The 244,933-nt window shown below is 44.0% G+C and overlaps 9 protein-coding genes across 59 annotated transcripts; 6 read left to right on the top strand and 3 right to left on the bottom strand.

Moving 5' to 3' along the window:
* Nucleotides 1-2,143: 2,143 nt before the first annotated feature.
* Nucleotides 2,144-85,186, top strand: LOC110497456 (sorbin and SH3 domain-containing protein 2). Of its 50 annotated transcripts, XM_090210619.1 has the most exons (26): nt 2,192-2,815; nt 18,646-18,753; nt 39,927-39,982; nt 41,614-41,703; nt 47,350-47,376; nt 47,558-47,679; nt 48,349-48,954; nt 49,334-49,540; nt 50,589-50,718; nt 52,100-52,260; nt 53,404-53,470; nt 55,404-55,457; nt 55,585-55,795; nt 56,072-56,189; nt 63,062-63,145; nt 64,860-64,916; nt 66,805-66,857; nt 67,855-68,012; nt 73,497-73,579; nt 74,036-74,133; nt 75,041-75,155; nt 75,594-75,722; nt 75,901-76,101; nt 80,355-80,392; nt 81,182-81,288; nt 82,858-85,186. In XM_090210619.1, the coding sequence occupies exons 3-26, from the start codon at nt 39,973-39,975 to the stop codon at nt 82,917-82,919; spliced, it is 2,988 nt and encodes a 995-aa protein (XP_090066745.1). In that variant the 5' UTR covers nt 2,192-2,815; nt 18,646-18,753; nt 39,927-39,972; the 3' UTR covers nt 82,920-85,186. The 50 variants fall into 50 exon arrangements, with proteins under 50 accessions (XP_090066759.1, XP_090066756.1, XP_090066745.1 ...); XM_090210621.1 differs by lacking the exon at nt 41,614-41,703 and having other exon boundaries at nt 74,087-74,133; XM_090210620.1 differs by lacking the exon at nt 41,614-41,703.
* A 690-nt stretch (nt 85,187-85,876) lies between these two features.
* On the top strand, nt 85,877-112,565 carry LOC110497455 (PDZ and LIM domain protein 3). Its single transcript, XM_021573562.3, has 7 exons — nt 85,877-87,823; nt 94,306-94,457; nt 95,303-95,387; nt 95,543-95,730; nt 104,317-104,444; nt 109,729-109,840; nt 110,570-112,565. Exons 1-7 carry the CDS (start codon nt 87,731-87,733, stop codon nt 110,757-110,759), a joined length of 948 nt encoding a protein of 315 aa, XP_021429237.3. The 5' UTR covers nt 85,877-87,730; the 3' UTR covers nt 110,760-112,565.
* A 1,358-nt stretch (nt 112,566-113,923) lies between these two features.
* Nucleotides 113,924-119,229, top strand: LOC110498559 (uncharacterized). Its single transcript, XM_021575222.3, has 4 exons — nt 113,924-114,057; nt 114,317-114,451; nt 117,171-118,689; nt 118,942-119,229. The coding sequence occupies exons 2-4, from the start codon at nt 114,392-114,394 to the stop codon at nt 119,031-119,033; spliced, it is 1,671 nt and encodes a 556-aa protein (XP_021430897.3). The 5' UTR covers nt 113,924-114,057; nt 114,317-114,391; the 3' UTR covers nt 119,034-119,229.
* A 6,899-nt stretch (nt 119,230-126,128) lies between these two features.
* On the bottom strand, nt 126,129-127,545 carry LOC110498558 (neuropeptide Y receptor type 2). Its single transcript, XM_021575221.3, has one exon. It carries the CDS (start codon nt 127,525-127,527, stop codon nt 126,427-126,429), a length of 1,101 nt encoding a protein of 366 aa, XP_021430896.1. The 5' UTR covers nt 127,528-127,545; the 3' UTR covers nt 126,129-126,426.
* A 19,291-nt stretch (nt 127,546-146,836) lies between these two features.
* Nucleotides 146,837-151,284, bottom strand: LOC110497454 (lecithin retinol acyltransferase-like). Its single transcript, XM_021573561.3, has 2 exons — nt 150,660-151,284; nt 146,837-148,027 (listed from the first exon to the last, which is right to left on the bottom strand). The coding sequence occupies exons 1-2, from the start codon at nt 151,161-151,163 to the stop codon at nt 147,872-147,874; spliced, it is 660 nt and encodes a 219-aa protein (XP_021429236.2). The 5' UTR covers nt 151,164-151,284; the 3' UTR covers nt 146,837-147,871.
* A 546-nt stretch (nt 151,285-151,830) lies between these two features.
* Nucleotides 151,831-153,836, bottom strand: LOC110497453 (lecithin retinol acyltransferase). Its single transcript, XM_036954375.2, has 2 exons — nt 153,243-153,836; nt 151,831-152,626 (listed from the first exon to the last, which is right to left on the bottom strand). The coding sequence occupies exons 1-2, from the start codon at nt 153,792-153,794 to the stop codon at nt 152,474-152,476; spliced, it is 705 nt and encodes a 234-aa protein (XP_036810270.2). The 5' UTR covers nt 153,795-153,836; the 3' UTR covers nt 151,831-152,473.
* An 18,356-nt stretch (nt 153,837-172,192) lies between these two features.
* On the top strand, nt 172,193-180,130 carry LOC110497452 (fibrinogen gamma chain). Of its 2 annotated transcripts, none has more exons than XM_021573559.3 (9): nt 172,193-172,528; nt 172,664-172,708; nt 173,186-173,369; nt 173,813-173,897; nt 174,283-174,413; nt 175,043-175,176; nt 175,419-175,603; nt 178,315-178,592; nt 178,893-180,130. In XM_021573559.3, the coding sequence occupies exons 1-9, from the start codon at nt 172,466-172,468 to the stop codon at nt 179,072-179,074; spliced, it is 1,287 nt and encodes a 428-aa protein (XP_021429234.3). In that variant the 5' UTR covers nt 172,193-172,465; the 3' UTR covers nt 179,075-180,130. The 2 variants fall into 2 exon arrangements, with proteins under 2 accessions (XP_021429234.3, XP_021429233.3); XM_021573558.3 differs by having other exon boundaries at nt 172,200-172,528; nt 172,661-172,708.
* Nucleotides 180,131-189,756: 9,626 nt separating this feature from the next.
* Nucleotides 189,757-201,652, top strand: LOC110497451 (pleiotropic regulator 1). Its single transcript, XM_021573557.3, has 15 exons — nt 189,757-189,954; nt 190,309-190,415; nt 194,455-194,585; nt 194,707-194,760; nt 195,091-195,184; nt 195,458-195,551; nt 195,712-195,813; nt 196,072-196,164; nt 196,632-196,781; nt 196,953-197,054; nt 197,160-197,262; nt 197,544-197,652; nt 197,830-197,969; nt 199,598-199,791; nt 200,027-201,652. Exons 1-15 carry the CDS (start codon nt 189,946-189,948, stop codon nt 200,084-200,086), a joined length of 1,542 nt encoding a protein of 513 aa, XP_021429232.1. The 5' UTR covers nt 189,757-189,945; the 3' UTR covers nt 200,087-201,652.
* Nucleotides 201,653-221,460: 19,808 nt separating this feature from the next.
* Nucleotides 221,461-227,064, top strand: LOC110498557 (E3 ubiquitin-protein ligase TRIM21-like). Its single transcript, XM_021575219.3, has 2 exons — nt 221,461-221,631; nt 223,810-227,064. Exon 2 carries the CDS (start codon nt 223,812-223,814, stop codon nt 225,441-225,443), a length of 1,632 nt encoding a protein of 543 aa, XP_021430894.3. The 5' UTR covers nt 221,461-221,631; nt 223,810-223,811; the 3' UTR covers nt 225,444-227,064.
* The last annotated feature ends 17,869 nt before the right edge of the window (nt 227,065-244,933 follow it).

The following is a 244,933-nucleotide window of genomic DNA, read 5'->3' as shown; positions in this document are numbered from 1 at the left end:
TATGCCCAGCGGATAACACCCTCCTAAAATAAGGGCTCCACTTGACAACAGTAGGATGCTTTTGGATTTTGCAGTACAAGTATATTTTTTCAAGATGGTAGCAGAAACTAAACAGACCACACACACACATATTTGGACACACACGTGTGTGCACGTACACACACACTCTTTGATGTTATTGCCACCCCTCAAAGGTCATATCAACGAATGGTTATATTTGGCCATCTTTGATCTTGTGTAGAGGGAGAGGCTGGGGACACCAAACTGGATGGACGCTTCATATACAACGTGCCATTAACCACAGATCTAGGATCAGTTACCCTGAACCCCAATCCTTAACCATATCAGGGGGATGATAACATCTGACCCTAGATCAGTGGTATGGCCAACTTCTACCAAATCCATTCGGAGGACCACAATGCAAATAAGCCTTCAAGCTTTGTTGTGGTTTTATCCTAGATAATGTTTAATGTGGTCTCCGGCTGGAGCAGCCTGCTACTTCTCATTATCAAATAAATTCAGTCAACCAATCAACATGACTACAGCTGAGAGAGATGTAGAGTAGGACAAGTGCCTCGGCTGGAAACACAAGGCAGCTCTCCTCTCTTTCAACAATCGTTTTTCTTTCAGGGGCATTTCTTATGTCTTCACTTCCTTATGAGGTCGTCCCCCACTGATATGCCCACTAGACTGTTCATAACGACCTACGCTGGAAAAACATTTGAAGAATTCATAAGCGATATGGTCGTGTGTGCGTGCGTGTGTGCAAATGTGTGTGTGTGTGTGTGTGTGTGTGCCCCCTTTCCGCTAGTCTCATTAACTTCTGTCCCAGTGCTGTTACGATGCATTAGTACTCCAGGTAAAATCTATTTGTTCTTAATCATGTTATTCCACTTCGACACCTGTTAAGGGTTGACAACTGTCTGGGCAAGTGTAGCAAAACACTAGCGGTCTAGCATCTGCTATAAGGACTGGCAATGTAGCAGATAATGTAAAGAATAGCCCTGGACACTCAGACTAAATGATTCCTTATCTGTTGAATCAATCAATCAAATGTATTTATAAAGTCCTTTTTACATCAGCAGTTGTCACAAAGTGCTTGTACAGAAACCCAGCCTAAAACCCCAAAGATCAAGCAATGCAGATGTAGAAGCACGGTGGCTCTGAAAAACTTCCCAGAAAGGCAGAAACCTACAGAGGAACCAGGCTCTGAGGGGTGGCCAGTCCTTTTCTGGCACTGCCGGGTGGAGATTATAAGAGTACATGGCCATTACGGCCAGATCGTCCTTCAAGATGTTCCAATGTCCATAGATGACCAGCAGGGTCAAATAATAACCACTGTGGAGTTGAGGTCATCTCTATCACTTGAATGGCCCAGAGTGATGTATCAAAGGCTGGCAGAGCTGGTTGGAAAGCCTGGGTTTCGATAGCTGGTTGGACACAGACACTCGTCTCAAAAAATTCTCAAATGTACAATGCACAAGGAGGCATTTTGTGAAACGCTCCACACAAATGATGCCCTATGTTTCACAGAGAGTATCATATCTCATTTCATTCAGAGCATATAGCTTTCAAAGCCATTTGGACCGTGACCAAGGTTATGGTAGTGAGTATGAGGCGTCCACTGTGTGTAATGCAGCATGTGTCAAACCTGCTCTCAAAGCAATGTGCTTTCCCCTGCCATGACCAGAAACCTCATAGGACATCCACTATATGGGTCATGGGCAACCCCTTTACACTTCATCTGAATAATTCAGTGGTGTGTGTGTGTGTGTTTGGCTACATCGTGTTTCAATAATCACTGTGTGTACATGTACTGTAATATTGTTGGTATACTTTCATAGCCATGGTAATACAATGTGTGTGTGTGTGTGCGCACGCATTTGCAATATCAAGATATGCATTTTATCATCAGGTATTATATTAGTCTAGCTATGGATCACACACTGCAGACTCAGTTTGTGCATCCTAACCAGTAGTGCAGAGAATCCGGCTGTATAGGCCAAAGGCTTCAATGTAGGCCACTGCGATGAAAGCACATGAAGGTATTTTGCAAACTACACTCAGAGGTAGGGGAATGCATTTTGCCCTATTACAGGTGACCTGCACATCTCTCATCTCCATCCCATCTTCCCAGAAGAGCACATAATTGAGCCACGGTCGTTGCCATGACTACGGGAGGGACCAATGAGCTGCTCGCGGCTGCCCGGTAACCTACTGCACGAGGCCATTTTTGCACATGGAGGGGCTCACAACATATAACATCATCATCCTCGCATACAACCGCCCTTTCCCTGGGAAACAATGAGGCAGGCTTGAGCGATTGGATATCTGATAAACGCGAGCTGTTCCTGGGCTGTCAGATCCGGGGCACCCAGCAACGACGCACAGAGCATGCGGAAAAAATGTGAGCGCTCGTCTCCTCCTCTTCAGCCAGCCCCTATTCAGTCAAGAGGTGTTGTCGTGGTGGGACGGCGTTTTGCCAGGAGTAAAGGGACAGTTTTACTGCAATGCTTTCTCCATAGCTCCGAGTGAGAGCAAGTTACCCGGGAGAAAGGGTGTTGCCTCGCCGCACCGTGCACTAGCAACGTCCATGCGCGTTTGCTTATTTGAAATTGGACCGAGCCAATTGAGGACGTCGAGGCAGGTGTGCGGTGTCATTCGGAATTGTTCTTGGTAGACGCTGTCCATTTTCCCGTCTCATATCAGATTTGTATGGACTTTAATTCCGGTCAAGCAGGCCCCTGTCGACTAGGTTGATACAGTATTTTGTTGCAGAGCGAATTTCTTCAGATGTCTCCGCGTTCGCTTTGAGGTAAGCAATGTAACAGCCACTGCAAGCTACGGCAATTTGCGCACATCTGATAATATTGTCGCTAGTATATCTACAGAGTTTCATGTCAAAGATGATAAAGCGTTATTATCCAATATCTTGAGCAGAGTCTACAATGTTGCCAATGTTGAAAGGAATGGAACATCGTGGTTTGCTTCTTTGGGAATGCATTCACGAAAAGAACAGTGCTGATGCCGAGCCTAAATGTCCTCTGCCATAGCGGAATGGTTGTTGTTACTTTGCAAAATTAATTTGCTCTACTGTAGCCTATAAAATACTCACCATAATTTGAACAACAAATTTGAGCTTTTATTATGGAGAGTTTCTCCTTGTCAACTTCTAGATAACTCGACTTCAATTCGATTGGATCACATTCCAGTGGACCGGTGTTGCCAGTTCTTGGCAATGAATAAGAAGGATTACGGTAACCCAATCTAGCGTGACCTTCTTGAACAAGAAAGGATGCACTCGAGTTGATGCGCCAATATTTGGCCACCTTAATTAACATAACAATTAGGCAAGGACCATCATTAAACTGTCATTAGTGGAGACCGGCCCGGGGGTTGTGAGGAGAAAAGTGGATGTCTTGTTGAATACAATAATGACATTGTTGCACTGTTCTTGCTTGTGTGTTTCCCAAACTCGGTCCTGGGGCCCCCGCTGGCAGCCTGGTCTCATAGACTAGATGTAACAGAGTAAATGTAAATCCGGCACACTCAAATTAGTATAATATGTTACTTTTGTTATGGTTACATAAAACAGATGGTTACTTAAGGCAAAAACGAAAGTATGATGGGTGGGCATATATCTTAAGCCAAACCCTAGCCTAGCTAATGTTAGCCACCTAGCTAGAATTTGTAAAATAAAATACATTTTTCAAATTCGTAACATATCATGCAAAATTGGGGATGAACATCCACAAAGTAATAGATACTATACGAAACGTAACATCATACGGTTGATGAAAGACCTGGAATACTGATTTAAGGCAGACCACTGCACTTCTCTGATTCAGAGACGTTGGGTTAAATGTGGAACACACATTTCAGTTGTAGGCATTCAGTTGTACATCTGACTAGGTATCCCCCTTTCCCTTTAATTAAATGAAGTGTCACGGGTTTACATACAGAATAATACGAAATGTTTTGAGACCAGGTTGCCTCTAGGTGTACATTTTAGTTTTTGCACAAGCACTACACAGCTGATTCAAGTCATCAAAGCTTGATGATGTTGGTTATTTGAATCGGCTGTGTTAGTGCTACGGAAAAACCAACCCATGCTCCCAGGGGGCTGGAGGGCCCAGGCCTGAGTTAGGAAACCCTGGACTGGGTGACCATTATCCAAGCCAGCAATCAACCCCATCCATGTTTACTTTGTAATTTGTATAAGAGATATTGAATGAAACGACTATAGCCTACTTGGAAAACCAGACATTGAGCGAATTTAAGTTACATTTTCTCTCGTTTTTCATACCTCCAAATAATGCCCCCTTCTTCCCTCTTGCCTTGAACATTTTAAAACCACAGTGATAAAATTGATTTTACATTGTTGTCACCCACTCTCTTTCACTGATGAACAAAATCACTTTATTTTAGATTCAAACGCTCATTAACCACCCTTCACTCACTGGGCTCTAGCAGAATGGTCTCGTGTCATTACACCATCCCCAGTTCATGGGCATCAAAGGCTTAGTGCACATTAAGAAGATTACCCTGGCCAATTGTTGCGGCATTACTGAGTTTTCACTTCCTTCACTCAATAATATGCCCTTCAACAATGGCAGTCAGTCTTAACATATGCCAGAGTAGGCAATTATTGATGAGTCATAAAATTTGAATAATTATTTGCCTAAAGGTGATCATAGGATGTTGGTTTATGTGTTGTATCAAATGAGTTAATAAGTTGAATTTATATGCGGTAGCACAAAATAAATGACTTGTTTGACGTTGATGGCCTATTCAGTTGGTGAAATGAATGCTGTCACATAGAACAGCTGGACTGTCATGTAGGCTATTTACGTCCGCCGTAATACTGTAGTCTCTTTTCACAGCCGCTGTGTCTCAGACGTACGGTAGCTCAGTGAGCTCACTCATGCCCAGAGTTGACATCCCAGATCTGACAGGAAATGTTCGAGGCTTGAATCCCCTTTTTTTTTTACTGTAACTCGGTCCCACCCACAAATAAAGGGATGATGTAATGAGGAAAAGTGAAAGGCCGGTAGTAACTTCCTGCTGTCGGCCTAGTCAATTAGTTAGACACGCACGTACAAGCACACACTCATTTCAATGCCTCTCTTCCGGCTCAATTTAAAATAATAATAATATTGTGTAATGTTTGGCAGCAGGTTAGAGCGTTGGGCCAGTAACCGAAAGGTTGCTGGATCGAATCCCCGAGCTGACAAGGTAAAAATATGACGTTCTGCACTTGATCAAGGCTGTTCCCCGAGCGCCGACGATGTGCATGTTGATTTAAGGCAGGCCCCCGCACCTCTCTGATTCAGAGGGGTTGGTTTAAATGCGGAAGACACATTTCAATTTAGGGCATTCAGTTGTACAACTGACTAGGTATCCCTCCTTTCCTTTCCTAATGCTATCACTACGGGGAACCGCATACCGTGTCTGAGTGTACCTGAGAGCAAGTCTAGGGTGTGTGTGTGTGTGTGTGTGTTTGCAGAAGTGTTAGTGTGTGGGTTTGTGTGTAATTCTGGAAGTAGTTGTGTGTAATTTGGAAACTACTTTGTAACATGTGTGAACAAGAGAGAAATCCAACCTTGTCCAATGAAACTCATAATGGGAATCAACAGTTGGCAACTTGGCGTTTGAATGGATGTCACTAAGACGAGCTAGCCAATACACATTCCGGAGGGACGGCTTAAATATAACCATACGTTAATGGGACAGTCATCGCATTTTCACTTGATTGATGGCCCAGGGAGGGATGGTGTTACGGTGTCCTGCCACTACAGCTATGTGGCTGCACCTGCTTACCTGCTAGTTCGAGTTACTGAGTGAGAGCAGAGGGGAGTGGTGCAGGATCTTGGCCGGCCATCTGGGATTTGGAGAATGCCATACGGTTCCTGTCGACAGTACAGAACGGGCCGGGCCGCACAGTCCCCTCTCGCTCTTGTTTTCACTCGCTCTGTTTTGTTCCCCCTTCTCTCCAGCTCTCTTCCTTTTCTATTTCCCTTGCTTGCCCATTCACTCTTCCTTTGTCTCTGTCTCTCTCTCTCTCTCTTTCCCGCTTTAGAAGAAGAGCTGATGGCGTGGCTCAAGTGGTCTGTCTTTGAAATGCTTGCCTGGACTGTTTCTCAAGAACACTGTTTGATAAAAGGGCTGTGGAGCATATTTGCTGATCTCCAATACAGCAACTCGATGACCTTTTATTCAGGTGCACTGTAGTTTTCCCATGCCAGTTTTCCACAGAGACGTTCATCTTAGTAGCCCTTCCAACTATCTACCGTGTTTGCCATCAGTCTACATTTTAATTTGAGTCATTTGGCGGACGCTCCTACTTACTATGATTTAGTCAGTGAATTTAACTAAAGTAAGTAAAACGACTACATGACACGGTAATTGCGAATTCTTCAAAATGATGGAGAAGTGAAGTTGGAAGGTTGCATGCCATGGACTCTATGGCTTCCCTCAGAGTAAGCAGCTCAGAGTTGCCCTTTTGCCCTGAGCCTGATTAGCTATAGTGGGATTACATAGTCACACAAGGCTAGATCAGTGGAGAATGGCCTCTCGTCTGGTTTTTTAAATATTCATAGTGTTCTTAGTTTGAATTTGTGTCGCTGTTGTCCATTTTTTTTTAATGTTCTGTGTTTTTGATGTGGACCCCAGGAAGAATGGCTGCTGCTTCCTCAACAGCTAATGGGGATCCAAATAAGAATCCTAACGGGCTGCATTCTGTTCCAAAAGGAGATGGGATGCAAGGATTTGAGAGTCTATAGTGTGACAGAGGAAGCAGGAAGAAGGGATCCGTCCAATCAGCTGTAGACATCTGCAGTGTGTATCCAATGGAGGGCAATTCCATGGAAATAGAATTGCGCTGAAACTCAGATTGTTTACTTAAAATCTATGCAAAACCATTAATGTCAAAGTTTAACAAACCATACAACTCAATGCACTTTTAACAATTTTCCATTTTATAAAAACACATTTACTTGAAGGACTGTGCAGATGCAAATAATTTCATTAAATCTGTTTTATTTGTACGTGTTTTCCAAAAACGTTACGAAATATCTTCTCCGATTTAAAGATTCAAAGATGTCTGCAGAAAGAATGGGGTGTCAGTTATGACTTTGAAAAAAAATCTCTTTTGATTATTGAACTACAGTAAGTGAAGTGGATTTACACCCGGTAACAGAATTATGGTAACGGAATTTCATCATGGGTCCCTGATCTGTGCTACACAGAAATGCATCATTATGAATGTCTTTCTCTTCATGGTGATGTATCCTAAATAGACGCACAAATGTGTAAATGTGCAATATCTTCCTTTTCATATCTGGGTATTATTCAACACAATCGCTATTATTTTAATGAGCCCTGCCCCTAAACGAGACCAACTTTGATTGGTCCGGGTCGGACCAAATCTGAAACTAACATCGACGTCTATGTTTGGACATCAAAGTACATCACAGTAGAGTACAGTACATTAGTGTACTCAACTCTAGTGTGGTCTACTGTGTACTTAACTGTACTGAACTATACTCTACTTTTTTGTACTTTAACGAGCTGAAAGAGGATGGACAGAGTTTACCCATGATGTTGCGCAACGATATGTCAAGTGGGGAGGGGGTGTTCTACTAAGCTATATGGCCTTACTGCTAATAGCCCATAGAAACGCTTTGAATTCACTACATGGAACAACAGATGGTCCCCCTCCCCAAAAGATATTTGAAAGGAAGTTTGTTCAGAAAACATATTTTTTGGCATGTATTTAACCCCCTGTTTTTGGCACTAAATAGTCTCCATATATTCTTCCATTCACTTTTTTCAGCTGGTACCGAGGGAGGGGCCTTCTACGACGGCCTGTGCGTGTCCTAGAGCAAAACAACAGTATGTACAGTACCAGTCAAATGTTGACACACCTACTCAGTCCAAGGTTTTTCTTTATTTTAACTATTTTCTGCATTGTAGAATAAACCCCATGGGACCACGCAGCCGTCATACCGCTCAGAAAGGAGACTCGTTCGGTCTCCTCGATTTGTTCTGTCTCCTTGATATTACGTACTTTGGTGTGAAAAGTGCAAATCAATCCCAGAACGACAGCAAAGGACCTTTTTGGAGAAATGGTCTGGTGAAACAAAAATAGAACTGTTTGGCCATAATGACCATTGTTATGTTTGGAGGAAAAAGGGGGAGGCTTGCAAGCTAAAGAACACCTTCCTAACCGTGAAGCACGGGGGTGGCAGCATCATGTTGTGGGGGTGCTTTGCTGTAGGAGGGACTGGTGCACTTCACAAAATAGATGGCATCATGAGGCTGGAAAATTATGTGGATATATTGAAGCAACATCTCAAGACCTTAGTCAGGAAGTTAAAGCTTGGTCACAAATGGGTCTTTCAAATGGACCATGACCCCAAGCATACTTCCAAAGTTATGGTTTAAAGACAACAAAGTCAAGGTATTGGAGTGGCCATCACAAAGCCCTGACCTCTGTCCTGTAGAAGTTTTGTGGGCAGAACTGAAAAAGCGTGTGCGAGCAAGGAGGCCTACAAACCAGACTGTTACATCAGCTCTGTCTGGAGGAATGGGCCAAGATTCACCTAACATATTGTGGGAAGCTTGTGGAAGGCTACCTGAAAAGTTTGACCCAAGTTAATGCTAATTGAGTGTATGTAAACTTCTGACCCACTGGAAATGTGATGAAAGACATTTAAAGCTGAAATAAATAATTATCTCTTATTCTGACATTTCACATTCTTAAAATAAAGTGGTGATCCTAACTGACCTAAGACACAGAATTTTTACGAGGATTAAATGTCAGGAATTGTGAAAAACTGAGTTTAAATGCATTTGGCTAAGGTTTATGTAAACTTCCGACTTCAACTGTTCAATCAATCAGATGTATTTATAAAGCCCTTTTTACATCAGCAGATGTCACAAAGTGCTACACAGAAACCCAGCCTAAAACCCCAAACAGCAAGCAAATCAGATGTACAATAGAAGCACGGAGACTAGGAAAAATCCCCTAGAAAGGCAGGAACCTATGAAGAAACCTAGTGGAACCAGGCTCTGACGGGTAGAGATTATAAATATACATGGCTATTAAGGCCAGATTGTTCATAGATGACCAGCAGGGTCAAATAATAGTCACAGTGGTTGTAGAGGGTGAAACGGATAAGAACCTAAGGAGTAAATGTCAGGTGGCTTTTTTTCATAGCCAAGCATTCAGAGGTCGAGATGGTAGAGAGGGAGTCGCAACACAACCAGGTGGGCTGGGGACAACCAGGGGTCATCAGGCCAGGTAGTCCTGAGGCATTCTTGGGCTCAGATTCTCCCGGAGAAGAGGGGGAGAGAATTGGAGCGAGCGTACTTAAATTCACACAGGACACCAGATAAGACATGATAGTTCACCAGATATAACAGACTGACCTAGCCCCCTGACACAGACTATTGCAACATAGGTACTGGAGTCTGAGACGGGTGGGTCGGGGGACACGGGGGACACGGTGGCCCCGTCCGAAGATACCCCCGGACAGGGCGAACCCTACCCACTTTGCCAGGGCACAGCCCCCACACCACTAGAAGGATATCAACAGACCACTGACTTATTACACGGAGACAAGGCTGAGTATAGCCCACAAAGATCTCCTCCACCGTTCAAGCCTGATAGGGGCGCAAACCTGGACCGGAAGATCACGTCTGACTCAACCCACTCAAGTGACGTACCCCTCCTAGGGACGACAAAGAAGAGCACTAGAAAGCCAGTGGCTCAGTCCCTGTAATGGGGTCAGAGGCAGAGAATCCCAGTCGGGAGAGGGGAGCCGGCCAGACAGAGACCGCAAGGGCAGTTCGTCGCCGTTCACCTTCTCACCCCTGGGACAGATTACACTTACTCATCTGACCTACTGAAGAGATGAGTTTTCAGTAAAGATTTAAAGGTCGAGACAGAGTCTGCGTGTCTCACATGGATAGGCTGATCATTCCGTAAAAATGTAGTTCTATCGGAGAAAGCCTGCCCTGCCTCCAGCTGTTTGCTTAGAAATTCTAGGGACCATAAGGAGGCCTGTCTTTTGACCATGGCATACGTGTAGGTATGTACGGCAGGACCAAATCTGAGAGATGGGTAGGAGCAAGCCCATGTAATGCTTTGTAGGTTAGCAATAAAACCTTGAAATCAGCCCTAGTCTTAATTAATTAACAGGAAGCCAATGTAGAGAGGCTAGCACTCAAATATTTGGTTCTAGTCAGGATTCTAGCAGCCGTGTTTAGTTTTTTTGTGCTTTATCCGGGTAGCCAGAGATTAGAGCATTGCGGTAACCTAATCCATGCTTTTGTCACTTCTAGATTAGACTTTCTGCATCATTTTTAGGCAAAAAGTTTTGGATTATTGCAATGTGACGAAGATGGAAAAAAGCTGACCTTAGAACAGTTTTGATATGTTTGTCAAAAGAGGGTCCAGAGTAGTTTTATTTGAGACGACTGTACAACCATTAATTGTCAGATCCAACAGCAGATCTCTTTGTTTCTTGGGACCTAGAACTAGCATCTCTGTTTTGTCTTTAAAAGTAAAACATTTGCTGCCATCCACTTACTTATGTCTGAAACACAGGCGTCCAGGGTAGACCTAAGCTGTGTTGGCATAGCAATGAAAGATGACATTGTGTTTCCGAATGACATCCCCAAGAAGTAGAATATATATATATATATATATATATATGTGAAAACGGTTGTCCTAAAACGGAGCCTTGAGGAACACAAACTTACAATTGATTTGTCAGTGGACAAACAATCCACAGAGAGAAACCGATATCTTTCTGACAGGTAAGATCTAAACCAGGCAAGAACTTGTCTGTGTAAACCAATTAGGGCTTCTAATCTCTCCCCAAAAAATTGGTGATCAATGCTAACCTACAAAGCATTACATGGGCTTGCTCCTACCCATCTCTCAGAGCAGCACAAAGGTCTAGGAGCCAGAGAACAGATGCAGAGCCATTAAAATATAATTTACCACCACCACAAGTGCAGTCTCAGTGCTATGATGGGGTCTAAAACCAGACTGACTTTTTTTGTATACATTATTTGCCTTCAGGAAGGCAGTGAGTTTCTGCTTTTAAAACATTTTTGAGAGGAATGGTAGATTCAATATAGGCCTATTTAAAAAAAGATATATATAAAAAATGTTTAAAAAAAAAAGTTCATATTAAAAATTCAAAAAACAGTTTTATTATATGTTTTCTGGGCTTTTTCAAGAGAGGCTTTATTACTGCCACTTTTCGTGAGTTTGGTACACATCCGGTGGATAAGGAGCCATTTATGTTCAACATAGGAGGGCCAAGCACAGGGCCAAGCACAGGAAGTAGCTTTTTCAGTAGTTTAGTTGGATTAGGGTCCAGTATGCAGCTTGATGGTTTAGAGGCCATGACTTTTTTTTTATGAATGTGTCAAGCAATACAGGATTTAAAAAAACTTGATTGTCTCAATTGATTCTAGATCCTAGCAGTTCTGTGCAGACTCAGGACAACTGAACTTTGGAGAAATACGCAGATTCAAAGTGGAGTCCGTAATCTGCTTTCTAATGATCATGATGATTTCCGTTGAAGAAGTTCATGAATTTATCACTGCTGAAGTGAAAGCAATCCTCTCTTGTTGAATTCTGCTTTTTAGTTAGCTTTGCAACAGTATTCTCATTCTCCTCAATTAGTTTGGAAAAATAGGATGATGGAGCAGCACTGAGGGCTCTTCGATACTGCACGGTACTGTCTTTCCAAGCTAGTAAGAAGACTTCCAGTTTGGTGTGACGCCATTTCCCTTCCAATTTCCTGGACGTTTGCTTCAGGGCTCGGGTATTTTCTGTATACCAGGGACCAAATGTCTTTGTTTTTAAGGGTGCAACTGCATCTAGGGTATTACACAAGGTTACATTAAGATCCTCAATTAGTTTGTTAAATGAGTTTTGTACTCTGACGTCCTTGGGTAGGTGGAGGGAGTCTGGAAGGGCATCTTGGAATCTTTGGGTTGTCCGAGAATTGATGATCCTTGATTGGGGTCTGAGCAGATTATTTGTTTACGATTGCAAACGTAATAGAATGGTGGTCTGATAGGCCAGGATTATGAGGATAAACATTTACATCCAGAATATTTTTTCCACGGGACAAAACTAGATCCAGGGTATGTCTGGAAATGATTTGATCCAGAGACATGTTGGACAAAGCCCACTGAGTTGATGATAGCTCCGAAATCCTTTTGGAGTGGGTCTGTGGACTTTTCCATGTGAATAATAGTCACCAAAAATTACAATATCTGCCAAGGCTACAAGGTCCGATTTGAAAATTCTGTGAACTCCGTGAGGAATGCTGTACACGGCCCAGGAGGCCTATAAACAGTAGCTATAAAAAGTATACACACACAGAGTGTACAAAACATTGCACCGCTTTTTGACCTCAATTTGAACAGCCTCAATTAGTTGGGGCGTGGACTCTACACGGTGTTGAAAGCATTCCACAAGGATGCTGGCCGATGTTGACTCCAATGCTTCCCACAGTTCTGTCAAGTTGGCTGGATGTCCTTTGGGTGGTGGACCATTCTTGATACAAACAGGAAACTGTTGTGAGTGTGAAACCCAGCAGCGTTGCAGTTCTTGACACTCAAACCGGTGTGCCTGGCACCTACTACCATACCCTGTTTAAAGACACTTAAATATTTTGTTTTTCCCATTCACCCTCTGAATGGCACACACACAATCCATGGCTCAATTGTCTCTAGGCTTAAAAATCCTTTAACTCGTCTCCTCCACTTCATCTACATTGATTTGAAGTGAATTTAACAGGTGACACCAATAATGGGTTACAGCTTTCAGCTGGATTCACCTAGTCAGTCAATGTGCCTCAGTGTATATGCCTTCATTTAAAAAAAAAAAATATATATATATATATATATATATATATATATATATATACATACATACATACATACATACATACATACATACATACATACATACATACATACATACATACATACATACATACATACATACATACATACATACATACATACATACATACATATATATACTCTTAACTTTCATTCGGGCCCAATTTCATATGCTCCTATGAATTTGCTCCTATGTTCTTCAAGTTGGTGCTCATGGGTCCTTTTACATGGACATGACCTGTATAAGGAAGTCCCACCGCTGAGTTTCTTGTGACAAAGGACCCAATTGACCGTTACCCTCAGGCAGTGGGATATGACACGTGTGTGTGTGTGTGTGTGTGTCCCAAATGGCACCCTATTCATCGGGCTATGGTCGAAAGTAGTACACTATATAGGGGTTATGGTGTCATTTGGGAGCCGGGCGCTATTTTCACAGCTTCAAGAGGGGTCGATGTCACCGGAAGACCAACCATATTTTCTCTGTGTGAAAGAGGGCACACAATAGCTTTTTCTCTCTACATGTAGCAGGACTATTGTACTTTTCTGAAGTGCTACAGTGGGATTACAGTTGGTTTCATTTGACCCCCCCCCCCCCCCTCTCTAGAAACAGCTATTGCTGAGTCAAGAAAATCCTCTAACGCTTTAGGCCGCTGTAGAATATTCTAGATATCAACACAAAGTACTGAAAGCTTAAGCCTGCAGTGTTTCAATTGTCAGAGTTCTTTCTGAGGTTAATGAATGTATGAAGCCTAAGTTTCTTTATAAGACCGTTTTCAAAGTGTCAAACCAGCTGCTCCCTTTCCGGGTCTCGTTTGTTTATGTCCCGTTTGTTGCATGCAGATGAAAAGTGCAGTGATTCGCGGGGGTCAAAGGTCAAGCTCTCTCTGAAAAGGCACAGTGGTGGTGCCCCTCTGGCCCCGGCCCAAGGCTTGTTCCTCTGTGACCTTTCTGTGGGCACGGGGTAGGCGGTGAAAGTGAGCCATAAAGATTACAGAGGAAAGTATTAATGATAATCCGACATCCGTTTCGCTCTTTTTCTCTTCCTCTCTCTCTCCCTTTCTCTCCTTCTCTCTGTGTATTCTATTTCTGCGATGACACACGCTACTGGACGGTGTACCAGCTGCGAGAGTAGTTTGCGCCAACGTCTCTGCAATAGGTGCCGGTATGGAGGAACTGGCATTTGGGTATGTAGAGGAAGTAAGTGCTACACACCACCCGTGGCACACCCATCCTAAATGTTATGCCACCCTCCCTCTCTCTGGCTTTCTCTCTTTCCCTTCCTTGCTTCTGTCTCTCCTGGGTTTGATGAAAGAGATGTAGCGCTAAAGAAAGCCTCCCGTCTCTAAACCCTGCACCAGTCAAGTATGTGTAAATCCCGGGGTTGACACGTCCTAAGCCAAAATGCCAGAGTGCCCCCGCCAACAGTTTGGATCCTGTTACCGGGCAGAATGCGAGGGAAGTAGTGAGCGTGGGTGCCCGATTGGCTGCCGGGCGAGGCGGCAGGAAATGGGCCCGTCGGTGGGTCCCAGGGCAGAGGTGTGAGGGAGTCTGGGAGAGGTTGAACAGGCTTGATGGATGACTCGTGTCATAATGTTCATAACGTTCTTACAGCACTCCTCTAGCATAGGAGAATAATGTTCCCACTTATGACATCCATCTCCCAACACTTCAAGTCCCAAAACTTTTAAGGTTCAGGCTCAACAGTGAGCTGCAGTTTATTTTATATGTGAAGGGTATGTCAACTTTAGCCATAGCCTATGTTGAATTCTATTTGGGGCCATTTTGCCATTAATCTTATAGTGCTGTATCTAACCTTTGCCATGTGAAGGTCACAGCCTACTACTGTATACTGTAGCTCTATATATGATTTAACTTAGTTTAGGCCTAGTTTATGTTCTGTTAACCACGGCAACTCATTAACAGGCTATTATAACAGGTTTTATATAAGCAGCCTACCAGGACAGTGTTCCTCGTTATCCATAGATGACATATATTAAGCCAACCATAGAGTAATTATATTTGTATGAAGCAAACCACCCAAAAATAAACATGTCACTGGCTTAAGGTTATTTTCTGGGATGTTTGCTAGTGGGGTGAAATATAGGCCTAGGGCCCCGTTTTTAAAAAAATATATTTTTGGTCCATCCCTAAACCGAGGTTGGATGTGCCCCAAATGGCACTCTATTCCAGGGAGAATGCATTACTTTGACCAGAGCCCTATAGGAAGTACACTCTCTATAGGGAATAGTGTCATTTGGTCCACAGACATCGCGTCACTGTAATTTGTGTTTACCCTGCTCCTCTGCTTTTTATAACTTGTCACTTACTTAGCTCGGAATGGCTGGACCCATATTGGTGCTGATAATGGATTGAGTGTTGAAATCAGGCCAGGGAGACGATGTTGACGTGCCCAGTCTAGTCCTGATTGGCTCGTGTGTGTGCGCGTTTGTGACAGCTTTTTGTCTCTGGTACTTTAATGAGATAATTCCAGAGCTGTTTGTGCACCATATTTGGTTAATACTTTATTAATTTATCAATATGTGTATTATTGAAGTCTCTACCTGAACAGCAATCAGCGAAAAGGCCCAATTTGTGTTTAAATGCTGTAAGACTAGTCAGTACCAGGGTGGATGAAAGTCTCTTCGTGACTAGATCGGAAATGGAACAGACTGGAAATTGCTCTCCTTCTGGCCCTCAGAATAACAGACAGAATGACAGACCGCACTTTTTTTAGGTCCATGATCGGTCTGAATATCACCCCCTCCCCCTCCCCAAGGTTACATCATTAGCACATGTCAATTCTCAGCTCGTGAGATACCGCAGCTATCCCCGGCACGTGTTCGATCGGCGGTTTTTAGCGCTACCAGTTGCCGCTTAATCATGACAGCTGACGCCCCAATCGCTGTGGTCCTCAAGGTCTCCGGCTTAGAAGGGGACTACCTCAGTGGCAGGAGACATGTTATCATGTCGGCAGCGCTGCTTGTTTCCATGGTGGCCGTCGGTACCTTTTTAGAGGGGATTTGAGCATTACCACTTCATCATTGGCAGGGTGACAGAGGGACTCAGACTGTGCTGATCCGGGACGGGAAGCTGGCTGAATCGATGCTCCATTTACCATTTCGTCACACTGCATAGTTGCTGGACATGCAGTTGGATGAGAGTTTCTCTGGGCCTTCTTGTTAGCACTGCGCTAGCGGTTCAACTGTTGCTAGCTCTATTGCTAGGACTTAGTTTGTTGTTAGCACCAGGTTGTTGTTGTTGTTAGCACAGTTTGCGGTTGACTTGTTGCTAGCTCTATTGCAAGGAGTTAGCTTGTTGTTAGTATCCATTAGCATGAAGCTAACTAGTTGAAAGTAGGCAGAAACTGCTTCTCGTGACATTGGCTAGCTAAGCTCATGTACAGAAACACGTCATCAGGTCTAACGGTCGTCTTGCGCGCCGAACCGCGCTTGTTCATGCCATCAAATCAAATGCACTCCTTTTGATATAAAGTTGTTTTGGACTAAAATAAAAGTGTCAGTTTGTCACTTTCACAAAGTTGGAGTAATAACACGTTCAACTACTTGAAGACGTTGGCTCCAATCTAGGTTGTTCCTTTTTTAAGATTTTGAGAAAATGAACAACTTAAGTATTTTCAAACCACAAACCTCGTCTGCTTGGTTTGCTTGACAAATGTTCCCGGAAGTCTTGCGTTGTTGCGCAACTGGTATTAGTTAGCATCACGTTATTTAGTTTGCATCAGAATCATTTAAACACCTATTCGATTAACAGTGAGTTCTGTGTCTCAAAGCATGTGGATGACCTAAATACTTCAGGTTGCATGACTTAACTTTATAATTATGCAAATATACTTTTTGTGAAATGAAGTTAGTCCATGTTTTGTATGGTACCTTGACATGTATGTATGGTACCATGCGACATGCGTCATATTTATAGCTCAATAATACATGATGTTAAGTAATGTTCGGAAGTTATCTATGCAGACCGTTGGCAATATTTTTAATGCAAGAGAAACTTATAGCAGTGGATGGCGCACAACATGTTTTTTCTCTCACATCACAGATAGGGAAAGCATTGTCCTCATCTCTCTAACAACATGAAACTCTCCCATTTATCTTAGCAACGTTCACAGTGGGAACCACGGAATAGGCACTGTGCTGTACGTCAATGTGCCTTTCTGTAAACCGCAGACCTCACAACCAAAAAAGCTGCACCCCAAATGGCCAAAGTAGCTCTTGTGGTTGGCAATTATAGGAGTCACCCAAGATCCACAAGAAAAGGGAGTGGTTGTCCACAGCAGTTTCTGTAGGCATGTATGCTATGGAAGCCTCTGCCTCAAAATGGCAACAAGTGAAACATCTCTCTCCTCTCTCTATTCGGCTATTTCCTTGAAAGCTTCCTCATTTCCTTCATGGCCACCGATTTTGAAATTACTTATCTTGATGAAAGCAATTAATTGAAAAACCTATCCAGTCTTGTCATCCATCTGTTTTGATTGGAAAGTAGAAAATGAAGCCATGTGTTATATTGGCACGAAGCCCATGAGAGAGCACTTGAGTGTGAGCCGGTGAAGCTCACCGAAGTTGCGGTAATGAATTGAGGCTCGTCCACGATGGCAAACTCTCTTTTTTTCTTAAATAGGTTGAATAATTTATCAGTATTAGTTACCGCATCAGTGACCACCAGTGAGTTTTTAATTTGACTCATCCAAAGGGGTTCATTAAAGGAACTTAATAAACATCTCGGGGACCAGGCGGATGAAGCTTATGTTATGTTGTGTATGTCCCTTGCTGCATCTATTTGTGTCTGTCTGGTTTACCGCTGCATTTAGAGAGGTGGAAGTTGTCCAGTAGCTGTGTTACGTTATGGGATGACCAGCCTCTAAATGCAAGGTGAATATAGCTCTGGTTGCATCACTTGCCTGCGACTAGCTGGTCGGGATAGGGTGGAAGGGAGGGTGTGTCTGTGTGTGAGCTTAATGTTTATGCCCGCGCGGATCATCACACTGAGCCTGGCCAACTTTTCTGACAGATGATCAAACTGTCAACAGCAGAGAGCGAAAGCTTGTGTACGGCATGTTCCATCAACCATTCAGAGACTGCACGGGCTGTATCAAATGTGGCTTGTTGCTCAACTTTGTTTCTGTACAGAAACTCCACTTTTACATGGCCCTCAACAAGTGAATGGCACGGACGTAGCCGTTCAAATGGCGACGCCAGGGAGAGATGGTTGTGCGTTACCGCTGACGCCTCGTTCCACGCAGTCTACCCATTCTGTCCCCCTTCTCCTCCTATCCATTTTTCTTTTTTTACTGTGCTGCTGATCTGGCCAGAGGAATGCCTGTCTGATACTGCACTGCTGGTGTAGCTCATGCCTGGGATGGGGAGGTGTGTGTGTGTGTGTGTGTGGTGGCTGTACGTGTGTGGTATGTATGTATGTATGTATGTATCTATGTATATATATGTATGTATATTCAGAATCAGGTCCTGTCACTTTATCCACCCCCCCATACACATTCCCACACACTCTGACCCCCCCCCCCCCCCCCTACTCTAGGGGTAACTTTCCAGTCCTGTAGTTGCAGCATGTCTGTGTCTCAAAATAGGGCTATCTCATCACTGCTTCACCTAAACAGGGAGCTCTCTCTCTCTCTTTAACTCTCTTTAACTCTGTTTTCTCTTCTCTCTGTTGCATCTGTGTGCTTCCCAGGAACGGACAGACTACTCTGGATTTAAAGCCTGAGGTGGAGTGTGGAATTGTGATCGCCGATGTCCGTCTAACCCAAATAAGTCTCCCTGCTTTTTGATTTTTATGACGGTAAGATTTGTTTTTGGGGCACTCTTGCACTTGCTGCCTGTAAATGAAAGGTCATGGGTTTTGCTGTGTTTGCAGGTGTAATGTCAGTCAGAGTAGGCTTTGTTTGAATGGACCATAGGCAGTCAACCACTTGCGTATTAGTGGACTGGATGTATGATATTGATAACAATTCATAAGTTGTCATCAAATCAATAATGAGGGGCAAATGTGAATGGAATAGTCCAGCCGTAATTATTTGCACTCAAAGTATGAATAATTAATTAAGGAGTGATAAACAAGTATTTATTTTACTTTTTTAAAACGTTTTTTTGCTTTGTTTAGTTTTGCGTTATAGTATTTGATTTGGGTGATTTATTGTTTTTGATTAAAACAATTTTTATTTTTTTGAAATTTTTTTTGTGATATGATTAGATTACTAATGATTAGGCTACTATTTGTCTGTTGGAACAGAACAGTACCACTACACCATAGCCAAACCCAACAGTGGACAGGACAAAAATGGTTTCAATGAAAACTGAGGTTTTTCTTCCCTAACCTAAAAAAAACAGTATTCAGCTTTCATTTGGAACACGGAAACGTCAAACCCAAACCAGGCTCTTCAAATAACCTAGAATACAGGCACAAAGACAATACGTTGCTTGCATTTTCACTTCTAACATCTTGGCTGCCTGTCAAAATGATGTATGGCCTTTAGTGCTTTTGCCTCTGCAATCTTGTCAATGCTCATCATGTTTACACAGCCTCACTGGTCCTGTGCCACTTGGCTGTCTTGAACCCTGATGTGTCATCATATTGCAAATGCAACATGGCTAAAATAATGAAAGAGAGGGACAATGGGGGGGGGGGGGGGTGGAGGTTGTGGGATGGATTTAATTTTGTGTCGTACCAGGAAGACTTCCATAACTCTCCAATTTGAACCCATATTGAAAGCGAACCGAAACCAACCAATTCCCCAAACCCTCCCCTGCTTTTCTCTCCCTCTCCTACTTCATTCTACCCTTTTAACGTCCACAGAGTGCATCGACACCAGATCCTTTTTATTTTCCCCCCTCTACAATGATCTGTCCATTAGGCTAGTCTCTGAGGTGTTGTGGAATGCCACCTTCATCTCCCCCACCACCACCACTTGAGTCCACACACACATGCAAAGAGAGAGCATGCAGCTCGCTTGGCCCTTGTTCCCCCTGACCTCACACACACACACACACACACAGGGACACTTTGTTGCATGCCCAATGGCAAATGGGACAGAGACATTTTTACCCCTGCAGGGTTGTGTACGCACAGTGATCAATCGATAGGGCGTTAATGGATGGAATGTGGTTCAGTTTTATTTAGAGGCAAAGGATGTCAGTTTAGTTCAGGAAGAAGAGGGCTTGACTGACAAATAGCCAAGAGGGCTCAGTTGAAGTATTTGCAGATGTATCATTAGTTAGGTTGAAAAATGTTGAAGATAAATGTGTCTGGTTTGGCAACTCGTGTTTCTTTTTTTCATCTTCCTCATACCATCCAGTTTAGGGTCATTTGTTAAAAGGCCCTGTTGTACGCAAGGACAAACTATCTTCCAAAGATTGCTTTGCAGCGAGCAGTGAAAAACAAGCCTCTTGAGTTACAATGCCGTGTAAGAATGTGAAACTCGGCAAACACGAATGCACAGATACACTTATGCGTGCATACCGAACCACACGCGTACAAACACATGCATGCTCACACACACGGAGGTTAGCAAAAACACCCACAAGTGCAACAGCACTCACAGACATACACACACAATAACACACACATTTTCAGGACTATGTAACGTCTGCCATTGCTTACCCGTTAGCTGGGAGAGTAGTGTGTCAGGGTTGTGTCACAGCTAAACTCTTTAGGCCTGTTGCTATTTGATGACGGCGATTAAAATAGACGTACATTTGTCTGTAACAAGAGCCCAAATCACCAGGAGGGTACTTAAAAGTATTATTCTGGTACACGGAATAAAAAGATTGAGACTGCTACCAAAACAAGGGCTCTCCAATCCAACTCCACACACCAAGAGTTTGTCTTTGACATTCTTTACATTTCAAACCTTTTGACTTTGTCACCTTTCCAAGATACTTTGACCTCTGAGTCTATAAACTTTGTTTGCACCGGTGACCTTTTTTTGATCCATGTGCCCTACGACCTCACTGTGAAATGTTGAAGTGGGAGGAAGTTGCCTAATTGCTCCTGGATAAGACCATTTACTAACGGACTAGAATGTAAACTCAAATAGAGTTCTCTCCCTGTTCCAGACCCCCTCCGGAGCCCCCTGGAGGGCAAAAGACCCTGTCTAAGGGGCATAAGTATAACCCACTCACCCTTGAATAAATACCCCCTTATCATCCTACTAGCCGTAGTTCACCCTGCTCCTGTGTAATTCAGTAGATCTATGGGGAGTTAATACCATTGTTAGCTACAGCTAATCGAATAATTAAATAATGGTCTGTTGTCATCTACTTTTTTTAATCGTGCCTGTCTAGTAGCCTGATGGTAGGCTAGGTCAATATCAATGTTATATCCAACATGTATTCATTGAGTGGGGTAATTCCTTAGACACTCCGCAAAATTTTTCCTTTGCAAGGATGCAGGGGAACTGTCCCCCTTTTGCAGTTGAAGGACAATTGTCTTAGCATGACATCACCCCTCCTGGTTCGTTCCTGCAGATAGCCGCATTCACCTTCAAAAACCTTTAGCATTAGGGATGTACCATTAGCATTCTCTGCACTGGAATGGCAATTCTCTTTGCGCTAGCTGCTTCACCCCTCATTCCACTTTCTTGCAAATGGCCACCTTCACCTTCAAAACAATTAGCAGTTAGCTATTATCATTAGCGATGTAGCATTAGCATTGAGCCTGCCTGAATAATGATACTCTACACCGAAAGGGCATTTCCTTCAGCACGAGGCTAGCTGCTTCACTCTTACTACCACATTCCCTCTGCCTTCAAACTCATTAGCAGTTAGTGTTAGCATTAGCATAGGAGTGTTTTTTTTAGAACAATGAGGCTCTCTCGCCTGCTGTCCAAAGACTCTGCAAGTCCCCTGTGGGGCTTTTCAGCTCTTCGCACGTCACGAAAGGTCTTCTTTCCAAGGCTAAACACCCAATTAACAGACGGTGCTCTCGCTCCCAACTCCCCCGCAACGTCTGTCTCCTCCGCCCCGCCTAGCCGTGAATAGGAAAGGTCAAGCCTATTAAATGGATGTCAGGTCGGATTCACAGAGATTGAAAGACAGTATAGAGGCCCTCGCCAAGGCTTTTTAGTTGCAGAGCTGAAGTACTGCTGTTTTCTTTTCTATCTAGTTGCTCACCACAATGGATTGATTCATGTCACAATTAGAAGCGTGGAGAAGGAACACCGGCAGTGTCTGGGGAACACCGGCAGTGTCTGGGGAACACCGGCAGTGTCTGGGGAACACCGGCAGTGTCTGGGGAACACCGGCAGTGTCTGGGGAACACCGGCAGTGTCTGGGGAACACCGGCAGTGTCTGGGGAACACCGGCAGTGTCTGGGGCTCGGCCCTCCAAGCATGGAGTCAAAAAGCTCTGCGCCCTATGCCCTCCTAGGACTTTAGAACCTAGTACCCTTCTTAGCAGTGGCCCGTTTTAGGACCCTTCTCAGATGCTTAGCAGTGACTTTTCACTGATTTGACTTACCAACCGTGGCCTGTCAGTAATGCCTGCTGTTTTACAGCAAAGGGACTGTCTGGCAGGGCAGATAACGAAACTGCTTTAACAGTTAGTCAGCCCATGCACTGTGTCCCACAGCGGGATCGAAGGCCCTGTCGCATTACAAGATGGCTTGAAAATGAAAAGTGTGGCTTTGACTATTGTTGACTATTGTATCTGAAATCAACTGTTTTGCCATGTCTACAGCATTCCAGTAGATGATTCCACGAGACTCCATAGTGATGTCACATGGTGCCAGGTCTATTCATCAGGGTATGCAATATGGACGTGATGGCCTGTGGACAGACAGTCCTTCAGGAGAATAAAGATGTGTGCTGAAATACCGCCGCTGACGAGGCCACACAGACATGCACACCCACACACACACCCACACACACACACACACACACACACACACACACACACAGAGTCCTGCCAGACTGCAGACTTTGTAGATCTATAGAGAGACTGACTGAGAAACTGACAGGACCACAGCCGGGTAAACAGAATGACAGAGATGGGCAGACAGAACAACAGAAAGAGTGCCAAATTGAGCCAGACCTATAGGTAGTCCTTTCACTCCAGGCTACCTTGACTTGTTTATCACCATCCACATCTCCACACAATGGTAGAGAACCGCATTTTGAATTCAGACAAATTACTCATGTGATAAATACCTACTTTTCTGATGAACCGGTTCTATCTTGTTTTGGATAGCGGTCCATCTCTACACTGCAATTGCTTCCCATTAGCGCTGACAGTTAATCGCTATGGCCGTGTCCCAGTGGTGTAGAGGAGACAGCTGCAGCAACTCTTGAGGTATTGTTCACTGCTAGAGGACCTTCCTGCCGTACAGCTTACATAACGCTACCATGCTAATCGTAGCTGGCGCTAATACCGTCGCTAACGCTAATTCCCTTTCTCTGTTTCTCCCTCCTTCTGTCTCTATTTCCGTCTCTCGTTCTGTCTTTTTTACTCTGTCGCTTTTCCCCCTCTCCCCCTTTCCTGCCTCACTCTGTCTCCCTCTTCACTCTTCTAATCCTCATCCTGCTCCTCCACAGGTTTCTACAGCTGCCCTATAACAATAACAGTAGCACAGTGACCCACACTGGACAGAAGCAACATCGCAGGTTGTCACATCCTATTGCTCCCCCCCCCCCCCCCCCCCCCCCCCCCCAGCCACAACGCACAGAGCAGGGCCTTGTGTTGCATAAGCTTACATTAGTGCTCTCAGGGCAGTGGCTACTGCTCGATGATCTGATGCAACCCTGCTGGACAACACAGGGCTCTGTTGTTGCCTCGGACCCAGTATGGGTAGTGGGCACGACGAGGTCAGCGTATTGTGTCGTCGTCCCCCCCCCCCCATCCTGGGATCATTTGTTCACACAGAGGGGGGTTCGCTAATGGGTGGAGAGGTTGAAGAAACAGATGCCAGGTAACAGGGAGATATTATTTTGATTTAAAACTGTGTGATATACTGTGTGTCAAATGTGATATGGGGTCTAAGCAGTTCGATATTTTCATTTTAGTCATTTAGCAGGCGCTCTTATCCAGAGTGACTTACAGGAGCAATTAGGGTGAAGTGTCTTGCTCAAGGGCACATTGACAGATTTACTATACCATAGCAGCCTTTAGCCCATGCCGCTTTACTATAATGAGATGGTGTTCTCAAGTGTCCTACACTAGCTGCCTATTTGGCCGGGTCTGTGACTGGATTGTCATACTACATACTGTTTACTGAATACTACTTTAGTACTGTACCTCAGTACTAAAAGCCTTCTAAATAGTATGAGAATTCTGGGAAAAGGTATTCTGGAGTTGCCTATCTGGCCAGGACCGAATTATCATCAATGTACTATGCAGTAAAAATACTGGGGTATCTGTACTTTACTATTTATATTTTTGACAACTTTTACTTAACTACATTCCTAAAGAAAAATGATGTACTTTTTACTCCATACATTTTCCCTGACACCCAAAAGTACTCTTAAATTCAATCAATTGGACATGATTTGGAAAGGCGCACACCTGTCTATATAAGGTCCCACATTGCATGTCAAAGCAAAAACCAAGCCATGAGGACGAAGGAATTGTCAGTAGAGCTCTGGGACAGGATTGTGTCGAGGCACAGATGGGGAAGGGTAGCAAAAAATGTCTGCAGCATTGAAGGTCCCCATCATTCTTAAATGGAAAAAGTTTGGAACCACCAAGACTCTTCTTAGAGCTGGCTGCCCGGGCAAACTGAGCAATTGGGGAAGAGTGGCCTTGGTCAGGGAGGTGACCAAGAACCCAATGGTCACTGACAGAGATGCAGAGTTCCTCTGTGGAAATGGGAGAACCTTCCAGAAGGACAACCATCTCTGCAGCACTCCACCAATCAGGTCTTCATGGTAGACCGGCCAGACGGAAGCCACTCCTCAGTAAAAGGCACATGAGAGCCCTCTTGGAGTTTGCCAAAAGGCACATAAAGATCTATCAGACCATGAGAAACAAGATTCTCTGGTCTGATGAAACCAAGATTGAACTCTTTTTAGCCAGAATTCCAAACGTCATGTCTGGAGAAAACCTGGCACCGTCCCTATGGTGAATCATGGTGGTGGCAGCATCATATTGTGGGGATGTTTTTCAGGGGCTGGGAGACTAGTCAGGATCGAGGGAAAGATAAACCTGCTCTAGATCGCTCAGGACCTCGGACTGGGGCGAAGGTTTACCTTCCAACAGGACAACGACCCTAAGCACACAGCCAAGACAACGCAGGAATGGCTTCGGGACAAGTCTCTGAATGTCCTTGAGTGGCTCAGCCAAAGCCCGGACTTGAACCTGATCGAACATCTCTGGAGAGACCAGAAATAGCTGTGCAGCGATGCTCCCATCCAACCTGACAGACCTAGAGAGGATCTACAGAGAACAATGGGATAAACTCCCCAAATACAGGGGTGCGAAGCGTGTAGTGTCATACCCAAGAAGACTCTTGGCCATAATCACTGCCAAAGGTGCTTCAACAAAGTACTGATTTAAAGGCTCTGAATACCTATGTAAATGTGATATTTCTGTAAAAAAAAAAAAAATTGGCTTGTTTTTGCTTTATTAAAAAAAAAACAATATAATCCATTTTTAAAACAAGGCTGTAATGTAACAAAATATGGAAAAAGTCAAGAGGTCTGAATACTTTCCGAATGCACTGTATCTGATATATCTTTATGTTTGAAGCCTGAAATGTGGCAAAAAGTCGCAAAGTTCAAGGGGGCCGAATACTTTCGCAAGGCACTGAATATGAAGGACATCCACTGGCAGCCATTTGAATGACAGGCTTTAGTTGATGGGCACATTTTAATTTACAAATTGCGCGACTGCTTTGTCCTGTTACGGTCACTGGTCCTAGATAAGATGTTACTCTTAGAGAATGTGTTCAATGTGTGGACAACAGTGGGTTTTACTGACCTTGGATCAGTTAATAAGAAACTGTTATAATCCCAGATTACAACCCACATTTTCATCCATTTCCTTCTCAGCAGTTGTTCTGTACAGCAGTGGAGCTTTTGTGTTTTGCTTTGTTTATTGTTTTGGGTTGATCTGATTTCATTTCAAAGCTTAATGGGAATCATGCTTTTGCTCGGACAATACCACTTAGAAGTGCCGGACCAAAATACCCACATCTAAAACCACAATTAGAGCTTTTAAAATGATTGTGTTTTGTTCATTGTTTTGGGTTTATTGGATTTCATTTCAAAGTTAAATGCAAATCATGCTTTTGCTCCAGACAACACTGCTTTGAAGTAACGCACCTAAATACCCGCAGCTAAAACCCCAAGCAACCCATAAAATGGACCGTATCCACCAATGGCATACCAGCCTTCTCAAGCTCTTATTTTGTTTCCCAGGCGTCTCTTTTCCTGCGCCACCGGCCGTAGCTCCCCACATATTTCCCACAAAAATACACCGTAAAAATAACTTGGCCCCAATTCCGTTAATTGTGGGAGAGTGTAATTGTGGATTGTGTCCTTTTTTTTTTTTCCTGTGGTGTTTCCCAAGTGTCCCGTCGGCATTCGGTCAATTTTAAGGGGAGTCTCAGACTCCAGACTCCATCTTGACTGAGATTAACTCTGGACTTGACAGACATTCCTTTGCTTTTACATTTCTGGTCTCCGTCTCTCATTCTCTGTCGTAGAGATCCTCACCAAATTGCCAGGCTATGGTTTATTCTCAACCCCAAAGAAAATTTAACTGGGACTTTGAAACGTTGACGTTACCTCAGGATATTGCACTTAGTCAAACTCCATTATTTTATTTATTATTATTTTTCACAGACAGTTTAAGTAATTCTTTATGCGTGCTTAAAAATAGCCTTTTGTTTTGGTTTGGTCTATCGGCTGCATTTTTGCCGTGCGTCTTTAAATAGCCCTTCCCCCCGCCTCCTTATGACTTGCTTACATCTTGCTAGCGCGTGTGTCTGAGTGGGCACTGTGGGGTCATGACCCCTTGTAGATGAGAACATAGTCAGCTTATCTAACACCGGCTGTCCGAGTCGCTCATGTGTCTGCGTACACACACACTCATGCATGCTGTACGAATTCAGTCTGGCCATGGTCACCAACTAACCTGAACTGACACACACACACACACACACACACACACACACACACACACAAACAGGAACCTTCCATGTACACTAACCAACCTGAAAACACACACACTTCTCTTTTGAAACGCTGTATGTTTGAATGTGTGTGTATGTGCATGTGACCGCGTGTGTATCAAGGAACACAGAGATCGAAACCACTATTTGCGCCTGGTATTTTTCAATGGCAAACATTCTGCCTCCCTGTTTTATATGAACATTTCACTGAGCGTAACTGCAATGTTATTACCTCGGTCACGGACAGTGAGGAACGTCAAACAGCATATAGCATGTCTCTTTTGCATCCACTATTTAATCAGGCCTTTCCACTAAAATACACCAACCAGCTCATTTGAGATATAACCATAGCTTCTAATATGATTAGAGCTTCAATTTGAAAAATCTGTATTTGGAGAGGGAGAAGTTGGAGACTTTTCCCCCCCGAGATCTTCCTTGACGTATAAGGGTGCGTCCCAAATGGCGCCCTAGTTGCTGTTAGTGCAGTACTTTTGACCAGGGCCAATAGGTGGTATTTGGGACATACCCTCAGTCTGTTTCCAATGTACTTCCCTTATATTTACTGTCACTGAGTGATGCTCGCGGATGGCGCTTACTGTCATTTTCTGCTCTGATTTAAAAATTAAAAATAAATGTTTTATTTACCTCTGGGCTTCAGCCAAGTCCATTATATCCCACTGTCATATTAGCTGTGACAAGAGGGCCTGTCTTGATTTCCATTAAAGTCAGCTATTTTAAAAACTGCATTCCACTCGCTTAAATGCATTTCAGAGGGGCCGTCTAAAGCATCTGCGATCGCTCTCTCTTACTCAAATAAATTGTGTGGCCACAAGGTTTGTTGAGGTCATCATTATTATAGCACTAGCTCTGACGGTTTGGGAAAGTGCCAAGTCATCGGGGGGGGGGGGGGGGGGGAGAGGGAGAACCACAAATGGCCACAGAGAACACTTTAATAGTCACCTCTCTCTCCCAGGTTATCAGCATACGCCGACGAGGACTCTCTAAAGTGGAGAATGGTGAGAGGACGCTCTTTGTTTACATCCCTGTAAGGGAGCATTTCTCCTTCGCCAAGATAATCCAGCCACCTGACAGGTGTGGCATATCAAGACGCTGATTTAAACAGCATGGTCATTACACAGGTATACCGTGTGCTGGGGACAATAAATTGGCACTCTGAAATTTACAATTTTGTCACACAATGCCACAGATGTCTCAAGTTTTGAGGGAGCGTGCAATTGGTATGTTGACTGCAGGAATGTCCACCAAGATGTTGCCAGATAATTTAATGTTAATTTCTCTACCATAAGCCACATCCAACAACGTTTTAGAGAATTCGGTAGTACGTCAAACCGGCCTCACAAGCACAGTGTAACCACGCCAGCCCAGGAACTCCACATTTGGCTTCTTTACCTGTAGGATTGTCTGAGACCAGCCATCCGGACAGCTGAAGAAACAACTGAGGAGCTGGGCTGGGCCTTGCTCATCAGTGGGTGGGCCTTGCACCCAAGTGGGTTGGGCCTATGCCCTCACAGGCCCACCCATTGCTGTGCCCCTGCCCAGTCATGTGAAATCCATAGATTATGCCTAATGAGTTTTTCAGTTGACTGATTTCCTTACATGAGCTGTAACTCAGTAAAATCGTTGGAATTGTTAAAAAATAAAATTTGTTCCGTATTTTTGATTTATATACACAACTTTCCAGAGGTCTCCACCAACACCTAAATACAATCTACGGATAAACCACTGTGACCCAATAAAATATAACAGCTCTAGGCAATCTCAACATATGTTTTTAGGGCTTGAAAATGGAGAGGAAGAAGGGAATACTACTTCTTTTTGAGATTTGGAGTTCCTCCTCTCCAGGCTTTCTGTTCGGTATTACCCACAGATTCTGCCATTAGCTCAGTTTATTTTGACTCTTGGGGGAGGATTCAATAAATTGCAAAGCCGAGAACTGAATAAATTCAAGTATGGAAAAAGTATTTTCCCACATGGAGTTTAAGGAAATGCATAATTTATCTGTACTGAGCTTCTACATCAGGCTCAGATAGAATTGCCTTTTATATCATTCTAAACATCTGTGGTATAAAAAGAGTGATGTTACGCTCATAACATACTCGGTGGTACCAGAAGTGTCAGCTGGATATGATTCGTAGGCCTACCCCAGACGTTTTAGTCTAAATGAGATTTTACTCTGTCCTCTAAGGGCACGGGGGAATGGGAGTTGCGCATAGTGCTGCTATATCAATAGACTTCTGAATGTTATGAGTTTTCCCTGAAGAACAAGCCAACAAAATAACCAGAGAAAAAAATACATTCTACTAATATTTATGCGAGCTGGAGTCTGGCATTTTATGTCTGAACTTTGGGAAGGAACTACAGTCCCATTGCTTGCCCCGATGCACAATTGGAAGTTATTATGGACATTAATTTTTGTTGTCAACATTTTGATAGTGGCTCGTTGTGCACAGCAGGTCCCTTGATAGGAGGTTTACTGATTTTATTAGTGTCCCTAGGACTGGTGCTGTGAATCTTTATAGAAATATAACATTGTGCCATAAACTTCAGTAAATTATAAACCAAAACTTAATCCCCCATCTTGATTCAGAGCATCTATTTTCTTAAGGCTACAAAAGGTCACTCAAATTTTAAAACTGAAGTAAGTCCCACTTTAACTGAAAACAGTGCAGTGTCAATCAGCTGATAATGTGCCATCCTAGACTCATGACTAATCCACTGTTTTAATACCATTTATCATATTACATCATGGAACAGGCATAATTTCTTATCAGATCATAATTTTGTGTATTACTCCCCCCCCTCAGATTCCTTATGGACTTTATCTAGATCTGTAAGAGTCTGATGGTTATCCGACTGAAATGAACCACCTGCACGGAGGGTCTTCTTAATCCAGGATGATTCACAATGGTTTCATGCTCACAATGCCTAATTACCATCTCTAATGGATCGTTTCACATCCACTTTTGTAAGTGTGAAACGCCTTCTAAGCAATGTTCCCTCTAAGCTGCGCAGCTCCCCCGGGACTGACGAAGCAGAAGAAATATCATCCCGCACAGAGAATCACGAGATTCAACTTTCTAGAGTTTTCCCCATTTTTAGTTAACACTATCAACGTTTCCCTTGACTGTGGGAATTGTGATAGAATCAACGCAATATTAGCCACTTTCAATGCAACATACAGAAACAAAACAAACTAGGCAAGACAATTTCTTCCCAATTTTGTGATATCCAATTGTCCCATCGCTGCAACTCTCGTAGGACTCGGGAGAGGCCAAGGTAGAGAGCTGTACGTCCTCTGAAACACAACCCTGCCAAGCCGCACTGCTTTTTGACACACTGCTCGCTTAACCCGGAAGCCAGCCACACCAATGTGTCAAAGGAAACACTGAACAACTGGCGACCATGTCAGCGTGCATGTGCCCGGCCCGCCACAGAAGTCGCTAGAACACGATGGGGTAAGGACGTCCAGACCGGCCAAACCCTCCTTTAACCCAAATGACGCTGGGCCAATTGTGCACCGCTTCATGGATCTCCTGGTCGCGGCCCGGCCGCAACGCAGCCCAGGATCCAACCTGGGTCTGCAGTGACGCAGACCACTGCGCCACTCGGGAGGCATGCAATACTTATTAGTATGCAAAACTAACTATGCAAGAGATTTTGTTGTAGGCAGACTGCATCGGAGTAGGATTGTATTGCATTGACAGGCACCACTCAGGCCCGTACTCTACACAGACCAGTGCGCCATAACCAATCAGAGCTGTAGTAGGCCTATATGCAAAGTTAAGTGGCCATTGCAGTGGCATAGAATGGCACAATTCAACCATGGTAGTCTCATGATATGAATGTAATAGTTCAGACATTGTATGTATTCATACATGCAATAAGGAGCTCTGGTGAGAGCATCAAGCAGTGACCGGCCATTCACTCTCCAATTGTATTCTCTCTTATCCGACCTCCCTTTTCCCGACCTCTTTTAATCCTCCCATCCGCCTTCCTCGTTTCCTGTTCTATAAACGATTATTCCGTTGATATGCGGCAACTGGCTTGTCTGGAGATTCATCAGGTGCTGGCATCTAATGCCTCGAAAACATAGCGCCGCTGCACTTGCCGATTTTTAATCACAGCGGGACGTGCCAGGCTTCAATATTTACAGCCGCTGTCACAACCGTCCCCATGACCGTCTGATACGAGGACTGTGACTTGTTTTATAGGCATTAGAGCTTCAGACATTCGAATGGCTCCATGCTGATTCTCTGGTCAGGGGGACTCGGTGGAATTGCAGTTGGAGATGGGGCCCGGTGTGGAAAGAAATTTTAGGTGTACCTGCGTATTCCCAGATTCCAATTGGACACAAGTTGTGAATTGTAATTGTTCTCTCAGTCAACTTGCTTTGTGAAATAATATAGGACCCAAGTTTCTAAAGTTTCTAGTTTTTGCTGAACAAGTTTGAATAGCACTCATTTGAAAGAGAGGATCCAGTGTCCCACCATAACACTTCCCCCGTGGGCCGTGGTGGCCACAGCTGCTGTGTCGTCGCTGGTCTGTCCCCCGGAAACATGATCCTTTCTGCCCCTGGCCCTGGTTTGGATGGCGACAAGCCATGACGCCAGCCCCGGGATTTACCCCAATGTGTGTAGATGTGTGAGATTTGTAAATGGACAGACAACTAGCCATTGTATAGCAGAATTTAGCATCTATCGTTGGCGCTCTATAGAAACCCATCAGTGTTGGCCCCTTGACTAGCACCCTTGACTGGCTGTGTTGGCAAGACGTATGGCTTGTTTTTAAAAGTCAATAGAGTCCTAAGTGCTTCTCTTGCACATTCTTTAAAACGGAGAGATGAATATTCCAGTTTGCCGTCCAATTAGAGGTGGCCCCGGTTGTTCGATGGGCTTTATCGGCTGTCTGTCAGCTTGGTTATTTGTTAGCCTTCTAAAAGGACCCACAATCGGTAGGTTCTGTTTTTTTTAGCCATTAAATGATTGAGTCTACCCTTTTTTGTTTGAATCCATCCATGATGGTGCATTTGGGGATGAATGCTTAAGATCGTTCTGTTTCCAGTCCCGTCCATGTGAGAAACGTGTCTCGATGGCAGACCTGGCGTGGCGTGTCCACTAAGCTGTAGACATGTCTACACATGGCTTCATCCCGTGTGTCATGTGGGTTTGGTTACCTGACGACAACCATGTCAGAGGAGACGCTGTTTCGGTAGCTTTTAGTTAAACGTCACTTGTGGGAGCAGCAAACAAGCGGTGTGTGTGTGTGGACATAACCTTTTTCTAAAGTGACTTCTCCTCACCCTCTGCGACTTTCTGAAAACACAGGAAAGTGAAGGCAATGTGGAGGATGCCTGCTATAGTAAGCTGCTTTCACCTGTCCAGTTCTTTAATGCCAGTGCAGATATGAATGTATTTGGTGTATTGAGATGCAACCCATGTCCTCCTGGCTCCTGCCTCCTGCAGTAACCAGAATGCAACATAGTCCTCAGCTTCCTGCTGTTCTCAACCTCCCAGTTCCATTTTCACCTGCTGTATATTTATCCACCTTTGACTATTTTCAATGCTGCATAGGAGACTAAGTGGTTTTCCATGTACTGGCTGCCAGGAAAGGATTGTGGGTAATGGGTAGTGGTGTAACGGACCGTAGTTGATCCGTGCGGATCACCCCGACACGGTTCGGCACGCATGTGAACCGCAGATCAATTGCATAGTTTAACCATCATAGTGTGAAATAGTTTTACTGCCGCTGATACTTTTTAAAGGGATTAATTCCCTAAATCTCGACTCAGAGTTGCAGTGAAAAGGTAAAGACAAGACCGATGCTGTGTTTTACTCTGAAGGTTGATTTTATTATTAGTAGTATTTTTAAAGCCGTTGAATCCCAAAGAATCAATCCTGGATGCTCGCGTTGAAAAAAGCTTAAGAAGAAAAAAGCAGTGACTGCCATGGCCGGCAGAGGAGCTGAAGAACTGGAAAAAGCCTCCCGCTTCATTTAAGTCTCATGCATGGGAGCATTTTGGCTTCCCTGTCAAATATGATGATGGAGGAAGGGTGGTGGACAACACCATTACGGTGTGTAGTCATTGTGCCACAAGAAAGCCGTGTGATCACGGATATACATTGAGCGTGGCCACACATTTTTTTTTAAAGCATCATCACCCTGATGTGTCAGTGACGGGAGCCAACTCAGCCAAGAGACAACTTCTCACCGCGGCATTTAAGCAGCCCTTTGCTGCCGAATCAGACCGGACTAAAGCCATCACCAAATCTATTGGGATGTTTATCGCTGCAGACGTGAGGCCATACTCGGTTGTGGAAAACTAAAGGGTTTCAAAATATGGTTGAAAGTGCTTGAGCCACGCTACGAAATCCCCTCGCGGACCCACTTCAGTATGGAGATCGTGCCAGAACTTTATGAACAGGAAAAGATCATAAATTGTCGCCGAACTATCCCAGGCATCCTCTACATGACTGTGACTACTCACTACACCACAGAGGAGTGGGAGATGCGAAGTCCGGGTGCTACAGACACTCCCCCCTCGGAGTCACACAGAAACAAATCTGGTGCAGGTACTGCTAGGAGCAGTAGCAGAGTGGAAGCTAGAGGCCCAATATCACAATCACCACAGATAATGCCAAGAACCAAGTAAATGCAGTGATAGAAGCTAGACTGGGGCCACAGATAGCTTGCTTTGCACATGTGATCAATTTAGCATCCCAAAGGGGAATCTCAGTGAACCAGATGGACAGCCTCCTTGGGAGGATCAAGAAGGTGGTTTCCTTTTCCACCAAAGCACAACAGCCGCTCATGTGCTTATGACCAAGCAAGAAATGTTACAGCTACCAACCCACAAGCTCATACACGATGTCACAACAACATGGAACTTCACTTATGACATGTTGGAGCGCCATCTTGAGCAGCAGGCAGCTGTATACTCTGCACTGATAGACAAGACCCTGACAAAATATAAAGACATTGTCACCTTGTCTGATGATGACATGAAGTGGCAGAGGAGGTCCTCCATGTGGTCAAACCCCTCAAAACGGTTACAAGCCTGTTGAGCACTGAAACTGCACCGTCTGTGTCCATGATCCTACCTCTGAAAACCAGGATTCTACAATCCATGGCCCCAAGTGATGTCAAGGCTGCCATTTCGAGAGGACCTGAACCCCAGATAACCCCCTAATGTACAGGACTACCTTCGTAGATCTACTGCACTGGATCCAAGGTTCAAGTCCCTGTCTCACCTAGACCCTGCCCTATACCGGAGGACATAGTGATCTCACCGCTGATTGTGGCCACTGAAGAGGTAAAAAAAAAGTGAGTGAATTACTTAAATAATATACTGCAGTCTAATCTTAGTCTGTGCTATTGCTATTAGAATCATCCATTTTTTAAATTTGTAATAATAATTGATAATTTTTATTAAATGTTATTGCCACAATTATAGTTCTATGAACATAAATAGTTAGTTAGATCAAGTCATTTTTTTCTGCAGGGTCAAGCCACAGTGCAGACTCAGAGGCATGTCCTCCACAAAATAATTTGGCCATGAAGGAGCTTTGCCGGAAGACCTTTTGTGAGCAAGGACACGGGCAAGACGTTTGCCAACAGCTTCAAAGAGGAGGTGGCATCCTACAAGGCAGCAAGCGGCATTCCAGTGGATGGTGATCCACTGGCATGGTGGAAAAACAATGAGTGTAAATACCCTCACATTGCCATGATGGCTAGATGCTACCTGGCTGTGCCTGGCACTTCAGTTCCCAGCGAGAGGGTGTTCTCCACGGCAGGGGACATAGTGACTGCAAAGAGGGCGACCCTCTCCCCAGAGAATGTAGACATCCTCATTAAAAAATATATATATAATTTGAAGTTATAAGCTCAGGTCTGCTTTGCTTGGCCTTTTTTAAAACTTTTTTTTAATGATGTGGACACAGGCAATTTTTGCATTCACAATTGTTCAAAGGAAGGTTACATGCCTCATATTGCACTGTAATTTAACAATTGAGTATTGAACTTTTTATTTTAAGATTTGATTTAAACATTAAAGTTCCTTGCTTTGTTTTCTTTAAGTAATAAAAGGAAAGCAAAGTTATTTGTCTCCCTTTTTTTTGTTTTTATGCTGATCCGAAAAATGATCCGATCTGTGACTCAAAACCGTGATCCAAACCGTGAGTTTTGTGATCCGTTGCACCACTAGTAATGGGCATTTCCATCTAAAAGGACCCATGAGCACCAATATATCAAATGAAAGCTAAGAGTCAATATATTTTAGAAATTAAGGCATATACTGTGTACGTACGTACGTACGTACGTACGTACGTACGTACGTACGTACATACATACATACATACAGTTGAAGTCGGAAGTTTACATACACTTAGGTTGGAGTCATTAAAACGTATGTAAACTTCTGAGTTTACAACAAACAAACTACAAACAAACTATAGTTTTGGCAAGTCGGTTAGGACATCTACTTTGTGAGTGACACAAGTCATTTTTCCAACAATTGTTTACAGACAGACTATTTCACTTATAATTCACTGTATCACAATTCCAGTGGGTCAGAAGTTTACATACACTAAGTTGACTGCCTTTAAACAGCTTGGAAAATTCCAGAAAATGATGTCATGGCTTTAGAAGCTTCTGATAGGCTAATTGACGTAATCTGAGTCAATTGGAGGTGTACCTGTGGATGTATTTCAAGGCCTACCTTCAAACTCACTTTGCTTGACATCAATCATATAGAAAATGTGTGGGCAGAACTGAAAAAGTGTGTGCGAGCTAGGAGGCCTACAAACCAGACTCAGCTACACCAGCTTTGTCAGGAGGAATGGGCCAACATTCACCCAACCAAAATGTTTTGCTGCCTTGCTGTAGGTTGTAGAGGGAGGAATCCACTGTTGAGGTATCCCCCTGAACATAAGGCTCTGTGTGTGTGTCTGTTGAGGGAAGCTTGTGGAAGGCTACCCGTAACGTTTGACCCAAGTTAAACAATATAAAGGCAATGCTACCAAATGCTAATTGAGTGTATGTAAACTTCTGACCCACTAGGAATGTGATGAAAGAAATTAAAGCTGGAATAAATCATTCTCTACTATTATTCTGACATTTTCACATTCTTAAAATAAAGCGGTGATCCTAACTGACCTAAGACAGGGAATTTTTACTATGATTAAATGTAAGGAATTGTGAAAAACTGAGTTTAAATGTATTTGGCAAAGGTGAATGTAATCTTCCGACTTCAACTGTACTTGTCAAAAGTTTGGACACCTACTCATTCCAGGGTTTTTCTTTATTTGTACTGTTTTCTACATTGTAGAATAATAGTGAAGACATCAACTATGAAATAACACATATGGAATCGTGTAGTAACCAAAAAAGTGTTAAACAAATGAAAATATATTCATTCAAATAGCCACCCTTTGCCTTGATGACAGCTTTGCACACTTGGTATTCTCTCAACCAGCTTCATGTGGTCGTCACCTGGAATGCATGTTAAGTTAATTTGTGGAATTTCTTTCCTTATTGCGTTTAAGCTAATCTGTTGTGTTGTGACAAGGTAGAATATAGCCCTATTTGGTAAAAGACCAAGTCCAAATTATGTCAAGAACAACTCAAATAAGCAAAGAGAAACGACAGACCATTACTTTAAGACATGATGGTCAGTCAATCCGGAAAATTTCAAGAACTTTGAAAGTTTCTTCAAATGCAGTCGCAAAAACCATCAAGCGCTATGATGAAATTGGCTCTCATGAGGACCACCACAGGAAAGGAATACCCAGAGTTACCTCTGCTTCAGAGGATATGTTCATTACAGTTACCAACCAGAAATAGCAGCCCAAATAATATCTTCCCAGAGTTCAAGTAACAGACATCTCAACATCAACTGTTCACAGGAGACTGCGTGTATCAGACCTTCATGGTCGAATTGCTGCAAAGAAACTACTATAGAAGGACACTTAATAAGAAGAGATTTGCTTGGGCCAAGAAACATGAGCAATGGTGTCCTTTAGAGTGTGCAAAGCTGTCTAGGAAAAGGGTAGCTATTTGAAGAATCTCAAATATAAAATATATTATGATTTGTTTAACACAATTCTGTGCCCTCAGCCTAGTAACATCTCTCTGTGGCTAACCTAATCATCTGTGTCACAACTGCTAACTTGTGCATTTGTAAACAAAACGTTTACAAGGCTTGTGATTTAATGTATTACTGTGCGTTGCCTTTTTGATTAGCTTCTGTGTGACCATGTTTTATTGTAAATGGTTGGCTAGAAATAATGGTGTGATGGTGTTTTCTAGTAGTACTTTTCAACTTTTCAGTTTAGGGGTACCCTCGACGTCGCAAATTTTTGTTCTAACCCAGCACTAACACGTTCTCATTTAAACTAATAGAGGGTCTGGGTGAATAGTTAAGTAGCTTGAATTATGCGTTTGTCATAAAGCATTTACAAATTATATTCTTCCAGAATCAATTGGTAAACAGGCCTATCATTATAGGCCCATATATATATTTAAAAAAAATGTATTACAGAAATCTAATTTGCATAAGTATTCACACCCCTGAGTCAATACTTTGTAGAAGAACCTTTGGCAGCGATTGCAGCTGTGAGTCTTTCTGGGAAAGAGCTTTGCATGACTGGATTGTACAATATTAGCCCATTTTTTTTGTCATTTTTGAAAATTCTTCAAGCTCTGTCAAGTTCATTTGTTGATCATTGCTAGACAACCATTTACAAGTCTTTAACTTTAGACTTTCAAGCAGATTTTCAATAAAAATTTTAACTAGTGAATTTCAAGCACCGGAGCATTCAATGTCATTTCCTCTCCAGCAACTCAGTTAGGAAGAATGTCTGCATATTTGTAGTGACTGGGTGCATTGATACACCATCCAAAGCCTACAGTAATGAATAACTTCACCATGCTCAAAGGGATATTCAGCGTCTTATTAAAAAAATATAGAATATTCACATCTACCAATCGGTGCCCTTCAAGGCAGATTCTTTGGATGAATCTGTGTTTTGAAATTCACTACTCGATTTGAGGCACCTTTTTTATAGATCATTTTATGTGGGTTACAGAGATCTGTACCACTACATGTTGACCACTATTATTTAACACTGAATGAGTCCATGCAACTTCTTATGCAATTTAAGCACATTTTTACTCCTGAGCTTATTTAGGCTTGCAAAGGGGTTGAATAGGGGTTGAATACTTATTCCCTGAAGACATTTCAGCTTTTCAATTTTTTTTTAATACATTTCTAAAATGTTCGACAAACAGGTTTCCACTTTGACATTATGGATTAGTGTAAAGGTGTGTGAATACTTTCTGAAGGCACCATATATGCATTAAACATGTACACACGTACACAAATATACCAAGGCCTGGACTTTCCAACAGGGCCTTTTTCTATATCAATCATGGACAAGAGTATTTTCAGAGCTGATTCATCACCCAGCATTAAGGAATTACATTTGGTGTATGTTTGGTACGGGTACATACGGTACAGTTAAGTAGCTGTATTGTTGGCCTGTAGCATTTATCAGTCCCTTATCATGACGTTATGCTAGTGTGACAGCGCGGACATTGAGTGACATAAAAAACAAAAAAACATAGCAGACACTCGAAGGGAATATCTCATAACAAAGGTGATATTTTGCTCCATATCTTACTAAACTAAGGCTAAGTTCTGCCAGGGATTTTCGGAGGAAGATACCTACCCTATTGTTGTAAGTTGGAAAATGGCCTCATTTTAAAAGTAAGGTTAGCTTTGTTTCCGGTCGACAGCGAGGCAGGGGAGATGCATTAAGACGTGCCAGATCTGAGGTACACTAATTGATTTTGATTCGCCCGTCAGCCGCGAGCTCATCGCTCCACAAGTGAACCCGTTTGTTTCTGCCCGTCCCTCTGTTTGGCGCTCTGTCCTAACGAGTTATGTATCTGTAGATCTAACTTGTGCTCAGTGAAGCAGGAAGTCGGTTTTCTTAGGCCATCACACAAAAGACCATACTATGTGTAGCCTATAATATTATGCAATATTTATAGATTTGTTGATTTATAAATTCAGTTATCCATGTATAATATATTTTCAGTGCTTCAAGTTGAATTTATATTATCATCCACATAGTTGCACAAATGATTGGATATTTATTTTATTACCTCCAATAAATTCATGTAAAAATGTTTTTTTAAGTTTGCGTGTTATGTCCCCTGGGAAATAGCTGCACAACTCAAGGGGGTTTCCTCATACAATATAGATTAAAGGAAGGAAAAATTGTAAAATGTTTCACATTCCACGACTACATGCTTGTGATACTCAATTCCAGGAGCTACTCTGCAGAGATGCAGCTACCCTAGCTACTGTATGACTGCTAGGACTGGTGTCCAACCGAGCAGTAATCCACCTGATTTCAGACGTCAAGAAAACGACAAACAAACAGGAATGAATGTTCATTTTAGGCTACGAGTCGTGTTGAGCCTGGCACAAAACTGGGGCAATGTTAATTCTGCTGCCCTTAACACCAATGGGAGGAATGCATGTTGAAACTATTTGAGGAAATGAGGTCTGTTTTTACAACCGCACTACTTTTTGTAGTCAAAATGTCCCCCTTTTAAGAGACTTTTAGTTTTCGAGTCAGACGCTCAAGTTATTTCTGATGGAGAACTTTTTGAGGTACAGTACATGTATTGTCCACAATGTCCATTTCACATGGCGTGACGAGCCGAATTGCACCAGGTAATGTGAACGAGAAGTAGGATTTCTGTTTCATCTGAGGGCTGTACACTGGGCAATAATCGAACCGCCGTCTCTGATTCCTTTATTCCAGGAAAGTGTACCCAGCGACGGTAGAACTGTTAGGAGAACTCTTCAACATGAATACAGGTATGTGATGGGCCTGTTTTTTAACCCCACGCAACACAAGCGCACACACACACATTAGGATGTTGACCTCAAGGCGTTGCGCATATCCGTTGACATTTGCCAGCTGTTGAGTACTGCTTGCTGCCGGAGTTGCTTAGCTATGTCATCGGTTTCTTTTCTTTTTTTTCCAAACATCTCTCATTTCATTTCAAGATTCAGATTGAGGCAAGTTCGCAACAGATCTCTTATTTTTATATTTGTTTTTATAACAAATGATCTGTTTGAAGACCTTTAGAGCTGTTAGAGTATCGGCATCTTGTTAGCATTAGCCTAGCATTCAGAAAAGCTTTGAATGAAGGACGGCCGATTCCAGCCTTGATCAATGAAACGTATAGAGCAAGGGTAGCCAGCCTTCCTCCTGGAGAGCTACTCTCCTGCAGGGTTTCACTCCGACCCTGCTCTAACAAACCCAACCCTCCCAATCAGCTGCTCATAGGACCTTGTGTTACAACAGGGTTGAAGCAACATGCCCCCCCCCCATCCAACAGCTCTCCAGGAGGAGTGACGGCCACCCCTGCTCTATAATGTAGATTCATAGAGGCATTACACATATTCCATTGCTTTATGATCTACTTATACACCCACGTAATTCCTCTCATTCATAAATCGGCCTTTAATTCATAAATCGGCCTCTAAAGCTCCATCTTAAACTTGGCCCGCATCCCAAAATGTATGGAGTGTTTCATTACAGTAGCTATGATGACAAATCCTTAACTTAGTGTTATTACACTCCTACGCCGTCTGTTACTCTGCCAAGGAAAGTCTGGATTTGTTCCTGCTATGGCAATTGTTCACAGCACAAGACCTATCGAGGTGCCAATAGCCTCCGCACAATCTAGAATGCTCTTATCAAGTCCGCCAGGCATATGCCCTCGTTTAGTTTCCATGACATTGCAATCAGAGCTTTGCTCCAGCTTTGGTTAATGTTTACATCACAAGTTATTGAGTCACTGAACATCCCACAGTGTTTGCCAACAGAACGTTGCCTTCGAAATGGCAGGGTGCGCTGAAACGTTTTGCATGCAGAGTGTTTCTGTGCCCTCTTGGAGAAGTAACCAGCGTTTCATTACTCCCACGTCGATGACCAAGCAAGCATGAACGTTAATCTGCGCTGAGGTCATAGTTCATATGAAGTAGGAAGGGGGACTTTTAATTACTGTGTGTTTTACTGCATGCCTGAATCGGCCAGAATGTAAACAAACACACAATCGGTTAAGAGAGGTTTTTGGTGATGATTGTTATAGAATCTCTCCTTTTATAGTTTTAGGTCTATTCAGTATTGACAACCTAAGAGAGTAGACACATAGACAATCAGTCAGCGATATGACATCACAGTGGGCAACTTCCTGCTGACAAGCCAAACAACAACACTGTGTATAATGGCATAGGATACTATGATGTATGTAAGTACAGACTATTCCCTCCATCCATCTCGACATGAGCCGTCATCCTCCTCCCGTCCCCCATTGTTTATGAGAATGGAGCCGTTGTAATGCATGTGCTTTGCCTTCTCTTTCCTGGGGGGCCTTTGGCTTGTGCGTGTGTGTGTGCGCTGCTTTCTGCTGCTGTGGCTGCTGGCTGTGCTTTCTCAGATAGCGGAGGACACACTCGCAAAAGCACCGCCTTGCTAGTCACCCGCTCCCACATGAAGCGGGTCCAGAGTGTCCCGAATCTGGCTACAGGTACTAACACACACACCTAATACACACCACTGTCACACACACACACACACACACACACACACCAACAAAACACAACCCGTATGCCTAACACACATACGCAGGCCTGTACAGACGATCATTGAGTCACACGGATGTTGAAGGGGGTAAGTGAAGGCCGTGCTAACACAGTCAATCAGTGCAACTTTTGACGATGCGCAAATAAGACATGCAGTGCATTCGGGAAGGATTCATACCACTTGACGCTTTCCACATTTTTGTTACGTTACAGCCTTATTCTAAAATTGATTAAATATATATTTTTTTCTCATCAATCCACACACAATACCCCCTAATGACGAAGCCAATACAGGTTTTTAGAAAGTTTTTTTTTTTTTTTTGCAAATGTATAAAAAATATGAAACTCGAAATTGAGCTCAGGTGCATCCTGTTTCCATTGATTTGTCCTTGATGTTTCTACAACTTGGTTGGAGTCCAAATAAATTCAATTGATTGGATATGATTTGGAAAGGCAAACACCTGTTCGTAGAGCTCCGAGACAGGATTGTGTCGAGACACAGAACTGGGGAAGGGTACAAAAACATTTCTGCACAACAACAGTGGCCTCCATCATTCTTAAATGAAAAAAGTTAGGAACCACCTAGAGCTGGCCACCCGACCAAACTGAGTAATTGGGGGAGAATGGCCTTGGTCAGGGATTTAACCAAGAACCCAATGGTCATTCTTGACAGAGCTCCAGAGTTCCTCAGTGCTAATGGGAGAACCAATCAGGCCTTTATGGTAAAGTAGCCAGACGGAAGCTGGAGTTTGCCAACAGGCACCTAAAGGACTATCAGACCATGGGAAATCAGATTATCTGGTCTGATGAAACCAAGATTGAACTCTTTGGCCTTGATGCCAAATGTCACGTCTGAAGGAAATCTGGCACCATCCCTACGGTGAAGCATGGTGGTGGCAGCATCATCCTTTTGGGGATTTCCTTGAGTGGCCCATCCGGAATTAGCGACACTCCCCATCCAACCTGACAGAGCTTGAGAGGATCTGCACAGAAGAATAGGATAAACTCCCCAAATACAGATGTGACAGGCTTGTAGCGTCATACCCAAGAAGACTCAAGGCTGTATTCGCTGCCAAAGTGAAATAGACAAAAATTATAATTGAATAGGAGCGTAATCAGATCGAAACCATTGTTAGTCACTGAATGTATTATATACTATGAATTTATTATGTACTATCAGATGTTAAAAATGTTGTTCAATTTGTAATGTAGGCCAATTAATTGTGCTAATATTATAGGCTAATTATGTTCTGTCCCACCAACTATTAGCTCAGAAAATAATTGTCCCGAGGCCAAACCTATTTGACAATCCCTGGTCTAAAGGGTGTAGTAAAGGCTCTGAATACCTATGTAAATGTGATATTTCCATTATTTATTTTTTACATTTGGAAAAACCTGTTTTTGCTTTGTCATTATGGGGTATTGTGTGTAGATTGAAGGGGGAATCGATCCATTTTAGAATAAGGCTCTAACGTAACAATGTGGAAAAAGTTGGAGTCCGAATACTTTCCGAATGCACTGTAATTGAGTAAATTACTGTAACAGTTGTTAATTTTGTTAATACCCCATACCATTCTATTTAATAGTGTCCTTCGTGGGGTTTCATAAAGACATAAAATGGCCACTTTGTTTAAATGTTGTCTTTTTTCTTCCACCTCTTCCCTTCCACCGCCCTGACATCATTCACTTCCTGTTGCTTTCATTTTGTCTTACTCCCTGTGACAACCGTCGTTTGTCATCCTCTGGCACCAGCGTCCTTCTCACGATCTGTCACTCCGTTTCCTCTCCTTTATCCTCTGCTATCACTCAATATCACTCTCTTTTCTTCCACCTTTGTTCTTTTTTCATTCCTCTGAGAAACTAGATGGTTTGTGTCAGTTTCTCAGAGCTTTGCTGTGATTGGGTAAGACTGGGCTCTGTTCGAGTCGAGGGGATTCCCAACGTGCTTTGCAGCGGATGTGTGCACTGTACACGGTTGGGCGTGACCAATTTAGAAATGGTGCTGTGGTGGCTCGAAACCATGGCAACCCCGACTCACTCTTACCCTACATTTTGGCTCTGAGCTTGGATCTAGTGGGAAACAGACAGGGATGTTGTGTGTTTGTCTTTTACTTTTATCTTCATGGACTGACATCAAACACAAATATTGCTTGTGAGGGTATTGCATAGTCTAAAGCAGGGTTCCCCAACTGGCGGTCTGCGGGCCAAATCTTGCCTGCCAGCAATATTATTAGGACCCCCCCAAATTAATTATGATTTTTTTTTTACATTAAAGAAGGAAGTTACGCTACCTAAATAATGCTATAGTTACATTTTAACTTCATTCACGAGGTGAGAGAATGCAGAAGACAGTCAGCTAATAAAGCAGGTAGCGGACCGTTTTGAGGTGCTGAAACGTAAAGCTGCAATCAATAGGTGAACAGCGCCAGGTGCTGAAAATATAGCGAACTTGTTATGCAAGTGTTGCACAGCACCAGATGGAGAAAAACTACACCCGTCAAGTAATTCAACAATAATTTTAATTTTACAAACGACGAGGGCATAATTGGAGTCTATTTCTTCCGAACCTAGGCCCATATAAAATAACTTAAGTGGCTGAGGTAGGCGATGAGGCTCAACAGCGTCTTTCACAAGAACCAAATATTATGGCCTAATAGAAGTTTTTTACATTTTTTAAATTAGGTCTATTTACAATTTCAACTGACCAAAAATGTAGCATCCTACATAAAACAATCATTTAAAGATAAAAAAAGTTGATGTCTGTATCGGGATAGCCTGCTCCTTTAAGGACAGATCAAACGTAAAATACTGTCAGCTTGTGATCTAAATATCTCCAGATAAGCACTCACAATAATGTTACTATTTACAGTCATATAGGCCTCTTAAGTTACTTAATGGGAAAAGTTGCATCTCCCCTCGGACACGATCTAGTGGATGTCTATATTGCGTTCATGGAAGAAAATGAGGGCTCGCAGGTGTAAGGCGACCCAAGCATTGTTGGCGCATAAAATGCACGTTTCTTTGTTGTGCTGTATTTCTCTGCGCATGCCACTCAAAACTCGGCACTCCTGAGCGCATCCTTGATTTGGCTCGATTCAATTGTGTCCTCATCCAGCGAGGGTATCGTTTTCTTAGCAAGAGTATAATTCTCCACCTGGGCTTCCTAGGCCATACGTTTCCTAGGCCACACGTTTCCTAGGCCACATGTTTTTCCACCATGTCCATGACTGTTTTTCCTCTTCCTTGTAACTGTAGATTTAACCCGTTTTAAGTGACAGAATATGTCAGCCCCCCCAAAAAAGCTGTGTTGTGTAGCTTGCAGTTAACGCTTCGATGTTTCTGCGTCGGGCCTCTTGTCTGGGGCGGGAAGGCCACTTTGAAGTTCCCATGCTTAGATTCATAATGACGTCTGAGATTTTGAATTCTTTGCAAACAGCAACATTTTCATTGCAAATAAGACACAGCCGGCTCGGCATTGGGGGGAAAAAAATATGGTAAGATGAAGTGCACGTTCTTCCCCGAACCTTCAATTTTCATTACCAACTTTCTATTGATACTTTTTGAGAGTGACATTTTCTGTTGCTATGGAGCGAAGTGTTTCTGAACGAATGTTGACGTCTCAAAAAGTAGTGGGCCCTACAGTAGGCTATGTAGACCTATTTTTCCCAACCAATCAACACACAGTGAAATAGACAAAAATTATAATTGAATAGGAGCGTAATCAGATCGAAACCATTGTTAGTCACTGAATGTATTATATACTATGAATTTATTATGTACTATCAGATGTTAAAAATGTTGTTCAATTTGTAATGTAGGCCAATTAATTGTGCTAATATTATAGGCTAATTATGTTCTATCCCACCAACTAAAAAAAAATAATTGTCCTGAGGCCAAACCTATTTGACAATCCCTGGTCTAAAGGGTGTGGTGACCTAGCATCAAAGTTGGCCTTAATCACTGATACAGGGTCAGATATTATGCCATCCCCAATGACTAAAGCCAGGGTTGAAAGGTACGATAATCTGATTTTAGATCTGTGGTTAAGCTCAACTTGTACCTCAAATCTGCTGTATAGAACAAGTTGACAGATTCAAGTGCGGTCTGCCTCAGGCTGTTCATTTTAGGGACCCAACTAGCGCTCAATGGGGGTTGGAAACCACATTTTAATTTCCCTGCCGTGAAAAGTAATAGACCACTCCCCCCCGTTGCTCATGGGTAACGTAGTGAAAGACATCTCCCCCGAAAATGCAAGGCAGCGATGGCTTCGCACACGACGGCATCAGCTATTAACAACACATCCTGTCGACGCGGAATATCTCCAGATACCCAGAATTCCCTGTCATCTCCCTGACCCCGACTGTCTCATCCCTCTTTCCATTTATTTCTGATAGCTGTCTCCTACCTATTAAACTGCTAACTTAGCCAAGCCTCTTTAGAGTTTTTATTCTGACTGGTCGGGAGATTCCTTTCTTTTCTGGCTTTGTGTTGTCTTCTCTGTCATCATTTTCCCACTCTGCTGCTCTCTCCGAAGCCAACCATAGTCAAACCTATGGGGTTTGAAATAGATTCATTAGTTAGGCTGATGGTACTGTATGTCTGTGTTCAGTAGGCTCTCCCCAACAACCGCAACCTCTCCCATCTTCTACAGTAGGTTTTCCTAAACCTTTCATTGAGTACCCCCCAGTTCCACTTATTTGATCTATTCCAGTACCACAACTGATTCAGCTGGTGTGGTAATTAGTTTAGTCCACTGTGCTAGAAGATAAAAATACATCATACACCATCATATGTCCGTATGCAGCTTGGCCATAATCTATATAGTCAATGTGGTGTTCTCTGATAAAATACATTTAGCGATTGCAATGATTTATTTGGTAGCTATAAATATTTGTTAGTTAGTTAGCCGTGTTACTTAGTTTTGGGGCCCGTTGAGTGTATCTAGCTGGTTAGCTGCTGTATGTCCTCTCACCTCTAATAGGTTTATAAATCTATATTCTATTTGACACTCGCGTTAATAGCAGTTGGGATATGCGGACGGTAACATGTTCAATAGGGCACAGCGTGGCAAAATGTTTTGCAATGGAAAACAAGCATTTTTTTAATTCGGAAAAGTTCAGATTGTACCTCCCCGTTTCCCTCTTATTTGTTTCCGTTTGGTGCTGAAAGAACATGACCCTGGTTTCTATCTCTCTTGTGTGCACTGGGTCATAATGTCCTGGCTTTGTCTCGGCTCTATTGGCTTTTGTCAGGGCTGCGTTCAGAAGGGCACGACGTTGCGGAACGTTCAGATGAGGATAGATTGTGTCGAACACAACATTAGGGAACACTCTGCTAGAAATCGACGGTGTAGAAAAGACGTGCCTCTAACAGCACTCCATATTAGCCGGTTCCCTTCTACGTGTCATTGCATTGTCCCTTTTTCCTTCCCTAAATGTTCTTCTCCCCCTCTTTCAGAAGTCTGTCTCGTTCGTTTGCATATGTATTCAAACTACTGAACCCACCATTCCAATGTCTCTTTGGCTGCATATTGACGAGGACCCTGCACTCCAAAAGTCACGTTAATGCATGCGTTTCTTTTCTCCTCGCAGGGAGCGAGTCTCACTCGTCAGATTCAGGTAACTGCAGTTCAACGTGGTCCGTCTTATCTTGACCCGACGCTCACATCCAATTTATCTTGCACTATAAGCAGTGAAAAGGGATACATCATGGGTTGGCATCAAGGGGTCTAGTTGTCACGTAGAATTGTATTATGAGATGTGTGACTGTGACCTGTAATTGTGTGTGTATGTGTTCCAGATGCTTGGAGGTCACGCAGCACCGATGGCCTAAGGAACGGCGACGACATCACTTCCTCCTTGGCCGCCAAGGGCTTCCGCAGTGTCAGGCCCAACCTGCAAGACAAGAGGTCCCCCACACAGGTGAATACACACGTGAATACACCACACACACTGTGCATTGTTGAATTCCTATACAGCATTTTAAGATGTTTAACCAGAGTTTTCACACCACACTGATTGAGTTGAGTGGCAAAGCTATCAGTGTTGAATCCGTAGTATTAAAGCATTCTTTATCGGGAAGTTTATAATGTGAATAAATCCGACAGTGTTATTCCTTCACCACCAGTGCCTCCAGAGAATTTCCCCTGTCAAGTTGTTCTGTTGATTCAAGTTGATAAGTTTATGTTGTTTTCCAGCGGCGATGAAGAGACTAATCAAAGATTCCTTTCTTCCCCCCAGAGGAGTGTGAGTCTGTGTCATTTGGGGATAATAAACGCAGCCAGGAAGCAGTCTGCTCCACACATCTCTTCAATCTTCTAAAATGATCTCTGTTTGATTTCAGGCCACATTTTTATGATGTTGGCTTTAACGTGGGAAATAAATCGCACCACAACCTCATAAAATGTTTACAACGTAGAGAGAAAAAAAAACTGAATATATTCCGGTCAAGGGTGTATTGGGCTTGTATTTTACTTTGGACTGGATTTTGTCCGTCTCATATCTTTATTTTAATCGTTCCATTGATAAACAATGTTGTTTGTTGCTGTTTTCCTTCTCTGATTCTAATTGGCTGCACAGGCTGTCAATCAGTTCCCCCTCCCGCCACCTAGGAGAGAGAGCTACCCCTCCCCCGCCACAGGCGCTATCCCCCCCTCCTACAGCTCCCTCCTAGCCAAGACCCTCGGACACGGGATGCTGGCCCTCTCCAACGAGAAGGCCGTCCTCAAAGAGTCTTACACAGTCAAGAGCACGTCTTCTTACTCCCACCACCAGAGCACAACCACCACTTCTGTACCCCAATCTGAACCAGAACCCAACCCCATCCCCAGTGGCACCAGCAAGGTCAAAGCCTCCACTGCTACTTCCTCCACCACCACCCAGCTTCAGGCTGCAGAGCGCAAGGTGTCCTCCCTCAGACTCACCCCCGTCACCATCCCTGATCCCCCCTCCCACCAGCCCATCCCCCAGCCCGAGGCTCTCACCACCTCCCCTCCTCCCTCTAACCTTCCCCCCCATAGAGACTCCTCCATCGGCTCCCAAAGCCATCACACAGCCTCTCTCTCCATCCAGATGGCCCCGCGGAGCCCCAAACCACCGGGCTCCAAGGCCCCCACCCTAGCTTCTGACCCTGGGGAGGCCAGGAAGGTGAAAGGCCCCCCTCCAGTTCCACCTCGACCGGCCGAAGCGAATGTGCTGGTACTATAACTGAGTTTCAGTTTCCTAATCAACCTCTGTCAGTTCTTCTTCAACAGCACCACAGTGGTTTGTCAGGCACAATCAACCAACCAGACTAACTGTGATTGTGCGTTTGTCAGGGGGTTGGCCAGATTTAGAGCACAGTGTGTTTTCTTCAGAGTCCAATATCTTCAAACACCGTGATTGCACTAATCCTCATACCCCACAATGAAGGTAACAACAGTCTGCACACTATAATGCAGTGCGACAAAACAGCACATCATTTTATGTCACACACAGTGTCACTTCCTGCCCTGTTTGGACCATCCAACCATGCACAGCCGCATCATTAAACTCTCTCCCTTTCTTCCTCCTACATAACCCCCTTCCATCCTACCAGGGCTCGCCTCCTCACCCCTGCTCCCCCGACCACAGCGCCCGGCGCTCCCCTTACAACCGCCACAGCGCCGACTCACTGGACTACCTGGCGGGCCTCAAAGCCCTGTTGCCCACTCCGTACGTCCCGTCCCCATATGCCACCTTGGAGCGCGGCGGGGGGGACCGAATGGACAAAATTGGCGTAGTCGGCGGTGTTAGCATTAGCATGGTTAGTGCTGGTGGAGGTATGGGGGGCAGGTCACCCTCGCTCTCCCCCGTGACAGTGTCAGCGCTCAGCCAGTATTCGTCCTCCACGGCAGGCCTCCTGGAGGAGCTCCAGATCTGCAGCCTGGACTCCCCCGGCGTGTCTCCCTCACCCTCGCCCACCCTCAGCCACATGTCGTCCACCACGGGCCCCGACGAGGCGCCGCCGCTAACCTCCGCTGCTGCTGCCACTAACGTAACTATCCCCCCCCCCCCCACCCACCCACAACGTCGCTAACTACTGGCTACACCAAGGAAGCTTGAGTCCCCCTCCCCCCCAACCTCAAACTGTTCCACCCCTAAACAATATCGTGTTTACAAGCTCCTCCAACTAATCCACTCACCCGTCTTGAGTGAGGCGCTCTTGTATGCCCTACCCCCCCTGTCCCACTGTCATAACATCACCCTTTGCACTCTTCTGATGGTTTAGTCTAACAACATCTTGATGCATCGTTATCCCACCTTAGCGTGTCTTTTTTGTGTGTTTCTCACATACCACAAATGTGAGGATTTGTCCAACTGTCATTAACTTTTTGGTACAACAACTTCTTTCCTATGCCTGTTAAGTCTTTTTTGTATTTCATTGTGGGAGTTTTTGATTGTGGGTCTTTCAATGTGACAAGGATTTGACACCGGCTTTTACGTGTCGTTTCTAACCAATAATGAAACACCTGATTTTTGAAGTAAGCCCATGTTGTTTGTTGACGTCCGACTACTCCACTACTTATTTTTTAACTAACCTGTTGTGTTTTCTCTGATGCAGCACGCTTTTCCAATACTGTCTGTTGCACTCCTCTCATAACAATCACAGTCTACTCGTATAACCATTTTAGTCTTACCGGTAAAACCTATTGTTATTACAGACTAAGAGACTAAGAGTCTTCGAGTCTTAACCAGCTGATAACATTATGTGGGTGTCTGTCCCATCACGTTTTGACCACTATAAACGTTGTTTCTTGCAAATGGGAGTGCACTGTTTTTACCCTACTGGTTCTGATGTCCCCCCCCTCCAGGGCCAAGCTATTCAAGTGGCAATGAATGGAGGTGCGCCCCACCCCCAGAGACCGTCCTCACCCCCGGCCTACCCCCCTCTCCCCGCCTCGTTCAGCCCAGGAGGAGTTCACGTGCAGAGTCGGAACGCAGGTGAGAGTGGGGATCCCGACCGTGTCAGCCTGGGCTGATTTTTTTTGATTGTTTTTGTAAGCAGGCAGCTGCCCTGCAGTTAACCACAATGCCATATTACTGAGTCTACCTTTAACAAAATAATGAGCACAGAATATGGCTTGACAACCACGACATAACCAAGCACTCTTACGCTAAGAACGATCCTGAACCACAATGTACGCCTCCACACAGAGTATGCCAATTGATAGCCGGTATTCAGATTTCTATGAATTTACACGTCATCAGGCTACTGTGGTGTTTTGTTTCAACTCATACTTTCACTTTGTTCTGATATTGATCCCCTCACTCTTAATACCGCCCAGAAATAATGGCCCTTTTTATTGCACTTGTCTAGTTAGTTGATCTAATGGGGACTATTGTTGTTTGCAGGATATGATGTATTTACACCTATTAGAGGCAGAAGGGAAGTACTCGATAGGGGAACACAATGGGAAATGAATGGCTGACAAAGTGGACCTGGCAGTGGGAATATGCTTATCGGGGCATAACTCACATCGGCGTTGCACATCCCTACATGTACTATGATGTACCGTATACACACTGAGTGTACGAAATGTTAGGAACCGCTTTCTCTTTCCATGACACAGACTGGCCAGGTGACAGCTATGGTCCCTTATTGATGTCACTTGTTAAATTCACTTCAGTCAGTATAGATGAAGGGGGAGGAGACAGGTTAAAGAAGGATTTGTAAGCCTTGAGGCAATCGAGACGTGGATTGTGTATGTGTCATTCAGGGGTTGAATGGGCAAGACAAAAGATGTATGTGCCTTTGAACGGGGTGTGGTAGTAGGTGCCATGCGCATCGGTTTGAGTGTGTCAAGAACTGCAATGCTGCTGGGTTTTTCCACCCTAAACAGTTTCCAGTGTGTATCAAGAATGGTCCCACCACCCAAAGGACATCAAGCCAACTTGACACAACTGTGGGAAGCATTGGAGTCAACATGGGCCAGCATCCCTGTGGAACGCTTTCGACACCTTGTAGATTCCCTTCCACCCGACGAATTGAGGCGCGTAACTCAATATTAGGAAGGTGTTCCTAATGTTTGGTATACTCAGTGGATATCTCTAATAAACTGTTTCACCACTACTGTGATTATCCAACATTGTAGATGAGAGGGTGTGTGTGTGTGTGTGTGTGTGTGTGTGTGTGTTTGTGTTTTCTGGGCCAGCCCATCCAAATCACTCACATCAGTTCACTGTCCTCTCTTCCATCTTCCATCCCTCTATTCATCCCTTTTTTCCCTCCTCTTCTCTCCCCCTGCACACACTGCACTACACACTGCTCTACACACTGCACTACACACTGCTCTACACACTGCACTACACACACACCATACAGAAGGTTCAGAGTCGGTGATGTCGGGCCACACCAGCATGAGCAGCACGGTGCCCATCGCCCGCTTTTCAGAGGAGGAGAAGAGGGTGTCGGTCATCAAGGCGCCCCACTACGAGGGCATCGGCCCCGTGGATGACACGGGCATCCCCATCGCCATTCGCACGGTGAGGCGTGGACACACAGGCAGTCATACACACGACAAGACAAGTGGGGAAAAAAACTCTGGACGCCTACTTTAAGAACACATTTTAAGAAGGCGTAGAAAGTTATTTTTAATTTTAGTTGGGATGGTTTTCGCTTCAGAGCAGTAAGCCTATATTTCATATCTTGTGGTTGTTGACGGTGGCTCTGTCCCACACGGCACCCTATGCCCTTTATAGTGCACCACTTTTGACCAGAATCCTATGTGGCCTGGCCAAAAGTAGTGCACTGTATGGGGAATAGGGTGCCATTTGGGATGCATGACTCACCATTGTGTGGAGCACCTCTGGCCCTGACTAGCCTTGTCTCCTGTCTGATATGTGAGCAGGACCAAGTGGGAGGAATGCTTTTGAGATGTCAGCAGCTTTAGACCTCTTCTTCAGAGCCCTTTCTCTCTCTCGCTCTCTATGTACGCTAGCTGTAATTAGGGACTTTGTCAAAGTCCTCGCTATTGTACTACAGGGCAATGAGCAGCCTTTCTCTCTCTCTCTCTCTCTCTCTCTCTCTCTCTCTCGCTCTCTCTCTCTATGTACGCTAGCTGTAATTAGGGACTTAGTCAAAGTCCTCACTATTGTACTACAGGGCAATGAGCAGTGTGTGTGTGTGTGTGTGTGTATCTCAGCCGTGTATAAAAGTACTTCAGACACTAGTCAACACTCTATTGAGAGGCTGTGGATACTAGGAGAGGAGAGGGAGAGAGACCAAAACAGATAGTCAGAGATAGAGAGAGACAGATGCTGTGTGGAAAATATTTCTGGCCCCTCGCTGGTAACCATGGTATTAGTGGAGGTGTGACCAAGCTTGGGCCATCCGGGTACGTCTGGTCAAACACACACACACACTCTGGACTAGAAATATACACTTTTCTGCCTAGTCACGTTCGCGGTGGTGGTCAATGTTATGGACTTGCCATGAGATGAACTTCCCCCGTCACCCGATGACACATGACCGAGTGTGGGACAAGCAAAAGACACATGGCTATGGACACAGACTTCTCCTTGTCCTGTCCGTCTATCGAGCCGTCTGTCCACCCCATATGCCTGCCGACGTGTCCGTCTGTCCGTAGCCTCCATTTGATTTGTGATTTGTTTTCCCTCTCCCCACAGACGGTGGATAGGCCGAAGGACTGGTACAAGACCATGTTCAAGCAGATCCACATGGTTCACAAAGCAGGTGGGGAGAAGTGCACTAGACTGGAGGAGACAGTACAGTGTGTCCATTGCAGTATGTACGGTCAATTCCCACTTCATTTGTCCCATGCGCCTAATACAATACCGTGAAATGCTTACTTTATGGTCTGTCTTTCTTTGCTGTTCACCAAGATTGGTCAAACACCTGGGCTGTGTGTGTGTGTATGCATGCATCATGTGTGTACACTATGTATACAAAAGTATGTGGGACACCCCTTCAAATGAGTGGATTCGGCTATTGCAGCCGCACCCGTTGCTGACAGGTGTATAGAATTGAGCACATAGTCATGCAATCTCCATAGACAAACATTGGCAGTAGAATGGCCCCATACTGAAGAGCTCGGCGACTTTCAACATGGCACCGTCATAGGATGCCACCTTTCCAACAAGTCAGTTTGTCAAATTTATGCCCTGCTAGAGCTGCCCCGGTCAACTGTAAGTGCTGTTGTTGTAAAGTGGAATCGTCTAGGAGCAACAATGTCTCAGCCGCGAAGTGGTAGGCCACACAGGCTCACAGAACGGGACCGCCGAGTGCTGAAGCGCGTTTAAACAGTCTGTCCTCGGTTGCAACACTCATTAACGAGTTCCAAACTGCCCTTGGAAGCAACGTCAGCACAAGAACTGTTCGTCGGGAGCTTGATGAAATGGGTTTCCATGGCCGAGCAGCCTCACACAAGCCTAAGATCACCATGCGCAATACCAAGCATCGACCGGATTGGTGTAAAGTTCTGTGGAGTGATGAATCACATTCCACCATCTGGCAGTCCGACGGCCGAATCTTGGTTTGGGAGATGCCAGGAGAACGCTACCTGCCCCAATGCATAGTGCCAACTGTAAAGTTTGGTGGAGGAGGAATAACGGTCTGGGGCTGTTTCTTCATAGTTCGGGCTAGGCCCCTTAGTTCCAGTGAAGGGAAATCTTAACGCTACAGCATATAATGACATTCTAGACAGTTCTCTACTTCCAACTTTGTGGCAAGGCCCTTTCCTGTTTCAGCATGACAATGCCCTCCTGCACAAATCGAGGTCCATACAGAAATGGTTTGTTGAGATCGGTGTGGAAGAAGTTGACTGGCCTTGAGCTCTACTCCATCGAACATTGTTGGGATTAATTGGAACGCAGACTAGACTGCGAGCCAGGCCTAGTCGCCCAACATCGGTGCCCGACTTTGCTAATGCTCTTGCAGCAGTGTTCCAACATCTAGTGGAAAGCCTTCCCAGAAGAGTGGATGCAGTTATAGCAGCTGCATATTAATGCCCATAATTTTTGAATGAGATGTTCGACGAGCAGGTGCCCACATACTTTTGGTCATGTAGTGTGTGTGTGGATGGACATGCATGTATTGTGTTTGTTTGTGTGTGTGGGTTTCTCTCTGTGTGCCCTTGTTGAGCCAGAACACTACAGCTCCACAGAGCCAGAGCTAATTAGAGCGAGAGTGTGGAAGGGGAGAGACCGAGACGAATACAACAAGAGCAATAGAAAGAGGAAGGAGAGAGAGCGAGGGGGATTGAGTGGGAGAAGCGGTGTCTCGTCGAACCTACAGATGCACTGCCGCGATCTCTGATCCGCTGTGTGGGCGTCACCAAATCAAATAGTCAATACAAGGCATATTTGTTCTTAACAATGCACACACACACACACAGCTCATTGTAGTTCTCAAAGGATAACTTCAATAGTCAGCCCTTTGTTCTCCTCGGTCCTTATACGTTGATCTTCAGTATTCACCTTGCTGATAAGCTACCCAGGCTTTAGTTTGCCCACTGAGGTTTTCCCTGAGGCGGGCAGAATATTTCTGCAGTGACGAAAGTAGAGAATCTGTATGTGCGCACAAATGGATGCAGGGGAAAGGGTACTCTCGGCAGGGTGTGTGTGCGTGTGAGTAAGTGTTGTTCTGCTCACCTTCCGTGTTTCTACAGATGACGACTATGCCGACGCGCACAACGCCACATACACTGTCATCGGTGACAGCGGTAAGATTCTCGATCTCTTTTTGACGATTCAAATGTATGCCACTGGTTTGTCACGTTGTCCTGTGTTCAAACACCCGACTTGCAAGAATACTTAGTTTACGACCCCCTTCTCTCTCTCTCTCCCCAGACACACATGGTCAGTCCTCCAACCCCACCATGGCATACCCTCCCCCCAGGACACAAACGTACCGGCCCCTGGCCAAGAGTCCGTCGGGCAGCGGAAGCCCCGGGACCTTTAGGGAGCCCTCCCCCGTGCCTCCGCCACCCCCGCCCATGCCCTCCCTCCTCCAGCTGAGGTCCAGAGACAGCGACCGGGAGCGAGACTCGCCCGACACCATGTAAGACACACCGCGGGTCTGGTTTCTCTTTCGCTTGGTCCGAGACCAATGGCTAGCTAGTCTCCATGTTAGGCTTAGACTTAGGCCTAGTCTGCAATGTAGGCCTAGACATGGGCCTTGGACCCAGGCTTAGTCCTTACCTAGGTCTAGTCCCTTGACACCCCTCACCTTAGGGGTTACCTTAGCCCTAGAGCCTATACCTAGGCTAGTGGTGCGCCTTTGGCATCATCTTAAACTAGGTCCAAGATCACACTGATGTCTTTATTTATTTATTAGCAGGAATCAGTGGGGCCCTCCCGATAGGAAAGTGGACACTAGAAAGTACCGCGCTGAACCCCGGAGTATCTTTGAGTACGAGCCCGGGAAATCATCCGCTCTGGAGCAGGAGAGGCCGGTGAGTGCCCAAAAGCACGTCTGTCACTTTTTAACATTTTTTAATTAGCTTACATCAGGTTGGTTGGGGAGGTGTGTCAAACTCCATTCCTGGAGGGCCGTGTGTTTTGCTGTTTTTTTTTTTGTCATTCCCATTTAGTTGGTGTCCAATTAGACTGCCGGACATAAATTAATTCATCTGACAACCAGGTGAGGGGAGTTCCTAACTAATCAACGGTCTTAACTGATCAATCAACTACAAGGGAGGAGCGAAAATCCGCTGACGCTCAGCCCTCCAGGAATTCAGTTTGACACCCCTGGCCTACATTGTCATTATCCAAGCCATTTAAAACTCCATTACCCATAATCACCCTCTACACCATCCTTGGTTCCTAGTAAGTGAGTGATCTCCAACTCTCGGTCTTGGAGAACTCAATGGATGTGTAGGATTTTGTTCCTGCCCAGCATGAATACACCCGATTCCAGATAGTAAGAACCAGAATGTATCAGCGATGTGTTTTAGAGCTGGGTTGGAACAAAACCCTCTACACACAAAGGCTCTGTCTACTGGAACAGAGTCGGAGACCCCTGACCTCCGCTCTAGGAAGAAGCCTTTAGAGGTACTGTACCTGAACCATTAGAGGGATCAACACATTTCTATGACGCGTTCTGAAGTGGTCCAACTTACTGCTTGTTAATGCTTGTTAATTTTTAAGCTCGAGGGGGGATTTATCCTCGAAAGGGGTATTTTTAGAAAGGTAGTGGCCTTTGAACATGAATGATATAGATGCTCTCTTAGGGAACCTTTTCACATTTTGTTACAGCCTTATTTTTAAATGGTTTAAATCATTTTTTCCCTTCATCAATCTACACGAAATAACCCATAATGACAAAGCGAAAACAAGTTTGAAACTCGAAATTGAGCTCGGGTGCATCCTGTTTCGATTGATCATCCTTGAGATGTTTCTACAACTTGATTGGAGTCCACCTGGGGGTAAATTCAAATGATTGGACATGATTTGTCTGCAGTTGACAGTGCATGTCAGAGCAAAAACCAAGCCATGAGGTTGAAGGAATTGTCCGTAGAGCTCTGAGACAGGATTGCGTCACAGATCTGGGAAAGTGTACCAAAACATTTCTGCAGCATTGAATGTCCCCAAGAACACAGTGGCCTCCATAATTCTTAAATAGAAGAAGTTTGAAACCGCCAAGACTATTCCTAGAGCTGGCCACCCGGCCAAACTGAGCAATCGGGGGAGAAGGGCCTTGGTCAGGCAGGTGACCAAGAACCCGATGGTAACTCTGACAGAGTTCCTCTGTGGAGATGAGAGAACCTTCCAGAAGAACAACCATCTCTGGGCACTCCACCAATCAGGCTTTTATGGTAAAAGGCACATGACAGACGGCTTGGAGTTTGCCAAAAAGCTCCTAAAGGAATCTCAGACCATGAGAAACAACATTCTCTGGTCTGATGAAACCAAGATTGAACACTTTGAATGCCACGTGTCACGTCTGGAGAAAACCTGGCACTATCCCTACGGTGAAGCATGGTGGTGGCAGCATCATACTGTGGGGATGTTTTTCACTGGCAGGGACTGGGAGACTAGTCAGGGTCAAGGGAAGGATGAACTGAGCAAAGTACAGAGATCCTTGATGAAAACCTGCTCCAGAGCGCTCAGGACCTCAGATAAGGGCGAAGGTTCATCTTCCAACAGGACAGCGACCCTAAGCACACAGCCAAGACAATGCAGGAGTGACTTCGGGACAAGTCTCTGAATGTCCTTAAGTGGTCCAGCCAGAGGCCGGACTTGAACCCGATCGAACATTTCTGGAGAGACCTGAAAATAGCTGTGCAGTAACACTCCCCAACCAACCTGACAGAGCTTGAGAGGATTTGCAGAGAAGAATGGGAGAAACTCCCCAAATACAGGTGTGCCAATCTTGTTTTTAAATTTTTAATTTCACCTTTATTTAACCAGGTAGGCTAGTTGAAAACAAGTTCTCATTTAGAACTGCGACCTGGCCAAGATAAAGCAAAGCAGTGAGACACAAACAACAACAGAGTTACACATGAAATAAACAAACATAACACAGTCAATAACACAATAAAAGAAAGTATATGTATAGTATGTGCAGTTTTAGTGTCATACCCAAGAAGACTCAAGGCTGTAATTGCAGCCAAAGGTGCTTCAACAAAGTTCTGAGTAAAGAGTCTGAATAGTTATGTAAATGTCATAGTTCCATTTTTATTTTTTATTTTAAATTTGCCCAAAAAATGTATTGCTTTGTCATTACGGGGTATTGTGTGTAGATTGATTAGTAAAAAACGAACCATTTTAATTTCTTTTTACAATAAGGCTGTAACGTAACAAAATGTGGGAAAAGTGAAGGGGTCTGAATGCTTTCCGAAGGCACTGTAGGCCTAGAAGCAAGCTTATATTTAGATTTTCATAAATTGTACCCATTTTAATTTATTCAACAGACAGTGTTCTATATCACTCAATCACCTTCCTGATGCTGTCAAACTAAAGTGGAGGTGTTGTGCCCAAATAAAGCAATTGTGTAGGCTCGAAGCAAGGGGAGATGATGTCTAGATGCGTTTTACAGTAGAGATCAAGTGAATTGATTGGCTGGCTGGGCTTGATGGTACAGTGGATGCACAGGGATTTCTCAGATGGAACAGAAAGCAAGATGCCCTTTTTTGGCGTCAAAGGTTTACCCGTGCCGAACTGTTTGTTTAGTATGCCTTAGAATGCGTCTCAGCCAATCACAATGCTTGTTTTGACCAACCCGTTGTTGAATATCGTTTTTGTATAATTTCTCTAGGGTTTCCTCATAAAGTATTTCAGTGACCTTTAACAAAAATGAAAGGGACCGCAAAGGGTTGGAATCTTCTTCACACTCCGTCTGTCTGTCACCCATTGGTAAAGCTCCGCCTTATCTCAGTTCACTGGTCACGATGGCAACACCCACCCGTAGCACGCGCTCCAGTAGGTGTATCTCACTGATCATCCCTAAAGCCAACACCTCATTTGGCCGCCTTTCGTTCCAGTTCTCTGCTGCCTGTGACTGGAACGAATTGCAAAAATCGCTGAAGTTGGAGACTTTTATCTCCCTCACCAACTTCAAACATCTGCTATCTGAGCAGCTAACCGATCGCTGCAGCTGTACATAGTCTATCGGTAAATAGCCCACCCAATTTTACCTACCTCATCCCCGTACTGTTTATATTTATTTACTTTTCTGCTCTTTTGCACACCAGTATCTCTACCTGTACATGACCATCTGATCATTTTTCACTCCAGTGTTAATCTGCAAAATTGTAATTATTCGCCTACCTCCTCATGCCTTTTGCACACAATGTATATAGACTATTTTTTTTCTACTGTGTTAATTGTTTACTCCATGTGTAACTGTATTGTTGTCTGTTCACACTGCTGTGCTTTATCTTGGCCAGGTCGCAGTTGTAAATGAGAACTTGTTCTCAACTAGCCTACCTGGTTAAATAAAGGTGAAATAAAAAAAATTGTATTGTCCAGGCTGGGGCTAATTGCTACATGGAATTGAGGGCAAGAGGTGAAGTTGTGATAGTTGTGTATTGTATGAGCTTTATTGGACTGGCCAACCCTCCTGGAGAAGCTGGTTGACCTCTGTAGACGTCTGGTGCTCTACTTTCTTCTGGGTCAGATTTACTCCAATTAGACAGAGGTGTCCGTGAGACTACAGTCCCCTCCACAGTGCAGTTCACCTCTTCCTGAGCTAAAGTAGCTGATTTGCAAGTCCAATACACAATGCACTTCCAAGATGGCCAATAAAAGTGGGCAGCCTTTCTCCCAGCAGCTCATAAACTACATTTCCCAGGAGACACTGGGGGTGGTAAATGTCACAGCCAAGCCTGCAGTGTGCTGGGCACTGCAGTGAATCACTCCTCTGCTCCAAGGTAAACCTCATTGAGAGTGACTGAGGAATAAGGCCCAGGACTGGCGTGTAGGAGACGTTCTAGCTGTAAGTCCTTCAGGAGAGGAGGTGGGAGAGCGAGAGTTTCTGTATGTTCAGTTAAGGTGAGTTTTTGCTCCAGGTATAAAAGTGAACTTTTAATATTAAGCTCAGAGTACAGAGTATTGGGCAGAGTACACGGTGAAGTTTTAAATTAGACTTTGAGAAAGAATCCAGCCAAGTAATTTATTAACAGTTAAACCAACGTTACTTTTATTTTTACCTCATTTACCCGGGGCCATGCTCAGCAGGATGAAGTGGTGTGCAACGTTTAATTCAATGGATGTTCAGAAACAGCACCATAATCAGTCGAATGTTGTGATTGTCATTTCCCAGAGGGCGATTTTGTATGATGTGCTGCACAAGTTTGGATTTCAGAATGGTCATAACCATATTGATCAGGTCACACGCCGCCACACCGACCAAACGAGAGCAAACGAACCTCGGAAAATGGTTGAAGAACGGCGCGCTCAGCGTTTTTGCGCTCAACCGGGGCGCGTTCAGCAGGACCTAACGTTTTGGAATGTTCTAATAGGAATATGCTTTGTAGCGTAAACATGACTCTCTGACATGTAGAATAAGGAATCACGTTGGCTCTGTATCTGAAACGTTTGATCACGTTCGGCCACTGAACGTGGCCCCGGTGTGCCGAAATGAACCAGAGTTGTCGGGCTTTATGACAGGAAGATATTGCCCTCTGCTGTAGTAGTTTAAACATTACAACACTTTTTTTCTGCTCTGGTTTGGTGCTTTATAGTGAGCGACTGGTGAGGAGAGCGTGTGTGTTGTCACACACTAAATCAAATCAAATGTATTTATATAGCCCTTCGTACATCAGCAAATATATATCAAAGTGTTGTACAGAAACCCAGCCTAAAACCCCAAACAGCAAGCAATGCAGGTGGAGAAGCACAGTGGCTAGGAAAAACTCCCTAGAAAGGCCAGAACCTAGGAAGAAACCTAGAGAGGAACCAGGCTATGAGGGGTGGCCAGTCCTCTTCTGCCTGGGCTTGGTGGAGATTATAACAGAACATGGCCAAGATGTTCAAATGTTCATAAATGACCAGCATGGTCAAATAATAATAATCACAGTGGTTGTCGAGGGTGCAACATGTCAGCACCTCAGGAGTAAATGTTAGTTGGCTTTTCATAGCCGATCATTAAGAGTATCTCTACTACTCCTGCTGTCTCTAGAGAGTTGAAAACAGCAGGTCTGGGACAGGTAGCACGTCCGGTGAACAGGTCAGGATTCCATAGCGCAGGCAGAACAGTTGAAACTGGAGCAGCAGCACGGCCAGGTGGACTGGGGACAGCAAGGAGTCATCATGCCAGGTAGTCCTGAGGCATGGTCCTAGGGCTCAGGTCCTCCGAGAGAAAGAGAGAATTAGAGAGAGCATACTTAAATTCACACAGGACAAGACAGGAGAAGTACTCCAGATATAACAAACTGACCCTAGCCCCCCGACACAAACTACTGCAGCATAAATACTGGAGGCTGAGACAGAAGGGGTCAGGAGACACTGTGGCCCCATCCGATGATCCCCCCCGGACAGGGCCAAACAGGAAGGATATAACCCCACCCACTTTGCCAAAGCACAGCCCCCATACCACTAGAGGGATATCTTCAACCACCAACTTACCATCCTGAGACAAGGCCGAGTATAGCCCACAAAGATCTCCGCCACGGCACAACCCAAGGGGGGGCGCCAACCCAGACAGGAAGATCACATCAGTGACTCAACCCACTCAAGTGACGCACCCCTCCTAGGGACGGCATGGAAGAGAACCAGTAAAACAGTGACTCAGCCCCTGTAATAGGGTTAGAGGCAGAGAATCCCAGTGGAAAGAGGGGAACCGGCCAGGCAGAGACAGCAAGGGCGGTTCGTTGCTCCAGAGCCTTTCCATTCACCTTCACACTCCTGGGCCAGACTACACTCAATCATATGACCCACTGAAGAGATGAGACTTCAGTAAAGACATAAAGGTTGAGAGCGAGTCTGCGTCTCTCACATGGGTAGGCAGACCATTCCATAACAATGGAGCTCTATAGGAGAAAGCCCTGCCTCCAGCTGTTTGCTTAGAAATTCTAGGGACAATTAGGAGGCCTGCGTTCTGTGACCGTAGAGTACATGTAGGTATGTACGGCAGCACCAAATCAGAGAGATAGGTAGGAGCAAGCCCATGTAATGCTTTGTTGGTTAGCAGTAAAACCTTGAAATCAGCCCTTGCCTTAACAGGAAGCCAGTGTCGAGAGGCTAGCACTGGAGTAATATGATCACATTTTTTGGTTCTAGTCAGGATTCTAGCAGCCGTATTTAGCACTAACTGAAGTTTATTTAGTGCTTTATCCGGGTAGCCGGAAAGTAGAGCATTGCAGTAGTCTAACCTAGAAGTAACAAAAGGCACTAAAGGTAGCAAAGAGACTTTTCATACAGGGCAGTACAGCGGATGGTTGACGCAATTTAGCTTCTTAGCCTCAGGACACTTTATGAGCCGATGTTATGTCTTTAGCTCTCAATTGAATTGACCATTCTCCTTCAACCCATTCAACGTTTTATCCCCTTTTCCATTATTTGAATGAGAAATGTGAAAAGTAACCGAGTAAACTGAAGTGCACATCAGTACTTTCTATTTGACACGCGTCATAGTTAGCCACAATTTTATTTTTAATTTTTTGGGGGGTGTAATGGTGTGTGCCCTGGTTAGCAACACGGTTTTTGTCTCTTTACCCTGGTGTTAAACTCTCCATCTGGACCCACCCTTCTTTACCCATCAGCCCCTGCAGCTTGGTGCTGCACACCCTATCCTAACCACGAGATCCATATTTCTCTCTGTGCTTTCTGTTCCTCCTCTCTCTCCCTCCTTCCCTCTTTCTCTGTCACCCTCCACTCTCTCCAGACCTATAAGCTAAACCCAGATGACATAGATTTAGAGAACGAGCCTTGGTATAAGTTCTTCTCCGAGCTGGAGTTCGGCCGTCCGGTAAGTGAGGGTCCGTAACTCCCACCTCGGCACCCCCCCGCCTTAGGTATACCCCCCCCCCCACACCACTCCCCTCTACCCGTTCAGTCTTCACCCCACTGTAGCTAGGTGGGAACAATGTAGTCCAGGAGTCGTCCAACTCTCGGACTGGAGAGCTAGTGGATATGCAGGCTTTTGTTCCAGCCCAGCAGTAACACACCTGATTCACACGAAAGGCTGTTTGTTTTATTTCGCAACACATAATCGGTCTTCAGTCTGGACAGAGACTGGGCCTGAATCAGGTGTGTTAGTGCTGAGTTGGAACAAAGGCCTGTGTGCCAGTAGCTCTCCAGGAGCTTGAGTCTGGGGGTCCTTCCTGTTGTAGTTGCTTCGGCATGCTGTTGGGTGCTGGGTGCTCTGGCAAGTCGCCTGTTGTGTGCAGCTCCTTGTGACTGGTCTGCTTGTGTCTCTGAGTCTTGGTGAATTGGTTTTGCGTAGTGTGGCTGTCTCGTTATCAGCTGGCCCTGCGACACTTTGAAAGCTCATACACTGCAAAACAAAACGGAAGTCCCAAATTAATATGGATTGGTCCTTTTTTTTAATCACAAAAATTGTATTTTTCGCTAACAAAATGCAGGTTATTTTGCAGTGTGTGCTTACCGTTGTTGATAAACTCGTGGAGCAGCCGGTAGAACTGAGCAGAACCGAGATCAATCGAAACGACATGCTAAAATCCACAAATGAGTCCCCAGCATCTGGTCAGAGCGTCGTTCTGCACCGTTCTTCATGCTCCTCTTGTATGTTGCAGCTTTGTGTGGTTTCTTTCTGTTTGCTCGTTTAGACATTTTGGTTCCTACCTCTTCTCCTGAAGTGTCAACTCGTTCACTCCTCCTAAACGTTAGGCGACCTAAGGGATTAATGGTATTGGATTGGTTTAAATTTGGGCTGGATTGAGTTCCTGTGTTCCACCATATTCCTTGCCCCGTCCCATTCCTTTGGAAATCCACGAGAGGAAGTGTACAAGTGCACACTTTTTGGGGGAGAAGGGCGAGAAACACTGTTCTAAGTCGGTCTGTTGTTAGGTCGAGGAAGTTGACTTGATTCGGAATGTTCAGCTAGAAATATGCAGCCTAGAAAAGACACGACTCTGATGTCATGCAGAATAAGGAACGCCCAGGTTTCTGTACCACATTTCCATCTGTAATATTATTTATGTTGCACTCTGACCCCACCACTGAGTAAACCCTACACAACATAGAAAAGGTTCCTTAATGCGCATGGCTGGAGGTTAGTTTTGAGAGGGATGGTTCCACCAGCGTCATGTTTTAGCTCGTCTGTCTTCACAACTGAATCACTGCGCTGTAGTGCATATATGCCCTTTCACTCTGCTTTCTGCCTCTTTGCTCTCACAATCTGCATGTCTGTGTGTGCTCACGCGTGTGTGTTGCTTCGTGGTTATGGGTTTGTAGTTGTGCCTAGCAGTAGTGAGTGTGTGTTGGAGCTCACATAATGTACTAGGTGTGTTCAAATTGGCTTAATCATAACTGCAGTGTGTGTGTGTGTGCAGCGTGTCTGAAACTCGTCAGTCTTCAGTTCCTCTGTGCTCTAACGGATGTCACTTTCCTCTCTCCACCTCGTCTTCTCTCCCCCATGACGCCACTGCCTCTCCTCCACCACTCCATCTTCACCTCCTCCTCCTCCTCCTCTTCCTCCTCACCGCTGCTTGGGGCTCAAGCCTCCTAAAAAACGGCTGGATTATAATCCAGACATCTGCTCTGGCCGACTCACCGAGGTAAACATTGGCATTCATCAGCATTGTGGGATTGGGAGGATTGGGTGGGAGTTGAATAGCCTGGTTCCAGAAAATTCTGTGCTGTTTTGCCAACTCCTTGTCACGCCAAACTCGTTAGGCATGACTAAGGCTGCAAAATCCTACTGACTTACCCAAAATTCCAGTTTTCCAGAAATCCTGGATGGGAGACTCCTGGAGTATCGAGGGAAGAAGCAGGAAATCCGGGAATCCTCTAACCAGGATTTCTGGAAAACTAGGGAATTTGGGGAAAGAGACTGGAATTTTGCAACCCTAGGCACGGCAATTCCATAAGGAGTTTAACGCAAACCTGCAGTGGCTTTGTTACTGATCACCTACATGTTGCGTGATTTGGATGAAAACCACCATTCCTACTGTGACTATACATTTTATTAGGCCACCTTACGTCGACACAGGCACAATATGTACCTACATTGTAATTACACTGTACCTATGTCACTAGAGGACTGATGGGGACAGTTGTCACCATGTATAGTACACCATAGCAGGACATTTTCATATTTCAGCATCCATATCAGTCATTAGTCATCTCTTTATTGCATCTTCAACTGCCTGTATTTACTGCTAGTGACTCAATTCAGTGTGTTTATTACTAGGTATAAACCGGCTGGTTCGTGCCCTGAATGGTGATTGTCAGTTCTAATTACATTTGTAACCGGTTTATAATGGCAATAAAGCACCTCAGGGGTTTGTGGTATATGGCCAATATACCACGGCTAAGGGCTGTGTCCAGACACTCTGCGTTGTGTCGTGCATAAGAACAGCCCCAAGCCGTGGTATAATGGCCATATAGCATACCTCCTCGGGCCTTATGTCTTCATTATAAACTGGGTGGTTTGAGCCCTGAATGCTGATTGGCTGACAGCCGTGGTATATCAGACTCTATACCACGGGTCTGACAAAACATGTATTTTTTACTGCTTTAATTACATTGGTAACCAGTTAATAATAGCAATAAGGCACCTTGGGAGTTTGTGGTATATGGCCAGTATACCACGGCTAAGGGCCGTGTCCAGGCACTCCGCAATGTGTTGTGCCCAAGAACAGCACTTAGCCGCGGTCTATTGGCCATATACAACACCACCTTGTGCCTTATTGCTTAAATATAACAGCATAAACAGTACTGCACTTATGTATTTCCAATATACTCGTGAAAAACTTACTCTAATCATGATGTCTAGCAATTTATCTTTCTCTCTCTCGCTATATCGCAATCTAATTGATCTGTTGACAGCTTATTATTGATGTGACTCAAGACTGTATGAATTATAAAGGTTGCTGTCAACCCATGTATATCATGTCAGATGTAAAGCTCATATTTGAATAGGTCCTCTTTGGGATTCAATATGTATCTGCTGATCTGGGGTCGGTTTTCCTGTTGGATTCAAAACGAATAAGATGATATGGACAGAGAGGACCTGATCCTAGATCAGCACAGGGCTCAGGTCTGTCGTTTTATGCTTTGTTACCACATGGAGCCAATCCAATGATCCAAAGAGTGCATTTCGGGTCTTCCGGGGGCGCGTCTTCGTCTCCTCTCTCGCTCTCCCCTTTAGTGCTTCACTTCACTCGTGGCCTTTCTCCCTCCTGAAAGAACCCCTCAAACAGGCCACGGTCAGAGTTCAACAGAATCAGCGGTCACTGCTCTCAGCGCCACCGGCAGGCCCATCCGAGCTTCCATACACACGCCATGTGGAACCTACCTCCGTCATGCCGTCAGCCGGGGGAGCGTTTTGAGCGTGGCGGGCTGAGCATTGTGTGTACCACTGCCGCCTCCTCCTCCACCAGTCTTTGTCCGTGCGGCGCTCACTCTTCCTCTCCCTCCCTTTTGTTGTCTGCCCTCTTTCAGACGTCGCTGTACTTCACTCCCACTGCTGACCGGGTTCCAGAGAGGCCGGCGAGGTGAGTCTTCAATCTCTCTCTCTCTCATATTATCTCCTTCACAAGGACACTCAGTGTTTTTGTAGCTCTGTTGATTGAACATACGTCGTTGTGGGTTTGTGTCAATGTGTGTGTGACGGGTGACTCTCCCCACACACACCCTGCATACATTATCCACTCTGCCTATTGATTCTGTCCTTCAACCCTGTCCCTCTTCTCCTCCCCTCCTCCTCCCATTCCCTTTCACCGATGCTAGGCTTAATCTGTTCGATTGGCTCCGAGTGAATGGGATGGTTGAAAAGAGGATGTTATTCGTGGAAGGTTGACTGGGATTCTATTCTGTGTAGTTGAATGGCTAGTAGCCTGTTTAACCCACACTAGAAGTCTTGATCTGAAGGCTTTTGTTGAGAGTTAGATTGGGAGAGGTTTACATATAGGAAAGGCACAGCCGAGCCCCGGGTTCGGCCGACTGACTCTCTCGTCGCCAGGGGTCATGTGTAGTCCGGAGTCGGCGCAGGTTCTAGGGCAAATTTTAAGGAGCAATAGCAGTCGTTCTCCGTCATCCTATTGTGAATTGAATTGACGGGGATGACGTTTTCATGAAATAGTCAAGTTCAACAACTTCTTTTAAAGGTCTATTTTTCCCGCTTTCTTTTGTTCCTTGTTAAGGGTCTATTTGTTGATCCACAAAAGGGCGACGAACGCTATTATACCAGAGGGAATTGTAACCCAGGATATTATATGAACTGGGTCAAAGGAACCATCTGTCATTTTTCCTTGAATTGAAATAGTAATTGAGGTGTGAGAGTAGTTGGCGTTACATTTCCCAACGTATCTTGTTTTGTTCCAAACAAAGTGGTGGGGCTTTCGCTGGGCTGAAACTCAGGCCCCGTTCGAATTATTGGAGAACTTACTTCCTCCCTTGAAGTAGTAACTGATTTAGAAATAATGACTGAACAGGTGACAGACTGTGGGATTGTGGCTTTAAAACCGCGTGTTCTATCACTTTGTGTTCCAGTGCTGCCAGTGACTACAGGAAGAGGAGGAAGTCGGAGCCTTCGGGTGACCAGGGCAAGAACCAGGTCTCCCCAAAACAACTGGACCCTTACAGAGGCAGCAGCACACTGAGGAAACCAGCCATACGCTCCTCCCCCTCCTCCCCCTCCAGAGCCAAAGGTACACAACACACACACACACAGGCAAACAGAGAGACGTATGTGCACGCACACACACACACACACACACACTCACGCATAAATAGGCTACACTGGATCCCTATAGAGCCTGCACCCTGAGGAAACCGGCCATGAACGAGAAACCCATAAAGGACACGCACACACTCAATACAAACAACCTTCCTCTCTTCCCGATGTGTAAGCACTCTCAAACACACACACACTCAGTACAATCAACCTTCCTCTCTTCCGATGTATAAGCATTCTCAAACGCGCACACACTCAAAAACACACACACTCAATATTAACAACCTCTCCCTTGCAGATGTACAAGCATTCATAAACACACGCTCGCGCACATATATACACACACACACACACACACACACACATTCTCTGTGCTCACTCGCTCTATGCCCGACAGCAATCAGACCGTACACAAGCCCACTGAGAGACAAATCTCCTCTTCTCACGCTATGCTGAGGGCCTCTTCCAGGTCAAGGAGCATCCAGCCCAGTCTAAATAGCCTTGTGTTGACACCGTAAACAAACAACCATGTTCCACGAGCTAATGGGAACGTTCTAACTCAGTGTTTCTCAGTCCAATTCAGGGGGTGCACATTTTTGTCCTAGCCCAGCGCTAACATTCCAGTGTTTTAATTGCTATATTGTAATTACTTAGCCACCATGGCCTATTTATTGCCTTACCTCTCTTATCCTACCCCATTTCCACATGCTGTTTATAGATTTTTCTACTGTATTATTGACTACGTTTTGTTTATCCCATGTGTAACTCTGTGTTGTATGTGTCGACCTGCTTTGCTTTATCTTGGCCAGGTCGCAGTTGCAAATGAGCACTTGTTCTCAACTAGCCTACCTGGTTAAATAAAGGTGAAATACAAAAATAAATCAATAAAAAATGAACATAGCCAATGGAAGAAATCTGCTAGGATTACAGGCTAACGCTAACACATGCCCCAAACAAATCGACATGTCAAGTCAACATATAACCACGCCGTTGATTAGTCGAGTCTGGTGTGTGATTACGGGGCTGGAGCAAAAATGTGAACCCACCCCTGTCGGGACCCCCCCCCCCCCCCCTCCCCCAGGAATGGATTGTGAAATAAAGTCTGTTGTGTGGTGTCTAATTCCGTTCATTATGTTCACAGGTTTTGTCTCTCATAGTGTGGTGACAACAGAAAAGATTAGTGTTTTGTCATCTGCCTTTGTCGGTCGTGCATCTGTTTCTGTTGCGTATACACTGTTCAAAACATTAAGAACACCTTCCTAATGTTGAGATGCAGACCCCTTTTGTCCTCAGAAAAGCCTCAATTCGTCGGGGGAATGGACTCTACGAGATGACGAAAAGCGTTCCACAGGGATGCTGGCCCATGTAGACTCCAATGCTTCCCACAGTTGTGTCAAGTTGTCTGGATGTCTTCTAGGAGGTGGGACCATTCTTGATACGCACGGGAAACTGTTGAGTGTGAAAACCCCAGCAGCGTTGCAGTGTCTTGCCCCTCTGAATGGCACACGTACACAATCCATGTCTCAAGGCTTAAAAATCCTTCTTGAACCTGTCTGCTCCCCTTCATCTACACAGATTTGAAGTGGATTTAACAAGGGACCTCAATAAGGGATCATAGCTTTCACCTGGATCAGTCATAGAAAGAGCAGGTGTTCTTAATGTTTTGTGCACTGTATCGTGAAAAGGATGTGAGATGTGTAATTGTAAATCTCTCCGTCTCTCTCTCCACCATTGCGCTCTGTGATTGGCACAATGGAACTGATGTTCAAGTGCTCCGTTTTAGCTTCTCTCTCGTTCTCGTTCCCCCTCTCCACCATTGCATAATGAAGGCTACAGTATGTTCAAGTGCTCTGTTATGGCATCCATTTCGCCCTCTCTCTATTTCTTTATCTCTGTTCCTCTCACTCTCTTCCTCTCTTTTCCTCTCTACCACGCTGCTCTGGTTTATGGGATCGTCTGAAAGGTGGGGACGCGTGCGACATGACCTGCTCCCCCCGTTTGAGCTCTTCCCCGGGCCCGTACCTCCGCTCCCCTCTCTCCCCCGTGCCCTCCAACCTCGCCCACCGTCGCGACATCGACGGTGCCAACCCGGGGGCTGCCTCCTCGCCCCTCAAGCGCGTCACCTGCTTCAAGAATGGCTGGCAGACGCGGCGGCAGGACGCCGAGACATGGAGCAGCGCCGAAGACGCGCCGCCCGCAAAGCTGAGGTCGCGTAGCTGTGACAACCTGCTCAACGACGGGCACCCGGGCGGCACCGGAGGGCACAAGGCTACCCGTTCGGAGAGCGCCGGGTCACTGGTATTCGACAACCCGTTGCGGCAAACCGCATCGTCCTCTACCCGCTCCTTGCCTCGCCCGCACCGGCGACGTGCCCACGACGCGCCAGGCTTCCTGAAGCTCTACCGCAAGATGCACCACATCGACCGCGCCCAGCTGCTGCCCTCTGACGTCATCCGCTCGGTCCGTGTCCGCATCCTGGAGCTGGAGCGCCAGCCGCACCTCTTCCCCCGAAAACTCTCCCCCTGGGGGCCGTCGTGGGGCCTGGAGGTCCCTCGCGATACGGTGCCAATGCGCATCTCCACATACGAGCAACTCATCCAGAAGTCCAAGTCGATGCCCGATTTGGGAGATAGCGAGGTCCCGTCTGGCGCAACCACGCCCGGCGGGTCATCGTCCCGCGCCAGTAGTAGCGGGGGAGGAGGCGGCGGGGGCAGGGAGACACCCGTGTACCCCAAACGGCGTTTCTCCATTGAGTCTCTGCTAGAGGAGGACATTAACAATGGGAACGGGACGTCCCATCACGCTCACCAGGGGGCGAGGAGCCCGCCCGAGGGTCAACCCCGCCTCGCCCTGGACCCCCACAATTTCCCCGACCCCCTCGTATATCGACGGGCCGCTGTCCCGGGGGCCGAGTACTCTGAGTCGGAGCAGGATGCAGCCGCCTCGGACCTCAGTGACTTTGTCCAAGTCGAAGGATCCTCCTTCTGCAGCGAGAGCGACTTCGACCACTGCTCGCTCACCTCGTCAGTCGAGAGCTTCTACGGCCCCTCCTCCCGCCACAGCCACAGCCACCACAACCCTAGTCATCAATCTCTCGGTCAGGGTCAGGGCTACCAGCACCGTCACCTCATCAGCTCGTGTAAAGGACACTGCCCGGCCTCCAACACCCGCTTCACCACCATGCTGCGCCACGAGCGGGAGAGGGCCCGCCAGGAGCTCCGGCAGAAACCCCCCCAGACACAGCAAACCAGACACGGGGGAAGGGGAGGGAGTGGAGGGGACCACCATGCTCTACCCCCCTCGTCCCAAGCAGCCCAAACCCAGCAGGGGATGTCCAAGCTGGCCTTCCTCGTCAGTCCTGTGCCTTTCCGGAGGAAAAAGGGTGATTCTCCACCCACTTCGAGAAGGAGTAGTGGAGGTCGAAGTACCAGGCCCAAGTCTAAAGAAGCCGTCTATGAAGCTTTGGATGCGGCCTTGAGGGATATCTACGAACACATCCAAGCGGAGCGAGGCCGGAGCGGCGCTAGGCAACCAGACGATAGCATCCTCCGGAGGCTACTGGCTGAGATCCTCCCGGATGTGCCCGAGAGGAGCTCCTCGTTACGGGGGCAGAGGGGGAGCCGCAAGGGGGGTCCCTCCTCGGGCTCCTTGTACCCCGACGGGAGTCCAGCGGTGTACGGCTCGTCGCCGCGGCTACAGTCGCCGCTAAGTGCCTGTTACAGTCGTCATACCGACGCCTCCAATAATGACAACTATGGAGAGGAGCCAGGCAACGGCAATGCAGGTGGAGCATACATACATACATACACACATACATACATACATACATACATACACAGTATACATATACACACACACACAGTACACACATACATACACACAATACACACACACACACACACACACATACAGTACACACATACACACATACATACACACATACATGTACACACACACATACATACATACACACACCAGCCCTTAGTCCCTCTCCCTCCTCAACTCCCCCAGTACTGCCTGCCTGTGACCACCTCCCTCCTACCAGTCACTGTGCTCGCAGCAAGGGGCCAATGAACAGAGCTGAGGTTAAAGAAGCCCTGTTCCTATTGGCTCATCCTCAAGATACCCAGGGACCGCATGCTTCCTCTTCATTCCCTTATATGGTTAAATGATGTTGTTGTTGACTGTATTTGGTCCCCTATCATTTTGAGACGTATCATCCATCCATGACTAGGTTTAGTTGTGTTATTGCTGGCGCAGATCTCTTTTTGCTACTTGATTCTCAGTTGTTTTTGCTGTATCGTTTCCCTCCCCTTTATGTGCCTTGTTATGTTGAACCACTTGTATTTATGATGTTGTTATGGATGGTTTATCAATTGGATTGAAGTATTTTTTAAATGTACCGTGAGCTCAAAGTATTGGGACAGTGACACCATTTCAGCTGTTTGTGACTCTGTGGGCTCCGGCACTTTGGCTTTGAAATGACACAATGACTCGCGGGTTAATCCTTAAGAGTCACCCGTGCGTCAGTCGAAGTAACATAACAAAAGAAATCGTTTCGGTTTCAGCTGGAGATACTGCGCGGACTGCATCTCAATCCGCCGCGTCCTCTGACAGTATGTCGGCCTTCCACGTCTGCCGTGGAAGGTGGCTGAGCTACAGCCGTGTTCGTCAGACTATGAGACATCCCGATATAGCCAATTTTTTTTTTTTTAATTATCAATTGGATAATTATATTTTTGGAATGTCCAGCGATTTTTCCATTTTTTGTTCATTTGTTCCTGTCCCAATACTTTTGGAGCTCACTGTATGTGCTTGCTGGTTGAAATGACTTATCCTTCTGTTCTCTTCTGTTCAAATGTTCTGTTCCGGTTCTGTGACGTGCATGCTTTTCCTTTCAATCCTACTGTCCTACGCTATCCAAACCATGCGTTTTCCCCCGAAATGGAAATAAAATGCATTTTAATTCATTCATTATTTGATTTAGTCATTTTCCTGCCCGACACTCATTCCCTGGATGACGTCACTACCCTGAATGATGTCACTACCCTGAATGATGTCATCGCCCATTACGTATACCAACGTGGTTTGCTCAGGGAGGCCGCAACGCTACAGAACGCTAAGACACAGAATACATTGAGTAGAACAGACGTTCCGCTTTTAATCGTGGAGTATAGACAATCGTGTCAGCTCTGTAATGTTGCATGTCCACCTGCAGCGTTCTGAGTCCTCCCATGGGAGATGTAACGAATAGAGCCAACATGAGGTTCTGCATAAAAGACGATCGTGTCAGTTTCTGCACAATGCATTTCTATCTGAGCATGCTGTAACGGTTTCGCCCTTCTGAACGTGCCTCCCGGCGCCGCTGTGCATGTGTCGTCCCATCGCCATGGTAACACTGTTTTGTTGACCCTGACGATAACCCCTGACCCCTGTGCTGTTCCCCCCCCCCTCACAGAGCAGGATGCCTCCAGGGGGTACAGCACAACCACCAGCGACGGGGGAGGGGGGCAGACCAGACGAGCCACCCCGGACAGAGAGGTAGCCAAACCAGAACTTTGATTTTCCAGACTAACTTTGAGGCCCCAATATAGCCGAGTGGTGAATGAGACTTGGAAGTATAGCATCGCGAGACCTAGCTAAACCAGTACATTCCAGTGTTTCCCATAGATTATTTATTTACCCGTGGTGGGCACATTAAATCTGCAACATTTTCAATTGAATCCACATTCTTTTAGTTGGGGTCCAAAGAGTTAGACACCCCCCCCGTCTATTCAATTCTAGGGGAAACACTGGTACTCCTATTTAGAAGATGTGTTTTATTTTGAACAGTCTTCTGTTTTTCTTCTCTACCTAGTTGTTGATTGATTCAATAAGAATCGTTTCACTGTCCTGATAAGCTTGACATGTCAATAGAATTGTATCATATCTGGTAACACAAGACTGCTCTCTCCCCTTTCTCTATATACCTCCCTCTCTCATCTCTCATCTTCATAGGTCTCCCATAAGCAGATGACCCAACTCATTCTCTTCTCTCTCCTCCATCAGAAACAGCCTGCCAGAGCTATATATGACTTTAAGGCACAGACCGCTAAGTGAGTAGAGTGGCTGAATGCAATTGAAATGCACATGTGTGTGGCGAGGAGATGCAGGGTACCTTGGCGTGTGCTGCACTGGTTTGGAAGCATGTAGGCTGGGCACGCGCGGCGCTTGAAACAAGACGGTCCGCATTTTTCTTTGAGGGGGCCAAAGTGAACCGCAGTTATGGGCAGTGACCTCCATATTTGTTATCTCCAGCCCATTCCAGTGTCTACAAGTGAAAATTGGGATTTGTTATGTTTTTTTGTGTTTTTTTTTTTTTTTTTAATCAAAAAGATAAATTGGTTTTCTAGGACTCTTCCTCGTATTTCAAAAAAAAAAAAGAAGAAGTTTTTACTATGTCAACGTACAAAATTGCTTGGTTCACATACTGTACTATAGACACTGGTATGGTGCAGTGGGTAAATAATTGTAGGTTAAAAAGCAGTGACTTGCTAACCTTCACATCTTTTAATAATTTCCCTACTTTGAAAAGGCGTGCATGGGCGAGTGTTGCTGCCATTGCTCTTCATACTAAAATGGTGCTTGGCTTAGTCTCTTAGACATCCAGCTTGCCTCCCACAATGTTTCCGGCTTAACACGCCTCGAGTTTGGGCTCGAGACTAGTTCCTGGCTGGTTAACAATGTCACATTGACGATTCCGTATGACTCAATGCGTGTTCCCTTTATAACACAGTGCTGCCAACACCCGGGTTTTGGGTTTAATTCCTGCGCGGGCCGCATATATAATCAATACATGTCATTGGTTGCCAGTTTACCAGACACGGACCAAGCCCAGTCCTGGACTGAAAAGCAATTTCAATAGAGATCCTTTTGGTTCAGGACTATGCTTCGACTGGGAAACCGGCCCATGGAGACGGGTGTTTTGGGGGTTTAAGAAGCATCTTGCGACCGTTGTTTCAGAGAGCTGACGTTCAAGAAGGGCGACGCGGTCAACATCATCAGACAGATCGACAGCAACTGGTACGAGGGAGAGCACCGCGGACGACTGGGCATCTTCCCCATCTCCTACATAGAGGTAGAGCACATTGAGTGTGTGTGGGGTAAAAGAGAAGCGGGATACCTAGTCGGTTGCACAACTGAATGCATTCAACTGAAATGTCTTTGGCATTTAACCCCAACCCCTCTGAATCAGTTCCGGAGAGTTGTTGTTGTTGGGGGCTCAAGGCAGATTTTTCCACCTTGCGGTCTCTGGGGATTTGAACCAGTGACCTTTCGGTTACTGGCCCAACGCTCTTAACAGCTAGGCTACCTGCCGCCTACCTGTGTGTGTGTGTTTCGAATGATAATGATTATGTTTGTGTGTGTGTTTCAGATGATAATGATTATGTTTGTGTGTGTGTGTGTGTGTTATCATCCAGTTTGCAGTTTAATTGATTACTTCTCTGACCTTTGCTTTCCCCCATCGCTTTCTCCAAACACACACACACACACACACACACACACACACACACAGAAGATGCTGTTGCCAGAGAAACAGCAGCCGATTAGGCCTCCTCCACCAGCACACGTCAAAAAGATCGGGGAGGGGGTGGCCCGTTACAACTTCAACGCTGACACTAACGTGGAACTGTCGCTCCGCAAGGTAAGGAGTGTGTGTGTGTGTGTGTGCACAAATTTGTGAGTGTTGGTGTGATTTGTGCATGGTTCAATGTGCATATCTGTTCACTGAAGTGTCTTAAATTCCCATGTTTGCCTGCGTTGATATGCACATATATCTGTGCGTCTGTCCATGTGTGTTCACCTGCGTATACAATCTGCAGGGTGAGCGGGTAGTCTTGCTGAGACAGGTGGACCAGAACTGGTACGAGGGGAAGATTCCAGACACCAACAAGCAGGGCATCTTCCCCGTGGCCTACATAGACATCGTCAAACGCTCGCCATCCAAGAGCCCTGCCCCCTCCCACCACCCAGACCCACACGGGTACCCCAGCAACAGGACACCGGGCTCCACGCCCGCAAAGGTAGGGAGAGAAGAAGAATGATTTTATTGGTCCATAAAAGACTGTAAATGTTGTCTTCTGCTCCAGTATACAATACACACACATACACACATTAGGCTGCAGAGGCTGAAGCAGATGGGAGCCACAGTGCAGCGCCCAATGAGCAGGTCACTTGTTACAGTATTTAGTTACCAGTGGAGGCTGGTGAAAGGGAGGATGGCTCATGGTAATGGCTGGAACAGGTGTTTGATAGGGTTCTGTTCTACCTATTATAATGAGCCCATCCTCTGATTTTCAAAGTTACTCCAGCCACATGTTATCTGGTGCAGGGTGAAGTTGCCCTTTAGATGCTGATCTTGGGTCAGTTTGGCATTTCTCCCACTAATGGTTAAGGTTAGGATTGGGGGAGGGGAAGCTGATCCTAGATCTGTAACTAGTGTTAAACACTATTCAGCCACCATTGGGACACGCCTCAGGGGAGGGCCCAAACTGGAGTAAGCCAATTGTGACAGTCTGTCTTGGCAGATTTGAATTCTGTTGTGTTTTTGAGCAACAAGTTGCTGCGCTGTGTACAATGTCATATCGCTGAAGCCACCTTTTTTAAGTCTTAATCAATCGACACCAAAAAGATACATATAGAAAGCTCTTTTTCCATCAGCAGTTGTCAAAAGGGCTTTAAAGATACCCAGCGTAAAAACCCCAAAGAGTAAGCAAGTCTTGTCACTTGCACAGTGTCCTCTTTCTGGACGTTGTGTAAAGCCTCTTTCCTAAGCGCTGTAAATGCGTTAGGGATCCGACTACCTCCCCTTTAAGAAACCTACACATGTACCATGCCGTCTCAAGTAGCTGTCGACATGCTGTGGCTTAAAGAGGAAGTCATGTCCACCCTAAGGGATGGCATTACAATGCTAATTGGGATATTTGAGTGTGGATTTACAGTCCCTCCTTGTCCACAGACTGCTTTCACGGTAAGGAAACGAATACCGAAATATGTCAAAATATCCGACCTATCCCTTTAACGGAGAGGCTTCACACAAGTGGACCCAGACGCGTGTAGAACATTTTGAGCCTGGTGAAATATGTGTATGTGCTAGAGCATGACATGAGATGGAGAGAGGGTACTGTTGGGTTTGGATGGCAGAGGGACGAGCAGTGTGGGCGAGTTTGTGTGCATCTCCTCTTTCCCTCAGTCCCTCACACCTTCTCCACTCCTGGTGTGTAAGTTTCCTCTTTTATACCCCTTCTCTCTCTCTCCCTCCCTCCGGAGCCATTCGACAGCTCTCCCACCCCCCCTTACCTCCATCACCACCATCCTCCTCGCTCCACGCCCCCCTCCCCCCACACCCCTCCTCCTGTGAAGACCCGCCGTCTGCAGGCCGCCCCCGGCGAGTGGCTCGTCCTCGGCTCCCCCTCCTCCGATAGCCCCGTATCACCCACGCCGTACCCCATCCCCACGAGCCTCCTCCCTTTCCTGGAAGCTCAAGAGCGGAGGGCCACCCCTCCCGCACCGCCCAAACGAGGGCTCACCCCTCCGCCCCGAAACGCATCCAGTCGTCTCGCTGCCTCCATCCCGGCTGTCAAGCAGTGGCTGTTTGACTTAGACTCCCCCCCCTCAGTCCCGCCGTTCTCTCCGCCCCCTCCTCCTGACTTCTCCTCTCCCTCCCCCGTGCTCGACTCCTTCCTGGGATACCTCGAAGACAGGGGCCTAAGAGACAGTGAACAGAACGAACCACTGTCCCTAGCAGGCAGAGGGGGATTCTTCTGCGCTGAACCCCAGCCGGCGGACACTCCCGCAGATTTGTTGCCATGGTACAGGCCAAGTGCTCAGCCAGTATCCCTAGAACTAGAAACAGAACCCCTGTCTCTTCAGCAGCAAGTGGAAGATCCCTATGATCAGTTGTTGTCTATGATCCTGGATCAGCCCATGTATGACAAAGACGGGGGGGAGGTTCTCAGGCCGGCCGTGGAACCCCCGCACGTGGCACTGACCAACGAATCACAGAGCAGGGTTAGCCTCGAGACGGAGTTTCATAGGCCCGTGACTGCACAGCCCATGTCCATCACGCAGGACAGCCAATCAAAAAGGGTGAAAAGGAGGACGGCGGGTTCTCAGAGGCCGATGACGTTGTACATTGAGGAAGAGGAGGAAGCTATAGGAGGGGAAGAAGAAGAGGAGGAGGAAGAAGAAAGGAACATTGATGTAGACTGTGGTACTATTACTGTCCACAGAGAGGGACTGAAAACAGAGGTAGCGCATGATGTGTGGACCAGGTTTCAGACTAAGTTGAAACATACACACATGCTTGCTAACACCTAACCCGAGCCAATTCCAAGCAGTTTTACACAGTTTGATAATACATTTAAGATGTACTTATTATAATTCATATATGGATGTATGGAGGCTTTTCAGTCATGAAATGGAATTGACCCTAAACCCCTGTAGTTTCACATCTTGCCTTTTCTGGCTCATTTTACTTGGTTATGCGGAATAATGCTTTGTTAATGAACCTACATTTTGGAATGGTGATTCAGCTCGAGGTTTGACGCTGGGTGTGATTGGTGTCACATTTTCCTTCCCTTCCCAGGCTGATGCCCGCTGTCACAGCACTTTGTGCAACCCGGCACAGTTAGAGCCCATCACCCTCCTCCCTCCCCCCGTCTCTCCTCCCTCCTCACCATCCCCCGCTTTTTACTCTGCCTCACAACCAGCTGAAGCCCTGGCTATCTCTTCTTCCTCTCCTACACTGTCCCGTCTTTCTCCCCCTCCCCGAATCCCCCTCTCCTCCACGCCACAGATTGTGCCACCCTGCTCTCCTCCCCCCACTTCCCTCATCTCTCCCGCTCACCTCTCCTCTCCTTCACCCTCCTCTCCACTTCTCACCTCTCTGCCTCCCACCACCTCACCCCTCCCTACCTCCCGCCCATCCTCTACTCCTCCTCCCCCCACTTCTCACACCCCTCTCGCTTCCTCCCTTTTGGCCTCACATCAACCCATCCCACCCCTGGTCTCCCCTGCTCCCCCCCATCCCTCTCCTCCGACCTCCCCCATCCCTGATACACAACATGCGCTCCCTTCCTCCTCTTCTCCTCCTCCTCCTCCTCCTCTCTCTTCCTCTCCTTCTCCCTCCCCTCCACTCGTCCCCTTTCCAGAGCCCAGGTCCCCTAAGATCAAGGTAAAAAAAGACACTGCAGGTGCTCATATTGTGTTACAACAACTTATAAGAAACGCTAACTCAAATTAACCCTGACGGACTGTGTGTATGTGTGTGTTGTGCCCTAATACATTTGATTTACTCACCTGTTGGACCAGTGAAGTGTGTGTGTGTGTGTGTGTGTGTGTGTGTGCGCGGCTGTGTGATAACAATGCGTAAATTAGCAGCATGTTGGACTGGTGTCCATGTCTGGTTGCATACGCCCATATGCTCAGTGTATGCCAGTGTTAATATGAGAGAGTGCCAGTGTGTGTACCCAGGCTAGCTTTTTTTAGATGTATTGTGTGTAGCCTATAAGAGGTGGTATAAATCACCTATGCTGTATAAACGGTGTATGCCTTTGTATGCATGGGAAGACCGCCCTTGCCTAAAGCATGAGTGGCTCAGGAGTTTGCAACCGAAGTGTCTTTGTGTCAAATGACAACGTATTCCCTATAGAATGCACTAACCTTTACCTTTGTAACAAAAAATGGCGCATTATATAGGGAATAGGGTGTCCTTCGGGACAATACCAGTGATTCTCTGTGGTCAAAATGCCTGCTCTTGTTCTTTCTGAAAATGGAGGCTGACGGCCGTCTGTCTTCTTGTTGTTGTCGCATTTCTGGTTCTTTCAGCCTCCCTTTAAGCACGACCTCCTCGCGGTCGACGGTAAACCCCCCCGTAGCCCTGTCGCGACCCGAAGGTCCTGTCTGTCGCCTGTTAGAGGTCGAAGGGTATGGGCGTGACACTAGCAGCTGTGCATTGTGGGGAATGTAGTCTTTGTTCTCTAATAAATACCCTGTTGGCTACCCCTGGATTTCAGTGCATGATATTGTTGGACCACATTGTAGTGCATTTGTTTCTTCGTGGGGGATTGAGCAATGAGATTGGGTGTGTTTTTGTTAAGGAGTGGATACGGGGGTTTATTTGATTCTGTTCTCATCTGAAAGGGGAATGGAGCCAAATGATAAGTGTGACTCTCCAAAGCAGTGGATTTATATCACCATAATAACTGTTTGTCACAGTGTACTTATTTCTCTCTCTCTCTCTCTCTCTATCTCTGTCTCTCTATCTCTGTCTCAGAGGTTTGTGCAGGATTCGCTCCATGGTGGAGGAGACCTGTAAGTAACAGTAGAATCTCAACTCAAATCTTCTTTGTCACATACACAGATGTTAATGCGAGTGTAGTGAAATGCTCGTGCTTCTAGTTCCGACAATGCAGTAATAACCAACGAGTAATCTAACCTAACAATTCCACAACTACTACCTTATACACACAAGTGTAAAGGGATGAATAATATGTACATAAATATATATGAATGAGTGATGGTACAGAACGGCATAGGCAAGATGCAGTAGATGGTATCGAGTACAGTATATGCATATGAGATGAGTAATGTAGGGTAGGTGAACATTAAAGTGGCATAGTTTAAAGTGGCTAGTGATACATGTATCTCAATCATTGACACAACAATATTCTTATCATAGGACTGTAACTATGTTGGTTTAGTATTTCCATGGTTGTGGCCCCGTCGGTCGTTCTAGTAATCATCTATATCTTCAGCAACATCATCTGAGATGTTCTGCATTACATTTATTTCATTTGGAGTCAGGTATGATCTGTCAGCATAGCCCCCTTATCACTTGTACAATCAGCATTATCATCAACATACATTTGACCTGACACTCTCTTTATTCAGAGCAATTAGGGTTAAGTGCCTTGCTCAAGGGCACATTTTTTCCCACATAGTTGTCTCTGGGATTCGAACCAGCGACCTTTCGGTTACTGGTCCAATTGACCGCTAGGCTAACTGCCTACATCAACATCACCCATCGATAATGATCTTATCACAAAGCTATAGTGGCGTGGGCCACGTTTCTCACACAGCCCTGGTTGTGTCCCCCCCCAGGTTCCAGGCCCTGTACAACTATCTGCCCCGTAACGAGGACGAGCTGGAGCTGAAGGAGGGGGACATCGTGGATGTCATGGAGAAGTGCGACGACGGCTGGTTTGTCGGTAAGAGAGAAGAATAAATACTTCACCTTTTCCTCACAGAATTGCAGTACTTGATTGTTAAAAAGCAAAGCTGTTGTCTATTCAGTCATGACAGAAGATCGGAAATAGTTTCAAGGTTATAAGGAGGATCGAAGGGTGCACGCTCTGGTAGGCTGTAGTAGAGGGTTCTTCAACCCTGTCCCTAGAGAGCTACCCTCCTGTAGGTTTTTGCTCCAACCCCAGTCGTGCCTAACCTGATTCATCTCATCAACCAGCTGATTATTAGAATCAGGTGTGCTAGATTAGGATTGGAGTGAACCTAGAGGACAGTAGCTCTGCAGGAACAGGGTTAGAGAGCCCTGCAAGTTAGGAGATTTGCAGCAGTGGATACTGAATCGCATTTATGTTCAACTCTTACCTCACTCTGACCAGTAGGTGGTGCTCGAGTTCCTTGTGTGATCTACTGCCTGTGGCCTGAGTGCAACACACTTCAGCTCCATCCTGAAACAACCGCTAGCCTATAGGCACTTGGGGCGTACATCTAAAAAACTTTGATAAGGATATGAAATGTGGTAATGGTCCCACCTTGCCCTCTGATAGGCAAGCAGGAATTTCTGCCACATTACTTAGCTCTATGCAGTCCTCTCAGATTTACAAATGCCTAGGAGCTATGGGGAAGTGCCTAGGGAGTAGGGGCTAGGGGAAGGGGCTAGGGGAATTCCCTATGGACTATGGGCTAGGGGAAGTGTCTAGGGATTAAGGGCTAGGGGAAGTGCCTAGGGAGTAGGGGCTATGGGAAGGGGCTAGGGGAATTCCCTAGGGGCTAGGGGAAGTGTCTAGGGATTAAGGGCTAGGGGAAGTGCCTAGGGAGTAGGGGCTAGGGGAATTCCCTAGGGACTAGGGGCTAGGGGAAGTGTCTAGGGATTAAGGGCTAGGGGAAGTGCCTAGGGAGTAGGAGTTGTTTCAGAACAGGGCCTTCCTCTCCCACTCTGAAATGTCCACCTAATCCATTTTGACCACTCAGCCAGATACCAAGCGGTGATATTATCCACTAAAGACTGGTTGCACTGAGAATTAATTTGACCCCTTAATTCTAGGTCCTTGTATTTCCTTCCTTCCTCAAAGTCCAGCCATGTTGCAATGGGATTTTTGGGGGGCCTCTGTGAAATCTTACAATTAGCTCGACGAGATCTTTCATTTCCTGATTTGGATGTTGATTACATTGCAGTCTGGTAGGAATGCTACTAACTACACAGACAGCTTCTGAAAAATAAACTTTAGTTTGAATGTACAGTCTTGGGTTTATTTTAATGGTGCAGGGAGTCATTTGTGTTTTTTGCAATAATTGAATACACAATTTAATACAGCAATTCTTTGGATAGTTCCCTCTGCATAGAAGAACCACTGAAATTCTAGAATCAATCACTTCTAGTGGGCTACAGTATGTAAACGGACACCTTTCATTGTTTATTATTATCCTTTATTAAACACATTCTCGCTTACAATTACGACCTATAATGATGTTTTAATGTCACCGTGGATGTCTACATAGTGGAAAATTGGCATCTCTGTTTTTGTGTTTTTAAAAAGGGACTTCCCGACGGAGCAAGCAGTTTGGAACCTTTCCAGGAAACTACGTCAAGAAACTGTAATGATGAATCCGGTCCACCCCCGCACCCTCCTTACTTGGACCCTTCCATCTCTAGCACAACCCATATTGGACACAACCAACCCGGAGTAAAGTTGCCCCCAGACACTGATTTTGGTCAGTTTTGCACTTTCCCCACCAATGGTTAATTTAAGGTTAAGATTGGGGGAGGTGGAGCTGACCCTAGGATGACCTCACTACGACAGGTCATCCAAGAAGCCTTGCTCAAGCATGTGCGACAACGTCACAAAAAAATATTTTGTTTTAGCTCTAACTAGCCAACTCTAAAGGAGACTATTCCACTAATTAAACAATTATTTTCTAAAGGATCGAGAAGCTGTAGAAGAAGATCCATACTTTTGAATTCCTTTCACCTCAGATACTGAAGGAAGGGTAGCCAAACAAGATGGCCACCTTTAAATGTTGACATCTGCTTTTATTTGATTTATTAGATATATTTTAACCCAGTAATGTAATAACTTGCATTGATAAGTTGATTGTGTAACATTCAGAAAGGTCAAATATGGTAAAGATAGAGTTAGAGATGCCAAGTAAACTGCCACTCAGGATTGCCTTGACTTCAACATGTCAGCCATCTTGGTTTTGGACATGTTTTTTTCCCCTTTTTCCTCAGTGTTAAATCAATAGAGAACCCCCCCCCCCCCCCATAAATGTAATACACCAACACAGGAACACTCACCTATTTCTCTAGTGAAAATGATGATGCATGATACCCGAAAGTGTTGCTGGATACCACGGGATAGGGTAAGATGTGTTTGGAGGCAAATGCATTGATATTGAAAACATATAAATACATTTGCAGAGCCTTCTATTTGCACCGGAAGGCTCTAGATATCTGCCCTCTATGGGCCTACAGTCAATTCCAGTTTCTCATTTTATAGTGTTTGCAAACTCTTATATGGGCGAGTTATTTCAAATGTGGAATCGTCGATATTTTATTTTTTAGCCCTTCTGTTTGAACAATTACAGTACATTTTGTACTTTAGATGGGAAATAATATTTATAGATTTGGGATTTTATTGATCGATGGATTTGGCGATTTATCCTTATTCTCACTTGAAATGAATGAGTAAACTACGGATTTTACACGTGACAGCTAGATTGGATTGTCGATAGGGCTTTAGGAGTTTGATACCGTTGGAAAAACATATGCAAAAGCAACCCGTTTCCCCACTTTTCTTGTATGTGAAGATATTTATAGTGGGAAAAGTATTGAATATTGATAGGACGTCATTTAGATGTCTCCGTCCATAAATATAACTTTGGATAGAGCAACATAAGTTTCTCAGCTTACTTTGTGTACTTTCTTCTAGTTGAAGTGGCCTAAGGTAAAGTGTGCTTTTGGCTCATTTCAACCACAGCAAAATCCCCTTGCCATGTTTAAGATAACGAGACAATAGCCTACATTTGTTCCCAGTCAAGTCTGACATTTACTTTTGTCAATATACAACAAACCTTCAGGTGTCAATAACACAAGCCTCCTTTTTGAAATTGTGTTATTTTATTCTATGACGAGGTTTTCTTTAAGATCGCTGTTGAATACTGTATTAGGAATGACTTAGCTAATGTTGTCGCCACATTCATTGCCTTTGTCCAAATTGTATGTTTTACTTCACTCTAAATGAATATAATCAGATAAGCGGCGTAATTTGAATTATATAGTTATCTTCCTGGCGTTGTTTTTTTTCTCTAGATCATTCTGACGGCGACCTTTTTACTGTCCGGAATGAATGAAACGATTAGTGTCAATGCAATAGCTTGTTACAATGTATTTGAATAACATTTGTTAGGCATACTTTTTGTGTTCAATGAATGTGATTTTAAGAATTTATTTGGCCTTTTTTTCCCGTGTGTAAATGAGTATGTATTCACATAGGAAGGACACTGGCCGCAGAACAATTGTTTAAGCACCTTAATATGTAATTACTTTATTTTTGGTTTCTGTCTTTGGTTGCTTTTGTTCTCGTTTATTTTTCTCACCATCCCCTTTTCATTCACCCTTCCCTGGGTCGTGTTCATTAGGGACCAAACAGAAGAAAGCTGACTACCTGGACATGTCAAATAAGAAATGCAAATGTTCGTGTTCTGTTGCAAACGTTTCCCGTTGCTATCCCTAATGAACACTACCCTGGCATGTGAGAGCACTGCGTGTCTGTTGGTGCTGTTTTTTTTTTTGTACGTCTTTTGTATGCAGCTGTAAATCGATGACATGATCCACTGCTTTATAAACTCTTATTTTCTCACCCACCATCCGTTTGGGTTGCCTTTTCTCTTTTCTCTCACATTTTCACACCACCTTTTCCTACATCCACCTCAATCGCCCCAAACAGCCATACAGTATGCAAAAAAAAAACAAGTGGGTGGGTTATAGTTATAGTGGGTTACACTACTTTAAGGTGCTCTTTATGAAAGGTACCTTAGTGTAAAGTGGTACCTTGTAGTGTTACAAGGGATACCCGCTCTGGAGAGCAAAATGGAGTATAAGGTACGTTACCCGTAATTGAATGAGGATAGAATGTAATGTTTTAAATATTTCTAGTTTGCCTTTGCTACCACTTTCGGGGACTTTAAAGGTTTTGGACTGAAGACGTGGGCTTTTGGAGGATCCCGGCTCACATTGGAGTTGTGTATATTGAATCAGAAAGGGGTGCTACAAGTGCAGATTCTTAGGTTTGTCCGAATGTTAACTCAAGTGGATGCATTGCAATGACATTCTTATTACAAGTCTTTCTACCAGTCTTTCTGCTTTCATTTTACGATTTCTGGGTACTATATTCCTAATAAATTCTGCCTGATAATTTCTGTATTTTTCCCCTCTTTGGAAAGTCTGGTAACAGGCGGACTCCTTTTCTCACTGGTGTGACATGGTTATACAGTAGTTATGTTCTGGTGTGGTCCACGTAGGAATGAATGATGTATGCAATTAAGCTGTATGTATCCACACACAAACAAAAAAAAACATTTGCCCCAGGATACTTCAGCTGGTGACGATCAGGGAGGATAAAGACAAAGGAGCCCTCTGTTGCTGGGTAAATCTGATAGATTTATTGACGGGACAAACAAACAAAAGGCTTATGTTTTCGGCATAAATCGTCTCCCATCGGAGCCTTTTGTTTACAGCTGGGCTGTAGCGCGTTTGGGTATACCTTTGTTCTATTGGTAAACTGTGCGTATGTTCCAGGAAAGGTTCAAGTTCACGCTGCCCCAATATGTTTTGGACTGTATAGTTGGACCAAGACAATTTCAAGTATTCTATGTGAGGTAGGTACGTATTTGGAGACGTGTGTGTACACTCCTTCTACAGACACGCACCATCCCAGACATCCTTTATTTGTGTAGGAGTCAGCTCCTTCCTAAAACCTGTCCCCATGGCAACTGTACAAACAAACCCGGACTGGTACGTCTTGAGGGAGCTATGTTAGTCATTTCAGGAGATCGACGCCGAAGGGAGAATGAACGACTGATATGTCATATTTGGGCTTGTTTTTTTTTGTTTAATGGCCCATCCATTGTTTTGATTGGTTTTCTTCCTCCCCATAGACGTTATGAAAACAGACTTTATGCACACAGGGAGGGCTGACAACTTTATAATAGGTTAGCTTGTCTTGCTTCAATGTTTACTGTGCGCTTATCTAACAGTATAACTTTAGACCGTACCCTCGCCCATACCCGGGCGCGAACCAGGGACCCTCTGCACACATCAACAACAGTCACCCTCGAAGCATCGTTACCCATCGCTCCACAAAAGCCGCGGCCCTCTGCACAGCAAGGGGAACTACTACTTCAAGGTCTCTGAGCAAGTGACGTCACTGATTGAAACGCTATTTAGCGCGCACCGCTAACTAAACTAGCCGTTTCACATCCGTTACACTTACATTGTTGTCATGCACATACACACATAAGAACTGCTTGTGTTTTGACGGATGACTTAATTGCATTATATATTTTTGTAACGGTTTCTGTTAGGAGTGCGAGAGATGAAGAACAATTGCCTCCACTAATGGTTATGCAAACGCCTCCGAACTCGTTTCTGTCAAACACTCACGAGAGAGAGCGTGTGTGAGTGAAACGTTAAGAATGGAGATTGGTTCGTGTCCAGATCACAAACAGAAAAATAACCAGAGATCTCAAATTAAATGAAGAGTGCTCTGGGAGCGCTAAATATCAATAGGCCCTGCGCGAGGAGCTGCGCCTGCAGACCAAATAAGGGCAGGAGCAGCCGGACAAGCGCGTCAGCCAGAGTGCGGAGTGGAGGACCCAGTCAGGCAGGCTCCGAGGCAACCCGGGGACGAGGAGAGACGAGTGGGCCGCACGCTCACAGACACTGGCCTACCTCCACTCTTCCCCTGGATGTTCATAGGCATACAGGTGGAGCAAGAGAGCGAGACGAAGCTGGAGAAGGATGACGCTACATGAGTTGGCTGAGTTCAAGTGTAACAGGTACAGGATCGTGTTCAGAAAGAGGGAAAGAGCTGCTACGTCCGAGAAGGAGGGGGAGAGAGAAAGTGATAGAGAGCGAGACCAAACAGAAGTAAAGGAGCACGGGAGTAAGTGTCGCCAGCCAAAGGAGGAATAAGAGCGAGAGAGGGAGAAATGCCTCTGGTCCTGAGTCGGGGCCAATGACTTCACTCAGGGGGTGGGGTCCCCCCTCCACCACCACCCCTCCGCGAGTTTAAAAGGGTACACGAGTAAGTCGTCCCGCTGCTCTGTTTCTGAGAACCCGGTTGTGTTTGGGACACACACACACACACCAGTGTACTTCCAGCTACAGAGACGAGGGACACAGAGGGGGACATGCCACTGGACGTTGTCCTAAATGGTCCGGCCCCGTGGGGGTTCCGACTGACTGGCGGCAAGGACTTCAACCAGCCCCTCACCATCTCCAGGGTAAGAGAGTGTACCTGATACTTTTAGACTGAGAAGACTGACAATGGGTGGGAGATTGTGTGTTTACAGTATGTTTCGCATGTGTGATGTGTGCTCGAGCATCTTTTGAGTGAGCCTGGTGCCAGGTGTTTGTGTGGGTGAGAAGGAGGCAGTAGTAGGGAGGTGTGTGTGTGTGTGTGTCTTCCTACAGAGAACACAAATGGTCAGATTATACTCAACCGTTCCACCATTGCATTCTGTGTGTAGGGGATTATGTTGATCCGCTCTGTTTTAGCCTATGGTGTGCGTGTGTCTCTCACCCCCCTCATCCCCCCCTTCTCTCTCTTACTGCCGGCGTACTTGGCTCACCTTCCCTTTAACCTCTCGTCTCAGTTAACTAGCTGCGCTAGGATGAGAAACAGCAGGGAGGAGCTCTGTGTATTCAACCAGACTGACCACAGAGTAACGCTGCCAAAAGTCTGCGTCCCAAATGGCAACATGCAGTATGCACTCCTTTTGACCCGGGCCTATAGAAATCTCTTCAAAAGTAGTTCACCAAAAAAGGGAATAGGAGGCCATTTGGACACACACACACAGCCTCAGCCATTCCCTAACAGCCTTAGATATGTACAGTGAAAGACCACTGGATTGTGAATGTGTCTTTTAGGGTTGTGTTAAACCATGATACAGCAGGGGTCTTTCTTATGTGGTGGAAGGCTGGGGGAACACACACATACACACATGTACGTGCGTGCGCACACACACCCGTGTTCCAGTAAATATCTGCAGCTCAGTTGGAAATAGCTGTTTGCATCATCTACTAGGATACACACACACAGCAGCTGAATGAACGCAGGCTGCTGGGAATGGGTTAATAGCTGGCGACCAAAGTGCAGCCTCCTGGGGAGGCATCTAGCTGGAGTTATTCAGAGAATGCCCTTCATTTTGCTCAAGTTAAGACATTCAACTGAAGGTGTGTGAGAGAGATCATCATGTGTTTGTGTTAACATTGTGTGTGTGCTTGTATGTGTGTCTGTCTGTCTCTCTGTGTGTGTATGTGTGTGTGTGTGTGTGTGTATAGTTTTGTATTTTAACTTAGGCGTGTGTGTGTGTGTGTGTGTGTGTGTGTGTGTGTGTGTAACCATAGGAGTATCAGTAATCCCTGTCGTGTGTCTAAGTTTAGGCCTGGCACCAGGGCCGGGAGCTAAAAGAGTTACCGGTGAGATCTGTGAATCATCGGCCCCTGATGGCCACTACACACCTGTTGTGTGAGCAGAGAACCCACAAGCTGATGAAAGGGAGGGAGGCTGGCGAGAGGGAGGGGCCAAAACTGGGGTCTCGGCCATGATGTCAGACAAGGGTTTATTATTTAACACCTTTTCAAAGGCACCGTAGGTAGCTGGTGCCCTCTAACCACAGATCTAGGGTCAGATTACCGTATCTCCAAGCCTAACCTTAACCATCAGGGGGATGAAGTACAATCTGACTCCGTTCGTTGTTTTTCAATCTTTCTCCTCGATTGATTTAAATCCCCTCATGTACCCTTGACCCTGTCCGTGTGTGCCTTTTGTATGGCCACGTATCCCTTCACAATCCACCCACTAGACAAGCTCTCATCTTTACTCCTAACCTCTCACACAGCAGTCGTTGATCGAAAGCTTCTTAAACCCTCTCTACGTGGTCTTTACTAGCTCTCGTTCCAGGGGCTGTTCACTTGCAATGAGATTTAGCCACTGGCACATTCCTCTCGCTCGCAGAGCTTTTAACCTCTATCTTGTCTCGGGGATGTTTTCCCAGGCTGTTTTTTGTTTAAAAAAACATCCCCTTTTTCGGTTGATTTTTGTTTCCAAGTGAAAGCGTAAACGAAACATTATTAATTGACGTCCATTGCCCGGGTTCCAGTAAACGAGGGAATCCAGGACGGATGACGAGTGATGTTTAAATTAGCTGCGGGCCGTGCATGTTTGGCTGGGACTGGAAGCGGAGTAGGGAAGAAACTAGGGGTTGTGTTCAGTGGTGTGTGTGTGTGTGTGTGTGTACCGCATAGCAAAATGAAAATGAGGGCTTCTTATTGGACAAGTTATGGTCGTAGCTCCCCGTTTTCAAACCGTTGCTTTCTCCCTCCCGAACACACCCCAGGGGTCCATCCATGCAGGAAACTTTTGGAGCCGCTCCCAATTCGCCTCCTTGCCCTCCTTTTGGCCCTAACCCTTCAAGGTCTGCAGATCTGAAGAGCCTGGATGGGTTCCAGTGTAATGGAGGACCTTTCCACCGTATTGATTTCACCTTACAGATCTGCAAACGTTTTTTTTTTAAAAAGGCCAAATGACGGGTTTCGGAGCGATGTGGGACTGACTGTCGGAATGGATAGGAGAGTAATAAAAATGATGCACGCCACAGGGAGATGCAGATGGTTGTCAAGGAAAATGGCAAAGTTTGAATCGTGTAAATCACTCACGTTCCCTCCGCATCCCGTGACTCTCTCCTCCTGGGTTATTTATAGGCCCGTGATCCAAGCTTCAATGTAACGTCTCCCCTGTGAGAGCTACAACGTTGCGTCTGTGGCGCCTGAAACGCAATATGGTTCTCTTCCACCAGAGAGGAAAACCCCATCAGAGAGAGAGAGAGAGAGAGAGAGCGAATGAGAGAAAGAAATATTGCAAGCGGTGAGAGACAGAGGGAGATCGAGAGAGAGACACACACACCACACACACACACACACACACACACAGAAAGAGAGCATTTGAAGTAAATGGACGAAAAATAGGGAGCATTTTGAAGTTAAAACCCCGGCTACTTTTGAGGTTTTAACTTCAATTGCTCTCTCTTTCTCTATATTTTTTACTATTCTCTCCCGTATGTTACTCGTTACCACGTATAAAACCCAATCATTTCGACCCGGCTCGTGTCCGTATTCCGTCTGTATTCTGTCAGTTGGCAGGACGAAACACGTGTTTACTTCGTCCACACAGAGAGATGGGGGAAATAAACAGTTTGCACCAGCTCAAATACCAGCGAGGGCAAATGACTTTATACGCAGAGAGAGAGGTTTACCTCCTGACTTCATACACAGAGAGGTTTCAACCATGTACTCTGGAGGCCGGGACACTGTCAAGTAGACGGGCTACTAAAACAAACGGCAAACTCCCAGCAAATGTATATTTCAACTTTTGCAACAAAATCGACGATTGAGTTGGGAGTTTTGGTATTGCTTCTTAATTGGCATGAACATAAATAGCATATAGTTGTGGGTTGTTGTGCACAAAATCCAGCTACCCTATCATCACAATTGGGTCGTCAAAAATGTTGCCATAGGGTAATTTCATGAACAACCTTCTCCCAAATCTATATGCAACGTTGTGGCAACGAGGTGTTAGGAGGAAATAGAATCATGCAAATCTATATGCAACGAGGTGTTAGGAGGAAATAGAATCATGCAAGTCTATGCTTTTATTAGAGGTTCTATGGACCAGAAGTGCTTAAAGGGAGTCACTAGAAGTGGGCCTACAGTTAACCTAACAGATCAATTAGGCCCAAAGAGGTTTGTTCAACTACAATCAGTCAGATAGATGAGGTGGCACTGATATAGAGCGGGCCAACCTAACTACAGGCGGATGATGAGGTGGCACTGATATAGAGCGGGCCAACCTAACTACAGGCGGATGATGAGGTGGCACTGATATAGAGCAGGCTACATTGTGTTCATTCATTATGTATACATAGAACAGTACATGCCATTTTATTATGATGGAGAGAGATGGGGAAGTGATGGAGAGTGGGGACAAGGGAGGAAGGAATTGAGATGGAGATGACATGCTTGTGTGGTGAGGTAAGAAGGATTATTCCCATGTTGTTTGTGTGACTACGGATCCACACAAATATGGCACACATTTCTGCCTGGCTAATAGTAGATTATTAACAGCAGCATACACCCACCCGGTCCTTACTGATCTCTCTCCCTCTCCTCTCTCTGTCTCTGTCTCTCTGCCTCTCCTCTCTCTGTCTCCGTCTCTCTCCCTCTCCACTCTCTGTCTCCGTCTCTCTGCCTCTCCTCTCTCTGTCTCCGTCTCTCTCCCTCTCCTCTCTCTGTCTCCGTCTCTCTCCCTCTCCACTCTCTGTCTCCGTCTCTCTGCCTCTCCTCTCTCTGTCTCCGTCTCTCTGCCTCTCCTCTCTCTGTCTCTGTCTCTCTGCCTCTCCTCTCTCTGTCTCCGTCTCTCTCCCTCTCCACTCTCTGTCTCCGTCTCTCTGCCTCTCCTCTCTCTGTCTCCGTCTCTCTGCCTCTCCTCTCTCTGTCTCCGTCTCTCTGCCACTCCTCTCTCTGTCTCCGTCTCTCTGCCTCTCCTCTCTCTGTCTCCTCTCTCTGTCTCCTTCTCTCTGCCTCGCCTCTCTCTGTCTCCGTCTCTCTGCCTCTCCTCTCTCTGTCTCCGTCTCTCTGCCTCTCCTCTCTCTGTCTCCGTCTCTCTGCCTCTCCTCTCTCTGTCTCCGTCTCTCTGCCTCTCCTCTCTCTGTCTCCGTCTCTCTGCCTCTCCTCTCTCTGTCTCCGTCTCTCTCCCTCTCCTCTCTCTGTCTCCGTCTCTCTCCCTCTCCTCTCTCTGTCTCCGTCTCTCTCCCTCTCCTCTCTCTGTCTCCGTCTCTCTGCCTCTCCTCTCTCTGTCTCCGTCTCTCTCCCTCTCCTCTCTCTGTCTCCGTCTCTCTCCCTCTCCACTCTCTGTCTCCGTCTCTCTCTCCCCTCTCTCTGTCTCCGTCTCTCTCCCTCTCCACTCTCTGTCTCCGTCTCTCTCTCCCCTCTCTCTGTCTCCGTCTCTCTCCCTCTCCTCTCTCTGTCTCTGTCTCTCTCCCTCTCCTCTCTCTGTCTCCGTCTCTCTCCCTCTCCTCTCTCTGTCTCCGTCTCTCTCCCTCTCCTCTCTCTGTCTCCGTCTCTCTCCCTCTCCACTCTCTGCCTCTGTCTCTCTCCCCTCTCTCTGTCTCCGTCTCTCTCCCTCTCCTCTCTCTGTCTCCGTCTCTCTCCCTCTCCTCTCTCTGTCTCCGTCTCTCTCCCTCTCCACTCTCTGTCTCCGTCTCTCTGCCTCTCCTCTCTCTGTCTCCGTCTCTCTGCCTCTCCTCTCTCTGTCTCCGTCTCTCTGCCTCTCCTCTCTCTGTCTCCGTCTCTCTGCCTCTCCTCTCTCTGTCTCCGTCTCTCTCCCTCTCCACTCTCTGTCTCCGTCTCTCTGTCTCTGTCTCTCTGTCTCCTCTCTCTGTCTCCGTCTCTCTCTCTCCGCCTCACTCTGAATAATCGGGTTTTATAAGTCTGAGTTATATATGGGAGAGAATCGTAAAAAATATACCTTGGCAGCAGCCGGGGTTCTCACTTCAAGTTCTCTCTCTCTCTTTCCATCTCCCTCTCTCTGTCTCCGTCTCTCTCTCTCTCTTTCCATCTCCCTCTCTCTGTCTCCGTCTCTCTCTCTCTCTTTCCATCTCCCTCTCTCTGTCTCCGTCTCTCTCTCTCTCTTTCCATCTCCCTCTCTCTGTCTCCGTCTCTCTCTCTCTCTTTCCATCTCCCTCTCTCTGTCTCCGTCTCTCTCTCTCTCTTTCCATCTCCCTCTCTCTGTCTCTGTCTCTCTCTCTCTCTTTCCATCTCCCTCTCTCTGTCTCCGTCTCTCTCTCTCTCTTTCCATCTCCCTCTCTCTGTCTCCGTCTCTCTCTCTCTCTTTCCATCTCTCTCTCTCTGTCTCTCTCTCTCTCTCTTTCCATCTCCCTCTCTCTGTCTCTCTCTCTCTCTTTCCATCTCCCTCTCTCTGTCTCCGTCTCTCTCTCTCTCTTTCCATCTCCCTCTCTCTGTCTCCCTTTCTCTCTCTCTCTTTCCATCTCCCTCTCTCTGTCTCGTCTCTCTCTCTCTTTCCATCTCCCTCTCTCTGTCTCCGTCTCTCTCTCTCTCTTTCCATCTCCCTCTCTCTGTCTCCGTCTCTCTCTCTCTCTTTCCATCTCCCTCTCTCTGTCTCCGTCTCTCTCTCTCTCTTTCCATCTCCCTCTCTCTGTCTCCGTCTCTCTCTCTCTCTTTCCATCTCCCTCTCTCTGTCTCTGTCTCTCTCTCTCTCTTTCCATCTCCCTCTCTCTGTCTCCGTCTCTCTCTCTTTCCATCTCCCTCTCTCTGTCTCCGTCTCTCTCTCTCTCTTTCCATCTCCCTCTCTCTGTCTCCGTCTCTCTCTTTCCATCTCCCTCTCTCTGTCTCCGTCTCTCTCTTTCCATCTCCCTCTCTCTGTCTCCGTCTCTCTCTTTCCATCTCCCTCTCTCTGTCTCCGTCTCTCTCTTTCCATCTCCCTCTCTCTGTCTCCGTCTCTCTCTTTCCATCTCCCTCTCTCTCAGTTCAGTTCACTTTCTAAGTATGAAAAGTGACGACGTTTGCTTACTTCACCAAAGTAAACGAAGACGACACTAACGGCAACCATTATTAGAATAATTTGTGACAATTGAATTAATAATGATCCATCTCTGTCTCCCCTCTCTTTCTCTCTCTCTCTGGGCAGATCACTCCGGGCAGTAAGGCGGCGGTGGCCAACCTGTGTCCTGGTGATGTCATCCTGGCCATCGAGGGCATCCCGGCGGAGGACATGATGCACTGTGAGGCCCAGAACAAGATCAAAGATGCCATCTACCAGCTCATTCTCACCGTCCAGAGGTCAGGGGTCACACTGTGGGACACTCACATACCGATACAGACACGCGTACACACTCACCTGATACGTACACACACACTGGAGACATACATGCACACACACCCGCATGCACATTAACATACACACACACACACACACTGACATGCACACATTGATGCCCACCCCACATACAGTCCTCTCACGTAAACACACACACTGACATGCACACACTTACACGCACAAACTAATACACACACACACATCTCACATAAACGTACACACACACTAATACTCACATGCACACACAGTAATACTCTCACAAACACACATACCCAAATACACACACGCCTCTCACATAAAAGCACACACCATACAATAGAGAAGTGTACAAACATCAGTGACACAAGTGACTACCAATGGGTGTATCCAATGACACACATAGCTAGTCAAACACACATTCATGTTTGACTATCTACAGAACTTACTGTACTTGATGGATCCCAAGATCGCTTTAATACCACATAGAAGGTTCCATCTTATGTAGAATGTTCCAGAGCTGGAAAAAGACAATTTCATACCCAAGAACACCAAGAAATGAGCTACACACACCCACTCTCTAATACAGACACACTTATACATGCCCACGCACATACTCGCACAAATACTCTTTCATACACACACACGCTTTTATACTGTTCACACACCAAAGGAAGTCTATGAAGTTGGGTTTGATTTATGAGTGCTCAGTGTGCTGTGGCCCAGCTGCCATGTAAAACCAATGTTTGGTCTGTGGTCATAATCGTTTCACCTGCGGTCGAGGGAGTTGACAGTAAACTCTGTTTGATCATGACCTGTTTCTTGTTCCCAGACCAGAAACCAGGCTATGGTCGCCTCAAGTCACGGAAGACGGGAAAGCCAACCCGTTCAAAATCAACTTGGAGGCTGAGCAACAGGTGAGCGATACCATGAGGATCTAATTAGGGGGGAGGGGGGGACTGTGTGTGTATTTGTTTTAGTTGTATTTGTGTCTACACCTGTTGGTGTTTGTGTGCGTCTGAGAACATCACATAAGGCCTCCTTGTCTTTTTCTCTCTCGCTCTCCATTCAGGAGTTCAAACCCATTGGTACGGGTCACAACCGCAAGGCCCAGCCCTTTGTAGCTGCAGCTAACATCGACGACCATCGTCAGGTGGTGAGCACAGCCTACAACACCCCCATAGGCCTCTACTCCTCAGGCAACATCCAGGACGCCATGCACGGACAGATGAGGGGCCTGGTCCAGGACAAGCCAGAGGGGTGAGTTGGCTGGCCGGGTTGGTGAGATGGTCTGTGGGTTGATGGGTGGTTGTCTGATTTCTATCTGTCGTCATGGTGACACCAGTATTGCTGTGTTAGCTTCCACTGTCGTCTTCTCTGATAGTTTATGTTCTAGAACACGTTAAATGTTATGTCAAGGTACTTTACATATATACAGTGCATTCGGAGATTATTCAGACCCCTTGACTTTTTCCACATTTTGTTACGTTCCAGACTTATTCTAAAATGGATTACATTATTTTTTTCCCCCTCATCAATCTACATACAATACCCCATAATGACAAAGCAAAAACAGGTTTTTTAGAAATGTTTACAAATAAAAAACGGAAATATCTCATTTATATAAGTATTCAGACCCTTAACTCAGTACTTTGTTGAAGCACCTTTGGCAGCGATTACAGCCTCAAGTCTTTGGGATTGACGCTACAAGCTTGACACACCTGTACTTGGGGAGTTTGTTTATATATATATATATATATATATATATATGTATATGTGTGTGTGTGTGTGTGTGTGTGTGTGTGTAAAAAAATATATATATATTACACTTTATTGAGACAGTATGGAAATCAGAGGAGGATATAGAGAGTCTTGTATCCTCGTTTTTCAGTTCCCAGGAAGTCATGTGGATCTCATTAGCCTAGCTAGCAGATATATGGGGTGTCACCACGGTGCATGTATTACCCAAGCACACAGGAATGACTTTTTCCCTGGCTTGAGCAGGAGCTGTTTCTGATAGACAGACATAAATCATGCTAGCCGAGTTTCACATCAGCCTACAGTGTACAGTTCAGTACAGCGGCTCTTCACTGTTCATATTTTGATCAAGTAGTGTAGTAGAAACTAGAAAGGATACGTTTCAGTAGAAACTTTTGAGTGCTTGTAATAGTGAGGTCCTGTGACCACAAACTGGTTGAATCAACGTTGTTTCTACCCATATGTATCAAGAATGGTCCACACTTGGAGATAAATACATGACAACTACTAAAAATAATAAAACAATAGGAAACATCTAAGAAGCCAGGCCTGGTATTTATAGCGTTTTTTGAAAAGGCTTTTGATAAGGAAAGGCTGTATTTTATTTATAAATGCCTGGATTTTTTCAATGTCAGTGATTCTCTTATGAAATGGGTAAAAGTAATGTATAGCAACCCCAGGTGTAAAATGGTAAATAGCGGCTACTTCTCCGAGTTTTGAATTGTCAAGAGGAGCTAAGCAAGGGTGTCCGCTTTCACTATATCTATTCGTTATGGTCATCGAAATGCTAGCTATTAAAATCAGATCAAATAACATTAGAGGGTTAGAAATCCAAGGCTTAAAAACAAAGGTGTCCATGTATGCCAATGACTCAAGTTTTATATTAAGTCCGCAAGCTGATCCCTGCAATGTTTCATTGAAGATCTAGATAACCTTTCTGGACTAAAACCTAATTACGATAAGTGTACAACGACCCTGCAGTTTACCTATAAAATGGTCTGACAGTCAAGTAGACATACTTGGTATTCATATCACAAAATATATAAATGAGATCTCCACGATGAATTTCAACAGAAAACTGCAACCATGGAGAGGGAAATTCCTGTCTATTTATGGAAAAAATGCACTGATTAACTCCTTAGTCTTATCTCAGTTTACTAGTTTACTTATGGCGCTGCCTACTCCTGATTCGTTTTTCAAAACATATGAGCAAATAATATTTAGCTTTATCTGGGATGCTAAACCAGACAAGATAAGGCGTGCCCATCTTTAAAATGAGTATACACTGGCAGGGTTGAGATGATTAAATATCAAAGCACTAAACCTCTCTCTAAAATCTTTACTTATCCAAAAGTTTAACCCTAAATGGTTCTCAACTAGATTACTAAGAAAAGCTCATCCATTGTTTAAAAATGACCTTTTTACATTTGTGCAGATTTCCGTGTCTCATTTTCAATGAATTGAAAAAGAAAATCCCCCAAACAAGCATTGCAAAGCAGACTACAATTTACATTTCATCCCCCTGAAAAGATAGAACAAATATTACAAAAAATATTATGGCTGAACTCAAATGTTCTGGTTGATAAAATACCTGTATTTATGGAAAATATGTTTGAAAAGGGGATTTTGTTTTTAAATGATATTGTAAATTGGAATGGTAGAGTTATCATAATTATATGGGAAGGTCTGCTCAATACAAGATTACAACAAATGATTACAGCATTACCCCAAAAAGGGAGGAGGCAGGTGGCAGCGGGAGGAGGTAGGGAACTGGTCTGTCTGCCGAATATAAAGGATCAAAACTGGCAGAGGAATAAAAATAGCATAAATAGGAAAGTTTACCAGTTTCATTTGAGGACAAGGATGTTGACAGCTGTGCCATACAGATTGGAAAATAGTTGGGAAGATATTTTTGATGTATGGATTCTATGGTACAGGGTGTATGAGTTGATTATATAAAACGAAGCAAGATTCAAGACTTTGTGCTAACATTGTACAGAATTCTTGCCACCAACAAAATGTTGAATATTTGGGACATACAATCATCGTAGCTCTGCAGATTTTGGTGTGAGGATACAATAGACCATTTGTTTTTGTGTGTTTCTGGTCTCAGGCTCAGGAATGGCTGAAAGTGTGTAACATTGATTTTAAAAAATCCCTAGAAATGGTATTGTTGGGAGACCGGGTCAGTCAATTACTAATATACTAATATCTCAGTAAAAGTATTTATCTTCAACTAGCAATCTGTGGATTATATTCGATTAGATAGATTCAAATTGTATGTTAAATATCACAGCATAGTTGAAAGATATAATGGTGCGTAGAAATCCGAAGAGGGTGGTGAGCAGAGATACGTGGGATGGGCTGAGGGTTGGGATGTGGAATTGGAGACAAGTAGGAGTGGAGTTGCTGGGTGGGGGATAGAATGACGGTCAAATATAAAAGTAAAACAATAAAGTCAAAATAAAACAAAACAAAAAGTCAGTTTGAATGACCCTGAGGGGCAGTGTTCTTACAGCTAATGCATGTTTGCCTGAGGCTGATGCCGCGCAGGTGTTTGTTCACATGCATATACACACACTCTCATTCAAATACACACACGTGCACATACACAGACACAGGTAAATAGTGCCATACATGTACTCAAACATATTCAGTTGGCATATTTTGTTGTCCTTGATGTCTTCTGTTTTTTGTGTTGTTGTTTTCCGTTTGTTCGTGCATTGGCGGGGGGGGGGGGGATGTAATAATACACATTTTCTTGGGCAGGTGTCTCGGATGGTTGAGGGGCAGCTCTTGGGGAACTGTGGGGTGTATCTTGGAGGGCTGGTGGACTGGCGATTGGGAGCTTGGCCGGTGGCTGATAGGTCGCTGGTTCTGGTCCCCGTTTATGACCTTGTGGGAGAACTATCAACGTGCCCTTGAGCAGGGCGTTGGCACTGGTTCCTTCTGTGGGTCGCTCTGGATGGGAGTCTGTTAGATGACTGAATGAGGAGGAGATGTTGAGCTGATTCACTGCAAGTAGAATGAATATAAAACATACAATGTAAAAAATATATTTATATACAGTATTTCAGTGGAGGCTGGTGACTTGGAAAATTGAGGAGGATGGGGGACCTCCAGTATAGGCCCGGAACACACAGAGACCACAGTGTGTTTAAAAAATCATCAGATACTAATTATTTTAACCTAAAGACATTTATAGTACAATATTATGAGGGATGAGAAGGCTACTTACAGTGTTGAAAAGGGGACCACAGCAGTGATTGAATGAGGGTATGAGGCATGAGTTGAGGTGTTCAGAGGCTTGACCAGTGCAGGAGGACACGATATTACTGGGAAGACAAAAAACAACAACACAAAACACTACACAGGTAGACAAAAGAGCTAAGAATGAGTTAGTCCAAGCAAGGAGTAAGATCTTTGATGTGTTAATGGGATCGTGTATGTGATTGACTCTACATACAGTAATGAGAGGAAATTGATAGGGGTACTCACAGTGCTTGGAAGGGAAACATTCAATGTGCCAGTGGATGAGCGGGCACATGAGACATCATGTAACCCAAGAAACGTTCCTGAATAAAGCCCTGATCATCCACATACCTGACGATAACTGACAGCTGCAAGTAAAATGGGGGCACCATAGGGCCCAGAGCAGTGGAGCAACTTTTACCCCCTAGGGCCTGGAGTTTTCCCTTATATGTTAACCTAACTAGGAAAACTCTGAACCTTATAAGGTATGACAATTAATAATCAGTTGTAAAAACGTTTTATATGGGCTATGATGGGAGCAGTTTTTCTTAATCAAGTCACATGGTTTTAAAAAAACCTCTGTATTTAGACTAGATTAGGAGGGGGATTTCCTCTACCCAGACACAGACGGCAACTGATAGACAATATAAATCACGGGGCCGAGCTTTATGCATGTGTGCAACTGTAGGCCTTATAAAAATAAAAAAAAGACTCACATCACTATTATGTTGATTGATTCATTCCAGTGAATAATTTTGGATTCAAAACATATAGGAAACCTAGCCAGCCCAATTTTGAATATAACCAACATGTTATCACCTTCACATTTCTCCTGACACACAAACGGACTATAAATACATAACGCTACCAATAAGTTTACCCTGACCAGATGGACAGGGCTCATAGACTGTATGCAGCTGCTCTAATTAGTAGCCTACAGTTGATCAGACAGAAAAAAGTATTGTTTTCAACCCATACAGCAGATACCATACAGCAGATACCATACAGCATGTCAGATTTCTAATGTTTAGGCGTAGCCTGGGATGCTGAGACATTTATGTCATGAGTTTTTACTTGTCGGTCCGGAGTGATTGTGTGTTATCATCTTTGCTAAATAAATTCCGGAGGAAAGTGCAACGCCTGAGCGCATGAGAAGAAATGTGCTGCGTCAACCTCTCTCTTTTAGTCTAACTTTTAATGGATGATGCAATGGAAGCTATCAAATCATTCGGAGTAGTTTTTGAAATCTCAGAAAAGATGTTCAGCATGTGAAGAACCTTAACGTGCATTTACAGGCGGATTGATAATAGGCTCCCTGTTAACCAGCTTTGCATGTGATGCCAGTTGGTATTGAACGCTCTCACCTTTTCATCCTTCTCCATGAAACTGATCTCAGGCAGAGGTCGACCCTCGCTTTTAATTCGCACCTTTTCCGTGTACCCCAGAGAATGAAAGGGGTTCTTCAACAAAAAGTCCAACATTTTCGGCAGCGTTGGCCATTCTACCATTCTGGCGGAGAAAACTGCACACTCGCGCTGGTAGCTAGCTAGCAAGGCAAATTTAAATACATTGCACTAACTGGACCCAAAAATAAAGTTCTAAACCCAAGAAAACAATGTATAATATACCTCATCCATCTCCTGCATTTTGAAAAAACTAATCTGAATTGAATAATGTCCCAAAAATGCTCAACTATCACTCTTCACTCTTAATCTCTATCCAACAATGTCACCAAGCTTCTCAACACATAGAACCCCCATAATGCTCTGTGGCACAATCCCAATACAACAAACTAAGTTAATTATCTGATCCTACATCTATGATCGGATGGACACGATGTCAGTTCATACTGCAAAAGCTTTGATTGGTTGGAGGACATCCTCTGGAAGTGGTCATAATTACCATGTATGTCTATGGAAGGGAGTGAGGCCTTATGAGCCTCCTATATCTTGTATTGAAGTTAATGTAGCCAGAGGAGGATGGACGCTATCTTTCCTCCAGCTACACCATGGTGCAAGCACAGACAGTGCTGTTGAAGTTACTGTAGACCTTCATTGCAAAACAGTATATTTTAACCAATTATTTGGTGATATATGAATATAATTTTTCGTTTTATCTTTTTTTAATGTTGTACTATTTTTATATTTATGACATTTTACTGAGGAGCCTCCACTTATTTATTTATTTATATATATCTATATATATATATATATATATATATACACACTACCTACTTCTCTTTATTTTCTGGTTAGAGCCAGATTGCGCTGTTCTGTGAAAGGAGAAATACACAGCGTTGTACGAGATCTTCAGTTTCTTGGCAATTTCTCACATGGAATAGCCTTCATTTCTCAGAACAAGAAAAGACTGACGAGTTTCAGAAGAAAGTTCTTAGGTTCTGGCCATTTTGAGCTTGTAATCGAACCCAAAAATGCTGATGCTCCAGATACTCAACTAGTCTAAAGGCCAGTTTTATTGCTTCTTTAATCAGTACAACTGTTTTCAGCGGTGCTAACAAAATTGCAAAAGGGTTTTCTAATGATCAATGGGCCTTTTAAAATGCTAAACTTGGATTGGCTGACACAACGTGCCATTGAAACACAGTAGTGATGGTTGCTGATAATGGGCCTTTGTACACCTACAGTTGAAGTCGTAAGGGTACATACACCTTAGCCAAATACATTTAAACTCAGTTTTTCACAATTCCTGACATTTAATCCTAGTAAAAATTCCCTGTCTTAGGTCAGTTAGGATCACCACTTTATTTTAAGATTGTGAAATGTCAGAATAATAGTTGTGAGAAATGATTTATTTCAGCTTTTATTTCTTTCATCACATTCCCAGTGGGTCAGAAGTTTACATACACTCAATTAGTATTTGGTAGTAGCATTGCCTTTTTAAATTGTTTCACTTGGGTCAAACATTTTGGGTAGCCTTCCAACAATAAGTTGGGTGAATTTTGGCCCATTCCTCCTGACAGCCTCCTTGCTCGCACACGCTTTATCAGTTCTGCCCACAAATGTTCTATAGCATTGAGGTCCGGGCTATGTGATGGCCACTCCAAAACCTTGACTTTCTTGTCCTTGTGCCATTTTCCACAACTTTCTAAGTATGCTTGGGGTCATTGTCCATTTGGAAGACCCATTTGCAACCAAGCCTTAAAGGAACAGTCAACTTAGTGTATGTAAACTTCTGACCCACTGGAATTGTGAAACAGTGAATTATATGTGAAAAAATCTGTCTTGTAAACAATTGTTGGAAAAATTACTTGTCAGGCACAAAGCAGATGTCCTAACCGACTTGCCAAAACTATAGTTTGTTAACAGGAAATCTGTGGAGTGGTTGAAAAACAAGTTTTAATGACTCCAACCTAAGTGTATGTAAACTTCCGACTTCAACTGTATGTAGATGTTCCGTTAAAAATCAGCCGTTTCCAGCTACAATAGTCATTTGCAACATGAACAATGTCTCCACTGTATTCTGATCAATTTGATGTTATTTTAATGGACAAAATATGTGCTTTTCTTTCAAGAACAAGGACATTTCTACATGACCCCAAACTTTTGAATGGTAGTGCATATAGAAAAGAATGGTCCCACCACCCAAAGAACATCCAGCCAACTTGACACAACTGTGGGAAGCATTGGAGTCAACATGGGCCAGCATCCCTGTGGAACGCTTTTGACACCTTGTAGAGTCCACGCCCCGATGAATTGAGGCTGTTCTGGGGGCAAAAAGGGGTGCAACTCAATATTAGGAAGGTGTTCATAATGTCTGGTACACTCAGTGTATGTATACATATATAGCGTATTCAATCCATGTGTCGTATTATTGGCCTGTAGATCTCTTTCAGCAAATTCTGGTTAGATGACTTGGTGTTCTGACAATGGGTGGTGGCTATAAAAAGAGCTGTGTATACGAAAGGCGTCTGCACACTCATGCCTCTTCACCTCATGTCATCTCTGACCTCCTCTCTCCATTCTCTCCGTTCTCCTCCCATCCATTCTTCCTCTCTGTTTTTCCCTCTCTTCACTTCCTTTTATGGACGTCTGCTGATGCCTGTGTTATGTGTGTCTCTGTCAGACCTGAGTTCAAATACTATTTGAAATCTTTCAAGTACGTTGAGCGCAAATACTTCTAGCCTGCCTGGAGTACCACATGGGTGGGGTTTGCCATTGTGGGACTATTTTATTGGTCCATTAAGCCAGGAAAGCTCAATAAAGCACTAAAAACAGTATTTGGAAATTATGTCAAATAGTATTTGACCCCAGGTCTGGTCTCTGTAATGTTTGGCAGGTCTCCTTTTGACCTGATGCAGCCTGTGATAACCAAAAGCCTCAGGGCCCTGGAGTGAGAGTGCCCCAGCTGGCAGGCATCATTTCCCCCTATGACTTACAGCCCGTCCCTAAACCTGGAGCTGGGGAGTTCTGGACCCCCAGGCCTCAATACGACTCCGATGTTAAATCTGATATGGAGGATAGTGTTGTTATGACTACCCTGGTGTCTGCTGGGGCAGATGAACAGTGCTTTCCATGGTAGCCGCAGATCTCGGATGGAACAGGTGCAGCCGATGTCGACTTAAAGCAGCCCCTGGCACATCTCTGATTCAGAGGGGTTGGGTTAAATACGGAAGACACATTTCAGTTGAACGCATCCAGTTGTACAACTAACTAGGCATCCCCCTTTCCCTTTTTTTTCTCCATCTCCACAAAATGTGAGATATTTTTGTGTGTGTTTGTGTGTGCTGCATCTGTTAATGCTCACCTCTTTGTGTGTGTGTATGTGTGTGTGTGTGTATATTTTTGCTCATCTCTGTGTGTGTCTCCCTCTCTGCAGTAGCAAGACGCTGACCTCCATCGAGGAGTCTGATGTGTACCGCATGCTCCTGAAAGACCAGGAGGAGCCCCAGGAGCCCCGGCAATCAGGTTCCTTCAAGGCCCTGCAGGACTTTGTCGACAGCGACGGTCAGTTCTCCACTAAGTAACTTCCCTTTCATTATGATATGGGTGGGAAATGATATCATCATTCAGTGTGGATTCCAGGCTATAATGCTGCAGTCCCGCACTTAAGAAGAGCTTCACGGTTGCATATAATAATGTATTCTTTCTCAATGAGACACATCAAGGACAAACCTGTTGGTGTTCAAGTCGTCGTCAGTGTGGGTGAACTCTCTACCGCTCACTCACTTCAAGACCTATAGTTTAATTAACACCTCTAGCTATCAACATCGCACACATTTTGACCCCAAAAACTATTGGAAAGAGCCACAATCAAAATGAAGATATCACTTGAAATCAGTATTTTGTTGGGCATTCATTTTATAAGACAAAGTACAGGGAGATAATTCAGAATTCACATTGTTCTGATCTTGAAAAGTGCGTACACAAGGAGTGAACTCTATATACCAATGAATTAGTAGTGAACAGATTACATGTCTAGGCTTTGGTTCAGCAGGCTAACACGGTCACTTTGGGTGGTACTGATGTGATAGATAAGGCCTATGAACAAAAATGTGGCATATAAAGAAGCTGATGAAATAGCATGATCATTACACAGATGCACCTTGTGCTGGGGGCAATAAAAGGCCACTCTAAAATGTGCAGTTTTGTCATACAACACAATGCCACAGATGTCTCAAGTTGAGGTAGAGTGCAATTGGCATGCCGACTGTCCACCAGAGCTGTTGCCAGAGAATTGAATGTTCATTTCTCTACCATAAGCCACCTCCAAAGTCGTTTTAGAGAATTTGGCAGTACGTCCAATCGGCCTCACAACCGCAGACCACATGTATGGCGTTGTGTGGGCAAGCGGTTTGCTGATGGTGATGGCGGGGTTATGGAATGGGCAGGCATAAACTACGGACAACAAACACATTTGCATTTTATTGATGGCAATTTGAATGCACAAATACTTGTGACAAGATTCTGAAGCCCATTGTGATGCTCATTTTTTTTAAGGAGTCTGACCAATAGATGCAAATCTGTATTCCCAGTCATGTGAAATCCATAGATTAGGTCCTAATTAATTTATTTAAATTGACTGATTTCCTCATATGAACTGTAACTCAATCAAATCAATGAAATTGTTGTATGTTGCGTTTATATTTTTGTTCAGTATATATTATATACCCAGTCGGATGCTTTGTAAAAAAATAAAAAAAACTTTAGGCAGGAATTCTCAGTCCTCAGATTTGCTTACGCAAAACGTATTTGTCCAGTCAGACCTGTGACAGACTAGTGTTGTCTATTTTTACTTCCTCTTTAGTGTCTGATTTTGTCAACTATGCATGTGGTTTATAGTTGGAAATCCAATCTTCAGTGGTAAGCAACGTTTTATTTTCTCTCTCAAACCTCATTTAACCACACAAACGCATATTGTGATCCGTTTTGAAGTCCACCATTTGCAGAAGACCAATGTAAACATAAACTTGAATGTTGAATTGAGTTGCTTGAGGCAACCTGCTCTGAACAACCTATAGTGTTTAAGATACGATAAGATAATGACTTCCATCAACGATACCGATTTACATGGCATTGACTGACAAGTCGACAGCTTCTTATTAATGACTGTCGTTGTGTGTGCTTGTACTGTAACGACTAAAATAACCTGTATGGACAGCTGCAAGGCTATCCCTGAACTTATCTGTAAATGAAATGCAATATGTTTCTATGGTATGAAATAAAGATTTAACATAATTTAGGTTACTTTAGGTTTAGGTTATAATTTAAAAACAATTCTTCCTTTTTACAGGGCAAAAATGTCATCCAAAAACAAGAACAGCAGCTTCCAACAAAACTTTGATCGCTGCTCTAGGGCTTGTGAGCTCAGTGATATTATGTGTAATTTACTTAGAACCACCATCTATTGTCTGTCCATCCAGATTAGGAGAATCGCCATCCTTGGAACTGAAAATAGTTTCTCTATTTAAAAAAAAAAAAAAAAAAAAACTGAAAAGCCTATCGTCTTGGTGTGGCTCTGGCCAATTGGTGTGGACCCTGTTCAACATCAATAGCTGCGTCCTGACAGACGACAGATCCCTTTACGACGAAGCGGACGCTGTCATTTTCTTTCACAAAAGCATCAGACCGACTTGCCCTGGTCTCCTCGACCAGGTTTTCATAAATGGATCTGGTATCGCATGAAATTACCAACAAATAACAAAAAAAATACCAGGTCTGGAAAACCTCTTCAACCTAACAGGCTGACTGCACCGCTCGCGTGCGCGTTGCGTTGCAAAATAAATGTAGATGTCAATATTATTCAATTATTGCACCCACACTGCTCGTGCGCACCAACGAGCGTCTGCGTTGCCAAGGGCTTGCATAGAAGTCAGTTCTATTTCTGACGCAGATCGCGCTGCAATTCCTGCCTCTCCCATCTCCTCATTGGTTTATAGAAGCAGGTACCCACGTGCCATCTCCTCATTGGTTATACCCTAGTGGGTGACTGAAAGACGAACGAGGTCAGTGGCGGTAATGCACCTAATTTCTGAAAGTTGCCAATCGCAATATAAAGTCAAGAGAAGAAAAAGCCTGAAAGGAGGAGAGATGACTAGAAAGATGACATATTACATCATTTATGCAGCAGCATACAATACATTTTTGGACTCACCTTCTGAAGGTGGCGGTGGTCTTGTAAGGGCAAATTTTGTCATCAGTCTGGCATTCTCTGGATTTATGGTGGGAACTCTGGGGGGGGGTAATATAGCAGGCTAGTGGTTGCTTTGCAATGCTCACAGTTAGCCACTGAATCCTTACAATCCTTGTTGAATTTGCGATTTCCAACTTGTTGTGTAATCTTTATGTCCAATGGCCGATGAGCACCAATAGGTTTAATCTAATTTCTCTTCATTTTTTTCTCTTCATATGACAAGGATTAAAAAGGATTTGTCAGTAGATTGCCGACTTGATTCATGATGGTGACTGCTAGCTAAGACTTTGAAACTAAAATGTTGACATGATCAGTCCAATCAAAGCTACTGTAGATATAATGTGATTTGATGTAATTTATCTGTGGCCAATGACCTTGAGCCTTCTTGGAAGGGTACTTGCAATATAACTCTATGGCAGGACCCAAAGGGTTGACATTTTGGATGTCTATGCTTACTAAGGACTTAAACTTGGTGATGACGTAGTGTCCCCATGAGTGACAGAACACTGAGCCAATCACGGCGCAATGCTCCTATTTTCTGCTGGCTCGCACCACCACCGCAGAAAGCACTGAGCTAGGCTGAAACATCTGCATTTTGGAGCTGCCACACTCAAGAAAACAAAAAAAGAGACCATGTTTGAATGAGGATTTATTTAACTCAATGATATATCTTTTTTTTACTTATTTTTTTACATTGTTTGTAAACTGAAATGTGCTACGTAGTAATGCCAAATTAACATGCAAAACAAGCAAGCCCAAAACATTTTATTTCTTTGTGTATGTGTGTGTATGTATGTATGTATGTATGTATGTATGTATATTTATTTATTTATGTATTTATGTAAAAATATGGGGCTCAAAACAGGTGGTGGTACTCTGCCCCACCTACCCTGAATGACAGATCGCCACTGTGTTGTTTGGGGGGGGGGGGGTTTCAATGCTGGTGAATATACAGGAAGTGTGCAATAGATTGAGATGATGTATCCGTGCATGCAATATACTGTGCTAAGGTGTCATCATCAATATACTCTGCTATGGTGTCATCATCAATATACTCTGCTACGGTGTCATCATCAATATACTCTGCTATGGTGATATCATCAATATACTGTGCTATGGTGTCATCATCAATATACTGTGCTATGGTGTCATCATCAATATACTGTGCTATGGTGTCATCATCAATATACTGTGCTATGGTGTCATCATCAATATACTCTGCTACGGTGTCATCATCAATATACTCTGCTATGGTGTCATCATCAATATACTGTGCTATGGTGTCATCATCAATATACTGTGCTATGGTGTCATCATCAATATACTCTGCTATGGTGTCATCATCAATATACTCTGCTATGGCGTCATCATCAATATACTCTGCTATGGCGTCATCATCAATATACTGTGCTATGGTGTCATCATCAATATACTCTGCTATGGTGTCATCATCAATATACTGTGCTATGGCGTCATCATCAATATACTCTGCTATGGTGTCATCATCAATATACTCTGCTATGGCGTCATCATCAATATACTCTGCTATGGCGTCATCATCAATATACTCTGCTATGGCGTCATCATCAATATACTGTGCTATGGTGTCATCATCAATATACTCTGCTATGGTGTCATCATCAATATACTCTGCTATGGCGTCATCATCAATATACTCTGCTATGGTGTCATCATCAATATACTCTGCTATGGCGTCATCATCAATATACTGTGCTATGGTGTCATCATCAATATACTGTGCTATGGTGTCATCATCAATATACTGTGCTATGGTGTCATCATCAATATACTCTGCTATGGTGTCATCATCAATATACTCTGCTATGGCGTCATCATCAATATACTCTGCTATGGTGTCATCATCAATATACTCTGCTATGGTGTCATCATCACATACTGTGCTATGGTGTCATCATCAATATACTCTGCTATGGCGTCATCATCAATATACTGTGCTATGGTGTCATCATCAAGCTCTAACTCTCTGATTCAGAGGGGTTGGGTTAAATGCAGAAGACACATTTCAGTTGAAGGCATTCAGTTGTACAACTGACTAGGTATCCCTTTTTCCCCCAATATACTGTGCTATGGTGATATCATCAATGTACTGTGCTATGGTGTTATCATCAATATACTGTGCTATGGTGACATCACCAATATACTGTGCTATGGTGATATCATCAATGTACTGTGCTATGGTGACATCATCAATATACTGTGCTATGGTGACATCAATAATATACTGTGCTATGGTGACATCATCAATATACTGTGCTATGGTGACATCATCAATATACTGTGCTATGGTGACATCATCAATATACTGTGCTATGGCGACATATCTGTGACGATATACAGTATATGTCGCTAACGCTCTGCTCCTTTTTTGTATTTCAATATTAAAATTATTTAATATCCTTCAATTACGGTATGCTCCTAATTTTAATAATTTGCTTGTGACTTGTGTTCTGTGTCACAAATGGTAACCTATTCTCTATGTACTGTATTGACCAGCTCGAAGTAGAGCACTATATAGGGATTAGGGTACCAATAGTGTGTGTCCCATGTGTTGTCCAGGCACTCGCCCCATGGTGACGAGGACGGTGAGAGCGCCCATGACTAAGCCACCGCCGCCCACAGGAAACCTGCAGAAGCTGCCCCTGTGTGACAAGTGTGGAAACGGCATTGTGTGAGTACTTCGAAGACGAAGCTGCTCTGAGAATATCATATGAAAAGTTGGTACTGAGTTGCACCCATTTCTTTCAATACTTATTATAATAAGAAGAGTTATAGCCTGAAATCCAGAACCTGTTTTGAGATGACATTCCACTCCTTTTATTCTGTGTCATTCCAAACACAGGAGGCTGCTGAGGGGAGGACGGCTCATAATAATGGTGGGAACGGAGCGAATGGAATAGCATTAAACACGTTTGATGTCTTTGATACCATTCCAGCTGTTACCATGAGCCAGTCCTCCCCAATTAAGGTGCCACCAACCCCCTGTGTTGCCTAACAGTATCTTTCTTCTACAGAGAGTTTACTTAGTTGTGTTGATCAAAAGTGTTTGGTCAGACAAGGAGTGGCAAGGAGTATAATGATAACAGAAACAAACTGGTACCCAAGCCAGAAGAGTTACACCTAAAATGCCGTTTCCAGCTACAATAGTCATTTACAAAATTAACCAACTCAATATTAGGAAGGTGTTCATGTTTGGTATACTCAGTGTACTTTGAGTGGTTAGATGAGGTAGGCAGCACTCTCCCAAATCATTGATGTACTTTTGTAATCTGGCAACCCCGCTCCAGCGCCCCCTCCACCAATCCTAACCATTAGTGGGGGAAATGCTAAACTGACCCAAGATCAGCGTCAGCGGTAACTTCAGCCTACTCCTGTTGTTACCTCTGTTGTTCTTCTATAGGGGCACAGTGGTGAAAGCGAGAGACAAGTTCCGCCACCCTAGCTGCTTCGTGTGCACCGACTGTGACGTCAACCTTAAACAGAAGGGCTACTTCTTCGTGGAGGGCCAACTGTACTGCGAGACCCACGCTCGAGCCCGAACAAGACCCCCGGAGGGCCATGACCTTGTCACTGCTTTCCCCTCGGCATAGGACCCTCACACACACGCACCATCCTAAATTCTGTCTGCCAGTGAGGCACCATTGATTGTAACTGTTTGTATCTGTGTTCTCCTGTGTTCTATTGTCTGTTTGCTTTATTTTGCACAAATCCTGACAGTGCATTTGTTTGTGAATACACTTACATGTACAGTGCCTTGCGAAAGTATTCGGCCCCCTTGAACTTTGCGACCTTTTACCACATTTCAGGCTTCAAACATAAAGATATAAAACTGTATTTTTTTGTGAAGAATCAACAACAAGTGGGACACAATCATGAAGTGGAACAACATTTATTGGATATTTCAAACTTTTTTAACAAATCAAAAACTGAAAAATTGGGCGTGCAAAATGATTCAGCCCCCTTAAGTTAATACTTTGTAGCGCCACCTTTTGCTGCGATTACAGCTGTAAGTCGCTTGAGGTATGTCTCTATCAGTTTTGCACATCGAGAGACTGAATCCTTGCAAAACAGCTCGAGCTCAGTGAGGTTGGATGGAGAGCATTTGTGAACAGCAGTTTTCAGTTCTTTCCACAGATTCTCGATTGGATTCAGGTCTGGACTTTGACTTGGCCATTCTAACACCTGGATATGTTTATTTTTGAACCATTCCATTGTAGATTTTGCTTTATGTTTTGGATCATTGTCTTGTTGGAAGACAAATCTCCGTCCCAGTCTCAGGTCTTTTGCAGACTCCATCAGGTTTTCTTCCAGAATGGTCCTGTATTTGGCTCCATCCATCTTCCCATCAATTTTAACCATCTTCCCTGTCCCTGCTGAAGAAAAGCAGGCCCAAACCATGATGCTGCCACCACCATGTTTGACAGTGTGTTCAGGGTGATGAGCTGTGTTGCTTTTACGCCAAACATAACGTTTTGCATTGTTGCCAAAAAGTTCAATTTTGGTTTCATCTGACCAGAGCACCTTCTTCCACATGTTTGGTGTGTCTCCCAGGTGGCTTGTGGCAAACTTTTAAACGACACTTTTTATGGATATCTTTAAGAAATGGCTTTCTTCTTGCCACTCTTCCATAAAGGCCAGATTTGTGCAATATACGACTGATTGTTGTCCTATGGACAGAGTCTCCCACCTCAGCTGTAGATCTCTGCAGTTCATCCAGAGTGATCATGGGCCTCTTGGCTGCATCTCTGATCAGTCTTCTCCTTGTATGAGCTGAAAGTTTAGAGGGACGGCCAGGTCTTGGTAGATTTGCAGTGGTCTGATACTCCTTCCATTTCAATATTATCGCTTGCACAGTGCTCCTTGGGATGTTTAAAGTTTGTGAAATCTTTTTGTATCCAAATCCGGCTTTAAACTTCTTCACAACAGTATCTCGGACCTGCCTGGTGTGTTCCTTGTTCTTCATGATGCTCTCTGCGCTTTTAACAGACCTCTGAGACTATTACAGTGCAGGTGCATTTATACGGAGACTTGATTACACACAGGTGGATTGTATTTATCATCATTAGTCATTTAGGTCAACATTGGATCATTCAGAGATCCTCACTGATCTTCTGGAGAGAGTTTGCTGCACTGAAAGTAAAGGGGCTGAATAATTTTGCACGCCCAATTTTTCAGTTTTTGATTTGTAAAAAAAGTTTGAAATATCCAATAAATGTCGTTCCACTTCATGATTGTGTCCCACTTGTTGTTGATTCTTCACAAAAAAATACAGTTTTATATATTTATATTTGAAGTCTGAAATGTGGCAAAAGGTCGCAAAGTTCAAGGGGGCCGAATACTTTCGCAAGGCACTGTATACTATTCTCTTACTTCAAATAAAGGGTTTTTTGACTCCATGTTGTGGAAAGGCCTCATTGTCTTTCTCTCCATCCCTTTCCTGAGCTGGCTGGCCGACTGAATAATAGGCAGGCACACTAGATGAAGTGCTGGCACGTCACAGTGTCACAGAGGGCACTGAGAGTCTCTCAAGGGGGATGACGACGAGGAGCTGTGAATGTGTCACCTTCCCCGTGTCAGCTGTTATTCCTCACAGGGTGTCAAGGCATAAAGGGTACCAAGGCATAAAGGGTACTGTCTGTTTACGACCTGGGATTTGGTGTCCAGCCAGACGGCGAGCGTCAGTGAATGAGTTGTAAGGTCAGCAAGTGTTTGGGTGACAACTGAAAGGGATGAACGCGAGGAAGGGCAACTGTGATTAGACAAAAACTAGTGAGATAAATATTTTTTTTTTTTACATGTCTTCTAACAGTTGAGCTTGTCATATAACTACTATGTGCATGAGCGGATCATTATGAGATTGTGAGGAGTCATGTTGCTGAAGTGAAGGGAACCCAATCCATGTCGCTCCCCGACATTATTTGAACCTTTATCCCGAGGAGACTATACTTTCCCTGAGTGTTCAGTGGCCATCCCAACAGCTGTGTGGGTGAAGAAATGAATGGATATGAAGAAGTAGTCTGAAAAGACACGTTGGTCCTGGATGTGTAAATTAAGCCACAATTAACAGTCAATGACATTTTGTTTTGCGTGTTCTTTCAAAAAAAGTTATGTTATGAGGTAAGTTGACAGTGATGTGGCCTATATCCCTCCACCAGTTGTGAGAGGCCTATAAAACAGGGCCTGGTTCCAATTAGCACCCCAAAGACCCCAGCTAAATACCCTCAGCCCTTCGGCCCAGTGAATCAGACATTGATACATTTTCTTTCTCTGAATACTGTATATTGTGTGACTTTTGTAGGTAACTTTTCAGTTTCCACACATGTAGGTGGGCTCAAGTGTCATGTCCCTCTTTTTCTAGATAATGCCAGATGTTTTCTCAGTGGGGCAAAACATCATAGACATTTGACAGGGTGAGATCACAGGTAAGTTGAGCCCGTTGTAATAGGAAAAGGGTACCTTGGCAAGAGTCTGTATTACAACATGGTATAAGGGTGAGTGGTGGTACACGATACAACAGACCAGTTGTCCATGAAACGTTGTAAATAGGCCTATAATAGGCCTACTATAGAACAAGATTTAATATCTTCAGATATTTCCGAAGACGATACTAAGTATATTTATAGATACGACATGACTTGTTAATTAAAGTGGCAAAAGGCTCAGTCTCAAAAGGCTCACAAACCCCCCCAAAATTGAAAGGTGTGTTAAAAAAAAGTGTGAAAGAACTGTTGATGACTACATCCAATCAGAGTTTAGCTCAAATTTGAGGGACATCGGAATTCCGGTTACCATGGTAACCTCACACTGATTGAAACGAATTAGCTACGATTATGAATTCGCATTTTGAACGTGTCATGTAGCTACACGCAAACGGAGTTCCTGCAGAGGGTAAGTTATTCATTATTTACCGTTTGACCATGTTTTACTGTAACGGTAGCTAATTAGCTAGCCAGCAACGCCTGGCTTTGGCTAGCTACAGTAGCTACCGTGTTATTTAGTTAGCTAGCTACAGTCGCCTTGTAGGTAGCTGGCTTTTTAGCCCAAACATTTTGTTAGCCTTGAATTTTGAAATGAGAGGTCTAGCTGGAACAATATCTAAACGATCCTAAATGTAATGGCATTTAAGCCCTGCTCATTAATGTTTTAGGTTCCTGTCATATCAGGGCCATTTCGGTTCAGGGTCCAAACGTGCTGCAAACCGGCTTTCACCCCAGAGATCAGCATGAGAAGACGAAGCTCCTGCACACCTGAGGCCCCTCTGTCTCCAAGAGAAGGCAACGAGGTTGAATGTTAATGACGACATATCATGTTCTGCATTTCATCTATCTGCATTTTTATGTAATGACATTGCTCGATGATTGTTATACAGTATATAGACTAGGCTTTCATGATGAAAGACTTAAGTGTTCCTTATGCGAGGCCTACTTGTTGGAGAGTAGGCTAATAAAGAATGGCTGCTGAATATGTAACGTCAACTAACCCCATTCCGTACAAATGTGCGCACCCGCAACATTCAAACGAGGCTACAAAGAAAACTAATGGGACTGTAGCGACTGTGTTGAAGTCAAAATTGGGGGTGTCTATTCAAGCGTTGATAGACATGGTAATGGCTCTATAGTATTTGAGAAAAGCTGAAAAAACGGACCCTCCGTTACATCTTGACGTGTCATGTCGTAACGTACAGCAAGCATAAAGCAACTATTTCTGTCTTACAATCTCTCTCCACCAGGTGTAGCACTTCTATCATCCTTTAAAAACAAATAATGGACAGTGATGGGGTTAAGGGGGATACCTAGTCATTTTTTTTGTCATCATTGCATGCGATCATCATTCTCAAAGCCGCGGTTTACTTCTAAGATCACTTTAGCACCGCCCTAAAAACCCGATTCAAATTTGACACAAACCTTCAAATAGGTATATAATGAATGACACATTATATAAACTCTTTATAGTGTTTTATTTACATTTTAGAGGCGATAAGGTGATAAGTTAGACAGATCGAGTGAAAGAAAGCAATTTTCCCATACATCTCTCACTATCACGCATTAGTTTCGCTTCCCCACCCGCCATTTAAAAAAATACCCGACGGGGCTCATTGCCTGCTTGAATCATGCAGAAACGGGCAGCATTTAGGTCATGTAATTGATTCTGTTGGAAAGGGGAGAAATTGTGCTTGACAATGGTACTGACATTACAGTTGATCTGGAAGTATTACGTTTTTGGGGCGCTAAAATAAGGGCAATTGTACGGACCAAGGTGATGTACGAGTTTACGTTACAGTTGAAGTCAGAAGTTTACATGCAGTTAGGTTGGAGTCATTAACTTGTTTTTCAACCACTCCACAAATTTCTTGTTAACAAACTATAGTTTTGGCAAGTCGATTAGGACATCTACTTTGTGCATCACACAAATACATTTTCCAACAATTGTTTACAGACAGATTATTTCACTTATAATTCACTCTATCACAATTCCAGGGGGTCAGAAGTTTACATGAACTAAGTTACTATGCCTTCAAACAGCTTGGAAAATTCCAGAAATTGATGTCATGGCTTTAGAAGCTTCAGATAGGCTAATTGACATCATTTGAGTCAATTGAAGGTGTACCTGTGGATGTATTTCAAGGACTACCTTCAAACTCAGTGCCTCTTTGCTTAACATCATGGGAAAATCAAAAGAAATCAGCCAAGACCTCAGAAAAATAAATTGTAGCCCTCCACAAGTCTGGTTCATCCTTGGGAGCAATTTCCAAACGTCTGAAGGTACCACGCTCATCTGTACAAACAATAGTATGCAAGTATAAACACCATGACCACGCAGCTGTCATACCGCTCAGGAAGGAGACGTGTTCTGTTTCCTAGACATGAACGTACTTTGGTGCGAAAAGTGCAAATCAATTCCAGAACAACAGCAAAGGACCTTGTGAAGATGCTGGAGGAAACATGTACAACATAATCTATATCCATTGTAAAACGAGTCCTATATCGACATAACCTGAAAGGCCGCTCAGCAAGGAAGGAGCCACTGCTCCAAAACCGCCATAAAAAGGCCAGACTACGGTTTGCAACTGCACATGGGGACAAAGATTGTAATTTTTGGAGAAATGTCCTCTGGTCTGATGAAACAAAAATAGAATTGTTTGGCCATAATGACCATTGTTATGTTTGGAGGGAAAAGGGGCAGGCTTGCAAGCCGAGGGAACACCATCCCAACCGTGAAGCACAGGGGTGGCAGCATCATGTTGTGAGGGTGCTTTGCTGCAGGAGCTCTTCACAAAATAGATGGCATCATGAAGAGGCAGGACAATTATGTGGATATATTGAAGCAACATCTCAAGACATCAGTCAGGAAGTTAAAGCTTGGTTGCAAATTAGTCTTCCAAATGGACAATGACCCCAAGCATACTTCCAAAGTTGTGGCAAAATGGCTTAAGGACAACAAAGTCAAGGTATTGGAGTGGCCATCACAAAAGCCTGACCTCAATCCTATAGAACATTTATGGGCAGAACTGAAAAGCAAGGAGGCTTACAAACCTGACTCCGTTACACCAGCTCTGTCAGGAGGAAAGGGCCAAAATGCACCCAACTTATTGTGGGAAGCTTGTGGAAGGCTACCCGAAACATTTGACCCAAGTTAAACAATTTAAAGGCAATGCTACCAAATACTAATTGAGTGTATGTAAACTTCTGACCCACTGGGAATGTGATGAAAGAAATAAAGCTGAAATAAATCATTCTCAACTATTATTCTGACATTTGACATTCTTAAAATAAAGTGGTGATCCTAACTGACCTAAGACAGGGAATTTTTTACTAGAATTAAATGTCAGAAATTGTGAAACTGAGTTTAAATGTATTTGGCTAAGGTAAATGTAAAACTTCCAACTTCATCTGTGTATACAACTCTGTGTTAAACCCACAAGAATTTTGTATTATTGACTATATGGTTCATGGTTAAATGAAAGCAACACGGCTCTCACTCATTCCTTGCACTCGTTTCAGGTTGAGTGGACCACACCAGTTTCACAGCACGTGAAGAGAACGCAGCCTCTTCTTCATAACTGTAACAGCAAATCAGGGATACCTTCAGAAAAGTTGGACAATGTTTCATTGATGAAAGAAACAAATAAATCAGAGATGCATGGAGCATCCTACAGGCATTCACCGAGGGCTTTCGACTCTGACTGCTCCCCGAGACGTAGTGGCTCAGGAGACCGAGCACTCGGAGCAGACTACAAATCTGAGATGATATTCGATTTGGAGAATACGGTGGACAGACTGAAAAACGCTCTGGTATCTCTGGAGGAGGACAACCTCAGCCTCAACAAGAAGATAAGAGAAAACATGGCAGAAGACCGCCCATTTTCAACCAATCACAATGTCTCAGGCTCAACAAGTGGCAGCAATTCACAGAAAATGCCTGGTGGTCACACTCACAGTCCCACCTCCAAACTCATTACACACCCTGTCACTTTTAACATGGCCAAAACATACCCAGAAAGTCAGAGGCAAGATACACCATCCAAGATCGAGGAGACTAGGACTAGAGAGATGCTCAAAATGGAGAGCCTGTCCTTGGAAGACAGGTGTGTTTACTTGGAGAAAGAGAAACAGGACTTGCAGAGGAAGCTGCAGAAGACAGAGGACTACTGCAAAGATTGCGTCCGCGAGCTCAAGAGGATCCTCCCAAAGTATGAGGACCTCAAAGCCTCGAATAAAACCCTGGATAAGCTCAACAAGCAACAGGCTGCAGAGAACCACAGACTCGTCGACGCCCTTGAGGCCGGGAGCCAGGCAGGGGAGAGATCCAGGGATCACCACCTGGCTCAGGAGCCTAAAGAAGGGGGTAGTGACAACAAGGTGCGGGTTCAACTAGAGAGGGCCAACGATCTCTGCACCCAGCTTACCCAGGAGAAGTGGCAGCTGGAGGACCGGATGGCCTCGCTGGCAAGGGAGGTCAGCCACCTCACGAATGAGCTGGATATGAGCTGGCCCGAGCTCCATCGGCTGGGGTCCAGGAGGAGAAGCTCCCTTGAGGGGAGCACAACTAGGGACGGCAGCACTCTGGCCTCGTTGGCCAACAAACACCCGGCCGAACGCATCCTGGACAGCGTAGGGAAAGAGCGCAAGGCCACGTCGGGCGCCATGGCCCATCTCAAAGAGGAGAACAAGACACTACGAGAGAACCTCAAACAGAGCGTCAAGAGGGGCGAGGAGGCAGAGGGCGGAGCCAAGCAGCTGAGGGAAGAGCAGGCCATATTGGAAAGCTGCCTGCTCACGGTGCAGAAGGAGAAAGACCTGCTTCAGCTGGAGGTGCGGCAGCTCCACCAGGAGTACATCGAGCTCAGCAGTAGCATCTCGCTGCAGCTGAGAGAGAGGAGCCCCGTCGCCAGTACCAGGATATTAGCAGGGTCACATGTGGTGACTGATGGTAGTGATAGTGGAGCCAGGCAGCAAGAGAGTCCAAGGCAGCCTCTGAACAGCAGCCCTATTACCAGAGAAATGCTGGATGGCCCTGTAGGTAAGGTTAAAAAGAGTCAATTTTTACAGTTTGTCATTTAATTTAGGTGTATTGAATAGGTTATTCATTTTCATTCAAGGTCATTCCGAATGCAAAATAATGTTTGAACATCTAGCTACTGTATCTATTGTATATGATTATTAAATGTATTTAGCTGACAGAAGATGAAAATGTGAAAAGTAGAGACATCGCCACTAGTCCTGGAGCTCATAACTATGTCTTGAAAGACTTCTTCTTCTTTGGACTGTGTAGGCAGAGAGGCAATTGTTCATATAAGGAAGCGTTTCGAGGAGGAGGAGCAGAGAGCCCAGAGGTACAAAAACATCATCAATCAGAATGAATGAGGCTGAAGCTGGATTAGCGGGCCAGGCAGACTGGATGTTGACCTCTACCTCCCGTACCACGAGGGGTCAGGAGAGGTGAAGCATACTGTAGCCTACCGTAGAGCTCTTTGCATCACTTTACCAACAATATGCCCTTCACAAGGTCATGTACCGTATGCACTGTACAGATTTTAATTCCCTGATTATATTATGCTTTTCAAAATATTTTGTCAGTGTTATTTATCATTTATAATAGTTTTTAGATAAATGGCATGTCAAGGCAGTTTGTGGCTAGGGCCGGCACGATACAAGTATTACGATACTCGTTAGTAATGTGGCAGGAAAACAAAACACAAAGCGGATTTAACTTCTTTAGGAAAACAGCCCTAATGTTGGAAACAAACATCGTTATCCAGAGTCACAATTTCTTTCTTTTTTAAGCTAAAGCACACAATATTTGACATATGTGGGGATCTTAACAGTCGTAACAGTGTAATTGGGAGGTTAGATGACTATATAAATTATATTAATGATATTCCATTGCGTGTTGCTTTGGATGACTTTGTTAGTCATCATGGGGAAACCCTATTAGAATTCCTTCGAGACTCTAAAATGTATATCATTAATGGAAGGATATTCCCCTTAAGCGATAACTTTTACATCCCTATCTGGCAAATAAAAAGCTGTGGTGGACTATATAGTTACCCTCCACAACTGTCTACAAACTTGTTTGGAATTTAAGGTGTTACCCCCACAGATGGTTGTAGAATGTGGATGTTTTGACTTTGCAATTTATTGCCCTGGCCACATCTGCAGTCCTCATGCCTCCTTGCAGCATGCCTAAGACACATTCACGCAGATGAGAAGGGACCCTGGGCATCTTTCTTTTGGTGTTTTTCAGAGTCAGTAGAAAGGCCTCTTTAGTGTCCTAAGTTTTCATAACTGTGACCTTAATTATCTTTGAGAGACAGGGTCCTGAAAAAGGGACTTTTTTTTGTTTGTTGCTGAGTTCATATGATACCATATGTGGTATTACATAGTTTTGATGTCTTCATTATTGTTCTACAATGTAGAAAATAGTACAAATTAAGAAAAACCCTTGAATGAGTATGTTTGTCCAAACTTTTGACTGCTACTGTATGTAACCCATACTTAAATGAGGAGCGGTCTGTGGCAGAAGTTAAGGTTATTGACGCTGCAAAAAAATGGGAAAGCGTTTGGCATTGATGCACTGCCTGATGAAGTTTTAAAATCCCCTAAATGAATTGACGTCTTTCATGATTTGCTCCAAATTTGTTTTGAGTACATTATACTGCCATCCACTTTGCATAAGTCTATATTGAATCCCATTCCCAAATCTTCAAAAAATGACCCGAGAGTGCCACTGAACTATAGAGGCATGATTTATCAACCGTACTTAATAAACTTATATTCATCCATCCTCAACAATAGGCTAACGACCTTTTGGAGGATCAGAACATTCTGGTGGGAGAACAAAATGTTTTATGTAAATCCAGAGCCTGTATAGATAATATCTTCTCTGTCTGTACAGTAATCATAAATAGATTACACGAAGAGAAGCCTACTTTTGCATGTTTCACTGACTTCCAGAAAGCTTTTGATTTTGTAAATAGGGATATTTCAGCCTATAGTTGGTTAATGACCGGGGTTGATGGGAAATTTGATCACGCAATCCAGTCTCTTTACAAAGTACCAATTGCTTGGTACTGTTAATTAATCTCGTACAGATTGGTTTCCCACAACCTCGGGTGTAAAACAAGGAGACAGACGCCTTATCACCGACTTTGTTTGCTATGTTTATAAATGATTTGGCAAAATAAATGAAACAGTTAAATATTGGAGTAAGGTATGATGATGAAATGCTAAGTATCTTTTTGTATGCTGATGATATTATTTGGATGGCAGAAACAGAACAAGACCTGCAGAACATGTTATGATGTGCAGTCTGTTGTAAAAAGTGTGTAAAAGATGGAGACTCATGATCAACCAGACAAAAACACAGATAATGACTTTTAGAAACCAGGTACTAAGAGAAGTGTTTTTCCATTTTTTTTCTTGAGTTTACTAGCAATTATAAATATTTGGGAATTTTTATTGATGAACATTTTACCTTTCTACACGGACCATCTGCCCTGTCCGACTCAGCGAGTAGAGCTCTTGGGGGAGTTATAGGAAAAACAAAACCACTGAAAGATATTGGTTACGCTGCGTATTCTATACTGTATTAGACATGCGTGTGTCCTGTTCTGGACTATTCAGCAGGAGTGTGAGGTGCTAAGAGGTATTTTAAAATGAACATGTCCGTAACAGAGCTGAACATTACTTTTTAGGTGTCTACGCGTGCGCTGGGAACCCTGTGAGGTGAGATGGAAGGCATGCATGGTGAGACTTTGGAATAGAATGTTAGATATGCCAACTGCCAGAATAGCTCGGAGTATGGAGATACTAAAGACGTTTTTCAGTGGGATCTATCCATAGGGGGAGCCTGGTCAACTGAAACGTCTGACCTTTTTCAACAGTCTGACTGTGAACATCTGTACTGAAACCAAATTAAGGGAGACATAGATATGATGCAAAATGGGGGAAAAAATATGGGTGGAGGAGATTAATTATAGACCCAAATTGAGAACCTTTTGTTAAATTAACGGTGCATTTGTTTGTGAGAGAGATATATTATGTATAACCTACCTAAAAGCAAGAGATTGCAATGTGCACAGGTAATGTCAGGGATATTGCCTCTGCGTATTGAAACAGGTAAGGTCAGGGATATTGCCTCTGTGTATTGAAACAGGTAAGATCAGGGATATTGCCTCTGCGTACTGAAACAGGTCAGATCAGGGATATTGCCTCTGCGTATTGAAACAGGTAAGGTCAGGGATATTGCCTCTGTGTACTGAAACAGGTCCGATCAGGGATATTGCCTCTGCGTATTGAAACAGGTAAGGTCAGGGATATTGCCTCTGCGTACTGAAACAGGTAAGATCAAGGATATTGCCTCTGCGTATTGAAACAGGTTAGATCAGGGATATTGCCTCTGCGTATTGAAACAGGTCAGATCAGGGATATTGTCTCTGCTTATTGAAACAGGTCAGATCAGGGATATTGCCTCTGCGTATTGAAACCGGTAAGGTCAGGGATATTGCCTCTGTGTACTGAAACAGGTCAGATCAGGGATATTGCCTCTGCGTACTGAAACAGGTAAGGTCAGGGATATTGCCTCTGCGTACTGAAACAGGTAAGATCAAGGATATTGCCTCTGCGTATTGAAACAGGTCAGATCAGGGATATTGCCTCTGCGTATTGAAACAGGTCAGATCAGGGATATTGTCTCTGCTTCTTGAAACAGGTCAGATCAGGGATATTGTCTCTGCTTATTGAAACAGGTATTGTGGTGAAATGGAAGAGGAAGACTATGTAACTATTGTGACCTCGAAGAAATAGAGAATGAAACTCATTTGATCCTCTATTGCCCTTTCTACCACGACTTATTCCAGAAAGCACACCAGATATACCTTGGCATGGCATTATGTGGCTGAGCGATGAGGATAACCTGAAATGTTTTTTTGTCCATTGTGTATTAACGTTTGCGGAATATTTAGTTAAAGCCTGGAATAAAAGAAAAAGGGCTACCTATAATTAAATTGTAAAAATATTCAGCTTCTATGTGGTAAATGGCACGTGTGTTTAAAGATTGTGTATAGGCTTGTCTCCCATATGAATCTTCTATGTGGTAAATGGCACGTGTGTTTAAAGATTGTGTATAGGCTTGTCTCCCATATGAATCTTCTATGTGGTAAATGGCACGTGTGTATAAAGATTGTGTATAGGCTTGTCTCCCATATGAATCTTCTATGTGGTAAATGGCACGTGTGTTTAAAGATTGTGTATAGGCTTGTCTCCCATATGAATCTTCTATGTGGTAAATGGCACGTGTGTATAAAGATTGTGTATAGGCTTGTCTCCCATATGAATCTTCTATGTGGTAAATGGCACGTGTGTATATAGATTGTGTATAGGCTTGTCTCCCATATGAATCTTCTCTTTGTGCCAGACTGGGTTCAAATGCCTTCCGTTTCTATGTTATGGTATGTAAAAATGCGTATATATACAGTGTGTATGTATGTACATTATTGTACTGCTCTAGAGATATAATTATTGTTTGGATAACCTTATTTATTATTACGTATAGGTTTGTACTTGACATTTTTTCACTCTTTATGCGATGCGCAATGCAGAGAACACTCGAAGAAGAATTAGCATTTTATTACCACGGCGAGTTATTCTAATGTTTGTTTATGTGTCACTTAATCCCATAAGGGACGGGTTGCCAATTGGCGATTTGACACAAATAAAATGTCATTAATTCATTCATTCATACAGAAGTTTTTCAACGGACCAAAGAGATTGATCTGCCTCATGTTTGAATTTTTACCATCTAAAAAATATTGCGATACGGGTATCATCCCGGTTCTATTTGTGGCTGGGGTGTAGCCCATGCCCCATGTAGTTTCAGTTGGAGACGGTAAGGATATTTTGGGATTTTTAAGCCACCTCTCTATTAGGATCTATTAGACCTCAAAAAAACCACAAAAAAAAACGGTTTAACCAAACATTGAAGGGGTCCACACTGTTTATGTTGGTGGTAGTATGTAGTCTGCTGTATGCACCATTCATACTAACACGGCTAATAGGCATGCACTGGACGTTACAATCCAGTTGGCGAGGTTTTACATTGGATTCCCTTGTTTATAGTCAGGCCTAGCATCATAGTGTTTGCTGTCTTGCACCCAAAGACCCAATAAGTCTGATGGAAACCCACCCGTTGAGTCAACACTTTATTTGGATAGTCTGTAGAGCATCTACAACATGTCAACTAACTATCTACTAACCTTAACCCTAGCCCTAATCTTAACCCTTACCCCGTAGCCCTAGCAAGACGTTGCTTATCAGTAGATTGTTTGTTGATAGTATAAGATGGACTATCCGGGCTATCCAAGTAAAGTGTGACCCCCCCCTTTAAATCCTTATGGTTACACAGATGGCAGGTGAGCACATTGTCTCTCTGTATACCCTGCTAGCCATGCCATGTCAATCAGTGGAGGGTTTTGTGGGACTCATGACTCACATCTCATCATGTCTTGAGGCTTTCATTCTTGTCCGTTACCCGTCTGTCTGGCAGAAAGACAGTTGTAAGGTGTTGTTGTCATCAGGACACTTATACTTAGCTACTCCTGCCAACTTTAGTCTATTTAGTCATTTCAGAAAGTAACAACCCCCATTGTTTGACAAAATCAATACTAATTTCTCTGATGTGTCCCGGAAACATATTTTTTTTGACCTTCAGGCATGAATTCTTTCACTGATGTAACTGATACTGTTATTTCATGCTACGGTCAGCATGTGATGTCATCAAATACTTACAAAAATATATATGTTTATCTGTCATGAGAAAATGTCAAATGGGCCTTTTGATATTGATGTTGTTTTCACATGTACTCATACTAGCCTATAACTCCCATTCTGTCCATGGGTTCATCAACTTTGACTTCAAAATGTTACATGGGTGGAGAGCCGAGCAGTAAGTCATCAACCTCACTGTTTGCACCCTAATGTAATTCCGTAGTGAACAGAGACCGAATCAAAAGGGAAATGACATGCGTCTTAAACCCCGTTGCTCATGTCCTCCAGACTTGATTTAGAACGGGGGCAGCTCCCCCAGGTCCGCTCTCTGTAAGCTGCAGGTCGATAACTTTCGACAGCCTGATAAACCGTTATTGGCTTACGTGCTGAAAGGCCCATGAATGAGTTACTAAAAACAGAACAGAGGCATTGAACCGATCCCCCGCAATACAACAGTGGTGATGGACTAAGAAACAGGAAGAAAGGGCATCCTCTTAAATGATCCAGACATATAGTGAGGACACACACTATCGGTAAGTAGACAGTTTGCTGCCACCAAAGGCGAGGGAGGGGTTCCGGATCTCTCGTGGACTGTCTAATAATATAGCGTACATATATTAGTTTGTGCCAGAGCTGCAACACACATTGAGTGTACAAAACATTAGGACCACCTTCCTAATATTGAGTTGCACCCCCTTTTTCCCCCTCAGAACAGTCTCAAATTGGTCGGGGCATGGACTCTAGTAGTTGTCGAAAGCGTTCCACAGGGAGGCTGTCCTATGTTGACTTCAATGCTTCCCACAGTTGTGTCAAGTTGGCTGGGAGTTCTTTGGGTGGTGGACCATTCTTGATAGCATTGCAGTTCTTGACACACTCAAACCGGTGCGCATGGCACCTACCATACCTCGCTCAAAAGCACTTAAATGTTTTGTCTTGCCCATTCAACATCTGAATGACACACACACACACAATCCATGTCTCAGTTGTCTCATGGCTTAAAAATCCTTCTTTAACCTGTCTCCTTCCATTCATCTATCCTGATTTGAAGTGAATTTAACAAGTGACATCAATAAGGGATCATAGCTTTCACCTGGATTCACCAGGTCCAAAAGTCTCCTTAATAGCTTCTACCACCAAGCCGTAAGACTGCTGAACAATTAATCAAATGACCACCCGTACATTTTACATTGACCCCCTCCCATTGTTTTAACACTGCAGCTACTCGCTGTTTATTAGCTATGCAGAGTCACTTGACCCCAACCTACATGTACAAACTACCTCGACTAACCTGTACCTCGGCACATTGACTCGGTACCGGCACCCCCTGTATATAGCCTCGTTATTGTTATATCATTTTGTGTTACTTTTTATTATTTACTTTAGTTTATTTAGTAAATATTCTCTTAACTCTATTTCTTGAACTGCATTGTTGGTTAAGGGCTTGTAAGTAAGCATTTCACGGTAAGGTCTATATACCTGTTGTATTCGGCTCATGTGACAAATAAAATTGGATTTGATTTGATTGATTAAATTGATTAGTCAGTTTGTCATTACATGCTGAGTTTACAACTATTAGGTGTCAATAAATGACAACCTGCCTTATGAACTAATGTGTTGTGCTTTAATCACAAGCTGAGGTGTAAAACATCTATCAAAATAAGGAATCCATTTGGAAAGAAAAATACCTGAACATTAATTATCAACATAATTTACTATGGTAGCATTCACAAAGGCAATGTAACATTTTCGTCCCACGATCAGCATTTAAATATCAACACTTGCATGTGGCCAAAATAGTTCTTAAATGTCAATGGCACAAGTCAGCAATGCATTTGGCACTTGCATGAAATTGATCATTTACACATTTTGAACACACTTGGTTCTTCACTGAACCTTTTGACAATAAACTAATGTAAAAAAGCAAAATGTTTTATCCATAATTCACTCTTACAGTAGGTTGCACAGAACAGACATTAGAGTTGATAATATGAATTCAGACTTTAGTCGCTTTGAAATCTGTATCGCTCATGTCTTTTTCCCTCAGTGTCTTTCTGCTCATGATGTTCCTCGACCCAGAATTGACAGGTTGGCTGCACTTACACACAGACAGAAACGCAGTCCGGTAGTTGTTGTTCATCCACCCATAGAGGATGGGGTTGACGAAGGTCGAGCACATGGCCACGATGTGGAACATGGTGAAAAGCAGCTTGAAGTCTTTCATTTCCAAGACACTGTTGTCAATGTCAATGGCCAGCTGGAAGGCGTGGAGAGGCAGCCAGCTCACTGCAAACACCACCACCACGATCACCAGCATCTTAGTGGTCTTCCTCTTGCGCTGGTGGCGGTTGTTCCTCCCTGCCGGACTCACGTGGTTCTTCAGCTTACTCCAGATGCGGATGTAGGCGAAGGAGTTGATGGCCAGCGGCAGGCAGTACTGGAGCAGGAGCATGGAGATACTATAGATGGTGCCGTCCATGCCGCTCCCTGGCCACTTTTCCGTGCAAACCTGAATGGACTGCTCGGGCGAAAGGTCAAACGTCCCGTACTCCCGGAAGATGGCGAGCGGGCTGGCCAGGACTGCGCTTATGGCCCACGTCATGATGATGACAGCGGCGCACATTTCCTTGGACATCTTGGTCTCCAGGTGGTAGACGATGCTCCGGTGGCGGTCCAGGGCGATGATGTTGAGCGTGATGGTGGAAACGTGCACGGCCATGCCTTGGGAGAAGGGCAGCATGAAGCACAATGCCTGGCCAAACCTCCACTCCCCATGGAGAGTATTGATCAAAGTAAAGGGCAGACATAGAGTATTCACTAGCAGATCCGCCACAGCCAGGTTCACGATGAAAAAATTGGTGACGGTGTGCAGAGTTTTGAACTTGTACACCACGTATATCACCAGGGAGTTTCCGATGACTCCGAACAGTATGATGGTGCTGTAAGCCAAGATGAGGATCACTTGCACTCCCACCAGCTTGGTGCTGTCCTCCAGGTCTGGAAAGTTGTTGCGGCAGTTTGAGAATTCACAAGCAAGTCTAGAAGAATTCGCCCAATCCTCCATTGGAGTTATGTTTACTTGACTTTCAGCATCCATTGGTATCGTTCCCCTCCGGGCCTCAAAAATTCTGCAACAAAAAGGAGGGAGGTCATTTTGACAGAGGACTTACATTTGTTTAAAAAAACATTTTTAAAGCTCCTTGCCTGCTCATATTTTAGACTGCAGTGAATGATGTCATTGACCATTGGACAAGCTGCTAGCATCGTGTGAGGCATACCTGTGACATATACATACAAGATCTTCCGCAACATCGAGGGCAGGGCAAAGACATGAGGTGGGCCTATCACAGTGACTCATCGGACTAAATAACAATCGTTCCAACAACCTTTTTTCAATTTTTTTCTCTCACCCCCAAGCCACTGAATAAAATATGACTTGTGTTCTCACTCGGTTGTTTTATAGCACATTGTAATAAGGATCACCTGACAAACCTAGTTTGTCTCAATACTGTATATATTTATAGATTTTATATTTTACCAGGTAAGATTAAATATCTATTTGACAAGAGACACCTGGATAACATAGCAATACACAAAATGTCAGATACATTTACAACATAACACACAAAGCACTGCATTTAAAAAACATACATTTACACATTGAGCATGCAAGATGCTTTGGGGAGGTGTGGTGCATCTAGGGTTGAAAACATTGATATCCCCCCACTTCACTTTAAACCATAGTTTTTACCCTAGCTTTAAATTCATTCAAAGAGACGAGCTCCTGCAATTTCATGCCCTTTTATAGCTTGTTCCAAGTAGAAGGGGCATGAGAACTGTAACTTCTTTTTTTTAACCAGCTTTATATGGGCCTTAACACAGTCAACAAAACACAGTCATGTTAGTGTATCTGTAAATACGATTACCTACACTGCTGCAGGGGATTGCTCATCCTGTATCATACTGTTGCAACCGCTATAGGTTTAAATACACTATATATATATGTATATAAAATATGTGGACAAATTAGGGGATTCGGCTATTTCAGCCACACCCGTTGCTAACTGGTGTATAAAATCAAGCACACAGGCTTGCAATCTCCATAGACAAACATTGGCAGTAGAATGGCCTTACTGAAGAGCTCAGTGACTTTCAACAAACGACACCTTTCCAACAAGTCATTTTGCAAAGATGTTTGCCCTGCTAAAGCTGCCCCGGTCAACTGTAAGTACTGTTATTGTAAATTGGAAACATCTAGGACCAGCAACGGCTCAGCCGCAAAGTGGTAGGCGACACAAGCTCACAGAACGGGACTGCCGAGTACTGAAGCGCATAAAAATCATCTGTCCTCGGGTGCAACACTCACTACCGAGTTCCAAACTTCCTCTGGAAGCAACGCCAGCACAATAAATGTTCGTCGGGAGCTTCATGAAATGGGTTTCCATGGCCGAGCAGCCCCACACAAGCCTAAGATCAGCATTCGCAATGCCAATCGTCGGCTGGAGTGGTGTAAAGGTTGCCGCTATTGGACTCTGGAGCAGTGGAAACGCGTTCTCTGTAGTGATGAATCACGTTTCACCATCGGGCAGTCTGACGGACTAATCTTGTTTTGGTGGATGCCAGAAAAACATTATCTGCCCCAATGCATAGTGCCAACTGTAAAGTTTGGTGGAGGAGGAATAATGGTCTGGGGCTGTTTTTCATGCTTCTGGCTAGTTCCAGTGAAGGGAAATCTTAACGCTACAGCAACTTCGTGGCAACAGTTTGGGGAAGGCCCTTTCCTGTTTCAGCATGACAATGCCCCCCTGCACAAAGCGAGGTCCATACAGAAATTGTTTGTCAAGATCGGTGTGGAAGAACTTGACTGGCCTGCACAGAGCCCTGACCTATACCACATCGAACACCTTTGGGATTAATTGTAACACAGACTGCAAGCCAGGCCTAATCGCCCGACATCAGTGCCCGACCTCACTAATGCTATTGTGGCTGAATGGAAGCAAGTCCCCACAGCAATGTTTCAGCATCTATTGAAAAGCCTTCACAGAAGAGTGGATGCTGTTATAGCAGCAAAGGGGGGGATCAACTCCATATTAATGCCCGTGATTTTGGAATGAGATGTTCGACAAGCAGGTGTCCACATACTTTTGGTCATTGAGTGTAGTTGTAAATGGACTATCAAATTATGTAAAGCCTGCATGGGAAACATGGAAAATCATAAAACAAATCTCAGTGAAAACCCGAAGGTAGTAGTAGCCTGTTCCAGTATTTGTCACTCTTATTGTTCCGAGATCATGTCTTGATTGTGGTAATCATAGTGTAGCCTATTATTGATAAGTGTCTAAATTGGAATGCAGTGACTGTACAGTAACATGCTATACATGACGTCAGAGCTCAGGTTTTCCGCTTCACAGTGCTGTATGGGTTTTGACTGACAGCCGTTATAAACTTCAACGAGAAGATGCCCTCGTCCTAATTGGGCTACTTTTGCACATTTGTTGTTCTCTGAGTGAGGGAAATACTGTAAATTGAGAGGAGTCGACGTGTTATGAAAGACGAGACTTGGAGGATTATAATAAATACCCATGATGTCATACAAGCAAACCACACCCATGAATCCATATGTGCAGTTCACATTTCCATATTTGAGAACTCATGTCATTTACAGAGTCAACGTTTTAGGATGGCTATGTTCAATCCACAGTTACAAGGATGATATGCGTTTAACCCCTGGATTGGCCTGAAGAGAATGAGCCTATGTTTGTTGCACTGTGAAGAGCAAGCTTTCAAATGATGCCCATCTGATGGTGGGGGGAACAGATCTGTGTTCCAAGCAAAACAAACTACGTGTGTGCTTGCTTCAGTTCCTCAGTGGCAAAGATAGGAGAGCTCAAAAAAAACATCTCATAGTTGAAGGCTCTTTCCTTGAGTCAAGTGCCTTGAAATTAACTAGGAGCTGTGCACAGTTTGAAGTGGTGTGTGGCCACTTGCAGACACCAGTTAAACCTCTCACTCAAACCCTTGTAATCGTTTTTTCTTATCGTGCACTCCAAAAATGCACTGAATGTTCTTATTATGTTACTGAATGTATCCAGAGTACTTTCAGATTTTGCTATTGACAAATGCTGTGAAAAGTACAGTGAAGTTAAAATGCACATAAAATCCAAAGTGTAATGTTTGGATTCAGTCTTGTGTCACGTGAACTGTTGTGACCTCACCTTTTTGGTCTGATAATTTTGCCATAATCTCCAACGTGTTATCTTTCAATTGCTACCTTGGTCATGCATAAGCAAGCTTTTTATAGCTATTTTGTTAGAAACATTTCAAATGTTGCCCTATCCACATGGGCCCATTTCCCGAGTGTAAGGGGTATAAAATGTGCAGCATGTCCTGGTGTCTGTAAATAAGAATTTGTTCTTATGACCTATTCTTAGGATCTGCTGACCTGCCTGTTAAAATAAAGGTTATATTAATATAAATTAATTTCATTTTGCTGTAGATGTCTAGCTGGTATTCTAACTGACAGTAATCTTGGGAGTGAACGTGGGATTTTAAACAGTCCTGCATGAATACTTCTTGGCCGACAAATTTAATTGTCACTTGTTCCCAGTCAATTCATAATAGCACATTACTTGGAACTCATACCAAACATTCATATTGCTTCCTGTGACAACTGAATCAGAATGAAGAGTAATGATAAAGAGTTGATATACTGGCATCCTGCATGGTATACCAAGAAATAGACTAAGTCTACTTTGGAAATCATTCACAACATCTTAGTGCATTCTATACGATTAATTTTTTTTTCAAATGATTATGAGGAATTCATGTCTCACGTCATAGGCATTTTACGACGTTCCTACTTCAATTGCATTCGTCTACAACCTACAGAAAATATGACATAAGAAATCTTTCATGATACTGATTTCACCCCCCCCCCCCCCCCCCCCCCAAAAAAAAAAAAGCTATTCCGAAATGTTGTGTATCTTAGATTACAAGTTGGGGATGCTGTAGATGTGATATCAAGATTATAGTTGTAGCCTACAAAAAATATATAGCATTAAAGGCTATACATTTGATTGAATTCTTAACTAAACATCATATTTTCCCATCAGCAAGTAGCTGCTATAAAATAATCCACTCACCTTGATCCGCAACAGATGCATTCGTTATACTTCAGATGGTACCCCTTTTTGTCAAAACATTCTTTTGAAAGGTTCTCATCAGCTTATTAATATTTTCAAATGAACATGAAATAATTCCCTATATTCAAGTTGCAGCATTTTTTTTTAATCACCACATGTCCTAGATATCAATACATTTTATTGTATCGCACGTCAAGTAGTAGACATATCTAGAAAACTAGACAACAAGCCGCTGACTAACTGAACGGTGATATATATTGGCAAAACTCCCCCGCTTTTTTTCTACGAGGAATGTGCGCAACAAGACAAGCGCAACAAGAGAATAGCACAGCGCACGCTGTGGACTCCTGTCTTGAAAGGAGCGCATCTTATGTGTGGCCAGTTTCGAGAGGGAGGCGGAGATGATGAAGCGCTCTGAATGACAGTATTACCCTGACAAAAATAAACATTGCCTCAAGGGAGAAAGGCTATGCCTTATAAATGATTTCGGATCCATTTCCAGTTCAAACAAACAAGACACCAAAAGATATCCCGGGGGTAAGCTACCTGGGTCATTCCACGAAATGAGGACCTTTTGCGTTGCTTTAATATTTTAAGTAGACATTGTGCAGTCATATTGAATTTATATTATGATATTAAATTAAGTGCCCTTTTATATAGACTACATGGGAATTTGGTTGTACCAGTTTTTGTCAAATACAGTTATTTTGAATGGTTCTTAGCAACTTATCAGTAGTTCTGTTCTTGAGCTGTTCTTGTCTAATGATGTTCTGTATTATGTTATTCTGTATTATGTCTTGTGTGGTCCCCAGGAAGAGTAGCTGCTGCTTTTGCAACAGCTAATGGGGATCATAATAAAATACCAAATACATCAGTCTTTTAACATGAATTTAGCTTCTTATGACTGGGGGCAGTATTGAGTAGCTTGGATGAATAATGTGCCCAGAGTAAACTGCCCGCTATTCAGTCCCAGTAGCTAAGATATGCATATTATTAGTAGATTTGGATAGAAAACACTCCGAAGTTTCTAAAACTGTTTGAATAATGTCTGTGAGTATAACATAACTCATATGGGAGGCAGCAACCTGGGAAAAAACCCAACCAGGAAGTGGGAAATCTGAGGTTTGTAGGTTTGCCGATCCAATATACAGTGTTTATGGGGTCGTATTGCACTTCCTAAGGCTTCCACTAGATGTCAGCAGTCTTTAGAACCTTGTTTGATGTTTCTACTGTGAAGGATGAGGGAATAAGAGCTGATTGAGTCAGGGCTCTGGCAGAGTGCCACAAGCTCACTCTGGCGCACCCCCGTGAGAGTTAGCTGCGTTCCATCGCATTTCTACAGACAAAGGAATTCTCCAGTTGAAACATTATTGAAGATTTATGTTAAAGACATCCTAAAGATTGATTCTATACATCGTTTGACATGTTTCTACGAACTGTAATGGAACTTTTTGACTTTTCGTATGGCCTGCGCGTCATCAATTTGGATTTTGGAACTAAACGCGCGAACAAAAAGGAGGTATTTGGACATAAATTATGGACGTTATCGAACAAAACAAATATTTGAACGGAGCAAAGTACAGAGAGATCCTTGATGAAAACCTGCTCCAGAGTGCTCAGGACCTCAGACTGGGGCGAAGTTTCACCTTTCAACAGGACAGCGACCCTAAGCACACAGCCAAGACAACGTAGGAGTGGCTTCAGGACAAGTCTCTGAATGTCCTTGAGTGGCCCAGCCAGAGCCCGGACTTGAACTGAATTGAACATCTCAGGAGAGACAACTCTCCCCATCCAACCTGACAGAGCTTGAGAGGATCTGCAGAGAAGAATGGGAGAAACTCACAAAATACTGGTGTGCCAAGCTTGTAGCGTCATACCCAAGAAGACTCAAGGCTGTAATCGCTGCCAAAGGTGTTTCAGCAAGTACTGAGTAAAGGGTCTGAATACTTACGTATATGTGATATTTCAGTTTATTTGTAATAAATTAGCAAAACTAAAAATGTTTTTTGCTTTGTCATTGTGGGGTATTTTGTATACATTGATGAGGAAAAAATCTTTATACATTTTAGAATAAAGTTGTAACGTAACAAAATGTGGAAAAAGTCAAGGGGTCTGAATACTTTCCAAATGCACTGTAGATACTTCCAGTTGATTTGAGTATCCAGTGTATTGGACATTGCAAGTCAATAGATGCTAGTCAGCCTGCAAAATAAACACTTCTAAGATAAAGATGCATAAACTAGAAAATATACATTTCCTGAAAATGTGTGGGCATGCTTCAGCTGAATACAAATATTTGTAGCCTACCATAGCCATTTGATATATTGAAGGAGCCAAATTATTTCGAAAGGCATAAAACTAATTTGATCGTAATGTTGCAATGTTTTACATCAAGGGTAGTAAACCCTCCTCCAGGAGAGCTAATGGGTGTACAGGTTTTTATTCCAGTCCCCCTCTAACAAACCACATTTTAGTAATGAGCTGCTCAACCAGACCTTGATCAACTGTCTCTGTTTTTGAGCAGTGCTTGATCAAAAGCCTGCACACCCAGTAGCTCCGGACGTGAGGGCAGATTACTGTTTGATTTTAGAAATGTGCACCTCTTCCCCTTGCTTTCGCCTGATGACGCGACGCGACGGGCCATAGCCCGGTGTACCCCGGGCCAGATTAATCAAACCCCCCTCATTGCCTCGAGGGAGAAAGTCTATGCCTTAACGATTAATTATTTCTCATCCATTTCCAGTTCAAACTCACGCATTGAAACTCAGACTCGTAGTACGACAACGTCACGGCTAATATCATCCAGAAGATGTGCCTGAGGTAAACTACCTGTTGCAAGTTATCAGCATGCAATCGGATTTGTTTTTTAAAGCAGCTAAGGGCTGCGTTGATGCAACCGTCATCTAAATCAAATCATATTGTATTCGTCATATGCGTCGCCGACAACAGGTGTGGACTAACAGTGAAATGCTTACTTACCCGTCCCAACAATGCAGAGAAGGAAAATGGTGAAATAATAGAAAAGTAATAACAGATACACAATGAGTAACAATAACTTGGCTCTATACAATGGGTACCAGTACCGAGTCAATGTACGAGGTAATTGAGGTAGATATGTACATATAACCAGAAATAAAGTGACAGATAGTAAACCGTAGCAGAAGCGCATGTGATGCTTCAAAAACGGTCAATGCCGATAGTTACTAACTATTTAGCAGTCTTATGGCCTTGGGGTAGAAGCTTTTCAGGGTCCTGTTGGTAGCAGAGAGAACAGTCTATGACTTGAAGTCTTTGGCAATTTTTAGGGGCCTTCCTCTGACACCGCCTGGTATAGAGGTCCTGGATGGCAGGGAGCTCAGCCCCAGTGATGTACTGGGCCATACGCATTACCCTCTATAGTGCTTTTTAGTCAAATGCCAAGCGGTGATGTAGCCAGTCAAGATGCTCTCAATGGTGCAGCTGTATAACTTGGCAGGCCACATCCAGTAGGCCCGTGTCACTGAGCAGCTCACGGCTGTTGTTTCAAATCAAATTTGATTTGTCACACGTGTTCTGCAGATGTTATTGCGGCTGTACCGAAATGCTTGTTTTCCCCATGTAATCTGGGATAGTTTGCAAGCCCTGCCACATAAGATCTAAAAGTTGACATGCGGTGTTTGTAATCTAAATAGCCCACAACATAGAAGTTTGTAAAGTCAAATGATATATAATATTGTCTGTTTTTATTTAACACCCGTTTTTATCATTTCCCATTCTGCTCTGAATGTGCCTCTATGGACCGATACTGATGTGAAAGCCACTGCTGAGTCTGCACGGTTCCTCCGTAGGCTACTGACAGGAAATGCAATAATCAGGAGACAATGAGACTTTAACAAAGGGAAACCATGGAGTTGATCCATGTCAGGCCGTGCCGCAGGTAATTGCGCCTCTAGTTCTGTTGTCACCATTATGGTTCAAGACCTCACGTGGCCTCAAATTAAGTTAGTCTGCCAAGCCTCCGTATAGCCAAAGCCCTTGGTACTAATACGCAGATGGTTAAATAATGACACAAACCATGAAGTGATGAATACATGGGGCATACTGAGAGCTTCAGCACTTCAAGGCAATTATAACATGCATTAGAGCCCATAGGCTCTGGCAAATTCCTCTGACTGGCTTGCAAACCACTCAAACAAGTACACGTGGTTGTTGACCTCGTTTTAAAGTGAATGTCAATTTGCGAGCAAGAAGCCCCATTGTCTCATTTTAAAATCAAAGAATTCCCAGAAGACTTACAAGTCGTAGCCAGAAGAGGGTATGAAATCCCCCTAAACAAACAGGCTAGCGTAGAAACCTTGGCTAACGCAAGCCTGTACATTGTAATATAAAGTGGTATTCTGAAACACCTCTCAGATATGGCCACAGTCTCTAAAAGGAGAGCTCTTCTGCACCTTCAGGGCAGGCCAGTCAGGCAGATGCTGCAAACCACAAACAAGTTAACTAAGTTTCCTTGTAATTTAGCCACAATTGTGTCAATCTGACTAATCCAGGGCTCTCCAACCCTGTTCTTGGAGAGCTGTCATGTAGATTTTGTGAAAAAATAACTTAGCTATGCCCAATGTTTGTTAGCCATAGGTCTGAAAAGCAGGTGAAACATCATTGTTCAAGTGTCTGTTTGTTGAGACTTCTTGGAGGTATAGCCGTCCATCAGCAATATACCATGTCGATCAGGAAGCAAGGTAAGACCCAAGTGCAGACTGCAGTAGCCCCGGTGTCAGGGGCTCTTAATCTAGTCCATTAAATAACACAATGCCCCAATATCACCTGTTTGTAATGAACACGATGGGAGACAGAGAGCTGATTTTCAAGCGCAGGGAGTGCTATAATATATTGTCCTCATAGACGGCAGGATGACGATATAGATTGTAATTTGTGCCGAGAAAATGAATGGAATGAAATGGATTGCTATCAATGAGCTCAATTGTATGAGAACAGGACGTAAGCACAAGGGATGAGGCAGTAAACAGTTACATCGATTCTCAGAAGGCCTACAGTCTATCTAAATGAACAGATGTGACACACGGTCTGAACCCGACAGACAGTAAGATGTACAGGGCGGTAATTCCTATTGTTTACATCCGTAAGACTAACTGCTATGAATGGTGAAGGCCGCTGCAGTTCAAGATGGATGTTGTGTTACATATTGCTCTGACTGCTTTCATTGCATTTCCAATACGTTGGGTTTTTCTTATAGAGATTGCTCAAGAGGCCTATGACATCAGCGGGTACACCTAATGCTCTTGGGGCAAACATGATAGGATCTTACACAATACCGCCAACACTTCATGTCAGTTTGACAGCTGTTCTGATGACAACTTTGGCCCGAGACCTCTCAAGCAGTATCAATTGAGCGATTTTGAGCTCAAGAGTAATGAAAAACTCAAGGTGTGGTCTTTTCATACGGCGGTGTGGTCATTTAGGCAGGTTTTTGAGGGTTACACCATGCTAATCCACTTTAGTTCCATCTCTAGCCTCACCTCCAATTTCCAAGGCTCTACTCTGTGAACCTAAATTGAATCATCCCGACGGTCGAACTTCAATCATCTTCATCAGGGGAAAATAACTGGCCAATTTGCATTCATAACATGACGAACGGGGTCCATCGACTAGGCGACTGGCACCGTGTTTCCAGTGTGTGTATAATCAGTTTAGCCTAGTGTTGCCATCCACATGGTTTCTCATGGCCGGGGCTAATGGGCTATCTGCCAGACCTTATCTCGGGAACAAAATGTATCGTAATTACTGCCACTGCGGCCGCACGGCGTTCACCCCTCGCTTTTAATAAAGCCGCGGCAGAAAGCGAGCTGCACTCGCCATTTCTAAAGATTTCAGGCAGTCGGATCAGTCCATCACGCAGGACTGCAGAGAACACGAGGCGGGAATCAGATCATAGCGAAGGTTGCCACAACTACCTTTTCACCCTTTGTGTAAATTTCTGGTTCTCTGTGCCAAGGTCGAAATGTAGGCAATGCTGTTGAGGGAGGTAAAGTTACAACTAGAAGCCTCTGTAGTGGGGGAACCAACGCTTCAAACACTTCGATAAGGGCTTTGTGGATACGGTGTCTTGACATTCTTCAGATTAAACCATCAAGGCTAACTGGTATTACCTGGTCAAAGTCTTGCAGAGTCCTGCTCTTTGAACAAGCTCAACAAGCTCACCTAATGATGCTTAACCACGCGAATCAACCAAACGAAGAACCCATATGGGGGGGGGGGAATAAATACGTATCACAGAACACAACACAATACAATCTGTCTCGTGGTAGGCCAAAAAGACCCCAACAAGCCACGCCTCCAAGTCTTCTAATTGGCTGCTGCAGCTACAATGTATTTTGTCAAAATACATTTTTATTGTACTTGACACATACCAAAAGCAATTACTACAAAAATGATATAGATCTTATCTTACACCGCACACGCTGTTCAAAATTAAAATACATCCAACCCCGAAATGCTCTCAATGCCCTCAGGGTGCTCCCGGAACCTTCATTCATATAGAGCCAACATATTAAGGAACTGACAGTACAAAATTGCGCCGGAGAAGAAGGCAGATGTTTTACGTGCCCCCATCCGATTTTGTTTCTTTGTTTGTTCATTTGCGTTGTTTGTAAATAAATAAAAATGACTTATTTTGTAAATAATGTTGCCGCTACCGTCTTATGACCGAAAATAACTTCTGGACATCAGGACTGTGATTACTCAGCACGGACTGGCAGAATCGCCGGAGGGCGGGCTGCCTTCTGAGAATTCGTAGGCGATCGAATAAATCCCCACTTCCTTCCATTCTGCTAGCAAACGTGCAATCTCTGTTGTATTTGATGCATGTGACTAATAAGATTTGATTTGATCTGTGTCTCTTTGTTTTCTTCCTACCTCCACTGCACTCACCTCTGAGCTTTCTCTGCTAAGCCTAGCATCCTTTTCCACAGCACTGGCACCAGAAGACCAGGGGACCACACTGCCTGTGCTGGGCCGAGCAATATCCTAGTTGTGAATGAATAAACACATTTATTAGATTATGAAGATAGACTACTGAATGAATACCTAATAGATGACCATTGGCGCATGAAAGCCTAGCTACTTATATTGCAAATATAAATGCCTGGCTGTCATACATAATGGTTAATTAGTATTACATATAGGTAAAATATAATAATATAAAATATAAATAAATTGGCGTTACATGTGTCTCTCTCTATCACTCTTTCGCTCTCTGTGTGTATGTGTTTTCTCCCAACGCCCACTACACTTGACTGCCGCAGCCTAGCATCACTGGGACAGGAAGACCAGGGGACCACACTGCATGTGCTGGGCCCAACAACCCCCTAGGGTAACACTTTATTTTAAAGGCATTTACAAACCCTTTACTCACCATTTTGTAAATTTTAGTAAGATAGTTATTCACACACACATACATGCATATGTATATATATATATACACTGCTCAAAAAAATAAAGGGAACACTTAAACAACACAATGTAACTCCAAGTCAATCACACTTCTGTGAAATCAAACTGTCCACTTAGGAAGCAACACTGATTGACAATACATTTCACATGCTGTTGTGCAAATGGAATAGACAACAGGTGGAAATTATAGGCAATTAGCAAGACACCCCCAATAAAGGAGTGGTTCTGCAGGTGATAACCACAGACCACTTCTCAGTTCCTATGCTTCCTGGCTGATGTTTTGGTCACTTTTGAATGCTGGCGGTGCTTTCACTCTAGTGGTAGCATGAGATGGAGTCTACAACCCACACAAGTGGCTCAGGTAGTGCAGCTCATCCAGGATGGCACATCAATGTGAGCTGTGGCAAGAAGGTTTGCTGTGTCTGTCAGCGTAGTGTCCAGAGCATGGAGGCGCTACCAGGAGACAGGCCAGTACATCAGGAGACGTGGAGGAGGCCGAAGGAGGGCAACAACCAAGCAGGAGGACCGCTACCTTCGCCTTTGTGCAAGGAGGAGCACTGCCAGAGCCCTGAAAAATGACCTCCAGCAGGCCACAAATGTGCATGTGTCTGCTCAAACGGTCAGAAACAGACTCCATGAGGGTGGTATGGGGGCCCGAAATCCACAGGTGGGGGTTGTGCTTACAGCCCAACACCGTGCAGGACGTTTGGCATTTGCCAAAGAACACCAAGATTGGCAAATTCGCCACTGGCGCCCTGTGCTCTTCACAGATGAAAGCAGGTTCACACTGAGCACATGTGACAGACGTGACAGTCTGGAGACACCGTGGAGAACGTTCTGCTGCCTGCAACATCCTCCAGCATGACCGGTTTGGCGGTGGGTCAGTCAGGGTGTGATGTGGCATTTCTTTGGGGGGGCCGCACAGCCCTCCATGTGCTCGCCAGAGGTTGTCTGACTGCCATTAGGTACTGAGATGAGATCCTCAGACCCCTTGTGAGACCATATGCTTGTGCGGATGGCCCTGGGTTCCTCCTAATCCAAGACGATGCTAGACCTCATGTGGCTGGAGTGTTGTAGCAGTTCCTGCAAGAGGAAGGCATTGATGCTATGGACTGGCCCGCCCGTTCCCCAAACCTGAATCCAATTGAGCACATCTGGGACATCATGTCTTGCTCCATCCAGTCTCACGTTGCACCAGAGACTGTCCAGGAGTTGGCAGATGCTTTATTCCAGGTCTGGGAGGAGATCCCTCAGGAGACCATCCGCCACCTCATCGGGAGCATGCCCAGGCATTGTAGGGAGGTCATACAGGCACGTGGATTCCACACACACTACTGAGCCTCATTTTGACTTGTTTTAAGGACATTACATCAAAGTTGGATCAGCCTGTAGTGTGGTTTTCCACTTTAATTTTGAGTGTGACTCCAAATCCAGACCTCCATGGGTTGATAAATTTGATTTCCATTGATAATTTTTGTGTGATTTTGTTGTCAGCACATTCAACTATGTAAACAAAAAAGTATTTAATAAAAATATTTCAGTCATTCAGATCTAGGATGTGTTATTTTAGTGTTCCCTTTATTTTTTTGAGCAGCGTAGTATTTGGTAGCATTGCCTTTAAATTGTTTAACTTGGGTCAAACGTGTCGGGTAGCCTTCCACAAGCGTCCCACAATAAGTTGGGGGAATTTTGGCCCATTCCTCCTGACAGAGCTGGTGTAACTGAGTCAGGTTTGTAAGGCCTCCTTGCTCGCACACACTTTTTCAGTTCTAAGGTCAGGGCTTTGTGATGGCCACTCCAATACCTTGACTTTGTTGTCCTTAAGCCATTTTGCCACAACTTTGGAAGTATGCTTGGGGTCATTGTCCATTTGGAAGACTAATTTGCAACCAAACTTGAACTTCCTGACTGATGTGCTGATGTCTTGAGACGTTGCTTCAATATATCCAGATAATTTTCAATTGCTCATGATGCCATCTATTTTGTGAATTCCACCAGTCCCTCCTGCAACAAAGAACCCCCACAACATGATGCTGCCACCCCCGTGCTTCACAGTTGGGATGGTGATTTTCGGCTTGCAAGCCTCCTCCTTTTTCCTCCAAACATAACGATGTTCGGTATGGCCAAACAGTTATATTTGTGCTTCATCAGACCAGAGGACATTTCTCCAAAAAGTACCATCTTTGTCCCCATGTGCAGTTGCAAACCGAAGTCTGGCTTTTTAATGGCGGTTTTGGAGCAGTGGCTTCTTCCTTGCTGAGCGGCCTTTCAGGTTATGTCGATATAGGACTAGTTTTACTGTGGATATAGATATGTTTGTACCTGTTTCCTCCAGCATCTTCACAATGTCCTTTGCTGTTGTTCTGGGATTGATTTGCATTTTTCACACCAAAGTGCGTTAATCTCTAGGAGACAGAACGCGTCTCCTTCCTGAGCGGTATGATGGCTGTGTGGTCCCAGCGTGTTTCTACTTGCGTACTATTGTTTGTACAGATGAACGTGGTACCTTCAGGCATTTGGAAATTGCTCGCAAGGATGAACCAGACTTGTGGAGGTCTACAATTTTTTTTCTGAGGTCTTGGCTCATTTCTTTTGATTTTCCTATGATGTCAAGCAAAGAGGCACTGAGTTTGAAGTTAGGCCTTGAAATACATCCACATGTACACTTCCAATAGGCTAATTGACATCATTTGAGTCAATCAGAAGCTTCTAAAGCCATGACATCATTTTATGGAATTTTCCAAATTGTTTAAAGGCACAGTCAACTTAGTGTATGTAAACTTCTGACCCACTGGAATTGTGATACAGTGAATTATAAGTGAAATAATCGATCTGTAAACAATTGTTGGAAAAATTACTTGTGTCATGTACAAAGTAGATGTCCTAACTGACGTACCAAAACTATAGTTTGTTTACAAGAAATTTGTGGAGTGGTTGAAAAACAAGTTTTAATGACTCCAACATAAGTGTATGTAAACTTCCAACTTCAACTGTACAATTATGTATTTTTTCCCCTAATAAAATATGGTCTGGCCCCTCTGCAGTATGCAGAAGGCCGATCCACCCATGAAGTGCGTTCCTGTACCTCCCCAGATCACCCCACTCTCTCGCTCACTTTTTGTTCCTGTACCTCCCCAGGTCACCCCACTCTCTCGTTCACTTTTTGTTCCTGTACCTCCCCAGGTCACCCCACTCTCTCGCTCACTTTTTGTTCCGGCACCTCCCCAGGTCACCCCACTCTCTCGCTCACTTTTTGTTCCTGTACCTCCCCAGGTCACCCCACTCTCGCTCACTTTTTGTTCCTGTACCTCCCCAGGTCACCCCACTCTCTCGCTCACTTTTTGTTCCTGTACCTCCCCAGGTCACCCCACTCTCTCGCTCACTTTTTGTTCCTGTACCTCCCCAGGTCACCCCACTCTCTCGCTCACTTTTTGTTCCTGTACCTCCCCAGGTCACCCCACTCTCGCTCACTTTTTGTTCCTGTACCTCCCCAGGTCACCCCACTCTCTCGCTTACTTTTTGTTCCTGTACCTCCCCAGGTCACCCCACTCTCTCTCTCACTTTTTGTTCCTGTACCTCCCCAGGTCACCCCACTCTCTCGCTCACTTTTTGTTCCTGTACCTCCCCAGGTCACCCCACTCTCTCGCTCACTTTTTGTTCCGGCACCTCCCAATTTATAAATTAAGCACTGAACACGAGTTGTGTAGACTCTAGCTAACCACCATATTGACTGAAATATCCAAGCCATGCCAGCCATATATCATGAGTTAGAAGATAATGAATTTTAGGCTATATTTTGAAGTTATTATTTAAGAGCATTGAAGGTAAATCACAATCAGTAAAAACAAATATTGAGCGAGCTAGCTAGCAGATTTACATAAATGATCAATGATCAGCTGACAGACTACCCTCTTTTCCCGATGACAATGTTTTTAAGAGGACACTAGCTTGCTTACAATATGTGATGAGTGTGTTGTTGCAGAAATAAATAGGCCTGTGCTAAAAAAAATTACGAATTTTTGCGACAAAGGTAGTTAGTATTTTTAGCAACATTTTCTCTCAGCTGCCAAGATGATGGTGTCAAATGTTCTTGCCCAGGACCCAGACAGAATTCAGCTACATAGATCACAGATTCATGTCAACTGGAGAATTCAATTATTGGCCCGAATGCAAAGAAAATGTTTGCGCTTCAAATCAATTGACATTACCATATTCATGTTTAATTACTAGCAGCTTTGCATTAGCCACAGGCCAAATGAAGACGACCTGACAGCTTTGCATGTTTTAACCACATTCCTGCTTGTAAATGTTGACGTCCACAAACAGGTCTTGGACTCTCCATTTTTGCCAGATGGGTATTTATCATGTACTTGTCCATGTTAGATGAAAGCCATATTGTCATGTGTATGATATTAGGTGAATACAACATCTCTGACAGACATTTATTAGAATATCATTGGCCAGATAGACAGTTCAAAGCAGGTCAGTGTGTTTTAAACTTGATCTTACCTTTGGCTTTGGTTTAAAATGATGTGCCAAGAGCATTGAGATCACCAGAGAGGCATATGGTCGATAGCACAACACGCAACTGTGATACGGAACCGAAATCACCTTTCCACAATGGCGTCTATTGAATTGGGAGTGATACCTGATGGGATTCCTTTCATTACCTTCTCCTCGGTCCTCACCCGGGCTACACAGCATTGGGCCTGACACCTCATTCATCTGGAACGGTTCAGGAGGCTGCTTGAGGACAGCTCCCAAGAATCAACTCTTTAATGAAACCTAGTGTCCTTCCTTAAAGCTGCCACAGTGTTTGCAGTCATATAAAAGAAACAGAAGGATCTCGGATCATGCCCGATGACAATTGAAGAAGGCGACAAACAGGAACAGGCAACCGTTTCAAAGCCTTGTAATTGCAGAAGAGACTCCAGCCTCCGCTCTCCCTACAGTGGCTCTAATGAATGGAAGATACACAGCACATAGGCTACATAACAAGAAGTGTGCTCGTGGCAAGGCCCCGGGATTTCCACTCCAGCTTAGCAGAGGTTGTTACCGCACTGCCCTCCCTCCATATGGTTCCAGTAAATTGTAGGCGTGATACACAGAACCACTAAATCAATAGCATTGTGTGCCTCTCCCGGATTCGTGCCCTTGACGTGGGTAGGTAATGTTCTCTTACTATTGATGCTCTCTACCTGGCCGCCTCCACCAAGGGTCTGTGGGGGGGTATAAATCTGGCTGATTTTTCTGGACCTAGGGCGAATATTGGAGGAAGAGACGTTTAAAATAAAATGGTATCATACCATGTTATAGATCATAGTGTATTGTAGGTTTGTAGCTGAAGTGGAGATTCGGTAATGTCATGTGTACCCTTTTACGGGCCTAGCAGCCAAATGGAAATAGCAGGCATTTGCACCGTGATAACTAGGTTTTCCGTTGCCGAAAAGTGTCTTGAAGTGTCACCTCGAGTTCTGAAACGTAGCGGCTTAAAATACAAGACATTTTATGGGGACATCGTGCTTAATCCAACCAATCAAAATAGCAGGATCTAGCAAAATCCCACTTGTTCACACTCCAGTGAAGTTACTTTTGACGACCTTGACGGCCAATTTATATGGCAAGGCCTTGGGGCTGTCTGTAATATTCACATGCGATTAAAGCTGAGATCTGCGATAGGTGAAACGGAGCCACTGTCACGTCTGTTGTTGTTTTTGTGTTGAGAAAATGAGCATCCAGCGTTATACCAACAACAAATAATAACACTAGTACATACTCTGCTGTCTATCACACATGCAATGATGTGCAATCATTGTTGTTTGCACCTCCTATGGCGTCGAGCTTTAAGGAATGAAACAGATTTCGCAAAACAAACTAATTAGAAGGTAGATTCAATTAGCCTCGCTTCTCTTATCCAAGGGGGAATTGAGCGATGTTGTGTATAATACCACTGGCTGCTAATGACTTAGCTACAGTTAACTGCCAAAATAAGGGAAACACTTGAGTAAATGAAGGATACAAAGTGTATTGAAAGCAGGTGCTTCCATCACAGTTGTGATTACGGAGTTAATTGAGCAATTAACATCCCATCATGCTTAGGGTCATGTATAGAAAATGCTGGGGCAGGCCATTATTTTGGCTACCATGGCTCTGCCCCCATAGGATGACAATTCCCCCCCATCCGCAGGGCACGAGTGGTCACTGAATGACTTGATGAGCCTGGAAATGATGTAAACCATATGCCATGGCCGTCTGTTACCACATCTCAACCCAATTGAGCCCATGGGAGATTCTGGAGCGACGCCTGAGACAGTGTTTTCCGCCATCATCAACAAATCACCACATGATGGAATTTCTCAGGGAAGACTGGTGTGGCATCCCTCCTCTATGCGAAGGTGAATTGAAGCTGTTCTGGCTCGTGGTGGCCCATTGCCCTCTTAAGACACTTTATGTTAGTGTTTCTTATATTTCTTGGGTTAAAAAATAACAACAGAATAACTCAGAACTCTGGATCCAGCTGTCATGAAAAATTCACCAAATTATCCAGATATTGAGTGAGCGAGTCACTGCTTGGTTATTAAACCGCGAGACCATTCCGTTGTGCACTATTACCAGTAGGCTATATTACCCCTCAGTGTTTGCCTTATGGAGGGTCCCACACAGACCCCACCGGGATAGAATGTTGATTATTCCAACTGCAATTTTCTTCTTTGCAGTCAGCCATCTGCCTGGGTTGTATAGGGAGAGGGAGAAAGTGAGAGGGAGGGAGGGAGAGTGAAAGACAAAAAGCAAGAGATAGGGAGAGCAAGGGAGAGAGATTTGTGTCCATTACACGTGGCCAGAATCTTCCACGGAAATGATATGAGAACTTAGTGAAGTGGCCACCTAACTACCACTGAGAGTCAACCACCACCCACTGGCATTTTTTTTCTTTCATTATCCCTCGATGATTGAGCACTGTAAAAGCAAGGCAGTATTGCGATTTCTAATGAGGTAAATGGAAAGAGACTTTTTCGTTGATAATTTTAGATGATGCGTGTCATTTTAGACTGGGTGTACTGTATCTTTGAGAGGAAGTGTTAGAGGCATTTTACTTCTTTTTTCTTTTAAACTGACATTTAAAGCTGCAATATCTAACTTTTTGAGTGACCTGACCAAATTCACATAGAAATTATACTTAAAATTATACTTACTTATACTTACGTAGATCTGTCATTCTACTTGAAAGCAAGTCTAAGAAGCTGTAGCTCTATTCTATGTGCCCTATTTCTATGCTTCCTGTTCTTAAGTTTAGTGTTTGTCACATAAGCTGAAATTAGGCAACCTATTATAATTTTTTTGCATGCAGGAAAGGCCTAACAATGTCTTTATATTGAACCTTTAAAAAAGGGTGTGTTTCCCAAATGTTCTAGATATTTCTCATTCGTTCACCAATTATCCTTATTTTGCACATGCAGAGCTCACCTAATGGTGGGTCATTTAAATGATGTGTTTTGACAGGAAGTAATCACAGGCCCGCTGTTAGTATAGCTATGGGGCTTGTATGTGCTAAATAATTATAACTTGAGAACATTTGCGGAATATAAAGCGGAATAGAAAGCCTTTTTAAATTTGAAATATATGATAAATATTTTTTCTCAGTAAAATGCTCTTTTAAATGAGTGTTTCTGGGCACACAGTATGTCCCAGTACTGTCGTAACAACACATGTATTACACATGAATGTCTAGTGTCCTCAGTAACAGGAAGAAGAAATGCACTCACAAACCCATGTAATGCAATCTCAGTGTTTTGTCTCCTCCGATTCCGCAAATACTTTCATAATTGAATGTTTAATCATCCTTAAAATCGAATGTTTACATGTACGTTATGTTTACTGCAGTCATGAGTTCAATTTGCCATCCGATATGCCATATTAGGAAAGGAAATGTCAGCACTGTTGGCATCAGATTACTTCTGAACTTACATTTTTTTGCACTGGTTTGTTATTATTTCTAAATAGGCCAGTGGGAGACCGAAATGGATGGAAAGGATATCGCCGACTGAGAAAACACTGCTTCTTATCACTACAGTAGCAGAGACACTTTCAACCATGCTTGAACCATGCTGAAACCACTACAAACAATAATGGCTGAGAATTGAGCACAAATTGAGCATATTTCTGGGACTTCTATATTCAGAGCCTGGGATTTCCCCGTAGACTTGTCTCCCCATGTATTCCAAAAGAATGCATTCATTCAGAAGCGTGGCAATGTTACTTACAGTGTTATCTACTGGGAGTATAGGTAAGGGCAACAACAGGAGAAGAACATTTGCACAATTTAGTATTAAATAAAGAAGTAGTCAGATACAATAGGCTAATTGAAAAGTTGCGCAAGGGAGAGTAGGTGTGTGAATTTAGTTGAAAGCCATAGTTCAGTACATTCACCCTGTCGGAGTATGGAAATAACAGTGTCAAATTCCACCTTGTCCATCCTGTCCCAATGTCATTATTGTCTGTATAATTGTGACCATAAAGGCCATGATGTCCATTATATACTGTCAAAACAATGCCTTTATCAGGAACAACTTTTTTTTTTTAAATAACATGGCTGTCCATTTAAAGACTGTTATACACAGTAAATACCAGATGTGTAAGATGGTTACTCTTCTATAAAAAAAACGTTAAACTAATATAATATGTTTAATAATAATATGTCTAATAAAAATGACTATCAACACAAACGTGACATTTCCCACAATGCTTTTTTTTTTTTTTTCATGAACAGTGATACTGATAGTGGGACATGATTTAAGCCTTCCATATTCCGCAGTCATGTCAATGAGCCTCTCTGTGTGTCTGTGGCCGTTTTTACGATGCCATCCAGATGGTGAAGGGGACGAGCAGGGTGGGTACTGTGTTGAGCAGCGTTACGGAGCCCAGGTATAACACGGTGCCCGTTCCACACAGAGCTGTGAGGTAGGCGTTCATCCTGCTGCAGATGATCTTCCTCACTGTCAAACAGAACTGCAGGAGAGAGGATGAAACAAGAGTAAGTATCCTTTACAGATTATTTTAAATCCACAAGATGAATGAAAGCTTGTGAGTGTTTTAACACTCAAAATCATATTATATTAACGTTGAGTGAAAAAGAGGAGTGCTCTTTGCCTTTATCTTTGAAAGCCCTTGTCTTTGTTTGATTGAATTGGGGCCTCTGATATTCTAATGGTTAATCGTTATTGTCAATTTTATTTATTTATTCATCCACATCTATTTGTAACCATTGAGATGCAAATCTCCTTTTAAAGGAGCTCTGGCCAAGAGGCAAATTACAATGAAGATACAGCAATTTATGAAACAGCATGACGTGTCTTAATTTGACAGAACATTGTGATTCAACCATAAATACAGTACCTCTATTTAATAAAGTACTGTGTAACAGTGGTACCCATCCAGGGGTACTAGGACCTACTGATTTATATTACATTAAAGTGGCAAACTGTGACTCAAACGACAGCCGTGGTTACCCCTCCACTGTTTCAGTAAACAACCACAGCCACACATGAGCGGCAGGTATCCTAGTGGTTAGAGCGTTGGACTAGTAACCGGAAGGTTGCAAGATCAAATCCCCGAGCTGACAAGGTAAAAATCTGTCGTTCTGCACCTGAACAAGGATAGTTAACCCACTGTTCCTAGGCCATCATTGAAAATAAGAATTTGTTCTTAACTGATTTGCCTAGTTAAATAAAGGTTTAAAAAATGAGGGTCTTTAATGCATTAACACTAGATGGTGCTGCTCACCAGTGCACTACAGTCCAACTCAACAAGTCTGTGACTTGTCCCAATTCTCCACACTTCTCACAAAGCGTGCACTTCCACACTTCCTCTCATGGATTCAACCAAGGTTAGTAACTACCTACTTGCACCAATCAGATGCTTTTGAATCCATGACGGAGTGTGCAAGTGCACACTTTTGGAGAAGGGTAGAGAATCACTCTTTGAGTGCACCTTTCATTGGCCTAAAAGCAATCTATCCCCCTGACCTTTTCAGAGTAATGTACACCCTTTCAACTGCTCTCATCTTGCAGTACTTTGCATCAGTGTGCAGTATTCCCACATTGATTGGCTATCGTCTGTGCTAGGGGTGACCACAGCATGTCTAGACTAGACGTTGGTACCAGCACGCCTGTGTCGTGTTCAGAAACAAATGCCATGATTAGAGCTTACCCGATTCCTTACTTTACATGCCAGAGAGGTTGCATGTCTGTTCTACCCAATATATTTCTGAGTGTTCCACAACACTGCCCTGCTGAACTCAGACCAGGGCCCGTATTCCTAAGAGTGACTAGGTGTGCTGCTCTATTACCAGCTTTGACTTTTAGATTATAATGCATGGATAGCAGGGATCTAATTATAGAGTAGAACTCCTAGTCTGATATGCCTTATAAATATGGGGCCTGATGACACTCACTCATTTTGTGCTCTCGAGATTTTGAGGAGCTTGTCCATGAATCATGATCCTTTGAACCGGGCGTTTTACTGCTGGGCTGGAACAAATGAGCCCCCTCTAGTGTATGCCAACTGCCATCATCTGAACTAAGTTTCTAAATTACTCCTAAGTAGGCCGATATATACAAGAGACGTTGTAAATCCATTCTCGAAAAACAAAGGAGTTGAGCAACTAAGCCGCTATTTGACCATAGTTTCCCCACATAATCAGTCGACGTCAGTGTGAAACAGCACTTTCACTTGGAAGACCAAATCATAACTGACGGTTGAAGAAAGGTTGAAGAAAGGTTTCATCCTAATCATTTCCCTTATATGTATGTTTCCGCTTATTAACTTTGGCATGTGAGGTGACTGAGGTCAACTTCACGACAACACTTTATTTTCCCGTAATCTGTGTCCGTTCCATCAAATTCATTGAAATACCTGCCATATTTCCCACACAACCCACGTGCTCAAACTCTTTTCTTTCAGAAAATATCTCTCCCGTGTGACCTTTTTGAGCCTATGACATAGGTGACTGGATAAATATAGGCACTTTTGTGGCTAAAATGTACCAAAAGGGGCATTTCCTGAAAAGGCTGGAGAGACTATATGCTCTGTGCTAAAGCTGATTCCTTCCAATAAATGTTTAGTGTGTAGCCTAACGCTCTAACAGCAAAGCTATGTACTAATGCAAGTCATTGAGCAATACGTTTATGTTGTTTTTGCTTCCCCGACGTATTTATCGGCAGGGATTCACTTTAATATGTCTCAGTAGGTTCTTCACTCAATAATATATAAATAGTGTTACGAAACTTTGTCTGACCGTAATTTGAACCAGCAATAACTCTTGACTTGCCGGGTTAAATTTTTAAAAAACTCCTCCCAATTGGTTCATTGCCCTGAGCATTATGTAACACCAAGTGTACTATTGGCTCATGGTTCACAATGTTATTCCTACAGTCTCAACTAAAGCATTGTTTTCTTAACATCTCCTTCACTACCCCCAGCTATCCCCTGGAGGGGGTGTCACGTGATGGCTTCCACTCTGAGAAGTTTGCAGTGACTGATCTTAGTCGCCCGGGAAATCACCATCGATTTTCCGATCACATGCTACCCCCAAAACGTGTAAGAACAGTGTGCTCTGACAAAGGAGAACCCCATACTCCACCTGGTAGGTCTGGTAGCTGATGGCCATGCCATAGCGACAGTACATGACGTAGTGTTCACAGTTGTACCACAGCAAACTGTAGGTCATGGAGCCCATGAGCTTCTCTGCCCTCCTGGCCACCTCGTCCCCCTCCAGGGGGGGCTGGCTGCACAGCTTGTCCATGTGGTTGACCAGGATCTCCGAGCCATACGCGAAATCCGCCAACGAGTCCACCCTGACGCTCGCCGACTTGGCGATCACCCCTAGAATCAGCCGGTTGTTGGTCACCATCTTGCCGATGGCAGCCTTGTTCTTGGTGAATACCGGAAGGATGTCCGGGATGAAGTGGGCCACCCGGTTGTTGCCCAGGTAGATGCCGAAATGGGTGAAGAGAGTTCTAGGAACTTCCAAAAGGTCGCCACGTTTGTACAAGGACAGGTCATACTTAGAGTCTTTGTCCTTGTCCTCTTCATCCACTTTGGAAGCAATGAAGAAGAGGCTGAGGAGTTGGAGGAAGGTAATCATGGTGGCAGAACTATATCCAACGGTTCGACACCTGGCCGTTTTATCGGGGCTAAGGGTCTGGGAGGAGCCAAGCACGTGGGATTAGAGGTTTCGCAACTTTGCAGTGCAATTTCGACAGAAATAAAGGAGCTTTCTGCTAATCGTGTGGTTTTGAGGGCGGCTTAATTTCACAACCGAGGGTTTAATCGGGGGAAGTGTTCTGGCTATGTGGCTGTCATTGGCAAATCAGAAAAACAAATCCCCAGTTTAGAAGGTCATAAATATTTTATAGCCTGAATAAACAGTCAGGTTGAGCCGTACAATCCTGACTCACTCTTGATATGTCTGGAACTGTGAATATGGTACAGTAGAAAGAAAATAATAAAGTATAGTCATTACTAAGAAATACTACCCAGATAATGTGTTTATTTTATGAGTGTGGCTCTTGCGTAAATCTACTTTAAATGATTAAGTATTTGGGTTTGGAAATACTATAAGGATGTATTGGGGATTTTATGCGGCCAATATTCCATCAATAACATGATCATTTGAAAATGCTGTGGGTGATATTGACAGAGATGCAATGTGAGTATTAAGATGCACTGTGATTGCATGTACCTAACTGTATTGAAAAATACAGTCAATTATTTAAATTGTTCTTGAAACCAGACCAAAACAAACCACATGATGACCTCCAATATCTTTATTAACATTTCTTATATTTACAATGTATTTGATGGAAAACAAAATGAATTGCTCTCAAAACACATTCGTAAAAGTATTGTATTAATCAGCGTAGTACTCTTAGAGTTTCAAACTGAATGTATCTATATAAAAAAAATTAGACCAGAGTATCATTATTGAAGAAATGAAATTATTTACAGATTAGACGACATTGACTTACACAGTAAGATTTAAAAAGTAGAAAATGTGCCTTGGCCAATCTTTTTTGGGGGGGGGGGGGGGGGGGGGGGGGATAGGGATGATACTTCGGTCACAGAGGGATCATATGGCCTTTATAAAGGCTTTATAATGCCTTAATGGCCTACATACAATACAGTAAGTGTTGACATGAACACTCAAATGTAAATTGCTAGGCCTACAACCACATTGCCCTCTGTTTTCTTTTGGCTGGCCAGTATCAAATCAAAAGTAGCTCTTGCTGTAACAATGGCCTATTATATGATATGGCACTTTAGGCCTATACCAAAGGCGTATGAGTTGGGAGGTGCCAAGTAATGTCACCACAAGGACCAATGAAAAGACACGATCCTAAATAGTTTCCATTGAAATGTCCATCGGGAGTGTTTGAAGGTTTGAACTTTGGCCTCTCAGCCGGCCATCCACAGAGTGAAGGAGATGAGGGTTGTGGGTAATGTAGTTGAAGGTGCGAGGCCAAAGCAGACGATGTAGATCATTCCCAGGAGAACGCTGAGAAAGACACTCCTCTGGTCTTGGATGATGGATTTCAGGCACTCACAAAACTGCATAGAAAGGAGATAAATAATGCAATTAATAAACATGTATGTATAGGACTTTTATGAACAATTCATTTTTAGGCATATTCAATTTCTTTATGTTACAAGTCTAAACTTTTATGAAATATGGAAGAAAAGAGAGAAGAAGACCTTGCATGAAACAACACCATAACAACAAACCAAAGCCCAAATATATGTATTTTCCATAACACTGAATAAATCACAATGTTTCTGAATATAGTTTCCTATTATATTAACCATGGCATAATGTAATTTCAAATGGGGATGCATTATCATGAATATAAATAGAAAATATGGGATTGGAAATGTCAAAGGTTGATGATGCTGTTCCCAATAAGTAATACAACCAGGTCTAACCTAAATCAACAATTCAATACATTTGTGATGGTATTAATGTAAATGCAAATCTCTGAAAACATTATCTATGCCATAATCTAAAGATAACAGTCCTCACTGGGATACTGGTTATGCAGAGGCAAAATATTTTAAGAAGGCACTGCATTTATCTCCTGTAGCGTAAAAGTTAAGGGGCCAGACTTATGCACAACGTAATTGTGAAAATTAAATAAATAAATGAAATAATGCAAGGAAAATGAATGACCATTTCCGTTTGCTGACTTTTCGCGGAACCGTATCTGCAGTATGTAACAAAATGTTCACAGTTATTCCATAGTAAACTGTAAGGGATGGCGCCGACGAGTTGTTCTGCCCTCTCAGCAACCTCTTCATTTGGGAACGGTTGTTGCGCCTTGCATTTTCTATCCATATGATTCACCAATATGTTTGAGCCATACACAAAGTCCTCCAAAGTGTCCACGCGCACCGTGGCACACTTGTACAAGCAACCCATGATGAGTCTCTTATTTGTGATAACTGTTTTGATGATCATCTTATCGTTGGTTAGCACGGGCATGATATCCGGGATCAGGTGAGCGACTTTGTTGTCACCCAAGTAGATACCGAAGTGCGTGAACAAAGTTCTCGGCACCTCCAAAAGGTCCCCTCTCTGGAGAGACAACGGCGCGTGACTGTGCATCGTGCGCTCTTTGCATCCCGCCTCATTGCGTTTCCTATCCGTCCATTTAAAATCGAAAAGTTTGAAGTTGGAGAGAAGGGATAGCTTCTCGACGAGAAATGTCAACGAGTCGAACATGTTGAAAGTTCCTGTCCAAAGTTTTCTGAGAGTTGTCTGGGAGAAGTGGGTTTATATGCGTAAGTGCACTAGGAGGGGACAGTGCAGCTCGAAGGTAAACCCCGAAGACACGATTGGCCACAAAGGACATTGCTATGGTATTTTTTGGCACGTATGTCTTTTTTCTTTAGTCTACATAATTTGGCATATTGTTTACTATACTTTTAATAATTTGTTTACGCTGAAGATGTACGTTGATTTGCGTAATTTAAATTCACAACCATTACATTTGTAGGATATACAAATTATAATTACAGGCTCATTGGAATCATATTGAACGAATAAATTAGATATTTTTATTTACAATTTTATAATCAAAAAGGCAGATTTATCAAATAAAAAAAGTATGACCTTGTGCCCAGAATCTTGAAGTTTTTTTTCCTTTATTATTGTATTATATACAGTAGGCCCTATGGGACAATCAATACAACATTTTGAAGAGCACCTTGTCTGGCCTATTAGGCCTATACTGTCTTTTAATCGAATCTACCTCCAGAATACAACAACTGTAAAGATCCCTAAGTAAACTGACCTTGTCTGCCAAGCATTGTGCTACTTTTGGAGCAAGCCCTTTGTTTTTTAGCTATTTTTTTTGGGGGGGGTACCCCATTTTCTCCGACCCATCACTGCAGCTCCCATATGGATTCCAGAGAGGCGAAGGTCGAGAGCCATAGCAAGCCATTTTTAACTAATTTACAGTATCTCCCAGTACAGTATCCCCAACATGTTAGCCTCTCCCATCCCATTCATTGCCAATGACCTGGAGTAAAATGGTTGACTTTTGTTTGTACTGTAGTCGGTCTTGGTTTGTGAAATGTGAGATTCTCTAATTAGGCTATTTAGTTGATTGCTTTGCAGACCGTAGGCTTTTGGCCTGCTTTGCTGACTCATAGTGGCGGGTCTGTTAGGACTATCTCCAATCCAGGATCATTTAGCGTGAATATAAATGTTGTATTCAGTGATCCAATTTAGCTACCTGACACTGGCATATGATAACAAAGTGGCATTCCATAGACCAGCAGATTACTTGATAAAATCCTACTGGCTCCACGTTCATCGTTTGGACATGAATAGCTCCTTTGGTGAAAGGAGTTCAACTCATTTGATATGTCTTTCAACATATACCAACCTGAATACATGGCTGTTCATTTCAGAGTATAGCAAAATAAGTGTGTGACCTATAACGCCTCAGGTTTTCAAGGTTAACTGGAATCTGGATGGATACAACTACGTCAAGTGTTTATTAAAAACTTGTGCCCCTTGACCCCAAGAAACGGAACGTCAAGTACAAACATCAAGCATTCCCTGTTAACATGTATAATATGTTAGTGTAAATGGGTCCATTCCTTAGCTAGCTCACTATCTAAAGAATGAGGTGATGGTAGCTGAAGTTGAACAGGAGAACTGGGTTTTATTGCCTTCAAAATAGAGGCTAACAGAGTTTTAAGATGGCTGCTTTGGGGGGCTATCGCTGTCAGTCCATATTCGGTCTGCCTTCACTCTTACTCCAACAACTCCCCTCAACCCCAAAACTAGTGGATTATCATGTTATCATTGAAACTGTACATTAACTTGAGGTCCTGAGTCCATAACAAAGGCTCCAAAGTGGGTTGATGTTAGAAAATACAGGATTTGCAGTTCAGTGTCTGTGTTTATCTAAGTCTGGACAGATTAAAGGCTCCAAAGTGGGTCGATGTTGTATAATTCAGAAGTCAACGAAGATGGAGTCGAAACGTCTTGCATGAACTTCTAACCGGCCTCTTATCAACAAAAATATTTGGGGTTAAAAGTTGACGTCTGACCGTCATTGACCTTTACAAGACTGCAGATGTGAAGTGGTCTTGTTGGGGTCAGAAAAGGGTTCTGTTGTGCTCATATCCAGGGCAAGTCAAGAGCATGTTGACATCAAACTCCCCTCAACCCTAACTGACTGGTGTCTTAAGATGTCCAATCCAACAGGATTTGCAGTTCAGCGCTTGTCTAAGTCTGGACAGATGATCAGATCTTGACAGTGCCTGGAGAAGTGATAGATAGCCTAACGATCCCAACAGAACCTGTTTAAATGCACCCAACTCCTGTTAGAAAGTAATGTGACATTTTGTAATGGTAAAAATGAGAGTCCAAGTGCCTCATTTATAAAAAGTTCTGGTGCACAGATTTGATCGTAAATTGTGCTAATACGGAACGTGAGCTGTAAGACAGGTTAGTTTTACCCTACTGATGATGTGTTGTTGCAATAGTAATCCTGTCACACCCTGATCTGTTTCACCTGTCCTTGTGCTTGTCTCCACCCCCTCCAGGTGTCAACCATCTTCCCCATTATCCCCTGGGTATTTATACCTGTGTTTTCTGTCTGTCTGTGCCAGTTCGTCTTGTTTTGTCAAGTCAACCAGCGTGTTACGCCATGCTCAAGCTTTTTTTTTTCTGTTTTTTTTTGCTAGTCCTCCCGGTTTTGACCCTTGCCTGCCTTGACTCTGAACCCGCCTACCTGACCATACTGCCTGCCATAACCTCGAGCCTGCCTGCCACTCTGTACATCCTGGACTCTGACCTTGTTATTATATTTTGCCTGTCCACGACCATTCTCTTGCCTGCCCCTTGGATTACAATAAATATCAGAGACTCGAACCATCTGCCTCCCATGTCTGCATCTGGGTCTTGCCCGGTGCCCTTTTGGTATGAACTGGCCATGACAGACCCAGCAGACTTGGACCATCTCCGTCACGCTGTGTCCCTGCTCCCCGAGAACCCTGCTTACCTCCTCCGGAGTGATATTCTGGGGATCCTGGAACCTGCCGGGGTTTACTTTCTCAGTGCTCCCTTATTTTTGAGCTACAGCCATCTTCGTTCCCTTCGGACCGGTCGAAGATGGCGTATATTATTACGCTAATGTTGGGAAGGGTGCTCTCCCGGGCGACAGAAGTTTGGGAGCAACAATCTGCCATTTGTCGTCATCTGGAAGATTTCATGGCAGAGGTGAGGAAGGTGTTAGATTCTCCGGTATCCGGGAGAGAGGCGGCCTGAAAACTACTTGAATTACGTGAACACTCCCGTAGTGTGGCAGTCTACGCAGTAGATTTTCCCACGTTGGCCGCTGATAGTGTCAGGAGTCCGGAGTCCCTATTCGATACCTTCCTTCACAGACTTTCAGAGGAAATAAAAGACGAGCAGCTCGGGAGTTACCGCTTGGCCTTGATTCCCTTATCGCCCTTACTCTTAGGATTGATGGGCGTCTACGGGAACGCAGGAGTGAGAGGTCTGGTCTTGGGCACACTTGTTCATCTGCTGCTGCTCATTCATTTCCGAAGGAATTCGGAAGTCCCCGAAGGCTGTATTTCTGAGAAGACCCGAAGCCACCCGAGTTCCCTCGAGAATCATCGGCGACGGGTGAGTCAGATACACCAGAACCTATGCAACTGGGCAAAGCTAGATTATCACCTAGGGAACATTCACATAGGCTAAGCTCCAACAGGTGTCTGTACTGTGGTGCTGTGGGACATTATATAGCTACCTGCCCGGGTAAGAGACCTATTTCTTTAGTAGGTACAAGTACTCGGGTGAGGCAGACTGGGAATCCTCTAATTCCCATCAACTGCACTCAGTTGTTTTGTGAAACTGCTGTGGGGAAACCAGTCTCTCCGGGTGCTCATTGACTCTGGGGCAGATGAGAGTTTTATGGACGCTGCCCTAGTTTCTGAATTAGGTATCCCCACTCAACTCCACTCTGTTCCCATGGACGCTAGAGCACTGGACGGCCGCTCCATTGGTAGAGTTACCCACAGCACTGTTCCTGTTAACCTGCGGGTTTCAGGAAATCACAGTGAAGCTATACAGCTTCTCCTCATTCCCCCCCCCCCCCCATGTTCCTGTTTTGGGATTTTCTTGGCTCCAAAAATACAACCCCATTAATGACTGGACCACGAGCTCAATCCTGGGTTGGAGTCTGTTCTGCCATTCCCATTGCCTCAAAGCAGCGCTGCCTTCCCAAGACAGCCTCCCCAGGGCTTAAGTCAATCCTCAGATTTCTCTGCCATCCCCGCAGAGTACCTTGACCTCTGGGGGTCTTCAGCAAGGCATGGGCTACTTGTCTTCCCCTGCATCGTCCCTACGATTGTGCCATTGACCTTCATCCAGGCACCACACCACCTCGGGGTCGGCTATATTCCCTATCCGGCCCGAAGACCAAGGTCATGGAGGAGTATATTGAGGACCCTCTGGCTGCTAGAGACATCCGTCCTTCTGCATCCCCTGCTGGCGCTGGTTTTTTCTTTGTGGAAAAGGACAAGACTCTGTGTCCGTGCATTGGCCACCAGGGCCTTAATGACATAACGATCAAGAATCATTACCCCCCTACCACTCCTCTCCTCAGCTTTCGAACCTCTCCAGGGGGCTACCATCTTCTCCAAGCTGGACCTTCAGAATGCCTACCACCTGGTTCGGATACGCAAAGTGGATGAGTGGAAGATAGCCTTCAAGACTGCCAGTGGACATTATGAGTACCTGGTCATGCCGTTTGGACTCACCAACGCTCCCTTCCAGGCCCTGGTAAACAATGTGCTTCGAGACATGTTAAATAATTTTGTGTTCGTCTATCTCGATGACGTCCTGTTTTTTTCCCCGTTCTGCCCAAGAATACGTCCTCCATGTTCGACAAGTCCTTCAGCGCCTCCTGGAGAATCAGATATTTGTGAAAGCGGAGAAATGCCAGTTCCACCTTTCCACCCTCTCCTTTCTGGGATATGTCATCGCTGAAGGAAATGTCCAGATGGACCCGGAAAAGGTGAAAGCGGTAGTGGATTGGCCCCAGCCTACTTCCAGAGTGCAGCTACAACATTTCCTGGGGTTTGCCATTTTCTACCGGCTATTTCATTTGAGGCTACAGCACCCTGGCAGCCCCCCTCTCGGCACTCACCTCTCCCAAAGTACCGTTCACATGGTCCCCAGCGGTTGACAGAGCCTTTGTGGACCTGAAGCATCAGTTCACTACAGCCCCATCCATCCGGACCCGTCCTGTCAGTTTGTGGTTGAGGTCAACCTGTCCCATCGTCTTAACTCTGCAGAAAGAAAAAATATCCATCTTCGAAATACAAGAGAAAGGCCGTAGTATCATATAGGAGTTTAGGCGCAATTTAGATTTTGGACACCAGATGGCAGCAGTGTGTGTGTGCAGAGACGGCAGGGGTTCAAATGTATTTTATCTCTGTGAGCCTCAGGATGACAAATCAGAGCATGATTGCTGAATGTAAGTACAGTGCCTTGCGAAAGTATTCGGCCCCCTTGAACTTTGCGACCTTTTGCCACATTTCAGGCTTCAAACATAAAGATATAAAACTGTGTTGTTTTGTGAAGAATCAACAACAAGTGGGACACAATCATGAAGTGGAACGACATTTATTGGATATTTCAAACTTTTTTAACAATTCAAAAACTGAAAAATTGGGCGTGCAAAATTATTCCGCCCCTTTACTTTCAGTGCAGCAAACTCTCTCCAGAAGTTCAGTGAGGATCTCTGAATGATCCAATGTTGACCTAAATGACTAATGATGATAAATACAATCCACCTGTGTGTAATCAAGTCTCCGTAGAAATGCACCTGCACTGTGATAGTCTCAGAGGTCCGTCAAAAGCGCAGAGAGCATCATGAAGAACAAGGAACACACCAGGCAGGTCTGAGATACTGTTGTGAAGAAGTTAAAAGCCGGATTTGGATACAAAAAGATTTCCCAAGCTTTAAACATCCCAAGGAGCACTGTGCAAGCGATAATATTGAAATGGAAGGAGTATCAGACCACTGCAAATCTACCAAGACCTGGCCGTCCCTCTAAACTTTCAGCTCATACAAGGAGAAGACTGATCAGAGATGCAGCCAAGAGGCCCATGATCACTCTGGATGAACTGCAGAGATCTACAGCTGAGGTGGGAGACTCTGTCCATAGGACAACAATCAGTCGTATATTGCACAAATCTGGCCTTTATGGAAGAGTGGCAAGAAGAAAGCCATTTCTTAAAGATATCCATAAAAAGTGTTGTTTAAAGTTTGCCACAAGCCACCTGGGAGACACACCAAACATGTGGAAGAAGGTGCTCTGGTCAGATGAAACCAAAATTGAACTTTTTGGCAACAATGCAAAACATTATGTTTGGCGTAAAAGCAACACAGCTGAACACACCATCCCCACTGTCAAACATGGTGGTGGCAGCATCATGGTTTGGGCCTGCTTTTCTTCAGCAGGGACAGGGAAGATGGTTAAAATTGATGGGAAGATGGATGGAGCCAAATACAGGAACATTCTGGAAGAAAACCTGATGGAGTCTGCAAAAGACCTGAGACTGGGACGGAGATTTGTCTTCCAACAAGACAATGATCCAAAACATAAAGCAAAATCTACAATGGAATGGTTCAAAAATAAACATATCCAGGTGTTAGAATGGCCAAGTCAAAGTCCAGACCTGAATCCAATCGAGAATCTGTGGAAAGAACTGAAAACTGCTGTTCACAAATGCTCTCCATCCAACCTCAATGAGCTCGAGCTGTTTTGCAAGGAGGAATGGGAAAAAAATTCAGTCTCTCGATGTGCAAAACTGATAGAGACATACCCCAAGCGACTTACAGCTGTAATCGCAGCAAAAGGTGGCGCTACAAAGTATTAACTTAAGGGGGCTGAATAATTTTGCACGCCCAATTTTTCAGTTTTTGATTTGTTAAAAAAGTTTGAAATATCCAATAAATGTCGTTCCACTTCATGATTGTGTCCCACTTGTTGTTGATTCTTCACTAAAAAATACAGTTTTATATCTTTATGTTTGAAGCCTGAAATGTGGCAAAAGGTCGCAAAGTTCAAGGGGGCCGAAAACTTTCGCAAGGCACTGTACATTCTTTAAATTCAGAGGTGAATGTATCACACCAGTTGCCATAAATTGTATGTTGTTCACTCTCCTCAAACAGAAGCATGGTATTTTTTCACTGTAATAACATGCTTTAAATTGGACAGTGCAGTTAGATTAACATGAATTTAAGCTTTCTGCTTATGTAAGACATGTCTATGTCTTGGAAAGTTTGCCGTTACTTACAAAGTCATTCTAGTCACATTAGCGAACGTTCACTGCATAGGAACAGGGACACCGATCCCGTAGATCCTTGAGATAGCTGTAACGATGTGCGGAGAGGGAGTACACGTGACAATAGCAGATAAAATAGCAAATGTGGGCCTCCCGGGTGGCACAGTGGTTAAGGGTGCTGCACTGCAGGGCCAGCTGTGCCACCAGAGACTCTGGGTTCGCTCTGTCGCAACCGGCCGCAACCGGGCGAAGCACAATTGGCCTAGCGTCATCCGGGTTAGGGAAGGTTTGGCCGGTAGGGATATCCTTGTCTCACCGCACACCAGCGACTCCTGTGGCAGGCCGGGCGCAGTGCACTCTAACCAAGGTTGCCAGGTGCACGGTGTTTCCTCCGACATATTGGTGCGGCTGGCTTCCGGGTTGGATGCGCGCTGTGTTAAGAAGCAGTGCAGCTTGGTTGGGTTGTGTATCGGAGGACGCATGACTTTCGACCTTCGTCTCTCCCGAGCCCGTACGGGAGTTGTAGCGATGAGACAAGATAGTAGGTACTAACAATTGGATACCACGAAATTGGGGAGAAAAAGGGGGTAACATTCAACAACAACAACAACAAAAATAGCAAATGTGCCTAGTCTGGTGTAGTCAAAAGCTTGCAGATACTGTGCGTCTACAATAGCCTACATGATGAGATTATTATGGATAAGACCAATAATATTTGTATTTACAAAACGGCAGTCAAGCATCATGTCACCAGAATAAGACCCTCAACATTTATTGGAAAGGAGCATCAAGCTCGACGCCGGGCACGTTCACAACCCTGTGACGTTTATCATAATTGATTTCATCTGTAAACTAATAAACTACATGTTTTCCCGAGTCGTAGTGGGAGGACCACACAGCATGTCATCATGTGACTCCAAGTTGACTTCGATATGTTGGTTATTATATCAATATTTGTGCATAAAGGAGTTTCCACCACCATTTCTTGCATAATTAATTTTACCATCACAAAAAGATCCCACCATGTCGAACAAACAAATACTGTCAGCATATATACAATTGTACTGAAACTTCCTGTTTCCATCACAGCTGTCATGTGACTTTACTTGCATAAAAACTCTAGATGGAAACGTGGTTGGAGTGATTCATAAATCTTGAAGTTTACATTAAATAATGCCGTTTACATAGATTTTGCATGACATTTTGTGATTTGCAAATGAAACATAGGCCTACTTATTTTTGAACAACAACTGTATTAATGGGGGTATATATTATTATATAAACCAAATGTCATATTTTAAGAACTTACCATATGCAGAATGTGGTATAAAAATGAAGAACATTATGATAACCAAATGTCAACCAGCGCTCTCATGTCCCACGTTTGGTGGTCATACCACGTTCAGCTGAATGAGCTTACAGTCCGTGACCATAAATTGAACTCCTGGGTGGCATTAAAACAAACCTTTGGCCTCTTCCCACTCAGAGATTTACACCCCAGTCAAATGGCCAGTTATAGTTAAAGCTGTCACCACTGGGGGACTTTTAACAAGGATCCTGAAAGGTAATTCCATGAAGGCCACCAATAGTCAGTGTCGGCTTTGTTCTTGACTTCATAAACTTGAGATTATTTCTGAGAGACGCATGTTGGCTAGGTGAGAGTCACGAGTTTTGAGGATAACCCAAAAACTGCCCGTTATGCATATTGCTTTCTTCTGACTGAACTGTCAGTGATATACACTGTATAACTCATTTAACCATTTAGGGTTGCAAAGGCGAATACGGGTGAATCTTAACTTCCACTTAAAGCTGGAATCCTTGGCGGTCAAACTTCCAGGTCCGTTTGCGATGCAACAACCAAGAAGTTACTGCAAATCCCCGCTGAGGTCATTGCACTTGTGATAGGAGAGCGCAATATGTACTGCACATTTTTTGTTATATGCTGCGTGAAACACCTCAATTCGTCAACAAAAACAAGAACAGTGGTGGGGCAGCCAGTGGCGCTCTTTCCCCCTACTGCGGATTCTATCTTTAAGCAGAATTTCCACTTGGTCATGCTTTGATGTCAATGGGAGACTAAATAAACATTTGACTGAAGTTGAAGTTAGGATTTTCCCCATACTGAGACTTGAAATTCTTAGACTAACTGGCTTAACAGCTAACTGCACTGTATATGCAATAAAAAAAATTGAACACAGCTATCTCTTAGTGTTGAAGCCAATGTAATGGCCAATGAGAGGCTTTGATGCCGTCGGCCGCCATATTGGTATTCCCAGAAGGAGCAGTCCCCCATAGGAATTAAGGGAATTCGACAGGACAAAATTACATGTATTTTAGTATTTCTTAGTCGTAGTGAGGACAGCAGCATTAGTACTCTCTGAAAAATATATACTTCAAGGGATGTGTTTTTATATGTTCAATTTAGATTTTTAGCTTATATAATCTAATTTTAAAGTATTTATTAAGGTATCTGTAATAGAATACAATTCGCAAAAAACAAATGTAGACGTTAATAAATGAATTTTTATAGCTTCTCCCCCCCCAAAAAATTATGTGAAGGCATACCACCAAATTGGCAGCGCGGTGGCTTTAATACAGCGGCACTGATAGTCATCCACATTTTATAAACACCAGTGGGTGCAGCAGACTAGATACAGAACTGGAAAAAGGCAGATTGCAGGTTCAAATGTCCATGCAGTTACCTCAGTGTAGCTAACTGATAAACAAGAAGAGGTGTTCTGTTTTCTCATGGTAAATGCATACGTGATTGAAAACTCTCCAACACAAATTCCTCTCAACAGACAGTCACACCAACATAGGACAGAGCATCCAAGCCCTATCTTATCAGTTGGTCCCAAGTATTTCTTCCTGGCACTTGCGAGAGTCCGGGAGCATTAGGAAACAATTTCCATCTGGCGTCTCTCTCCAGTCTCAAGGAGGAGGAAGAGGGGAGTTCAGCGAAAGTTCGTGGAGAGTTCACCGTTTTTTAGGTTTGACGGGCCCGACAGTTCACTCCCAGGTCAGCAAGGCCTTACAGTGACTTGCGAAAGTATTCGGCCCCCTTGAACTTTGCGACCTTTTGCCACATTTCAGGCTTCAAACATAAAGATATAAAACTGTATTTTTTTGTGAAGAATCAACAACAAGTGGGACACAATCATGAAGTGGAACGACATTTATTGGATATTTCAAACTTTTTTAACAAATCAAAAACTGAACAATTGGGCGTGCAAAATTATTCAGCCCCTTTACTTTCAGTGCAGCAAACTCTCTCCAGAAGTTCAGTGAGGATCTCTGAATGATCCAATGTTGACCTAAATGACTAATGATGATAAATACAATCCACCTGTGTGTAATCAAGTCTCCGTATAAATGCACCTGCACTGTGATAGTCTCAGAGGTCCGTTAAAAGCGCAGAGAGCATCATGAAGAACAAGGAAGGTCCGAGATACTGTTGTGAAGAAGTTTAAAGCCGGATTTGGATACAAAAAGATTTCCCAAGCTTTAAACATCCCAAGGAGCACTGTGCAAGCGATAATATTGAAATGGAAGGAGTATCAGACCACTGCAAATCTACCAAGACCTGGCCGTCCCTCTAAACTTTCAGCTCATACAAGGAGAAGACTGATCAGAGATGCAGCCAAGAGGCCCATGATCACTCTGGATGAACTGCAGAGATCTACAGCTGAGGTGGGAGACTCTGTCCATAGGACAACAATCAGTCGTATATTGCACAAATCTGGCCTTTATGGAAGAGTGGCAAGAAGAAAGCCATTTCTTAAAGATATCCATAAAAAGTGTTGTTTAAAGTTTGCCACAAGCCACCTGGGAGACACACCAAACATGTGGAAGAAGGTGCTCTGGTCAGCTGAAACCAAAATTGAACTTTTTGGCAGTAATGCAAAACGTTATGTTTGGCGTAAAAGCAACACAGCCCATCACCCTGAACACACCATCCCCACTGTCAAACATGGTGGTGGCAGCATCATGGTTTGGGCCTGCTTTTCTTCAGCAGGGACAGGGAAGATTGTTAAAATTGATGGGAAGATGGATGGAGCCAAATACAGGACCATTCTGGAAGAAAACCTGATGGAGTCTGCAAAAGACCTGAGACTGGGACGGAGATTTGTCTTCCAACAAGACAATGATCCAAAACATAAAGCAAAATCTACAATGGAATGGTTCAAAAATAAACATATCCAGGTGTTAGAATGGCCAAGTCAAAGTCCAGACCTGAATCCAATCGAGAAAGAACTGAAAACTGCTGTTCACAAATGCTCTCCATCCAACCTCACTGAGCTCGAGCTGTTTTGCAAGGAGGAATGGGAAAAAATTTCAGTCTCTCGATGTGCAAAACTGATAGAGACATACCCCAAGCGACTTACAGCTGTAATCGCAGCAAAAGGTGGCGCTACAAAGTATTAACTTAAGGGGGCTGAATAATTTTGCACGCCCAATTTTTCAGTTTTTGATTTGTTAAAAAAGTTTGAAATATCCAATAAATGTCATTCCACTTCATGATTGTGTCCCACTTGTTGTTGATTCTTCACAAAAAAATACAGTTTTATATCTTTATGTTTGAAGCCTGAAATGTGGCAAAAGGTCGCAAAGTTCAAGGGGGCCGAATACTTTCGCAAGGCACTGTATCTGTCTGGGTGCCTGGGTTTTGTATATTGTTTCCCAAAGTAAAAGTGGGTTACGGAGAGGTAGCCAAGGTGTGATTATTATTTTTTTTCTCACCAATGTCAACAGCGGGGGCTACAGATGTAGCTTCATGAGCCACTAGGTATCGTTATGACTCCTCCAACTGTTTGCTTTGGCGTGGAAAGCAAAAAAAGAACTGAAAGAAGATGTTGGACACCCTTGCCAGAAATGTAGCCTAGCTACCAGTAAATAAGATACAACTAGCATTGTGTTTACGGTGGTGTGCATGGTGATGCATGGGTGTCCAATACAAGACAGTAGGCTATTATGAGTGTCAGTTACAGTTCATTTACAGCATATTATATATAGATCCATCAATGAAGACCCTAGTGGAAATAAGAAAATACCAGAGCACTGCCTGGGTGAAAATGTATAGACCTATTTGTATGCACCTATTTGTATGCGCCTATTTGTATGCGCCTATTTGTATGCGCCTATTTTTATGAACCTATTTGTATGCACCTATTTGTATGCGCCTATTTGTATGCGCCTATTTTTATGAACCTATTTGTATGCACCTATTTGTATGCACCTATTGAATGCATTCAGATGGCACTGCCCAGAGCAGTGTACCACTACTGCCCAGTCAGAGATCCCAATTCTTCAGATTTCTCAACCGCCCCCGAATGCTTGAAATCCGTTGGACGACAGCGTAGAGGGGTGTCGGGCATTTTTGCTGGGATTGAACTCCTGGCCTAATAGCCTATATGAAGCTAATGCCTCACATCTCATGCCCAACCTATCAGAACTCTGACCTCAATTCAATCAAACTCTCGTTCTGGGATTATTATTATTTTTGCCCGTGATCAGCGACAGGGCAATGTCCCTTGCGGGTCTCGAACCCCTGGTCTCCCAGATTCGAAAGCCTACCTAAGGCAAGGGTCTTGACACTGCGCTTCATTATACCAAGTCCTCCACATGAACACAACTCTCCGATGACCTCACGGACAGCATCCCACTTCTGACACCAGTGTAGCGAACGGTGATAGTGAAACCCCCTTTTGCGGGTCTTTTGCCACGCCAGGGTCATGGGTTTAGTTCCTGCTGGGGCACCCATACGAAAATGTATGGAGGCACTACTGCAAGTCACTTTAGATAAGAGTGTCTGCTAAATGACATACTTCTGGAGATCATATCCAGGCTGTTTCGGCTAGGGTCAAGGCTGATAATCTGTGTCGGGCGACTGAAAAAACAATAACCTAGAACGCCCTGATGGTTCATATTCAGGGGTAGGACTTTATTAAACAAACAGGAAATATTGTCTCTTCCATGGCCTCAAAATGAACCAAGACTCTCCAAGTCTTGGGACATATGAGGACACTGATATGTTGTTTATAGTCTCATTGCCAGAAACAAATGGCCATCTGTTTCCATCCTCCAGAAGTTCCTTAAAAATAGAAAACATACCAGATACCGCAGCCAATTAGGCGCAAAGTTGCCCATTGGAAGCCTTGTTTTTATTCATAGGCTTCGTGGCTAATAATGTGTGCAGTGTTGGAGCTACACAGTACACACAATGTGTAGCTTCAGTGTTAGATTCAGGGCTAACAATGTGTGTAGCTAGGAACAACTCTCTTCCCAGGAGGACCACAATGAAAAGGACTGTCACGGCATTTTTGAATGGTTGTTTTTACAATGGTGGTTCATGTAATTGATTACAGACCGATTTATTGATTTTGGACAATGAAACGTGTCATAGCTTTCACATCCTGACTCATAGTAAAACTTGATGTGTCAGTACGTCTGGAAAAACTCTCAGGCGGTTTAAAGACACTTTAGGTCAACAACTGGCTGCAGTGATGTTTATTCTTTTAGACAGGACAGGAGATGTATGCATATTCCTGAATATAAATACTGAATATTCTCTTGTAATATATCCAGGGGGCTAAATGCTTGACCAATTTTCCACAACAAACAAGTCTTTGTATTTTCAAAAGGAATTATAATTGAATCAATGTGTTGGGTATATACATTGAAATACAGTAAAGTCCCAAATGATTGGCACCCTTGAACAATGACTGTAGATATGACCGGACAAAGCCGTCGATCACGTGACACCATTCCTTCCTATGTGAAGACTCAATAGCGCATTGAAGCCAAATGAAGCCGGTTAAGCTGCCGTCTCAGGTCGGAACAGTTTGTGCTGCAGGCCGAGATTAGCAACAAAATGATCATTATAACTTGTTCTGTGTGCGATTTAAAAAATCATTGGTTGAAGGACATACATCTGGTGTATTCGAAACAAATGTTGGTACCATGATTGTCTTCGAAAAAATGGTCTTTATTTATATGAAGATTGACCCCGAAGGCTTTTCCCATTCACTAAAATGGGGGATCCTGTTTTCAGCTAACATTGCCGGCAGTACCGAGGTCGGCCTTGAACTACCATGGCTTCAATGAGAGGGGGCAGTCGTTCTCCCCTGCCCTTTATAAAGATTAGCAAAAAAGACTGTATCAAATAAATAATATACAGAGCTACAGTAGCAGTCAAAAGTTTGGACACACCTACTCATTCAAGGGTTTTCCTTTATTTTTACTATTTTCTACATTGCAGAATAAGAGTGAAGTCATCAAGACAACGAAATAACACATTTGTAATCTATACCGCATGCTATGATAGAAAAACCCCCACAGTGTTCGTTGTTTGCAGTTCGATGTAGCTGTTGCATGGAAGTCAGGCGCAGGAGAGCAGAGATGAGTGAACAACGCACTTTACTTAAGAAATAGCGCACAGTAACAATACCAATGTGCAAACAATAATGGTTGCCACAAAGCACGGGTGAAAACAGCACCCGGAAAAACACAACCGGGAACGTACCGACCTGAACAACAAACAATCACACACAAAGACATGGGGGAAACAGAGGGTTAAATACATGACCAGTAATTGGGAAATGACAACTAAATGAAAAGTGGATCGGCGATGGCTAGAAGACCGGCGATGTCGACCGCCGAGCGCCGCCCGAACAAGGAGAGGAACCGACTTCGGCGGAAGTCGTGACAGCAGTAACTTCTTTGTTGTTGTAGTATCGCAAACAGATGTGGCTCTTTCACCATTAAGGCTTTCACATTTAAACTAATACAATTGCTCATAAAAATAGATTTTGTTAAACAAGTAACATTTGGAATCATGTAGGAACCCAAAAAAAGGTTAAACAAATCAAAATATATTTATTTGAGAGTCTTCAAAGTAGCCTCCCATTGCCTTCATGACAGCTTTGCACACACTTGGCATCCTCTCAACCAGCTTCATGAGGTAATCACCTGGAATGCATTTCAATTAAACTAATACAATTGTTCAGAAAAATTGATTTTGTCATATTTTTTCTCTCAAAAAGATAGGGGTCAAAATCATTTGTCTCTCCTGTTTTCAATATCTTGCAATGCCTCACCTTCCGAGGATAACGGCACTGATCCTTTTTCTCAAATGTTTTAGGGAATCTTAGACCAGTCCTCCATACAGAATATTTACAGATGCTTGATATCCTTCATTTGCACTGATGACCTGCCCTTTTCAATTCAAACCACAGGTTTTCAATGGGGTCCAAGTCCGGAGACTGAGATGGCCTTTGCAAAATGTTGATTTTTGTGGTCAATTAACTATTTTAGAAAAAGGTATTATTGCAAGGTATTGAAAACAGGGGTGCCAATCATTTTAACCCCTATCTTTTTGAGAGAGAAAAGTGTTACTTGTTTAAAAAATCTATTTATCTGAGCAATTGTATTAATATATAATATTTTTTTTTTCCAAAAGTGTTGAGCATGCAATATAGCTCTATTTGTGTTATTTATTTTATGCAGTCTTTTTTGCTCATCTTTATCGGGAGTTCCAATCATTTTGGTCCTGACTGTAGCTCGCCTTAACAGTGAAAAAAAAGTAACCTCTTATCGTTTCGCTCTCTTACCAGTAGGCGTGCTTTAACGACAACTCACTGCCGTCAAAAAAAAGCCCACTTGAAACATACTGCATTGTCCCTGTGACTTTCGAGTGGGGACATTTGCATGCAATGTACGTAGGCAGGTCTTTTTGGGGCGCTACAGCAATGGAAGTAGCCTCCATTCCAACTGTTCTCTAAACTATTTATCCCTTACGTGCTCTGCTAGGCTCCAATTCAAATCACAAAGTCCCAATAGCCTAATTGTTGGTGTGAGAGCGTCTCGGGAATACGAATAAAAGCTTTTAAGAGCTTTAAAAAATAAAAGCTGCTTTGTTTTTTTGCGCAACATCAACACATGGAAACGTGTTTGCCCAACAGGCCGAAGCGAATCTAACAGTTAATACCCACATTATAATTCAAGGCCCTCTCGTAAACAATGATTTCATGACAGTGAGATATTGGCGGGGAATATTGTGTTGACATGCATCACCACCGACAGCGCCGCCTTCGTCTCGACAGAACATAAAAGCCTTTTTCAGAAGTACCATAAACACTATTTGTGTTTTGTTCATTAAGTTTGATTCACTTTATAGGCTTAAACAACTCTCATTTGGATAGATTGACCGGTTAAAATAGATTTCTCTGTCATGCTGTGATTCACAGGCCTCTTAATGGTTGTGGGAACGTTTCCTCTTTTTCACTGTCTGAAAAAAAGAAGGATTGTGGGAACACTTCCTATTTCCCACTGTCTGTAAGAAGCTGAGAATGGTTGTGAAAACGTTTCCTATTTTTCAACGTCGGTAAGAAGCATGTTTGTGGTAACGCTTCCTATTTTTCTATGTCTGCAGAAAGAAGGGTTGTAGGAATCTTTTTGTAACTGTCTGTAAGGAGCTGAGGCCCTAACTTAGGCTGTTATAGTATAGACAACGTTGTCTTAAATTGTAGCTTCCCCTCGACACAGGTCTAGGATCTGCTTCGCCTCCCCCAATCCTAACCTTTACCATTAGTGTGGAAAATTCTAAAATAACCCCAGATCAGTGTCTAGAGGCAACTTCACCCTACACCTGAATTGTATGGCCTCTCCAGTGTTCCTCAGATCACGGTAGCTCAACTCCCACTGGTGGTTATCCTAAGAAATGCAGCCATGGTTGGAGTAGGACCAATTTGCCCGCCCCACTACTGACAAAGGGTCATTCCCTGGGGTGGAAAGAGTACTGAAATATCCTACTCAAACAGAAGTACTGTTACTTTAAGGACATTTTTTTACAAGTAGATGTACAATTACTACTATTAAAAAAAAGCTAACTGAGTAACTGAGGCACATTCAAATTCATAGACAGAGCTATGGATGAAAGGACTGGCCATCCATGATATCCAAATGATAGTTTTAACAATGTTTTAAGGTTATACAGCCCTTGTTTACAATTGCATTGTTTACAAACAAAGCTTATACACTACATGACCAAAAGTATGTGGGCGCCTGCTTGGCTTGCCGAGCATCTAATTCCAAAATCGTTGACATTAATATGGAGTTGGTTCCCCCCCTTTGCTGTTAAAACAGCCTCCACTATTCTGGGGAGACTTTCCACTAAATGTTGGAGCATAACTAATGCCACAAGAGCATTAGTGAGGTCGGGCACTGATTTTGGGCGATTAGGCCTGGCTCGCAGTCGGGCGTTCCAATTCATCCCAAAGGTGTTCGGTGGGGCCAGTCAAGTTCTTCCACATCGATCTCGACAAACCACTTCTGTATGGACCATGCTTTGTCCACCCTGGCGTTGTCATGCAGTTGGAAGCACAGAATCATCTAGAATGTTGTGGTATGCTGTAGCATTAAGATTTCCCTTCACTGGAAGTAAGGGGCCTAGCCCGAAGTATGAAAAACAGCCCCAGACCATTATTCCTCCTCCACCAAACTTGAAAGTTTGCCCTATGCATTGGGGCAGGTAGCGTTCTCCTGGCATCCGCCAAACCCTGATTCGTACGTCAGACTGCCAGATGGTGAAGCGTGATTCATCACTCCAGAGAAAGTGTTTCCAATGCTCCAGTGTCCAATGGCGGGGAGCTTTACACCACTCCAGCCAATGCCTGGCATTCATTTTTACGCACTATGCACTTCAGAACTCGGTGGTCCTGTTCTGTGAGCTTGTGTGGCCAACAACTTCGAGTTGTTGCTCCTAGACGTTTCCACTTCACAATAGCAGTGCTTACAGTTGACCGGGGCAGCTCTAGCAGGGCAGACGTTTGATGAAGGAAAGGTGGCATCCCATGACGGTGCCACGTTGAACGTCACTGAGCTCTTCAGTAAAGCCATTCCACGGCCAATGTTTGTCTATGGAGATTGCATAGCTGTGTGTTCGATTTTATACACCTGTCAGCAACGGGCATGTCTGAAATAGCTGGATCCACTAATTTGAAGGGGTGTCCACATACTTTTGTGTATATAGTGTATCACTCTTGCCACAGAAACAGCCAAATGATGGAGTACTGTAACTTGAGGGAGTGATTGCGGTCCTAAAAGAAACTTAAAGGGGGCTCACTAATTGTAGACAATTTTATTTAGATAGCACTCTAATATAATATCTAATGCAGTATCTTGTCATATGTTTTATACTGGTTTGAGTGGAATTTGCAAGGTAATGATATGGCATGATTGACCCAGTGTTGTTTTGACCCCAACGAAGTTCACCACGCGAGCCTGCTGCCCACGACTTTCCCTGTGATCAAAAAAGCAGTGGAAGGAACCACACCTGTCAATCAATCCCAGTCACATCTGGGAAATTATGAGAAGTAGGACATTTGAGTCACAACGTTGTCCCAACATTGAGTCATCTACTAGGACATGAGTTGGATGACCCGGTTCTGTTATCTGTGACCCCTTATCTGCTGCAGGAAGGAGGACCTTGATCAGATAAATACACTGTCAGGGGCCAGAGGCTCTTCATTCTCCAACTGTACAACACCACAACTGGTGCACCAAAGACTAGCAACATGGCTCCTTCACTTTTGTCCACAGCCGCAGGCGTTCTTTTGCTATTCTCCCTCTCCTCTGCAGTAAGTGTCACATTTCAATGAACCTGTTTCAAACGAAGGTGTGTTCTCTCATAAACAGTGTTCTCCAAAAACAGTAGATACAGTAGCATCTACTAAGATAACAGACTGTGCTGTTTTGCTTCTGTTCCACAGCAGATGAGGGGAGACTATTTCGAGGACTGCACACCAAGGGACGGATTTGTAAGTATGATTGTAGATGGGATGCACCTACGTACTCTACTCCACTCATTAAGTGGTGTGTGTGTACAGGAAGGAATCCTCCATCTTGCTATTTCATCCTCTTTGTACTGTATGCTTATTGACATTGTTATTTAGATTGAGTTGTTGCTAAATTATAGTCCCCACGCACATATGATATGTAGTTAATTCTCTTGGTGCTTCTTTAAGAACACACGTAATTAAACATTTTGTAGTTTCTTTGAATCCAATGAAAATGTCCAATGCTTAACACATCCAATGTCACAGTATAACAATATGTTGTGAATATGTGTCACAAATGGCACTCTGTTCCGTATAAAGGGCTCTACTTTTGACCAAAGATCAACGGGCCCTGGTCAAAAGGCAGCGCACTATAGAGGGAATAGGGTGTCCTTTGCGACACAGACACATCTCTCACAGTGTTAAAATGAAAGCATCTGTGTTCTGTGTCTGTTTTAGGGCAAGTACTGCCCGACGACATGTGGCGTGGCTGACTACCTCAACAGGTACAAGCCGGTGGTGGACAAGGACCTTGATGAAATGGAGGAAATCCTGGGTAGAATAACCAACCTTACCACGGGGGCCACGGAGAAAGTCACCTACATGAAGGATTCGGCAACACAACATCAGAAGTCTGGTGGAGGTAATTGACTTTTCTGTATCTAGGGCTATTTGACTGTGTTAAACTAGCTAACACGAAAATCAACACTATTAGATGTGGTGCTAAGAAGTGGGGACGTCAGTAGCAGAAAAGTCGAAACTTTCAAGAAGTACATCGATGAGGCACACTCCGCTTTTCATGGCTATGTGTTTTAGTTTACATCACTTCACAAACAGTTGGTCTATAACCTTTGTCAGGGTTGTGTTCAATAGGGAGAAAACGTTTTGAAACAGAGTGAATCCGGGAGATACTGTCTGAACTTGTCCAATAAGAGCACATATTTTTTGTTTTCCTTTGAAAAATGTTTTTTTACAGTTTGCCCTACTGAAGACACCCAGGTGTTAAGCTAATTGTAAAAGAACTATAGACTCTGGTAATTCATGTAGGTTACTGTAACTGAAGCAGGTATTGTGATTGTTCCACAGACGTCCACTATAAAAGGTCAGCCAGCATACTGGATGATGTCCTGCGCTTTGAGAAGACCGTCGTCTCACAGGAGGAGCAAATATAGTAAGTCCTTCTTTTTCTGTTCTTTTTTTTTACATCAGAATCTAATTTGGTCTCAATTCACTTAGAATTGGACTTGGAACTTCTCCTTAGGAGAGCAATTGACTTCTGGAATTGATTGGAATTGACCCCAATGCTCGTATGTCTCTCAGCGGCTAAAGCTGGTTGAAACCAGTCAATGATATTACAATCATTTCAACCAGTTTTCCTGCTGGAGACGAATTACCTGGAAATACCAGGACTAAGGGTACAGGTGTCAAATGCTATGTACTTAAAACACATTGATAGTCAAGTCATGCACCCACTGACCTACAATATAAACCGCAATCTAAGTTAATATCCGCGTCACCTGAGAAACATTTTCAATCTGTTCCCCTCTTTTGCTCAGTCAACTCCAGGGGATCCTGGAATCCAACAAGAAGAGGATGTTAGACCTCAAACAGATGTCCATTCAGCTGGATCAGAAATGCAAAGATCCCTGCAAGGATACTGTGGAAATCAAACCCACCACAGGGAAAGGTAAAATCAACAGCGTTCTGCAGGTCGATCCCCAGTTCATCAGACGTTGCTCAACCCTGCTCCTGGAGAATTCACTCTACATACCCGTCGTTTGTCCTTGTTGCGTGTTGAGTCAGAAGCGAATCAAAGGCATCAATTAATAGAGGCTGAGCCGATTTGTCCCAATCCAGTTATTTGGATGTACTTTAGCAATGGTTAATGAATTAATTTGTTAATATCATTTGTTGGCATTTATAAGTGATATTCTTTAAGCAAGGGGTATGAATCCAGTTCTATGGATGCACTTTAGATTAGTTCAATTAATTTGCTTCTATAATTTATTGGCATTTAAAAAAAATAGGTAAATAGGCATAGCTTTAATTTAAATGATCAAAAAACGTCTGTTAATAAAATACCACAGAGTGGATCTTTACCAGGGACAATAATCAGCAATGCACAAGATCATAAGAGCATAATCAACACAATCAGCAAGGTAATAGAGCCAGAGCTCATTTCCATCTGGAACAGGCTAAAAGCAGAATCAAAACACTACAAAACCGTTGTGCATAGCGCATTGCCTCGTGGGAACAGTAGTCTTTGTTATTAACACATATCAACATGATCATGACATGTTGTTTTTCTCGTATTAGATTGCCAGGATATTGCCAACAAGGGTGCCAAAACCAGCGGTCTGTACTACGTGAAGCCACTGAAGGCTAAGGAGGAGTTCCTGGTCTACTGTGAGATTGACAGCTTCGGCCGCGGCTTTACCGTCCTGCAGAGGGTACGTGTGTTCATTATGGTTGGCTCATGCAGGATTCAAACCCCCAACCCCACCATGCTCCAACCCACTGAGCCATTGGAAGTTGGAACCAGGGTTGGGGACAATTCTATTTCAGGAAGTAAACATTCCAATTGGGATTTCAGTTTCCGGATTGACTAAAGTGAAATGGTATTGACCCAAACCTGGTTGTAACCACATACTGTATTATTATCACAACCACCGTCCAATATATATCCCCACAGAGACGTGATGGCAGCGTGGACTTCAACAAGGACTGGATCCAGTATAAGGAGGGCTTCGGCTACCTGAGCCCAGATGACACCACCGAGTTCTGGCTGGGCAACGAGAAGATGCACCTGCTCTCCACCCAGTCCTCCATCCCATACGTGCTGAGGATCGAGCTCACCGACTGGGTGGGCAACAAGAAGTACGTACTACTAAATGCTCTACTAAGCCTACTACTAGTGCACGCTTAGGGCCTACATTCATCAAACTGAATAGAAAATGGTGTTCAAAATATAGTGGGAACAGCTCAAAGACTTATCCCAGCAGGTAAACTGGTTCCAATGATGTCACTCCAACCCGTTGCAAAGGATGTTACAATGACATCATTGCAACCAACTTGACCCCCTGGGATGCTTACCAATCCAATTCTGTGGTGTCTAGGTTTCACGCTTTAAAAATGCTGGAAATACTGTATTTCGCTATTATCGATTCCCCCTCAAAGTTATTGGGGGCTTGGCATCATTGGTCTTGCCTATATGACACATTTACTAGCGCAATTCTCTCCACTAAATTAATGAAATATTTAAGGTCAAATCTTAACTTCAGCAAGCCAAATTTTCACTTAGTCATAACGTCAATAGGAGACTAAGTTGAAATTTGACTTAAGGCCAAGTTAGGATTCGCCCCTTTAATATATTTAGTGCTGAAATATTTAGTGCCATTTAGTGCCATTTTTTAATGAGGAATTGTGGAAAATACGCAGCAGTAAGCCTTTTCTTGGTGAGGTGACTAACTTCAAAATAGCATGTTTTTCCACTCTTCAAATCAAAATGAATCACATGTTATTTGTCACATGCTACAACAGGTGTAGGTAGACCTTAAGGTAGAATGCTTACTTACAAGCCTTTAATATCCAACAATGCAGTTCAAGAAAGAGTTAAGAAAATATTTACTAAATTAACTAAAGTAAAAATAGTCAAATTAAAATGAAAAGTAACACAATAAAAAGGACAATAACGAGGGTATATACAGGGGGTACCGAGTCAATGTGTGGGGGTACAGGTTAGTCAAGTTATTTGTACATGTAGGTAGGGGTAAAGTGACTATGTATAGATAATAAACAGCAAGTAGCAGCAGTGTAAAAACAAAGTGGTGGGGGGGTGGCCGTGTCAATGTAAATAGTCCGGTGGCCATTTGATTAATTGTTCAGCAGTCTGATGGCTTGGGGGTAGAAGCTGTTTTGGTCCTAGACTTGGTGCTCCGGTACCGCTTGCCATGCAGCAGCAGAGAGAACAGTCTATGACTTGGGTGACTGGAGTCTTTGACAATTTTTTGGGCCTTCCTCTGACACCGCCTATTATATACGTAGATCCTGGATGGCAGGAAGCTTGGCCCCAGTGACGTACTGGGCCGTACGCACTACCATCTGTAGCGCCTTGCGGTCAGACGCCGAGCAGTTGCCATACCAGGCGGTGATTCAAACGGTCAGGATGCTCTTGATGGTGCAGCTGTATAACTTTTTGAGGATCTGGGGACCTATGCCAAATCTTTTCAGTCTCCTGAGGGGGAAAAGGTGAGGTCGTACCCTCTTCACGACTGTCTTGGTGTGTTTGGACCATGAAAGTTCGTTGGTGATGTGGACACCAAGAAACTTGAAACTCTCAACCCGCTCCACTACAGCCCCCGTCGATGTTAATGGGGGCCTGTTCGGCTCGCCTTTTCCTGTAGTCCACGATCAGCTCCTTTGTCTTGCTCACATTGAGGGAGAGGTTGTTGTCCTGGTACCACACTGCCAGGTCTCTGACCTCCTCCCTATAGGCTGTCTCATCATTGTCGGTTATCAGGCCTACCACTGTTGTGTCATCAGCAAACGTAATGATGGTGTTGGAGTCGTATTTGGCCACGCAGTCATGGGTGAACAGGGTTGGACTAAGCATGCACCCCTGAGGGGCCCCAGGGCTGAGGATCAGTGTGGCAGATGTGTTGTTGCCTACCCTTACCACCTGGGGGCGGCCCGTCAGAAAGTCCAGGATCCAGTTGCAGAGGGAGGCGTTTAGTCCCAGGTTCCTTCGCTTAGTGATTAACTTTGTGGGCACTATGGTGTTGAACGCTGAGCTGTAGTCAATGAACAGCATACTCACATAGGTGTTCCTTTTGTTCAGGTGGGAAAGGGCAGTGGGGAGTGTGATTGAGATTGAGTCATCTGTGGATATGTTGGGGCGGTATGTGAATTGGAGTGGGTCTTGGGTTTCTGGGATGATGTTGTTGATGTGAGCCATGACCAACCTTTCAAAGTACTTCATGGCTACCAATGTGAGTGCTATGGGGCTGTAATCATTTAGGCAGTTTACCTTCACTTCCTTGGGCACAGGGACTATGGCGGTCTGCTTGAAACATGTACATAGGTATTACAGACTCGCTCAGGGAGAGGTTGAAAATGTCAGTGAAGACACTTGCCAGTTTGTCCGCGCATGCTTTGAGTACACATCCTGGTAATACATCTGGCCCCGCGGCTTTGTGAATGTTGACCTGTTTAAAGGTCTTTCTCACATCGGCTAGTGAGAGCGTGATCACACAGTCATCCGGAATGGCTGGTGCACTCATGCATGATTCAATGTTACTTGCCTCGAAGCAAGCATAAAAGGCATTTAGCTCTTCTAGCAAGCTCGCACCACTGGGCAGCTTGCGGCTGGGTTTCCATTTTATATGAATACTTGTCGCCTGTGTGGTCTAGTGCTTAGTGTCATGGACACAGGCATATGCACCACAGTAGGCATGGGTTCAAATCCAACCCAATGCCTTTCTGACCTGCACCGCTCCTACCTTTGTTGTCTTCTTCTCACTGTCTTATTTATTCAATAAAACCACACACATAAAAAATAGCTAATAATTAAATGTATTTTCTTTCTTTAGGTATGCCGACTACGCCATGTTCAAAGTGGGGCCGGAAATCGACATGTACCGCCTGACCTACGCCTACTACTTTGGCGGTGATGCGGGGGATGCGTTCGACGGCTTTGACTTCGGAGATGACCCCAGCGACAAGTTCTACACGTCTCACAACGGCATGCAGTTTAGTACCAGCGACAAGGACAACGACAAGTTCCAGGGTAACTGTGCTATGCAGGACGGCTCCGGTTGGTGGATGAACCGATGCCACGCCGCCCACCTCAACGGGAAATATTACCAGGGTAAGGACACGCACGTACACAGACACGTGCACACTCTCACACACAGACGTGTGCGCGTTCTTGCATTTTTTCCGTTGAAAGAATACTACTCTCCAAGTAACATGAACCATACTACAGTTATACATGTATGCAAATCACTACCAGCCTATACCAATGTTAGTTTTGGGGGGGGTTCTCTGGCATTTTTACTGTTACATTTCCAAGAAGGCCACATTTATGAGTCGGTCCAAACACTGTGATTTTCTTACTTGTAACAAACTTTTCATTGACACCTCTGCCTTTCCGTCTTTCCATCCCTAGGTGGGAAGTACACGGAGAAGGACGCCGGCGAGTCAGGCTACGACAATGGCATCATCTGGGCCACGTGGCACAGCCGCTGGTACTCCATGAAGGAGACTACCATGAAAATCATCCCCACCAACAGGATCACGGCGGGGGATGGACAGCAGACCGGAGGGGTCAAACAGTTTGGAGGCCTGTAAAACACTATTGAAACAAATACTGCAATATTGCCTGAGCTAGAACTTTTCCGGACACAGATTAAGCCAAATCCTAAGAAGCACATGGGGAGTCTATCAAACATGTAGTTCAGGACTAACCTTAGGTCTAAAATGTGTCTGGAAAAATGGCCCTCTGTCTTGTTGTATCTAGTGTTTTATTGGTTCGATCAATGTAGTTTCTTGTCCTCTTGCCTAAAATATTGTCTATGATCAAATGGCTGTTGTTGGACCTTGGAAGATTTGTTTGACTTGTTCTATTTAGCACCTTCTGTTAGAACAAACTTTATCTAGTGTCTATCTGGTTGGTGTATTCTAAATATAGATACCTCTGCTCCGACTACATGATCTAAGACAGGGTTTGAACCTGGGTGGTCTGAAGGCCATAAGACTGTGTAAGCTCTCTGAGCTAAAAAAGGCAATAGCTCCGGGAGCTAACGCAAGTCTTCAAGTCTCAGGCCAAGGCACTGAATCACCTCGGTTACACAAGGGTCTTGCATTTAAAAGACCATGCCCATTTCTTTATTGTACTTTTCCTGATATTCATTCCTGGTAACGCTTGTAATTGTGCTAAATATGATAAATGATACCCACATTTATATGACATACAAGTTGGTAGCGGCATTGAAAGACTTTCAAAGAGAAGGCACTGTGCTGGGAAGACCTAACTCATTTCGTTCAACTATTTTGAACTATTCCAGATACCGATTTGCAGAAGCTATTTTGATACATTGGGGGAAGTTCTTGGAAATCACCTATTGGAAGTCCTTTGAACCAATATTCAAATAGCCTGGGTTGAATTCTGAGAGGATATGTCAACGGGAAAGAAAGTAACGCTATTAGGTAGGAATGTGAAGTAGGAATTTACCGTATTAAAGAGGGTATGTGTGTTTTTCCCTGCCTCTAAGACCAAAGTGCCCACCAAAGCCAGGTTCATGTTCAGCATGGAGAAAACGTTCTGAAACAGAATGTAACTATTAAAAACGATTCAAATGTCCTATATGCTGTTCTATTACAAAATAAATACCTACCTGAACATAAGACTTAGTCAATTAATCAATCAATCAATCAAATGTATTTATGAAGCCCTTTTCACATCAGCCGATGTCACAAAGTGCTGTACAGAAACCCAGCCTAAATCTCTGGTGGAGATTATAACAGAACAGGGCCAAGATGCTCAAACATTCATAGATGACCAGCAGGGTCAGATAATAATAATCTCAGTGGTTGTAGAGGGTGCAACAGGTCAGCACTTCAGGAGTAAATGTCAGTTGGATTTTCATAGCCGATCATTCAGAGTTAGAGACAACAGGTGCGATAGAGAGTCCAAAACAGCAGGTCCAGGACAAGGTAGCATGTCCAGAGAACAGGTCAGGGTTCCATAGCCGCAGGCAGAACAGTTGAAACTGGAGCAGCAGTATGACCAGGTGGACTGGGGACAGCAAGGAGTCATCAGGCCAGGTAGTTCTGAGGCATGATCCTAGGGCTCAGGTCCTCAGAGAGAAAAGAGAGAGAGAGAGAATTAGAGAGAGCATACTTAAATTCAAACAGAACACCGGATAAGAAAGGAGAAATACTCCAGATATAACAGACTGCCCCCCGACACATAAACTATTGCAGCATAAATACTGGAGGCTGAGACAGGAGGGGTCGGGAGACACTGTGGCCCTGTCCGACGATACGCCCGGACAGGGCCAAACAGGCAGGATATAACCCCACTCACTTTGCCAAAGCACAGTCCCCATACCACTAGAGGGATATCTTCAACCACCAACCTACTACCCTGAGAGAAGGCCGAGTATAGCCCACGAAGATCTCCCCCATGGCACGAACCCGAGGGGGGCGCCAACCTGGACAGGTAGATCACGTCAGTGAATCAACCCACTCAAGTGATGCACCCCTCCTAGGGACGGCATGGAAGAGCACCAGTAAGCCGGTGACTCAGCCCCCGTAATATGGTTAGAGGCAGAGAATAGGGTTAGAGAGGAACCGGCCAGGCAGAGACAGCAAGGGCGGTTTGTCGCTCCAGTGCCTTTCCGTTCACCTTCACACCCCCGGGCCAGACTACACTAAATCATAGGACCTACTGAAGAGATGAGACTTCAATAAAGACTTAAAGGTCGAGACCGCATCTGTGTCTCTTACATGGATAGGCAGACCATTCCATAAAAATTGAGCTCTTTATGAGAAAGCCCTGCCTCCAGCTGTTTGCTTAGAAATTCTAAGGACAGTAAGTAGGCCTGTGTCTTGTGACCGTAGCGTACGTGTAGGTATATACGGCAGGACCAAATCAGAAAGATAGGTAGGAGCAAGCCATTGTAATGCTTTGTAGGTTAGCAGTAAAACCTTTAAATCAGCCCTTGCCTTAACAGGAAGCCAGTGTAGAGAGGCTAGCACTGGAATAATATGATAACATTTTGGGGTTCTAGTCAAGATTCAGCCATGTTTAGCACTAACTGAAGTTTATTTAGTGCTTTATCCGGGTAGCCCGGAAAGTAGAGCATTGCAGTAGTCTAATCTAGGTGTGACAAAAGCATAGATTCATTTTTCTGCATCATTTTTGGACAGAACGTTTCTGATTTTTGCAATGTTACGAAGATGGAAAAAAGCTGTCCTTGAAATATTCTTGATATGTTCGTCAAAAGAGAGATCAGGGTCCAGAGTAATGCCGAGGTCCTTCACAGTTTTATTTGAGATGACTGTACAACAGTCAAGATTCATTGTCAGATCCAACAGAAGATCTCTTTGTTTCTTGGGACCTAGAACTAGCATCTCTGTTTTTTCCGAGTTTAAAAGTAAAACATTTACCGCCATCCACTTCCTTGTGTCTGAAACACAGGCTTCCAGGGAGGGCAATTTTGAGGCTTCACCATGTTTCATCGAAATGTACAGCTGTGTATCGTCCACATAGCAGTGAAACTTAACATTATGTTTCAGAATGACATCACCAAGAGGTAAAATATATAGTGAAAACAACAGTGGTCCTAAAACGGAACCTTGAGGAACACTGAAATGTACAGTTGATTTGTCAGAAAACAAACCATCTACAGAGACAAACTGACATCTTTTCCAGACAGATAAGATCTAAACCAGGTCAGAACATTTCCGTGTAGACCAATTTGGGTTTCCAATCTCTCCAAAAGAATGTGGTGATCGATGGTATCAAAAGCACCACGGAGGTCTAGGAGCCTTGGTCTGACGCCATTAAAAGGTAGTTTACCACCTTCACGAGGGCAGTCTCAGTGCTATGATGGGGTCTAAAACCAGACTGAAGCATTTCGTATACATTGTTTGTCTTCAGGAAGGCAGTGAGTTTCTGCACAACAGCTTTTCAAACAATTTTGTGAGGAATGGGAGATTCGATATAGGCCAATAGTTTTCATATTTTCTGGGTCGAGTTTCGGCTTTTTCACGAGAGGCTTTATTACTGCCACTTTTAGTGAGTTTGGTACACATCCGTTGGATAGGGAGCCGTTTATTATATTCAACATAGGAGGACCAAGCACAGGAAGCAGCTCTTTCAGTAGTTTAGTTGGAATAGGGTCCAGTATGCAGATTGAAGGTTTAGAGGCCAAGACTATTTTCATCAGAGTCAAGAGATATAGTATTAAAACATGTGTCTCCCTTAATCCTTGGTCCTGGCAGTGACAACTGAGCTTTGGAGAAATACGCAGATTTAAAGAGGAGTCCGTAATTTGCTTTCTAATGATCATGATCTTTTTGTCAAAGAAGTGAATTTATCACTGCTGAAGTGAAAACCATCCTCTCATGGGGAATGCTGCTTTTTAGTTAGATTTGCGACAGTATCAAAAATACATTGTGGATTGTTCTTATTCCTCAATTAGTTGGAAAAAAAGGATGATCGAGCAGCAGTGAGGGCCCTTCGATACTGCACGGTACTGTCTTTCCAAGCTAGTCGGAAGACTTCCAGTTTGGTGTAGCGCCATTTCCGCTCCAATTATCTGCAAGCTTGCTTCAGTGCTCGGGTATTTTCCTTATACCAGGGAGCTAGTTTCTTATGACAATTGTTTTTTGTTTTTATGGGTGTGACTGTATCTAGGGTATTACGTAAGGTTAAATTTAGTTTCTCAGTTAGGTGGTTAACTGATTTTTGTACTCTGACGTCCTTGGGTAGGCGGAGAGAGTCTGGAAGGGCATCTAGGAATCTTTGGGTTGTCCGAGAATTTATAGCACAGCTTTTGATGATCCTTGGTTGGGGTCTGAGCAGATTATTTGTTGCGATTGCAAACGTAATAGAATGGTGTTCCGATAGTCCAGGATTATGAGGAAAAACATTAAGATCCACAATATTTATTCTACGGGACAAAACTAGGTCCAGAGTATGACTGTGTCAGTGAGTAGGTCCGGAGACATGTTGGACAAAACCCACTGATGATGGCTCCGAAAGCCTTTTGGAGTGGGTCTGTGGATGTGAATATTAAAGTCACCAAAACTTTGAATATTATCTGCCATGACTACAACTCAGTCAATCCTTTATTTCCTACAATACCAACAGTACAGGAATTAGAACCCATACTGTTGTTGTCCCTTTGATGCATGGCCTTATCAAGACAAATGTTCTCCATACATGTTTTGAGAACAACATTTGTAATCGTTGTCACACGATCTATTAGACTGTACATGGACAAATCCATGTTTGGATGTCATTCGGTAGATGTGACACTATGACCAAAAATACTCTCTCTCTCCCGATCTCTCTCTCTCTTTCTGCCGTCTAATCATATTGATCTCAGAAAGGCCTTGTGTGTGAGCACGTTTGCATGTGTGAGTGGGCGTGTGTGTCTGTGTGGGTTGGTGCGTGGGTTTCTGCTGACTGGTATGTATGCTCTGTGTGAGTGATTATTTGTCTTTGTTTGTACATTGTGCAGGTCCCCTATGTGACCACTCTTTATGTCAATATTACCCAACGTACATTACATTTTCCTATCGGTGTTTTTATGGGGTCAACCAAAAGCCAAAACTAGTAAATTAGTGTATTTCATAACGCACTACTGCAATAGTCATCGATTGACAATCACTTATCCATCCAGTAGATAGAAAGTAGGATCAGGGCAAACTTGAATTCATCACTTTGGGATAGTAGCATTGATGTTGGTTGATTAGAAGTCCCCTGACGGACATTCCATATTTCTATGGCAGTTACTCATATTGAGTCAAATATGTTTAGTAAATGGATAATACTCATTGCGTAAATATGCTTACTCATGTTTTCCAAGATGCATTGTACTGCAGGGAAAAAACAGAAATAGGCTAGAATCTACAGGAGATGTGAACAGATTTTGTTTGGTTCTTGATTGTGATCGGAATACTCGTTTAAAATTGCAGAATGCAGATGTGCATCTTGAATGGGGGAACCCTAACCCAAATTTGGAATTGATAGTGGTTAAATATTAATCAGCGTACTTTAGTTGACAAACATGGTCCCAGTGCCGTAGTTTTCAGAGGTTTTCAAAATGCAGTGTTGTCGTATTCAGGACATAAAGTCTGGATGAAATCCAAATCGACACTTTGAACTGTCGAATAGCCACAAAAAATGAACGGGCCTAGGCTTTACATGTGATTAGGGCTTGAAATGAATCTTGAAAATAGCGGTTTTGCCAGGATAGTCATCATAGCTTGTTTATCTTGAATAAAAATCATTATATAAACTATAAATAAGGCCTGAATGGTTATTAGTAACACTGCAGAAGACATAATATAAAACTCAGCAGGATCCTGTCTTTCAAAGATAATTCGTAAATATCCAAATAACTTTGCAGATATTCATTTATAAAGAGTTTAAACATTGTTTTTCATGCTTTTTCAATGAACCATAACCAATTAATGAACATGCACCTGTGGAACGTTCGTTAAGACACTAAAAGCTTACAGACTGTAGGCAATTAAGGTCACAGTTATGAAAACTTAGGACACTAAAGAGGCCCTTCTACTAACTCTGAAAAACACCAAAAGAAAGACGCCCAGGGTCCCTGCTCATCTGCGTGAACGTGCCTTAGGCATTCTGCAAGGAGGCATGAGGACTGCAGATGTGGCAAGGGCAATAAATTGCAATGTCTGTACTGTGAGACGCCCAAGACAGCAGTACAGGGAGACAGGACGGACAGCTGATCGTCCTCGTAGTGGCAGACCACGTGTAACAACACTTGCACAGGATCGGTACATCCGAACATCCATCTTGCGGGACAGGTACAGGATGGCAACGTCAACTGCCCGAGTTACACCAGGAACACACAATCTCTCCATCAGTGCTCAGACTGTCCGCAATAGGCTGAGAGAGGCTGGACTGAGGGCTTGTAGGCCGGTTGTAAGGCAGGTCCTCACCAAATCAAAATCAAATCAAATTTTATTTGTCACATACACATGGTTAGCAGATGTTAATGCGAGTGTAGCGAAATGCTTGTGCTTCTTGTTCCGACAATGCAGTAATAACCAACAAGTCATCTAACTAACAATTCCAAAACTACTGTCTTGTACACAGTGTAAGGGGATAAAGAATATGTACATAAGGATATATGAATGAGTGATGGTACAGAACAGCATAGGCAAGATACAGTAGATGGTATCGAGTACAGTATATACATATGAGATGAGTATGTAAACAAAGTGGCATAGTTAAAGTGGCTAGTGATACATGTATTACATAAGGATACAGTCGATGATATAGAGTACAGTATATACGTATGCATATGAGATGAATAATGTAGCGTAAGTAACATTATATAAGGTAGCATTGTTTAAAGTGGCTAGTGATATATTTACATCATTTCCCATAAATTCCCATTATTAAAGTGGCTGGAGTTGAGTCAGTGTCAGTGTGTTGGCAGCAGCCACTCAATGTTAGTGGTGGCTGTTTAACAGTCTGATGGCCTTGAGATAGAAGCTGTTTTTCAGTCTCTCGGTCCCAGCTTTGATGCACCTGTACTGACCTCGCCTTCTGGATGATAGCGGGGTGAACAGGCAGTGGCTCGGGTGGTTGATGTCCTTGATGATCTTTATGGCCTTCCTGTGACATCGGGTGGTGTAGGTGTCCTGGAGGGCAGGTATTTTGCCCCCGGTGATGCGTTGTGCAGACCTCACTACCCTCTGGAGAGCCTTACGGTTGAGGGCGGAGCAGTTGCCGTACCAGGCGGTGATACAGCCCGCCAGGATGCTCTCGATTGTGCATCTGTAGAAGTTTGTGAGTGCTTTTGGTGACAAGCCGAATTTCTTCAGCCTCCTGAGGTTGAAGAGGCGCTGCTGCGCCTTCTTCACAATGGTGTCTGTGTGAGTGGACCAATTCAGTTTGTCTGTGATGTGTATGCCGAGGAACTTAAAACTTGCTACCCTCTCCACTACTGTTCCATCGATGTGGATAGGGGGGTGTTCCCTCTGCTGTTTCCTGAAGTCCACAATCATCTCCTTAGTTTTGTTGACGTTGAGTGTGAGGTTATTTTCCTGACACCACACTCCGAGGGCCCTCACCTCCTCCCTGTAGGCCGTCTCGTCGTTGTTGGTAATCAAGCCTACCACTGTTGTGTCGTCCGCAAACTTGATGATTGAGTTGGAGGCGTGCGTGGCCACGCAGTCGTGGGTGAACAGGGAGTACAGGAGAGGGCTCAGAACGCACCCTTGTGGGGCCCCAGTGTTGAGGATCAGCGGGGAGGAGATGTTGTTGCCTACCCTCACCACCTTGGGGCGGCCTGTCAGGAAGTCCAGTACCCAGTTGCACAGGGCGGGGTCGAGACCCAGGGTCTCGAGCTTGATGACGAGCTTGGAGGGTACTATGGTGTTGAATGCCGAGCTGTAGTCAATGAACAGCATTCTCACATAGGTATTCCTCTTGTCCAGATGGGTTAGGGCAGTGTGCAGTGTGGTTGAGATTGCATCGTCTGTTGACCTATTTGGGCGGTAAGCAAATTGTAGTGGGTCTAGGGTGTCAGGTAGGGTGGAGGTGATATGGTCCTTGACTAGTCTCTCAAAGCACTTCATGATGACCGAAGTGAGTGCTACGGGGCGGTAGTCGTTTAGCTCAGTTACCTTAGCTTTCTTGGGAACAGGAACAATGGTGGCCCTCTTGAAGCATGTGGGAACAGCAGACTGGTATAGGGATTGATTGAATATGTCCGTAAACACACCGGCCAGCTGGTCTGCGCATGCTCTGAGGGCGCGGCTGGGGATGCCGTCTGGGCCTGCAGCCTTGCGAGGGTTAACACGTTTAAATGTCTTACTCACCTCGGCTGCAGTGAAGGAGAGGCCTCATGTTTTCGTTGCAGGCCGTGTCAGTGGCACTGTATTGTCCTAAAAGCGGGCAAAAAAGTTATTTAGTCTGCCTGGGAGCAGGACATCCTGGTCCGTGACTGGGCTGGATTTCTTCCTGTAGTCCGTGATTGACTGTAGACCCTGCCACATGCCTCTTGTGTCTGAGCCGTTGAATTGAGATTCTACTTTGTCTCTGTACTGACGCTTAGCTTGTTTGATAGCCTTGCGGAGGCAATAGCTGCACTGTTTGTATTCGGTCATGTTACCAGACACCTTGCCCTGATTAAAAGCAGTGGTTTGCGCTTTCAGTTTCACGCAAATGCTGCCATCAATCCACGGTTTCTGGTTAGGGAATGTTTTAATCGTTGCTATGGGAACGACATCTTCAACGCACGTTCCATAGAACTCGCACACCGAATCAGCGTATTCGTCAATGTTGTTGTCTGACGCAATACGAAACATGTCCCAGTCCACGTGATGGAAGCAGTCTTGGAGTGTGGAGTCAGCTTGGTCGGACCAGCGTTGGACAGACCTCAGCGTGGGAGCCTCTTGTTTTAGTTTCTGTCTGTAGGCAGGGATCAACAAAATGGAGTCGTGGTCAGCTTTTCCGAAAGGGGGGCGGGGCAGGGCCTTATATGCCTCGCGGAAGTTAGAGTAACAATGATCCAAGGTCTTTCCACCCCTGGTTGTGTAATCAATATGCTGATAAAATTTAGGGAGTCTTGTTTTCAGATTAGCCTTGTTAAAATCCCCAGCTACAATGAATGCAGCCTCCGGATAAATGGTTTCCAGTTTGCAAAGAGTCAAATAAAGTTCATTCAGAGCCATCGATGTGTCTGCTTGGGGGGGAATATATACGGCTGTGATTATAATCGAAGAGAATTCTCTTGGTAGATAATGCAGGCTACATTTGATTGTGAGGAATTCTAAATCAGGTGAACAGAAGGATTTGAGTTCCTGTATGTTTCTTTCATCACACCATGTCACGTTAGCCATAAGGCATACGCCCCCGCCCCTCTTCTTACCAGAAAGATGTTTGTTTCTGTCTGCGCGATGCGTGGAGAAACCCGTTGGTTGCACCGCCTCGGATAGCGTCTCTCCAGTGAGCCACGTTTCCGTGAAGCAAAGAACGTTACAGTCTCTGATGTCCCTCTGGAATGCTACCCTTGCTCGGATTTCATCAACCTTGTTGTCAAGAGACTGGACATTGGCAAGAAGAATGCTAGGGAGTGGTGCACGGTGTGCCCGTCTCCGGAGTCTGACCAGAAGACCGCCTCGTTTCCCTCTTTTTCGGAGTCGTTTTTTTGGGTTGCTGCATGGGATCCACTCCGTTGTCCTGTTTGTAAGGCAGAACACAGGATCCGTGTCGCGAAAAACATATTCTTGGTCGTACTGATGGTGAGTTGACGCTGATCTTATATTCAGTAGTTCTTCTCGACTGTATGTAATGAAACCTAAGATGACCTGGGGTACTAATGTAAGAAATAACACGTAAAAAAACAAAAAACTGCATAGTTTCCTAGGAACGCGAAGCGAGGTGGCCATCTCTGTCGGCGCCGGAAGTTCATCACCAGACATCACCGGCAACGACGTTGCCTATGGGAACAAACCCACCGTCGCTGGACCAGACAGGACTGGCAAAAAGTGCTCTTCACTGATGAGTCACGGTTTTGTCTCACCAGGGGTGATAGTCGGATTCGCGTTTATCGTTGAAGGAATGAGCGAAACACCGAGACCTGTACTCTGGAGCAGGATCGATTTGGAGGTGGAGGGTCCGTCATGGTCTGGGGCGGTGTGTCATAGCATCATCGGACTGAGCTTGTTGCCATTGCAGACAATCTCAATTCTGTGCGTTACAGGGAAGACATCCTCGTCCCTCATGTGGTACCCTTCCTGCTGATTTCCTGCAAGACAGGAATGTCAGTGTTCTGCCATGGCCAGCGAAGAGCCCGGATCTCAATCCAATAGAGCACGTCTGGGATCTGTTGGATCGGAGGGTGAGGGCTAGGGCCATTCCCCACAGAAATGTCCGGGGACTTGCAGGTGCCCGGAGGAAGAGTGCGGTAACATGTCACTGCAAGAACTGGCAAATCTGGTGCTGTCCATGAGGAGGAGATGCACTGCAGTACTTAATGCATCTGGTGGCCACACCAGATACTGACTGTTACTTTTGATTTTGGCCCTCCCTTTGTTCAGGGACACATTATTCAATTTCTGTTAGTCACATGTCTGTGAAACTTGTTCAGTTCATGTCTCAGTTGTTGAATCTTGTTATGTTCATACACATATTTACACATGTTAAGTTAAAAATAAATTTGCTGAAAATAAACGCAGTTGACAATGAGAGGACATTTATTTTTTGCTGAGTTTACTTGTATCATAAAAGTTACTAGATGTGGCCATGTGGTGGCGATAATCGTCAGCCGTAAAGGGGAATATTTGACCCGGAAATGAACACGTGAACTGATGGTTTGCATCCGGTGCATCTGAACAGCACTTGTACGTTTGTTTAGCAAGCGGTGTCTAGCTAATTTATACATCTGTTTTATCGACATTTTTTACAGATTGCCAAGCTAACTGGCTAAGTAACATCAGAAATGACTGAGGTATGGGCTCTTTCGTGCATATTTTTTGTCAATAAAACTGAAATTACAACAGTTGTAGCTAGTGGCGCATAAGCTAACGTGATAGCTAGCAAGCAACGTTAAGTTATACTTAGCCCAATTTGAAATACACTTGAAATAATTCCATTTGGAAAATTAATATTAGCTAGATCAGCTGTGTAACGTTATTTGCACTTACATCCGCGAATGTGGTATCGTGGAGTTGAGATGTACGTTAACGGCACATGGCTAATTACAGTAGCTCGCGTCATGAATAGCTACAGTAGATGACAGTTAGCTAGCAAAGAAAATATAGCTTTTGTCTTAAGTAATATGTCCGTGTATTTCATTTTTCAGGATGTGCAGAAGCACTCTGTGCACACGCTCGTGTTCAGGTCCCTCAAGAGGACTCATGATATGTTTGTTGCTGACCATGCAAAACCAGTCTCTTTGGATGAAACAAGGTACTCATGTTTTGTATAACAATATGCCGTCGTTGTGTGAGAGAAAGACACTGTGTGTGGGTCCAGTCTGTCTGTTCAGCATAGACATAATAGTTAACGACCCTGCACTTGCTAACAGCCGCATTGGGGTCGGACAGGCTTCCTGTTTAAATTAAGACACCGGGATCCGCGAGATAAGGCTCGGGAAATCTACTTCCCTCCAGGGATGAGAAATGCGTTGTACTCCGAAGGAAGTGTCCCGTTATTTGTCAAATGCTTCGTAAACAGGTGTGGTGAAATGCTTACTTACAGGTCCCTTTCCAAACTGCAGAAAACAATGTACTATTTAAATATATATATATTTGTAACTCGAGGAATTAATAAACTGGGAATAACAAATAAAACAATTACATGGCTATAAACAGTACCCGTACTGAGTCGAATGGTGACATATAGGTAAGGACTAGGCAAAATTAAAGATAATAGACGGTAGCAGCAGTGAATGGGGTGTGGAACTGTGGTGTCAGTATGCATGTGTGTGCATTTTATGTGTGTGTGTGGGCATACATAGTCTGTGTGTGAGTGTGTGGATAGTCCACTATGCGAGCATAGGAGAATTAGTGAAAACAAGTGTGTGTGTCTTGGGGTGTAAGTATGTGAATTACACTCAGTTACATCGATGATTGAATGACACATTTTTATGTAAACTGACGTTTTCATCTTCATGCTAGCTAGCAGTAGCCACAGCAGCCGTTGTGGAATGGCACATCACATTGAACAACAAAGGAGCTGATTGGCTGACACTGCCCTTCCAAAATGGCTACTGTGGCTTCTGCTACCTAGCATGAGGATGGAAAATGCAGTTTTCCGGAGAAACTAGCAGTCGTTCAAACTTCTCTGTGTAACAGTTGGGATAATGAGACAAATCAGAGTACAACGCATTTCTCATCCCTGGATTGAGGTACATTTTCCGGGCCATATCTCGCACTGCAGTGTCTTAATCTGAACACGAAGCCTGTCAGATCCCAGTGCAGCTGTAAGCAAGCATAGGGTCAGAATCTATTCGGGTTATGTTCAGGACAGAGGCTCATTCTCTGAAATGACTAAGGTTTAAGGTAGTGCTGGGCGATATATCTAATTCAGTTGAATATATGTATTAGTATGATATTCCAAATGCTTGTATTGCAATCTATTTTTTTTTTTGTTAGCGTTTATGTCCACTTGTTCTCATGTTGTCTTTTGGTCTTGTCGCCTTTGCTCCTTCTGCTTAGACGGTGCACCTCATTTACACACACGCACCAAGCCCCTCCCCCACGCACACCAAGCCCTTCCCCCACGCACACTGAAACACATTGAGACATTATCTTACTGTTATAGGGGAGAACTTTCTAACTATACCTTTTCTATGTCTACTGTTGTGTGAAGAACAGACCCTACTAAAATGGGAATGTCAATGGACATTGATTCTGGAAAATGAATGCTCAGTTTCTGTCACACGCAACATTCCAGGACCATGTACCGCTAGCAGCATTTTAGCCAGACTGTTACACGAGCTGTCCGGTTTGTTTTATAAATGTGAGAAATAAGGTAGGCCACTTGATTTCAACATCTAAACAATGTGGACAGGCTAGCATGCTGTTCAAACAGTTGGAGATGTGCAGGAGGGTGAGTTCATGACAATTAAACTTTTCTACTTTGTTGGCTAGCAAATAGATCCAAGTTGGCTAGACCATAAATACAAAGAATAGATGGCTAGTCACTAGCATGTGTGCTTGAGATTGTTTATGAAACCGGTTTTCATTTTCCAAAATGCCTGCTACAAGAGGTTGGTCATTTTTAGTGAAGGTACATTACCAGTCAACATTTGACACTCATTCCAGGATTCTTTATTTTTACTATTTTCTACATTGTAGAATCATAGCTTTCTATTTTGCAACAAAGCCTCCTTCACTCACGCCGCCATACTTACCCTAGTAAAACTGACTATACTACCGATCCTCGACTTCGGCGATGTCATCTACAAAATAGCTTCCAATTCTCTATTCAGCAAAGTGGATGCAGTTTATCACAGTGCCATCCGTTTTGTTACTAAAGCACCTTATACCACCCACCACTGCGACCTGTATGCTCTAGTCGGCTGGCCCTCGCTACATATTCGTCGCCAGACCCACTGGCTCCAGGACATCTACAAGTCCATGCTAGGTAAAGCTCCGCCTTATCTCAGTTCACTGGTCACGATGGCAACACCCACCCGTAGCACGCGCACCAGCAGGTGTATCTCACTGATCATCTCTAGAGCCAACACCTCATTTGGCCGCCTTTCCTTCCAGTTCTCTGCTGCCTGTGACTGGAATGAATTGCAAAAATGGTTGAAGTTGGAGACTTTTATCTCCCTCACCAACTTTGAACATCTGCTATCTGAGCAGCTAACCGATCGCTGCAGCTGTACATAGTCCATCGGTAAATAGCCCACCCAATTTACCTACCTCATCCCCATACTGTTTTTATTTATTTACTTTTCTGTTCTTTTGCACACCAGTATCTCTACCTGCACATGACCATCTGATCATTTCACTCCAGTGTTAATCTGCTAAATTGTAATTATTCGCCTACCTCCTCATGCCTTTTGCACACAATGTATATAGACTCTTTTTTTTCTTTTTTCAGCTGTGTTATTGACTTGTTTATTGTTTACTCCATGTGTAACTCTGTGTTGTTGTCTGTTCACACTGCTATGCTTTATCTTGGCCAGGTCGCAGTTGTAAATGAGATCTTGTTCTCAATTAGCCTACCTGGTTAAATAAAGGTGAAATAAAAAAAAATAGTGAAAACAAACTGTGAAATAACACATATGGAACTGTGTAGTTACCAAAAAAGTGTTAAACAAATCAAAATACATTTTATATTTGATTCTTCAAAGTAGCCACCCTTTGCCTTGATTTCAAGAAATGTGAATGAAAGTTTTTTTCAAGTGCAGTCGCAAAACCATTAAGCGTTATGCTGAAACTGGCTCTCATGAGGACCGCCACAGGAAAGGAAGATCCAGAGTTACCTCTGCGGCAGAGGATAAGTTCATTAGATTTACCAGCCTTAGAAATTGCAGCCAATTTTTTTCGCTGAGTTCAAGTAACAGTCACATCAGGTGAATAAGGCCTTCAAGGTCGAATTGCTGCAAAGAAACCACTACTGAAGGACACCAATAAGAAGAGGCTTGCTTGGGCCAAGAAACACAAGCAATGGACATTAGACCGGTGGAAATCTGTCCTTTGGTCTGATGAGTCCAAATTAGAGATTTTTGGTTCCAACCGCCATGTCTTTGTGAGACGCAGTGTAAGTGAACGGATGATCTCTCAATGTATGGTTCCAAGCATGGAGGAGGTGTGGGGGTGCTTTGCTGGTGACACTCTGTGATTTATTTAGAATTCATGGAACAGTTAACCAGCATGGCTACCACAGCATTCTGCAGCGATACGCCGTCCCATCTGGTTTGGGCTTAGAGGAACTATCATTTTGTTTTTCGACAATGACTCTAAACACACATCCAGGCTGTATAAGGGCAATTTAACCAAACACTCCAGAGTGTTGGAGTGCTACATCAGATGACCTGGCCTCAACCCAGTTGAAATGGTTTGGTATGAGTTGGCCCGCAGAGTGAAGGAAAGCAGCCAACAAGTGCTCAGCATATGTGGGAACATTCTTCATGAAGCTGGTTGAGAGAATGCCTAGTGTGCAAAGCTGTCATCAAGGCGGCTAGGTGGCTACTTTGAAGAATCTCAAATATAAAATATATTTTGATTCAACACTTTTTTTGGTTACTACATGTTTCCATATGTTATTTCATAGTTTGAATGTCTTCACTATCATTCTACAATGTAGAAAATAGTACAAAATAAAGAAAAACCCTTGAATGAGTAGGTGTCCAAACGTTTGACTGGTACTGTATATTGTGAATCACCTATACATTTGAAAAGATCAAGACATCATTTTTTAGGCCGTATCGCCCAGCCCTACTTTCAGCCTGATGTGTTCAATTGAGTTAACTAGGGTTTCCCTTCGTAAGTCACAAGGTGAAGATGGCAGCGAAGCTAAGGGCAGACTACAGTGCCGTTCTACACATGCCCGTTCTGAAAGAGGGCAAAGACAGACCACTGGGATCCAACATGCCTGCCAATCAGAACTATCTCCAACCCGGTAAGAATGCCATCACGTCAACGTCAATCATTGACAAATCAGTATTTCACAGGCAACGAATGAGCGCTATTACAAGTCAATATTTCCAAGTATTTCTCATTACAACTCTCTGGTCTTCCAGTTGATGATCCAGAGTACTTGATCACTGGGACCCACGCATACCCCTCAGGACCTGGTAATTACAACAGTCTTACCCAGGGATCCCTTACTCTTTTCCTGGAGAGGTTCTTGGGGTGCAGGCTTTCGTTCCAGCCCTATCCTAACACACCTGATTCAACAAATCATGGCTGAAGATCAGGAATTATTTGAATCTGGTGTGTTAAATGATTGGCCACGAACCAAAACCTTCACACCCATTATCTCTCCAGGACCAGACTTGGAGAACCCCTCCCTCTGGTATAACCTCAATACCAATGCTACTGTTGCAAGTAGAACCACATTCATTCATATTGTGCCCTCGGGGGTGTTACATCACTTTTATAATGCTGTGTATTGTCATCCTCAGGGGTGGCTCTGACGGCGGACACTCAGATACATAGGAACCCCAGTGAGGGGGGAGTTCATGCCATGGCTCTTGCCCTGCCACCATCACAAGCCAGGTACTTACTTCAGATGATGCCCGGTAGATTTGTTGAAGTGAAAAGACACTAGAACAAACATAATTTTGTAGTTCACGTCAGACATTCATCTGTTTGACACAATTCTTCTGTAATTCTATAGCACTACAACCGTCTGTACAGACCCCCTGATCTTAGAGAAATAAGCGAAGGGTTATTGTATCCAGTCAACACGAGACCCCAATCGGGTTTGCCTATCGTATGAGTGTACTTTTAGGTATCCAGCATCCATTCAGTTTTTTTGTGTAATTGCAGGCTGGACGCCAGTCGCACAGCAGCCAGTGTTGGGGACATCCACAAACTCGCAGTGGGGGCAGAGAGGTCTCACGCTCCTCACTCACACGCTATGGTGGGTAACGCTCTCCGATACGTATTATTAGTCCTACACACCTTTTTGTGTCTGCTAACACTTCGCATGTATTTCTGCACCAACATTCCACTAATGTGACAACAGCCTTGTATGATCTAATGCTACCACTTCGAATAATCATTTTCTGTCTTCTTTCTAGTCTCTTTTGGAAGGAGGCGGCACCAAAAACTCTTCCCTCATTGCCAGAAAAGCCCCCACTATGCCCAAGCCCCAGTGGCATGCGCCGTGGAAGTTGTTTCGGGTAAGGACATTATTTTGTCACGGCAGGAGCATCTGAATACACTTACTTGCTCTACAGTGCACACACTTTATCAAAGCACTTGGCACACTTACCAAAGGTTGATGTTTTGTGAGGAACTGTCCCTAGTCCTTCAAACGTACTACCATAATCTTAGAATATCTTTTATGTAGGGCCTATGCGTTTCAGATGCCTTCAGGGGAATTGGCTTGCCCCCTGTTTTGTGTGGTAGCTGATACAGGTTTGCTTTATCCCTTCCAGGTCATCAGTGGTCATCTTGGCTGGGTGAGGTCCATTGCCGTAGAGCCCGGCAACCAGTGGTTTGTGACCGGCGCTGGCGACAGAACCATTAAGGTGAGTACAGAGAGAGACCGGGAGATCTATAGCTTCGAAACGGCTGTTTGAAGCGGGTGTACAAAAGTAAAAGACGCAAAAATGAAACTTAGGAACGGGAAGCATAGAAATGGCACACACAGAATAGATATACTGCTTCTTCAACTTGCTTTCAATGAAAAATCTATAACACGTTTTTCTATGTGCATTTGGTCGAGTCGCCAAAAAGTTACATATTGCAGCTTTAAAGGAAGATTAAGTCCTTTGTTTAATCAGTGTGTGTGACTGACAGGAGGGATGAGGGGCTGCGTTTTTACCACTATCATCACTCGTAGATATGAGAATAATAAGTGACAAGGGTATTGGGGCACCCATTTGATCTATTCAATGTCTATCAAATGGTGGCATTTAGTCATGTATCTCGTAATGGATCAGCTATAAGTTTGATCGTGATGTCAAATCCCCATTGTTTCTTCTTCTCCTGACAGATCTGGGACCTGGCCAGTGGGAAGCTAAAGCTTTCCCTTACGGGACACATCAGCACGGTGCGCGGCGTGGCCGTGAGCACCCGGAGTCCCTACCTGTTCTCCTGCGGTGAGGACAAGCAGGTCAAGTGCTGGGACCTGGAGTACAACAAGGTGCTGCACTAGTACCCTTTCATTTCTGCTTTACTTTATATGTTGTGTTTGAATGGACTGTAGGACCATTATTATTTAGTTAAGTATTTAGTATAGTTACGCCCACTAATTTCTGCTCTACTACAAGTTTCAATGCCATATTGTTTTTCCAATTATGATTGCTGTTCTTAGGTGATCAGGCACTATCACGGCCACCTCAGCGCCGTGTACGACTTGGACCTGCACCCAACCATCGACGTGCTGGTCACATGCAGTCGAGATGCCACGGCTAGGGTAAGTGTTGCTAATGACTAGTTGTCTTGACTTTCAAAAACTTTATTTTTAGTGGAACATTTTGGAATGTATTGGGACTTCAATATGAAATCTGTGCGTTTATAGGTGTGGGATATCAGGAGCAAAGCCAACGTGCACACCCTGTCCGGACACACCAACACAGTGGCCACAGTCAGATGCCAGGCCGCCGAACCTCAGATCATCACAGGTACGGGCGGATACGTTACAACTGCTTTGCCAAGCTGTGTTCATATATTGTCTAGTTGACTCACTGCAAAGTACCATCAATGGCTTATTATATTGTTATGTTCTATTATGAGCTGGCGCGAAGAGACATCTGAATTTTGACCTTTTCTCCTGGGTCATGTTCTGGTAGGGAGAAAATAGGAGATACCACTTGAACTTGTCCAATAAGAACACAGCGTTTTGTTCGTTTCAAGACGTTTTGCTACGGCGTGACCTTCTGAACCCTGCTCTTTTCTGTTCCAGGGAGCCACGACTCCACCATCAGGCTATGGGATCTGATAGCTGGGAAGACCAGAGCCACTCTCACCAACCACAAGAAGTCTGTCAGAGCACTGGCCTTACATCCCAGACAGTATGTCAATTCCTCATACGTAGCTAGTATTGATGCATATGTCACACCCAAGTTGGTCAACTTCTATTACCTAGTTGTAGTAAATGATAGGATTGATAGCTAATAGGGTCGCTCACTTTATTTCTGCGTTTTGTATTTTTTATTTTGACACAACCATTGGTTGGCTGCACATTACAGGTATACCTTAGCCTCTGGCTCTGCCGACAACATCAAGCAGTGGACGTTCCCCGACGGCAACTTCATCCAGAACCTCTCTGGACACAACGCCATCATCAACGCAATGGCAGTCAACTCGGACGGCGTGCTGGTATCGGGAGGTATGAAAACGCCCTTTGCTTTTTCCAACTGGGCCTTGTATATATGTTGCTATTGAAATAGACAGTTTTGAGCCTCTGTCATGATGATTGGGTCAGATTATTTCTAGTCATAGTACATTGAAGGGCATTGTTGCTTTGAAGGCGCATTACTAAAGATGGGCAACAAACAAAAAAGAAGTGATAGCGGAAGAGGCTGGAAGCGAAGATATTGGAATGACTAAGTAATAGGACATCCTATAGGCAGCCGTGTCTAGGTCCTAGCCCTATATCTATACCAATGTTTTGATCTCCAGTACCAGTCAAAAGTTTGGACACACCTACACATTCCATAATTTTTTCCTACATTGTAGAATAATAGTGAAGACGTCACACTATGAAATAACACATATGGAATCATGTAGTAACCAAAAAGTGTTAAACAAATCCAAATATATTCTAGATTCTTCAAAGTATCCACCCTTGAGGACAGCTTTGCGTACTCTTGGCATTCTCTCAACCAGCTCCACCTGGAATGTTTTTCCAACAGTCTTGAAGGAGTTCCCGCACATACTAAGTACTTGTTGGCTGCTTTTCCTTCACTCTGCGGTCCAACTCAACCCAATTGAGATGGTTTGGGATGTAGTCGGGTGATTGTAGATGCCACGTCATCTTATGCAGCACTCCATCACTCTCCTTCTTGGTCAAATAGCCCTTACACAGCCTGGAGGTGTATTGGGTCACTGCTGTTGAAAAACAAATGATAGTCCCTCTAAGCACAAACCAGATGGGATGGCGTATCAGAATGCTGTGGTAGCCATGCTGGTTAAGTGTGCCTTGAATTCTAAATAAATCAGACAGTGTCACCAGCAAAGCACCATCACACCACCTCTTCCATGCTTCACGGTCGGAACCACACATACGGAGATCATCCGTTCACTTACTCTGCCTCTCACAAAGACACGGCAGTTGGAACCAAAAATCTCAAAATTGGACTCCAGACCAAAATACAAATTTGCACTGGTCTAATGTCCATTGCTCTTGTTTCTTGACGCAAGCAAGTCTTCTTCTTGGTGTCCTTTAGTAGTGGTTTCTTTGTAGCAATTTGACTGTGAAGGCCTGACTCACGCAGTCTCCTCGGAACAGTTTATGTTGATGTGTCTGTTACTTGAACTCCGAAGCATTCATTTGGGGTGCAATCTGAGGTGCAGTTAATTGCCAATTTCTGATGCTGGTAACTCTAATGAACTTAATCTCTGCAGCAGAGGTAACTCTGGGTCTTCCTTTGCTTTGGCGGGGTCCTCATGAGAGCCAATTTCAACATAGCGCTTGATGGTTTTTGCTACTGCACTTGAAGAAACTTTCAAAGTTCTTGACATTTTCTCTATTGATTGACCATCATGTCTTAACGTAATGATGGATGTTTCTCTTTGCTTATTTGAGCTGTTTTTGCCATAATATGGACTTGGTCTTTTACCAAATATGGCTATTTTCTGTATACCACCCCAACCTTGTCACAACACGACTGATTGGCTCAAACCCATTAAGAAGGAAATAAATTCCACAAATTAACTCTTAACAAGGCACACCTGGTAACTGAAATGCATTCCAGGATACAGCTAAACCTAACAGCTTCTTATTGTCTCCGTTAGCTGACAACGGCACCATTCACCTGTGGGACTGGCGGACGGGCTACAACTTCCAGCGTATCCACGCCGCCGTGCAGCCCGGCTCGCTGGACAGCGAATCGGGGATCTTCGCCTGCATGTTCGACCACTCAGAGAGCAGGCTGATCACGGCCGAGGCTGACAAGACCATCAAGGTGTACAAAGAGGACGACACCGCGGTAAGAGAGAGTTTCATCCCGTGCTGTATATCTACATGAGTTTTTGTTTTGAGATGTGATTCAATAGTGGATTTTGATTTTTTTTTTTTACTACCTCATAGTGGATGTTTATTCAATCAGGAAAAATGACAGTCACTAAAACATTGCTAAGCTAATGAAACTGAAGGATTCCTTTGAGTACTTCATAAGTTCTTGTTTCTGACTAGGGTGAGATTTTATTTTTTATTTATTTCAGACCGAGGAAAGCCACCCAATCAACTGGAAACCGGAGATCCTCAAGAGGAAGAGATTCTAGTTTTGGCCAAAAAATTAATATTTTCATTAATTTCTGTTGTCTCAATATTCCCATCAATAGAACCCCATAATTTTTGTAACAAGAATATTCACACAAACATACTTTGAACAAGTTGGCTTTTATTTTCTTTTGAATCTTTTTGGTTTTCAATGTACTCATTATTCTAAGTACCATTTTCAGTCTTCAGTGTACGATGTTAGTCCAACAAAGCAGCCATTATGGACAGCCTTTAACCTTCCAGAATGTTTGTTCTTGATGATGACCCCTCTCTCATACCTCTGGTCATTCTCGTCCACCATGAGAAGCCACTCCTCAGCTCCGTAAGGGCTCTCCTTAGTGTGCACACAGTCCCCATTCGGATCAAATCCGGTAAATGTCTGGAAAATTCTAGACTTCTAGGTCAGGTTTTATTTTTTTGTATTGATCCAACAGAATCACCAACTGTATATACAAGAGAAATGTAATTTGTTGTGCAATCTGGTGTATGAAATAAATCACTGTATGATCAACAGAACCATTAAAAAAAACATGTTTCTTCTCATTTTGAAGTTCAGTGAAGTGTGACTCACCCATGTAACCATTGGTGACAACATTCCGGTAGTCTTTGCAACTGTTTCCCTTGATCTCCTCCCACTATCCGTTGTCTCCTGGTTAGTCGTGGAGCTCAGCCGTATTCCTGGTTTCACTGATAATGTGTAAGTTCTGCTCACCTGTTTGACAAAGCAGAGGTACACTGTAACGTGAAACTAATTCATATGGCAATTTTGGGTATTATCAACTGTAAACTGCTCAAATGTTTTACTGAAGCATACAGTAAATTGTGGGGAAAAAATTGCTGTATTTTGAATGGTACTGTAATTCCACCCCACAGAATACCGTGCTGTATAGTTGGGAGTGCCAAATGTTTTATTTGTTTCTGGCTTATTGACATATTTTCAGGTGTGCCTTGTAAGAGGCTATAGTGCACCTGTGAGTGAGAGTGCTGTACCAATTTAACTCCTATGTGGTTATAGTTCCCCATCAATTTAAAATGTATAGGGGACAGGTTGGAGTGGGGCAAGTCTTAAACGGTTGAGCATTTTGCTTTCCCCTGTAGTCGCTGCCAGTTTGGAAGCTTCCAGAAGCGTTATAAGACATCAAATATTAATTATATGCTGTAATTTTTAAACACTACCTAGCAGCCAACCTGCTTGCACCAATCCCTTGTATTTATAGTAAATTATTTCATTAATTATGATTACGGTAGTATTAACTTTACAGTATAATCAATGTTATGTTTTGTACTGTCATTACACAGTACTTGCTTTGAGACTGTAGATATACTGTAATATGAAATGCAGGCAGCTGTGGCAAGTTAGTGTCAAATTCTCGGCAACCCCCTCGTGAATGTGCATTAAAGGGGCAATCTGCGGTTTCTACATCAATTGTTACTTTTAAATTATATATACCCATTCATTCTTGAAGAATATAACTTATGAATGAATACCTTGTGAGTTTAGTTCAACTGTCGTACCTGATCAGAATACAGTTGAAGTCAGAAGTTTACATAAACCTTAGCCAAATACATTTAAACTCCGTTTCGCAATTCCTGACATTTAATCCGAGTAAAAATTCCCTGTCTTAGGTCAGTTAGGATCATCACTGTATTTTAAGAATGTGAAATGTCAGAATAATAGTAGTGATTTATTTCAGCTTTTATTTATTTCATATTCCCAGTGGGTCAGAAGTTTACATACACTCAATTAGTATTTGGTAGCGTTGCCAAACTCATGGAGAATACATAAACTGTATAGCCAGCTGATGGTGCTACCACGTTAAGCATATTACACATTGTTCTCATTCTACATTGTGTTAGGACATATGTCATTCAAACATGCATTCCTCCCTCCAACCATGGGGCATACACTGTATGGCTGGCTGGTGGCGCTATCAAGTTAGGCAATACATTACTGTCAGTTTATGTTTTTTTGGTCTCACTGAATCAACAAAGTTAAGACCATGGTCATTCAATTGAGCTTCATTTCACACTGATGCGTGTCTTTTTTTGTTGATTTTTCATATACAGTTGAAGTCGGAAGTTTACATACACCTAAGCCAAATACATTTAAACTCAGTTTTTCACAATTCCTGACATTCAATTCTAGAAAAAAATTCCCTGTCTTAGGTCAGTTAGGATCACCACTTTATTTTAAGAATGTGAAATGTCAGAATAATTAGTAGAGAGAATTAATTATTTCAGCTTTTATTTCTTTCATCACATTCCCAGTGGGTCAGAAGTTTACATACACTCAATTAGTATTTGGTAGCATTGCCTTGAAATTGTTTATCTTGGGTCAAATGTTTCAGGTTACCTTCCACAAGCTTCCCAAAATAAGTGGGGTGAATTTTGGCCCATTCCTCGTGACAGAGCTGGTGTAACTGAGTCAGGTTTGTAGGCCTCCTTGCTCGCACACACTTTTTCAGTTCTGCCAACAAAATGTCTATAGGATTGAGGTTAGGGCTTTGTGATGGCCACTCCAATACCTTGACTTTGTTGTCCTTAAGCCATTTTGCACAACTTTGGAAGTATGCTTGGGGTCATTGTCCATTTGGAAGACCTATTTGCGATCAAGCTTTAACTTCCTGCCTGATGTTGCTTCAATATATCCACATAATTTTCCTGCCTCTTGATGCGATCTATTTTGTGAAGTGCACCAGTCCCTCCTGCAGCAAAGCACCCCCACAACATGATGCTGCCTCCCCCGTGCTTCACAGTTGGGATGGTGTTCTTCAGATTGCAAGCCTCCCCCTTTTTCCTCCAAACAATGATGGCTATTGTAGCCAAACAGTTCTATTTTTGTTTCATCAGACCAGAGGACATTTCTCCAAAAAGTACGATCTTTTTCTCGATGTGCAGTTGCAAACCGTAGTCTGTTTTTTTATTGGTGGTTTTGGAGCAGTGGCTTCTTCCTTGCTGAGTGGCCTTTCAGATTATGTCAAATCAAATTTTATTTGTCACATACACATGGTTAGCAGATGTTAATGTGAGTGTAGCGAAATGCTTGTGCTTCTAGTTCCAACAATGCAGTAATAACCAACGAGTAATCTAACTAACAATTCCAAAACTACTACCTAATTCACACAAGTGTAAAGGGATAAAGAATATGTACATAAAGATGCGAATGAGTGATGGTACAGAACGGCATAGGCAAGATGCAGTAGATGGTATCGAGTACAGTATATACATATGAGATGAGTATGTAAACAAAGTGGCATAGTTTAAAGTGGCTAGTGATACATGTATTACATAAAGATGCAGTCGATGATATAGAGTACAGTATATACGTAGACATATGAGATAAATAATGTAGGGTATGTAAACATATTAAGTAGAATTGTTTAAAGTGGCTAGTGATATATTTGACATCAATTCCCATTATTAAAGTGGCTGGAGTTGAGTCAGTGTGTTGGCAGCAGCCACTCAATGTTAGTGGTGGCTGTTTAACAGTCTGATGGCCTTGAGATAGAAGCTGTTTTTCAGTCTCTCGGTCACAGCTTTGATGCACCTGTACTGACCTCGCCTTCTGGATGATAGCGGGGTGAACAGGCAGTGGCTCGGGTGGTTGTTGTCCTTGATGATCTTTATGTCCTTCCTGTGACATCGGGTGGTGTAGGTGTCCTGGAGGGCAGGTAGTTTGCCCCCGGTGATGCGTTGTGCGGACCTCACTACCCTCTGGAGAGCCTTACGGTTGTGGGCTGAGCAGTTGCCGTACCAGGCGGTGATACAGCCCGACAGGATGCTCTCGATTGTGCATCTGTAGAAGTTTGTGAGTGCTTTTGGTGACAAGCCAAATTTCTTCAGCCTCCTGAGGTTGAAGAGGCGCTGCTGCGCCTTCTTCACGATGCTGTCTGTGTGGGTGGACCAATTCAGTTTGTCTGTGATGTGTACGTCGAGAAACTTAACTTATTACCCTCTCCACTGCTGTTCCATCGATGTGGATAGGGGGGTGTTCCCTCTGCTGTTTCCTGAAGTCCACAATCATCTCCTTAGCTTTGTTGACGTTGAGTGTGAGGTTATTTTCCTGACACCACACTCCGAGGGCCCTCACCTCCTCCCTGTAGTCCGTCTCGTCGTTGTTGGTAATCAAGCCTACCACTGTTGTGTCGTCCGCAAACTTGATGATTGTGTTGGAGGCGTGCGTGGCCACGCAGTCGTGGGTGAACAGGGAGTACAGGAGAGGGCTCAGAACGCACCCTTGTGGGGCCCCAGTGTTGAGGATCAGCGGGGTGGAGATGTTGTTACCTACCCTCACCACCTGGGGCCGGCCCGTCAGGAAGTCCAGTACCCAGTTACACAGGGCGGGGTCGAGACCCAGGGTCTCGAGCTTGATGATGAGTTTGGAGGGTACTATGGTGTTAAATGCTGAGCTGTAGTCGATAAACAGACTCGTTTTACTGTGAATATAGATACTTTTGTACCTGTTTCCTCCAGCATCTTCAGAAGGTCCTTTGCTGTTGTTCTGGGATTGATTTGTACTTTTCGCACCAAAGTACGTTCATCTCTAGGAGACAGAACACGTCTCCTTCCTGAGCGGTACGACGGCTGCCTGGTCCCATGGTGTTTATACTTGCATACTATTGTTTGTAGAGATTAATATGGTACCCTCAGGCGTTAGGAAATTGCTCCCAAGGATGAACCCGACTAGTGGATGTCTACAATGTTTTTTCTGAGGTCTTGGCTGATATCTTTTGATTTTCCCATGATGTCAAGCAAAGAGGCCCTGAGTTTGAAGGTAGGCATTGAAATACATCCACAGGTACACCTCCAATTGACTCAAATGATGTCAATTAGCCTATCAGATGCTTCTAAAGCCATGACATAATTTTTGGGAATTTTTCAAGCTTTTAAAGGCACAGTCAACTTAGTTTACGGTAACTTCTGACCCACTGGAAATGTGATACATTGAATTATAATTATAAGTGAAATCATCTGTAAACAATTGTTGGAAAAATTACTTGTGTCATGCACAAAGTAGATGTCCTAACCGACTTGCCAAAACTATAGTTTGTTAACAAGAAATTTGTGGAGTGGTTGAAAAACGAGTTTTAATGACTCCAACCTAAGTGTATGTAAACATCCGACATCAACTGTGTATGCTTTTTTACTCCATTGTTTGTAAATAATGTAATCGTAAACAAACACTGTGAAGCCTCAACATTTTTTTTTTTTTCTCTCCCCAATTTCGTGGTATCCAATTGTTTAGTAGCTACTATCTTGGCTCAGCGCTACAACTCCCGTACAGGCTCGGGCTTCGGCACTGAGCCGAAGCAGCTCTCACACATTGACAACCGTCTCCAGCTTCTCCAGAGCTTCCTATCCCTAGGGTGCACCCCTCCACTCACCAAGGACTGGTCTGAGGTCAGTGTTCACAGTGACGTGTGTGGGGACTGTGGGGAGAGCTGTGTCTCCGCCGGAGGAGATACTGAATAAAGAGATGGAGAAGCTGCCTAAAGTCCAACTGAAGAGGTACGTAGCAGTCTGCAGTGGATGTGACTCTGGGGTCGGATTCACAAAACATTACTTACGAAAAAACGTAGGAAGTTCATAAGACAGTTCGTGAATTAAATTCCTCAAAATATTATTAGCAAATCGTAGTTTTCTTAGGAACTTCGTAAATATCTTTATTATGAACTTCGTAAATGTCTTATGTAACATTGACATTAGTGATAGGCCTATTTCAAGCACATGTGACAGGGAGGATCGGATTTGCTTTATCTTGGCCAGCTCGCAGTTGCAAATGAGAACTTGTTCTCAACTAGCCTACCTGGTTAAATAAAGATTAAATAAAAAATAAAAAAATTACATTATAGCCATCAGATTAGCATGAGTTTGAGGCCCTGAGTTTGAAGGTAGGCATTGAAATACATCCACAGGTACACCTCCAATTGACTCAAATGATGTCAATTAGCCTATCAGATGCTTCTAAAGCCATGACATAATTTTTGGGAATTTTTCAAGCTTTTAAAGGGACAGTCAACTTAGTTTACGGTAACTTCTGACCCACTGGAAATGTGATACATTGAATTATAATTATAAGTGAAATCATCTGTAAACAATTGTTGGAAAAATTACTTGTGTCATGCACAAAGTAGATGTCCTAACCGACTTGCCAAAACTATAGTTTGTTAACAAGAAATTTGTGGAGTGGTTGAAAAACGAGTTTTAATGACTCCAACCTAAGTGTATGTAAACATCCGACATCAACTGTGTATGCTTTTTTACTCCATTGTTTGTAAATAATGTAATCGTAAACAAACACTGTGAAGCCTCAACATTTTTTTTTTTTTCTCTCCCCAATTTCGTGGTATCCAATTGTTTAGTAGCTACTATCTTGGCTCAGCGCTACAACTCCCGTACAGGCTCGGGCTTCGGCACTGAGCCGAAGCAGCTCTCACACATTGACAACCGTCTCCAGCTTCTCCAGAGCTTCCTATCCCTAGGGTGCACCCCTCCACTCACCAAGGACTGGTCTGAGGTCAGTGTTCACAGTGACGTGTGTGGGGACTGTGGGGAGAGCTGTGTCTCCGCCGGAGGAGATACTGAATAAAGAGATGGAGAAGCTGCCTAAAGTCCAACTGAAGAGGTACGTAGCAGTCTGCAGTGGATGTGACTCTGGGGTCGGATTCACAAAACATTACTTACGAAAAAACGTAGGAAGTTCATAAGACAGTTCGTGAATTAAATTCCTCAAAATATTATTAGCAAATCGTAGTTTTCTTAGGAACTTCGTAAATATCTTTATTATGAACTTCGTAAATGTCTTATGTAACATTGACATTAGTGATAGGCCTATTTCAAGCACATGTGACAGGGAGGATCGGATTTGCTTTATCTTGGCCAGCTCGCAGTTGCAAATGAGAACTTGTTCTCAACTAGCCTACCTGGTTAAATAAAGATTAAATAAAAAATAAAAAAATTACATTATAGCCATCAGATTAGCTGTATCAAAATCAAAAAATGGATAACCAAGAAAAGAGATTGAAGTGATGGTGGAGGAAATAGCAGCCAGGAAAAGGTTGCTGTTGGGGAGACTTGATAACGGCTTGGTCACTGCTGAGACCACCAAGAAAGGATGTGCGAGAGTGGCCGAGTCTGTTACTGCCGTCGGGGGTATGGCAAGGGACAGTGACGCCGTAAAAAAAACAAGTGGTCCGACATCAAGCCGGCTGCTAAGAAGAAGGGAGATGAGAGACCATTCACGTGGACCAGCTGGCGGAGAAGGTGTGGTGTTACGGTGCGTGAATGAGGACCCAAAAGCGACTTAACGTAAACAGAGCTTCTTTAATAACAAAACAAACGTAGGCTCAGATGGACCGGCAGATTCCGACAGGACAGGACAAGGTTGCAGCAAACATGACGATAGTCTGGTTCAGGCATGAACAACACAAACAAGAATCCGACAAAGACAGAAACAAAAACAGAGAGAGATATAGAGGACTAATCAGAGGGAAAAAGGGAACAGGTGGGAAAAGGGGTGACGAGGTAGTTAGGAGGAGACAAGGAACAGCTGGGGGAAAGAGGGGGAGAAAAGGTAACCTAATAACGACCAGCAGAGGGAGACAGGGTGAAGGGAAAGGACAGAAACAAGACACAACATGACAGTACCCCCCCACTCACCGAGCGCCTCCTGGCGCACTCGAGGAGGAAACCTGGCGGCAACGGAGGAAATCCTCGATCAGCGCACGGTCCAGCACGTCCCGAGAGGGAACCCAACTCCTCTCCTCAGGACCGTACCCCTCCCAATCTACTAGGTACTGATGACCACGGCCCCGAGGACGCATGTCCAAAATCCTACGGACCCTGTAGATGGGTGCGCCCTCGACAAGGATGGGGGGGGGGGGGGGGAAGACGAGCGGGGGCGCGAAGAACGGGCTTGATACAGGAGACATGGAAGACCGGGTGGACGCGACGAAGATATCGCGGAAGAAGAAGTCGAACTGCGACAGGATTAATGATCTGAGAAATACGGAACGGACCAATGAACCGCGGGGTCAACTTGCGAGAAGCGGTCTTAAGGGGAAGGTTCTGAGTGGAGAGCCAAACTCTCTGACCGCGACAATATCTAGGACTCTTAGTTCTACGCTTATTAGCAGCCCTCACAGTCTGCGCCCTATAACGGCAAAGTGCAGACCTGACCCTCTTCCAGGTGCGCTCGCAACGTTGGACAAAAGCCTGAGCGGAGGGAACGCTGGACTCGGCGAACTGAGATGAGAACAGCGGAGGCTGGTACCCGAGGCTACTCTGAAAAGGAGATAGCCCGGTCGCAGACGAAGGAAGCGAGTTGTGGGCGTATTCTGCCCAGGGGAGCTGTTCTGACCAAGACGCAGGGTTGCGAAAAGAAAGACTGCGTAAGATGCGACCAATAGTCTGATTGGCCCGTTCTGCTTGACCGTTAGACTGGGGGTGAAAGCCGGAAGAGAGACTGACGGAAGCCCCAATCAAACGGCAAAACTCCCTCCAAAATTGAGACGTGAATTGCGGACCTCTGTCCGAAACGACGTCTGACGGAAGGCCATGAATTCTGAAAACATTCTCGATGATGATTTGTGCCGTCTCTTTAGCAGAAGGAAGCTTAGCAAGGGGAATAAAATGAGCCGCCTTAGAGAACCTGTCGACAACCGTAAGAATAACAGTCTTCCCCGCTGACGAAGGCAGTCCGGTGACAAAATCTAAGGCGATGTGAGACCACGGTCGAGAGGGAATGGGAAGCGGCCTGAGACGGCCGGCAGGAGGGGAGTTACCGGACTTAGTCTGCGCGCAGACCGAACAAGCAGCCACGAAGCGACGCGTGTCATGCTCCCGGGTGGGCCACCAAAAACGCTGGCGAATGGAAGCAAGCGTACCCCGAACGCCAGGGTGGCCGGCTAACTTGGCAGAGTGAGCCCACTGAAGAACGGCCAGACGAGTAGGAACGGGAACGAAAAGAAGGTTCCTAGGACAAGCGCGCGGCGACGGAGTTTGAGTGAGTGCTTGCTTTACCTGCCTCTCAATTCCCCAGACAGTCAACCCGACAACACGCCCCTCAGGGAGAATCCCCTCGGGGTCAGTGGAGGCTACTGAAGAACTGAAGAGACGAGATAAAGCATCAGGCTTGGTGTTCTTAGAGCCCGGACGATAAGAAATCACGAACTCGAAACGAGCGAAAAACAGCGCCCAGCGCGCCTGACGCGCATTAAGTCGTTTGGCAGAACGGATGTACTCAAGGTTCCTATGGTCAGTCCAAACGACAAAAGGAACGGTCGCCCCCTCCAACCACTGTCGCCATTCGCCTAGGGCTAAGCGGATGGCGAGCAGTTCGCGGTTTCCCACATCATAGTTACGTTCTGACTGCGACAGGCGATGAGAAAAATACGCGCAAGGGTGGACCTTGTCGTCAGAGAGGGAGCGCTGAGAAATAATGGCTCCCACGCCCACCTCTGACGCGTCAACCTCGACAACGAACTGTCTAGTGACGTCAGGTGTAACAAGGATAGGTGCGGATGTAAAACGATTCTTGAGGAGATCAAAAGCTCCTTGGGCGGAAACGGACCACTTAAAGCACGTCTTGACAGAAGTAAGGGCCACCTGACCGAAATTACGGATGAAACGACGATAGAAGTTCGCGAAGCCGAGAAAGCGCTGCAGCTCGACGCGTGACCTAGGGACGGGCCAATCAATGACAGCTTGGACCTTAGCGGGATCCATCTTAATGCCTTCAGCGGAAATAACAGAACCGAGAAATGTGACGGAGGAGGCATGAAAAGAGCACTTCTCAGCCTTCACAAAAAGACAATTCTCTAAAAGGCGCTGGAGGACACGTCGAACGTGCTGAACATGAATCTGGAGTGACGGTGAAAAAATCAGGATATCGTCAAGGTAAACGAAAACAAAGATGTTCAGCATGTCTCTCAGGACATCATTGACTAATGCCTGAAAGACAGCTGGAGCGTTAGCGAGGCCGAAAGGAAGAACCCGGTATTCAAAGTGCCCTAACGGAGTGTTAAACGCCGTCTTCCACTCGTCCCCCTCCCTGATGCGCACGAGATGGTAAGCGTTACGAAGGTCCAACTTAGTGAAAAACCTGGCTCCCTGCAGGATCTCGAAGGCTGAAGACATAAGAGGAAGCGGATAACGATTCTTCACTGTTATGTCATTCAGCCCTCGATAATCTATGCAGGGGCGCAGGGACCCGTCCTTCTTCTTAACAAAAAAAAACCCCGCTCCGGCGGGAGAGGAGGAGGGGACTATGGTACCGGCGGCAAGAGCTACAGACAAATAATCTTCGAGAGCCTTACGTTCGGGAGCCGACAGAGAGTATAGTCTACCCCGGGGGGGAGTGGTTCCCGGAAGGAGATCAATACTACAATCATACGACCGGTGTGGAGGAAGAGAGGTGGCCCTGGACCGACTGAACACCGTGCGCAGATCGTGATATTCCTCCGGCACCCCTGTCAAATCACCAGGCTCCTCCTGTGAAGAAGAGACAGAGGAAACAGGAGGGATAGCAGACATTAAACATTTCACATGACAAGAGACGTTCCAGGAGAGGATAGAATTACTAGACCAATTAATGGAAGGATTATGACAAACTAGCCAGGGATGGCCCAAAACAACAGGTGTAAAAGGTGAACGAAAAATTAAAAAAGAAATGGTTTCGCTATGATTACCAGAAACAGTGAGGGTTAAAGGTAGCGTCTCACGCTGAATCCTGGGGAGAGGACTACCATCCAGGGCGAACAAGGCCGTGGACTCCCTTAACTGTCTGAGAGGAATGTCATGTTCCCGAGCCCAGGTCTCGTCCATAAAACAGCCCTCCGCCCCAGAGTCTATTAAGGCACTGCAGGAAGCTGACGAACCGGTCCAGCGTAGATGGACCGACAAGGTAGTGCAGGATCTTGAAGGAGAGACAGGAGTAGTAGCGCTCACCAGTAGCCCTCCGCTTACTGATGAGCTCTGGCTTTTACTGGACATGAAGTGACAAAATGACCAGCAGAACCGCAATAGAGACAGAGGCGGTTGGTGATTCTCCGTTCCCTCTCCTTAGTCGAGATGCGGATACCTCCCAGCTGCATAGGCTCAGCACCCGAGCCGGCAGAGGAAGATGGTAGTGATGCGGAGAGGGGGGCAACGGAGAACGCGAGCTCCTTTCCACGAGCTCGGTGACGAAGATCAACCCGTCGCTCAATGCGAATAGCGAGTTCAATCAAGGAATCCACGCTGGAAGGAACCTCCCGGGAGAGAATCTCATCCTTTACCTCTGCGCGGAGACCCTCCAGAAAACGAGCGAGCAAAGCCGGCTCGTTCCAGCCACTGGAGGCAGCAAGAGTGCGAAACTCAATAGAGTAGTCTGTTATGGATCGATTACCTTGACATAGGGAGGACAGGACCCTGGAAGCCTCCTCCCCAAAAACAGATCGATCAAAAACCCGTATCATCTCCTCCTTAAAGTCCTGATACTGGTTAGTACACTCAGCCCTTGCCTCCCAGATTGCCGTGCCCCACTCACGAGCCCGTCCAATAAGGAGAGATATGACGTAGGCGACACGAGCAGTGCTCCTGGAGTAAGTGTTGGGCTGGAGAGAAAACACAATATCACACTGGGTGAGGAACGAGCGGCATTCAGTGGGCTCCCCAGAGTAACACGGCGGGTTATTGATTCTGGGCTCCGGAGATTCGAAAGCCCTGGAAGTGGCCGGTGGATCGAGGCGGAGATGGTGAACCTGTTCTGTGAGGTTGGAGACTTGGGTGGCCAGGGTCTCAACGGCATGTCGAGCAGCAGACAATTCCTGCTCGTGTCTGCCTAGCATCGCTCCCTGGATCTCGACGGCTGAGTGGAGAGGATCCGAAGTCGCTGGGTCCATTCTTGGTCGGATTCTTCTGTTACGGTGCGTGAATGAGGACCCAAAAGCGACTTAACGTAAACAGAGCTTCTTTAATAACAAAACAAACGTAGGCTCAGATGGACCGGCAGATTCCGACAGGACAGGACAAGGTTGCAGCAAACATGACGATAGTCTGGTTCAGGCATGAACAACACAAACAAGAATCCGACAAAGACAGAAACAAAAACAGAGAGAGATATAGAAGACTAATCAGAGGGAAAAAGGGAACAGGTGGGAAAAGGGGTGACGAGGTAGTTAGGAGGAGACAAGGAACAGCTGGGGGAAAGAGGGGGAGAAAAGGTAACCTAATAACGACCAGCAGAGGGAGACAGGGTGAAGGGAAAGGACAGAAACAAGACACAACATGACATGTGGTCCATCATAGAGATAGATGGTGGTAGAGGGACTGCGCGACCGGTAAGTTAGTCAGCTACATTAGCTAGCTAACGTGTAAAGACATTATAACCAAAATAGCTAACGATTAACGACTTTAACGTTAGCCAAGTTCATCTATATCTCATCCTGTTTGAAGATGGAAAACAAGTAAGATGTGGAGAGACCACAGAATCTTCCTGACAATCCAAAAAGGTTTGATCGTTTTGCCATTGTCCTTGGAGAGGATTTCTTCTCCCCAGGGAGATTTTACTTATGAAGTGACGGTTAAGGGGAAGACTTCATGGGTTTTAGGAGTGGCAAGAGAGTCCACTGACATGAAGGTGAATATCACACTGACACCTGAGGATGGACTCTGGACTGTGATGCTAAGGGATGGAAATGAGTACCAAGCCTGTACATCCCACTCTATCCTCCTCTCATTGAGAGAGAAGCCCCAGAAGGATGGGGGTGTCTGTGGACTACGAGGAGGGTCAGGTCTCCTTCTATGATGTGGCCAGGTCTCATATCTACTGACTCTTTCACTGGCTACACCTTTACAGAGACACTCTATTCTTACTTCGGTCCCTCTGGTAATGGTGATGGTCAAAAATCTGCCCTTCTCATCATCTCTCCTGTCAATCTAAGGTCATGAGTTACGTTTTTCAAGAATCAATGGGGTTATATCATTCATTTATAAGTACAACAAGGGATGTAGAAGCTACAGATGGACCCTTTAAGCTGGTTATTGATACTGTATAAGTGAATGTGGTAAAGGACATACTCAGCCTTTGAGCTGGTTATTGATACTGTATATGTGAATGTGGTAAAGGACATATTCAGCCTTTGAGCTGGTCCCACAGTACTGCACTTCGATAAAGAACATACTTTTCCATTGTTACTGCAGATCTAAGACAGTGAATATAATAAGGGAAGTACTGTGCCTTTGAGCAGGTTGTTGGTTACATTTTTATGATGGGAAATGTATAATACACACCATAATACACACACGCACACAAAAACGTACAGACATATACACACAACTCACTTTGTTTGTAGTCATGTTATAGTCAACTCATGACTTTTGTATGAATGATTTTTTAATAAAATAGTTGTATCTAGTTGTCATGGGGTGGCAGGGTAGCCTAGTGGTTAGAACGTTGGACTAGGAACCGCAAGGTTGCAAGTTCAAATCCCCAAGCTGACAAGGTACAAATCTGTCGTTCTGCCCCTGAACAGGCATTTAACCCACTGTTCCTAGGCTGTCATTGAAAATAAGAATTTGTTCTTAACTGACTTGCCTAGTTAAATAAAGGTATAATAATAATATGTGTTCATTATCTTTAAATGTTTGTAGTTTGCATGTTTCAGTAATGATCAACATGGTTAAATAGTCGTACATCTCTGTTTGATTCAGCTTTTGGTATATTTGGCATTTTTATAATTAATCAACAAGCTACTGTAAATAAATGGATACTGCCTATAGCAAGCAGCTTACCACCTTGCATCCCACTGATGGCTTGCTTCTGAAGCTAAGCAGGGTTAGTCCTGGTTGGTCCCTAGATGGGAGACCATATGCTGCTGGAAGTGGTGTTGGAGGGCCAGTACGAGTCACTCTTTCCTCTTGTCTAAAGAAATATCCCAATGCCCCAGGGCAGTGATTGGGGACATTGCCCTGTGTAGGGTTCCATCATTTGAATGGGACGTTAAACGGGTGTCCTGACTCTCTGTGGTCACTAAAGATCCCATGGCACTTATCGTAAGAGTAGGGGTGTTAACCCCGGTGTCCTGGCTAAATTCCCAATCTGGCCTTCAGACCACCACGGTCACCTAATCATCTAATCAAGTGGCTCATTCATCCCTGTAGCTATTCCCCAGGCCATTGCTGTAAATGAGAATGTGTTCTCAGTCAACTTACCTGGTAAAATAAGGGTAAAAAAAATGTCTTCATAAAAAACAGAAATTGATCTCTGTAAATAAATGGTGAGAAATGCTCAGTCTTTAGCCATTCGGCAAAGGGTTACCACAGCCCTATAATCATGATAATATCATATTAAGAAGGGTTTATTTACAACCTATCAGTTATAAGATGTTGGGAATAGTGGTATAGGCGAGTCTGATATTAATTAAATACCCTGAACAATGTTCAATGTCAGCAGCAATTTCCAGGGAGAAATGCTCAGTCTGAAGTCATTCGGCTATGGGTTTCACAACCCTATAGCAATGATACAAGTTATATCACCGTAAAAAGGGTTTATCTACAACATCTGGAGTATAACATGTACGGGAGTCTGACCTAACTTGAGTTCAGTCTTCACCAATGAGAACCAAGAGGGGCCGAGCTTCATCCTTCATGACTGGGTGTTTGTATATCAACCCTACACCCATTTCATTAGATCAGAACAGGATGGATAACAGTGATTCATATAACTGGTTTGCACCCTAAAAAAAAAGGATAGTTGTGTTTTGCTGCATGACACACTTACATTATGTGTCTACCTGCATGATGTGGATCAGGTTATTAGGTATAAACATCAGTAACAAAATAACACCATGGTTGTAAATGTGTACAATGTGTTTGTTTTGGGTCTTATGTAAATTAGACAGTCACGGAGGATTTTCTTCTGATTAACAGGTCAGGGCATAGCACTTTCCATTCGGCTTCAGAGAACTTTGATGTAAAAGGCTTGATCACACCTGTCGTGATGACTTCTATCCGTCACGCCCGTTGTTGCTTTATCCAACGCAATGTTGAAAAAAAAGAATGCTTCCCACCACTAGATCACATAACTAGACGTGAGCGGGACGTGATCCCAACGCTGCTGCCAAATTTTGGCCTACAATGATGGCAAATGCCTTATTACAAAAGTATATAACATGATTGACACGGCCGCAATAATCGTCATGAAACAGCCTTCGAAGCTCCATAAGTCTAAGCCAACATAGTTCATTGTTTTACATTAACCTGTTTAACTGCATTGATATGGCTTAATTGATTATAGTCCAGACTCGTTATAGTTGCAAGTACCATGCAGTTGCACCAGGGGAATTTAAACCAAACATATTTTCTGCAGGTCTTCTGTTTATTGATGAATTAGTTTCCCATCTTGAAAATGTATCCCCATTCCCCAATCAAATGCTTTCATTGATGCCACAAAAAAACTAAAAAATCTGCCAACCCTCATAAAATCGAACATAAGCACCAGCATACAACAGTATTAAGCGAAAACAAGCATAGAAAACAGCATTGGCATTATAAATGTTTTTAATAAAACGTAAGGATAGTATTATATTATAAGTATTTCGGGGACAACATGATTTGTTAACATAATTCGGTTGTTAACACGTTTGTTTTTTATATAAATAAATGTGGAACACAAAGACCGCGTAGAAAAGCATTGCCCAAAATGCATTGCTCCAATAACTTTTAAAAGATTGCTCAGAGATTGCCCAAAAACATACTTTTCTGTGATTGAAGTGACACAAAAAATGGGCTTTTCCTACGAATTAAGTTGCACAAAAAAAAAAGTATTTTCACACAAACTAAGCCGCAGAAAAATGCACGAAAACGCACAAAATCTGCTGAAATACTTTTTGTACGTATTTGCACGAATTGAGTGTGAGATTGTGATGCCACGGTTCTCCTCTGAAATATTCTAATGACATTTTCTGTACATATGAATATACTGAGTGCACAAAACGTTAGGAACAAATCACTCCTCCCATGCATCCATAGTGCTTGACGCGGATTTAATAAGTGATATCAATAAGGGATCATAGCTTTTCACCTACCCATATTGTTGACCTTCTTTGACAGAAGGAAAACTATCCCTCAAAGGGGAGCTGAACCAAGAACACGACTTCTCAGGTTGAAAGCGGCCCGCGGCACTTATTATTCCAAAATTAACTAGGGTACATAAGATAATTTGTCATATAGTCATTATCTTTCAAAACAGATTTGCGAGATTCCGTGAATTGTATGACGTTCCTTGGATATTTGAGTGCTGAGTATGATTTCAATCATGCCCAGTCATGCCCACTTGGCCTCTAACACGGGGTGGTAACGCCTATGGAGAAATGCAATGAGGGAAGGTTGAATGGAAGAAAAGTTGTGCTGAGTGGGCTCTATCTAATCGTAGCATCAGAGTCATCCTACAGCCTGCTTATCTCTTCACAGACAGCAGAGAGGCACTACATCTCAGTGCTAGAGGTGTCACTGCAGACACCCTGGTTCGAATCCAGGCTGTACCACAACCGGCCGGGATTGGGAGTCCCATAGGGCGGGGCACAATTGGCCCAGCGTTGTCTGGGTTTGGCCGGTGTAGGCCGTCATTGTAAATAAGAATTTGTTCATAACCGACTTGACTAGTTAAATAAAGGTTCACTTGAAAAATGTTGAAAGAAGAATAAACGGCATAAGGTTTACCGCCTCAAACGTCCTCACATTTGTGAGATAATGTTAGCATCATCTTTATTAACGCTACTCTAGAAAGGAGGGTAACGTATGGTTCGATTTGCAATTCTTGAACATTCATGTTCACATTGTCATGCTGCGTTTGCTAAGCCACTTCATTCAAATTAAATGAAAAAGTAATCCAAGTTATGTTGCTTTAATTCGTCAAATCAAATTGTATTTGTCACAGACACTTGTTTAGCAGATGTTATTTGGGATGTAGAGAAATGCTTGTGTTTCTAGCTCCAACAGTGCAGTAATATTTAATAGTTTCAAAACAACACACAATACAAATCTAAAGTAAAGGAATGGAATTAAGAATACATAAATATTTGGGCAAGCAATGTCAGAGCGGCATAGACTAAGATACAGTATAATGGGATCGAAAACAGTATATTTATATATATATATATATATATATATATATATATATATATATATATATATATATATATATATATATATATATATATGAGATGAGTAATGCAAAATATGTAAAAATTATTAAAGTGACTCGTGTTCCATTTTAATGTGGCCAGTGATTTCAAGTCTATGTATATAGGGCAGCAGCCTCTAAGGTGCAGGATTGAGTAACTGGGTGGTAGCCGGCTAGTGATGGCTATTTAACAGTCTGATGGCCTTGAGATAGAAGCTGTTTTTCAGTCTCTTGGTCCCAACTTTGATGCACCTGTACTGATCTCGCCTTCTTGGATGATAGCGGTGTGAACAGGCAGTGGCTCGGGTGGTTGTTGTCCTTGATTATCTTTTTGGCCTTTCTGTGACATCGGGTGGTGTAGGTGTCCTGGAGGGCAGGTAGTTTGCCCCCGGTGATGCGTTGAGCAGACTACACCACCCTCTGGAAAGCCCTGCGTTTGCGGGAGGTGCAGTTGCCGTACCAGGTGGTGATACAGCCCAACAGGATGCTCTCATTTGCACGAATGTTGCCATCTATCCACAGTTTCTGGTTAGGGTAGGTTTTAATAGTCACAGTGGGTACAACATCTCCTATACACGTCCTGATAAACTCAGTCACCGTATAAGTGTATTAGTCGATGTTATTCTCGGAGTCTACCCGGAACATATCCGAGGCCTCATGATCAAAACAATCTTGAAGCGTGGATTCCGATTGGTCAGACCAGCTTCGAATAGTCCTTAGCACGTGTACTTCCTGTTTGAGCTTCTGCCTATAGGAAGGGAGGACCAAAATAGAGTCGTGATCAGATTTGCCGAAGGGAGGGCGGGGGAGGGCCTTGTAGGCATCCTGGAAGTTGGAGTTGCATTATCGCTCGAGTCCTACAGTCAATGTGTTCGGTAGCGGTAGCGTTTTCTTCAAATTTGGTTGGTAAAAACCCCAGCTACAATAAATGCGGCCTCAGGATATGTGGTTTCCAGTTTGTATAAAGTCCAGTGAGTGTTCTTTGAGTGCCGTCGTGGTATCGGCTTGAGGAGGAATATACACGGCTGTGACTATAACCGAAGAGAATTCTCTTGAGAGGTAATACGGTCGGCATTTGATTGTGAGGTATTTTAGGTCGGGTGAAAAAAAGGACTTGAGTTCCTGTATGTTATCACAATCACACCACGAGTAGCTAATCATGAAACATATATTTAGATCTAATGCTGACCTTTCACCAAAAGTTATAACATTTTTCTCTCTTAACCTCTTATTCTCTCTCAAAGAGAAGATAATGATATGGCACCTTCTTAGCCTTTGACCTGGTTGTGGATGTAGGTGAATGTGATAAAGGACGTACTTTTCCTTTGAGCTGGTTGTGGATCTAGGTGAGGATGGTCATGGTATCCAGGTGGAAGTCGACCAATCGCAGCATAGAGGACAGGATGGGGGTCATGGTCAGCTGGGATTTATTCCTGATATCCACCACAGGGTAGAGTAAAATTGAGTTAGAAAATAGTCAAACTGATACAGGACAGACCTGAATTCCAATTGTATTTGTTTTCTGTCAGACACATTGAGCATTTGATTGAGCCTGTATATGGAGTGCCAGACATAGACATTTAATAATTCTAATTTTGTGGTGCCAGGTTGGTGGGGTTGTACTTTTGGGACTATTCTTTTGGTTATAATGCACCAGGGAAGCTCAAGTGCAGCTAACGTATTTGACAGAAAAAATATACTTTGAAGCCTGTGCAATTTCCATTTCACCACATCCCAATCACAAGCATTCAATTTAATTCAATATATTGTTTTATTGTTGGGTATACATACATTATTGTTTTTATATTTGGGTATATTTCTCTCTCTTAGTGGATATCTTAGTGACATGCAGACACAAACCCATGTCCAAGATTGAACTGATTCTCTCTTGCCCCACAGCTCTGACAAATACAAGAGGGCATTGATTGTTTCCTTTCATTCATCGGCATAAAAATGTTACAACAGTTCTGTGTCATGACACAAACGCATGAAGGGAATAGAGATCCAGTCATAGGGAATCCCTTTTTCTATGGATAGAGTATTACAAACTTAGTAAGCAGTAATGACTCAATGTTGCCACAATTTTGGGATTGTCAGTTATGATCAAGCATTGCCTCTGACATAAGGCAACTTCAGTGCTCTTGGGCCTGCATTTCATACATTAGAGTAATAGAAAACATTCGTATTAGAGTAAATGTCTATTTCATATCTGATCCACCGTAGTAACACGATCCTGTTAACAGGCGAGGGAGAACACATTGCACAAATGTAGAAAAATAAATTCACAAATGTTCCTAAAATGTCCGCGCTAGTCAGTTGTATTTGTCAAGCAGGAATACATCACAAGTAGCAACCATTATCATCAATCCCACAATGCAAAAAGACATTGATATGCAAACAGTAGTATTGATTAAAAAAAATAACACATTTGAATAATCTCTCACGATAACTTCACCCACAAGAGGCTAAACAAAACCAAAACGCCACAACCTGTAGAATAGCACCAAACTACAATAACAGTCCCAAAATATGTGGCCTGTCAGCAGTCAAGTCTTCAAGATTTTGGACATTCAAGAAGCAAATTAGCAAAGTGTCACTTGCCACGTCATGATGATGCAAAATGCAAAACATTCTGGGACTGTATCAACAGTGGACTAATGACAAAAATACTCAAAGATAGTTGAGTGGGTTTTCCCATTTAGGCCTATATGGATGGGGCAATATTGAAATGTTTCTCACAGAAGAAAAATTCTATGCATCAGCATAAGCATGGTAGCACTTGAAAAGGAAGAGTTTGGAGATGATGGGGAAATTATTAGACCAAAATTGAGGACACAACAGATCACCTGACAAGACTAAATCCAAACATTACACTGCTGATTTTATGTGCATTTTACATGTACTGTGTTTTTTGTTTTTTATCAGTGTCATCATGTTGGGTGTATGACTCTAGATTATGGAGGTAAATGAATGTATTCTCTGTTGGAAACGTTTTGTTAACTCACCATGGGCTTCATCTCACGACTGTCTCCACCTGCCCCGGCCCGGTCCCTTCCCAGCATATTCTTACTGTTACAAACTCCTACAGAGAGAGGTAGAGGTAGAAAGAAGAAAGAGCGTGAATGTGTGTGTTGAGTGTTGAGACAATAGGGGGCAAGTATCGCAAATGCTAGTTTGGTGTAAAATGTGCATAAACGCCATTCACAATATAGAAATGGATTAAAGTGGTACTCCGTAAAACCATTCAGGTACGTTAAACACTTCTTTAGGCACCACAAGCAGCATATGTAGGCATTCAGCATATGTAGGCATTCAGCATATGGCGAGCACAGGCATTTTCTTACATTCCCATTGTCTGGCATGACTTGATGAACTGGTAGTTCGTATGAGCGAAAGTGAGTATGTTTAAAGGTATAATTTGGGATATTTTGCTGCTTATGTACCCCTTTCCTGCAGTCAAATGATCTAGTGGACTCATGTGGCAGCAGGGTAGCCTAGTGGTTAGAGCGTTGGACTAGTAACTGAAAGGTTGCAAGTTCAAATCCCTGAGCAAATCCCTGAGCTGACAAGGTACAAATCTGTTGTTTTGCCCCTGAACAGGCAGTTAACCCACTGTTCCTAGTCCGTCATTGAAAATAAGAATTTGTTCTTAATTGACTTGCCTAGTTAAAGAAAGGTAAAATAAAAAAATGGGTGGGATGTTATGAATATGTTTCATATTTTCATCATTAATCAAACGAAATAAATAATTCAACAGTCGAAAATCCAGTGTTACTATGTCAAACCGTTTTGTTATATTTCAGTCTTCTGTGATGTATATAAAGTGTAATATTGGGATGCAAACTCAATGTATTACATTTCAACTCCATATCTGACATGGTATTTTATTAAGCCCATAACCATGTGCGTGAGGTGTAGAAGAAACATTGTGTGACCCTGATTTAGTCTACTGCAGTGAAAGGTTAAATAAGGATCAAATCTACCTAGACGGACTGTATTTGTTCATCCCCTGTGAATTCTATTCTAGTCGATGTCTTTAGAAAACCTTCAATACATCTGCAGTAACTCCTTAATGAACATTTCTGATTCACACCGTTGTATCAAGAATGTATCATGAATGAAGAGAGATCAGACATGTGAAAGGGTTAATTCTGTTCCAGAGCTCAGAGCAGCACTGGGTGGGGAGCAGCATGTCAACGTCATTTTACTACAGAGAAACTGAAGTGTATAGACATACTTTATGTTGCGCACACAAGCAAACGATCTCAAACTCTTCTGGAAAACCATTAAGACAGCTACGCAGTCTTTTTTTTTATACCACAGTATATAGTTCCGATAAATCTGATAAAGTGCCCAAACTCTTTTACACACACATAGATACAGGTGAGTAGAGATTTACAAGGGCAGGTGAAGATGCATTCTACTTTTTTGAATTCTTGTATTCTCCTGTTTTCTTTATCGGTTACAGTACCTATGTTTAACTTTATTTTGTAGATTGACAAATTTATACCGTATGTTGTATGCAGGTTTGGGGAGTAACGGATTACATGTAATCTGTTCAATGTAAGGGATTACAAAAAAAGGTTGTTACGTTACGTTATCAGCAACAACCAAAAAATGTAATCAGATTACCGATACTTTTGAAAAACGAATTGATTACTTCAAGGATTACTTAAAAATTCAGAAAGGATGTTTGCGACAAAAAATCTTTGACATTCAAATCAGCATTGAAAAAAGGCACGTGTTTAAATTTGTTCCACCTGAGCGAGTCTGACCACAAGTCAGAGACCAGCTATGATGACACACCAAATGTGTTTGATGGATCGCGGGAAAAGAGCAGGAATAGGCTTTTGTAGGCTACAATCCAACCTATGTCTTCCAATGGTGCGACTGCTGTCGGCATCCAAAGATTATCCAATTTGAATAAACGCTTGGAGGTAAAGATGACAGCAGTGGTGTAGTCTACGGCGATACGGATATCACTTATTATTGATATCTACACAGCGCATTGATGTGAATCACACTGCTGCTCTCTCATTTAGCTATTTGCGCCACGGATTGTGGTTGTTGTGGATGGATGTTCACAAATCTAAATGTGTATTTGAACCCAATAACTTTTGAATTCAAGAAGTTTAAACTACCTATCAATCATTGTTCTTGAAACCAATGGACAGCCAGTGAAAAATGCGCTCTTGCAACAGCTGCATAGGGAGGATCCCAGCCTATGGAATAAAAGTGGGGCTTTTATTGCTCAATCTAATTCATGCTGATAAAATGTTTTATCCATAGGCCTAATGGAGACATGCTCAAACTTGAACACTTTTGAGAGACTTAAAGGGACAATCTGTAGTTGTTACATCCATTTTTGGATTTATAAATTATATACATATTCATATATCCATATATATCCATTGATTCTTGAAGAATAGAACTTGTAAATGCCTCATGAGCTTAGTTCAACTTTCATACCGCATCAGAACCGAAAATATAAACTTGTTTTTCTCCCGTGTTTATAAACATTGTAAATGTAAACAAACACTGTATAGCCTCATAACATGGTTAAACAATCATTTTGATATCATGAATGGTCAGTCCTTGCATCCACAGCTCTGTCTATTAATCTGAGAGTGGTTACATTTCTCCAGGCCCATCCCTCAGCTTTTTACCAAAACAGAGTCGGGCAGCCCGTTTCGTTATTGTTTCAATTCTGTATTTGCCCTTTAAACAGCTGCATATTATCAAGATATCAAAGTGTCACCAACAAAAAGGTAAAGAATAGGCCTATAGCAAATGCAGCATATGGCGTTTGTTTTTCACATGTAAATAGCACTTTTCAGTAGTGCTCAAAGCATGCCATTCCATGAGCGCAGCTTTTAATTTTTCAACTCGAATCAAAGAGCCCAATCAGTCCTCCATGACAACAAAATCATAAACAACAGAGTAGGACTGGCTAATAATTCCTTCGTTTTGGGGTCATGCTCAGGTAAAACAATTTGGCTAATCTATACTGCCATATTTCCAAGTCCTATTCCTGAAGATCAAGAGGTATAACATTTATTGGAATGACTGGAATTCTGATAGACTTTGGTTTTTAACTGTAAAGATATAATTGAATTGTGTTATTATATGTAGTAGAAAGCAATGGGTTAGAAGAAGCCTACATAACCAATCCATTAAGTAAATGTAACATCCATATATTGCCAGCTATGTACATTTTAACATTGATTTGTCCTGCGATAGATGTCGTTCAATTGGTAACATACATTTTTGTTTTCTTCTAATGCCTCTTAAGGGGAAAGTAATCTAAAAGTAACGGAATGCACGGAACGTTACTGAGTTTGGGTAATCCTAAAGTTATGTAACTGATTACAATATCGGACAGGTAACTAGTAACTGTATCGGATTACATTTAGAAAGTAACCTACCCAACCCTGGTTGTATGTTTAAACAATTTTAATCCGTGTTGGTTAGTGTCTCTAAATGCCATGTTGACAATGGCACTGAAACAATCGAGAGCTGACTCATTCCAGGAAATAATTCATAGTTCCGCCTTCTTTCTAGATATGGCTTCCTCCAGCAGTCTCCTGTCTGAAGAGCAGTTCCTGTGCTCTATCTGTCTGGATGTGTTCACTGAGCCAGTCTCCACTTCATGTGGACACAACTTCTGCATGGCCTGTGTCACAAAGTACTGGAATGGCAAGAACATGTGTCAATGTCCACTGTGTCAGGAGACATTCTCGAGACGACCTAAGCTTCACATCAACGCAACCTTCAGAGAAGTTGTAGAGAATTTTAAAAAGACGAGAGACAGACGTAAAGATGGGTCCCCTTCCAAACCGGAAATAGTTCCGTGTGACGTCTGTACTGGGATGAAGCACAAAGCCCTGAAGTCCTGCCTGGTGTGTCAGACCTCTTACTGTGAGACTCACCTTGAGCCTCATCAGATAGCCTTGCCATTAAAGAGACACAAACTGATCGACCCTGTGGTGAACCTGGAAGACAGGATCTGTAAGAAGCACGACAGACTCCTGGAGCTGTTCTGTAGGACTGACCAGACATGTGTGTGTCAGTTCTGCACTGAAACAGACCACAAGACTCATGACACTGTTCCTATAGAGGAAGAGTCTGGGGAGAGGAAGGTTCAGCTGGGGAAAACTGAGGCAGAAGTACAGCTGATTATCCAGGGGCGACTGAAGAAGGTTAAAGATATCAAATTCTCAGTAGATCTCAGCAAGAGAGATGCAGAGAGAGAGATAGCAGACAGCATAAAGGTCTTCACTGCTCTGGTGCGATCCATTGAGAAAAGCCAGGCGGAGCTCATTGAGGTGATTGAGGAGAGGCAGAAAGCGGTAGAGTGTCAGGCTGAAGGGCTCATTAAAGAACTGGAGCAGGAAATCACTGAGCTAAAGAGGAGAAGCACTGAGCTGAAGCAGCTCTCACACACTGAGGACCACCTCCAACTTCTCCAGAGCTTCTCATCCGTGGTGTGCACCCCTCCACTCACCAAGGACTGGTCTGAGATCAGTGTTCACAGTGATCTCTGTGTGGGGACTGTGAGGAGAGCTGTGTCTCAGCTGGAGGAGACACTGAATAAAGAGATGGAGAAGCTGCTTGAAGTCAAACTGAAGAGGATTTGGCAGTATGCAGTAGATGTGACTCTGGACCCCGATACGGCACATCTATATCTCATCATGTCTGAAGATGGAAAACAAGTACGATGTGGAGACACACCACAGAATCGTCCTCCCAATCCAAAAAGGTTTTATCAGTATCCCATTGTCCTTGGAAAGGATGGCTTCTCCTCAGGGAGATTTTACTATGAGGTGACGGTTAAGCGGAAAACTGACTGGGATGTAGGTGTGGCCAGACAGCCCAAAGGCAGGAAGGTTAATATCTCACCTAGCTCTGCGTATAGACTCTGGACTGTGTCTCTGAGGGATGGGAATACTTACAAAGCCTGTACCTTCCCCCCTGTCTTCCTTTCCTTGAGAGAGAAGCCCCAGAAGGTGGGGGTGTTCGTTGACTACGAGGAGGGTCAGGTCTCTTTTTACGATGTGGAGGCCAGGTCTCATATCTACTCTTTCACTGGCTGCACCTTTACAGAGAAACTCTATCCATTCTTCAGCCCCTGTATGAATGCTGGTGGTAAAAACTCAGCCCCACTCATCATTTCTCCTGTCATTCACACACACTGATTAAACAATGGAGGAACATTTTCATCATAACATAGGTAATCAATGCTTATATTTGCTGAAAAGGCTATCAACTGAAATTGACTTAAAGGTGTAGTTGGTTCAACATATTAAAAAACCCAAATACATGTACAGTAGCAGTCAAATGTTTGGACACCTACTCATTCAAGGGTTTTCTTTATTTGTACTATTTTCTACATATGAGAATAATAGGGAAGACATCAAAACTATGAACTAACAAATAGTAGTAAACCAAAAAGTGTTAAACAAATCAAAATATATTTTAGATTTTAGATTCTTCAAAGTAGCCACCTTTTGCCTTGATGACTGCTTTGCACACTCTAGGACTACACTCTAGGACTACACTCTAGGACTACACTCTAGGACTACACTCTAGGACTACACTCTAGGACTACACTCTAGGACTACACTCTAGGACTACACTAGGTTTTGGCTGTTTTCTTTTGATTTTCCCATGATGTTAAGCAAAGAGGTCCTGAGTTTGAAGGTGGGCCTTGAAATACATCTACAGGAACACCTCCAATTGACTCAAATTATGTCAATTAGCCTATCAGAAGTTTCTAAAGCCATGACATCATTTTCTGCAATTTTCCAAGCTGTTTAAAGGCACAGTCAACTTAAGTGTATGTAAATTTATAACCCACTGGAATTGTGATACAGTGATTTATAAGTGAAATAATCTGTCTGTAAACAATTGTTGGAAAAATGACTTGTGTCATGCACTTGCAAACTATAGTTTGTTAACAATACATTTGTGGAGTGGTTGAAAAACGAGTTTTAATGACTCCAACCTAAGTGTATGTAAACTTCTGACTTCAACTGTATAAACATATTTTTTGGGCGATAGGGGGAGACAAAAAAATAAGAGTACAGATTATATTATGGGACAATATACAAACTTTTTTAAGAAAGACGGAAATACAATTTTATTGAGTAAATGTATTGGTTCTCTTAATTTTGATAAGAGAGATGAAAATATAATACATTTAAGGTTATTTGTTCATGTAAAAATCTAAATGTATTGACTTTAAGGTTGTCTCAGATTTGTGGTGTGGTGTGGTCACCAGAAATTCTGGCAAAAAAAGTGTGTCTCCGCTAAATAAAGTTGTAACTGGTTGTGGATTTTGGGGAATGTGACAAAGGACTACTCAGCCTTAAAGCTGTGTGTCCATACTGTATAAGTGAATGTGTTGAAGGACATACTCAGCCTTAAAGCTGTGTGTTCATACTGTGTAAGTGAATGTGTTAATGGACATACTCAGCCTTAGAGCAGGTTCCAAAGTTCTGGATGTAGATGAGGACGATAAAGGACATACTGGCTGTGGATCTAAGACAGTTAATAAAATAAAGGAAGTACTTTCCCTTGCAGCTGATTGTGGATGTAGGTGAGGATGAGGCAAGGGATCTCCACCAGGGTGATGATGAAGGATCCTTTGGTCACGAAGCCCAGGTGATGGCAGGCCAGATCCAGCATAGACGACAGGATGGGGGTCATGGCCAGCCGAGATTCATTCCTGATGTCCACCAGAAGGTAGAGGAAAAGAAGAGATAGGAATAATCAAACTCATACAGGACAGACCTGGGTTCACATAGTATTTGTTTTGTTTCAAAATACTTTGGGTGTTTGATTGAGCAGGTATGTAGTGCCAGATCGGCGGGGTCTGTACATTTGGGACTATTCCATTGCTTCCGTTGCATCAGGCGAGCTCAATCAAGTGCAGCTAACGTATTTGACCGAAACACAAATATATTGAACCCTGGTCTGATACGGCTCTTTTTCCAAGATAATCACAAGCATTTAAATTCATTAAATATATTGTTTTATTGTTGGGTATATATAGTTGTTATTATTGGGTATATTCATTTATTGTTTCTCCCTCTTAGTGGATATCTTAATGGCATTACAGACACAAACTCATATCCCCCACTGAACTGATCCTGTCTTTCCCGATAGCGCTCACAAACATTGCTTGTTTTTATTTATTTTATTACTCTGTATAAACATTTTATCAAAGATATTTGGGGTTAAAACTCTGCTTTCATTCATGAATAGAGATACAGTCATAGATATTCAATTTTTTTTATGGATACATTGTCAACAACTCATTAAGTACTAATTGGTCAAATGTTGCATTATCGCCACAATTTAGGTATTGTCAGTTATGATCAATCCACATTTTTTGTAGGACCTGCATTTTTTTTTTTTTTAACTAATATAAAACATCCGTATCAGGATAAGTGAAAGTGAGGATGTTTAATGGCATAATCTTGATGTTTCCTGCTCATGTAGCCCTTTCCTGCATGGGTGGAATGTTATGAATGTTTCATATGTTCATAATTAGTCAGCTTTTTTTTTAAACAGTCAAAAATCCAGTGTTGCTTTGTCAAACCGTTTTGTTATATTTCAGTCCTCTGTGATGTACACAAAGTGTAATATCGGGGTTCAAACTCAATGTATTACATTTTAACTCTACATCTGACATGGTACAGGTGTCTTTTATTAAGCCCAGAACCATGCGCGTGAGGTGTAGACTTTTGTTTCAAAGTAGATTTGTTGAAGACTAACAAGAAACACTGTGTGACCCTGATTTAGTCTACTGCAGTGAAAGGTTAAATAAGGATCAAATCTACCTAGACGGACTGTATTTGTTCATCCCCTGTGAATTCTATTGTAGTCGATGTCTTTAGAAAACCTTCAATACATCTGCAGTAACTCCTTAATTAACATTTCTGATTGACACTGTTGTATCAAGAATGTATCATGAATGAAGAGAGATCAGACATGTGAAAGGGTTAATTCTGTTCCAGAGCTCAGAGCAGCACTGGGTGGGGAGCAGCATGTCAATGTCACTTTACTTAAGTGAAACTGAAGTGTATAGACGTGCTGTATGTTGCGCACACAAGCAAAGTGTCTCAAACTCTTCTGGAAAAATCTGATAAAGTGCACAAACTGTTTCACACAGATAGAAACAGGTGATTGACAAAAGCAGGTGAAGATACATTATATTGTGTGAAATCTTGTATTCTCTTGTTTTCTTTATCAGTTATTAATACAGGTACAGTTGAAGTCGGAAGTTTACATACATTTAGGTTGGAGTCATTACATTTCTTGATAACCAAATATAGTTTTGGCGAGTCGGTTCGGACATCTACTTTGTGCATGCCATAAGTAATTTTTCCAACAATTGTTTACAGACAGATTATTTCACTTATAATTCATTGTATCACAATTCCAGTGGGTCAGACGTTTACATACACTCAATTAGTATTTGATAGCGTTGCCTTTAAATTGTTTAACTTGGGTCAATCGTTTTGGGTAGCCTCCCACAAGCTTCCCGCAATAAGTTGCGTGAAATTTGGCCCATTCCTCCTGACAAAGCTGGTGTAACTGAATTTTATGTGATAAAAAAAAATAAAAGCTGAAATAAATCATTCTCTCTACTATTATTCTGACATTTCACATTCCTTAAAATAAAGTGGTGATCCTAACTGACCTAAGACAATAGGATTTTTACTAGGTTTAAATGTCAGGATTTGTGAAAAACTGAGTTTAAATGTATTTGGCTAAGGTGTACGTAATCTTCTGACTTCAACTGTATGTTTCGATATATAATGTTGTCAATGGGTTCCGTCCACCACAACCCATCGTACTCTGGGACTACTAGGTGTTATTGAGCATGGGGTGTCGTTTTATATGTATAGGAAATAGCGGCAAGAACCTTTGAAGGTACATATGGTGCATAGGATGTAACGACAGGGAATCGTTGAAGATGCACATGGAGTGGTGTGAATACCTAAGGTTTATAACAGTATATAGGGATTCTGTGTGATGTGAAAGAGGTGCGAGTCTGAGTGAATTCTCAAACCAGTTCTATGTGAGCTGAGTTTTGTTAACTAAACTTAAGGCCCAGTCTATCCTGTCTCAGGTGCCAAACTTATTATGGACAGAGCACCCCATCTACAGTGGACTGATAGACAGTGCCAGCCCAGTTATAGTGTTTATCTCTCCCCTTCTGAATTGGCCGATGTATTTTATCATTTCGGCGCATTACATACGTATACATCTCAAAATAATAGACATTTAATAATTGTGAAGCAGAAAGTGAATATCCAACAGAAATTGGTAATAAATATATAGAGTAACATTGTTAGGGTAGGCTAAAATGAAAACAGTGGCTTCCAATAAGGAGAAATGTATCATGTCTGTTTTGTTTTTTAACCTTACAATAGGGGTAAAAGCAGAACATTGTTTGAGAGTGATCCGTGTGTATTAGCAGTAGTGATTGAGAGGGTCTTCCTATTAGGAAGAAAGGGTCCTAGTTGAATGAAACAGATATGGAGACTGGTGAAAGTAACAAAGTGGATGGTGATATTAGTGGCTTTCAGATAGCACTCTAATAATGCAATATTTTTGTAATTTGTAGAAGTAAATGTTTCGATACAAGGTCACATGATGAAAAGAGGGATTGTGCCTCGGGACTGATTATATTAGAGGCTGCCATCTGGTGTTTAGGTTATAGATAAGCTTCCTGTGGACAAATAGATAAGCCACCAGGGGAAAATGTAGTGGTACTCACTGAACTCAAACAGGCTGTAACGGACACAGTGGGACATGTGGGACAGAGGTATGTATAATTGAATAAGAGACATTTTTTACCATTTCCAATTATTATTACTGAATTTTATAGTTTGGTTAACTTCTTGATGCACCCATTCCGTTAGCGGGATCATTTACGTCAACATCAGCTGGATTGCAGTGCGCCAAATTCAAATTAAATTACTAAAAATATTTAATTTTCATGAAATCACAAGTGCAATATAGCAAAACACAGCTTAGCTTGTTGTTAATCCACCTGGCGTGTCAGATTTCAATAAAGCTTTTCGGCGAAAGCTATCCAAGTGTATGTAAAAACATCTCTCTCAGTAGACAAAATATTACAAACAGCTAGCCGCCAAGTAGATTGGTCACGAAAGTCAGAAAAGCAATAAATTAAATTGCTTACCTTTAATGATCTTCGGATGTTTACACTCACGAGACTCCCAGTTACATAATAAAAGTTCCTTTTGTTCCATAAAGATAGATTTTTACATCCAAAATACCTCCATTTGTTTGGCGCGTTATGTTCAGAAATCCACAGGCGCGAGCGGTCACGACATCGCAGACGAAAATTCCAAATAGTATCCGTAATGTCCACAGAAACATGTCAAACGTTTTTATCACCAATCCTCATGTTGTTTTTTCAATATATAATCGATAATATATCAACCGGGACTTTAGCTTTGTCAAAAGGAGAGAGAGACACAATGGCTGTTCCAAACTGTTGCGCAAGCAAAATTCTGGGAACACCCAGAATTGACGCAATACACTGACGCAATGTGATATTTCTCGCTCATTTTTCTAAATAAAAGCATGAAACTATGTCTAAAGACTGTTCACAACATGGGGAAGCCGTAGGAAAAGGAATCTGGTTGATATCCCTTTAAATGGAGGGAAGGCATTCAATGGAACATGGAGCTTTCAAAATAGAGGCCACTTCCTGGTTGAATTTTCCTCAGGTTTTCACCTGCAATATCAGTTCTGTTAAACTCACAGACAATATTTTGACAGTTTTGGAAACTTTAGAGTGTTTTCTAACCGAATTTGACAATTATATGCATATTCTAGATTCTGGGCCTGAGAAATAGGCAGTTCAATTTGGGTACGTTTTTCATCCAAAAATCAAAATACTGCCCCATACACTCAACAGGTTTTAACACCAGTGATATAAGTAAGAAGCTAAAACAATAATCTGTGGAACTGTGTCCAAAATTGAAGTAGATTGAAGTACATTTTTTAGTTCCGAATTATGAGCTGATAAGCCAGCACCAACTTTTTGAAGGACATAGCAGATTTGTTAAACAACAGGTTCCATATTCTGACGACTAGTACAGAACATATGTCAGTGCAACAGGTCAAAATGATAAGATTACAAGAAAAGGGCTTTGGGTATGTTTTCTTTAGAAGTATGACTATCCCACTTACAAAGAAACTGTATCACCTGATGTGTCTCAAGTATGATTATGTATAGATCCTTTTTATCAAGACTTCCTGCCCAAGATGCAGTAAGCTCGGTTAAGATTACTAATTTTTAGGAAACCTGCCCACATCCTGGTTTACTTTCTCCACCTGCCCATTACTCTCGGGGTGAAACCCTGAAGTAAGGCTGATCGAGACCCCAGACGTTCCATGAACGCCCTCCAGACCCTATACGTGAACTGGGGACCTCGATCAGACACTATATCCTCAGGCACCCCGTAGTGCTTGAAGACGTGCGTAAACAAGACCTCCACAGTCTGTAGGGCCATAGGGAGACCGGGCAGAAGGAGGAGACGACAGGACTTAGAGAACCGATCCACAATGACCAGGATCGCGGTGTTACCCTGTGAGGGGGGAAGATCGGTAAGAAAATCCACCGACAGGTGCGACCAAGGCCGTTGTGGAACGGGTAAGGGGTGTAGCTTCCCTCTGGGCAGTGCCTTGGAGCCTTACACTGGGCGCACACCGAGTAGGAGGAAACATGAACCCTCACGTCCTTAGCCAATGTGGGCCACTAGTACCTCCCGCTCAAACAGTGCACTGTCCGACCGATCTCAGGATGACCAGAGGAGGGTGACGTGTGGGCCCAATAGATCAACCGGTCATGAACAGCAGACGGGACGTACAGACGCCCAGTAAGATACTGGACGGGAGCGGGCTCTGCACGTAACACCTGCTCAATGTCAGTGTCCAGCTCCCACACTACCGGCGCAACCAGGCAGGGGGTGAGGAGTATGGGAGTGGGATCCATGGGCCGCTCCTCTGTGTCATACAGCCGGGACAATGCGTTTGCCTTCACGTTCTGGGAGCCTGGTCTACAGGAAAGGGTGAACACAAAATGGGTGAACAACATGGCCCACCTTGCCTGGCGAGGGTTCAGTCTCCTCGCTGCCCGGATGTACTCCAGATTGCGGTGGTCAGTCCAGATGAGAAAAGGGTGCCTAGCCCCCTCAAGCCAATGTCTCCACGCCTTCAAGGCCTTTACGACAGCCAACAGCTCCCGGTCCCCCACGTCATAGTTTTGCTCCGCCAGGCTGAGCTTCTTTCGAGAAGAAGGCACAGGGGCGGAGCTTTGGTGGCGTACCCGAGCGCTGAGAGAGCACAGCTCCTATCCCAGCCTCGGACACGTCCACCTCCACTATGAATGCCAAAGAGGGATCCGGATGGGCCAGCACTGGAGCCGAGGTAAACAGAGCCCTCAGGTGACTAAAAGCCCTGTCCACCTCAGCTGACCACTGCAAACGTACCAGGCCCCCCTTCAGTATTGAGGTAATGGGAGCCACTTCCTGACCAAAACTCCGGATAAACCTCCGGTAATAGTTGGCAAACCCTAAGAACCGCTGCACCTCCTTTACCGTGGTGGGAGTCTGCCAATTACGCAAGGCTGAAATGCGCTCCATCTCCACCCCTGAAGTGGAAATGCGATACCCTAGGAAGGAGACGGACTGCTGGAAGAACATGCATTCCTCAGCCTTGACGTACAGGTCATGCTCCAACAGGCAACCAAGTACCCTGCGCACCAGTGACACATGCTCGGCGCGTGTAGCGAAGTATATCAGAATGTCATCAATATACACCACTACACCCTGCCCGTGCAGGTCCCTGAAAATCTCATCTACAAAGGCTTGGAAGACTGATGAAGCATTCATCAACCCGTATGGCATGACGAGGTGCTCATAGTGCCCAAAGTTGGTACTGAAAGCCGTCTTCCACTCGTCTCCCTCCCGGATACGCACCAGGTTGTAAGCGCTCCTGAGATCTAGTTTGGTGAAGAAGCGCGCCCCGTTACATTGACTCTATTGCTGTGGCTATGAGCGGTAGCAGGTAACTAACTATACCTCACCGTGATCTGGTTCAGATCATTCCCTAGCACCATGGGAAATGCAGGAGAATCAATAAGGAAGATACTAATTCTCTCCTTGTGACCCCCCTGCGTCACCATGCCCAGAAGAGCGGTGGCCTCCCTAATCATCCCTGACCCTAATGGTCGACTATCTAAGGCGTGAACGGGGAACGGCACCGCCACGGGAACAATGGGGAAACTATGGGCAAACAATCCACCTATGAAATTCCCAGCCGTGCCTGAATCGACGAGCGCCTTATGCTGGGAATGCGGGGAAAACTCATACACAAACATAGGAAAAGTGACATACACAAAGATATGTGCAACAGAGGGCTCTGGGTGAGAATGGTGCTGGCTCACCTGGGGTGACGCCAGAGCGCCCTGCCTGCTGCCTCGATACCCAGAGGAACCAACTCAGCACCGACCGGCAGTGTGACCTCTGCGGCCACTGATGGTGCACGAGCTGGAACCCCCTCCGGTCTCCCTGCGCACCGCCTCTCCCAGCTCAATGGGTATTGGAGAGGGGGTGCGGGGGGATGGAACCAACAAACCCCAATCTGAACGTCCGCGGGTAGCCAGCAGGTTATCCAGCCGGATGGACAGGTCCACCAGCTGGTCGAACGTGAGGGTGGTGTCTCTGCAGGCCAACTCCCGACGGACGTCCTCGCTCAGACTGCAGCTATAATGGTCGAAACTCCAGGGCGAACTCCTGGACGCTCCTCGTCCCCTGCCTCAGATGGAAGAGGCGTTCACCCGCCGCTCTACCCTCGGGCGGGTGGTCGAAGACTGCCCGGAAGCGGCGGGTGAACTCCTCAAACTGGTCCAACGCCGCATCTCTCCACACGTCGTTGGCCCACTCCAGGGCTTTCCCGGTGAGGCACGAGACGAGAGCACACACCCTCTCATGGCCCGAAGGAGCCGGGTGGATGGTCGCCAGGTATAGGTCCAGCTGCAATAGGACCCCTGGCAGTTCGCAGCCTTCCCATCGTATTCCTGGGGAAGGGAGAGACGAATCCCACTTGGTCCAGGAGAAGAAAGGGCGCATAGTGGAGACCCCGGTTGTGCTGGAGGAGGCGCTGGCAGAACTCCCTGTCTTTCTCAGCGGTCCATTGTCTGGACAACGCAGTCCATGGCGGTGCCAAGATGGTGTAGCATTGCTGTATGCTCCCGGACGCGCTCCTCCACCCCTGTACCTGCTCCTGCTGACTCCATAAGTTTGGTCCGGAATTCTGTAAGGGGTGCGTACTGGCGGCAGAGAAGTCAGGTGCAGGAGAGCGAAAACTGTGTTACAACGGCGTATTTTAATAATAAAATCACCGTAAACAGAATAAACAATACAATAGGTACAAAACCCGTTGCACACCAGCATAACGTGCACAAGCACTTACAATAAACAATTCCAGACAAGGACATGGGGGGAACAGAGGGTTAAATACACAACATGTAATGATGGAATTGAAACCAGTTGTGTGGGAAGACAAGACAAAACAAATGGAAAATGAAAAGTGGATCAGCTATGGCTAGAAGACCGGTGATGTCGACCACCGAACGCCGCCCGAACAAGGAGAGGGACTGACCGTCGTGACACCAGCATACAAAAGTATTAAGCGAAAACAAGCATAGAAAACAGCATTGGCATTAATAAAGAATTTCATAAAACGTAAGGATACTATTATATTATAAGTATTTCGGTGACAACCTGGTTAATTTACAATATTGGGTTGTTAACACATTTGTTTTTTATATAAATAAATGTGTAGAACACCACTGCCCAAAATGCATTGCTCCAATAACTTTTAAAAGATTGTTCCGAAGTATAATTGAAGTAACACAAAAATGTGTGTATTTTCCTACGAATGAAGTCGGACAAAAAATATATTTTCACACGAATTAAGCCAAACTAAAATGCACAAAATCTGCTGAATTACTTTTTGTACAGATTTGCACGAATTGAGTGTGAGATTGTGTTGCCACGGATCTCCTCTGAAATATTATAAAGAAATTCAAATTAAAACCTTTCTGTACATCATAATATACTGAGTGCACAAAACATGTTGACTCCAATACTTCCCACAGTTCGGTTAAGTTGGCTGGATGTCCTTTGGGTGGTAACCATTCTTGATAAGCGTAAAAGGCCCTGCAGCATTGCAGTTCTTAACACATTCAAACAGGTGCGCCACGCACCTACTACCATACACCCCTTAAAGGCACTTAAATATTGTGTTGTGTCTTGTGCATTCACCCACTGAATGGCAGACATACACAATCCATGTCTCAACTGTCGCAAGGCTTAAAAATCCTTCTTTAACTTGTCTCCTCCCCTGCATCCACATTGATGAAGTGGATTTAATAAGTGATATCAATAAGGGATCATAGCTTTTCACCTACCCATATTGTTGACCTTCTTTGACAGAAGGAAAACTATCCCTCAAAGGGGAGCTGAACCAAAAAAACAGCATTTATTATTATTCCAAAATTGACTGCAAAGGGTAAATAAGATCATTTGTCATATAGTCAGTACCATTCAGAACAGAGATTTGCGAGATTCTGAGAAATATATGATGTTCTTTGGATATTTGAGGGTTGAGTATGATTTCAATCATGCCCAGTCATGCCCACTTGGCCTCTAACACGGGGTGGTAACGCCTCAGATTTGTTTATATGCATACCAGACATTGTCGCCAATAAAATGTTGAAAGAATGAGAATTCTTCATTTTTGGTTTTTCCACCTCAAACATCCTCACATTTGTGAGATAACATTGGCATCAAAAACCCAACTGCCATCAAAGCTACTCTAGAAAGAAGGAGGAAATGCATAATGCAATTTGGGATTGTTACGGTGCGTGAATGAGGACCCAAAAGCGAATCAACTTAAACAGAGCTTCTTTAATTACCACACACAGGTAGGCTCAGATGGACCGGCAGATTCCGACAGGACAGGACAAGGTTACAGCAAACATGACGACAGTCTGGTTCAGGCATGAATGACACAAACAAACAAGAATCCGACAAGGACAGGAGCAGAAACAGAGACAGATATAGGGACCTAATCAGAGGGAAAAAGGGAACAGGTGGGGAACGGGGTGACGAGGTAGTTAGGAGGAGACAGGGCACAGCTGGGGAAAAGAGGGGGAGAAAAGGTAACATAACAACGACCAGCAGAGGGAGACAGGGTGAAGGGAAAGGACAGAGACAAGACAACATGACAGTACCCCCCCACTCACCGAGCGCCTCCTGGCGCACTCGAGGAGGAAACCTGGCGGCAACGGAGGAAATCATCAATCAGCGCACGGTCCAGCACGTCCCGAGAGGGAACCCAACTCCTCTCCTCAGGACCGTACCCCTCCCAGTCAACTAGGTACTGATGACCACGGCCCCGAGGACGCATGTCCAAGATTTTACGGACCCTGTAGATAGGTGCGCCCTCGACAAGGATGGGGGGGGGGGGGGGAAGACGAGCGGGGGCGCGAAGAGCGGGCTTAACACAGGAGACATGGAAGACCGGGTGGACGCGACGAAGATATCGCGGAAGAAGAAGTCGCACTGCGACAGGATTAATGACCTGAGAGATACGGAATGGACCAATGAACCGCGGGGTCAACTTGCGAGAAGCCGTCTTAAGGGGAAGGTTCTGAGTGGAGAGCCAAACTCTCTGACCGCGACAATATCTAGGGCTCTTCGTTCTACGCTTATTAGCAGCTCTCACAGTCTGCGCCCTATAACGGCAAAGTGCAGACCTGACCCTCTTCCAGGTGCGCTCGCAACGTTGGACAAAAGCCTGAGCGGAGGGGACGCTGGACTCGGCGAACTGAGATGAGAACAACGGAGGCTGGTACCCGAGGCTACTCTGAAAAGGAGATAGCCCGGTCGCAGACGAAGGAAGCGAGTTGTGGGCGTATTCTGCCCAGGGGAGCTGTTCTGACCAAGACGCAGGGTTGCGAAAAGAAAGACTGCGTAAGATGCGACCAATAGTCTGATTGGCCCGTTCTGCTTGACCGTTAGACTGGGGGTGAAAGCCGGAAGAGAGACTGACGGAAGCCCCAATCAAACGGCAAAACTCCCTCCAAAATTGAGACGTGAATTGCGGACCTCTGTCCGAAACGACGTCTGACGGAAGACCATGAATTCTGAAAACATTCTCGATGATGATTTGTGCCGTCTCTTTAGCAGAAGGAAGCTTAGCAAGGGGAATGAAATGAGCCGCCTTAGAGAACCTATCGACAACCGTAAGAATAACAGTCTTCCCCGCTGACGAAGGCAGTCCGGTGACAAAATCTAAGGCGATGTGAGACCACGGTCGAGAGGGAATAGGAAGCGGCCTGAGACGGCCGGCAGGAGGAGAGTTACCGGACTTAGTCTGCGCGCAGACCGAACAAGCAGCCACGAAACGACGCGTGTCATGCTCCCGGGTGGGCCACCAGAAACGCTGGCGAATGGAAGCAAGCGTACCCCGAACGCCAGGGTGACCGGCTAACTTGGCAGAGTGAGCCCACTGAAGAACGGCCAGACGAGTAGGAACGGGAACGAAAAGAAGGTTCCTAGGACAAGCGCGCGGCGACGGAGTTTGAGTGAGTGCTTGCTTTACCTGCCTCTCAATTCCCCAGACAGTCAACCCGACAACACGCCCCTCAGGGAGAATCCCCTCGGGGTCAGTGGAGGCTACTGAAGAACTGAAGAGACGAGACAAAGCATCAGGCTTGGTGTTCTTAGAGCCCGGACGATAAGAAATCACGAACTCGAAACGAGCGAAAAACAGCGCCCAACGCGCCTGACGCGCATTAAGTCGTTTGGCAGAACGGATGTACTCAAGGTTCCTATGGTCAGTCCAAACGACAAAAGGAACGGTCGCCCCCTCCAACCACTGTCGCCATTCGCCTAGGGCTAACCGGATGGCGAGCAGTTCGCGGTTACCCACATCATAGTTACGTTCCGACGGCGACAGGCGATGAGAAAAATACGCGCATGGGTGGACCTTGTCGTCAGAGAGGGAGCGCTGAGAAAGGATGGCTCCCACTCCCACCTCTGACGCGTCAACCTCGACAACGAACTGTCTAGAGACGTCAGGTGTAACAAGGATAGGAGCGGATGTAAAACGATTCTTGAGGAGATCAAAAGCTCCCTGGGCGGAAACGGACCACTTAAAGCACGTCTTGACAGAAGTAAGGGCTGTGAGAGGAGCTGCCACCTGACCGAAATTACGGATGAAACGACGATAGAAGTTCGCGAAGCCGAGAAAGCGCTGCAGCTCGACGCGTGACTTAGGGACGGGCCAATCAATGACAGCTTGGACCTTAGCGGGATCCATCTTAATGCCTTCAGCGGAAATAACAGAACCGAGAAATGTGACGGAGGAGGCATGAAAAGTGCACTTCTCAGCCTTCACGAAAAGACAATTCTCTAAAAGGCGCTGGAGGACACGTCGAACGTGCTGAACATGAATCTGGAGTGACGGTGAAAAAATCAGGATATCGTCAAGGTAAACGAAAACAAAGATGTTCAGCATGTCTCTCAGGACATCATTGACTAATGCCTGAAAGACAGCTGGAGCGTTAGCGAGGCCGAAAGGAAGAACCCGGTATTCAAAGTGCCCTAACGGAGTGTTAAACGCCGTCTTCCACTCGTCCCCCTCCCTGATGCGCACGAGATGGTAAGCGTTACGAAGGTCCAACTTAGTGAAAAACCTGGCTCCCTGCAGGATCTCGAAGGCTGAAGACATAAGAGGAAGCGGATAACGATTCTTCACTGTTATGTCATTCAGCCCTCGATAATCTATGCAGGGGCGCAGAGACCCGTCCTTCTTCTTGACAAAAAAAAACCCCGCTCCGGCGGGAGAGGAGGAGGGGACTATGGTACCGGCGTCAAGAGCTACAGACAAATAATCTTCGAGAGCCTTACGTTCGGGAGCCGACAGAGAGTATAGTCTACCCCGGGGGGGGGTGGTTCCCGGAAGGAGATCAATACTACAATCATACGACCGGTGTGGAGGAAGAGAGGTGGCCCTGGACCGACTGAACACCGTGCGCAGATCGTGATATTCCTCCGGCACCCCTGTCAAATCACCAGGCTCCTCCTGTGAAGAAGAGACAGAGGAAACAGGAGGGATAGCAGACATTAAACATTTCACATGACAAGAGACGTTCCAGGAGAGGATAGAATTACTAGACCAATTAATGGAAGGATTATGACAAACTAGCCAGGGATGGCCCAAAACAACAGGTGTAAAAGGTGAACGAAAAATTAAAAAAGAAATGGTTTCACTATGATTACCAGAAACAGTGAGGGTTAAAGGTAGCGTCTCACGCTGAATCCTGGGGAGAGGACTACCATCCAGGGCGAACAAGGCCGTGGGCTCCTTTAACTGTCTGAGAGGAATGTCATGTTCCCGAGCCCAGGTCTCGTCCATAAAACAGCCCTCCGCCCCAGAGTCTATTAAGGCACTGCAGGAAGCTGACGAACCGGTCCAGCGTAGATGGACCGACAAGGTAGTGCAGGATCTTGAAGGAGAGACAGGAGTAGTAGCGCTCACCAGTAGCCCTCCGCTTACTGACGAGCTCTGGCCTTTTACTGGACATGAAGTGGCAAAATGACCAGCGGAACCGCAATAGAGACAGAGGCGGTTGGTGATTCTCCGTTCCCTCTCCTTAGTCGAGATGCGGATACCTCCCAGCTGCATGGGCTCAGCACCCGAGCCGGCAGAGGAAGATGGTAGTGATGCGGAGAGGGAGGCGACGGAGAGCGCGAGCTCCTTTCCACGAGCTCGGTGACGAAGATCAACCCGTCGCTCAATGCGAATAGCGAGTTCAATCAAGGAATCCACGCTGGAAGGAACCTCCCGGGAGAGAATCTCATCCTTTACCTCTGCGCGGAAACCCTCCAGAAGACGAGCGAGCAAGGCCGGCTCGTTCCAGCCACTGGAGACAGCAAGAGTGCGAAACTCAATAGAGTAGTCTGTTATGGATCGATTGCCTTGACATAGGGAAGACAGGGCCCTGGAAGCCTCCTCCCCAAAAACAGATCGATCAAAAACCCGTATCATCTCCTCCTTAAAGTCTTGATACTGGTTAATACACTCAGCCCTTGCCTCCCAGATTGCCGTGCCCCACTCACGAGCCCGTCCAATAAGGAGAGATATGACGTAGGCGACACGAGCAGTGCTCCTGGAGTAAGTGTTGGGCTGGAGAGAAAACACAATATCACACTGGGTGAGGAACGAGCGGCATTCAGTGGGCTCCCCAGAGTAACACGGCGGGTTATTGATTCTGGGCTCCGGAGATTCGAAAGCCCTGGAAGTGGCCGGTGGATCGAGGCGGAGATGGTGAACCTGTTCTGTGAGGTTGGAGACTTGGGTGGCCAGGGTCTCAACGGCATGTCGAGCAGCAGACAATTCCTGCTTGTGTCTGCCTAGCATCGCTCCCTGGATCTCGACGGCTGAGTGGAGAGGATCCGAAGTCGCTGGGTCCATTCTTGGTCGGATTCTTCTGTTACGGTGCGTGAATGAGGACCCAAAAGCGAATCAACTTAAACAGAGCTTCTTTAATTACCACACACAGGTAGGCTCAGATGGACCGGCAGATTCCGACAGGACAGGACAAGGTTACAGCAAACATGACGACAGTCTGGTTCAGGCATGAATGACACAAACAAACAAGAATCCGACAAGGACAGGAGCAGAAACAGAGACAGATATAGGGACCTAATCAGAGGGAAAAAGGGAACAGGTGGGGAACGGGGTGACGAGGTAGTTAGGAGGAGACAGGGCACAGCTGGGGAAAAGAGGGGGAGAAAAGGTAACATAACAACGACCAGCAGAGGGAGACAGGGTGAAGGGAAAGGACAGAGACAAGACAACATGACAGGGATTCTTGAACATTCATGTTCACGTTGTCACGTTGCGTCACGCAGTTGCTAAGCCAATATTCACTTCATTCAACTCAAATTAACTTAAAACCTAATACAAGTTATATTGCTTTAATTTAACATAATTTAGATCTAATGCTGACCTTTGAAAGAAAGTTACACAATTTTTCTCTCTTAACCTCTTATTCTCTCTCAAAGAGAATCTAATGATATGGCACATCCTTAGCCTTTGACCTGGTTGTGGATGTAAATGAGGATGGCCACAGTGCCCAGGTGGAAGCGGGCCAGTAGAGGAAAGGGAAAGGGGGATACCTAGTCAGTTGTACAACTGAATGCATTCAACTGAAATGTATCTTCCGCATTTAACCCAATACCTCTGAATCAGAGAAGTGCAGGGGGCTGCCTTAATTGACATCCACGTCATTGGCCCAGGGAACAGTGGGTTAACTGCCTTGCTAAGGGGCAGAACAACAGATTTTTACCTCGCCAGCTCGGGGATTCGATCCAGCAACTTTTCGGTTACTGGCCCAACACTCAAACCTCTGAAAGCTGAACCGTGAGGTGTACTATTGTTACAACTATTGATTTAGGAAATTAGGCGAAAACCTCCCCAAAAATAGGCTATAAAGTTTTGCATACGCGACACGATAAATAGTGTTTTTGTCATTTGTTATAGACTGGTTATAAGGACACGTAAATGTGGCTTATTTAGGCAACTTTCCTCATTTATTGATGGCGCTGGCTGCGCCATGTTGGATCTGAATGCATATGGATGCAGTTCCACGTTAACACAGTTCCACACAGTTCCACGTAAAGGAAACAGATTATTGTTTTAGATGACGTTACCTTCTTACTTAAATCACTGGCATTACCCAAACTATAGAATTTAGTCAAAGTAATTGGAAATGGTCAAACATGTCTCTTTTTCAATTATTTGTACCTCTGTCCCAAATGTCCCCTGTTTGATTTCAGTGAGAACCACTAATTTTCACTCGTGACGTATCTCTTTTGTCCACCGAAAACTTATCTTTAACCCAAACAACAGCTGGTATCAGGTTTCAGGTATGACCCAGATGCAGACTGTGTCGAAGAAACAAAACTGTATTTCTAGGACAGGGGCAGGCAAACGATAGGTCAAAGGCAGGCAGAGGTCAGTAATCCAGAGAGGGTGCAAAAGGTCCAGAACAGCAGGCAGTCTCAGGGTCTGGGTAAGCAGTGGTCAACAATGCAGTGAGGTGGGGCAGGGTACATAACGGCAGGAAGGCTCAGGGTCAGGGAAGACTGAATGGGCAAAACCGGGAAGGACTAGAAAACAGGAGCAAGATACAGACAGTTTCACAAAACAAAATTAACTGGAGACAAACAGAGAGCACAGGTATAAATACACAGGGGATAATGGGGAAGATGGGTGACACCTGGAGGGGGGTGGAGACAAGCACAAAGACAGGTGAAACAGATCAGGGTGTGACAGATGGCAACCTCTAATATGATATCAGTCCCAAGGCTCAGTCCCTCTGTTCGTCATGTGACCTTGAATTGAAACCTTTACTTCTTCAAATTACTAAAATATTCAGTTGTGGAAAAAAGACCCAGTTGTCATACTTGAGTAAAAGTATAGATACCTTAATAGAAAGTTACTCAAGTAAAAGTGAAAGTCACCCAGTAAAATACTATTTGAGTAAAAGTCTGAAAGTATTTAGTTCTAAATATACTTAAGTATCAAAAGTACATGTAATTGCTAAAATATAAGTATCAAAAGTCAAAGTAGAAGTATAAATCATTTCAAATTCCTTATATTACGCAAAGCAGATGGCACCATTTTCTTGTTTTGAAAATGTACGGATAACCAGGGGCATGCTCTAACACTCAGACATCATTTACAAAAGATGCATTTGTGTTGAGGGAGTCCGTCAGATCAGAGGCAATAGGGATGACCACATGTTCTGTGAATTGTGTGTGAATTGGACCATTTTCCTGTTAAGCATTCAAAATGTAACGAGTACTTTTGGGTGTCAGAGAAAATGTATGGAGTAAAAAGTACATTATTTTCTTTAAAAAATGTAGTGAAGTAAAAGTGAAAGTTGTCAAAACTATAATAATCAAGTAGAGTTCAGATACCCCAAAAACTTATTAAGCAGTACTTTAAAGTATTTTTTCTTAAGTACTCTACAGCATTGAATATATGGCATTTTTAGAGGGCTATCTGGAAGCCACTGATAACATATTACCATTCACATACTTTCAACACTCATTCAATTTGACATCAACTGATAGATCATGAGTACCATCTTTCCAATTTACCTTCTTTATCAATGTCTTTGTTACTCTCACTAGTCTCCATATCTGTTTCCTTCAACTAAAACCCTTCCACTCCAGTAGAAAAAACATTCTCAATCTCTACTGCTAATACACATGGAACACTCTCAAACAATGTTCTGCTTTTACCCCTATTGTAAGGTTTAAAAACAAAACAAAACAAATATGATACCTTTTTCCTTATTGGAAGGCATTGTATTTATTTTAGTCTACCCTAACATTGTTACTCTATATATTTATTACAAATTGCTGTTGGATATTCACTTTCTGCTTCACACTTATTAAATGTCTATTATTTTAGGATTAACATGTAATGGGTCAAATTTATAAAAATACATCGGCCAATTCAGAAGGGAAGAGATTAACTTTGGAAGGAGCTCCTTTTTAAGGTAGCTCTCGAGACTAGGGCTTCCTTTTGGGATCAACATGCATTATAACTGGGCTAGCACTGCCTATCAGTCCACTATAGACGGCATGCTCTGTCCATAATAAGTCTGTCACCTGAGACAGGATAGACTGGGAAACAGAGCCAGTTTACACCACTTACGTAAGTCTACATGTGGGTAAGCAAGTTGTATATTATTATTATTTTTTCCATTGTTACTTTATCAAACCTCTAGTAACCCATTATACTATTCATATAGCATATTCGGTAATAGAACTCTCTCCTGTCATATCTTTACATCACACAGAATCCCTATATAACGTTATTAATCAACTTAGGTATTCACATTCACACCACCAGCAACGATCACAGTGCCGCCAGCCCGAGAGGTACATGTTCTCAAAGAAATCTCAGTAGTCAGACCACATAGACAATTTCCAGAAATGCCTATAGACAGCTGTCAGTGGGGCTTCTCTACCCTCACTCATACTCTCAAACTTTTCAATGACTTCTCCTGTCGATTGACAGGCAGTGGTGGACAGAACCCCTAGATAACATTACAGATTGAAAAACTCACACAGAACTGGTTGGGGTATCAGTTGAGCATCACTACTCTGGACGGTTCTGACTTATCAGTGCTCAACTGCAGCTAGTCCCCTGACAGCTCTCATTCACTCAGTACTAATAATATATCTTATTATCTAAATGTCAATCCTCTTATTATCCAAATTTCAAATCCTTTTATTGTCCAAATTTCAATCCTTTGTTGAACTTCAGCTTACCAGTTATTATTCAAATTTCAATCTCTTACTATCCAAATTTCAATCAGCTTAAATCGTCATTTCAAGACTCACACAACTCTAACATTCACATTCACTTAGTACTATTCCCAAACACACTCAGTAATCTCCCTTATTACTCCATGTGCATCTTAAAAAATTATAGTCATTACATCCTATGCACAATATGTATCTTCAACGGTTCTCTTGACGAT

This window comes from Oncorhynchus mykiss, chromosome 19, assembly GCF_057628025.1.
Source record: "Oncorhynchus mykiss isolate SJ-2025 chromosome 19, ASM5762802v1, whole genome shotgun sequence".
Taxonomy (NCBI): Eukaryota; Metazoa; Chordata; class Actinopteri; order Salmoniformes; family Salmonidae; genus Oncorhynchus; species Oncorhynchus mykiss.
Note: the sequence above shows the minus strand (reverse complement) of the source record. Positions and strands in the feature narration are given on the sequence as shown.

What these genes read in the sequence shown, in the direction of transcription:
- LOC110497456 (XM_090210618.1), top strand. An exon ending in CCACATGGTTCACAAAGCAG is followed by an intron (nt 53,471 to 55,403) that starts GTGGGGAGAAGT and finishes GTGTTTCTACAG; the next exon opens with ATGACGACTATGCCGACGCG. An exon ending in GAGCCACCCCGGACAGAGAG is followed by an intron (nt 73,580 to 74,086) that starts GTAGCCAAACCA and finishes CTCCTCCATCAG; the next exon opens with AAACAGCCTGCCAGAGCTAT.
- LOC110497455 (XM_021573562.3), top strand. Translation starts at nt 87,731, where the DNA reads ATGCCACTGGACGTTGTCCTAAATGGTCCGGCCCCGTGGGGGTTCCGA. An exon ending in AGCCCCTCACCATCTCCAGG is followed by an intron (nt 87,824 to 94,305) that starts GTAAGAGAGTGT and finishes CTCTCTGGGCAG; the next exon opens with ATCACTCCGGGCAGTAAGGC. An exon ending in AAGTGTGGAAACGGCATTGT is followed by an intron (nt 109,841 to 110,569) that starts GTGAGTACTTCG and finishes GTTCTTCTATAG; the next exon opens with GGGCACAGTGGTGAAAGCGA.
- LOC110498559 (XM_021575222.3), top strand. Translation starts at nt 114,392, where the DNA reads ATGAGAAGACGAAGCTCCTGCACACCTGAGGCCCCTCTGTCTCCAAGA. An exon ending in CTCCAAGAGAAGGCAACGAG is followed by an intron (nt 114,452 to 117,170) that starts GTTGAATGTTAA and finishes CACTCGTTTCAG; the next exon opens with GTTGAGTGGACCACACCAGT. An exon ending in AATGCTGGATGGCCCTGTAG is followed by an intron (nt 118,690 to 118,941) that starts GTAAGGTTAAAA and finishes TGGACTGTGTAG; the next exon opens with GCAGAGAGGCAATTGTTCAT.
- LOC110498558 (XM_021575221.3), bottom strand. Translation starts at nt 127,527, where the DNA reads ATGGATGCTGAAAGTCAAGTAAACATAACTCCAATGGAGGATTGGGCG.
- LOC110497454 (XM_021573561.3), bottom strand. Translation starts at nt 151,163, where the DNA reads ATGATTACCTTCCTCCAACTCCTCAGCCTCTTCTTCATTGCTTCCAAA. An exon ending in TCAGCTACCAGACCTACCAG is followed by an intron (nt 148,028 to 150,659) that starts GTGGAGTATGGG and finishes TCTCTCCTGCAG; the next exon opens with TTCTGTTTGACAGTGAGGAA.
- LOC110497453 (XM_036954375.2), bottom strand. Translation starts at nt 153,794, where the DNA reads ATGTTCGACTCGTTGACATTTCTCGTCGAGAAGCTATCCCTTCTCTCC. An exon ending in AAAGTCAGCAAACGGAAATG is followed by an intron (nt 152,627 to 153,242) that starts GTCATTCATTTT and finishes CTTTCTATGCAG; the next exon opens with TTTTGTGAGTGCCTGAAATC.
- LOC110497452 (XM_021573558.3), top strand. Translation starts at nt 172,466, where the DNA reads ATGGCTCCTTCACTTTTGTCCACAGCCGCAGGCGTTCTTTTGCTATTC. An exon ending in ACATCAGAAGTCTGGTGGAG is followed by an intron (nt 173,370 to 173,812) that starts GTAATTGACTTT and finishes ATTGTTCCACAG; the next exon opens with ACGTCCACTATAAAAGGTCA. An exon ending in TCACAGGAGGAGCAAATATA is followed by an intron (nt 173,898 to 174,282) that starts GTAAGTCCTTCT and finishes TCTTTTGCTCAG; the next exon opens with TCAACTCCAGGGGATCCTGG.
- LOC110497451 (XM_021573557.3), top strand. An exon ending in TCAGAACTATCTCCAACCCG is followed by an intron (nt 194,586 to 194,706) that starts GTAAGAATGCCA and finishes CTGGTCTTCCAG; the next exon opens with TTGATGATCCAGAGTACTTG. An exon ending in CTCCTCACTCACACGCTATG is followed by an intron (nt 195,552 to 195,711) that starts GTGGGTAACGCT and finishes TCTTCTTTCTAG; the next exon opens with TCTCTTTTGGAAGGAGGCGG.
- LOC110498557 (XM_021575219.3), top strand. Translation starts at nt 223,812, where the DNA reads ATGGCTTCCTCCAGCAGTCTCCTGTCTGAAGAGCAGTTCCTGTGCTCT.